The sequence below is a fragment of the Chiloscyllium plagiosum genome, unplaced genomic scaffold (genome assembly GCF_037043375.1).
Source record: "Chiloscyllium plagiosum isolate Xiang-an unplaced genomic scaffold, Cpla_swu_hap1 HiC_scaffold_39, whole genome shotgun sequence".
Lineage (NCBI taxonomy): Eukaryota > Metazoa > Chordata > Chondrichthyes > Orectolobiformes > Hemiscylliidae > Chiloscyllium > Chiloscyllium plagiosum.
Window position 1 is genome coordinate 10,811,712 of NW_028270177.1, and position 250,155 is coordinate 11,061,866.

The window sequence follows — 250,155 nt, forward strand, 5'->3', positions numbered from 1 at the left end:
TATCAGGGGATTCCAGGCCATGGGTGAGGACAGGTAGAAGATCCTTTATCCGAATTGCTTGGGACCAGCTGTTTTTCAGAATTTGGAATTTTTCAGTTTTCAGAATAGTGACAGTTCAATGGTGAAATTTTTAAAACTTTTACCAGAGAAGCAAACTTCTAAGTAAGAGGAGAAAGTGAGGGCTGCAGATGCTGGAGATCAGAGCTGAAAATGTGTTGCTGGAAAAGCGCAGCAGGTCAGGCAGCATCCAAGGAAAAGGAGAATCGACGTTTCGGGCATAAGCCCTTCTTCAGGAATGAGGAAAGTGTATCCAGCAGGCTAAGATAAAAGGTAGGGAGAAGGGACTTGGGGAAGGGGCATTGGAAATGCGATAGGTGGAGGGAGGTCAAGGTGAGGGTGATAGGCCGGAGTGGGTGTGGGGGCGGAGAGGTCAGGAAGAAGGTTGCAGGTTAGGAAGGCGGTGCTGAGTTCGAGGGATTTGACTGAGACATGGTGGGGGGAGGGGAAATGAGGAAACTGGAGAAATCTGAGTTCATCCCTTGTGGTTGGAGGGTTCCCAGGCAGAAGATGAGGCGCTCTTCCTCCAACCATCGGGTTGCCATGGTCTGGCGATGGAGGAGTCCAAGGACCTGCATGTTCTTGGTGGAGTGGGAGGGGGAGTTAAAGTGTTGGGCTACGGGGTGGTTGGGTTGGTTGGTCCGGATGTCCCAGAGGTGTTCTCTGAAACGTTCCGCAAGTAGGCGGCTAGTCTCCCCAATAAAGAGGAGGCCACATCGGGTGCAGCGAATGCAATAAATGATGTGTGTGGAGGTGCAGGTGAATTTGTGGCAGATATGGAAGGATCCCTTGGGGCCTTGGAGGGAAGTAAGGGGGGAGGTGTGGGCGCAAGTTTTGCATTTCTAGCGGTTGCAGGGGAAGGTGCCGGGAGTGGAGGTTGGGTTGGTGGGGGGTGTGGACCTGACAAGGGAGTCACGGAGGGAGTGGTCTTTTCGGAACGCTGATAGGGGAGGGGAGGGAAATATATCCCTGGTGGTGGGGTCCGTTTGGAGGTGGCAGAAATGATGGCGGATGATACGTTGTACATGGAGGTTGGTGGGGCAGTAGGTGAGGACCAGTGGGGTTCTGTCCTGGTGGCGGTTGGAGGGGCGGGGCTCAAGGGCGGAGGAGAGGGAAGTGGAAGAGATGCGGTGGAGGGCATCGTCGACTACGTCTGGCGGGAAATTGTGGTCCTTGAAGAAGGAGGCCATCTGGGTTGTACGGTTTTGGAACTGGTCCTCCTGGGAGCAGATGCTGCGAAGACGAAGGAATTGGGAATATTTCTGCCACCTCCAAACGGACCACACCACCAGGGATATATTTCCCTCCCCTCCCCTATCAGCGTTCCGAAATGACCACTCCCTCCGTGACTCCCTCGTCAGGTCCACACCCCCCATCAACCCATCCTCCACTCCCGGCACCTTCCCCTGCAACCGCAAGAAATGAAAAACTTGCGCCCACACCTCCCCCCTTACTTCCCTCCAAGGCCCCAAGGGACACTTCCATATTCGCCACAAATTCACCTGCACCTCCACACACATCATCTATTGCATCCGCTGCACCCGATGTGGCCTCCTCTTTATTGGGGAGACAGGCCACCTACTTACGGAACGTTTCAGAGAACACCTCTGGGACATCCGGACCAACCAACTCAACCACCCCGTAGCCCAACACTTTAACTCCCCCTCCCACTCCACCAAGGACATGCAGGTCCTTGGACTCTTCCATCGCCAGACCATGGCAACACGATGGTTGGAGGAAGAGCACCTCATCTTCTGCCTGGGAACCCTCCAACCACAAGGGATGAACTCAGATTTCTAAGTAAGAGTATGCTTGGCCACACTGCCCCCCACCATGTCGCTTCTGAGTGACACGCATCGAGTGAATATCCACTCGGGTTAACTGTTTGCAGGCCAAACAACCTTGTTAATGAGAAACAAATTCACAAAAAACTTTTGGATTTCAGAGTTTTTTGGTTTTTGGATGCTCGGATAAAGGATCTTCTACCTGTAATGGGTGGAGGTTTATGGCGGATGGTGTCAGAGTTGGCTCATCAGCAAAGGCAAATGGGTAACTGTCAGTGAGTTCCTTCTCCATCTTCTTATTGTTTGGTCCCTTAATGAGACACAGAGTACTGTGAACCATCAACCATCACCTTCCCACCTAGACCTCACAAGCAGTTCCACACACATACACATTGGGGGCCTGTGGTACTCCCCAAAGGCAACTCCCCGATACCTGTTCCCCTTATGTAGACATGAATTGGCAACTGTTTGACCTGAATTGGCAGTGGCAATGGAAAGACCCTTCCTGGTTCAGACTTAATTGGACTAGAGATGTGAAGGTGGCAATCTCCCCAGACACCACCAAACTAGCCTCACTGGAGGAGATTAAATGTCCTCCTGTCGAAAATAACATCCCCTTACTGTGATACAATCTACTTTAAGCATTTAATTACACTGTTGAACATCCACAGTGTTGCCATAGAATCCCAATTGGCAATTCCTTCACTAAAGGAGGGCAAGAAACAAAAGGAGTTAGAGCACGGATATAGGCAATTAACCTAGAAAAAGTAGGATTCAAAAACCCAATTTCGCCAGAGTGTTAAACGTTAAGATGATTCATTCTCTCAGTTTTAATTTAAGAAACAAAATTCACTAATTGTATTCGTAATTACCAATTAGATGAAAACTGTAATCACTGAAAATGTTAATCACATTCACTGTGAAAGAGTCCCAGCAGTGACACACTACTCTGCAGCCAATGTGATAGTGATAACGAGATTGTCAGCAAGTGTATCATTTGTTAAAGCTCTGATTGGCATAGTGGAGTGTATAAAACTTCCTCTCAAATATTCTCTTGGCCACGGTGACTCTTGCAATGTCAATTGCTTCTTCTACAACATCATCCAAGCAGCTGTTTGCCACACATAAATTCAGCCAGGTAGTCATGAGAAGCTATTTGACCTAGAAGTCCATTATAGTCTCATCTAACATCTGCACAAATTACTTTTCAACAAGAACAAGAACAGAAATTATCGAGAAAACTCAGCAGTTCTGGCAGCATCTGTGTAGAGAAAGCGAAGTTAACATTTCAAGTCCACTGAATCTTCTTCAGAATTGGACCCGAAACATTAACTCTGTTTCTCTTTCCATAGATGCTGCTAAACCTGCTGAGTTTTCCCAGCAAGTTCTGCTTTTTGTTTCTGATTTACAACATCTGCAGTTCTTTGGTTTTATTGTTTAGCAATTTCAATGGGGTGGACTGATAACTTTTCTCCCCATCCTAACCCAGAGCTGCTAGGGATGATTGTGAAGATTCCTGAATCATTTCAACCATGAACTATCGAATCAATCCAGTTTGGGCTTTGAACTCCATTGGTCTGTAAACATGGTACAAAACTAAGAAATTATTATAGTGCCTTTTACATCCTTAGCATAAACAGCCTTCTCTGATAGAATCATAAAGCAGTCTGTTTTGAATCAATCCTGGTACTACCTAAACTGGTACCTTAAACTCAGTTTAAGATCTCAATTGAAAGGCAAAGTCAGGATATACTGTGCCCATACTGTGGAATGGGATGTGGACTCACAATATGGTGCAACAGCTTCTTCTTTGAATAATTTACAATTGTGGGATGACAGATGGTGTTTTGCAGGTTGCAGTGCCATAGCACACTGTGTGAGACGCTTCAGGGTTTATGCTTGAGTTGAGCCCCTGATTCCCAACTTACGAAGTTTGCAAGCACAATGTTGAGCCTGATTGGTTTGTCAGCCAGCCAATTGTCCAATCAGGGCTGTCCGTTAGAATTATTGCCCAACTGCTTTCTCACCAGTCCAGCACCGCCCAGAAGGAAAATACACAGTGAAACTTGGAAATGACATTTAGAAAAGAAAGGGGCAACTTGATTGAAACATAAAAGGTGGTGAGGGGGTTTACAGTTTGGATGTCAAGAGGATGTTTCTTCTATTGGGAGAATCTGGAACTTGGGGTCACTGTTTAAAAAATCATGGGTCGCCCATTTAAACAAGAGATTAGGCGACATTTTCCTCTCTGAGGCTCAACAGTCTTTGGAACTCTCAATCTGAAAAGCTGGGGGAAGCAGGGGGCTCGATTATGTTTCAGGTTGAGGTGATCGAATCCTTGTTGAAGAAGGGGTTGAAAGGTTATCGGGGTAGGGGGAAAACAGGTTATGAATAAAAAATATCATATCAGCCATGACCTTACTGAGCGGAGTAGCCTCATCCTGGTGCTTGTTCGACTTGTTTTATACACCTCAAAAAGCGTGGGGCTGGAAAAGCACAACTGGTCAGGCCGCATCCGAAGAGCAGGAGAGTCAACGTTTCAAGCATAAGCTCTTCATCATCAGACTGACCAGCTGTGCTTTTCCAGCACCACACTTTTTAACTGATCTCCAGCATCTGTAGTCCTCACTTTCTCCAACATGTCCAGTACAATCAGGTTCCTGCATTTTAAATTTAATTTCCTGCTTTTATTTTATTTTAATACAGTTTATTTCATTCTGGGCAATTTTTGGTGTTTGTTACCAGTTTTATTTAACCACTCCTCACCAGCAAAAGGTCCGTGACTGGAGCTTTGCTAATGTTGTCATCAGCCTCCTCTGTCCTTGGGTTAAAGTCGTCAAGAGCAGACAAGCAGGAGGCTAGAAGAATACAGCAAGCGGGCAGCATCAGGAGATGGTGAAGTCAACGTTTTGGGTATAACCCTTCTTTAGGGCTAAGGGTGGAATGGTGGGAGCTGCAGATAAAGGGGAAGTGGGGGGGGATTTTGGAGAGGGGTGGTGTGGTGAGGTAGAGATTGGTGGGCACAGGTAGAGGGTAGGGCCTGGTTGGCTGATGGGAGGAATGAATCTGGTTGGTGGCTGGAAGGCAGGGTCAGTCAGAGGAATGGAAGGGAAGAGGAGTGCTGGAAACCGCTCATTTCAATTCCCCTTCCCACTCCCTCTCTGACATGAACATCCTCAGCCTCCTCCATTGCCACAGCAAGTCAGACTGCACATCTCATCTTCCACCTGGGGAGCCAACAGCCCGGAGGACTCAACGTTGAGTTCTCCAATTTCAAATAACCTCCCTTCACAACCCCCTCCTCCCTTCCATTCCACTGACCGACCCTTTCTTCCAGCCACCAACCTGGTTCATTTCTCCCACTGACCAACTAGACCGTACCCTCTACGTGTGTTGACTTATTCCTTCCTCACCACTCCACTCCTCCCCCCAACCAAAACCATCCCCCAATCCGCACGCTTTATCTACAGCTCCCATCACCCCAATCCCAGTCCTGAAGAAGGGTTATACCCAAAATGTTGACTTCTCCCCCTCCTGATGCTGCCTGGTTTGCTGTGTTCTTCCAGCCTCCTGCTTGTCTATTTTGAATTCCAGCATCTGCAATTTTTTTGTCTCTAACTAAAGTAGTCAAGAGTCAACCAGAGTTTCACGCAAGTTATCAGTGTTTCCTGATTAGAAGGATGAACATAGAACTTAGAACATTACAGCACAGTACAGGCCCTTCGGCCCTCGATGTTGCACCGACCTGTCTTACCAATCTGAAGCCCATCTAACCTACACTATTCCATTTACGTCTATATGCTTGTCCAATGACGACTTAAATGTACTTAAAGTTGGCGAATCTACTACCGTTGCAGGCAAAGCATTCCATACCCTTACTACTCTCTGAGTAAAGAAACTACCTCTTACATCTGTCCTATATCTATCACCCCTCAATTTAAAGCTATGCCCTCCTTGTGCTCACTGTCACCATACTTGGAAAAAGGCTCTCCCTGTCCACCCTATCTAACCATCTGATTATCTTATATGTTTCTATTAAGTCACTCTCAACCTTCTTCTCTCTAACCAAAACAGCCTCAAGCCCCTCAGCCTTTCCTCGTAAGACCTTCATACCAAGCACCATCCTAGTAAACCTCCTCTGCACCCTTTCCAATGCTTCCACATCCTTCTTATAATGCGGTGACCAGAACCGTACACAATACTCCAAATGCGGCAGCACCAGAGTTTTGTATAGCTGTATCATAACCTCGTGGGTCCGGAACTCAATCCCTTTATTAATAAAGGCCAAAACACTGTATGCCTTCTGAACAACCCTGTCAACCTGGGTGGCAACTTTCAAGGATCTGTGTACCTGGACACCGAGATCTTTCTGCTCATCTACACTACCAAGAATCTTACCATTAGCCCAGTACTTTGCATTCCGGTTACTCCGACCAAAGTGAATCACCCCACACTTGTCTGCATTAAACTCCATTTGCCACCTCTCAGCCCAGCTTTGCAGCTTATCTAACCTACAACATCCTTCGTCACTATCCACAACTCCACTGACCTTAGTATCGTCTGCAAATTTACTAATCCACCCTTCTACGCCCTCATCCAGGTCGTTCATAAAAATGACGAACAGCAGTGGACCCAACACTGAGCCTTGCGGTACACCACTGGTAACTGGTCTACAGGATGAACATTTCCCATCAACCACCACCCTCTGTCTTCTTTCAGCAAGCCAATTACTGATCCAAACTGCTATATCTCCCACAATCCCATTCTTCCGCATTTTGTACAATAACCTACTGTGGGGAACCTTATCGAACGCTTTGCTGAAATCCATACACACCACATCAACGGGTTTACTCTCATCTACCTGGTTTGGTCACCTTCTCAAAGAACTCAATAAGGTTTGTGAGGCACGATCTACCCTTCACAAAACCGTGCTGACGGTTCTAGAAATTATTCTTTTCTAAATGATTATAAATCCTATCTCTTATAAGCTTTTCCAACACTTTACCAACAACTGAAGTAAGGCTCACTGGTCTGTAATTAGCAGGGTTGTCTCTATTCCCCTTCTTGAACAGGGGAACCACATTTGCTATCCTCCAGTCTTCTGGCACTATTCCTGTAGACAATAAAATTGGTCTTTGAGTGGTAAACCAGTTTTATGCTTCAGCTGATTTTCTTTTATATTATGGGGGATACAAGGAGTACTGTCACTGTGCTATTGTTGTAATCTCACCCCCACACGTGCATGTGTGTGCGCATGTGACTTCCGAATGGGCTCAGTTATTTAACCATAATAGAATCCCTGCTGTGTGGAAGCAGGCCGTTTGGCCCATTGAATCCACACCAACCCTTTGAAGATCATCCCTCACATACCCATCCTCTACCCTATCCCTGCATTCCCCAGGGCCAACCCATCTAACCTACGCATCTTTGGACCGTGGGGGGAAACCCACACACACACACGGGGAAAACGTGCAGACTCCACCCAGACAGTCGACCGAGGGTGGAATCAAACCTGGGTCCTTGGTACTGTGAGGCAGCAGCACTAACCACTGAGCCACCATTCCATACCCAAAAGCTGGAATGTTAAGAAAAGCTGCCACTGTTTGTATTAGAAGGAATGCTGTATCCCAGTAAGGAAATAACAGATTGCTCAGAAAGGAGGAGGAACATCAGGATAGAGAAAGGGAAAACTACGGAGATATAAACAAATAAATAAACAAATAGGGTGTAAACTAAATGTAGGTGCTGAGCCACCAGGCAGAATACAGGAGAACTTTACAATTCCAGAAAATACCAGGTTAAAATGGCAAAGTCTATCTTCTCTTTATTCCTTCAGTTTAAACACTAAATTCTCTGCCTTAATAAAACATAATTGCACCAGATAACAATCATGTGATCTGTCCTAGCACTAGGCAACGGGAAAAAAAAATAACAGCAGAAATATATTTAATGAGATAGGGGCACAATGCAGAAAAATAGAGTGGAAGAGAATTAAATGTAATCCACTGTAAGTACAAGTGTATGCATTAAGTTTTGTAAGTGCTCAAATTATATTAATGCATTTGACTGTTGCTCACTGACACCATGTGACAAAAGCAATTTTCACATCTCTTTATACAGAGTATGATACTACGTGCTTTTTATTTATAAAAAAAGAAGATTGCCTATCTGAAAATGCACAGCAAAACTGAAAATGCTAAAGATACAGGCTTCAATTATAAATACTCTCGCCTTTAGATCACAAAACAGTGGGTTAGAGATCCAAAAGGACTTCAGCATATAATTTAAACTGACAGTCCAGTGCAGTACTAGTGATCCTGTCTTTCAGATGAGGCATTAAATTGAGGTCCTGTTCTGGAGATTTAGATGCACATTAATGATTTCAAGCCATTACTTGAACAAAAGCACAAATCTTGTTCTTTCTCGTGCCCTGTCGAATGGCTGTTGACCTGAAATGTTAACTCTCTCCTTTCCTCTCTCTGCAAAAACCTCTTGATTTGCTGTGTATTGCCAGCATTTTCCTGCATCAGTTCAGTTGTCTGGGTTCCCTGCCCAAAGTTTATCACTCAAGCAGCATTACCAAAACCAAACATCATTCATCACAAACCTATTTGCAGAAACAGTGTGGAGTGGCTATCACTGAGCAACAGTCTTTACAGTTCAAAGTAGTTGATTATATCTAAAGCATGTTGAAACATTCTTGAGAGCTGTGAAGATTTAGTTGAAAACTCACTTCAAGGCCACAAGATGGGTTCTGCATAGAAGAAATTTATCATAAGGAGCAGCAGAATCACTTCAGAATTTAAGTTCATGTGAATTGTCAGCTTGATAAACTTAACCTAGGTCTACTTCATGTGAGCACTGGGTGCAAAAAGAGACAATATTCATGTGAAACCTGTCATCAGACAAACATAATTATTTTTTTGGCCAAGACAAAACTGAAATGAGACTCTTTCCTTCAGGGGTTCCATCCTGGAGCAATGCCTCTGCGTGGGACACCGTTGCTATACAGTAAATACCACACATGGGATAAGATAGTCATTGTACTCAGCATGCAAGATCTGTCTCAGATTAAGAGAAAGATATACAAAAACAGCACTGTGTGATACAATTGACACGTTGCTCATAAAATCAAAACTTTTCTAAATGTGCTTTGGATCACGTCATAGAAAAGAATAACTGGATCATTTCTAGTTAGAAAGGAAAAGGGAGAGTTGTGGGTAAACCAAAATACTCTGTGGAACATAAGGTCAAATCCTGAGGCCAAAGTAAGGTCAATTCAGGAAAATATGAGATAACTTTGAATAGGAGAGGTTTGTGGATGACTTTGTATAGTGGATATTTTTTGATTACTAGAAGGATCAAGAGGCATTTTGTAGACCCTTATCCCAGCAGATTATGACTACAGTCCTGCAATATTAGTTAGAGCTCTAGATCTAGATATACAGCTGGAGAGATCCTGATTACATTGCAATATTGCAGATTTAAATCGTATCCAGCATAGCTGCATCCCCCAGACCTTCCAACTCAATGTAAGAGAAAAGAGGTAGGAGGATCTGCTTTTCCTAAACCCGCAAAGAAAATCACTTGTATGTCAGCAACAGGAGTAGTCTACAGAATATAATTGTGAAGTAATTTAGGAAGCAATAATGGCACTTTAAAAAGGCTTAGATTTATAAAGCACATTTCATATTCTCAAGACATTTCAAAATCCTTTACAACAAACAGGAATTTTTGAAGTAGTTTTAATGTAAGGAACATTGCTGCCAACTTGCAGAAAGTGAAATCCCAAAAGCAGCAATGTGACAATAACTACATAATCTGTTTTCTGTGATGTTGTTTGCTGGAAATGATGGGTTTCAGTTGACAAGCTAAATTGTAAATTTCCATCTGCCCATTCAGCTGGCCATGAAAGAGTCCACCGCAGCATTCAAATAAGAACACAGGTGTTTTACTTGACATGCCAGCCAACAGTTATCCCACAAAGACAGCATCCCTCCCTATCTTATTAAAGTGTCAGTCCATATCTTGGAATCAAGTCCAGCCGGAGCAGGACATGAGCCCACAACTTTCTGACTCAGAAATAAGCAATGGCTGATCGGATCGGACAGCCCATTTGGGTGGCACGGTGGCTCAGTGGTTATCATTGCTGCCTCACAGAACCAGGGTCCCAGGTTCAATTCCAGCCTTGGGCAACTGTCTGTGTGGAGTTTGCACACTCTCCCCATGTCTGTGTGGGCTTCCTCTGGGTGCTCTGGTTTCCTCCCACAGTACAAAGATGTGCAGGCCAGGTGAATTGGCCATGCTAAATTGCCCATAGTGTTGGGTGCTTTAGTCAGAGGGAAATGGGCCTGGATGGGTTTCTCCTTGGAGGGTCAGTGTGAACTTGTTGGGCCAAAGGGCCTGTTTCCACACTGTAGAGAATCTAATCTTAAAAAAAAAAGCTTCTGGCTCCCCTTAGCCTCCTTTTTAATCCTCACTTTTCATTCACCACAGAAAGGTGATCCACAGGGTGTCAAGCCCAACCTTCCCAATTCAGTGATTGGAGGCAGGCAATCAGTCACAAGGTCACTATAACCAAAACCAGAAAAAAAATGTATGACAGATAAGGTGGTCAATGTCAATGGCGTGCAGACAGGAAATGGAACTGAGATTACAACCAAATCAACCATGACTGTATTGATTGGTGGAGCAGGCCAAAGAGCTGAACAATTCTACCTTTCTAACTGAATCACTAGTGTGGATATTGATACATGACTAGTTGATTTTAAAATGCTTGGATTAGCAGGTCAACCTAAATTCTTTTGTCCCATTTCTATTCCACACTGGCTGGCTTGTGGCACTCAGAGCAATAGACCGTATGTTCATTTTCATCTTGTTATGAAGTTGAAGGCATGCACTGCACCTTTAAGAGGGAGTGAAAGCTGTTTTGCACTGAGAGCTTGCAGGCACCTGTCATGTGACTGACTAGCAGTCTCAGAGTGTACTGGAAAATTGCAAATATGCAACATTTGGCTGTGAAACAAATACTTCAGTTTTGGTTGTTATTTTTACAACAATTCAAATTGAACCAATTTAAATTATTCCCCAGAATAATAAAAACTATTCGATTTTGAATTTATTGTTTTGCCAACATTGAACCAATGATACACTCCTATGTTGGGGGTATAAAGAAGCAGATATTTTGACAGTTAAAGTGAGACCAACTGCCACTGACAAAGTAACTGCCAGCAAAACACTCTCTATCAAAAGGTATCTTTTTCATTTGAGATATCTTTGCAGCAAAAGACCAAAGATGACGCAGGGAACTCTTCAGCCAGAGGGAGACAGACACCGACAACAGCCGCTGTGTGGTTTTGAAATTAAGTTGATGTAATTTTAATATGGGCTTTTATTGGAACAGTATATTATGGTAGAGATGGAGGCAGATAACAAACAGTTAAGAGAAAGGTGGCTTAGAGTTGTAAATAGCTGTTGTTTAATGTCCATTTTTAGAGTTAAAGAATAAATTGATATCTTTTCTTTAAATAGTGAAAGCTGGGATTCTCTGTCACTCACACTTTAACAGATTACGAGGTGAGGTAAACTTTTCTGGGTTTTGGTTTAATTAGCAGAAGGGTTCACCACTGTATCGTAACAATCTGCAGTACAAAGGTGACATTCACAGTGCCTTTGTCTACAAACACACACAGACCAGAGTTACTGTTGGTTTTTAAGCCTTCTTTTGTACATTCCTGGAAGGGTAAACACAGTCATGTTTTTGACTCATGGTGCTCCAGCTTGGAATATACCTAATGGAGATAGTCCTTGCTGAGAGAGGTAATTAGTTCATTTTGCACTTCTGCCCTTTAAAGTTTCACTCTTTGAAACTTCCTTAAAATCCTACAAGGTGCAACATTCCAGGAACTCACTCAGGGAATCTTTCAGCAGTCACTGCATTCTATGCTTAGAAGTCACTTTATCAGCCAGTCTAGGATTTCAGTCTTTGTTTTAAAAAGAAATCTTGCCCAAAAGATCATTATGTCCTTAAGTATTTCAGGGTGTTAATCCATTATTATGACATAGAAAAGTGTTCCAATGGTCTATGAACTGGGAGACATCAGGCCAAATGACAATTTGCTCATCAATATCGCTTCTATCATTATGTAAACTCAAACAAATTCCACTATTAACCATGTACAGTACAAATGTTTACTCACCAGTGGCACTGCATTGTTAAACACTGTCTGTAAAGATAATCTATCATTTCTAATTCTCCTCACTAGTCACAAAAATCTTCCTTCCCACTCTGCGATGCTTTATGTAATTTGTTCTGTTTCAATTCAGTTTTCTGACTTCAACAATCTTGAGTACCATGACAAATGCAGCAGTGTGGTAAATCGGCATTGTAAACATCGTGGGTCATTGATCATATGAAATATCTGAAATCTACTATTTGAGATTACAAAGAGATCTTGATCAATTGGATCAGTGGGGTGAGGAGTGGTAGATGGAGTTTGAATCGGATAAAGGTGAGGTATTGCATTTTGGTAAAACAAACAAGGACAGGATTTATACAATTAATGGTAGGACCCTGGGTAATACTGTAGAAGCGAGAGACCTAGGAGTTCAGGTACATGATTCTTTACAATTTGCGTCACAGGTAGATGGTGGGGGGGGAGGCGGTTAAGAAGGCACTTACCACACTTGCCTTAATTGCTCAGACCTTTGAGTATAAGGGTTGGGAAGTCATGTTGAGGTTGTTTCGGCCATTGGTGAGCCCTCTCCAAGAGCACTGTGTGCAGTTCTGGTCAACCTGCTATAGGAAGGACATTATTAAACTGGAGAGGGTTCAGAAAAGATTTACCAGGATGCTGCTGAGAATGGAGGGCTTGAGTTATAAAAAAAGGCTGGATAGGCTGGCATCTTTTCCACTGGAGCATGGGATGTCAAAAGGGGACCTTATAGAGGTTTATAAAATCATGAGTGGCATAGATAAGAAAGATCTTTTCCCTATGGTGGGGGAGTTCAAAACAAGAGGACACATTTTTAAGGTGAGAGAAGCAAGTTGTAAAAAGGCAGTGGGGCAACTTTTCTACATAGAGAATGATTTGTGCATGGAATGAACTGTCAGCGGAAGTGATGGATGCAGGTACAGTTTAAATGTTTAAAAGATATTTGGTTAAGTACATGAATAGGAAAGGTTTGGAAGAATATGGCCCAAACACAGGCAAGTGGGACTAGCTTAGTTTAGAAACAGTCAGCATGGACTGGTTGGACAAAAGGGTCTGTTTCCATGCTGTATGATTGTAACTCTCAACTTCGAACCCCAACTTATTGAATTCAGATGATCCCAGCATGAACAACAATAATCTCCATCTTTATAGTCTAAAGCTCAGAAGGAAAAACCAGTAAAAACCTGTGAATGACCTAACTTGTCTTGAGCTCCAGCACAACGATGATTCTCAGCTCCAAGTGTTATTGGTTTTTGACTGATTTTCCCATGGAAATGAAGTAAAACTCCACAAGGTCCTTCACAAGTGTATTATCAAAATTAATTGGCACATTCTATTAATTAATTAATAGAACAAATTATTAACATTTTTAAAGTGAGTATTAAGAGATGGTTAATGAGGTAATTCCATAAACTAGGGCCTATGTGCTGAAGGTGTGACCATCAATGGTGTAGTGATTAAAAGGAGTTCATATAATGGAGCACAGATATCATGGAAGGTTGGAGCCTGTAAAGCTCCAATATTAGGTTGGGACAATCACCTGGTTTAGGGCTTCTCAGTGAAGGAGATTGAGAAGTTGCTCAGAGACCTTGCATCTGAACTTGTGCTGGAATTGTGAATCTTCTGGAAGACAGCATCAAATATAATTCTCAGGATCTTTTGGCCTTTCAGTCAAATAACTCAACAGTCAACCTTTTAGGTTCACAAATAAAGAATGGCAGTCTCCAGATGTCAGTCTGTGCCATACGACCGTAACTCAGCACTAGTTAGCATCTTTAGGAGAATGTAGGGAAAAAGGAAGGGGAAATAATGCCAACAGATACCATGAGGGATCTTCAGTGGTGTTTTAATCATAATATGGTTTATCGTTCTTTTTCAGTGGACAAGTATTGTGACAATCAGGGTGAAGTCCCTGGTCCATCTTTCACTACATCTGAATGGCTTTGACACTGTAAGTAGAGAGTCAAGGTATGTTGAAAGCAAATCTTATCCGGGTGCATCACAGTTTGAGTTGGCAACTGCTCTGCCCACGGCCACAAGAAATTACAGTGAGTTGTGAACACAGTCCAGTCCACCACAAAAACCAGCGTTCTATCTAAACATCCCACTGCCCCAGGAAAACCCCCGATACAATTAAAGACCCCTCCCACCCCAGTTATATTCTCTTCGACCCTCTTCCATCAGGCAGAAGATACAAAAGTTTGAAAACACATACCAATAGATTCAAGAACCATTCTGTTATCAGATTTATGAAAGGACCTTTCATACAGTAGAGTTCTCTGCACCTTCTCTGTAGCTGTAACACAATATTCTGCATTCTGTTCTATTATAGTAGTGTATTTATGTAAGCTATGATTTGTCTGGTTAGCACGAAAAACAAGACTTTTCACTGTGTATTGGTACGTGTGACAATAATTTAGGGCAGCACAGTGGCTCAGTGGTTAGCGCTGTTACCTCCCACTGCCAGAGACCCTGGTTCAATTCCCACCTCAGGCAACTGTCTGTGTGGAGTTTGCACATTCTCCCTGTATCTGTGTGGGTTTCCTCCAGGTGCTCCAGTTTCCTCTCACAATCCAAAGATGTGCAGGTTAGGTGAATTGGCAATGCTAAGTTGCGCATAATGTTAGGTGCATTAGTCAGGGGTAAATATAAGGTAGGGGATTGGGTTTGGGTGGGCTATTCTTTGGAGGGTCGGTGTAGACTTGTTGGGCCAAAGGGCCTGTTTCCATATTGTAGGAAATCTAATCTAATAAATCAAATCAAAAAGACTCTGTTAAGATCTTTTGCCCAACCACCTTCAGCAGCTTTGCCATTGACCTTCCTTCCAACACCAGGTCAGAAGTGGGGATGTTCACTGATGATTGGACAATGCTCAGCACCATTTATGAGTCCTCAAATATTGATCCATGCTCAAATGCAGTGAGAACTGAACAATATGGAGGTTTGTATTGACAAGTGGCACACAAGTACCAGGCAATGAACATCTCCAATAAGAGATGATCTAATCACCACCTATTGACATTCTATGGTATCATCATCACTGAATCTCCCACTCTCAACATCCTGGGGTTACCATTAGCCAGAAATTGAATTGGACTAGCCAAATAAGCAATGTGGCTACAAAAGAAGGTCAGAGGCTAAGAATCCTGCAATGAGTCATTCATTTCCTCACTCCCCAAAGCCTGTTCACTATTTTCAAGGCATAAGTCAGGTTTGTGATGGAATTCTTGCCTCCCCCCCCCCCCCCCCCCCCCATCGCCGCCTGAATGAGGACAGCTCTAACAGCACTCAAGGAATTTGACACCATCCAGGATAAAGCAGACAATTTGACCTTCACATGCTCAATAACAGAAGTATGTACCATCCACAAGAAATTCATCAAAGCTCCTTAGGCAGCACCTTCCAAACCCTGATGAAGGGCTTTTGCCCGAAACGTCGATGTTGCCTGTCCTCGGATTTTGCCTGTCCTCGGATGCTGCCTGAACTGCTGTGCTCTTCCAGCACCACTAATCCAGAATCTGGTTTCCAGCATCTGCAGTCATTGTTTTTACCTTCCAAACCCATGCCCACTTCCATTTCGAAGGACAAGGGCAGCAGATACATGGGAACACAGCCAAAATGCAAGCTCCCCTCCACTCCACCCACCACCCTGACTTGGAAATCTGTCATCCTTCCACCACTGTGGGGCATTGTGCGTTTACCTACAGCACATGGACTGCAGGTGTTCAAAAAGACAGTTTACCCTCACCTTCTCAGGGCAGACTAGGGTGGGACAATACAGATGCCGGACAAGCCTGAGACGCTCACATTTCGCGAGTGAGTAAAAAAGCGAAGAGGTCGGTTTCAGTTTAAAAATGATTACGAAGTGGTACAAAATTGCCCTTTTCGCAGTTTAGCGTAATCCCTCCTTGTTACAGCGCCATCTTTTGATGCAAATTTGCTGAACTGCTGATAGATTGCTCAGTGTTCAGGCGATTGGTCACTTTCAGTTCACACAAATCACAGGGATCACTGAGCGGAATCGGTGCGAGCAATCTGTTCATAGTGTTTTGTCACCATTCTTGCAGTAGCGTAGATATATCTTTGCAATTTGGAGAAAGCTGCATTTTTTGAAACTAATGATTGTTTACAATTCCCTTAAATTGGTTTCCATGTCCTACTGAATACACCCCCCCCCCCCCCGTATCGAATGCAAAGAAAAATCCCTAGGTGGAAAATTGCAAATGCTGAATATGTATTTTAACCAGCCTGCGTGCGACATATAACCAATTGTTTTTGGAACAGGCTGTCTACAAAATATAGGTGAAGGATGTGAAATATTTCTTTCAAAAGTTCAATTCTCTACACATTTTAAAAGACCTATCCCAGTGTTTAGCTCCACACCAACATTTCTTGTACTAGATGGAGGAGGTAGGTTAACGCACTGCAGAGAGGAGCCGGTGTTATAAGGAGCTGCCTTATCTGCATAAGCTCACAACCCAAAATTCAGTTAAAGTAACAGAAAATCTAGGAACGACCCCAACACACCCAGATGGGGTGGTGAATGCTGGACATTTCCAAATATATTTTCTGCAGATGACTTTTCGAACCACTGACTTTGTAACAGAACACGAGCGTTTTCTTTTAAACTTAACATTGGAATGAAACTATTGAATGTTCAATTCACAGAATAACATTTTGGTACAAACAATCTCGAGTCCATTCTATTTAAATATTAAATCGGAAGACACGGTGTAAACGGTGAGAAGTGAATTTGAGAAATCATTTGCACTGTCTTTACCACAGATGCAGGTTTGAATGTTGGTATATTTGAGGTTTGTGTAAATCTAAATGTCAAACCTCGATTAGACCAGACCAGTGGATTAAGAGAAAGCGTGTGTTTGTTTTACTTTTTAAAAATGCAGCTTTAACCAGAGTCGCTTTCCCCAGTCTCTATTTCTCTCTCTCACACACACACATATACTGTCAGACTCTGTCCAGGGAGGAGAAAGCTGTCCTCTTTATACGGGGATTTATCACACAAGAGAACTTCCCCTGTCGCATAGAATACTCGTGTTACAGGTGAATGTTTTATCTGTTTGTTGAGCTGCAGCGACTATTGTCTGTGTGTCTGTGTGTGTGTGTGTGTGGATTGGTGGGTTAAGGAGCGGGGATGGATCTTGGCGGCCTGTCCAGCCCCAGTTTCCAGTGGAAATGCAGTCTAGAATGAGCCAGCCCCACAGCCTGCCGCTGGGCTGTCAAGACGCCGGTGCTCTCGCCATTAATGCGAGGGCCTTTCTCCCCCGTGGGGAGGGCGAAGGAAGGAGAAGGGGATTCATCCTGAGGAAGAGAGCGTCCAGTCTGCTGCTCAGTCAGACACAGGGAGGTGGGAGGTCCTGACTGAGGTGACAATGGGAGCTGGACTGATGAGGACAGTGATGAAGAGCAAAGTGTTGGAGCCGGTCTTGCTGAAGGCGAGGAGGAGGGTGAGATAGACACAGGATCTGGACTGACTTCTCCCACTCCGGTCTGTGTGTGTGTGTGTCTGTGTCTGTGTGTCTCTGTCTGGCTGAGGGGGAGGCACTGAAGATAAAGAAGAAAGAATGCAGAGCGGACAACCGCGAAACAGCGGCGCCAGCAACGTCCAGCGAGACGAGAAGAAATCCTGTTTTTCCAACATCAAAATCTTCCTGATATCAGAGTGCGCACTGATGCTGGCACAGGGAACCGTGGGGGCTTATCTGGTAAGGCGAATTTAGCTCTTGCAGGCTGAATATTTGCTGATAACGCCGGATATTAACGAACAATTTAATTCCAATTTTGTTATAAAGTTGATCTTGGCGGAGACTTTGAGACTTTAGATACATTACGCCGCAATTTATGAGCGCGTTTACAATGAACATGTTACGCATTTCCCAAGCAGTATGGTTTTTGTAAATGCATCCAGTACCCTGTGAATTTGCATTAATCAGCTGAGATCACGGACCGTGTCCAGATGGAAATGAAATTATGTAAGTTTTTACAATAGAAAAAAATGTAGACAGAAATTGACCACTGCAACAATTGGGTATATTAATTATGTGCAGGCTGCGGTTAAATCCTATTATTAACCTGCATGTGTTGCAGTTCAGTGATTGATAAGACGTGAAGCTTCTGATTGTATAATCTGTCAAGCATTTAGATAGCACCTTCCACATAGATCCACCCCCCCCTCCCCCCATTAATTTATAAGAAATTTGATTTTAAGACATTTTGTCCCCAAATGCGTTAATACAGTGAGCGGAGAGGCACTGATTAAATTTACCTCGTGTTGAAAATGTGATTCTGTCAGATTGTCGCTGTGTGTGTGTGTGGATATGTATTACAAGTAATATCTGCATGTATATGTGCACTTGTCGAAACATACGTGTGAAAGCAAAAGCGTTTTGGAACAAAGAATCAGAATAACCATGAGCTAAAACATGATAGATTGCTGTTACTATGGAAACATACAGTGGTTGCTGGGGACTCTTGCATAACTATTATCAATCAGTTACTAAATAGGGTCTCAGGATTGTGTTTCATCAGTTTGTTCAATCTTGCTCTCTGTTCACCTTGTCTCAGTTCACAATATACATTGGGAGAAGGACTAAATATTCGGATTACATGAGGGTCATTCACTTACTTGTATTCAGGTTGTTATATTCTGTTTGTCGGTCTATCCCTGTTCATTTCTTTCTTGCTCTCCCTGTTTCTGCCTTTCTGCATTTATGCTTTTCCTTTGCTTCTCCCTGTCTTTCTGTGTGCACCTTTTATTGTTGTCCCATCTACTGCTGTCTCCATCTCTCTCTGTGGAAACTGTTCTGGAGATGCATGAGGGGTATTCACCTTTGTCTGTTTTAAGTTTGTCTGTTTCATCCTGAATTAGGGACCGGTTATTTAATTTTTGCATCACAGAATCTGACACCAGCTTGAAGCTATTGCATTTAGCAATGTTCTAGCCTTATGTTGGTCTCCTACTTACTAATCATGAGCCTGCGTAAAAATATCTAAGAAGTCACCACTAAAGGAAGTGGTAATTAGAAAATGTCCTTTCTGTTGTATACTGCTTGCTCCTCCAAATTCACCCTGCAGGTCTTTTATGGTAGAGAAATTGTTCTTTATCAAGATTAATAATTTCTCATGGCTAGGAGGCATTGTTTTCATTGTGGATTTATGCACAGAAAGATCAATTTATACAGCTGTTGTAGAGTGATGCTGCAGGGCTTGTCATTAACAGATTAGTATTTAGGTAAATATAGGAGCCTAGTCCCAGCGCAAAGGAAAACATACAATGCTGTCAAGCTCAATATAAACTGTAGGAAGTTCAAAGAAATCTGTTTGCTTCATGCCTCTCTTACGGGCCAATGGTCCTGCCTTACATGCAGACATCAGAAAGTACAGTGCAGTCCTTAATCTCAGCAAGAGATGGCGGAAGTAGTGCCCAAAAGATGACAAGAGATGAAAGGTGGATTTCAACTCACTGCACTATCCATCCCCATTATACTTAAAGTACCCAGTTTGGAATTACATTGATTGAATCATTGGCATTCAAGCAGCCTAATCAGGCCATCCAGTCTATACCAACCTTCTGAAAGAGCTAACAGTAAAGTCCCACTCCCCTGATCATAGTCCTGCAAATCCTTGCATTTTAAGTAAAGAATGCAGTTCCTTTGGAAACTTAGTGCTTCGCAAATCATTAAAACTGACCCAGTTACAAATATACATTTCTCATTTCAGCAGTATGCAGCACTGTTCAGCAGCAGACTCTATATGTATACGCTTCAACACACAGGTTGCAAAATGCTGTTTCCAAACCTGCATTTCTAGCACACGTCAGAGCTGGAAAATCTCAGCTAATATTTGAAGATATTTAATTTCACTCTTCATCACTGTCAAAGCAGTTTTATGGAAGTTCAATTGCAGCATTTGCAGATTTTCATAGAGTCTGTAGGGTTGTAACTTTAGTGAATCATGAATCTTGAAACAGTTGCAGCACGGAATGGAGTCATTGGCCTGTCAGGTCTATGTTGGCTCCTTGCACGAGCACCTTATTGAGCCTGACTCACTGGTCCTTTACCCGTAGGCCTGCAACTTTTCCCCCTTCAAGAGCTGATCTAATTCCCTTTCAAAAGCCACAACTGAATTTGCCACACTTTCAGTCTGTGCACTCAAGATCATAACTGTTCACTGCACAGGACAGTGTTCTCGCATTTCACAACCGATTCTTTTGCCAGTCGTAAATATTGTGCGCATAGTTATCAGATGCAGCTGAAGGCAAGTTAATAAGGACAGATGCTGACCACATATGGCCTGGTGGTTATTGCTGCTCACTGAGGGTCTCAGAGGGTTAGTTTATGAGGGCAGTTGCTTGAACATTTTCTTCTCTCTTGCATTACAATGTATTTAATTTGATTCATGGAATCAATAGGATAGGTAGAAAAGTTATTTTTGTTGATGGATACATCCATCAAAAGAACACAATCTTAAAAGTAAGGAGACCAATTACAAGTGAATTCAGAAGTATCATTCCACATTATGGATCGTGGAAATCTAGAACTTGTTTCCAACAAGAATATCAATATTGGCTCTATTGAAAAATTTAAGTCTGAGATCATTTGCTTTTAAGGCCATTTTCCATACATGAGCCAACAAAAGACATGATCAGCTATCACTAGTGTCTATACATAGAGATGATGAGGGACACCAGACTGGGACAATACATCCATCCTGGGACAGGCTAAACAAAGACACACAAGAATTCCTAGAGGCCTGGCATTCAAATCGGAACTCCATCAATAAACACATTGATTTGGACCCTATTTACCAATCTCTCAGAAACAGAGCCAGAAATGATATCACCCATCATAACAGACCAAGACACATAAGTAGCAAGAGGGACAGAACACCAGCACTTCATCAGAGGCTCACTAATCATGTTACCTAGCATGGTGATCAAACATCTGAGAACAAATCTACCAGCTCAGTTAGCTAATTTAGAACCTGATACACAACCTGAGCTACAAATCTTCTCCAAAATCACAATCATTTGATTTTGTTAGGTTAGATTATCAAAGGAAATAGAGCAAAGGCAGTAGGTGAAAATTGGGCACAGGCCAGCCATACAGATTCATGATGTATATGCGGCACTGAAGGAGGCCTCTCAGCCCGTTATATTCTGCTATCCCAAAGGTGGACCACCTAGTCTCATAACACTTTCCAGCATTTGGTCTACATCAGGTTATGGCACTACATGCGCCTATCCACATCATTTTAAAGGAGATGAGGGTTTTGCCTCTACCATCCTTTTCAGGCTAGGAGTTCAAGATCCCCACCACCCTCTGGATGTAAGAAGATTTTCTAATCTCCCTTCTAACCTTTCCACCAATTACATTAAATCAACATCCCCATGTCACTCTCTGCTGAGATAAATAGGCCTTTCCAATTCACTCTATGCAAGCTCTTCACAATCTTGTACATCGCAAACAAAGCTCCCCTTAGATTCCCCTACTTCAACAACTATGCCCATCCAATTTTTCCTCATAGCTACAATTTTCCAGACCTGGCAACATCCTTGTGAATCTCCTCTGTAGCCTCTTTATTGGAATTACATTTTTCCTGTAATGAAGTGACCAGAACTGCAAGTAGTACTCAAGTTGAAGTCAATATAATTGAATGACAGAACAGCATCAAGGAGCTGAATAGCCTACTGTTTTTCCTATGTTTCGGATAAATCCAGGTGCGAACAAACCGTTAGCTCAGGAAATCCTGGTAATCAAATGATAGCTGTTACTACCTTTAAACTTTAACAAATAAAATTGAAGTCCAGGTGGGGAAAGTGTTTGGGAGAGTGTTGCATTGAAAAGAGAAACAGAAAAATGAGTGAATTTCTCTACCAGTATTGCATGTCAATATTCCCGGTGAATGGAGTGTGTTGAGTTGCATCTGAATCGGCACTTGTGTTCTTGACAAATGAACAGTGAAGCATTGCTAATATCTCTGGATTTCTATTTATAACCAAGTCCGCCAATGTACTGGAAGATGGATTTTGGTGCATTAGGTCCTTCTCAGCATGTCTAACGATCTACAGGAATGAACAATCCAGAGGGAAAACCAAGTAGAAAAACAGTAACACTTGGAAATTAATGAATTGGTTGTATTGGAGCACTGATATGTTGTGTAGAAGACAAGTGAGTCTATATATCATAGAGTCATAGAGATGGACAGCACAGAAACAGACCCTTCAATCTAGCACATTCATACCGACCAGATATCCTAAATTAATCTAGTTCCAATTGCAAGCATTTGGCCCATATCTTTTTAAACCCTACCTAATCTTACACAATACAATATTTTATTACTGAGAACTTCTTAGTTTTGTAGCAGCCTGTAATATTGGCTTAGAAATGACTGTTGTTCTACCAAGGGTTCTGTTAGAAACGAAAATCGCTTCTCAATAATCGCTCTAGACAAATTCAGGAAAACAAAGTTTTATTAGCAAGTCTGCAGAGTTGGGCACCCTTCTGAGAAAAAGGCGCCCCAGGCTAACAATGTTTCTGATTAAATACAGTACAAGTCCCTCCCCTCTATAGCTCTAAAGAGTCACGAGGTTCACATTCTCACAAAGTCTGCAACAGTTTCCCGAGTTGTTTTTCTACCCTGTAGTCTTATCAGTCAAGGACTTGTTTTTCTACTCTGTCTATGTGAGTGGTCTTATCAATCCGTAGCAGCAGATGTCTCGTCCTTTATTATAGAGAAGCATGTTTTACCCTACCCCTATAGCTCTATTCCCCTTAGACTTTGGGGTCATGCACATCTCAATTGTTTGTACCGAAATCGTCTCTCACAGGTTCACTTGTGTATCGTTTATGAAAATCATCCAAACATACAATTTACAATTCTAGGGTTTGTCTTCCTTGCCTCACATTGCTTGAGAATTCATACATTGCGGAGAATTGTGACATCAACCTAGCCATTTATTTAATAGCAAATTCTGGGCCCAGTGAAAGCAATATGGTCACAGGCAGCATAGAATTGGAGTGGTAATCCATCCCGATCCATTTAATCAAACCGACATTAAAAACTACAAAAGCCTTCTGAGAAAATTAGCCAAAATATGTTTGTTTCCTTGCAAACAGAATGGCTTAAACCACATTGAAATGGATTAAATGGGCTGGAACCTGCTGAAAATATATATCCATGTCATAAAGTTTGACAGGAAATTAGGACACCAAATTCTCCTGATATAAGATACTGTCTCCATTAGCTCCCTCTCTGAAATGGGTGAGCAGCTAGTGGTTATGGCTCTGACTCCATTCAAATCAATGAGAAGATGAGTTGGTTGAATTAACCTTCGAGTTGCAACAGGCAGTTAGATTGCTGCAGAATAGCGCTGGTGGACTGAGGACACAGGAATCATAACAGTGACATATTTAACCAAGAGAAAGTTGCTCCTGGGCATCATCCTTCAAGAGTTTCTTCATTAGACTCACTAAGACAGAGCCTAGGTTTTTTTTTAAAGATTTAAGGTTGCAAATGCTGTTCGTAATTATTTCTCACGTTGCTAATTGCTGCAATCAAGTAATGAAAAACGTTGGACAGTCCTTGAACTGCTGTGTGACACTAACTCTTACAGTAATTATTTGCTGCATTTCTTCTGATGTCAATCATGGGTGAGGTATTCTTGAAATGTACAGCTCTAGGTCGAGCCTTGTGATACAATGAGGGAAAAGTTATTTTTTCTTGCAGCAATATTTATTCAATATTAATTCCTGTTTCTATCTTTTTATTAATTGACTGTTGGATGTAAATACATGTTGGCTCAAGACTGCAGTTTAATAGAATTAGCTTCTGCTTTGTTTCCATAAAATCATGAATAATTAAGATATGATTTGGTCCTAGTTACAATCAGCAGAGACAAAATGCAACTTTTCAAATTATTTTAATCAACTCTGTTTTGAAAACAGACAATATGTTGGGATTAGCAACTATTTAAAGTTATCACTTCAAATATAATTTTCAGTGCATTCCTACCGAGCGCTTCAGTCTGAAAATTACAATTCCTGAGTAAATCGACGCTAGAAATGTAATCTTAACAATCTATTGCCTGCATTACTCCAAGTCCCCACAACTATTGTGACTGCCACACACTGAAATTTTCTCCCCTGCAGGGAGAGAGTGGGAACATCATTTTGCTTAAATTCTGGGCACTATCACATTATTTGTTCTTTTCTTATGAAGTCAAATTGCTTCGGGATGTTATGATACACCTCTGGAGCAGATTCGGACTTGAACCAAGGTGTCCTAGCCCAGAGGTAAGGTAATATACCGCTGCACCACAAAACTTATTATTTAGCAATAAGCTGATGGCGGGACACAATTTATCTGCCTCCTCATTCAACAAAATCAAGTGTTTGCCAACATTTTCCACAAGGCATTGATCCAGTGAACAAAGCACGCTTCACATTTCTACAATTTGCTGAACCTTCATCTTATCTCACTTTCTCCTGCTCTAACCCTTTGCAGCTCCCCCCTTCTTTAACCCACAGGCTCAAAGATAAAGTTTTGTGTTAACTAACCACAGTTTTTATTTAGTTCATTCTTGGAACTTGTGTGTTGCTTGTTGCTGGTATGTCCAAACTTAGTTAGGATCATATGGACAGGGTTAGAGATAGGTTAGAGACATTTACGAGATATAACCTTCACTTCTTACAATTCATTCATGAGATATGGACAATATGGACTGGCCAGCATTTACTGACTTATCACTGGTTGTCCTTGAGAAGGTAGTAGTGAGCAGCCTTCTTAAACCACTGCAGTCCATGTCTGTAGGTAGACCCACATTGCTTTTAAGGAGGGAGTTCCAGGATTTTGATCGAGCGACACCGAAGGACTGGAGAGATATTTCCAAATCAGGATAGTGAGTGTCTTGAAGGGAACTTGCAGGTGATGGTGTTCCCATGTCTCAACTGCCCTTGTCCTTCTTGATGGCAGTGGTTAGGGGTTTGGAAGGTGCTGACGAAAGAACCTTGGAGAATTTCTGCCCTGCCTTAAGTAGAAAACACACACTGTTGCTATTGAATGTGAGCAGTGGAGGGGCTGAACATTCATTGATATGGTGCCTAAAAAGTGACTACTTTGACCTGAATGGTGTCAAGCTTCTCAAGTGTTGTTGGAGCTGAACCCAAGGAAATGGGGGGTATTTCATCGCACTCGTCACCTGTGTTAGTAGATAGTGGACAGTTTTTGGGAAGACAAGGTGAATTACTCATTCTGGGGTTCCCTAACCCCTGACATACTTTTGTTGCCAAAGCACTTTTGGTGCAGTTCATTGTAAAGTGCAGTCTTCCAGAATGGGAGAATATATAGGGGGAGATCTGTGTATTTAATGTACGGTTACCAACTCTCTGGGAGTGACCTGGAATTAATTTCCAGCATACTCATGTAGAGAGAAAAATCATCAGATCACTGAACAGCATTGTGTGTGTTTTTGTTCATTTCTTATGAATACATTTGTTCATCATTAATAAATATTTTGAAGATCAGAAAAACAATGTTTTTTTGACAGTCCAGAGTCAACTAACAGAGTATTAAAAAGTCCTTTCACTTTCCGGGTGGCGAGAGACAGTGATAGACAAGCAAGGGCAGTGTATGGAGGTGAGATTGATGCAGTCAGGAGTTCATGTGGTCAATCTTCCACTCACATAGATTTGTCAATCCTAACCCAACATGAGATCATTCATATTGCAAAGCCTCTTTGCACTAAGCCCCAAGTTCAAGTCCAACTCCAGGGCTTGAGCACAAAACACACAGCAAGACTGACATTCCAGTATAGTGCTGAGGGTGCACTACATTGTGGAAGTGCTATCCAATGCATGGGCTAGTAAACTGAGGCCCATCTGCTTCTCAGGTGTATGCCAAAGCTCCTTTGCTATCACTCGGTCAAAACCCAGGGATTCTCTTGCTCACTGTGCGTTTACCTGCAGCATTGATTGCAAATACTTTGAGAAAGTGTTCAGGTGTTCATTGTTACCTTCTGAAGAACAATTAGGGATAGAGAATAAATTCTGCCTCAGACAATGACACCCACATCTAATAGAAGGATAAATGGAAAAAATCCCATGTGGTATTATTTTGAAGAGCAGGAGAAGAGTTATTCATAGGATTCTAATCAATATTTACTCCTCAAATTAGCATCTGAAAAACAGACTATTTTGCCATCATTACATTTCAGTCGGAGGGAGCTTGTGGGGTGCAAATTAGCTGCTGTGTTTCCTGTATTACATCTGTGAATGCAAGTCAAAAAGCCTACAAAATTAGATGCTAACAGATATCTGCAGAGATCTCTCACTAAATGAAAATGGAAATGCCCCACCAAGGATGGCAATGACCCATACCTTGATCTGTTTTCATCTTAAGTTAGGGCATAATTTCCTATATAATTTCCTGTAACATGCATTGAGACATCCAATGGTTGTGTAAATTGCTAAAGAAATGGAAGTCTTTCTTTTAATCCTCCCCGCACTACCTTATTCTCCTCCCTCACATGTATCAGGGTCATTAGGTTTCCTTTACTTCCACACTGGATAAAATTGTTACAAGTCACAGATCAAACTCAAGACCTTTCAGTTTGTTTATTTTAATGTCACTCCCGAGACCAACCATGGAGACAAATTCCGACTGTGCCCTGGTTGCTTTATTTACACAGTTGAAATGAAATGGTATTCGATTGCCCTAACTTAGGATGAAAACAGATCAAGGTATGGGTCACTGCCATCCTTGGTGGGGCATTTCCATTTAGTTATAGATCTCTGCTGGTATCAGTTACCATCTTATTTTGTAGGCTGATGCATTCAAGGCTCTAAAACAGAAGAGGAAAGAACCGCAATTGCCTGCTGTCCAAAATAAAAACAGGAGATGTGGTGCTGCCTGCTGAAACTGTTGGCAAATTGCAGTCTATTGGGAAACTGTAAACATGGATGAAGAAATTTCAGAGTTAGATAGTAACAGTTTTAAAACAGAATTCCAGTTAGCAAGCTGTGCGTTTGACTGTGTATTTCCTGCATTAGTCATCTAGTGACTGAACCTTGACACTACCATGCTTTCAGACAGGTAATAACAATACACATACAACAAATTTGCCCAGAACATCAATTCTCCTGCTCCTCAGATGCTGCCTGACCTTGTGCTTTTCCAGCACCACAATAACAATACACTTTGCATTCTAGCCATCTTGGAGAGGTGCTTCAGCAGTTGGAAGCATTGTCTGATATTCAGGTAAAGAGCTCTGTAGAGTCCACGGAATTATTTTATCCCATAATTTTACCAATTCTTCAGTACTGTCTTCTATTCCAGCACTGGGATTAATAAAATCCACACTCTGGAGAGAAGTACAGTGTACATTTGAACTTTGGACATGAACAGAAAGACCGTAATGGTCATTATCTGTATCTGCACATTCCCAAGTCTTGTCTCCCTGGAAAATATCAACAATGACTTGCATTTCCTATATTATCTAGAAGTTGAGAAAATTGTCCTGGCACTTCACAAAATTTGACATTGCATGCAGTAAAGAAATTTTGGAAATCTTGAACAGAGGGATAGAGGTTTTTGAGGAATACCTTAAAGCAGAAGAGAGGTAGGTAGAGAATTGGAGAGGTTTAGAGAAGGAATTCCATGTTAAAATTGTACAGCACAGACCAATAAGTGAACCAAAGCAGTTTGAACCTAAAAATATAGGTCTGTGATTCCCCACGCTGGACCATTAGCTCATGCCTGGGATCAATTAACTAATCTTACAGCCTTGCCGTTCTATTTAACATTTCAGAATCTGAAATCAGCTGATCTAATTACACTTCATGCTGCTAAACAGTACCTCTGCTAGATATCAAAAATTGCTGCTATAAACCCTGTAATTGTGATTATTAGAACAATACACAATCTTCAACAGGTTGAAGTGGAGAATTAAGACCCAAGATTGCCATGAATTTCAGTTGAAATGCACAGCAGGTCTGTTCACATTTTGTGAACAGCAACAATGATGAAGGATCATGCTATATTAATTCTTGTTCAATAACCTGTGCCCCAATATAAAGTAAGAGGTGGATATGATAAGGAAGACTATTTAGCTGACCCAGTTTAACCATTTAGACAGTACCCTCTCAATCACATAATTCAACTGCTTCTTAAATGAACCCAATAGTTTTTGCCCCCATAGCCTTAACTTGAGATAAGTTTGTACTAAAGGGAGAAGAGGAAGGTGAGAATGGGGAGATGCTCATTAATAATTCCAGGAAAGGACTGTTTATTTTTACCATAATAAGTAATAGACAGTTATGGTTGTCTTCTTACACAAAGGATATAGAGGCACTGGAGAAGATACAAAAAGAGTCAACAAATTCCTCAACTTAAGACAATCAGAAAAGACTGAAAAGAATTGGGATCAAATATGTTTATGTTTCAAAATAAAGAGCCTCCTATTTCTGATGGAGATGAAGACATTTTCTTTCTCTCTCGAAAGCTTATTAGGTCTTGACATTCTCTATCCCAGGGATCAATGGAGGTTGCATTATTGAATATATTCAAGACTGAGCTAGACACATTTTTTGATCTATAAGGGGGGTCAAGGATTATGGAGGATGGTCAGGAAGGTGGAGTTAAGGATATGATTGGATCATCATGATCTTACTGAATGGCGAGCAGTCTTAATGGGCTGAATGGCCCACTCCTGTTCCTATTTCATATGATGCAATCACCTTGAGAAAAAAAGGTTTAGGGGGTGACCTAATAGGCGGCATTAAATGTTGAAGAAGCCCAATAGCTTCAGTATAGAGAAGATATTTTCAATTATATGCAGTCAAACATAAAGGATGATAAATGCAAGAAAGTCACTATTAAATCCAATTAAAAATTCAGTAGAAACTTCTTTAACTCAAGAGTGATAAGGATATAGAACATGGAAGTGCTGAGCTGAAGAACATAAATGCATTTCAGAGGATGCTTCATAAATACAAGGGAAAAGCAAAGATAAGGAAGTGAGTTAGAGGGATTGTATAGGTTGGGAGCAGAGTTGAATGGAGCATCACTGCTCGTACGGAACAGTTGGACTGAGTAACCTGACATTGTGCTGTTAATTCTATGTAGTTCTTTACGACAGAATTCACGCAGCTTATGGTGATGGAAAAGCAGTTTCTTGTGCTATTTGAGTTATTTTTAAAAATTATGTTTAATTCACACAGATAGTTTAAAACCAATTTCATTCATTGATTCCAAATCCTTGTCAGTGAAAGGCAATTCTACATTCTACCATGGTACATACACAATTAATGGCAAATTTCCTCCCTTTACAGTCATGAATGCTTATTGCTGTAATCGGATTAATTTGTGAGGTCACAGTAAGAAATGTAGTATTGTTTTACGTACATTTCCGTAATCCGTGAATGACAGCACACAGATCTCTTGTGCTGTTCCTGCTGGTGAGCAGCTAAGTACAGAATTGGTACTGCTGCTGCCCTTGCCCTTTCAATTGATGAGGCATTTAGAGGCAAAGTGCTTAGTTCCTTTTCATCTCACTTCTGCATAATATTCTTCATAAAGCTTGTGGGGTTGGACATCAGAAGCAAGATCCCAGTTCCAGGGATAAAAGCTTTCTTTTTGATGTTCCAAATGGGAGTGGGTGATAATGCTGGGAAATCAGTAAACCGCTGGCTGCCTACAAATTTGCTTGAGCATTCTTTTAAGAAAGACAGAACTTGCATTTTAAGTTACCTTTGCTGTGTGTTGGTGCATTCATGCTGGATAAAGTTTATTTCTGGCTTTTAGCATTGCTTATGATGTCAGCCTGACCTACTGGAGTAACTGGTACAGTCAGCTGTTCAATTTTTGAATGATGACAGTCATCATTAAAGGATTGTATTAAATTGTAAAGATGGGAAACAAGTGATTCAGCCAATGAAATGTATCATTCTTGTTTTGCTACTCAACATCCCAGCATGCTGCTTTATATTGTGCATTCATGGATTTCCCAATTCACTACTTATTCTGGTAAAACATTTCAAATATTTATCAACCTTTGAGTAAAGAAGTGTTGTCACTTAATATCATTGAACCTGCAGCACAGAATAAGACATTTGGATCTTAGACAAAAACTATCCATTTACTTCATATTACAAATTATTTACCTAGGCTGTGCAAATTTGTCCATTTCAAATGTATATCAATTTCCCTTTTTAAAGATACTGTCAAGTCTGCTTTTGCCATGCTTCTGAGCTGAGTTTTCCAGACCAGAAGAAAGTACCAGCATAAAAAAATTGAAACACTGTTTGTCTTTCCCCAGTTCAAATTTTATTCTTGTTTTTCTTGAAGTTGTGCTGAGAAGTTACTTCATCAGTGACATATATCCTTTTAAATATATAAGTGATGTTCCTCACTCTTCCAAACGTCCTCCAGATCCATGTCAACTTTTTCTCACAGACTATAAAGCTTTAACTTTGTGAATCTTCCCTCATGAGGAAAATAATGTTCATTACAATCGTAAGCACTGATTAGGGAGACCATTTGGCCCATCTGCATCATTGTACTAAGGAAACCAGTGGCAGCAGGAGTAGCCTCCCCTCACCAACTCCACAATATCCCCATACTCTCAATCACTGATAGTTACTCAGAGTTTTTCTTCTTTTATGGGATGTGGGCATTGGTGACATTGAAATCTTAATTGCCTTGGTGAAAGTGATAGCGAGTTGTAGTTTTGAATCTCTACAGTCCTAGAGGTGTTAGTCGACCCACAGTGTTGTTCGGTAGGCAATGACAGTCAAGGAATGGTGATAGATTTCAAAGAGTGGATGGTGTATGGCTTGGAGAGGAACTTGCAGATGGTGGTGTTCCCACGCATATGTTGCCCTTCTTATAAGTAGTAGAGATCTTGCATTTGGAAGGTGCTGTCTAAGAAGCCTTGGTGAGTTGCTGCATCTTGTAGATGGTACATACGGCTGTCATTGTATATCAGTGGTGAATGAAATGAGTCAAAAGGTTGTGAGGGGGGTCCCAGTCCAGCAGACTGCTTTGTCCTGGATGGTGTTGAGTAAGTTAGGTGGTAATGAACTGCATTCATGCAGGCGAGTGAAGACTATGCTATCACACTCCTGATAGAAGGGGAGTTACTTGCAACAGAATTCCTGGGTCCTGGCCTGCTGGTGTCATCACAGAATTTACATAGCTAGTCCAGTTGAAATTATGATCAATTGTAAGACCGAGGATTTTGATAAAAGTTGTTTGCACAATGTTTTCCTTCATCCTCACCTGGAGACTATTCAAGGTATTAATCACTTTTTGTGACACATGAGTCCCACCTTACCCTTTACCAGTTGCTACGTTTGCTCTGTCAATAGCTTTGGTATAGCTAGTACTCCATCCAGCTTATCGTCTTTAATTACATCCTTGAGACTGAAGTCCAGTGAGATGGATAACCTATCAAGGGTATTTGTTAAAGTCCATCAAATGAGCCTTGAACCCACTTCACTGTAAAATCTCATCAAGGATCTGTCAGGATTGTACCACCTGGTTTACGACGAGGGGTGAATAATGCTAACGTTTGGAATCTGCAGACTGTCATTTTTCAACCAATTTGGAATATATTTACATGACCAGTCTCCCTTTACGGCCCTCGCAAGCTGTTGAATGAATTAACTATTTCTCACCCGTTACCAAAGGAGTCAGATAAAAGAGCTTAGAGTGATAGTTAGCAACACTTAAATCTAAAGACTGAAGTTCTAAGAAAGGAACACTGGATCTGAAAAGTCAACTCTGATTTCTCTCCACAGATGCTGCCAGATCCGTTGAGCTTTTCCAGCAATTTCTGTTTTGTTTCTAATTTCCAGCATCTGCTTTTGATTTTGACACTGGAGTTAATGTTGCCTATAGAGGAATGTCAACATGCCCATCCCTGATCTATATTTTCTTTTACTTCATTGGGAATAAATTTGATTATGTGAAAACCTAAAAGGTATCCCTTAATGAGTGTGTAAATAGTAGTTGGATATTATTGATAAAACAAATAACACAGGTTGCAAAGACAGTTTATTCTATTACAGTAATCCTATGTTCATTGTTTGCTGATTTAATTTGCAGTTAAGATGTGTTTGAGATTGATATAGATTGGCAAGATTAATTTAGGATTAAACTCCATAGATAGCTCACAAGCTAATAGCAGCAGATAACCAGTATTGACTAAATTCAAATCTGTATGTGTGTATTCTCCAGAGCTTGCACAACTAGAGCCTTAGGAGTTGGTTCACTACTATTAATATGAATGGACAGGAAGTCATCAGTATGAGTCTAAATGAGGCATTGTCACAGCTGGCAACACACATCAGGTATGCAATTTCACAGGATGAGACTTTAGCACTGTGCATCTGAACACATCCCTGTCTGTGTTCCAAAAGATTGTTATTTGTGCTTTACTGACCCAGTTAAATAGAGAACCAAAAGGTGAGGTGTCATGAGACCATCCTACAGCTTCCTGAAAACAAATTTGGCAAAATCTTTATTTGGATTTCCACTAATCTGTCCATTTTGACTTGATGCAGATTGAGAAAAGTTACTACCGAACAATTATTCACAGAGGTGACATAGTTGCAAATTTTAAATTACATAAGTTTCTGCTCTGTTTACCATTTTGTTTTCTTTGGAAGAGAGATTGTTGTTTAGAAATCAAGTAGTAACAGGAAGTAATCTAAAGAAGATTTACTCTTAAAAAAACTCCGGTTTTCACATAAATTTGGCATAAACTGGTGACTTTTTACATCAAACTTGAATATGGGTGAACTATGTCGTTAACATTAGGGCATGCCCAGAGTGCAGGGGCATTAGTCATGCCCCAAGAGAACAAAAGATTTGCATTTCTATACCACCTGGCACAACCGCTGGGCATCCCAATATATGTCTGTTGTATATTAATTGAGTACTTAATTTTAATTCTCTTTCTAACAACACTGTGAGTGTCCCTATGACCCAAGGACTATATCGCTCAAGAAGGCTGCTCACCAGCATTTTTTGCAGATCAGTTGGGGATGGGCAATAAATGTCAGCCAGGCCAGCGATGCCCACATACTGTGAATGAATGTTTTATAAAATCAAGTTGTGACTATTTCCTGGGGATTCACTTATGCTGCTATCTACAAGAGCAGATGAAGTTGTGGTGTTTGGATTTAGAGGTACAATGTTTGTAAGTGTATCTCTGTAAATGGAAGTGAAAAGTGTGCAATGATTAGGCTCCAGTTTTACTGTTCCACTCTATGGCAAACTAACATAGAAGGACATACTATACAATCAAGGAACGATTGTATGAAGCATTGCCATTACTGTTACAGAGTTGTAGATTTTTCACAGCATGGAAAGAAGCTTTTCAGTCCATTGTGTCCTAATCCCATTTTCCAGCACTTAGCCCGTTTCCTTGTATGTTACGGCATTTCAAGTGCTCATCTAAATACTTTGTGAGGATTCCCATCTCTACCATTCCTTTAGGCAGTGAGTTCCAAATACCCACCACCCTCTGGGTGAAAATTCTGCCTCAAATTGATTACATGTTCTGATTCTTGAATGCAAATCAGAATGGATCATTAAGGGATAAGTATTAGTCCAGACTCAGGGAAAACTCACTTCTGTTCTTCAGGTAGTGCCATGGAATCTTTCAACGCCCTACTGCGGGAACAGGTAGACAAAGCATCAGTTGCCTCTCTGAAAGATTGCACGTCCGCCAATGCAAGTCTCAATCTGCCCAGCAATGGAGTATCAGTAATCTTTCACTAGAAACCACAGCCAGCTACTAATAGGCTTCCATCCTAGTCTAGACTCAATTCGAAGGCACAATGGCTAAAATTCAGTAACCAGTCTCTCTTTTTTTAAATTCCCAACACCAGATTCAAAGGATAATGTAAAAGATAAGGGCTGCTCTCTCATTGGAAAGAGATGACTCATGGGGATTTATCCTGAGGGTCTGAGACGTGGGGTTAGGCTGAGAAAGTGGGACTGTTATGGTTAATCTCAGTGCGTGTGGGAATTGAACCCACAATGATGGCATCATCCTATCACAAACCAGCTGCCCAGCCAACTGAGCTAACTGATCCCCAATGCCAGGGGAGGTAAGGGTGCCAGTTTGGCACTGCGTAGTGTGGAATTATGACAAGTTCTTTTACAGGGGGCTTTGGCAGGGAAGAAGATTAGTCAAAAAAAATTGTTTCGCGCTCTTAATCCCATACACCATTGTTGCATGGAGTTCCACAGAGGGTAATTTGGAATGCTGGAGGTTGCTTCATTTTGATTCCGGCCTAGCCTGCCATGTAAAATTTACCTGATTGTATGATGACTGATTACTGCCTTGCTGTTGAATGATCAATTCCATGTAACTCTGGAACTTCTTTCTTTATGCAGGTTAGCGTGCTCACCACTCTGGAGAGGAGATTTAACTTACAGAGCGCTGACGTTGGTGTTATTGCCAGCAGCTTTGAGATTGGAAATTTAGCCCTGATATTATTTGTGAGCTACTTTGGGGCAAGAGGGCACAGGCCACGCCTGATAGGATGTGGGGGCATCGTAATGGCCCTGGGGGCTTTGCTATCCGCCCTGCCGGAGTTCCTAACTCACCAGTACAAGTATGAATCTGGGGAGATTCCCTGGGGACTAGAAGGCCGAGACCTGTGTGTTGCAAATATATCAGCAAACAGCCAAGAACAGGAGGCCAAGATAATCTGCAGGAACAGGACTTCTACCAACATGATGTACCTTCTACTAATTGGAGCCCAAGTCCTATTAGGTATTGGTGCTACACCAGTCCAACCTCTTGGCGTGTCTTACATAGATGATCATGTCCAAAGGAAGGATTCCTCCCTGTATATTGGTAAGATATACTAAGATATTCAATTTGATGATGCTCTAACCATGTTATACTTGTCTGGTGTAATAATTATGAGGCCAATGATCAGTAAAAGTTGCCATCTCTCATTTCGCTCATGAGATGTTTGTGCCTCCTAACTGAGAAATGAAGCCAGGTTTCTTGACTGAAATAGGAGTTTGTTGACATTACAAAACATTCACATCCTCTTTTAGCCAGTAAATTGGAGCCTGTAAGAGATTAAACATAGCTTTAGACCATTTAAATTTAAAATCATTTGAATCATCATAGCCTTTTCCATTGGCATATTTTGGGGTTTCAAATTTGTGTTAAAATTAAATTTGAATTATGTAGAATTTACAGCCCAGAAATAGACCGCTCTAGTGGGAGTGTTTATTCTTTCCATAAGGATGCTCCCACTCTCGAACTTTATTGGCATGACTTTCTGTTCCTTTCTCCTTCATGTGTTCATCCACCTTTCCTTAAAATGATCTGTAACATCTGTCACAACTCTTTATAGTAAACAGTTCCAAATTTCTAAATGTTGGATTTATTGATGATTCTCATTTGTTTCCGACCCCAGTTATGGATTTTCCCACAAGTGGAAACATTTTCTCTTTTGTACCCATTGAAATCTCTGATAAATGTTGACAACTCCATCAGATTACATATCCGCTCCTCCACCCCTAACCTCAACCCAATCTTCTCTTTTCTAAGATATTTAATGTCAGTTGGGATTTACTTCCATTTTCCAGAAAGGAAATTTCACAGATGCTTTGAAAGGAATAATGGACGAGGCAGATTATATCACCGGAGGATTCCAAATTTGGTTTGAGTTCTGAGGCAGGATCAAAGTATATCTGTCACCCTGGCAAATACTTCATAAACTTAGACCAGCTGGTAATATAGGATCCATGACCCCACGGAGGATCTGCACTCAATTAGAATTAACATTACTTACAACATCATGGGAGGCCCAATTGTCCAATTCCCTTTGAGGTAGGTTCCCCTCTAAGGGTACAGGATCAGTGAGTTTATCCTCAATAGAAAAAGTGAATTTGTAAAGGCATTTCTTTGTATGGGAGGGTATTGCTTACAATAATAAATGAGTTAACAGGAAGTCCGTTCTGAGGAAGGGTCACCAAACCTGAATCATTACTCTGGTTTCTCTTCACAGATGCTGCCATCAGACCTGCTGAGCTTTTCCAGCAATTTCTATTTTTGTAACAGAATGGGCAATATTAACAAGCAATCTGTTGAGAACTTGGGGACAAGCTTGAGTGACAGCATTACACGAAGGAACCTCATAAAATTGATGATCTGTGGCACTATTGCAATCAAAATGGACCACCAGGAATCCCTTTCCCATCATTTTTAAGGCCATTTGAAGGGCATTGCACCAGTGAGATGCATTTTTGTGGTATAAGGGCAAACCTAACATTTATTATCCATCCCTAATTGCCTTTGGGAGGGTGGTGGAGAGCTGCCTTCTTGAACTGCCGCAATTGTTGGGGTTTTGGCACATTGCTGTTAGGGATGGAGTTCAGGATTTTGACCTCGCAACAGTGAGGGAACAGTGATATATTTCCAAGTTAGGATGGTGAATAGCTTGGAGGGGAACTTTCAGGTGATGCATCTGCTGTGCCTGTTCTTCTTGGAAAGAGAGATTGGGGGTTTGCAGGGACCAGGTGAACAAGGCTTGACGAGTGGCTGCAGTGCATCTTGTATGTGTTGTGCACTGCTGCCATTGTGAATTACTGTTTAAAGGGCCAAGTTTAAACTGGTGCATTATTGCGAATTAAATGGGTGTCCCATCTCTTTGGTTGAGACTAAGTTAGATCAGTGGGAGACCCTTGTGAAAATTCACTCGTGTCATTGAGGAACCAAGATTGCATTTCAAGAAATGTCTGCAGGATTAAATTACACACGGGACAATCTGACTGAGCTGCTGGGAGTGTGCTTTCCATTTTGTATGATTTCCCTTTCTTTCCACCACCCCTACTTCACCCCTCTCCCCTTCATCTTTTTTTGATTTTTTTTTCCTCTGACAATTCCTCATTAATCTTTGTTCCTGGTCAGGTCATTCAATGGGAGAGAGGTTAACCTCCTACCTGACCTTTCAGATGGATCAGATCGATTGAAATTACCATAGGTACCAATTGGAAAAGGAATAAGATTTCAGCTGAAGTCACAATCAACATTGATTTTAACATAATCATGATCAAGCAGCTTGCTGGCTCTCTCAGCACCTCGCATTTCTCGTACACAATATCCATGCAGTTGAGAGAAGGTGGTGGTTGAAATCAATAAAACAAAAATCGCTTACTGGGCCATAAGATCATAACACATAGGAGTGGAAGTAAGGCCATTCGGCCCATCAAATCCACTTCGCCATTCAATCATGGCTGATGGGCATTTCAATGCCACTTACCTGCACTTTCTCCAGCCCTTAATTCCTTGCGAGATCAAGAATTTATCAATCTCTGCTTGAAGACATTTAACGTCCGGGCCTCCACTGCGCTCTGTGGCCAAATGGACTTTCCCTGGATCTTAAAATTCTTAGGATCTACAACTTGCATCTTTGCACACCTGCAGTTATGCACTGGACAGCAACAAACTTATAGAGTCATAGAGATGTACAGTATGGATACAGACCCTTCGGTCCAATCCATCCATGCCAACCAGATATCCCAACCTAATCTAGTCTCACCTATCAGTGCCCGGCCCATATCCCTCCAAACCCTTCCTATTTGTATACCCATCCAAATGCCTCTTAAATGTTGCAATTGTACCAGCCTCCACCACATCATCTGGCAGCTCATTCCATACACGTACCACCCTCTGTGTGAAAAAGTTGCTCCTTAGGTCTCTTTTATATCTTTCCTCTCTCACCCTCAACCTATGCCCTCTAGTTCTGGACTCCACGACCCCAGGGAAAAGACGTTGTCCATTTATCCTATCCATGCCCCTCATAATTTTGTAAACCTCTATAAGATCACCCCTCAGCCTCCGACATTCCAGGGAAAACAGCCCCATCCTGTTCAGCCTCTCCCTGTGGCTCAGATCCTCCAACCCTGGCAATATCCTTGTAAATCTTTTCTGAACCCTTTCAAGTTTCACAACATCTTTCCGATAGGAAGGAGACCAGAATTGCACGCAATATTCCAACAGTGGCCTAACCAATGTCCTGTACAGCCGCAACATGACCTCCCAACTCCTGTACTCAATACTCTTACCAATAAAGGAAAGCATACCAAATGCCTTCATTACTTCCTATCTACCTGCAAATCCACTTTCAAGGAGCTATGAACCTGCACTCCAAGGTCTCTTTGTTCAGCAATACTCCCTAGGATCTTATCATTAAGTGTATAAGTCCTGCTAAGATTTGCTTTCCCAAAATGCAGCACCTCACATTTATCTGAATTAATCTCCTTCACTGCCCATTGGCCTATCTGGTCCAGATACTGTTGTAATCTGAGGTAACCCTCTTCGCTGTCCACTACACCTCCAATTTTGATGTCATCTGCAAACTTACTAACTGTACCTCTTATGCTCGCATCCAAATCATTTATGTAAATGACAAAAAGTAGAGGACCCAGCACCGATCCTTGTGGCACTCCACTGGTCACAGGCCTCCAGTCTGAAAAACAACCCTCTACCACCACCCTCTGTCTTCTACCTTTGAGCCAGTTCTGTATCCAAATGGCTAGTTCTCCCTGTATTCCATGAGATCTAACCTTACTAATCAGTCTCCCATGGGGAACCTTGGCGAACGCCTTACTGAAGTCATATAGATCACATCTACTACTCTGCCCTCATCAATCTTCTTTGTTCAAAAAACTCAATCAAGTTTGTAAGACATGATTTCCCACACACAAAGCCATGTTGACTATCCCGAATCAGTCCTTGCCTTTCCAAATACATGTACATCCTGTCCCTCAGGATTCCCTCCAACAACTTACCCACCACCGAGATCAGGCTCACCGGTCTATAGTTCCCTGGCTTGTCTCTACCACCGTTCTTAAACAGTGGCACCACGTTTGCCAACCTCCAGTCTATCTTTCTCTCAACTGCAGCATTCTCTTCAATACTTATTGTAAACAATCATTTTGAGTGTTTTCGCATTCTCTTCTGAAGTGCACAAAGCATAAGTTTATCTAAATACTTCCACATCTGGCCAAATAACACAACATGACGTAGTAGATTGTGGTCTAGGCCCAGACTAAGAGGACCTAGAGTTGGTTTGTGAGCTGTGTACATCATCAAGAAGAACTGCCTTCACTTATGAATGAGGAAAGGAAATCTGTGTGACCAGCCTTGCTGGCAGTGATCTTGAAAGTTGAGGTTGGAGTGGAGTGCTTGTTTGCCAGGACAATGGAATCAGGAATTTGGGCAAGGGACCACTCCTTATCACTTGGATCTCACCCAATTTATACCAGCACTGACCCATAACCGTCTGCATTCAATGTCATATGTAATCCTAGTTTTGGAACAGGGCCTATTTTCCAGGGTAGGAAAATCTTTATCTCTCTACTCAAACATCCATAATTCTGGGATTGCAATGACAAGAACATAATTTTGCATTTGTATAACATCTTTAACATAGTAAAGCAGGCCCAAGGCACTTCCCGGAAGCATTATCACATCACATGTGAAGACACAGCCACCTTGATTCAAATCGGGGAACATTCAAGAAGAGGAACCCAAACCCCTAAAGGGCTGGAGGTGGCCTCATAAACAGAGTGGGGCAATTCCAGAAAGGTACTTGAAAACATGTCTGGGAATGAGGAGGAACTTTGACTCCCTGAGGGTAGTGAATCTAGAATTCTTTATGTTGTAGGCTATTGAGACTCAGTAACTAAGGATATTCAAGGGTGAAACAGACAGATTTGAAAATGAAACGTTGATTTTCCTGATCCTCGGATGCTTCCTGGCTGGCTGTGCTTTTCCAGCACCACACTCTCGACTTTGATCTCCAACATCTGCAGTCTTCACTGTCTCCCAGGAAAATGAAGTTGAGGATTATCAGATCAGCCATGATCTCACTGAATGGCAGAGTTGACTTGATGGGCTGAATGATCTATTTCTCCTCTGTCTTATGACGATTTTAAAATTAAGGAACTGGTAGGGCAGGAGCTATTGTAGATCACTGAGCAATGAATGGTGGCTGATATGGGACTGGGTACATATTAGAATACAGGCAACAGAGTTTTAGATCAGTTCAATGTTATGTACAGTGGAAGCTAGAAGATCAGACAGCAGAGAGAGGTTCAATGTAGTAAGGTTTAAAATATATTGTTACGGTTAGCAATAAATAAATGGAGCTTTAAATGTCAGCACTGCATAGCCCATCCAAGATACAAGCCGTTCAGGACACCTACACTGAAACTGTATGATTAAGCATTTGCAGAGTTCTATTTCTACTTTAAAAATAGAACTTAATCCAAATAGATTTTTGATCCTAATCTTTATCCATTCCAACTTCCACCTTTACACATTTCTACTTTTCTTCAGTGGAATGTTAAGTCTCTCTGAGTAAATGTCATTGCAGTTTCAGATTCTGAACAGCAATTTTATTGATGCCAACCTTTAGTGACATTTATGTTCCGAGATGCTTTTATGGAATGTACCGCAACTTCGAACAGGTTGCACTGAATATGTTTGTGAGATGTTCCTTTCGCTCCACTGGTGCCCAATTGTATACTTCTCCAAATGGGAAGGTTAAAAGTTCAGTTGCCATCTGTGATTGGATGGTTACTCCCAGCCAGTTTGATGGTGACATTGCTCGAGGACCTACCTCAGCATTCCTGCTCAGAGTCAAGGGAAATCCACCTATACCCCAGCTATCAGGTAACGAATGCAGGGAGTGTGAACATCAAAATAAGTAGGGATGAGTTTTGAATGTGAAATCCCATATGATTAAAGAGCCTACTAATTCTCACATGAATGATAGGTGAGAAACTAGAGGGAACTGTTTACTATCCAAAAATTTCCAGCGAGGAATTGCTGACTTAAATAATTACTGAATCTCTACAGTGTGGCCATTTACCCACTCAGTCCACACTGACCCTCCAAAGAGCATCCCACCCATATGCCCCCCCCCCACCCCCACATCTTATAACCATGCATTTCACATGGCTAATCCACCTAGCCTGCAGATCTTTGGACTGTGGGAGGAAACCAAAGCACCCAGAGATGGAGAGAATGTGCAAACTCCACACAGATGGTCACCTGAGCGTGGAATTAAACTGGGACCCTGACACTATGAGGTAGCTGTGCTAGCCACTGGGGCACCCTACAATGAGGGGAGAAGAACTACAAGAGGCTAACGAAATTCAAGTTGTCACCTTAGAGTCACAGCGACTTAGCTTACCTCAATTAAAAACAAAAGCAGGAAAGAGGAGGTCTCTTGTACACTGGGTTTTGACACTTCACCTAGGTTTCTCAGTCATTTTAAAGGACCATAATGGAGCTGGGATAACTGCCTTTGGTACTGTGCTGTCAAACACTTTGGTGAACAGAGAAAGATACTTAATTTGATGCTCCAGCTCGTGTACATTAAATAGCTGAGAGTCCTCTTTATGGCTGCACCATTTTCAACCTGATTGTGTCTGCCTACCACAAAGAATGCTGCGGTCAGCTAGTGAATGATTAAACAAAAAGAAATCAAAGTAATGAAATGGAACTGGATATGATCTCGTATGCTATTACATAATCTATTTAATTCAAGCGTGTTTTGTGATCACTTAGACAATGATTTCAGCACAGTAATGCACTGAACTGAAACCGCAATCAGATTTCCCTGATGCATGTTTACATTGATATGGTTATTCCATTTGACCAGCTCCAGCCAAATATTTAATGCATTTGCTTCTTTCATATGCTGATCAATGGGAAGGATGGTATAGTTAGGGAACACACTGAATTTTGAATGACCAGTGTCAGGCTCAAGCATTCCAAGATCAGGCTTTGCTTGTTTAACTGCAAAGCCTTCCCTTTCTTGTTCGTTTGAACAATCAAAAGACCAACCTGACCTTGAGCACGGTGCCACTTACTCTACCAAAGTGATATCTTCTAATTGGCACCTAACCTACTTGTGGCCTACCTAAGTGAGATTTCAGATTGATGACAGTCTTGTGTCTTGGTTCGGTGAAAACTTGGAACTGATTAGATTCGATTCCCTACAGTGTGGAAACAGGCCCTTTGGCCCAACAAATCAACACTGACCCTCCGAAGAGTAACCCGCCCAGATCCATTCCCTCTGACTAGAGCACCCAACACTATGGGCAATTTAGCATGGTCAATTCACCTGATCTGCACACCTTTGTGACTGTGGGAGGAAACCAGAGCACCCGGAAGAAACCCACGCAGACACGGGGAGAATGTGCAAACTCCACACAGACAGTCACCCAAGGCTGGAATCGAACCTGGGACCCTGGTGCTGTGAGGCAGCAGTGCTAACCACTGAGCCACCATGCCGCCCTACACTGGGCTTAGAAGGTGTTGGGGAGTTTGGAATTGAATGCCTGAAAGGCTGGCAAAGGCAGAAACCCTCACTGCATTAAAAAAAACTCTTGTTTCATGAACCTATTAGCTACAAGAGCTGAAGGTGAAGTTAGGCTGTGTAACTCTTTTTGGCTCAAATGGACTTTATGGGCCAAATGGTCTCCATCAGTGACATAAATATTTCTATGTTCTCAGTTTGGTCCACATCAGATCTTAGCAGCCCTGTGATGGGATTAATGTCAATATATTTCCTGAACTAAGTGTGACAGTGCAGTGAATTTTCAATATAGCTCATGGGTACACATATCAATTTTGCCCTAGCTCTAGTCATGGAGTTTTGCCTCTCATCATTGCAGTCTGGAGAGGTTGAAAGATGGCACCAAGGAGGTGTCCACAGGAAGAAAAGCTATCCTAAAAGGAGAACTGAACTCCAAATCATTTTGCTATTGAGGACTTGAGAGAAACATCAGTACAGGTTTTGGCACACCAACATACTCATGGTAAATACCCCAACGAATACATTTCAAAGCAAATGGCAAAATTCACATTGAAATGCAATTTCACATTGATGTCATTGCAGTGAAAATGATACATACCTTTCTTTCTGGGGTATGTTAACTACTTTGCAAAACTATTGAACTCTATTAAAATAGCATCTATTATTTTCCTCCCAGTTTCGTCCAATGTGAAATGACTAATGATTAGACAAGTGTTAAGTACCATTCATCTGACTCACATGAAAGGGATGAATAAATCATAAACTCTATATTTTGTTCTCAGTTCTGAAATACAGGGGAGATTTGACCCCTCCACTTGCACTTCCCAATGTGTGTTTCAATATCAAACATGACCAGTTAGTATCTTGTACTCCCTCTGAGACAGTATTGAGAGTATCTCCTGCCCTTGTTAACCCTTTCACTTACTCTTAAATTACAACACCCAAGGCAACCAAAGTTAATTGTTGACTTTGCTGTGTAGGACAAAGTGGTGGTTAGATGTATTGCTAACAGTCAGTCTCCTCGTGTATTTGACTATTTGTCAAACCCCTAGCACATCTAAATCAAGGTTTCTCCAGTTCAAGTACAGGTCACTGCCTTAGTTCAGCTTTTGAATTATAGTATACAGCATTGACTGCATTTCAAATGGCCCTGTTAGTTTAATTCCATTGGAGTGGTCTTATGAGCTCTAAGGTTGAGGAACAATTCTGACAATTCTGTTTTCGTTCATTATAAAAGAAAAAAGAAATAGTCACTGCTTGCAATTTGTAGATCTCATCCCGTGTAGCAGTGGGATAAATGTGATTGGTTTCTAGGTTCAGAAGGGAAAGGCAACCAGTTAGAGTGATTATGACAATAAATGTAGGATCTTATGGAGATAAGAAAAAATGGTGTGCTGAAGCTAGGTTGCACATTAACCAAGGGTATTCTGCACTAGGCTTTTATACATGGCCAAGTTGCTGTCTTAGGAATAAACATCCAGATGATGCTGCCTGCCACATGAAAATACAAGGTAGGAATAGGCAATTTGGCCCCTCAAGCCTGTTCTGCCATTCAATAAATTTGACGGTGGTGTGATAATGCCACTGGACCTGTAATCCAGAACCCTAGGCTAAATAAACAAAAACAGAAATTGCTGGAAAATCTCAGCACATATGGCAGCATCTGTGGAGAAAAATCAGAATTAATGTTTCAAGGCCAGTAGCTATTCTTCAGAGCTGATGGTGGCGAGGAAAAGGATGGGTTTTATGCAGAACTGGGGTGGGAGAGAGTAAACGATAGGTGGAAGTAGAGCCCAAAGAGAGAGAAAAACAGTTAGACAGACAAAGGAGTGATTAAAGGTCATTCTGTGGCTGACAATGGGTAGTGTGAGTTCGTAGCCCATTTGATGACAAGGCCTGGTATGTGGGGGTGGAGAAAAACATGGGGAAAGGTGCTTAGGCCCGAAAATTGTTGAACTCGATATTAAGTCATGAAGGCACCAGGCTTTCCAAGTGGAAAATGAACTTGCGCTGAGCTGCACCGGAGCACGGCAGCAAGCCTGAGACAGAGATGTTGGACACTGAACAGAGCGGTGTGTTATAATGGCAAGCAACTGGAAGCTCAGTGTCTTTTGTGCAGACAGTACGAAGGTGGTCTGCGAAGCAGTCACCCAGTCTGCAGTTTATTTCCCCAGTGCAGGACAGACCACATTATGAGCAGCGAATACAATAAACTAGATTGTGTGGAGTGCAGATAAAGTGCTGCTTCACCTGGAAGGTGCGTTTGGGCCCTTGCATACTGGAGAGGGTGGAAGTAAATGGACAGGTGTTACACTTTCTGCAGTTGCAGGGAAGGTGCTGTGTGGCTATTGGGGGAAGTGTGGAAATGAAGGAGTGGATCAGGGTATGCCAGAGAGAACTGTCCTTGTGGAAGGCTGACAAGAGAGGGGAAGGGAATATGTGTCTGGTGATGGCATCCTGCTAGAGGTGGTGGAAATGGCATCTAATGATCCTCTGGAAGTGGGAGGGTAGGTGAGGACAAGGGGGACCCTATCGTTGTTGTGGGAGGGTAGAGGGGGTTGAGGCCCGAAGTGCAGGAGATGGTTCAGACCTTGCTGAGCATCCTGTCTACAATGGTGCTGGGAATTGCTCAGTTGAGGAAGGAGGTGGACATTTCAGAGGCCCTCTTATCAAAGTTGGCATAATCAGAACAGATACAATGGAGATGGAGGAACTGGGAGAATGGAATAGTGTCTTCACAGGAAGGAGGGTGTGACGATGTATAGTCAAGGTAACAGTGGGAGTTGTGGGTTTGTACCGGATATTGGTGGCTAGCCTATCCCCAGAAATGGAAACAGAGACATTGAGGAAGGGAGGGGAAGTGTCAGAGACATTCGGAGGGAGTTAGGTTGGAATGAGTAAGGCGGGCAGAGAAATTGAGGTGACTGATGTCACATTGACAGTTCTCAATGGACAGGTTGGGTGCAGGTAAAAGCCCAGAGAGTGGGGTAAGGTGGAGGCAGGGTGCTGGAGGTGGATGAAGGGGTCTGTGGGTGGGGGAAGAGGTCTCTTTTACATTGGAGAAATGATTCGCAAACTGGGTGACCACTTTGCAGAATATATTTAATTCTACCTTAAAAATAATCAAAGGCTCTGCTTTAAGGAAGAGAGTTCCAAAGACTCACAACAAGTTACTCCTTATCTCTGTTATAAGTAGATGACCCCTTATTTTAAATAGAGACCCCAAATTCGACATTCGCCTACAACAGGAAGAAAACCTTCATCTTCCCTTGTCCTCAGATCCAGTCACAAAAAGTCTCTTTTCTTTGGTCCACCTTACAGGACTCTTTCTTTATGATATTTTCTGTGCACTTTAAAAAGTTCCTGGCATCTATTTTTGTTACTTCCCCATGGCAATATAACCAAGATTCAGATTTTAAAATGGATGGTGAATGCCCAAAATCCACCGGACAAGTCGACATTACAGTAAACTGGCACAGTGCGATTCAATTCACATACAAATACCATGGAACTAATTGTGATATCTCATAGATGGAGATGTGAGGAATTATTAGATTACCTGGTACATTTGCCCCCAGCCAATCTCAGATATAGTTCAGATGTCCAACTAAAAAACACACTGTTGTGAAATATTAATGGCAGAAACGTCATTCTTTGTTTTAAAGAGCTGTAAGTTTCAGCATGCAGCCCTTAAATGTCAAAGTCTGATGTTAAATAGTTACACTGAGAAATGGACCAAATAAAAATCATACTCCTAATCTCAAACACATAATCAGATTGCATTATATCAGAGCAGTACAGGTTACAAATGAAGCTATTTGCCCTGCAAAAACATTGTTAGGAGCTCAAGATACAAAGACCAGACACAAAACTTTAATCTTTATTGACCATTAACTACCTCCATAAACACAATAGAGCAGACGTTAGCAGGAACCATCTCCTATCAGATCTCAATCCCATTTACTGTGACATCATGAAGACATAGCTTGTCACACACATGCTCAGTAGGTAATGTCAGTGTATCAGTATAGTTAACCCTTTGCACCACACACTCTCCCTGTTATTATTTTTCCTAAACGAGTGTGTGTTTCAGCAAAACAAGTGACACAGAAGCTGGAAGAGTTAAAGGGGGCCAGAGAGCAAGAAAAGTATATTGTGGAGGATGCTTGCTCCTGTCAACGTAAAATCATCTTTCTCGTTATTTCTAAGTGTCGCGGCTACCAGACCGTTTTGATTCTGGAGAAACCTTACTTAATCTACATTTTATGAAGTAGGCAGCTGAAATGTTAACAGTTCTGTACATTTCCGGTCAACATTATTCCACCCTGTTCCCACACACTGCTGTCACCAGGCTTTAGTTGCTGTGGGCTGTTATTTGCAATTTGCCAACAATGAGATGATTTATTTACTTGAATTTCTTTTTATTTTGAAACCATGCAAGCGTATTTAGACACATTCTTCCCTCCAGATCTCTACTGCTGCCTGTTATCATCAGCTTTCCAGTTTTATTTCTCTCAGTCATACAGCTCGAGCCTTACATTCCCTATGGTGAAAGTTAATGCAGTTGTGTTTGTGTGACATGCATGAAGAGTGTGCAATGGGCCAGCATTGGCCTATATAATGTCCTTGGCTCAAAGGACACAGACACTGTCTGCTCCAACGCCCTGGCTGCAGCACAGGGGAGCTAGGTGCTTTGGTAATTGGCAGCATTACCTGTCAAAGTCTCCAATCTCTGTCTCCCTCTCTCCCAGATGGAAATCAGACATCACCAAACTGTGAAGGCTGTGGTCTGTCTATCCTTGCCCTCTGCTATTTCTGTAAAGCTATTATGCTCATTCTTAGCCCTAAAGAGTAACTTATTATTTATTATTAATTCATCTGTATAAAATGTTATGGGAGTAGGTTGTCCAACTTCACTGATTAGCTATATTACCTTAAGTTTGTTACAGTTGCTTATTTCAATCTGAGTGGTTCAAGAAGGCAGTTCACCACCACCTTTGCAAGGGCAACTAGGGATGGGCAATAAAATGCTGGCCTAGCCAACGACATCTATGTCCTACGAACACGAACGAATAAAAAAAATGATTCACTTCATCTGTTTTGTTACTTCACTCCTTATTTGACCAGTCTAGACATGAGCTGCATGTATTTTTGTTTAACCTGGGAGGTTTGTTCAAAGTTGTATTCCTTCAAAATAAAATGAATCACTTGTATGAATCACATGTATGCCTCTTGTTGCCCAGATTGTGTCTCATTACACAGTGAAGAACTTAATTTATTTTCAATCAACCTGTTCTAATGGATAATGACACAGATCCAAGGTGGGTGAGTCTTCAACCTGGACTTCTGACCCAGAGGTAGGGGCATGACCACCATCTCAGAGGACAATCCTTAGCTGCAGAGAAATGTAGTTGGCACCATGTTCTTAATCAGCATGTGTTTGGACAGGTTAGGACACACCTCCATGAAAGTGGGATTGGAACCTTCTGGCCCAAAGTTATGTACACTACCACTGCACCACAAGCCTCCCCTAAGTTTATTTTTAAATCAGCCTGCTCAGGCATGCCTCTGGGTCAGGCAGGTATTTGAGTGAACCCTGACCATACTTACACTTAGAATCACTTTCAACTTGACTTATTCCTTTCTGCTGAATGTAAATTTCATTCTCTTTTGTGGTGGGATTCAAACCCATAATGAAATGCATGTAGGTTTGCTCGCTGAACTGAAAGGTTAATTTCCAGACGTTTCGTCACCCTCCTAGGTAACACCTTCAATGGGCCTCTGGGTGAAGCACTGTTGATAATTCCTGCTTTGTATTTATATGTTTGGGTTTCTTTGGGTTGGTGATGTCATTTCCTATGGCGACATCATTTCATGTGGTGACATCATTTCCCATTCTTTTTCTCAGGGGGTGGTAGATGGGGTCTAACTCGATGTGTTTGTTGATAGAGTTCTCGTTTCCAAACATCTCAATAGAAAGCAGGAATTATCAACAGTGCTTTGCTCGGAGGCCCACTGAAAATGTTACCTAGTAGGGTGATGAAATGTCTAGAAATGAATCTTCCAGCTCAGCGAGCAAACCTACATGCAAAACCTCAACCTGAGCTATGAAACTTCTCAAACCCCATAATGAAATGATCTGTCAAGTCGCTCATAGAATCCCTGCAGTGCAGAAGCAAGCCATGTGGCCCATCATGTCCTTCTGAACAGCATCCCACCCAGATCCACACCCCCACCCATCCCTGTAATACTGTATTTCCCATGGCTAATCCACCTAGCCTACACATCCTTGGACACTATGGGAAATTTAGTATGGCCAATCCACCCTAACCTGCAGGTACTTGGACTGTGGGAGGAAGCCCACATAGACATGGGGAGAATGTTGAAGTTCCACACAGATAGTTGCCTAAGTGTAGATTTGAACCTGAGTCCCTGGCACTGTGAGGCAGCAGGGCTAACCACTGACCCACCATGCTGCCCCTGAACTATACTCTGGTGGGATTCAAACCCATAACCTTTGAATAGCTATTTGCTAACCACAATCTTAGTAGTTCAACATGCCTGCTATTTCGTCACAAAACCACAGTTCAAGGGCAATTAGGGATGAGCAATAAATACTGACTTTGCCAGTGATGCCCACATCTCAGAAAAGAACAAATAAATTAGTTCCTAATGTGTGTGTTCCCTCCAGCAGGCTACTTTTAATTGATGTGCAGCGCTAGTGTTTTCTCCTGTATCATAGACATGACTAATGTGGTAATGAAAGATCCAATAGATGTTTGTTACAACTCAATGATAAATACAAATATTACATTCACAGATATTTTGGTGTCAGAGCTATTCAATAACAAAGGGCAAGATGCTTCCATCAGCATCTCATGCACCATGTGGGCAGTCTGGATGGAATTTGAGCTTATATACTTCAATATAGTGATGTCAGAAGAACACGTCTTCTAAAGCTAGATGATATGCTTTGTCTCTTCTCTTAGAATGATGCACTAACTGTGAGATGTAACACAATTCTTTCCATCATTAAAAATGCTCCTTAAAACCTTATGCTTAGTTTCAGCTTTTGGTCTCCTGTCCTAATAGCTCCCCGAATCAAAATGTGCGGTGCTGGAAAAACACAGCCATCAGGCAACATCCGAGGAGCAGGAGAGTCAATGTTTTGAGCATAAGCTCTTCATCAGGAATGATGCTTGAAGCATTGTATCTTCTGCTTTTTGGATGCTGTGCTTTTCCAGCACCACACGTTTTGACTTTCATCTCCAGCATCTGCAGTCCTCACTTTCTCCTGCTATCTCCCAGTGTCAAATGTGTTTGATAATATATAGTTTTGGCCATGTCCACCAGAACCATTTGAGTTGCCTTAGGTAGTCCATCTTGGTATTTGTCAAAGTTACTGACACCAAGTGGAGAAGGATGGAGAAGATGGACTCAGTCTTGACAAGTAGAATACTTAGTAGTTAGTTACGTCATATCTGAACTACATGAGAGTCCATTGTAAGATCTCAAGCTATTCTTAAGAGTAAGTCCACATTACCATAACTGAAACACTCTGGTATACCCCTAAGAGACAGTTGAGCAACCTGAACACTGATTAACTCCTCCTAGAAATAGTCCTTCAAATCTTGATAGGTGGAGCTTATCTCATGATGTCTGTTAACCCTTGCAGGTAATAATTATTTGGTACGAACAGATAACACTCATATAAAACATCTTGCAATACTTCACTACATTTAAAAACTCAACTAATGCAAGTTTTTGCTGCAGCCTTTCGGGCTAAGGCTGGAGATGGGTTTGGGTTGTTAAAGTAAATATATCAATGGAGGTTGATAAATGTATTACATAGTGCAATGTATCTGTGCTTATGGACAGTGTATTATCTGACACAGAGGTATGCTATCAGGGGTCCATTGGCACAAACTAAGTCCAATGGATATTTGTTATTTTGAAGACTATTTGATGGAGATACTAAATCAAGGCAATGTTAGCTGGCTCAGGTAAACATTACACTGTCTCATGTCTGGGTCATTATCCCTCCTGCAATGAAAGCCTTCGAAATCAGATTAATGAGCTCTTCAATTCATTGCTGCTTGTAGGAGATGGCTTAATACAAAATGGCTACTGGGTTCTGTCTGTTAAGTAACAGTCAATGCACATTAATGTCTTTCTGGAATGTTGTAGGTAAGACTTTGTCGAAACATTTGACAGATGTGATAGGCTGTTTTAAAGTATATCTTTTATTCAACAGATTGAGAATTTTCATCATATTAATAATCAGCGGGGATCTGAAATTTTCTGCCCCTGAGTGGGGAATTTCATTTTATTGCTTGGTCCTTATTTCCTGACAATGCTGAATGTTGTGGGCTGCGGTTGCAGAGGGACTGACGATCACTCAAATTGTAATTCTTCCTTTGTGACCTGGCCTTGACTATTTGTGATAATAAAGAAGGCAATTTGGATTCATGACAGAGTTTGAATCTTTTCCCAAACTGTTTCCAGCAGTGTGTCACTGGACAGTCAATAGGATTGAAGCCATAGTCTGCTTTCTCTTTTGGTTATTTGTGAGGTGATTTGTTCATTATCAGATCTCAATTGCTGCTCCCTCATTTTCAAGCCCAGCATAAACCACAGATCAAACCTGGAATTTTTTAAAAATAAAACTAAGAATTGTGGATACTGGAACTCTGAAACAAAACAGAAACTGCTGGAGAAAATCAGCAGGACTGGCATCATCCATGGAATCTCCAGACTTTGGAAGGAGGCCATTTGGCCCATTGGGTCAGCACCAACCTTCTGAAGAGCAGCCTGCCCAGATCCATCCCCCCCCACTGCATCCCATAATCCCACATTTACACGGCTAATCCACCAAGCCTGCACATTCCAACGCACTATGGCCAATCCACCTAACCTGCGCATCTTTGGACTGTGGAAGGAAAACCCACAGGGGAAAATGTGCAAACTCCACACAGACAGTTGCCTGAGGGTGGAATCAAACCTGGGTCCCTGGCACTGTGATGCAGCATTGCTAACCACTGAGCCACTGTGCTGTCCACATTAAGAAAGCAGAGTTAATATTTTGAATCTAGTTCCGATGAAGGGTCACTGGCCTCAAAAAATTGACTCTGTTTCCTTCTCTGCTGCCAGATCTGCTGAGTTTCTCTAGCAATTTCTGTTTTTGTTGCTGGAATTTTCTTTATCTGGTCACACTTAGAGATAGTGAAATGGAGAGAAGTTCATTTTACATTTCAATAATATTCCACTATTTTTATTCAGATTGCCTGCTATCATTTTTTTTTGCTTCCTTTTTACCATCTGAACTTAAATGAGCTTTTAGTTTAATGTAATGTTTTGTGTATTAGTAATGGACAAAAATGATGGCTCAGTATTGGATGGAGCTGTGATTATGCAGTTGATTTATTTCTATCTGGGGAGCTAAATGGGAACCTTAGGGACCATTGTCACCAATGCACTACCGAATAGGAAATTAGTGGTGCTCTGAGTCATTTCTATCTGTTAAATAATATTGGAATATTTTTAGCAGTCTGCAGTCGTCACGTAGAATTCATATTCCATTCATCTGTGCAGAATAACCTAAGACCTTTACTTTCTGAAAGAAATTCAACCTCGAGCTATTTATTTCATATCTTAATTCCGCTGTGAATGAGCAAAGTTTGAAAGATTTTTGTCTTTCAATAGGGTGCTCAAGAGACGAGTTATAATATATAAACCTGAGTCAGAAATCACACGACACCAGGTTATAGTCCAACAGGTTTATTTGAAATCATAAGCTTTTGGAATGCTGCTCCTTTGTCACTTCGTCTGACTATAACCTGATGTCACGTGACTTCTGACTTTGTCCACGCCAGTCTAACACCAGCACCTCCACGGCATACTTAAACCTGACGTATTGATAAGCTATTAAAACACTGGGTTTGGAAACACTGTTGCCAGTCAACTGTGTATGCGCAAACACACATAAATGCACATGCTGTAATCACTGAGGTTGGACAAGTACACTGTTGTTCTAATTCCACTATTCTATCACTTACAGCATAAAATATAAACACCTTTTCCAGTGTTCAAGATGATCAATTATATCAGGTTTTAAACAACAATTGAGTTTCTTCATAAACACAATAAGTTATATCATCAAAATAAAACTTACCCAATAGGATGCAATAACTAGTTGACATACATAGAAATTAAATAGGAATATCAAACACCTACACAAATTTCTGGAAAAGTTTAAAAACAAAACATATCTTGCTGCATATTTGGCTTTCTGACCAAAAAAAAACACTTTGGCCACTGGGTTATTCTTGAAAGCAAAATGAGAGATCTAATTGAAGTATAAAGAATTCTGAAAGGGTTTGACAAAGTGGATGTAGAAAGGATGTTTCATGTGGAGCAATCTAGAACAAGAGGGCATAATTTTAGGATGAGGGGTAGCAGATTTAAAACAGAAACATGGAGGGTGATGTGTGCATGGACTAAGCTGCCAGAAGAAGTGGTGGAGGCTGGTACATTACAACATTTGAAAGGCATCTGGATGAGTATATGAATAGAAAGGGTTTAGAGGAATATGGGCCAACTGCTGGCACATGGGTTGAGATTAATTTAGAATATCTGATCAGCATGGATGAGTTGGACCAAAGGGTATGTTTCCATGCTATACATCTCTATGACTAAATTATTTCTCTGAAAAGGTCATGAAACTGTGGTGTCCCACACATCACTATTCCAGAGTGTGGTGGACATCAGGACCTTGAACAAATTTAAAGAGATGGGCAGATTTTACATTATTAACCTGTTAACAATGTGTGGCATGGACAGAAAATTGGATTTGAGGCCGAGATAAGATCAGCTGTGAACATTTTGAAGATCAAGCTTAATCAAGAAATACAATCTTGAGAGTTTCTTCAATCAGTCTTTCAAAAGAAGAAAGAAGCTTCACAATAAGAGAACTTTCTTTTCAAAAACAAGAGCAATCAGCTGGGCATCTTGTTCTTAGCAAGCTTTCCTCCAACTCAGCTGGTTCTTAGCTGACTTCCTTCAAAGTGAACCAGATAAAACATTAACTTATCCAACCCAGTCATTGCTTACATAGCCCAGACTTGCTATGACCTCTTTAAAGAAACCATTCTAAATGTTTCCACAAAACTTGAAATAAATCACTTTTCCACAACTCATCAAAGCTGAAACTTTATTGCTGGAACAGCACAGCAGGTCAGGCAGCATCTAGGGAACAGAAGATTCGACGTTTCGGGCACATGCCCTTCTTCAGGAATGAGCAGAGAGTGTTCAGCAGGAGAAGATAAAAGGTAGGGAGGAGGGACTTGGAGGAGGGGCGTTGGAAATGTGATAGGTGGAAAGAGGTCAAGGTGAGGGTGATAGGTCGGAGTAGGGTGGAGGCGGAGAGGTCAAGAAGAAGACTGCAGGTCAGGAAGGCGGTGCCGGGCTGGAGGGATTCGGCTGAGACAAGATGGGGGGAGGGGGGATGAAGAAACTGGTGAAGTCCAAGTTCATCCCCTGTGGTTGGAGGGTTCCCAGTCGGAAGATAAGACGCTCCTCCTCCGATCGTCGCGTTGTTGTGGTTTGGCGGTGGATGAGTCCAATGACCTGCATATCCTCGGTGGAGTGGGAGGGGGAGTTGAAATGCTGTGCTACAGGGTGATTGGGTTGGTTCGTCCGGGTGGCCCAGAGGTGGTTGGTTCGTCCGGGTGGCCCAGAGGTGGTTGGTTCGTCCGGGTGGCCCAGAGGTGACCCGGACGAACCAACCCAATCACCCTGTAGCACAGCATTTCAACTCCCCCTCCCACTCCACCGAGGATATGCAGGTCATTGGACTCATCCACCGCCAAACCACAACAACGCGACGGTCGGAGGAGGAGCGTCTTATCTTCCGACTGGGAACCCTCCAACCACAGGGGATGAACTTGGACTTCACCAGTTTCTTCATCCCCCCTCCCCCCATCTTGTCTCAGCCGAATCCCTCCAGCCCGGCACCGCCTTCCTGACCTGCAGTCTTCTTCTTGACCTCTCCGCCTCCACCCTACTCCGACCTAATACCCTCACCTTGACCTCTTTCCACCTATCACATTTCCAACGCCCCTCCTCCAAGTCCCTCCTCCCTACCTTTTATCTTCTCCTGCTGAACACTCTCTGCTCATTCCTGAAGAAGGGCATGTGCCCGAAACGTCGAATCTTCTGTTCCCTAGATGCTGCCTGACCTGCTGTGCTGTTCCAGCAATAAAGTTTCAGCTTTGATCTCCAGCGTCTGCAGACCTCACTTTCTCCACAACTCATCAAAACCTACAATGTGTATATGTATGCACACATTTACAGACACTGACACACACAAATATCCAGATACATTCTTATTTGGCCTCTTCAGCAGAGCAAAACATATCAGAAGAACCTTATCAAACAAGGCACTGAGATATATAAGGAAATATTAGGACAGGCTTAGTCAAAAGTGTAGTCTTTAATGGACTGTCTTAAAGGAGGACAGGGGGATTTGGAGTGGATGGGGAAGGTTTAGACAGAGAATTCCAGAGGGTAGGATCCAAGCATCTGAAATTAAGTTGCAAGTGGTAGAGCAATGTAAATTGGGGATGGATATGTTTTAACGTATCTTCTTTATGCCGAGGGAGTGGTTGCACGACTGAAATTAAAACCCACCTTTATAATAGGGATTCCCATGTACCATTCAGGAGCAGGCACAGGAACAGTGACTGATTCTTATTTACTTGCTCCTATCCCTAGTCCAGTGGTGTAGTGACCCAGCATAATGCAGCCATCTCATCTGATATCAACACGGCTAATAGACTGAACATGGAATCAACTGTCATGTATGGCTCCTGCTGTGCCATACATGGTGGTCCATTTATCAGTAAAGAATCATAGAATCCCTATAGTGTGGAAACAGGCCCTTCGGCCCAACAAGTCCACACCGACCCTCTGAAGGGTAACCCACCCAAACCTGTTTCCCTCCCCTATTATCCTACATTTACCCCTAACTAATATACCTAACCTACACATCCCTGAACACCATGGGCAATTTAGCACGGCCAATTCATCTAACCTGCACATCTTTGGATTGTGGGAGGAAACCGGAGAACTCAGAGGAAACCCACGCAGACACAGGTAGAATGTGCAAACTCCACAACGACAGTTGCCTGAGGGTGGAATCAAACTGGGTCCCTGGTGCTGTGAGGCAGCACTGAGCCACCATGCTACCCTGAAGATATGGGCTCTGACTGCTTTGGAGAGCTTTCTTCTTGAAGGGAAAAGAAGTCATCTGTATGTCACAGGAAATGGTTGAAAGGGATTCTAATGGACTGATCATTCAGCATTCACAATGCACCAGCCTTTGCATTGTTATTACACTGAAGGTCCAAAAGGATTAACTAAATACTGTCAGCCTCACACTTTTGATTAAATGTAATCACTGAAGTCTAAACAGATTTTGAAAGAGCGATATCCTCTTTCCAAACAGCGACTTGTCAATTGCAGGTGAGTTTCATGAATTGAAAGTCGGTCAACCAGTGATTTCTCTCCACTCAAGCTTATTTTGGGACTAAGACCTAATGAGCATCACTTTCAAACATCCTGAAAGCTACAAGATCGACAATTTTCTGCAAATCATTGAATTAGGTACACTCTTGGGTTGTTATTTAGCCTGCACTCTGCAAATATTTCTCTGATGTTAATGTAACAGAGGAGATGTCATTGATATGCTTTACACTTGTAATTGGCAACAGGAAGAATTTGTGATGGGAACAGAATGTTTTTTGACCTGTCTCCTTTGTGTTAAAGCAATGGCCGTGCCTCTGTGATGGACTGGCATCATTCCCAACTGACTGACAGCCAACAGAATACCAACTTAATACCTTGCCAAAGAACAATGTGACACTACACGCTGCTCAATGGGATAGGATGATAGGATAGTGAATAGCATCTGTGACTCCCATGCTATGGTCTCCCAATCCCCAACATAGGAAACAATGGGCAGTTTCCTAGCCGAGCTAGCCCTCCACAGAACGAGGTGAAACACTGCAGGGACCTATAATTTGATGTAATTTATAGCCCTTTCAAATGCTATTGCTCAGGTATCCAGCAGCATTTCCTTCCTTTTAATGCTGGAGGGGAACAACACCGAGTCCCAGCTAATGACAGCCAGCAATAATCGTACAATGTGGCCCTCAGAGGCTCATAAGGAATAAACCTGCCAGGACCCACAATTGAAGGAATGTCTTGACCTGACTTTCCCATATGCAGATTTACAATGAACTCTGAACGATTGGAGCCCATGGCAGGCTCTAAAAGCAGTGCAGATTCATTTCTTTATGAAACCACCATAAAATGGAAGACGCTTTATTGTGGGAGAATACTAACACAACTGGAAATCTGCGGAGCCATGATTCACGTTGGGAGATGCCGTTTGAAACTACTATGCCTGTGTAACTAGGCGATAGTGTAAGTAGGCAATAGTGAGGACTACAGATGCTGGAGAAGTCAGAATCGATAAAGTGTGCTGGAAAAAGCACAGCAGGTCAGGCAGCAGCTGAGGAGCAAGAGAGTTGATATTTTGGGCATGACCCTTCAGGACTGATGAAGGGTTATGCCCGAAACGTCGACTTTCTTGTCTGACCTGCTGTGCTTTTTCCAGTGCCACACTTTATCGAGTTTGCCAATGTAAATCATTCATGTTTCCAGCTTGGAAGGGACCTACATAAAGCAGATTTGAGAAAAAGTAAGACTTCTATTTATATAGCACCTGTTGCAACCCCAGAACTTTCCATAATGCTTAACAGCCAATAGAGTAGCTTTGATGTATGATTGCATTTGTAGCATAAGAAAATGCAGTAACCAGTTTGCATATGGCACTCTCCTACAATCGACAAAAGTCATAATGATTCAATAATCTGTTTTTTGATATTGATTGAGTGATAAATGTTGGTTAGCTCAGTGGGATGACTTCTATGTTCTTATTCTGAATATTGCTATGGATTATACGTTTTGTGCTTTTTCTATAAGTTAACTTGTATAACATAAACCACAGAATTGTGTTTTTGTTGAGTCAGATATCATGAGGTTTATTTACAACACTAATTCATTTCATAGCTATAATATCACAGACTTTCACACAGAGTCTGGTGTCTGTACATACAGAAGTCACTGAAATTACATGCACATAGCTGTTTGACTGAACACATCATTACACAGGGAGTGGCTGAAGGTAAGACAGATATTTTTGTACTGGAAAATTTCATGTTGTGATATCATGTGACTGTCTTAAAGGTACAGGCTGTTGTCATAGACCGGACTAAACCACCTCAAATATATCAAGGAGATAGCCTAGACCCTAAATTTTATCTTCTTTAGAGGCAAGCGTATGTGCTGCATTCCAGATGAGATTTGATTGGCCAAACTACTCGGCATTAAGCAAAACATACTTTATTCTTACATTACAGTTAAAATACAAACAAAACAAAAAGTACTTTAACTCTGTTGAAATATTCAACAAACTAATACATCATTTAACTACTACTCATCAGTTCTTCTAATATAGCAGCATCCCAGAAACACACCCTTGGCAAAGGCAAATTCAGTCAAACAGATTTACTTCTTATCTATTTCGCTCCAGAAGAAGGAACACCATCCAATTGAACCCAGGTCGCTAGCTGGAGCATAAATAAAGGATGACTTACTGACAGGATACTGGTCTCTGTGGAGTTATTTCAGCTGGATCTATCTGAGCCTGACTCCATCCACTCATGTTTCTTTTGTCTACCTTAAAAAAAAACCCAAAGCTATTTACTCTGCTTTCCATGGAGCAGACACCTTGGCACCAGATTTACAACATCTCTCTTCAAGAGAAACAGGACAGAACAAATCCCTCTTAAAAGCAGTTCTCATTACACTAACCTCGTATGGAATCTGTCATAATTGAACAATGGGGTCTTTTACATTAACCAAATAGAACTTATAAGGCCTTAGTTTCATGTGAGGGGTAGCAGCAACAACAGTAGATCACTCCCCTGTGCTTGAGTCCCTGGATTAGAATTGAATCCCTACAGTGTAGAAGCAGGCCATTTAGCACATTGAATCCATACCAACCCTCCAAAGAGCATCCAACCCAGACCCTCCGCTATCCCTGCATTTCCCATGGGCAATCCACCTAAGAAAGAACAAAGAAAATTTACAGCCCAGGTACAGGCCCTTCGGCCCTCCAAGCCTGAGCCAATCCAAATCCACTGTCTAAACCTATTGCCCAATTCCTAAGCATCTGTATCCCTCTGCTCCCCACCTACTCATGCATCCAGACGCATCTTAAATGAATCTACTGTGCCTGCCTCTACTATGCCTGCTGGCAACGCGTTCCAGGCACCTACCACCCTCTGTGTAAAGTACTTGTCACGTATATCCCCCTTAAACTTTTCACCTCTCACCTTGAACGTTTGACCTCTCACCCTGGGAAAAAACTTATCTCCATCTACCTTGTCTATATTCGTCATGATTTTGTAGATCATGCACATCTTTGGATTGTGGGAAGAAACCAGAGCACTTAGAGGAAACCCATGCAGACACAGGGAGAATGTACAAACTCCACACCAACAGTCACCCCAAGGTGGAATTGAACCTGTGGCCTGGCACTATAAGGTAGCAGTGCTAACCACTGAGCCACCATGCCACTTACCAGCCCTGATCACGACTAATTATTTCTGTTCTGGGGTAAGGTATAGAATCATTTTGATCAATCAAAGAAACTACCTCTCAGCTTTCACTAAATGGTGTCAACCATTGAGGGAGAGGCCCAGTTAGTTTACAAACGGGGTAGGGGGAGGATTCTCTTATTGCTGTAATAGGGGTGGGTCCCTGTGATTGAGGTTAAAGCTCAATGCTGGGCTCCTGGTCATATGTGTTATCATCTAATAAAATCTGAAAGAATGCCTCATACCTAATGGAATGAGTATGCAGGTGATGGATACATTAATTAAGGGCTAACTGTATGTGAATTGCTTGTGTAAACATAGGGAGCTAGTAATCAATGAGGTGAGGAGTATAGAATGCCGTCAACTGAAATAAAGCTCCCATATAAAAATTTGAACTAGAATTTTGTTTATATACTGTTGTATTTTGAAGTGTAGGAGAAAGTGAGGACTGCAGATGCTGGAGATCAGAGTCGAGAGTGTGGTGCTGGAAAAGCACAGCAGGTCAGGCAGCATCCGAGGAGCAGGAGAGTCGATGTTTCGGGCATAAGCCCTTCTTCAGAAATCTGAAGTGTAAGTGACTCTGTATTTAACCCAGTGCTACACACGATGAGCCTTTTAGGTCTGAAATGGGATAGAAGTGGAGAAAAAGGTTGCAATTCTATGGAGAATTTAATATAATGAAATAGCTCAGATTTGAGACTGAGCTGCAAGAGGAGATTCAGGGCAGGATGTAATGTAGCCAGTTGTAGTAGGAACCATAAACAAAAAAAAATCCACAGAACTGCAGATGCTGGAAATCAGAAACAAAATCAGAAATTGCTGGAAAATCTCTGCAGGTCTGGTAGCATCTGTGGCGAGAAAGCAAAGTTAACATTTCAGGTCCAGTGACGCTTCTACAGAATACAGGGTCACTGGATCTGAAACATTAACGTTGATTTCCTTCCACAGATGCTGCCAGACCTGCAGAGATTTTCCAGCCATTTCTGATTTTGTAGTAGGAACCACAAGAGCCGGGTCTACTTAGTTGCGGGATATGCCCCATGCCTGTTTGGTAAAACCTCCTTTGGTGAAGTCAAGATGGCTGAAGGGATTATTGTAGAATTGTTGGTGGTGACATGTCAGTTGGGCTCATTAATGAGAGAGTTGCCACCCATTATCCCTCATAAAACCAGCAGCTTCGCAGGAACCAACTTAAAAGAGGAGAGAAAGTTAGATAGGTTTTGGGAAGAAATTTCAGAGCTTGGGATCTAGTTAGCCGAAACCAAGCCTGCCAATGGTGAAGCAATTAAAAAATGTGGGAGGTACTGGAGCAGCAGAGATCTTGGAGCATGGTGTTAGGAACACAACACAAAACTTGGAGAAATTTGAATACAAGGTAAAATATTAAAATTGATATTTTTGTATCAGAAATCAACTCTTGACTGAAGAATAAAAGTGCAGTCTGGCACTAACATCTCTCATTTTCCATGTTAGCTGCTTGCTAATATTGTATTTAATTTGCCAGCCCTGACTGAGACTGATTATTTCTGTCAAGCCAATGTGGCAATTCTTACAGCAGTCACCTCTAAAAGAACTGAATATTTTATCAGCAAGTAGAAAAACTGAAGGACATTCAGTCCCTGAACAACATCAGTCTAGGTCTTTCGATGGTGCTGTATCATCATCTACGGGAGTTTCTGCTAGAGTCTACTGCAAACCTGCTTCACTGGTCAATATATATATATTAAAATTCCTGCTATTCCACATGGTATAATATTGACCCTTGTTGGCAACCTCAGAAACCAGCCTGAGGCATTTGAAAACTGTGAGATTTTGATACTGAATCAAGGCACATCAAAACATGATGAGGATAAACTCTTCCCTGAACAGATAATTCCCCACTGTATATCATTTGGACTCAGTAACAAATCTAAGGCTGTCTATGGATGGTCTTAGAAAGTGCCTAGTCTGTCTCTTTTACCCCAAAAAATAACATATCGCAAAGGTTTGACCAACAGGCGAAGCTAACACACAATCAGACAATTGGGTGACGTGGTATATGAATTTTACTTCCTATGTGATGTCAGGTATGTAGGCTGTACATCACAAAGACTGGCAGATCATATCAAACAGCATATCCCTTTGGCTTACTGACTGTACCCAACCAGCCTGCACTTGTAAACTCACAACATAGCAACCCCAATATAGATGCGGTTCTGTTATTGGACAACATTTACTGAGTAATCTCTGCATGTGTGCAAAATTGCATTGACAATGAATTTGAAATTGTCAGTCAGGCTCACGTGTACTGTTTACTATATACACTAATACACAGGGTCTTTGTCGCACACAGAAAGAACATGTACATGCATTGTGCCTGTTTCAACTCAACAAAATAGCTGGCAGCTGTTTCCTGGTTCATTTCTCAGGGCAGTAACTTAACCAAGCAGAATTTCCCTGCCTGGTCCAAAATTTAAACAAAGCTTGGCAGTTAACTGTAAGTCATTGTCAACTGATGCATTTTCCACAACAATACTTCTATCACTCAGAGTTCACTTGTCAATCAAATCAGTACTCTCCTCCCATACAGTATATCTGTTGCTTTCCTTTTACTTTGACATTGCCTTCAAATTGTTCTGGTGAGGACAAGATGATAAATGTTGACAAAGTGTTTCTTTTTTTCAGCAATATTCAAATTCTGTACTGCCGAATAAGTTGTTGAACTGTATAACTTATGATTGATAATCTATAATGACTGTGATACAATGTAACTTCTAATGCCTGGTGTTCTTTTCAATCTGATGCTCATTCACATCTTAAACATATGATCTTTCATTGCTGATGCTACCAAGGCATTAACTTGAAGGAGAATAATGACTGTTCAGTGAGAACATAATGAAAGTTTGTTTTGTGATGAGAATCTGAGCCCACAATCACTTCTTTGCAAACGAGAGAAGTCTCTCTAAGACTTAAACACCTCCTTAGTTCCAAGAGGTCTTCCTGACCCACAACCCTCCACAATCTCCAATTCTAATCCTGTGCACTTTACAGATATTAGTTGCTCCACCTTTGGCCGGCATGCTTTCAACTACCTAGACCCCAAGCTCGAGAAATACACTCTCTAAACCTCTCTATGATGTCTTTTCCTTCAGTCAGCAGAGATGATTCTAATTCCACTGTGATTTAGGAAGGAATCCTGGCTCTTTTAACTCAGTCACTAATCACCAATACCCTCCCACTTACATTTGTTCACCTTTGTCACATAAACAGGAAAGGGATGAGGGTTGTCTTTAACGGTTAATGTTGTGTTTGAGTGACTTTTTGTAACCCAGCCATTTCCTCTGTCAGTCTTGATAAATTCCTTTAAATGAGACACCACTCAAACAGCATTAAAAAGAATAACCAAACCATTATAAATATTCATTGACACTTTCCAACATTAAATTTCCTACTGTCATCTCAAGCCATTTTACATTTAATGTTCACTTATACTTTGGAGAAAGGAGACATTGCATCATGTCAGGCATTTGTTTTTAAGAAATATAATAGATACATTCACCATTATGTCTCACCCTCAGCCCTCCTGAAGCACAATATGTTCTCAGACATTGTGTCACCCAAGGCCCCAGTACAGTTATTAGTCTGTGCTTCTGCTCAAACTATTCTGCACTCCATATAGCATCCCCATTAATCCTTATTACCATGCTGTTGCACAGTTAACCTCAGTTGCTGCTGTTTATTCCTACCTTGAGTGTCTTCTGTTATTTTCTAACACTTCACTGTTCAACTCTCTCAGGCCGTTTTCACTGTGTTTCTTGCTTCCCCAGAATGCTCTTTTTTAGTCTTATTTGTTCCACTAATCACAACCCCATGGGTGTGTGAATCAGCCATGCTCCTTTTATAAGCCTCCAGTTCCACAGGATGTGTATCCCAATATTTAACCCTTTGCTTGGGGAAGCCCTCTGGGCAGCAATACCACAGGCCGTCTGCACAGAATCCCGAATGGGGAACCTGGAGAAGATAATTGAACTGAAGGGCTGCAGCAAAGATTTAGAAGGATGTTGTTGGAGGCTGATTAGTCTGGCGCTTTTTTCTCTGGAGTGTCGAAAGCTGAGGGGTGACCTGACAGAGGTTTATAAAATCATGAGGGACAAGTATAGGATAAATAGCCACAGTCTTTTTCCTGGGGTGGGGAGTCTAGAACTAGAGGGCATAGCTTTAGGAGGAAGAAGGGAAAGGTTTAAAAGAGATCTGAGGGGCAACTTTTTCACACAGAAGGTGGTGAGCATATGGAACGAGCTACCAGAGGAAGTGGGGGAGGCTGGTACAATTACAATATTTAAAAGGTGTCTGGATGGGTTCATGAATAGAAAGGGTTTAAAGGGATATGGAACAAATGCTGACAATTGGAACTGGGTCAGATTGGGATGTCTGGTCGGTACGGATGAGTTGGACCAAACGGCCTGTTTCTGTGCTGTGTGAGTCTCTGACTCTATGTGCACCTCATGTGGCAAAATCTATGGTTCTGCAGATCTATTTGGTTAAATAAACCTGACAGTGATTTTTTTAAAATTGCTAGATAGCAATTTTCTGCTGTTGGATTGGCTTGTCTTCGAAGTACTTCAAAGCTCCTTGAAAGTGGAGTCACAGGTAGACAGGATAGTGAAGAAGGCGTTTTGATATGCTTTCTTTTATTGGTCCGAGTATTGAGCACAGGAGTTGGGAGGCCATGTTGCGGCTGTATAGGACATTGGTTAGGCCACTTTTGGAATATTATGTGCATTTCTGGTCTCTTTCCTATCAGAAGGCTGTTGTGAAACTTGAAAAGGTTAAAAAAATATTTGCAAGGATGTTGCCAGGGTTGGGGAATTTGATCTATAGGGAGGGGTCGAATAGGCTGGGGCTGTTTTCCATGGAGCGTCAGAGGCTGATGGGTGACCTTATAGAGGTTTATAAAATCATGAGGAGCATGGATAGGGTAAATAGAGAAATTCTCTTCCCTGGGGTGGAGGAGTCTTGAACGAGGGGGCATAGGTTTAGGGTGAGAGGAAAGATATAAAAAAGACCTAAGAGGGTCTTTTTCTCACAGAGGGTGGTACGTGTATGGAATGAGTTGCCAGAGGAAGTGGCGGAGGCTAGTATAATTGCAACATTTGAAAGACATCTGGATAAGTATATGAATAGGAGGGGTTGGAGGGATATGGGCCGGGTGATGACAGGTGGGACTAGATCGGGTCGGGATATCTGGTCGGCTTGGGCGAGTTGGACCGAAGGGTCTGTTTCCATGCTGTTTCCATCTATGACTCTATGACTGTAAGTACTTTGCAGAAACACTCAAAAATATCATTCTATATATCCTCTCTTGCCAAAGCTCGGAGCTCAACACGAATACGTACTTTGGTGGTGAGGCAGACGTTTGGGCAGGTCTGAACACAGGTTAATACTGTGTAGCAGGTCATATCACACTTTATATTCCCTAATGGAAATTAGGACGTTCTAAGCTCAGAAACTGTCAAACTTGCAACCCAGTCCCTTGGGAAACATCAAAGTCTTCAATACTGAGCTGCAAATATTTTTCAGATGCTGGCTAATTCGTTTTGGATATTGCATAAACTAGATTTTATTTCTTGAACTGATATTAAATTCCTCAAAGTCCAAAAGGAAGAGATGCTGTTTGTTATATTTTCTCTCATATCCTTGAACACACAAACTCAAACAACTATTGATCCATTTTCATGCTTTTTTTTCTCTCTCATCTCTATCACTAGAAGCAGTGGCAAGAGAGTGAAAGCCAGGCAACTGCAGATAATCCAGTTTCTTTTTCCCTTTCATCTGAGGATAAAATATTTACCTTCATGCCATTGACTGTGTTATCTTTCCGAGCTGAAAATGACATTGCAGTCCTCAGAATTTAAGGATTTTTTTTGGCTCTGTTTCTGTTGTGCTGTTCATGGCTAGTCATTCAACACTGATATACCCTTGCTTTTGTTGAATTTACAAATGGGTCAAACATACAATGGCACAGCCACAATTCATTCTTTCAGCTCATCAAACAATTGGGAACAGATTACAGGACAAGTCCAGCGATTTTACAATCTATTTAGTACCAAGCAGATTGATAGGATGGAAGTTTTCTCTTCTGAAACATTGCTTGCTGTCTTCCACCTCCAGTCTGTTAAAGTACCTATTTGAGACGGCTCAGGGAATCCCTGATGGACTCAACATTTAAGGCTCTGTTGGTTCGTCTGAAGATCATTCTCTGTGGTCGTCTGGAATATAAAACTCTTACAGACAGTTTAGTTTAAATTATTACCTTTATTTATCAATGGCATCAATGTTATACTATAACATGGACACTGACAAGCTAGGCTTGAGCTAAGGTTCTAAACCCATTAGGGTAGCGTCGCCAGCTCTCATCCCTAAGAGCTCTTTCAGGCAGCTCTCCTTATTGCTGCTAACAAGTGTCTTTATACAGAATTTGGTATTAAAATTACAAAAGCGCCACATGTCCTTAATCAGATAAGCAGCAAAAAGATGGCAAAAGTTTGCAGAGGAGGAGAAACTCATTGACAGGTCTGTGTACACTTGACTAATTAAGCTACATGCACATCAAAGTGGGAAACCTTGATCGAGCCAGGCCCCAACTGGCCAATTGCTTTGGCTAGATAACCTTCCCTTTTAACACGAGGGACATCATCACGAGGGACTGGTCTAAACTATGTGGAAAAGGTCATGGGGTCACCTCGCTCAGCCATCATGTCCAGTATCATTGTCCTACAAAATGGCTTTTTATTGTAAAATCATCTTAGATTCCTAGAATGCAAATTAAATTCATAATCTTCATAGATCTCAAGCTCCAGTGGACAACATACAAACATGCAATCCATGACAAGCAAGTGTTCACTCATATCAGGCCACAAAGAAGTCATTCCAGCAGCTTCCGTCCTGTCTGCCTGTCTGTGTCTTTCTCCCTTTCTCGCTCTCTCTGTCTCTGTGTCCCTTGAACCCTTCAATCAGTGAATGTAATTTACAGAAGAATGTTTTCTCTTTCTCACTCACACATGAACATCTTCCAACTTTCTTACTATGTCAGATTTCAGCCTGTGTTTCCTAGCCTGTAAAGTACTGAGACATTCGCATTCCAGAACAGTCAAGATCAGGGAGCTTCGTAAATTCAAATCAGCTCAGTGTGGTAGACATGAAAACTTATCAGGATTGTTCTGTTACATGCATATTCCACTCAGCTTATTAAATTACAAGTTCTTTTCCTATTGAGTATGAGTTTTGTTAAGAGTCTTCGATATAACCAGAATTTTAGTTATCCGACATACTACTGTGAAATATGCGCACCTCCAGCCCCCCGCGTGGAAGGAAGTACTGCCACACATTCCACAAGTGAACAAATGTTATCACCTTATTTACATCGATCCATTGACACTGAGGACAGATGTCCCCAAAGCTTCTGAACAAATGCCGAACCCCTCCCCTCCCATCCCCCCACCCTGTGGCCAAGCGCTTTCCCGGATTTTCTTATCACAGGTGTAACATCTAAGGCAACAAGCTTTCTCAAGTCCACCTCTCACACCTCAATTCCACTCTCTCAAGCATATGTACTCTATCTTTTGGAATAAAATTGAACTTCCCTTTATATATCTTCACGGAAAAGTGAGCTAGTATATTAATAACTGATTCTCTACATTAATCAATTCCATGACAGTTGAAAAAATTGCAGTCAAGACACATTATAGTTTTAACTTCTGCAAAGAGAGTTTATTAACTTCCTCATCTCACCTCTCTGATTCTGCACCTAGTGCTTGTATATATGTGCTCAAACAATAATCACCACTGTTTCTCCTTAACATTTATTAAAAACATTAACAAATGTAACAATGTGGTTAACCAGATTAACATGTTATAACCCATTGTGCACCCCTCCAATGTTGAGTGTCACCTGTACTGATTCTCTTCTATGTTCCCTTCTCATTAAAACATCTTTGTGTGTGAACACTGTTATCACTCAAATTCTCTGTATGAAATGCACTTGCTCACCATCTGTCTGCCCTTCATTTCCTCCATTTTTGATTTCTCTATGTCACTCTCCTGCTCACCACTGACACTGGCCCTTATATTTAACTGCTCAATATGTTGAATGCAACTCTAATTAAGCTGGGAATGATTTAAATTCCAAATATAAACTGAAAGAACTGTGCATGCTGTAAATTAGAGACAAAACTAAAAATTGCTGGAAAAGCTCAGCAGATCTGCCACATCTGTGGAGAGAAATCAGAGTTAACATTTTGTTAGAATTCCGTTCTGCAGAAGGGTCACTCGACCAGAAAAATTAACTCTGATTTCTCTCTGAGATGCTGCCAGACCGGCTGAGCTTTCCGTCTGTTTTTGTCAACGATTTAAATTCTTCTGGTGCATTTCTGTGTGCAGTAATTTTTTCTTTGCGATTTATTAGAAAAATCAAATTTAACATTTATGTTACTTTCCTGTACCTTTTATCTCTCTTAATCCAGTGTATCCCTCAGTTTCTCATTCTGGACTTTATGTGGCTTTTACTTCACATCCACTTTCCCATTATCAATCGTACCAATGTTTCTTTCTTGATCCTAACATTAAGAGGGTGATGTATTGTTCCAATCACTCACCAAGGTCCCAGATGAGTCATTGCCCTTGCTGTGCTACTATCAGTCAGCACCACCAGCAACCTACAGTACAAAACATTATCATCAAACTGAAGAATAGTGGTAAAAATCTAATTTATGGGGCATATCCACAAAATATTTGCAATCAGGTATAAGCTTGCCCAGTATACACACACAACCAGTTTCTATAAAATACTGATTTAAAACTGGGATAAAACAGTGCGACATTCCATGACTAGGCAGCTCCTCATGAAAATAGTGAATTACTGTGCAGGAATATGAGTCTTCCATTATCTCAATCATGCAATTACATTGACCCGTGAAAGCTGAGAAAGAGGAAATCCCATTTGCCGAACTATCTGCCTTCTTCTGATGACCAAACATAAAGGCAGCTCAGTTCCTAGGTGATCTCAGGACAGTGTTAAGTATAAATTGCAAACCTCATTGACAGAGACCATATGGATGGTTGGTGTATGACATGATAATATACCAACCATCCATATGGTCTCTGTCAATGAGGTTTGCAATTTATACTTAACACTGTCCTAAGATCAGTAAGGAGACAGAATGGGAGTTGAACTGAGGCTCAACAGGATCAGAAACAGGAACCTTGCTGAATTTTGTTTTCCCTTTGATATTAACTAAAGAGGCATCAAGACAGTCTCCCAATAAGATTCAAACATTGGATTTTTCACTAAAGAAAGCGTATTATGGCATAGATTCCAGACCATGGAGGAACTGTGCCTTTAAGACAGTTATATATCATCGCAATATATGATATTCTAGTATGAAGATATTTGTCTTGTCTACAATTATTCCCTCTGTGTATTGAAGCCTGTGTAACACATTCAGTCAACTATATGTATATAATATGACATAACATAAGTAAACACAGAATTCAGACTGCATGTGTAAGTCTATGACATTGTAGCTTCGCAAATAATTGTTAATAAACTTCAAGATAGCTGGATGTAGGTTTGCATGCTGAGCTGGAAGATTCATTTTCAGACGTTTCGTCACCATACTCGGTAACATCTTCAATGAAGATGTTACCTAGTATGGTGGTGAAACGTTTGAAAATGAAACTTCCAGCTCAGCAAGCAAACCTACATCCAGAACCTCAACCTGAGCTACAAATCTTCTCAAAATTCAAGATATCTGTGTCAACAAGAATCTAACATTTTGTGGAATATGTTCTCCAAATTGAATTGAATTGAATTAACTTTATTGTCACATTGACTCAAATTAGTACAGTGAGAGGTTTATAAGTTGCCACTTACAGCACCATTTTAGGTGCAGAGTACAATCCTTAGTTACAGAATTGTGAGATGAAGAAAAAAGTTACAAAACAGCTATTCACAAAATAACTATATCTCAGAACAACAAGAAGCAAAATTAAAAAGACAAACATCAGTCTCTCTCCAAAGGCTGAACATAGAAACTGCACTAGAAACCCAAGTAAAAGGGCAAGAGTTATAGAGATGGATAGGTTTGGGAAAAGAAGAAAAGATGAGATAAATTTAAAGCATTCCAACCTTAGTATTTAAAGACTAAAAATAATTAGAAGGAAGGAGAAGCTTCAGATAAAATATTTTGTATCTTAGAGGTCCTCGAATAAATGGATAAATTGTCTGCTTTTCCAAAGCTGTGAGGATTCGTGGAGTGGTGGGATTGTAGGTCAATGTGTTTAATGCTCAAAAATCATGTGGGCTTTTCCATGCATTGACAAGATCCTGACATTCTTGTTGAGCTGAATAAATATTCCGAGTGGCAACTAATCTTTTTAGACAATAGATTTGATAAGATAATAAAACCAAAGCATAGTTTCCAATAGACACCCACACAATCTGTCAAAAAAAATGTTTTCTTTAATCATGGCTGTTTCTGCATCTTGATTAATGGAGTTGGCGGTTACTGCAAGCAACTCTGATCGAATATATCATTATCAATTATAACAACAGCCAAACTATAAGCTGTGACTCAGAGCCTGGTCTTGAGGAAGTCTGTTTCACAATGCTGGGAAAAAGAATTAATTAAAGACTGGTTTCCAAATGCAAATGCATTTCCCAGCTGTTTATATGTGTGTCAAATGTTAGAACAAGAGTGTTGTCCCATAAGGAAAGATTAAACAGTCTGGTCCTATATTCTCTGGAATTTAGGATCGCAGATGATCTCATTCAAATATTTGAAATTATTAGAGCTCAGCAGGGTAAGTGTAGGAGGGATGCTATCACTGGCTGGGGTCTGGGGGATTGGGGAAAGGGAAGGGTGTCATCTAGAACAATGTTTCATCTAAGCTGAGTCAGAAGTCACGCAATGCCACGTTAAAGTCCAACAGATTTATTTGAAATCACAAGCTTTTGGAGTGCTGCTCCTTCATCGGGTGACTTAACCTGACAAGGGAGCAGCATTCCAAAAGCTTGCGATTTCAAATAAACCTGTTGGACTCTAACCTGGCGGCATGTCACTTCTGACTTTCTCCACCCCAGTCCAACACCGGCACCTCCACCTCTGAGCACCTCCCACCTCTGAGCACCTCCACATAATCCTCTAAGCTGCGCACGGCGATCAATGTGCTAACCCTGTTTTCAGCATTGACTTCCGATTCCGGAAGCTGCCGCGACACAGAGACCTCAGAATTCCATGCAGAAGGGAAAAGAATTAGTGGGAATTCTGGTCTAGGGGTGGAGTATCAGAATCAAATGTCAGACGTTTGAAACAGAGATGAGGAGAAATTTCTTCACTCAGAGAGTGCAGTATTTTTGGGAGGCACTGTCATTGACTATACTCAAGACTGAGACCAATTGTTTGTTAAAATCATCAAGGGATATGGAGATAGTGTTGGATAATGCTACTAAAAGTAATTAGCTATAATCTCATTGAATACCAGAATGTCACAAAGTGCTGAGTGGCTTCCTCCTGTTCCTATTCTTTATATCCTTATTTGCTAAATTGCTGCATTGTTTGATAACTATTTATTGTGGGCTAGGAGGATAAAATTGTTAAAAATGTTCACACAATGATAAAATCCATCACTTGCATCACTCATAGCAACTGCTGAGGGAAAGGTATGTTTATACTTGCCTCTCCCTTCCTGACATCTTCATCCCATGTATGTCCCAATATAAACAAGACCAAAAGTTCACTGAAATCCCACTCGATGGTTTAAGAAAAGTTTAGAACAAAATGTGTGTTGCAAATTTTTGTTTGCTTTGAAAGGGAACTTGAACCTCCACAGTCCAAAATGACCAGGAGGTGGGCACTGAAAAAGAAATGGGAAGCTGTAAAGAAATGTGGGGTGAGTTTGTACTCACAGAATTACATTTTACTTTGCTCAAAAACAGCATAAATCCATGTAAGATTCTGTAAATCCATTTTTTTTACATTAGAATCAGTCTGACCGTTTGGCACAGACAGCCTCACAGAGAGAAGCTAACACCTTCAATACGTTATCTGGGCTGACATGACACCAATTGTTAAAGTTCACTTAGGAATACAACTTTAAAAAGTTTTGCAATTTACATATGAAAGAACTGAAACCAACATGGTCATTCTAAAAGATGAGAGATTTAACAAACAATCCAGGTCTTTTTCAATATATAATTTCAGTTCCATCACACTGTAAACTTTTGTTATAAATTCTGTGTCTTCCAGTCTTATTCTCCACAACCACCTGATGAAGGAGCAGCACTCCAAAAGCTAGTGCTTCCAAATAAACCTGTTGGACTATAACGTGGTGTTGTGTGATTTTTAACTTTGTACAGCCCAGTCCAACACTGATGTCTCCAAATCATAAAAAAAATGCCTTTGTGTGCGATCACATTTGTACAAAAGGATCTTTGGACTGGGTTACAGCTGGAGGAGAGGGGTCACTATGATTAAAACTCAGTGAGCCCTGCAGTCAAAGATCAGCTGACTTAGAATCATAGAATCGTACAGTACAAAACAAGCCCTTCAGCCCATTAAGTGTATACTATCAAAACTACACTACAACCTAGTCTTACACTAGTCCCAATTTCCCATTGCCTTGAATGGTATGAGACTTCAAATTTAAGATTGTGAGGTTTCCTCTCTCAACTATTCTTCCAGACCTCCATTAACCTCTATTTTATTTTCTCAAATCACCTCTTAAACCTTTGCTTTTCACTGTAAAATTACATTCATTTGTTATTGATCCTTCATCAAGGGGGAACAGTTTTCCATTTACCCTGTCAGTGCCCCTTGTAATTTTATCCACCTCTATCAGGTCCCCTCCCCCCCCCCCCCCCCCCCCCCCCAGCTTTCTCTGTTTTAAAAAGAAAACAACCCAGGTTTACCCAGTCTGTCTTCACCACTGAAATGCTCTATCCCAGGCAACATCCTGGTGAATCTCCTCTGCCCCACATCAGTACAATCCCATGATCCCAATAGCATGGCATCCAGAATTGTGGCACTGTGAACAATGGATATTTGTGACTAGTGTCTCCCATAATCTGCTGACTGAGTGAAGACCTCACTGGATTTGCTAGTGGGCTATCCAAGGTCCAATTGCCTCTCATAACTCACTAATAAAGCTCACCCAAGAAGACTGACAGGTTTAAAGAAGGAAATGAAAGCTCTGGGTGCCTTTGAATAATTTCCTCTGTTTCAGTCATATCCTCAGGGACAGTGATTGGGTGGGATGGATGACTATTACGTGGAGATTTTCTTGAAGTGAAAATGATTCCGGTCTGTGTGAAGTTGAGTGGAGAAGGATGAAGATGAGAAGGATAGTATTGAGCCAGTAAAGGTTTACTCAGATGTTTAATGACTGACTTTAAAACAGCATAAATCCATCCAATTCTGAGTCCTTCTGTTCAGCTGAATTCCTTCGAGCCATTTCCTTCATGTGCAAATGGATTTAGTGCTAAGTTTGGAGCCTCACGTTATTATGTGTTGAAGATGTATTTTTCGACTGCGATGCTAAATTACTTGTTCTCTTCCTTCTTCATCTTCCAGGAGCTAAATGATCATTTAATGCCTCAGTGCTAGTGGCTTCTGAATGTCTGGTGGCTGATATCTGCACTGCTGTACACACAGTGTTGATTAATGTCTCTAGTATAAAACAGAGCAGCTCCAAATAAGAAGGTTTCTATAATAGGCTGGAGCTCCCAGTGCTGTTTATATCATGCAGGACAGATTCCATGAGCACAGCAGCTGCAATCATTCACACACAGCATTTGTTGACAGTGAAAAAATCCAAAAAAAGGAGCATACCAGATTGTTCCTTGCAATATATATCACAGGGATGCACTTTCACTTGTGATCGATGCATTTGGTCTACCTTTTCCTGTCAGCCGTAGATACCCAGTAGTGAACTGCTGCTGGATTCATTGGTTCCAAATCTGGACTGAGAGCAGGGGATGTAAACCCATTTGCAAATAAAATTAAGCCGATCAGCCCCTCAAGCTGTTCTGCCATTCAGTTAGATTGTAGATGGCATGTAGCGTAATTCCCATCTGGCTGTCTTATTTCCATAACTGGGGGCTCAGTGGTTAGCACTGCTGCCTCACAGCACCAGGAATCTGAGTTCAAATCTACCCTCAGACAACTGTCTGTGTGGAGTTTGCACATTCTCCCTGTGTCTGTGTGGGTTTACTCCATGTGCTCCAGTTTTTACTCACAGTCCAAATATGTTTAGGTTAGGGTGGATTATCCCTGGTAAATTACCCATAGTATCCAGGGATGTGCAGATCAGGGTGGATTAATAATGGTAAATTACTCATTATGTCCAGAGATGTGTAGACGAGATAGATTAGCCATGGGAAATGTTGGGTTACAGGGATAGAGTACGGGCCGGATCTAGGTGCAGTGTTCTTTGGAGGGTTGGTTTGGACTCGATGGGCTGAATGGTGCATGGGGTGGCATGGTGGCTCAATGGTTAGCACTGTTGCTTCACAGCACCAGGGGCCTGGGTTCGATTCCAGCCTCAGACGACTGTCTGTGTGCAGTTTGCACATTCGCCCAGTGTCTGCGTGGGTTTCCTTCATGTGCTCCGTTTTCCTCCCACAATCCAAAGATGTGCAGGTAGGTGAATTGGCCATGCTAAATTGACCGTAGTGTCCAGGGGTGTTTAAGTTGGGTGCATTAGTCAGGGGAAATATAGTATAATAGCGTAGGGTAATGGGTCTGAGTTGGTTACTCTTTGGTGGGTGTGGTTCAGTGTGAACTTGTTGGGCCAAATGGCTTGTTTCCACACTGTAGGGATTCTATGATTCTAATGCAGGTACCCTTACTTACCAAACATCTATCTGATTTTGAAGTTTCCAAATGGCAAATAACGTCTTGAAGAAGAGATATTATAGAGTGCTTCCAACAATCAAGGTAAGCATTTGGCCTTGAGTCCATTTTTACTTTCGACTCATTAACAATTGCACAAGTCTGAGGATTGGTCTCAATGAAGAGGAGAAGATTGTGAATAGAAGAGCAATATTAATGCCTATAGGCTCAATACTCCCTGGATAAACTCACTGAGGCATTCACTTTTAAAGTTTACTGATTCTTCTGTCACTGTTTAATTTAGTATAATGCACTACCAAAGTGACAAACTAATTGTGTGCAAAATCAGGTGGTAATTCATCGTAAATAGAATCACATCAATTGTGTCTCTCATCTTCCCAGGGAGTATACTATTGCTGGGGTTGCAATGACGTGGATGGAAGCCAAGCACTAACATCAACTGAGAGACTCTTTTCACTGTGTGAGCCCAATATTAGGCTAGTTATTGTGGGACCGACCACTGCACAGTGCTAAGGTTGCAAATAACCGTGAGTAGAGGGGAGCACTCAACAGATACTGAGAGTTTGAATAAATATTTGAAAAAGAAAAGGGCTAACAAAATGAACATTGGTCCTACAGAAAGGGAATCTGGAGAATTAATAACAGAAAACGAAAAGATGGGAGATGAATTTGAACAGGTATTTTTCATCAGTCATCACGATAGAGGATACAAGTAACATCCCAGGAGCAGTGATTAGTCCCGAAATGTAAAGGACAGAGAGATTCAGGAAAATCACAATCACCAGAGCGGTATGACTGCTTAAATATTTGTAACGGCAAGCTGACAAGTATCTGAGTCCGAATGGGTTTCATCCTTGGGTCTTAAAAGAAGTGACGAGTGAGATAGTGATGCATTAGTTTTAAATTTCCGAACCTTTCTGGATTCAGGGATGGTGAGATTGGATTAGAAGATGGCAAATGTAACTCCTTTATTCAAAAAGGGAGGGAGACTTCGGACAAATCCTAATGGTGGATCTGTGATCCACTTTCAGGGTGTGTCTGCACCTTGGGCTGGCCCGGTAACTCTCACTGCAATGCTACAGCAAGGACACCGTGCGCTCAGGGACACACAGCTAGCGTAACAATTGAGTCAGGCTGTATCTCCAAGTTGTTGACTTGCTCTCCAATCACTCACTCTGTTCTTTTTTCCCTTTATTCATTCACAGGATGAGGGCATCCCTCGTTTGGCAACATTTATTGCTCATCCCTAATTACCCAGACAGCAGTTAAGTGTCAACACATTGCTGTGGGTCTGGAGTCACATGTAGGCCAGACCAGGTAGTGAGGGCAGTTAACTTCCCTAAAGGACATTAGTGAACCAGATGGGTTTTTCCAACAATGTCGTCAGTAGACTCTTGATTCCAGATGTTGACTGAATTCAAATTCCACTATCTGCCATGGCAGGATTTGAATCCGGCTCCCCAGGTCATTACCTGGATCTCTAGTTTAACAGTCCAGTGGTAATACCACGAGGCCATTGCATCCTCTTGAGCCTACCTTTATGCTTACTGCATCCCTGGCTTTCTCTTCCTTTCCTTTTTGTGCTTAACCCCTTAGCCAGAGATACCAGACTCTCACTATTGCTCTATTGCCTTGCTGTTTAGTGCAGCTACAAAGCTTGTTGTGGTTGTCAGTGGTCCTCAATGTAGGCAAGTGGGTTAGCTTTCCCTCAGGGCATCCTGGGACAGTAAGGCTAGGGAAGCCTCTGATACCAGTAAAAGGGCTCTGTGAAAATGTGAGTGAGTGACAGGGAACCCCTGATTTCCACTATTTAAAGAAAAATTTATTCTCCTAACAGAACACTAAACAAAACTATTAACAAACGGAACACTCTTTCCCCTAACTGAACACAATCCTATTAACATGCTGTTTAAACTCTAACTTATTAAACTTAATCTCAAACCCACACAGCCTCTCTTTCTTCACCGCTGCCTTCACTCATCTGTCGACTGATCTCCCTGGGTCGTCTTCTTACTTTTCACTGTATACTTTACAGGAAAAGGTACCTTTTGATAGAGAGTGTCTTCTAATTTCTTTGAGAGCGAGATCTTAGATAGGCAGTTAGCCCTCTGGCTCTTTGGCAGTTGATCTGCTTTTTGGTGACAGTTGCTCTGACTAATTTTCAGAATGCCTGTGTTTTTATACCCAAGCAACATCATACTCACTCAGTGGTCTGATGTTGTCAAAATTATAAATTCAAACTCAATTGGATTTTAGTATCCTGGTCATAATTTAAATTAATTGGTTAAATTTGAATTGTTGTCCAAACAGCAACCAAAACTCAGGTATCCATTTAACAGTCAATTGTAATATGCGTCTATTTTGGAACAGCCCATCTCCCAGCCTTTCCATTCGAGCAGCTGAACCTGCACTTCAAATTCACTCCAAAATTCAGAAAACACTCTCTATTTTAAACACTCATTCAACTTTGTAACAATACAGAGAGAGGCAGCTAATAGAGAGATGAAAGTGGGTGACTCAACTAATACTGATGGGTGCAGGTGGAGAGGTAGCCTGAGTGAGTGAGTGGGCAGCACAGAAGGCATGCAGGGTTAGTGGTGGTGGTTGTTGAGGTGGGTGAGGGTGAGTAATGGAAAATGTTGCAAGGAATAGTGAGAGTAGGAGAGCATTAGGCTTGGTGGGTACTGCAGTAGAGATAGAGTGAGGGTGAGTTATCGGAGAGAAGATGGTGATGTGCTGGCAGAGTGGAGAAAGACATTGACCTTCCTGCAGGACTGGGCATTTGTCCAGAAATTTCACTGAGCCAGTGGCAACCTTGGACCGGAAAGGGGTGGGGAGTAGGGGGGTGGTGGGGGTGCCGGAGGTTGGCATAGTCTGGTGTTCTGGCATCTGCTGCTGGTCTTAGGGGAGGAGGAAGCTCACCCTCTCTGCACCACCCCATGCAGCTGCAGCTTGAGTTCCTCACCTGCAAAACAGGGATGTTCCTGTGAGGAACGTGTGTGTATGAGTGAGTGAGAGAGAGTGAGAGAATCAGAGAGAGAGAATGAGAGAGAGTGAGAGTAAGATAGTGAGAGAGAGTAAGAAAGTGAGAGAAAGAGTGAGAGAGAAAGTGAGAGAAAGAGTGTGTATGTGTGTGTGTGAGAGAGAGAGTGATAGTGTGTGTGTTGCTGTGTTCTAGTTTGTTTTGGAATGTTCTTGTGCTAAGTCAGTGCAATGAGTCATAAGATGAATTTACTCTTAAACTGTCCCTGAAGGCTCACATGACACCCTCATGCATCGTCAATGGAATGTAACTCATTAATAAGTGCTACATAATAAACTGACAGTCTTAACAGTAGCTGATATTACATGAGTACAGACCAGGATCTGTCCCCTTTCATGAAGCATATTAAACGGATGAACTAATCGAGCGGGTTAAAATGATTGCAGAATTAGATAGGGGAGATAAAGATTATTTCCTCCGGAATAGGAGGGCCTCATCTTAAAGTTAGACTTAACCCTCCAGGAGTGAGCACACCAAAAGGGTAGTGAAAATTTAAAGGCTGGCAGTCAGTTGAAAATTTAAAGGCTGGGAGTCAGTTGAAAATTTAAAGGCTGGGAGTCAGTTGAAATTTTCAGAGTTGAGATTGAATGATATTCATGAGCTAAGGATATTAAGGTCTATGGAACCAAGGAATGCAGGAGGAGTTAGAATGTAGCTCAGCCACCATCATATGAAATAGTGGAATGAAAACGAGGGGCTGAACAGCCTCTGCTATTGCTACATTCTATCACTGACACATATATTCTTTCATCTTTGCCATCGATTTACTGCTTTGATTGCACAGTGTGCCTGTTCCTATCCTTTTGCCACTAATAGACCTCTGAAGGCATTTCATTTCTATTATTCGTTAGCACTCAGATGTGATTGTAACCTTTCTAATCTCCCTTTCTGTTGCTTTCTTATGCTCTTTATATTTGCGCTTGTTTCTATTTTTCAAAATCCCCTGAGTGCTAAAAGCTTTTATTTTAATTTCAAATTGGATCCAATCCCCTATTGTCCTTCACACTCTCTGCTGTAGAGAAATGCTGAGCAGATATTTTTACCGAGGGCTGGAAGAGCTGACCAGACAGGATCAGCCTCCGAGCAGTCCATCCACAAAAGATCCAGACAGGATTGATCTCCGAGCAGTGCATCCATAAAGAAGCCAGAAACCTTGCTGATAAAGGGACATGGAGGATCAAATTGTCAGAACATAAACTTGGTTTATATTCCCTTGATTTACAGGAGATTGTAGGATGATCCAAACACGATTTTTGCAATGATTGAGGGCAGGGTAGATTTGAGAAACTGCTTCCTCTGATGTACAACATCAAGAACCAGCAGAGGTTGAGGTGGAGGTGGGCATCATGTTATAATAGAGCCAGACCACTGAAGAGTGAATTTAGAAATGCTTTCTTCAAAAGAATAGTAGTAAAAATCTGTATGTTTCACAGAAGAAGACAGAGATGGGTAGATCTTCATAGGTTATGGGCATCGAAGTGAATGGACCAGCAATAGAAAATGAGGTTCAGAACAGCTATGGTCCATTTGAATGGCTGAGCTTCCCTAAGGCCTACTTTGCTTCTACATGTTCTAATATTCCAATACCTCACCCAAATAATCATTCCCTTCATGTCTAAACTTTGACAGTTTTTCTTTCTTCACATATAAACCTTCACTAACTATTACAATCAGAGTTCTACAGCACAGACACAGACCCTTCAGTCCAACTCATCCATACCAGCCAGATATGCAAAAGAGTTCTTGGGTAAACTAGCTCCTCCAAAATTCAGCTATGTGTACTTTAACTCATACAAAGTCCACCCTACGCTTGCTGACTTACATTGACTTCATGCCCAATGGCACCTTGACTAGTCCTTGTCCCTCTCTATTTTGACCAGCCCTACTACTGACCATCATCCCTGCAGTCTGCAATCCTGCTCATTTGCATATTCATGATTTAAAATGCTCCACCATCTGCCTGTTCCTGTTGGAATCTCCTGCTTAATCCTCTCCATTTCTCTCTTTCCTCTTTTAAAGTGCTTCCTAAAACCTCTCTCCTTGACTGATTCTTTGGTCGCCCAACCAAATGTTTCCTTGGGGAGAAATTTCCCTCAGAATTCATTTTATTTTTAAATTCACCTCCTGTGAATGCCTTGGGACATTTCGCAATGTTGAAGTTGCTTTATAAAATCAAAAACCACGCACTGCTCCCTGCTAAGGGAGTTATTCCCAGGGATATTGTTTTGCAAGTATCTTACCAATGTGTTTTCATACAGAGGCAGAATGAGTCCTCTTCAAAGTTGGCTTAGTGGAAGTTGCGAGTGATAGAGGCAGTTAATTTGATAGAGAGAGGTTAAATATTCATATATTAAATAAACTGAAATGATTTACATTTACATGACACCTTTTCTGATCTCATACCTGACTAGTTCTTTTGCAAGTGTAGCCACAGTAATACCACAGCCTGTTTGCACAAAGAAACTCCCATCAACAATGTGGTAATGATCAGATAATCCTTTTATTAGTGATGTTGGTTATAGAGGCATAGAGTCATACAGCATGGAAACAGACCTTTCAGTCTATCAAGTCCGTGCCAACAGTGTTCCCAAGCTAAACCAGTCCCATTTCCCTGTGTTTGGCCCATATCCCTCCAAACCTTTTCTATTCATTTACTTAGGAGTCGAGAGCATGGTGCTGGAAAAGCACAGCAGGTCAGGCAGCATCTGAGGAGCAGGAGAAGTGACGTTTCAGGCATAAGCCCTACATCAGCAATGAGGCTTTTGAGTCGGGGGACTGAGAGATAAATGGGAGGGGGTTAGGGTTGGGGGGGAAGGGTGCTGAGAATGTGATAGCTGGATGAAGGTGAGGGAGAAGGAGTTGGCCGGAGAGGAGGGTGGAGCAGATAGATGGGAAAGTGATGGACAGGCAAAGAGAGCGTTGCCGAGTTGGAGGCTTGGGACTGGGATAATGTGGGGGGAAGAGAAATGACGAAACTGTTGAAATCCACATTGATCCCTGTGGTTGCAGGGTCCGAAAGTAGAATATGAGGCGTTCTTCCACCAGGTATGGGGTAGTAAGGGTTTGGCAATGGAGGAGGCCTAGGACTTGCATGTCCTTGGTGGAGTGGGAGGGGGAGTTGAAGTGTTCAGCCATGGGGCAGTGAGGTTGGTTGGTGCGGGTGTCCCAGAGATGTTCTCTGAAATGATCCGCAAGTTGGCGTCCTGTCTCCCTGATGTAGAGGAGACCACACTGGGTGCAACAAATAACGTTGGTGAATATACAGGTAAATTTCTGCTTGCTGTGGAGGGATCCTATGGGGCCTTTAGAGAGAGTTAAGGGGAGTGGGGTGTGGGCTGCTGGGGAGGGCGTGGATCTGACGAGGGAGTAGCGGAGGGAATGGTCTCTCCGGAATGCTGATAGGGGTGGGGAGGGAAAAAAAATGTATCTGGCATTGGGGTCCGTTTGTAGGTGGCAGAAGTGGTGGAGGATGATGCAGTGTATGTGGAGGTTGGTGGGTGGAAGGGGAGGACCAGGGGGTTATTTACTTATCCAAATATCTTTTAAATGTTGTAACTGTACCTGCGTCCACCACTATCCTCTGGCAGTTCATTCCACACATGAAATACTATGTGGAAACAAATTGCCCCTCATGTCCTTTTTAAATCTTTCCCCTCTCACCTTAAAAATATTCCCCCTTGTTTTGAACTCCTTGTGTGGTAGATATTCACCTGGATATTCACCATTGCTCTGCCTCGAAATAGTATTGAGGGCTATTTTACAGCCTGCCCACATTGATAATTTTGTGTGTTTGTATAGAGTATTGGAGTAAGTGGGAGAGTGGATTTAAGCTCATAATTAGCCATGATCTTTCTGAATGGGGGACGGCATGTTTGAGGGTCAGAATGGCCCACTCCTAATTCATACGTCACTAAGAGGCAGGAAATATAGGGACAGAAAGAGAGAGAGTACAAATTAGATAGTTTTGGGTTAATATCTGATTTACTATGTGGCCTTCTTCTGCACGGTAATAATTCTGTGATTCAGAAGATGCCACATCATGGCAGTACAATATTTTGTCGTGACTGTAGGAGGCTGCCAGTATGGAACAACATGGTCAGGTCACTGCAGTGGGATCTGAGCCCATAAGCTTCCAACTCGGGAGCAACAGTACCACTGACAGAGCCACATCTGTAACTCCCAGATGTTCAGCATTACCCAGCTGCTGCAGAAGACAGATACTCAGGTATGACAAATTGACGATGGGCTACAGCTCACGCTTGACTCTCATACCTTTGGAAGAGCTCTGTGAAATGTTCCCTGACTGTGCTGTGGCCCAGGCAGTACTCGAGACTCAGATAATGGAAACAAAAGCTTAATTCAGAGCCAACAGAAAGAATGTTGGAGCCTTGCTCTCACCAAGGAAATACAAATCACATGATTATAACAAGCACTTTAATCAGTTCAGCTCTTCTTGAAGAGCTGCCAGTTGGAATTTTAGTTTGAAATGTTATTTTTAGAGAAATCAAAGGCAAAGACTTCAAGCATAAAAGATGATGCGAGGTAACTCAAGCAGGATTGGGTCGTTGGCACAAAGTGTGTCAGTTCTAGGAGGGGAACCAATCTGAAGGGTTCATAGTCATACAATCCAGAAATAACCGGATAATGATGACCAGGTTTCCCAAACTAAAGCAGTCCCACTTCCCTGCATTTGGCTCATATCGCTCTAAACCCTGCCATTCATGAACCTGTCCAAATGTGTTTGAAATGTTGTAACTGAGTGTGCATCCATCACTTCCTCTGGCAGAATATTCCACATATGAATCAACTTCTGTGTGAAAACATTGCCCCTCAAGTCCCTTTTAAATCTTTCTCCTCTCACCTTAAAAATATGCTCCCTAGTTTTGAACTCCTCCACCCCAGGAAAAAGACTCTTGCTATTCATTGCCCCTCATGATTTTATAAACCTCTATAGGGTCAACCCTCCACCTCCTAGGCACCAGTGAAAGAGGTCCCAGCCTATCCAGCCTCTCCTTGTAATTAAAACTCTCTAGACCCAGCAACATTTTTGTAAATCTTTTCTGAACCCTCTCCAGTTTAATAATAGCCTTCCTATAGCAGGGCAATTGGAACTGTGATCAGTACTCCAAAAGTGGCCTCAATAATGAGATAAAGGGCTCACATCATTTTGATGTCCTGGTTAGAAACCAAGCAAAAGAGCAACCAATCAACGCCGTGACATTGCACCTCAATTTCAAGAAAATGTACGGGCAGCGTGGACTGACAGAATGTGCGTTGCTTCAATCACCCTGGTCAGAGTTACAGAAGACTTGCAGTAAGGCGTCTTACTTGGTACAGCCTTGGCTGTCACATGGAAATTTACCATAGCCCAGAAAATCCTGAGACTTGAAGAGTGCAAGTGTCAAAACCTTTAAAAGTTGTAATTCATTACAATTTCCAGATAATGTCAGAATTATGCAAATTGTGTACCGATACTCACACCACTGACCTCTGCTCTTTGACCCAGGTTCTGGCTGTGAGCTTGATAGGACTCCAGGGGTAATGATGGGGGCAACACACTAACACTCAGAAACATGATTTTTCTTTTAATCCCTGCAAAGGTCTTAAGCAGGTAGGCTTCTTTCTTTCTTGTGTTTAATTAACTAGTGGGTGCCAAAAATTGGATCTCTGTTCACAGCATCAAGCACTCCTGGGTCAGATAAAAACAGAGGTTAGGTGCAGAGCAAGCATCATTTACACTGTCTGACCTGGCATAGCCAAGTCGGGTACAGCATCGATTGGATGTAGAGGAAAGTAGCTTTTGCATTGTTCCATTGGTCAATCTAGTCAGGTACAGCATGGATTAGATACATGGCAAAGCTTTCTTTGCAGAGTGCCATCAAGCATTTCTACATCAAAGTCTCTTTTATCATTTACTATATGCTATACTAGGTTTGGGTTTGATTCAGACTGGTCAAGAAGAAGATAAAGTTAAAAATATCTTCAGAAGTAGGCTTCAAAGTATCACGATTTATTGTATATTAATACTAAATACTGCCATACATGGTAATCATAGATATACCAGGCTCTAATCTTATAGTTGTATTTGGTAAGGACTAATGTATCATCCTCCTGTGTTCATGTCCAACTGCTCTTCAGACTCTCTCATTCTAGAGTGTCGTGTAGTCTGGTTTAGTCATTTCTAACTCTGGCCACAATGTACTATTTATGCTCAGTAATTTGTACTTTGATGACATCATCACAAATTTGCTCCAGGACCTAAATTCCTTACACAAGTGAATCTACTGTATGTAGAAAATCACCTCTTTCTGAACCAGGACAATGATGCCAAATTCCCAAATGGGCCCTAAGCAAGTCATTTCGAAGTAGAGCAGTCAGCTGAGTTAGGACTGATATTTATAATTGAGATGTACATGGCCACAAACCCTTGTTAACCTAGGGTTTTGGTCAAGTTTGGAAGTGAGAAAATATGAACTATGTAATAACGTAGGACCAACTCGGACTCCAAAGTGGTGTGAAGTGTTAGGTCTGTTCTTGAGAGGAGCTTTGCCAATTCACCTCCAAGTGAGGAGTGGTTTTAGACTGTGGACTCAAGCTGGTGAGGAACAAGATTGTGCTTGTCGAATCTCATTTGACATCACAACATTACTATTGACAGTGAGAGGATAATTTGCAGCACATCACTCTGAGATGGATTTACAAGGACAGCGTGATAATGGCCTGCTCTTCAGACAATACAGCCTTAACTGTTAAATTGCTGATAGGAAATCTTTGACTGTCCAGGGAGTGATGAATCTATCATCTCATTCCCAAGGTACTGAAGACTGATGTGACAACACTTGAAGAACAATACTAGTTTTGTTGCTGTAGTTTTATTGCTGTAGCAGTCATGAAATAAATACATCAATCCTAAAAATACATATACATCATTTTGGCTGATTGCTTTGTCGTTCCCTCTCCATTCATTCTTCTCCATTTCAAATTCAATTTTACAATATTTTCCCAGTAACATTACTTTCCTGCTTCATCTCCATTGTTCATTTAAGTGCTGATCTTATGTTCATACAATTTCTGAATGGCTGGGAAGACGCTTTTTACTTTTTAGAAGCCCCAAAATCTCCAGCATCCACAGAATTTTGTTTTATTTTATCCTGACCTCTGATGTTCGACCCCAGCTGCAAGATCAGGGTGATCCTAGGACGTTATGGGAATTTAGGGAAGAACTGTAGGGTCCTTAACAAAAATATTTGTTGCATCTATGACCACGGGTGAGATGACAAAGGACTGGAGGGTAGCTAATATTGTGCCTTTATTTCAATACCCGTGAGCCTGACATCAGTGGTGAGTAAGTTGTTGGACATGATACTGAGAGATAGGATTTACATGCATTTGGGGAGGCAAGGACTGATTAGGGATAGTCAGCATGGCTTTGTGTGAGGGAAAGTGTGTATTATAAACTTGATTAAGTTTTTCTGAGGAAGTAACCAAAAAGATTGATGAGGGCAGAGCAGTAGACAATGTTTACATGGACTTTAGTAAAGCCTTTGACAAGGTTCTATGGTGGATAAGTAGTAAAGTTAGATAACACATGATTCAGGGAAAGCTTGCCAATTAGATACAAAATTGGCTTCATGGTAGGAGACAGAGGGTGGTGGTGGAGGTTTGTTTTTGGACTGGAGGCCTGTGACTAGCAGCGTTCTACAGGGCTTGGCTCTGGGTCCATTTTAGTTTGTCAGTTATATAAATTATTTGGATGAGAATATAGGGGGCATGGTTAGTTACTTTGTGGATGACATCAAAATTGGTGTGTAGTGGACAGTGAAGAAGGATATCTACAGTTACAAACAGATCTTGATCAATTGGATCAATAGGCTAAGGACTGGCAGGAGGAGTTTATTTGGATAAATGCAAGGTAAAACATTGGTAAAACATTTTGGTAAAACACTTTGGTAAAACAAACAAGGGCATGACTTATGCAATTAATATTAGAGTGGTGTTTGTTAACAGAAAGACCTAGGGGTTCAGGTACATAATTCTTTGTAACTTGCATCACATGTAGACAGGGTGGTTAAGAAGGTGTTTAGCATGCTTGCCTTCGTTGCTCAGATCACTGAGTATAGGAATTGGGACGTCACATTGAGGTTGTATAGGACATTTAACGCTGCAGCACTGTTAACAGAATCTGGTTGCCCTGTTATTGAAAGGATATTATTAAGCAAGAGAGGCTTCAGAAAATACTTACCAGGATGTTGGTGGGAATGGAATTATTGTGTTATAGGGAGAGGCTGGAAATGCTGAGTATGGGGAATATTGAATATTGAATAGAAAGCATTTAGGCAGTGATGTATTCTTTGATATCACGTTAACTCTAGTTAAGTGAGAACATAGGGCTGATTCTTCCTGGAAATTGGCTAAGAGTCAGTTTTGGTGAGTTACACGAAGGCTTCTTTCCACGAATCCGAGTGAGTTTTCTCATGCGACCTTCCCAAACTTGCTTGTTACCTATGCATTACTCCCCTGTCATCCTGTTCTATCACTCACTGCAGTTGGAAGTACGGCAGTGCATATTTCCCAGGATTCCTGGCATTGGTGCCATCTTTAAAGCCCAGCCATGCAGACGGTCCTGCATAATTCATTTTATTTGCCCCAGACATGTCAAACATAGGGTCATTGTCTTTGTTGAAAGGAACCTAGAGGTTCTGCTGGATGAAGAGAGCATACGTTCTGAGACCATATTTTGTGCTCTGAGATGGAGGTCTGGAGGGAGTAAGCAGTGAGTTAGAGTCACCAGATAGCCGTTCTGACATTCATGTTGGGAATTGGTTGTTTCTCTCTGGTAGATATGAGATCGGGAAACTGCGTATCATTGAGGTGAGATGATGTAATAACAAGTATGTTTATACTTGCAAATAGACTTCTTGCTGCTCACTAGTCAAAATCCTGTCTAACTGTTTAACGCTCGATTGGAGAATGGGACTTTTTGCTGTTGACAATGAGAAGTTCCTTATTGCTGATCTCACATAATTCTCCCAACTTTCATGCCAAATCCCATGTCATCCAGTACCTATGAAGATTTCATCCTGCAATGAGGTAATTCTGACAACAGAAGATTTATTCACAAAGCAATTATATACACTCCAACTCAATCACAGAGTTTGATATGGTCTGGGCTTTTTCACTTAATAAGATAAAGTTGCCACAGTGTCAGAGGGAAACTCTCTCTCTTATCAGAGAAAGCTGATTGCTAGTGAGTTTACTTGATGTTCACTACAGCTTAGGCAAGGGGAGTGGTTGAGAAGACGGGACCTTAATAGTAACCTGAGCTGGTGCAGGAATTGAACCCACTCTGTTGGTCTCACTCTCCATTGCAGACCAGCTATCCAGTCAACTATGCTACCTGTACCTCCAACTTAGTAGCCTGATTGACTAACTAATTTCCCTGATGGATCACAATATACAGTAAGAGGTATTTGTGGTGGGGTCATTAATTCTATATCTGTTGGTACATCATACACTGACTACTGAGCTCTCTTAAGAGGTACATATTAAATGAACATGGAGACAATATTACAGCAGGCAGATTTTTGAAAGAATTTGTTCAGGATAGACTGCAGATCACAAACATTGACCTGGGTTATATCGAAAGCCTCCATGGGAATTTGAATAGTGCTGGCAGAGTGTTAATAAGCTACGGCCTGGTTTATAGGCTTGAGTAGAAATTCAGATTTGACTTATGAAAGAAGCAAATCTTTAGATTGGAAGAATAGTTCAGATTGAGAGAGTATTTATTTGTATTGAGCATCTCATTCAATGAGAATTCATTCAACTCATGATAGTTATCAAAGATTGCAATAAAGCCATAAAATAGAGAAAAGTGACAATTTTTGTTAAAAAGCTACAAACCAGATTAAGTTTAGAATCTTATCAGCTAGACACAGTTGAGAATTAATTTACCGTGTCTTATTCCAAGCACAGGTTGAATGAGTGCTAGCAGGCGATGCTTTGGTCTCCTCAGGGGACCTCATCTTGTACTAAGCAAATCTAATGGGCTGTGAATGTGAATTTATCCTTACATTTCTTTAAAGCGGCATTGTCATTGGGTAAAAGTGGATAAAGACTTGTTTATTTCTTCCATAGCTTCACTGTACCTGGATTGAGGCAATGTGTTCATTCATCTTTTTATAAGCCAATGATTAGATTTTTGTCTTCATGAAAACGAAATCCCTTCAGCAGAAGGCGTGTCAGTGATAAAAGCTGGAAACAGCATTCTGAATTGCTTAAATCACACACTTTTGCAGATGGGACTACTTTCAACAGCAGTCTTCAATTTGAATTCAATAGAATTTGTATCTGGAAAATTGAAAAGGAACAATGTTAATATAATAATGATTGTCATAATTTTGTTATCTTTCTAGTCTCTTGAGCAAGGAATCAAAATTTTGTGTTGGGAGTACACAACCAGCAAAATGTAAGTCTTATAGAAACATGGAAGATAGGAGCAACAGCATGATTGGTGCCGGGTCCACAGTTGTTTGTCATTTGTGTAAAACAATTTGGGTGGGAATATAGGAAGCATGGTTAGTAAGTTTGCTGATGATACAAAAATTGGTGGTGTAGTTCACAGTGAAGAAGGTTATCTAAGAGTACAACAGGATTTTAATCAGCTAGCTAATAAGCCAAAGAGTGGCAGATAGGGTTTAATTTAGAGGTGTTCCTTATTAGCAAGACAAACCAGGGTCGACTTACATAGTTAATGGTAGGACCCTGGAGAGGGTTGTTCAACAGAGAGACCTAGGAGTGCAGGTACATAGTTCCTTGAAAGTGGCATCACAGGTAGACAGGGTGGTGAAGAAGGCATTTACCGTGCTTGCCTTCATTGGTCAGACCATGGAGTATAGGAGTTGGGACGTCATGTTGTGGCTCTACAGGACATTGGTGAGGCCACTTTTGGAAAATTGCGAACAATTCTGATCACCTTGCTATAGGAAGGATATTGTTAAATTGGAAAGGTGCAAAAAAGAATGTTATTGGGACTGGAGGGTTTGAGTTATAGGGAAAGACTGGATAGGCTGGGAATTTTTCCCCTGGAGCATAGGAGGTTGAGAGGTGACCTTATTGAAGTTTATAAAGTCATAAAACAAATAGCAGAGGTGTAGAGGAATTAAAACTAGAGAGCATAGATTTAAGGTAAGAGGAGACAGATTTCAAAGGGACCTGAGGGACGTTTTCATCCAGTGTGTGGTTCTTATGTGGGATGAACTGCCATAGATGCAGGTACGGTTACAGCATTTAAAAGAAATTTAGACAGATAAATGAAGAGAAAAGTTTTAGAGGGATATGGGCCAAACTCAGGCAAATGGGACTAATTTAGTTTGGGAAACCCAGTCAGCACAGACAAGTTGGGCCAAAGGGTCTGTTTTTGTGCTGTATGATTCCATGATTCTATGACCCACACGAGCCTGCTCCACCATTCATTATGCTTATGGCTGATCATTGAGCTCAATACTCTAATCCCACCCTCCCTGTATCCCTTGATCCCTGTCACTATACGTACTTCCTTCTTCCTAATCCAATGTTTTGGCCTCAACCACTTTGTGATAGTGAATTCCACAGGTTCACCACTCTCTGGGTGAGACATTTCTCCTCATCTCAATCCTAAAAGGCTTACCCCTTATCCTTAAACTGTGCCCCATAGATTTGGACTCCCTCACCATTGGGAACATCCTTCCTGTATCTAACCCAACGACTCCTGTTAGATTTTTATAGATTTCTATGAGAATGATTCCCCCCCTCCATCCCCCATTCCTCTGAGCTCCAGCAAATACAATCCTAACTGACTTAACCTCTCCTCCTGCATTGGTTTTGCCATAAGTTTGTGATATTACCTGTCAAAATATTTAATTAAATGAAACGTAGTTGCACCAAGCTGTTATGAAGGGCAAATGCACCCTCACATTATGGACAAGCTGCTTTGTTAAGGCAATATACTCCCTAATTTCAACAGTGTTCTGAAAATGCCCTTTCTGAAAATGTCCAAATGTTGTTTAAGACTTCAGCAATTTCCCTGATCTTTGCCAGTTAGAGTTATGTGATCTTTATGACCCACTAGAATAGGCATATCGGTGTCTAAGATGTCATCGGTGGCTCAGCAGTAATCTTTTTGCCTGAGATGAAATGCTGTAATGTCAAAACCCAATTGCAGGAACCTGAGCACACAACCTCAGCTGACAGTTCATTGCTGTACTGAGGGAGCACGACAATGCCAGAGGTACTGATTTCCAAGGAATATGTTCACTGAGCTTACTCAGCTGCATGCAAATGATCCCATTATACCATTTGAAGCAGAGGTTCTCATTCTCATTGTAGTGCATTGAAAACTTATTGTACATTTTGTACGTTGGAGGGATCATACACACATACCAAAAGAGGGAGTCTGCTAGGAAAAGATAATAAAATATTCATATTTAACAACTCACTCAGTCCTATTCTCAAAGTCTTGGCTGAGTTCATAATATCCTGGAGATGGTTTTGACCTGAAATGTCAACTCTTCTGTTCCTCTGATGCTGCTTGACCTGCAGTGCCTTTTCCAGCTCCACATTTTATTGACTCTTCATAATATCCTGGGCAACATTTATCCCTCAGCTTGCATCACTAAAGCAGCTTGATTTCTGGGACCTTACTATAAGGAAACTGACTGCTACATTTACCTCCATTGCAACAGTGACAATATTTTTATTGGCTCTGAAACATTTGGGATATTGTGAGGGGCTTTATAGACATGCAAACGTTTGCATCACATGTCATTTGAAAGGCAGCAGTTCTGACAATGAAACACTCCTGCAGCATATTGGTCAGAGTACTGAGTACAGGAGTTGGGAGCTCATGTTGTGGCTGTATGGCTCTATGACACTGAATAGCAGAAGCATTGATGACGTTGCAGACTTGTAGATGTGTGTTATTAGTGAAAAGGCTAGCACTGATATGATTTTACTTGCTTTGAGTACAGAAAATATTCAACCTGTGAACAAAACACTACCCCACACAATATCACTGTTGCATGTTTCTTTCTTCATTTAACCATATAAATGATACCACTGCAGGAGAATTAAAGTTGTGAGTTATTTATTGTCACGGATATTTAGAAAAATACAGTGAAAAGTGTTTTGTCCACAAATCCAACACCATTTTGAGTTACAAAAAAGAAAGAAATTACATAAACAGAGTTCAACTTCTCTACAAATGGTCTTCAACACACCTCCAACACTTCTATAAGGTCTCTACAAAGGTGTCCCAAGCCTGAAGGAGTCCCCATTCCGGGCACAGCAATGACAATCCTGCCAAGAGTCCACACTTCAGACATACCACAACCAGGTGTCCCCTATCTGGGCACTGCCACCACTGCAGTGACCCACTGCCCCTGAGTCCCTGCTCTGGGCACTACCATCACCAAAGACGATGACCCACCGATTCCATGAGTCCATACTTCAGGCACGCCACCACCAAGAGTTTCAATTAATACCCAGGGCTCGCAGGCTTTATAAGTGAGGGGTGACTTGATTGAAGTATACAAGATCCTGAATGGTGTTGACACATTGGGAGTGGAAAGGATGTTTCCTCTTGCTAGTCAGTCCCGAACTAGAGCACACTGTTTTAAAATTAGGGGTCACCCTTTTTAGGACAGATGAGGATAATTTATTTTCTTTTGAAGGTTTGTAAGACTTTAGAATTCTTTGTCTCAGAAACTGGCTGGCATGGGGTCACTCAATATTTTTAAGGCAGAGATCGATAGATTCATAGTTGACAAGGGAATCAAAGGTTACCCAGGCTCGATAGGAATGGAATTCGAAATGCAAACAGATCAACTATGACCATGTTGCATGATGAAGCAAGGTCTGTGGGGCCAAATAGTGTGTTTCTGCTCCCATTTCATACCTTTCTATGAGGCAATCAATTGATTATGTTCTGCAGGTAGGTTTCAACTTCAACTAAAGCATACCCTTCACTACATCTTTGTCATAGTTTTCTGTGTCCCACACAGAATATTTTGTGACATCCCTGAGTGAAGATCTCAAATTAGGGGGAGTTTTGATTTGGACTTGCATTCAGAAAGTCATAGAGTCATACAGCATGGAAACAAACCCTTCAGTCCAACCAGTCCACGCCAACCATGTGCCCAAAATGAATTAGTCTCACCTCTGCCTGCATTTGGCCCATATCCCTCCAAACTTTCCTATTCAATTCCTTATCCAAATTTCTTATAAATGATGTAACTACCTGCATCCACCATTTCCTCATTCCACACACGGACCACTCTCTGTGTAAAAAACGTTGCCCCTTATGTCATAGAATCATAGAGTCATAGAGATGTACAGCGTGGAAACAGACCCTTCGGTCCAACCTGTCCATGCCGACCAGATATCCCAACCCAATCTAGTCCCACCTACCAGCACCCAATCCATATCCCTCCAAACCCCTCCTATTCATATACCCATCCAAATGCCTCTTAAATGTTGCAATTGTACCAGCCTCCACCACTTCCTCTGGCAGCTCATTCCATACACGCACCACCTTCTGCGTGAAGAAGTTGCCCTTAGGTCTCTTTTATATCTTTCCCCCCTCACCTTAAAATGCCCCCTAGTTTTGAATTCCTTATCCATAGGGAAAAGCCCCTTTACATTCACCTTACCTCTGCCCCTCATTATTTTACAAACCTCAAAACGGTCACTCCTCAACCTTCTATGCTCCAGCGAAAAACGTTCAGTCTTTCCAGTCTATTTTTAAATCTTAATACCTCCATTCTCAGCAACATCCTGGTAAATCTTTGCTGAACCCTCTTCAGTTTAATAGTATTCTTCCTATCAGAAAGTGAGAACTGCAGATGCTGGTAGTCCTTTCAGGCATTGGTCCTTCATCAGGAATATGCCTGATGTTGCATTCCTGATGAATGGCTTTTGCCCAAAATGTTGATTCTCTTGCTCCTCGGATGCTGCCTGACCTGCTGTGATTTTCCAGCGCCACACTTTGACAATATTCTTCCTATAACAGGGCAAGCAGAACTGCAAAGAGGACTCCAGATTCCTTCCACTTGTGTGAGCATCACAGACTAATATCCATATTCTGTCAACATTTATATGGGTAGAGCTAGTTAAACCATGACCTGCTCAGATAGTAGTCCTGATATTAGATTAGATTAGATTAGATTAGATTAGATTAGATTCCCTACAGTGTGGAAACAGGCCCTTTGGCCCAACAAATCCACACCGACCCTCCGAAGAGCAACCCACCCAGACCATTCCCCTACATTTATCTCTCATCATGGGAGCCTGCCCTAAATTGCTTTTCCCCTCACAATTAAGGTCCATTGCTTTTATTTGGCCTTTCAAATAACCCTCCAATTCAAAGCCAGTTTCTCCAAAGGCTAGTGTTTAATCCACTACTGGGCCACTAGTCTAATGTTTTCAATGAAATATTTTTCTCATACATACCCAGGAGGAGGCGGAGATGAGAGGAAGAGCATTTTGCACTCTTCCACAGCCTCAGAATTGGTGGATAAGTGTGGCACACTTGAAGAGTTTGCTCCTGATGTTTCATCAGTAATATGTAGCTTGATGAAGTCAATATGAAAGCTCAATATCGCCCAAATCTAAGTGTTGCACGACCCACAGATCTATGATCATAAAGCTGCTAGTTTTGTCAGTTTTATGACTGACTGTAACATTTGCTTTGTTAGAGGAGCAGAGATTGCCCTGGATTTAGCAACAGTTTCAGGATTCAACTTAACTTGTGCTAACCTAAAAACAGAGACTTCCCCAGTTGAACTCAGGAATTTTTAAGCAGGACAATAAAATAGGAATTTAGTGCTAACTCTAACTCTTCATCAGAGTAAGTGACGTGTGTAATGCAGTGAAATTGTGCATAACAAATACTCAGAGGAGTGCAGTTTCACAAAACAATTCCAGTAGGCAGCGGGATGGCCAATTATTTACCATAGTCCTTGCAGCACAAATGTAGAACTTTTTTTACACAACCAAGGAAATGCTGAGTTTCCAATATCTATCATATTTTAATAGACTGTGTTCTCTAATCATTAAATCAGGACAGCGCAAAAGCAGGACATTCAGCCTATTGTGCATTTGTTAGTTCTTGAGAGACAAAGTACTTCCTGGCACTTGTCATGTTGCCATGTAAATAATTATCTAATTTATATAACACACATGTATTTAATGAGATCATGGCTGGTCTTCTGGAAGTTAACCTTAACCCATCCTTCCACCACGCCTTACGTGCATGTAACTTAGAATTATAGAATCACAGAATGAGACCGTTCACCAGTGGTGTCTGTGCTGGCTCTCTAAAGGAGCAATTCACTAGGTGTCACTTGCCTGCTCTCTCCCCATAACCTGGTATGTTCCTCCTCTTCAGATAATCATCCATTTTCCTCTTGAATGTTTTGACTGGACCTCCCCCTCAGCACACACTTGAAAAGTAAAAAAAAACTTCTAATTTCTCCTTTTGTTGTTTTGACACATTTTAGAAGCTGTTGTGCAAGTGAATAGAGTTTCCATTTGTTCTTATCAAAACTCGTCACAATTTGGAACTGCTTAATCTTCTATGACCCTCTTTACTCTGGGAGAACAATCCCAGCTTCTAAAGTCTATTCAGATCACTAAGTGAAATATAGGGCCCTGGATAAAACTCACCCGCGCAGAAAAATTCCATATATCCACTGGATGAAAATATTCTAGTGTTCCAGTTAGTGACAAGACCTATTTCATTATTAGTGCTCTGTGTATACATTCCATACCCCTGTTCCTAATGCACAGCATGATGTAACAATATCTAAACATCTTTCCTCCCAACCTCCGAAGTTCTTTTATTCCACAATGAGGAGATGGAGGTTTTGCAAGTAATTCCATTCAGAGTAACCCATCTAGGCTTGTATCCGTGAAGTTTGAAAGAGTAAGAGGTGACTTGATTGAAGTACATAAGATCCTGAGAGGTTTTGACAGGATCAATGTGGTGAGGAAGATTCCTCTTATGGGAAAAGCTAAAACTTGGAAGTCCTGTTTAAAAATAACGAGTTGTCCATTTAAAACGGGGGTGGGGGGTGGGGAGGTGAAACTTATGTCTCACCGAGAGTCTCGCATCTTTGGAATTCTCTACCTAAAAAGGAAACAGAGTCTTGCAATATTTTTAAGGCAGAGGTGATAGATTCTTGGTAAGCGTGGGGGCTGATCTCATTAAATACGTATGTGTTATATAAATATGTGTTAATTGTAAATATATGAAAGGCATGAGGGGTCAAATGGTCTGCTTCTGCTCCTTTTTCATGTATGAATTATATTGTCTTATGCTTTCTGTATGCACTCAGGACAGTATGTGCAGTTGTGAAATTTTTGTAAGGAGCTTCTTTGCCAGATCTGTGGAAGATCTAACATGTCAAGTAGTATGATTTACTATGTTCTTGAGATCCATTCGGCATTAAGTTTTCATGTATGTGATGCAACTTGCTGGATTAATTAAGCATCCATAATGTCTTTCCGCTTGTAAACTGAGGTATAGGTTTTGGAAATAAACAGGTAGTGTTTTAATTGGATGACATGAACCTAACATGTATTTTTTTCAGACCCAGCTGACGTCATGCATGGCTAATTGGCATTTACTTACTGTCATCCAGCCGTTAGGAAGCCAAATGGTACTTTGACCATCATTGCAAGAAGATTTGAATTCAGAAGTAATGATGTCTTACTGCAGTTATACAGGGCCTTGGCGCAACCACACCTTTGGTCTCCCTGCCTAAGAAAGGATATAGTTGCCATAGAAAGAGTGCAGCTGAAATTCTCTCGGCTGATACTGGGAGTGGCAGGACTGTCCTAGGAGGAGAGATTGGTTGGACTAGAACTGTGTTCACACGAGATAAGGAGGATAAGCAGGATCTGATTGAATGTATAATATTTTAGCAGGACTGGACATACAAGATTCAGGGACAATGTTTTCCCGAGTTCAGACTAGGAGCCAGAATTTCAGGATATGGGATAGGTCATTTAGCATTAAGATAAGAAAACATTTCTTAATTTCAAAGTTTGGTAAGCCTGTGGAATTCTCTACCACACAAAGCTGTGGTAGCCAAGTCACTGAATATATCGAATAAAGAGATGACTGCCTTTTAAATTTTAAAGGCATCAAGGAGTATGGGGAAAAAGCAGGAATATGGGATTGAGATAGCCATGATTTTTTCAAATGGCAGAGCAGTCTCAAAGGGCTGAATGGCCTACTTCTGCTTCAAGTTTCTCCAAACGAGAGCCTTAAGCCACCGGCTAACCTCAACTCACTTATTAGTTAACATGGATTCCCAAAACTCATGTTCTCAACAGATCTATCTTCCTCTCTGACAACTCCATACCAGCCTTGTCTTTCTTACTACAAAACCTCCAGACTTCTCCCCAGCCCTGACTGCTTGGAGACAACTAATACAGAACCTGTACTGTTATTGACCATAATGATTGAAACAAGGTTGGCCAGGTGGATCTCACTGAGTATGAGATCCCTGATTGGGGCTGTTAACCTGGGTCAATTGGGGAGCCCTGGCTGACAGATAGGAACAGGAATCTCGAAAGTCTCCTCACTCCAGGGACTGGGTCGGATTTAGCTGGTTAGACTCCATTAGTGTGTATGTGTAAATAAAGTGTGACTTGGTGAGGGGATACTGGTCTCTGCACAGTTATTTCATGGATGTTCTATCTTTGCAAGAAATTGCTTCAGTTCCAAACCCCACCTCCCCAGTATTTTTCTCACTCAAGTCAATCATTTCCATCATCAATTGTCTCCCCAGATGTTTTGCCAGTCATAGAGTCATAGAGATGTACAGCATGGAAACAGACCCTTCGGTCCAACCCGTCCATGCCGACTAGATATTCCGACCCAATCTGGTCCCACTTGCCAGCACCCAGCCCATATCCCTCCAAACCCTTCCTATTCATATACCCATCCAAATGCCTCTTAAATGCTGCAATTGTACCTGCCTCCTCCACTTCCTCTGGCAACTCATTCCATACATGTACCACCCTCTGCATGAAAAAGTTGCCCTGTAGGTCTCTTTTATATCTTTCCCTTCTCACCCTAAACCTGTGCCCTCTAGTTCTGGACTCCCCAACCCCAGGGAAAAGACTTTGCCTATCCATGCCCCTCGATTTTGTAAACCTCTATAAGGTCACCCCTCAACTTCCGATGCTCCAGGGAAAACAGCCCCAGCCTGTTCAGCCTGTCCCTATAGCTCAAATCCTCCAACTCTGGCAACGTCCTTGTAAATCTTTTCTGAACCCTTTCAAGTTTCACAACATCTTTCCGATAGGAAGGAGACCAGAATTGCATGCAATATTCCAACAGTGGCCTAACCAATATCCTGTACAGCCACAACATGACCTCCCAACTCCTCTGCTCAATACTCTGACCAATAAAGGAAAGTATACCAAACGCCTTCTTCACTATCCTATCTACCTGCGACTCCACTTTCAAGGAGCTATGAACCTGCACTCCAAGGTCTCTTTGTTCAGCAACACTCTCTAGGACCTTACCATTAAATGTATAAGTCCTGCTAAGATTTGCTTTCCCAAAATGCAGCACCTCGCATTTATCTGAATTAAACTCCATCTGCCACTTCTCAGCTGATTGGCCCATCTGGTCCAGATCCCGTTGTAATCTGACATAACCCGCTTTGCTGAGCCAGTGTTTAGCTTGAAATCACATGACTTCTCCTGAATGCTGTTTTGAACTCTCACTTAAACTGGTGCAGCCACAATGGGCCGAATGGCCTGCTTCTGTGTCGCAACAATTCTGTGATTCTGTGAGTGAGTCTTTGATAATGAGAGGCTTGAATGATTCTTCCCTCCCTCAAGCTTTGGGAAAATTAACCCGAACCGAGATCAGCAATTTAGGGAAAATCGAAGATTGAAGTTCGAGGTTATTTCATTTATGTCAGGCGTTGGCTTGGGACACCGAATGGGTGATATTTTGGCCTTTGCGAGCTCTAAATAGAGTAATGGTTACTGTGGAGTTCAGTCACATACAGGTTATTGCTTCCATGCACATTCCCCTCATAAATCTTCACCACCACCCATCTGTATTCCAACAACCCCTTCAAACCCTCACTCCGTATCCCATTCAAATTCTCAAAATTTCTCACCAAAGGATCCTGACAATTGTAAAGCCTCAAAGTGCAGTCACAATGGGAAAAGGCTTGGAATATTTCAGTCCATTACTCATCACCTTTACCAGATCAGCCTTCAGAGAAATCAACGATCTTTCAGTGAGTGAGATTGAATTTCACAGCCCTGTCCTCTTCCATGAATTTACGTAGCCGCCCTACTTCAAACAGGGTCATCAGAAAAACAGGAATGAAGCGTATTTAATATTTTGCTGGCTGAGGTTGTTATACTCACGTGACTAACCGGGTTGAGAAAGAAGATTTTCAATTAAACCTCTGTTTGATAATGAGAGCAATGCGAATCTTAAAGAGAGGCACACACTCGCTTCAGAAAGTTCATCCAAAGTTAACTTGAAGTGCCATTGCCTTCCTTCATCTTTACTTTGAGGAAATCTTTGGCATTTGCTTCTTTCATATTTCACCAATTTCCTCTGTAGGTTCCCCTGCTCCAGTACAGTTTCCCCTCTCACACATCCTGACTTTCCAAGGTCACACATAAGGAATGGCTGTTTGGATAAAGTGCCGGAGAATAGGAACCATACTCCAATGTAATTTTGTATCTTCAGTAAAGGAGGAAATACGCAAAAAGATTGCTGAGAACGGTTGAGTATTGGTTTAGTTCATATTACACTATTTGCAAACACATGTATCTGATTTCTATCTATCACGCAACCTCCTGTTGCAGCATAATGCCTGTCATTTGTAGGCATTCATGTGAGCAGTTGAATTTGGCTTTGTTCCAGTCACTTTGGATCCCAGTTCATTTATTTACCAGGGAAATTTCACCTGCAGCAAATCTGCATATTTATTCTAGTTGCTCCGTCACTGTGCTTGCAATGCAGTTGCTACAAATTCTCGCAATTCCCATCGTTGAAACCAAGCATGTACTCAATTCCAGCAGCTACACCAATCCCATGTACACCATGTCCACATGTGCACCTTTTCAGCAGGTACATCATTACATTGGGTACACCATTCTAGATGTACATCTGTCCAGTTGGTACATCATTCCAGTAGATACACAATTCCAGCAGCTATATCATTCCAGAAGATACGTCATTTCAGTGGGTACACCATTCTACTGGAGCCACCATTCCAATTAGTACATCATTGCAGCAGGTACTCTATGTGAAGACTACACCATTTCAGAAGATTTATAATTTCAATGAGTGCACCGTTCTCCTGAACACACTATCTCACCAGCTACATCATTTCAATGGTTACAGTATTCCAGTGAGAACACCATTCTAGCTCTACCTAATGATTCCCCATTTCAAGTTGAGATGTAAATATTTCCACCAGGGAAATCTGGGAGACATGCATTCGCAGATACTGGGTTTAATTTTCAACCATCCAGCCAGATAAAAACAGAGCATTTGTGCAATTTAAAATCATCTCTTAAAACCTATTTCCGCTTTCCCTTGGCTGGGTGGAATGACTGCCCTACACAGGTTGGTGTAGGTGTTTCCTTTGTTGGGAACCAGGAGGAACAGGACTGATCCTGCTCTAGGCCTTTCCTGCCCTAGCTTACTGCCCACCCTGAGTGGCAGTAGGCAAGCAGCTTTCTGACCGCACATAACCTCCGTCAGGACTTACAAGCAGGCAGATGACTGGAAGCTGTATATGAGGATTCAGAGCTACGATAGACCAGGCCACACACTGACAATTTTCTCATGCCCCCACTGACTCTCAGATAAACTTCTACAGTCACAGGTACACCAGTGGGTGAGGACTTCCACTTCTTTGCATGAGTTTGAACTTTATCTCATGGGGCTAAGCAATGATGAGGTAAATTCCATGAGATATTGCATAGACAGGAGGAGGCTAAATTAACCTGTATGGGCTCTCTCCTATTACATATACTTGACGCATTCAACCTAATGATATAGCCACTTAATTTAATGGACTTTGTTGCTTCAGATTTTCTCTCTACCTCTCATCCTCTCTGAATGGAGTGTATTTCCTTCTGGGGAATGATTTTCAGAGAGCTGGTTGTACTCTATGGTATTTTCCAAGGAGCCGTTCATTTTCCAGTTTTAAGCCTAAGGCAAAATGTCTCAACAGACTTGGCCACGGAGGTTATCACAACTAAACACAATACTCACTTCCCTCACAGATGCGTCCATTGGTTACAGGAGATGGTTCATTCAACTGATACCTGGGATGGGATGAGGCAGGCGGGGGAAGGTTTATCTCAGAAAAGTTGGACAGGCTGGGACTGCATCCATTGGAAGAATAAGAGGTGATCTTACTAAAACATTGAAGATCCTCCGAGAGGGATTGACAAGGTGCACGCTCAAAGGACTTTTCCTCTTGTGGGGTAAATTGGAATGGAGGAGACCATTTAAAAGCATATGGTTTCTGAGGAGGAGTGTTTTTCTCTCAGAGGGTGGTCTCAGTGGATCTGTCTTCTCCAGCGAGTGATGGTTGCAAGGTCACTAAATATTTTAAAAGGTAGCGGTAGATGTATTCTCAATTGACAAGAGAACCGATGGTTGTCAGAGGTAGGCAGAAAGTGGTGTTGAGCTCACCATCAGATCAGGCAAAATCTGAACAGTGGAGCAGATGAGAGGAACCAAATGGCATTTCCCCACTCCTAAAATGTATGATCGTATGAGAGGAAATGATGACCCACTTTCCTTCCCCTTTCCAATCTTGCATTTACCATAGGCAATGAGTAATTCCCAATTTCTGCTCCAGGTAAGATCAACTAGTTCTGTATTGACCTAAGACCAAATATGGAGTTTTCCTGTGCCCCATTGTGGAAGCTGATCGCTGGACCTCAATGGTACAGTGCTGTTCTATTAGCTTTCCTTTCAGTCTGTGCAATGCAGAAGATCTAGTACAGCACTTTCAGTTCCTAAAGGTGCCTTGCAACATCAGCAAATTAGTTCAGATGAAGAAAACCCATGACTTTTGATCTCACCTTTGCAGAATACCAATGTTCTCTATCTGAGGAGCTGAGTCAGCAGCTGATACAATATTTTCAAAATCATTAAACATTGTAATGATCTCCCTATGCTCTTTTCTTTGTCATTTTTTCATGGGATGAGTGTCACTGGTGAAGCCATTTTATTTTCCATCCTGGCTTTTCTGTTGAGAGAGTGGTGAGGGAGTTGCTTTCTTAAGTCGCTGGAGTGCATCTGGTGTAAGTCCATGAACAGTGCTAGTGAGTGGGAATTCCAGCTTTTCAACTCAGCATCAGAAAAAGAACAGCAACACAGGTCCAAGTCAGGATGGCGTGCAGCATGGAGGAGAACATGCAAGTGCTAGTGTTCCCATGTAACTGATCCCCTTTTTCTTCCAGGTGGTAGAGATCACAGGTTTAGAAGGTGCTGTCAAAGGAGCTTGGTGAGTTGCTGCAGTGTTCCTTGTAGATGGTGCACACTGCTGCTACTGTTCATCAGTGATGGAAGGAGTGAATATTTTAACTTGGAGGATGAGATATTTATCATGTTGGCTGCTATGGCCTGGATGGTGTCAAGTTTCTTGAGTGTTATCCAGGCAAATGGGAAGTGTTCATTTCATTATTGCTCCTGACATGTAATTTGCAGATTGTGGACAGTTTATGGGGACTTAAGAGGTACATTACTTATCACAGAATGCCCAATCTCTGACTTACTGTTGTAGCCATAGTATTTCTATATGAACATATGGCTTATGAGGAGAGACTGAGTAGACTGGAGTTATATTCATTGGAATTTAGAAGCGTGGGGGGGGGGAATCTTATAGAAACATATAAAATTACGAAGGGAATAGATAAGATAGAAGTAGAGAGGATTTTTCCACAGGCAGGTGAAATTAGGACAAGAGGGCATAGCCTCAAAATTAGGAGAAGCAGATTTAGGACTGAATTGAGAAGGAACTTCTTCACCCAGAGGTTTGTGAATCTGTGGAATTCCCTGCCCAGTGAAGTAGCTGAGGCTTCCTCATAGAATGTTTTTAAAGCTAAGATAATTTAGTTGAACAGCAAAAGGAATTAAGGGTTATGGTGAAAGCGTGGGTAAATGGAGCTGAGGCCACAGAAAGATCAGCCACGATCGTGTTGAATGGTGGAGCAGGCTCGAAGGGCCAGATGGCCTACTCCTGCTCCTAGGCCTTATGTCCTTATATGTATATTAAGAGCAGATATAGGCCATTTGGTCCATTAGGCCTACTCCACCATTCAATAAGATTATGGTTGATATAAACACAAAGAACTTTGAATGTAGAAATCTGAAACAAGAACAAAATGTGCTGGAGAAACTCAGCAGGTCTGGCAGCATCTGTAGAGAAACAGTTCACATTTTGAGTCCAAAGAGTCACTGGATGTGAAAGTTAACCTCCATGGATGCTGCCTGACCTACTAAGTTTCTCCACCAGTTTCTATTTTTGTTTAAGATCTGTTTGGACTTTGATTTCCATATTACCATCTAAACTGATACTCTTTGATTCCCTTGCCCAGTAGTAAGTTATGCACTTCTGTTTAAAAATATCCAGTGAGCTCCATCTTCAGAGGCAGAGTGTTCCAAAGTTGTTCAATCCTCAGTGAAAAAGAATTATCCATATCTCTGTCCTGGAAAGGTGACCCCTCATGGCTGGTCTTGTGAAGTTTCCAATTAGTGGTAACTGCCAGGATGTGGATGGTGTGGGTAAGGTCATGGTAATGTCATCGAATATCAAGAGGAGGCACATTTTAGGGTTTTCAAGAAAGAGATAGATAACATTCTTAGAGCAAAAAGGGATCAAAGGGTATGGGAAGAAAGCAGGAACAGGGGACTGAGTTGGATGATCAGCCATGATCTTATTGAATGGTGGGGCAGACTCAAAGGGCAAATAGGCAAAAGTGAGCAGCCAGATGCTGGAGATTAGAGTCAAGAGTGTGGTGCTGGAAAAGCACAGCAGGTCAGACAGCATCCAAGGAACAAGAAAATCAACCTTTCAGGCAAAAGCCTTTCATCAGGAATCAATGGACAAATAGCCTACACCTGCTCCTGTATTGTAGGTTTCTGTGTTAACTGACTCGATGGAGATTAATGTATCTTATTTCAAAAAGTGTTTTTTCTCTTGCATCTTGCCTTTACAAATGGGCAAAGATAATTTTAGTACTTCTGAAATTATATCTTCTCCTTGATCCTCTTCAGAGATAATTGGTTTCTTAGTTTTCATGGAACTCAGTAATGGAAACATACAAATGTTCTCTATCCAAGTGGAATACAGACATATTGTGAATTAAACATATTGTGAAATGCTCACTCGGATGTGTCAGTGACAGCCTTCCTTCGACATGCGACAGCGTTTCGTGTTTTGGAATGATTGCAAGCCCTTCCTGTTCCCCCAGTTCCATTCTGAAGAGGTGAGCAATTTCACAGCTCTACCCTTCCATTTCCACACCTAACACAATTGAATATTTTTCATAATATTGAACTCAGACAGTTGCATTCAGTTTGCTATTCAATCAGTGGCACTGCAACTGCTGCTGTCAAACAAGCACACAGTTGTTCTCAGCTTGATTATGAGAGTCTGGTAACTGATGTATGCTCACTGTGCTTGATTGGTTAAACCTGGACATAGACTCAACGCAATTATACAGAGACCCAGAAGCTGAGCTGCAAATGTGAATGCAGAGAAATGATGATTGTGGCCATATTTTAAAAGAATTGTAAATTAATCTGTTGCATACTTAGAAACTGATGTCATCTCTGCATTGCTCAGAGATAAATACATTATACAACAAATGAGCAAAATACAATAACAGCATATACTGATTCTGGTCTTACACGATATCAGGGTACTTTCACAAGATGGGAGGAAGGAGGGGTTAGCAGATAGAGTGGGAGTGGAAATATGTCATTTTTTGTGTACCCTACCTAATTTCTTCCTCTGTACTCAAGTGAACTTTGGGTTCGGTCATAGTAATCATGGGATCAGCAGTCATAAAGGGCACACTGTCCGAGAGGTGACTCTCAATCTTAGCTGATTCTGCTGTTCTGTTTCACAGACGTGGAACTCTTTTCCCAATAGCATTGGGGCAGCACCTTCTCCCGACGATTCCAGCAGTTCAGGGAGACAGCTGGACAGCTCATCGCTGTCTTCTCCAGGACAGTTAGGGAGGTGAATAAACATTGGATCTGCAGGTGAATTGTGTCCATTAGTCGAAACAACCCTGGGTTCAGCAATGAGAAATATCCTGGGATCCCCCTCTTGCTTTCCATTTAATAACCCCTTGTGCAAACAGACGCGAGCGAAGTTAGGTGAAGGTGGGATCAGCCTTGGCGATGAAGCCTCCCATGGTTGAAGAGTTTAGCTCATTGTCTAACTTCACGTGAGTGTTTATTAATTGGTTGCGCTGCAGGAGAGCTGTTGGCTATTTTTGAAAAATCACTCCTGGCAGAGCACGACCCTTTGGGAGAGAGATGGGGGGGGGTAGTGGTAGGAAGTAGCCAGTGAGCTCTTCCTGGGAATCATTTCTCTTCATCGTCATATTGTTGTGAAAAGGTATTTTAAGTAGATATCTTATGTCCATCAATGGATTCTCCTCATTTCAGTAAATTATTCAGTGCAGAGAAAATTGGATGACAAACTATGCTGAAGTGGATCGGCTGTGGTTGGAGCACGATATGGAATAATTCTTCATCCCAAGGGGACCTTTCTGCTGCAGTGCCCTGACAGAGCTGCAGCACAAGCAAACCGAGCTGGCTTCTAAAGCTGGGGGTGTTCCAATCGAAATGCAGTATTGTTTCAGTTGATTTATTTTCACAGCTTGGCAAATGTCAGACGAGACATGCATTTATGCAGCATCTCTTACATAACCTCAAGACAGTTCAAAGTGCTTCACAGCCAAGACATGGCTTGTTGATGCACAGCTACTGTTATAATGTTGGGAATGTGGTAGTCAATTTGCACACACAGTTAAGCTGTTTGTGTTGTTGCATGAGAAATATATGTTAGTCAAACAAAGGAGAATACCTCTCCTCCTCTTCAAGTAAGAGCAGAAGAATTAGGAACAGGAGTTGGCCATTCAGTCTCTTGATCTTCTTTCACTATTCAGTATGATCATGGTTGATCCCACCTAGCCCTCAACTCCACTTTCCTGCCTGCTCCTCATAACCCTTGGGACTCATTATTGATTTTTAAAAATCTATCTTTTCATTATGTTTACTGAATATCCCAACGTCCAATGCACTCTGGAGTAGTGAGTTCCATTGACACACAACCATTTGAGAGAAATACTTTCCCTCCATCTGTTTTAAATCTGCTCCCATTATCATAAAACTATGACCAATCATTCCTGATTGCCCCACATGAGGAAGTATCCTTTCCACATCTACTTTGTCAATCCCCTTTAACACTGACCAGAAACTCAACTGAACATGCCATATACATACTATGACAAGACGAGCAAGTCAGAGGCTGGGAACTCGGCCATAGGTCACCTCCTGACCCCTCAAAGCTTGTCCACCATCTATAAGTCAGAAATGTGATAGAATACTTCCCACTTTCTTGGATGGATGCAGGTGCAACAACACTCAAGAAGCTTAACACATTCGGAACAAAGCACCCCACATGATAGGCACCCTACCTAACACTTTCAATATTCACTCCCTCCACCACTGATACACAGTGGCACATGGTGTATTGTCCAAATATGCAGTGCAACAACTCACCCAGGGCCTTCCAAACTCATGCCCTTGAGCATCGAGAATGACAAGGTCCACAAATACACAGGAATACCACCAATTGCAAGCTCCCCTACAAGCCAAATGCCATACTGACTTGGAAATATATCATCGTTTCCTCACTATCACTGGGTGAGAATCCTGGCATTGAGAGTTCAGCTACACCGGTGCACTGCAGCAGTTCAAGAGGGCAGCTCATTACCACCTCCTCAAGGGAAAAGTTAAAGATCACACAACATCAGGTTATAGTCCAACAGGTTTATTTGGAAGCACTAGCTTTCACAGCGCTGCTCCATCAGGTGGTTATAGGCATCACAACCACCTGATGAAGGAGCAGCACTCCGAAAGCTAGGGCTTCCAAATAAACCTGTTGGACTATAACCTGGTGTTGTGTGATTTTTAAACTTTGTCCACCCCAGTCCAACACCAGCTCCTCCAAATCATGACTTCTCAAGGGAAAGTACGGCTGGGCATTAAATGCTGGACCAATGAGATCCATATCCTGTGAATGAATTACAAAAATATATGAGCATGCGTAAATCTTTTGAGCCTGTTTTGCCACCCTGCAGGATTATGGCTGATCTGCTAACTCATGACCCCTGTTGACCTCTTTCTTAATCAGGCCAAAATGGCAGGCTGGTTAGCATCGATCAGTCCAGCAGGGGAAAAGCTCCAGATGTCCAGGTTTACTTATCACACATTATTCATCCATCTTGGCATCAATGTTTTTCAGATTAGACATATTAAGTTTATGTAGCCCAACAAGATTCCACCCCCCACCCGCCCCAACAAATAAAAGCAAAATACTGCAGATGTCAGAAATCTTAAATGAAAACCAAGTGCAGACAGCAGTTCTGGCAGCATCTGTGGAGGAAGAAATGGAGTTAATTTCCTGACTCTTCATCAGAATACAAGACACCCCCAAATCACACTTTGTCACAGAAATTTGAGGGTGCATACAAGAGGATCAGTGGTCGGCACAACATCATGGACTGAAGGGCCTGTTCTGTGCTGTACTGTTCTATGTTCTAAATACTGCTTGGAGCATAAACAGCTGTTATTCTTGAAAGTACAGCCGAGTTCTTTGTAGCAACTGGAATGAAGTATTGCAAAAGAATCCAGTTAAACAAAGCTGAGCTAGAAAGGAAAACCACTGAGCAATGTTACTGCTGAGTTTGAACAGTGCTAGTCTAAGCTCTGAAAATGTACAGTTATGCTATATATTAATGAATTGAATTATTCATAAGCACAGAAAGAAACAATTGTGAAATACATTGATTTGACAAATAGAAATGTTCAATTTTATTGCTAGATTTGCTCTGCTTAGAGAGCTCTTGTTCTCCTGAATTGATGTTTTAGAGTCATGTTAATAGCTCTATAAATTTGGATGATTAAAACAATGCCCTGATGAAATAGTTACATTTTCTTTAACTAACTTTTATTCTTCTACATTGTAACCTTCAGTGCTTCTCAACAACCTTTTCCAAGGTCCCATGTCTTCCCGGTTTACATGAACCCCATGTTGGCTGCCACTTTCAGGTCCCTCACTGGTGCACAGTTTGTGCACCATCAGATCAGAGTAGTAGGGTTCAGCCATGTATTCAAAGGGTAACTCATCCATGAGTTTGGTGTTAAATGGATGATCATCTATTCAAGGGATTAGTTGGGATCTTGTTAACTCTGATATTAAAAGATTACCTAATGGAATTTTGAATGTGCAATGTTGGAGATTTAGTGAACCCACCTGACACATACAGGTGAAGAACTACCCTTTAAGTTTCAATGGAATATATTTCTGTCTGACTTGAATTCTTTTGCCTCACCATCATGAATTGTGGAATCTTTTGTCGCACTCAGTGATGCTGTCTTTGATCTTATTCGACATTAGTTGAAACTTTGTTGCTGGAACAGCACAGCAGGTCAGGCAGCATCCAGGGAACAGGAGATTCGACGTTTCGGGCACAGGCCCTTCTTCAGGAATGAGCAGAGAGTGTTCAGCAGGAGAAGATAAAAGGTAGGGAGGAGGGACTTGGAGGATAGGTTGGAAATGTGATAGGTGGAAAGAGGTCAAGGTGAGGGTGATAGGTCGGAGTAGGATGGAGGCGGAGAGGTCAAGAAGAAGACTGCAGGTCAGGAAGGCGGTGCCGGGCTGGATGGATCCGGCTGAGACAAGGTGGGGGGAGGGGGGATGAAGAAACTGGTGAAGTCCAAGTTCATCCCCTGCGGTTGGAGGGTTCCCAGTCGGAAGATAAGACGCTCCTCCTCCGACCGTCGGGTTGTTGTGGTTTGGCGGTGGATGAGTCCAATGACCTGCATATCCTCGGTGGAGTGGGAGGGGGAGTTGAAATGCTGTGCCACAGGTTGGTTGGGTTGGTTCGTCCGGGTGGCCCAGAGGTGCTCTCTGAATCGCTCCGCAAGTAGGCGGCCTGTCTCCCCAATATAGAGGAGGCCACACCGGCTGCAGCGGATGCAGTAGATGATGTGGGTGGAGGTGCAGGTGAATCTGTGGCGGATATGGAAGTTTCCCTTGGGGCCTTGGAGAGAAGTGAGGGGGGAGGTGTGGGCGCACGTGTTGCACCTCCTGCGGTTGCAAGGGAAGGTGCCGGGAGTGGTGGTTGGGTCGGTGGGGGGTGTGGATCTGACAAGGGAGTCGCGGAGGGAGTGGTCTCTACGGAAAGCTGATAGGGGAGGGGAGGGAAATATATCCTTGGTGCTGGGGTCTGTTTGGAGGTGGCGGAAGTGACGGCGGATGATGCGCTGCACATGGAGATTGGTGGGGTGGTAGGTGAGGACCAGTGGGGTTCTGTCCTGGTGGCGGTTGGAGGGGCGGGGCTCAAGGGCGGAGGAGCGGGAAGTGGAGGAGATGCGGTGGAGGGCACCGTCGACCACGTCGGGGGGGAAATTGCGGTCCTTGAAGAAGGAGGCCATCTGTGTTGTACGTATTTTGAACTGGTCCTCCTGGGAGCAGATGCGGCGGAGACGAAGGAATTGGGAGAATGGGATGGCGTTTTTACAGGGGGCAGGATGGGAGGAGGTGTAGTCCAGGTAGCTGTGGGAGTCGGTAGGTTTGTAGTAGATGTAGTAGATCCCACAGCTCCCACAACTCCCACAGCTACCTGGACTACACCTCCTCCCATCCTGCCCCCTGTAAAAACGCCATCCCATTCTCCCAATTCCTTCGTCTCCGCCGCATCTGCTCCCAGGAGGACCAGTTCAAAATACGTACAACACAGATGGCCTCCTTCTTCAAGGACCGCAATTTCCCCCCCGACGTGGTCGACGGTGCCCTCCACCGCATCTCCTCCACTTCCCGCTCCTCCGCCCTTGAGCCCCGCCCCTCCAACCGCCACCAGGACAGAACCCCACTGGTCCTCACCTACCACCCCACCAATCTCCATGTGCAGCGCATCATCCGCCGTCACTTCCGCCACCTCCAAACAGACCCCAGCACCAAGGATATATTTCCCTCCCCTCCCCTATCAGCTTTCCGTAGAGACCACTCCCTCCGCGACTCCCTTGTCAGATCCACACCCCCCACCGACCCAACCACCACTCCCGGCACCTTCCCTTGCAACCGCAGGAGGTGCAACACGTGCGCCCACACCTCCCCCCTCACTTCTCTCCAAGGCCCCAAGGGAAACTTCCATATCCGCCACAGATTCACCTGCACCTCCACCCACATCATCTACTGCATCCGCTGCAGCCGGTGTGGCCTCCTCTATATTGGGGAGACAGGCCGCCTACTTGCGGAGCGATTCAGAGAGCACCTCTGGGCCACCCGGACGAACCAACCCAACCAACCTGTGGCACAGCATTTCAACTCCCCCTCCCACTCCACCGAGGATATGCAGGTCATTGGACTCATCCACCGCCAAACCACAACAACCCGACGGTCGGAGGAGGAGCGTCTTATCTTCCGACTGGGAACCCTCCAACCGCAGGGGATGAACTTGGACTTCACCAGTTTCTTCATCCCCCCTCCCCCCACCTTGTCTCAGCCGGATCCATCCAGCCCGGCACCGCCTTCCTGACCTGCAGTCTTCTTCTTGACCTCTCCGCCTCCATCCTACTCCGACCTATCACCCTCACCTTGACCTCTTTCCACCTATCACATTTCCAACCTATCCTCCAAGTCCCTCCTCCCTACCTTTTATCTTCTCCTGCTGAACACTCTCTGCTCATTCCTGAAGAAGGGCCTGTGCCCGAAACGTCGAATCTCCTGTTCCCTGGATGCTGCCTGACCTGCTGTGCTGTTCCAGCAATAAAGTTTCAACTTTGATCTCCAGCATCTGCAGACCTCACTTTCTCCTTATTCGACATTAGCCTACCGAACATTTATGACAGATAATTGGGATCTCGTTGACCTTGACATCTTGAAGTTTATTTGTAACACATTATTTACAAGATTACAATATCACAGGCTTATACACAGAGCCTGGGTTCTGTGTTCAGTAATGAAACTCAACATTATAAAAATACAACTTATGATGCTAGTATTCAAAGAGAGTGACTTAAGGCAAGGTAGGTATCTTTATCAGAGCTTCATATGATATGGTTTCATTGTTATTGAGTTACACAGCATGAAAATAGACCCTTCGGTCCAATTTGTCCTTGCCAATCAGATATCCTAAACCGATCTTGTCCCATTTGCCAGCATTTGGCCCATCACACGTGACATCACTTCCGCCCCTCATATCATCGCTGATGTCACACGCTCAGTGACTTCCGCCACCCCTGCTGCCGTGTCGGCCACCACTTCCGCCCCCATCAACGCCACTCACCTGCATTCTGCTGACACCCCCCCCACAGATCTCACTGTCACTATTCCCGGCCCCCAGAACCCTGAGGGGAACACCACCCCTGCTCATGACTCCATCCCCATTCCCCCCACCATCACACCCACTCCAGTTACCGGCTCCACCCCCACTCTCAGCTCCACACCCACACCAGATCCCAGCTCCCAGCCCTGCCGCGTTTTCACCATCCCTCCAGACCTCCCCCTCACTGAGGACGAACGAACAATCAGTCCGCAGCAAAGGATTCACCTTCATCCCCCTCTGTCCATGCATCAATGAATTTAATACACGCCGTGACGTCGAAAACGTCTTCCGCCGCCTCCGCCTCCGAGCTGACTTTCACAAGCAGGATTCCTGCCCACCTTCCGAGGACCCCTTCACCCACCTCCAACACACTGCATCCACCTGGACACCCCGCGCTGGCCTATTACCTGCCCTCAACCTCTTCATTTCCAACTGCCGCCGGGACATTAACCGCCTCAACCTGTCTACCTCCCTCCCCCACTTCAACCTCTCACCCTCACAACGCGCAGCCCTCCAATCCCTCTGCTCTAATCCCGACCTCACCATCAAGCCAGCAGATAAAGGGGGCGCAGTGGTAGTCTGGCACACTGACCTCTACACCACTGAAGCCAAACGCCAACTTAAGGACACCTCTTCCTACCGCCCCCTCACCATGACTCCACCCCCCCCATCACCAAACCATCATCTCCCAGACCATACAGAACCTCATCACCTCAGGAGATCTCCCACCTACAGCTTCCAACCTCATAGTCTGGGAACCCCGCACTGCCTGGTTCTATCTCCAACCCAAGATCCACAAGCCTGACTACCCTGGCCAACCCATTGTCTCAGCATGCTCCTGCTCCACTGAAATCATTTCTACCTACCTTGACATTGTCCTATCCCCCTAGTCCAGGAACTCCTCACATACGTTCGAGATACCACCCAGGCCCTCCACCTCCTCCAAGACTTCCGTTTCCCCGGCCCTCAACACCTCATCTTCACCATGGATATCCAGTCCCTCTACACCGCCATCTGCCATGACCAGGGCCTCTAAACCCTCCGATGTCCCCAACAGTACCCTTCCAACGACACTCTCATTCGTTTGGCCGAATTGGTCCTCACCCTTAACAATTTCTCCTTCGAATGCTCCCACTTCCTCCAGACCAAAGGGTTAGTCATGGGCACACGTATGGGCCCCAGCTATGCCTGTCTCTTTGTTGGCTACGTAGAACAGTCGATCTTCCGTAATTACACCAGCACCACTCCCCATCTCTTCCTCTGCTACATTGATGACTGCATTGGCGCCACCTCGTGCTCCCGCGAGGAGGTTAAGCAATTCATCAACTTCACCATCACATTCCACCCTGACCTTAAATTTACCTGGACCATCTCTGACACCTCCCTCCCCTTCCTGAACCTCTCCATCTCCATGAATGATGACCGACTTGACACTGACATTTTTTACAAACCCACCGACTCCCACAGCTACCTGGATTACACCTCTTCCCACCCTACCTCTTGCAGAAATGCCATCCCATATTCCCAATTCCTCTGCCTCTGCTGTATCTGCTCCCAGGAGGACCAGTTCCACCACAGAACACACCAGATGGCCTCCTTCTTTAGAGACCGCAATTTCCCTTCCCACGTGGTTAAAGATGCCCTCCAACACATCTCATCCACATCCCACACCTCCACCCTCAGACCCCACCCCTCCAACCATAACAAGGATAGAACGCCCCTGGTGCTCACCTTCCACCATACCAACCTTCGCATAAACCAAATCATCCGCCGACATTTCCGCCACCTCCAAAAAGACCCCACCACCAGGGATATATTTCCCTCCCCACGCCCTTTCCGCCTTCCGCAAAGACCGTTCCCTTCCTGACTACCTGGTCAGGTCCACGCCCCCCCTACAACCCACCCTCCCATCCTGGCACCTTCCCCTGCCACCGCAGAAATTGCAAACCCTGCGCCCACACCTCCTCCCTCACCTCCATCCAAGGCCCTAAAGGAGCCTTCCACATCCATCAAAGTTTTACCTGCACATCCACCAATATCATTTATTGTATCTGTTGCTCCCGATGCGGTCTCCTCTACACTGGGGGGACTGGACGCCTCCTAGCAGAGCACTTTAGGGAACATCTCCGGGACACCCGCACTAATCAACCACACCGCCCTATGGCCCAACATTTCAACTCCCCCTCCCACTCGGCTGAGGACATGGAGGTCCTGGGCCTGCTTCACCGCCGCTCCCTCACCACCAGACTCCTGGAGGAAGAATGCCTCATCTTGTGCCTCAGAACACTTCAACCCCTGGGCATCAATGTGGACTTCAACAGTTTCCTCATTTCCCCTTTCCCCACCTCACCCTAGTTCCAAACTTCCAGCTCAGCACTGTCCCATGCCTTGTCCTACCTGCCTATCTTCTTTTCCACCTATGCACTCCACCCTCCTCCCTGACCTATCACCTTCATCCCCTCCCCCACTCACCTATTGTACTCTATGCTACTTTCTCCCCACCCCCACCCTCCTCGAGCTTACCTCTCCACCCTTCATGCTCTCTGCCTTTATTCCTGATGAAGGGTTTTTGCCCGAAACATCGATTTTTCTGCTCCTCAGATGCTGCCTGAACTGCTTTGCTCTTCCAGCATCATTAATCCAGAATCTCGTTTCCAGCATCTGCAGTCATTGTTTTTACCCATTTCTCTCTAAACCCTTCCTATTCATGTACTCATCCAGATGCCTTTTAAATGTTCTAATTGTACCCACCTCCATCACTTCCTCGGTAGCTTGCTCCGTACATGGGCACCACCCTCTGCTTAAAAAGTTGCCCCTCAGGTCCCTTTTACATCTTTCCCCTCTCTCCTTAAACCTATGCCCACTAGTTGTGGACTCCCTTACCATAGGAAAAAGACCTTGGCTATTCACCCTATCTATGCACCTCATGATTTTATAAACGTCTATAATGTCATCCCCCAGCCTCCGACACTCCAGGGAAAACAGCCCCAACCTACTCAGCCTCTCCCAATAGATCAAACCATCCAATCCTGGCAACATCCTTGTAGATCTATTCTGAAACCTTTTATTTTTAAACTACACCTTTCTAATAGCAGAGAGCCCAGAATTGAATGCAGTATTCTAAAAGTGACCTAACCCAATGTCTTGAATAGCTGCAACATAAAGTCCTATACTCAATGCACTGACCATTGAAAGCCTTCTTCACCACCCACTTTCAAGGAACTATGCACCTGCACCCCTAAGTTTCTTTGTTCAGCAACACTCCCCAGGGCCCTACCATTCACTGTAGAAATCCTGTCCTAATTTGCCTTACCAAAATGAAACACCTCACATTTATCTAAATTAAACTCTATCTGCCACTTGCGCCTGAACCAAACAAAACCATTCCTCAGTCTCGCATTCCTCCCCTTTTCCTCATTTAAGAAAGATCATGGATAGAAAATAAATGGAACACAATTTATAAACATTAAACGTGACCACTTCCAAAAAAAAAGTTTCAGCTAAACAGCCACTTGGACAAATAAATCTTGAGCTGAGGTCATGTGAGTCAACTTTCAATGGGGAAGATTAAACAATAGTTCTAGATTTTTCCCCTCAAGCGACTTGCCATAAAAAGCCTGAAATTACAAGATCAGAGACTGGGCAGATATAAGACTGCACCCTACAAATCCCAAATCACTGTGAGAATGTGTGCCTGATGTGTCTGAGAGGCGATGTGTGTGTGTGTGTGTGTGTGTGTGTGTGTGTGTGTGTGTGTGTGTGTGTGTGTGTGTGTGTGTGTGTGTGTGTGTGTGTGTGTGTGTGTGTGTGTGTGTGTGTGTGCGCGCGCGCGCAGGAAGTTTGACAAGTTTGAGAACACACAAGATTCATTGTTTCTCACAACCTGCTTCTGTAACCACTCCAAAGCTGGGTGCGTTTATTTGACAAACTCTGTCACTTGGTCTAGGATGGTGATGTGACAATAAACGTCAGGTCCCAGGAGACAACTGAGCAATTACAGCAGCTTTAAACATATTTGCAGCTTTCATAGCATCTTTCTTTAAAAACGATACATTTGGTTCAATAAGCTAAGGATGGAGAGGGATAGGATTTCTTAGTGAAACATTAGGACAGGAGATTTATAGGCAACATGTGCTAAACTTTGTATTGCTACACAAACAGAAAAAAACAAAATCATCTGCTCAGCGCAGCCCTGTTTCTCTTTCTTCCTCATCCAATTCCCAAAATTATTTTAAATTCTAAAATTTCCCAAGATGAGGGAATTTAACCTGTACTTTTCTGCAATATGCAGGGATTTAATTGTGTCTGATGGTGCACTGGTTAATACATCAACCATTCAGCAGTCACTAACTGGTCTAATGACTATTAACATAGCACACAATGGAACTGTAGTCGAGCACATTAACACAGAGCACTACTTGTCAAAATTAAACCTCAAAGCATTGAAGCAAAACATCAGACCCCTATACAGATTACAGGCAGTTATCTCCAGTGTAAATAGGTCTATATCAAATTGCTATTATATTCAAAAATGTTAAATCAATTTAAATAAATGGGCTTGTACTTTTTTTAAAAAAAATAGAAGACAGAAACTATTGATTTCAGCAGTCTAAGTGTCCAATAGTTAGACTTGACAAGTTTTCACGCTGACAAACCCACACGAAAACAAAACGTTGCCAGCAGATGCTTGACAGGACATCCAGACGCACTGGGCCAGAGAGAGTCTGAAACCTTTGGGCCATCTGTTTGACCTTACAGGTGTTGAGCCGACAAGAGGAGCAGCAAATCAGTGAATAGGGTTTGTTCCATGTTTCAGTGGTTACCGTGGAAACAGGATGGGATACTGAAACACTGGGGTCAGAGGGGAGGCCACCCCACCTCCATAATAACGGGACACAGGATGTTGCTGGAGGACGTAGCACCCATGTGCTCCTTGATGTTGCCCTCTTGCTCCTCCATTAGAATTTCACTTTGCTATTGGGATGGAGCTTATCTGAGCACATATCTGCTGCACTGCATATTTTACAAGGATAGCCTACGTATCTGAAGCAATCAGACAAATTCAAACTATGCTGTCAAGCTCACCTTCAACCTTACCAAAGTAAGCCTCCCATGTAAATGAGAGAGCCTATTAAGACCACCAACAGTGGTGTAAAGATGCTTAGACAAGTGCATAAACAGGAAAGGCCCAGAGAGATATGGCAGAAGTGAGTACTGCAGATGCTGGAGATTGGAGTCAAGATTAGAGTGGTGCTGGAAAAGCACAGCAGATCAGGCAGCATCCAAGGAGCAGGAAAATCAATGTTTCGGGTAAAATTCTTGGATGGTCTCTCAGCAATGGGATGTAAATTCTGGCCTTCCCAAATCCCATACACAAATTTTTAAAAGTGCCAGAAACCCATGAAGAAATTGCAACATTTGCCTGACTCAGGATGCTGTCTGGCCCAGAGGGGATCTTGAAAGTGATGGTATTGTATTCCATAGAATCCTCAAAAGAGCAGATAGAAACAATTCAGCCTGTACTGAACCTCCAAAGAGCATCCCACCCTATTTCCATAACCTTGTGTTTAGCATGACCAATCCACCTAACCTGCATGTCTTTGGACTGTGGGAGGGAACTGGAGCATCCAGAGGAAACCCATGCAGACACGGGGAGAACGTGCAAGCTCCACGCAGACAGTCACCCCATATCCCTGGAGAGGCAGCAGTGCTAACCACTGAGCCACCCATCTACCCTTACCCTTCAGGGTAGTAAAGGTCACGGGTTTGGGAAGTACTATTGACAAAGTTGAGTCACTGCAGGGAGCTGCAGCTAAAAGGCTGATGTAGCACATGTGGTAGTGTCAGTACCTCTGAGCGAGGAGGCCTGGATTCAAGTCCCACCTGCACCAGAGGTGTGTTATAACACCGCTGAATAGATTGATTAAAAGTGCCTCTGGTACACAGCTCCTGCCATTGTAATGTACGTAGAAGGAAGATATTTAAATGTGAGAGGCTTTTAAACTGCCACAAAAGGCTTGAAATGTTTTCTAAAGTGTACTTTCAAATTCCCTTCATGAATCATCACTCCTAATTGCCTACAACCTTCATCAAACACTCAGATATTCTTGGATCCTTCTCAAAATGTCACTTCTAGTGATTGAATGTCTGCCTGTGGAAATAACTCTCCCACTTTCACTGTGTAATTCTAATTGCTTTGCATACAATCGGTGGTAATGATGGTCAACAGAAAGAGCAGATGCTGAGCTTTGCCCACCTTTTAACTGAACTCAGACTCAGTTACCCTGAGCCATCAAGTTGGTATTGCTCACTGAAACAATTTGGCAGAAATTGAACCCTGGGAGAGGGGCAGATGTGATGTCATCACATGATTCACACGTCATGCGTGGCGTGCAATACATATAATGCTGTCAGTTGTTGCACTGAAAGAACCAGAGCAGTTGTGGGTTTAAAAATGATTTTGATTTGATTTATCTTATTATTGTCCTGAGATGCAGTGAAAAGTATTGTTTTGTGTGTTAACCAGACAAATTATACCTTGGCTGAAAAATGTGTTGCTGGAAAAGCGCAGCAGGTCAGGCAGCATCCAAGGAGCAGGAGAATCGACGTTTCGGGCATAAGCCCTTCTTCAGGAATGAGGAGGGTGTGCCAAGCAGGCTAAGATAAAAGGTAGGGAGGAGGGACTTGGGGGAGGAGCGTTGGGAATGCGATAGGTGGAAGGAGGTTAAGGTGCGGGTGATAGGCCGGAGAGGGGGTGGGGGCGGAGAGGTCAGGAAGAAGATTGCAGATCAAGAAGGCGGTGCTGAGTCTGAGGGGACTGAGATAAGGTAGGGGGAGGGGAAATGAGAAAGCTGGAGAAATCTGTATTCATCCCTTGTGGTTGGAGCATTCCTAGGCGGAAGATGAGGTGCTCTTCCTCCAGGCGTCGCGTTGCCATGGTCTGGCGATGGAGGAGGCCAAGGACCTGCATGTCCTTGGCGGAGTGGGAGGGGGAGTTAAAGTGTTCAGCCACAGGGTGGTTGGGTTGGTTGGTGCGGGTGTCCCAGAGGTGTTCCCTGAAATGTTCCGCAAGTAGGCGGCCTGTCTCCCCAATGTAGAGGAGGCCACATCGGGTGAGGTGGATGCAGTAAATGATGTGTGTAGAGGTGCAGGTGAATTTGTGACGGATATGGAAGGATCCCTTGGGGCCTTGGATGGAAGTGAGGGGGGAGGTGTGGGTGTAAGTTTTGCATTTCTTGCGGTTGCAAGGGAAGGTGCCGGGAGTGGAGGTTGGGTTTGTGGGGGGTGTGGACCTGACGAGGGAGTCGCGGAGGGAGTGGTTTTCCGGAATGCTGATAGGGGAGGGGAGGGAAATATATCCTTGGTGGTGAGGTCTGTTTGGAGGTGGCGGAAATGACGAAGGATGATATGATGTATCTGGAGGTTGGTGGGTGTAGGTGAGGACCGGTGGGTGTAGGTGAGGACCAGTGGGGTTCTGTCCTGGTGGCGATTGGAGGGGTGGGGTTCAAAGGCGGAGGAGCGGGAAGTGAAGGAGATGCGGTGGAGAGCATCGTCAACCACATCTCAGGGGAAATTGCGGTCTTTGAAGAAGGAGGCCATCTGGGTTGTTCGGTTTTGGAATTGGTCCTCTTGGGAGCAGATGCGGCAGAGGCGAAGGAATTGGGAATATGGGATGGCGTTTTTACAGGGGGCAGGGTGAGAGGGGGTGTAATCTAGATAGCTGTGGGAGTCGGTCGGTTTATAGTAAATGTCCGTGTTGAGCCGGTCATCCGAGATAGAAATGGAGAGGTCTAGGAAGTGGAGGAAGGAGTCTGAAAAGGTCCAGGAAAATGTTAGGTCAGGGTGGAAGGTGTTAGTAAAGTGGATGAACTGTTCACCCTCCTCGTGGAAGCATGAGGTAGCGTCGATACAGTCATCAGTGTAGCGGAGGAAAAGGTAGGGGGTAGCTGCGGAAGATGGACTGTTCCACATATCTGACGAAGAGGCAGGCATAGCTGGGGCCCATGCGGGTGCCCATGGCTACTCCTTTAGTTTGGAGGAAGTGGGAGGATTGGAAAGAGAAGTTGTTCAGGGTGAGGACCAGTTCAGTCAGTCGAAGGAGGGTGTCAGTGGAAGGGTACTGGTTGGTACGGCGGGAAAGGAAGAAGCGGAGGGTTTTGAGGCCTTCGTGATGGGGGATGGAGGTGTATAGGCACTGGATGTCCATGCTGAAGATAAGGCGTTGGGGACCGGGGAAGCAAAAATCATGGAGAAGGTGGAGGGTGTGGGTGGTGTCCCGAACGTAGGTGGGGAGTTCTTGGACTAAGGGGGTTAGGACCGTGTTGAGGTATGCAGAGATGAGTTCGGTGGGGCAGGAGCAGGCTGAGACAATGGGTCGGCCGGGGCAGTCAGGTTTGTGGATTTTGGGCAGGAGGTAGAAACGGGCGGTACGGGTTTGTGGGACTATGAGGTTGGAGGCGGTGGATGGGAGATCCCCTGAGGTGGTGAGGTTATGGATGGTAGCAGGATGCAGAATAAGACCATAAGACCATAACACATAGGGGCGGAAGTAAGGCCATTCGGCCCATCGAGTCCACTCCGCCATTCAATCATGGCTGATGGGCATTTCAACTCCACTTACCCACATTCTCCCCGTAGCCCTTAATTCCTTGTGAATACAGAGTAACAACTACAGAGAAGGTGCAGAGAAATATCAACTCTAATATATGGGAAATTTGATAGGGAGGAGCATTTGTTTTAAGTAGCTGGTTCAGTGACCCAAAGCCATCCTGAAATTTAATATCAGAATTTGATAGAAAAAAAAATTAAAATGAATGATCCCCTCAGCGTTTTTTGCAAATACCTCCCAGGGAATGTAGTATTGTTAAAGCTACCTGCCAAACAATGTGCTCATTCACCTTTGCACACCCCACTGAAGGCCTGCATTGAGGAGAGATAGCCATCTCAGATTCTGCTTCTTTTTCTTTTCCACGGGAACAGTCTGCTTCTGGGAACCTCTGCACCTCGTGGTAAAGCCAATAAGTGATGTGATTCATTACGGCCAGTCAACCACAGAGTTCTAGCCAGACAAGGTGACTTGAGGTGACTTCAGTTCTGCAGCTAGAGCAGGAGAACTGTGCTCCATAATTTACCATGGGTGAGTTACCTTGCAGCACCACTGAGCTGGCAAAATCAAGCAGCTTACCGCCTCTCAAATAACATCAGTCCATCCATTGCTCCATTCTAACTTCCTTCTCCCACCCTCTCCTCCCCACAAATGTCCGTCCTCACTTAAAGGTGGGTTATACACTTGGTGCTACATTTTCCATTTTTTTTTCCCCAGTGGGTTCTTCCAAGTGCCCCTGATCAGCGCATGCAAGGGACTCTCTACAAATTCAGAAGATCTTCAGCAAATACTGTGACTCTCAATTTCCAACAGCTTTTGTTGCAGTGCAATGCTAACCAATATAGAAATCTGATAGCAGCTCGACACGATAGAAAACCAAAGTTGAAGTTACAGTGCAGAACACCTAACTTCCTCCATTCCTCTTCATCTAACCCTTTCAGCATTAACCCTCAAACACTTTCTCCCTCATCCATTACAACTTAAATGCATCTCTGCTATTAACTACTCCATGGAAGTTCTCAACTCTGTGTGAAGAGATTGCTCCTTAACGCATCATGAGATGTACTAATGGGTAGTTAATACTTATAGCAGAGAAATTTAGACCACCCCAGGAGGAGATCTGCAGATCCTAGTTTGAACATTGCTGAACTCTGAAGACCATCTTGCATACACATCATACCATGCATGCACACACACATATACACATGTGCCACACAAATGGCAGGCGATGACCATCACACCACCTCCCCTCTTATTGAATGCTGTTACCATTACTGAATCCCCTACTATCAATATCCTGGGATTTACCATTGTCCAGAAACTGAACTGGACTAGCCACATAAACGTAGTGGCTACAAGAGCAGCTCAGAGGCTAGGAATACTGCAGCAAATAACTCACATCCTGACCCCCCAAAGCTTGTCCATCACCTACAAGGCATGAGTCAAGAGTGTGATGGAATACTCCCCATTTACCTGGATGGATGCAGTTCCAACAACACTCAAGAAGATTGACACCATCCAGGACAAAACAGCCCCCGCTTGATTAGCACTGCATCCACAACCATCCATTCCATCGAACACTGACTCTCTAACAGTAGTAAGTACTATCTACAAGATGCACTGCAGAAATTCACCTAAGATCCTCAGACAGCACCCTTCAAAACCCATGAATCTTTCCCCATCTAGAAAGACAAGGGCAGCAGATACATTGGAACACTACCCCCTGCAAATTCCCCTCCAAGCCACTTACCATCCTGACTTTGAAATATATCACCATTCCCTCATTGTTGTTGGGTCAAAATCCTGGAATTGCCTCCCTAATGTCATTGAGAGTCTACCTACAGTGGTTCAAGAAAGTAGCTCATCCTCATCTTCTCAAGGGGCAGGCAATAAATGCTGGCTAGGCAATGACACGCACATCTCATGAATGAATGAAAAAAAGACACATATCATACCCCACACACACACACAGATTGTGCTTCACAAACACACACATCAGATATACACAGACACATGCACACATTTTCCCTCTCCCTCTGTCTAGTGGAAAGTTAGTGCATTGTGATCAATCACCCCTACTTTCTCCCCGCCCAAACACGGAGGTGCTGAGGTCAATGCAGGTGGAAATACTTGGAGCCTTCCTGAAGGGTGCAATCCAGCTTGACATTTAAATGCTGCACATGCTCCAGAGGCCATGAGGGAAGCCCTACTTCCTGGTCCTTTATTACTGTATCGGACCCTTGATATTCTGAGTGAATCGTAGAATGATCACAACAGAGAAAGTGGCCATTCAGCCTATCATGCCTGAGCTGCAAGTGCAGCTCAGTTAGTCCCATCCTCCCTAGTCTTTCCATGTAGTTCTGCAATTATTTATCTCTTCAGTAATTATCCAAAGATTATTTAAAGGTCACAGTTGAATCTACCTCCATTACTCTATCATGTAGACTATTCTAGATCCTCACCAACTGGCACTCTCTCCTGCCCAGGAGATATACCATAAACATACTTAAGTCAACAGAATAACCAAGTTACTGGGAAACATACCTACTACTGCTAAACAACAACTACAACATCAACAACTTACATTTAAATTGCATAATTGACATATTAAATTGTTTCAAGGTGTTTCCAAAGAACTAATAGCAAACAAAACATGATGCATAAGGAGATATTGGAACATGTCAACCTGATAGATTTAAGGCAGGGTTTTGAAGGAAGAGTGAGCTAGTCAGAGAGGACAAGGGGTTAGGAAGGTCATTCTGACCTTTACAGCTAAGGCAGCTGAAGGCTCAGCTTTCAGTTGCAGAGTGACCATAATCAAGGACGCAAAAGTGGCCAGAATTGGAGAATGGCAAAGAATGCAGAGGGCAGAAAGGCAGTTAGATGGAGTAGCACCATAGAGGTTGACTTCCTCATTGGTTTCCTTTTCCTTCATGTGAGTCATTGCCTTCATTAACATAGTGCGTCTCCCAGATAGACCAATCCCCAGAGAGGACCCAACCATTGGGGCCATGTTACATTTCAGTAGAAAAGCCAGGACACTGTAGTACAAAATGCCATTACTATGGGAACGCTTGATGACGTGCCTGAGAGCTGTACATGTGTGTTGGTGGAAAGGCTTAATTGACTGAGAAATGTATATGTCTCAATAGGTTAAAAATAATTAAGAGATGAATAATTGAGTTTCTTAAGCCACCTTTAGGTTTTGGTTAAGAAAAAGATTGGATTTTATGTTAAACAAGGAAAGTGATATACTTTCTGGGAAATGGATTGGTTGGTCTTCCCGTGAAAATAACAACATGGAATGAAATGCAATTCTTTTACAATATGCACACAGTCTGTTTTTTGTTCTATATTTTTTTCAACTAGTAAGTTTGTGTATTTTGCAAAAAAAGTTGTTTTCTTATCATCCCATCCCTATCTAAATGTCATCAACTTTCTAAAGCTCTTATCTGGGCTTGCTTGTGTGTTCAGTATAGTCTAGTCAGTCAAGAACAGCTCAAATCGGCTGGACAACTGGTTTGTGATGCCAGAAGCATGAATTCAATTCCTACACCAACTGATATTACTAAGGAGTACCCTCCTTCTCAACCTGTCCCCTAACCCAAGTCCATCTTCCTATTTGCATGCTTTAATTGATGCAACCAAAATACCAAAATGAGGAACACTGTACCCAAGTTATATCATTAGAATCCAAGGTGTCAGAAAGAGGACAAACTTGCATTTAGAAGCACCTTTCACAATCTCAGGATATCTAAAGTATTTCCCTCTAGTGAAATATTTTAAAAATGAAATCATGTTGCAATGTAAGGAACATGACTATTAATTTATATGCAGCAAGATCCCATAAACAGCAATGCTAACATGAACTGGTAAGCTTCAACAGAATGCCGTTGGTTGTCGGATACATGTTGGACAGGATTCTAGGAAGATCTCTGTTGCTTTTACTTCCCGTAGTGCCAAGAGATCACTCAAGATGACCGCAGGGTATCAATTTAAATTCTAATTGAAGAGACGGTATAGAACAGTGCAACATATCTTCAGTACTTCACTGGGATTGTCAGCCTAGATTTTATACAAGACATAGCATCTACGGCCTTCTGATCCAGTGATGAGTGTGCTACCCAATGAACTACAGCCTACACAGAATTCTGAAATTAAGTGCATCAATATTGAGCTGTTCTGGCAACAAAAGAAGTTAAGGCAAATAGTTTCATTGTTCGTAAAGACTCCAGAATTATATTAGAAAGTTACCATCCCCTGTACTTTTTGTTTGTTGAGTCAGGGAAGCTGTAGGTACAAACATTGGCAGTGGCAGCCTGCCCTGGAAGAGTAGAAGCTAATCCCAGGTAATATTTCTCTTCTACAATATTGTGTTGCCAAATCAGTAATGGAGCCAGTGCCAATGTAAACCTGGAGAACACACTGTTCTTTGTAATCAGTCAGCCTTTGTTAATCCTGGGAAGGGTCCAGTGGCATGTGAGTAAAGTGCTCAAATCACAGTCTTACCATCAATAATCAAAGTTGACACTTTGTCATTGTAAACTTTCAGGTGCACCTGAATTGATGTTCAGTAGTTCTTGCCCAGACCTTGACATGAAGGGCTATTCTTCAAAAAGAAAGAGTAAGCAAATAACATGCATTTGGCATTAGGATCCTTGGGATTCCCAACATGGTTAATGTTTGGAAGGACAGGCAATTGGAACCTTTCCAATCTACATCTGTAAATTGATAAGCTTCCTTCCAAAACAAATTTCATTCTTTCATGACTTATTCATTTATTATTATTCTTTAGATGTTATTGATTCATTTAGTGTAATTAATTGAGGTGCAAGGTCAGTCATGATCTTAGTGATAGGGGGAACAGGACTGAAGGGCGAATGGGTTTACTGTTGTGTTTTATGTCTTTATGTTCTTTAATCATTAGCTTGATCTTCCTGTTCAGACATTCTCTTGATCAGCTCTTCAATGCAACTTCTACATTAAAGATTACAGATTAATTTAAGTTCAATCTCGAGCATTTCCTAGCTCAGGACAGCTCATGGCCATAATTGCCTCAGTATAAATGGAACTAGGTCAATGTGGTTCATGACAATAAGTAACTTGATTTACTTTTAGACACTGGATACTGTGCATCTTCTTATTTTGTTTAAAATCTATAAACGTTACAGGGATTTGAGATGCCTTTTGGTGAGCTCATGGCAGTGGGTGAACACTTGAACTTAGATGAGGTAAAGATTTTAGTCTTTATGTTCTAACTGGATTTGGTAACTTCTTCGTAACCAAAGGTACTAAGGATACGCGAATGATGCAGTTAAAAAACAAAGGACATTATTGGCTGAATCTTAATGTTTTGGCCAAATAAAAGTGTATTGAGTTATTAGAGGGATTTCTGCAGCATTTGTAAAAAGAGTGAAGCCTGATGTTGAGATGGACGGAGAGGCTGAATAGGCTGGAGCTATCTTCTCTGCAGTGTTGGAAGCTGAGGGTTGACCTTATAAAGGTTTATGAAATCATGAGGGTGAATAGCCAAGTCCTTTCCCTAGGGTAGGGGAGTCCAAAACTAGAGGGCATAGGTTTAAGGTGAGAGAGGAAAGTTAAAAAGGGACCCAAGGGGCGACTTTTCAAGCACATGGTGGTGCATTAATGGAATAAGCTGCCAGAGTAACTAATGGAGGTGGGTATATTTACAACATTTTGAAAGGCATCTGGATGGGTACATGAATAGGAAGGGTTGAGAGAGATGTGGGCCAAATGCAGGCAAATGGGACTAGATTAATTTCGGATATCTGGTCAGCATTGACAAATTGACCTATATGACTATCAGCTTCACTGGATTTCTCACAAATTCCGTCATTGCTCACATCGCTCAAACCTTCATAAGGTTCTACCCATAGACTAAGGTCACAGATCAGCCGTTGCATTGAATGGCAGTACAGGCTTGAGGGGCAGACTGGCCTATTCTTGTTAATGTGCTACTAAATTCATTAAGTTTGCTCAGAGTTAGAACGAATAGTTGACAATGAACCATGTAGTGTGCCACACAACTGGGGATTAAGCTTGGTTTTTCATGGAGGCAGCTCATTGCCACCTTCCCAAGGACAATTAGAGAAGGTCAGTAACTCCCAGCCCAACCAGCCAGGAGTTCATATCCATATGGCCCAATCCCTCTGGCTGCTCCCTCTCCCCCTTCAGAATATTGTGTGGAACTTTGACCCTGGCACCAGGGAGACAACACACCATCCCACATCTCATGAGCAAACAAAAAATCTTAGCTTTGTTTAATAGTTGGGGAATATGATGATGCTGCTCTGTAGGAGCATGGAAATGTCAAGACTGTGCAATGCTAGAAATTCTGGAGTTTTACAAGGAGCAGGAATCATCTTTACTGAATTTTTCCTCACGGCGGTACATGTAGGTGGGTAGTCTCAAGAAGAGGGGGTTATCTGGTCTATGGACACATGGAGATGGTGGGCTGGATAGTGACGATTTCTCATTCTATTTCAGGTTGACACCTGAAAATAACATTGCAAACAATTAATTTCAAAGAAGAATTTGTGAAGTTTATCCTTATAGATTTTGCTTTATATAGTTCAGATTATCTTAGGTCGTGCAATACAAAGACAAAACAAAATCAATTGCCTCACGTGTAAACTGTGCTGGACATTTGCCCTACCCATGAAGAGATAGAAATGGCGTGGCCTCTTTTGTGAAAAATAGCTGAAGGGCTGGGGGAAATTGTATGGGAGACCATAAGGTAAAAGAGACAATGATTAATCAGGAAAGAGAGTGGATAGATGCAGCAAGCTGGAGTATTAAATGCTTCGTGATTGTATTAGAAATGGGAGACACAGGGAGATGACAGGGTAAAAATGTTCTCTTCACTACCCAGATGGAATAGGAGTGCACTAAGTCACCCATCCTTTGATAAATCCACTCAAGATACGATCCAGTAAAATTAACAGCATGGAAACAAGTGGCTTCTATAAAATACAGTGTCTAAAACTGGAAGCTCCATCTGATCAAAGCTGTTGCCTCCAATTTTTGGAAGCCAACCATCCAAAAAGATAAAGAGAAAAGTCCATCCCAGACAATTCTACACCTTCGAGCCTCACAAAATGATAAAGTTGGAGATTAAAGACTGATACACCATGACTCCAGGATGGTGTGTTGTCTCCCTGGTGCCAGGGTCAAAGTTCCACCCAATACTCTGAAGGGGGAGGGTGAGCAGCCAGAGGGCATGGGCCACATATTGGTATGAAAGAATGATGGAGGTCCTGTCAAGGGAATTTGGGGAGTTAGGTCGGAAGTCGTAAAGCAGGACCTTCAGAGTTGTAATCTTAGGATTACTTCCTGTATCTCATGTTAATGAGGCAGAAATAGGAAGATAATGCAGCTGAATGAATGTGTGGTTAAAAGAACTGGCATAGGAGGGAGGGATTCAACCATCAGGATCATTGGGAGTTCTTGCAAGAAAGAGGGATAGGTTGCATCTGAACTAGAGGGGCACCAATATCCTGGCAGGAAGGCTTATTAGTGCCACTTAGGAGGGTTTAAACTAATGTGGTAGGGGGGTTGAAACCAGAGCAGTAGATCAGCATGTAGAGTGTTTGAAGAGAAGAGAGGGGCTAAATCAATTAGGTTTAGTAGGAAGATTAGGCAGGGCCAAGTTAATGAACACGATGGGATAGGTAATCTGAAGGGTATTTAGTTTAATACAAGGGTTATTACATGTAAAACAGGTGAGATTAGAGCCTGGATTATTACATGGGACTACAATATAGTGGAATCAACAGAAACTTGGTTGAGAGAAGGGGGCACGACTGACAGCTCAACATTCCAGGGTTTAGATGTTTCAGGCGAGATAGAATGAGATGTAGAGGGGGGGGGAGTTATTGATTAAGGAGAATGTCACAGCTTTACCAACAAAGTGTATCTTGGAGGGCTCATCCAGTGATGCAATGTGGGTACAGATTTAGGAATAAAGTTACAATCACTATGATGAGGTTACACTATACACCTCCCAATAGCCAGCAGTATTGGTGAATGAGCCTGCCCAGGTGATCAAAGTTTCAGTGGGGGAGCATTTTGGGAACAGTGATCATAATTTAACAAGTTTTAAGATACTTATGAAGATGGATAAGACTGGTCCTTGGGTGAAAGTCTAAATTGAGGAAGACTAATTGCAACAGTATCGAGCAGGAACTGGAAAAATTGGATTGGGAGCAGCTGAAGATAAATCAACATCTGACATGTAGGAGTCTTCCAAAAGCCGCTAAAGGCCAGGGATCAGAACTAGCATCTTCCTGTGAGGATGAAAGATAAGGATGGCAAGATTCAGGAAGCTTAGATGATGAGGATGTTGCATGTTTACCTCGACGCTGATCCAGCATCCGCAGTCTCACTTTCTCCTGCATAAAGAAGCAAGTGTAAGGTCTAGGAAACAGAAATCAAACAAGGGCCTTGAGGAGTATAAAGAAAGTAGAAAAGAACTTTAAAAATAAATTACGAGGTTTAGACAGGGCCATTAAATATGCTTGGAATTTAAAGGAATTTTGTTCATATACCAGAAGCAAGAGGGTAACTAGGCAAAGGGTCAGTCCACTCAAGGTTAGAGAAGGGAACTTATAATGTGGAGCCAGAGGAAGTGGGTGAGACCCTTAATGAGTTCTTCGCATCGGTACTCACCAAGGATAAAAAGGATATGGATTTTTAAAGAGGGGTTTGTTGATACGGTAAAGCATGTCAGTATTAAGGGGGTGATAGTGTTGGGTGTCTTGAAAAACATTAAGGTAGCTAAGTCCTCAGGGCCAAATGGGATCTATCCAAGGATACAGAAGGAGGCAAGGGAGGAGATTGCTGAGGTTTTGACAGAGATCTTTCATAGAGTCATAGAGATGTACAGCATAGAGACAGGCCCTTTGGTCCAACCTGTCCATGCCGACCAGATATCCCAACCCAATCTAGTCCTACCTGCCAGCACCTGGCCCATATCCCTCCAAACCCTTCCTATTCATATACCCATCCAGATGCCTTTTAAATGTTGCAATTGTACCACCCTCCACCACTTCCTCTGGCAGCTCATTCCGTACCACCCTTTGTGTGAAAAGGTTGCCCCTTAGGTCTCTTTTACATCTTTCCCCTCTCACCCTAAACCTATGCCCTCTAGTTCTGAACTCCTCCTCATCAGCCACAGGTGAGGTCCCAAAAGACTGGAGAATAGCCAATGTCATTCCTTTGTTCAATAAGTGCAACAAGGACGGTTCAGGAAATTATAGGTCAGGGATCCTTACATCAGTGGTCGGGAAATAATTGGAGAAGATTCTTTGGGACAGAATTTACTTGCATTTAAAGAAGAATGGACTTATGAGGGAGGGTCAGCATGGTTTTTACAGGGGAGGTCTTGTCTCAAAAATTTGGTTGTGTTTTGAGGAAGTGACAAAGACAATTGGTGAGGGGAAGGCAATGGACTTTAGCAAGGCCTTTGACAAGGTCCCTCATGGTAGGTTGGTTTAGAAGGTCAAATGGCATTGAATCCATTGTGAGTTGGCAAGTTGGATACAAAATTCCATAGAAGACAGAGAGTAGTTGTGTAGGGGTGTTTTTCTGACTGGAAGTCTATGACCAGTGGTATTCCACAAGGATCAGTGCTGTTGTTTATAACAGATATAAATGGCTTAGATGAAAACGTCAGTGATCTGATTAGTAAGCTTGCAGATAACATTGATCTTAGTGGAATTGTGAGAAAGGTATTAAAGGATACAGCAAGATACAGATCAGCTGAAAAGTTGCGTGAAGATATGACAGATGAAGTTTAATCCAGACAAGTGTGAGGCAATGCATTTTTGGAGGTCAAATGCAAGAGGAAAGTATACAGTAAATGGCTGGACATGCTCTGATATATACAAGGATCTTGGGGTCCAAGTCCATAGCTCCCTGAAAGTGACAACACATGTGGATAAGGTAGTAAAGGCGACTTATGGCATACTTGCCTTTATTGGTTGTGGCACGGAGTATAAAATTTGGCAAATCATGTCACAGCTGTATAAGACTTTGGTCAAGCCACATTTGAAGTATTGCGTGCAATTCTGGTCGCCATACTACAGGGAGGATGTGGAGACTTTGGAGAGGGTGCAAAAGTGGTTACCAGATGCTGCCTAGATTGGAATGTATCAGATGAGATTAGTTTAAAATGGTTTCAGAGTCAACACAGACACGATGGGCCAAAGGGCCTGTTTCTGTATAGTATTGTTCTAGGTTCTTAAAAAATCCTGAGAGAAGCGATATATGAATTTAATGGTTGGAGCAAATGTAAAATCCTGCATTAGGGCAGAATGAATCACGTTTTGCCTGAAATATTTCTGGAGATGCTATTTCTAATTGTTTATGCTGGCAGAATTCATCACCTGACTCCTTATCTTCAGCTGCCTCCCTCCCACCGTGAGCAGATTGTTGCTTGAGTCAGGGTCCTCACTCTCCGACGTACAAGTTAATGATGAGCCAGTTCATTCTGTGGCCATTTTATGATGAATGCGCTTCCATATCCATTCAAGAAGACATCCCACATCTGAGACCCATTAGCCAAAGGGCTGGGACCTCCCTTGACCAAGTAGTGCCAGCAATAGCAAGATCCTTCTGGACTTTAATAATTGGAGTTCAGAAGAACGGAAAATGATCTCATTGAAACCTACAAGATTCTTACAAAACCAAAAGGCTGAATCCTGAGAGGATGTTTCCCCACATGAGGGTCTGGGACCAGGGGGCATGGTTGCAAAATTAAGGGGTGCCAAGTTAAGACTGAGATGAGGAAGAATTCTTTCTCTCAAAAGGGTTTTGAGTCTTTGGAACTCCAGGCCAAAGAGCATGGTGGAGGGAGTGGAGGTGGGGAGGGGGGATGTGAGCAGGGGGCAGCGACCTTGTGTACTTTTGAGGCTGAGATGAATTCTTGACCAATGCTGAAATCAACTATTATGGGAAAAGAGAGGAACGTAGATGATCCTATTGAATACTCCAACAGTCTCGAGAGGCCAAATAGCCTACTCCCATTCTTACAGTTTTATGGTCTTATGGAAAGATAAAATGATCCAATTGTTAATCAACTGGGCCAGTTCTTGACTGTTTTCCTATCTTCAATATTTTTATAGCTAAGAACTCTCAGTGCTTAAAGGGAACAAAAGGACCATATAATTTTTATTCCACCAAACCTTTTCCTCCTGTGTTTTCTCGCCACACCGTCCTGTTGATGAAACTTTAATCAAGGAGAGTCCTGGAGAGTTGGCCACCCTATTCCATGTCACTAAACAGCCTTTATTTCCAACTCTGATAAACCTGCTGTGTATCTGTGATGTGTTCTCCTTTCATTTTGCTATTGCAGCTCTCCATTTGTGCTTTTAAATTTTAAGATGCAAAAAAGATCTTTTTAATTAAAAAAACATATTTAAAAGGCTGCTTAGTATCACAAAAATATATGGCAGTTTAGAGGTTATCAAAGGACAGCACCACTTTAATTATAATCAGGTCTCAGCCAAAAGCGATTAAATACCGTTCATCAATTAAACATCTCCCGGTCACCTTGAATAAACAGTGCGCTTTTCAAGTTTCTCATGAAAATTGAATGTGCATTTGCATCCATTTAAAGCTGTCATCTACATGATTAGCTGGTATTTTGTGTGGTGAGCCAATTTGGAGTTAAAAATAATTTAAAACTGTGGTCACTGAATTGGCAATCCTACTCCCAGGAAGACTCACTGTGCCAGACAAACTCTAGGAAGGCAATCGTAATACAAGTGCCAGTGTTTACAATGTAGTCAAAGTCTTGGTGGCTCAGTGGTTAGCACTGCTGCCCCACAGCTCCAGGGACCTGTTCTGGACTGTGCCCTAACTCCTCATGAGCTTTGCCACAAAAAAAAAGTCTTCTACCACTCGATATTAACTTTCCACATTGTGGAACTTGTGGCATCAGGGGCGGAGGCAGGGGGCTTGTACAGTGTGGAACAGCCCTGGTGCTGAACAGCCTGAATTGAAGATTTAGTGACAGTGCTGACATGTGTCCTTCCTGCACACTTGCGACATTGCTTCAATTCATTGATGTACAGTCAGCACATATCGGGGCACCAAAGGAACGGATGAAGCGAGCACAAGATCCATTGTTTAACCACCAATAGAACTTCTTTCTACAATATCCTAAATGCTGCAGTGGATTTACAGGGGTACTTTGAGAGTGTCTCAGCGACCACATCTGGCCACAGCCCAGCAGTCTGTCTCTCCACGTTTCACATGGTGTGTGCTTTTATGTTCACATGCTTAATTCAAATCCTAACCTGCACACAAACGCACACAGCAGTAAACATTGCCATTCAGTTGCCTTTGGTCACATACGTTACACTGCAGTATTGTAAATAGGAGGCACCCAGGTTTGTAATGCGCTATGAATTGTTTAACTTCTCTAAATGATATGCTAGGTGACCCTGTACCTTTTCATTTTCTAGCCAGGTATCAAACTATAAATCTCTAATATCCTGGTGTGGGAGGTACAAGTACCACTTCTGTTTGGAGATTAACTGGTCTCCTGTCGAAACATTGAGTCATAGAAATGTACAGCACAGAAACAGACCTTTCAGTCCAACTTGTCCATGCCGACCAGATATCCCAACCCAATCTAGTCCCACCTGCTATCACCCAGCTCATACCCCTCCAAACCCTTTCTACTCATATCCCCATCCAGATTCCTTTTAAATGTTGCAATTGTACCAGCCTCCACCACTTCCTCTGGCAGCTCGTTCCATACACGTACCACCCTCTGTGTGAAACAGTTGCCCCTTAGGTCTCTTTTATATCTTTCCCCTCTCATCCTAAACCAATGCCCTTTAGTTCTGGACTCCCCAAACCCAGGAAAAAGGCCTTGTCTATTTATGCCCTCATGATTTTCTAAACCTCTATAAGGTCACCCCTCAGCCTCTGATGCTCCAGGGGATACAGCCCTAGCCTATTCAATGATGTCACAGGGGAAGGTTGGCTGTGGACAATTGGACACAGGCTGCTTTATGCACCCATTGTCCAGCTCCCCTCCTAGTTTCGTCCTGAAGTGTCCTGTTGTAAGATGCCTGCTTCTGGTACTGGGACCTTCCTGAAGTAGATTTGCTACCACTACCCTTCCTTCACTACCACATCACAAGAATTGCTAGTAATACTGAAGAAAGATTAACCACTAATGAGTCTTTAGCAAAGAGTAATAAGAAATAATTTATCGAATAATAAGATGATAACAGGTTTCATTCACTTAAGACTGGTTACCTCCATTAGCAGTAGGTAAAAGACATTGTTATCTCCTCAGAGTCAGAGCCATACAAAATGGAAATAGACCTTTCAGTCCAACCAGTCCATGCTTATGTTCCCAAACTAAATTAGGCCGGCCTGCCTGCTCCTGGCCCATATCTTATCCAAACATCTTTTAAATGTAACTGTTACTGTATCCACCACTTCCTCTGGAAGTTCATTCCAGATATGAACCACTGTGTAAATAGGTTGCCCCTAATGTCCTTTTTAAAATGTTCTTCTTCTGTCACATTAAATATATGCCCGCTAGTTTCTAATTCCACTCCCACCCTAGGGAAAAGGCCCTTATTATCCACCTTATCCATGCCCCTCATCATTTTCTCAACCTCAATAAGTTTACCACTTAACCTCCTATGCCAGTGAAAAAGGTCCCAGTCTGTCCAGTCTATTTTTATTTCTCAAGCCCTCCATTTCTGGCACCATCCTGGTAAATCTTTTCTGAACCATCTCCAGTTTAATAATATCCTACCAATAATAGGGTGACCACAACTGCACAGTTACCATCTTACAGTATTCTATGTCCTAAATTACATTGCTGTAGCCTGTAGAGCTGACTTAACAACTAACAACAAACTAGAGCTGACTGACTAGCTCCCCCCAAAAAAAGACAGTCATTTATAATATCCGTGGGTGAAGTTAATTCAAACCTTCTACTTTGACCCTTTCAGCCCAATTGCCATTTCAACATGCCCCATTCAGGAAGGAACTGCCCAATAAGGACAGAAAGATGTCATATTTAATCCCTGCTGTGCTGTGTTAATCAGAATCCAGTTTTTGGGCGGGAGGACTAAAAGGTTAAGGCGAAATGTACGATCTTCAAACTTGGCATAAGTAATTTCTTCAGGAGGAGTGTGCTTCATCGCCAGTCTGCAGTCCAATTTCCCCCTTATTCTCTGCCCAAAAACTGGTCATTTATGCCCAAGCAGGAAGGAGGAAACCTTGCCTAAGAACATGTGTGCACCACGAGCATGTGGTGGGCTTGGGTTTCAGCAGTGATGCCTTACACGGTCAAATATCCCACTGATCTTCTCTGACTCTGCCAACACATGAAGAATAAGCACTTTCATGAAGTATTGAAGAAAATGTTGGCACTTCTTGAACCGTAATCCCTTAGCCATTAGGGATTTCAGGAGAGGAGTGGGGGAAATTACAGAAAACTCAGGGTTGTGAACCTGTGGAATTCTCTAACTCAAAGGGCTGTGGAGGCTCAGTCTTTGCCTATGTTTAAAGTAGAGATACATTTCTGAGTACCAATGGAATACTGGATAATGGGGATGGGCTGGATGAAAGGTATTAAAGAGTTCCATTAGCCACAATCATACCGAATGGCGGAAAAGGTTCAATGGGCCGAAGGGCCAACTCCTGTTCCTGTGTTCCCAACAATTCAACTTCTCACGTTTTTCCATTCTTGGAAAGTTTTGCTGCTTTTCTGGAATACAATGGTTCAAGGAATATCTAGCGGAACTAAAGAAAACCATCTTGTCTCAGATATGATTGGAGGCCAGTCCATAACAGTTGAGTAGTTCAATATATGCCTCATGGGTTTTACTAGAGTTAAACCCATGAGAATGAGCAAGTGTCACTGTAGAGGACATCAGCAAATTTGCAAAGACTGGAAAAGACTAAACAAATCAAGTCATAGTGGTTGGGCAGTGCCAAGCTCTGATTTTTAAAAGCCTGAAGATTGCAGGCAAGAGGCCAGGTGGAGAGGCTAGGAGCTCCATAGTGCTAATGTCATGGAATATGTTGGAGCAGGAGATGAGGTTAGTTATGTCAAGGTGTTGGGGTAGGTGACAGTGAGTGAGGAAAGATGTTGTTGGCACTTGGTGCGATGTGGGTGCAGCAGCAGAGCTGGAGTGAGGGTGAGGTTTTGGAGAAGATGGTGGCACTAATGCTGGTGGAGTAGGAAGCTCATTGATTTCCTCCAACTGGGCATTCCTCCATATGGCAAAGACTGGCAACGTCATCAAGATGGCAGCAGAATAGGGCTTCTAAGCTGGTGCCCAACCACTCCAACCACTTTTAGTTTCTTTTCTCTTCTTACTTACCTCTTTGTACTGAGCTTGGACAGCACTGGCGAACATAGAGTGGAGTTGGGTAGACCCAGTACGGATCCGAGTAGGCACAGCACTGACTCAAGTGGACCCAGTGCAGATGCAAGTACGAACTCGAGTGGGCCTAGTGTGGACCTTCTGGCAGCAGTGAGGAGGCCCAGTGCAGACTCGAGTGGGACCTTATTTATTTTTCCACAGTGAGCACAGGACTGGGCATCAGAATCAGCAGCTACTATAATCGGTAGAGGTGACATTGGTGAAAGATGGGGGTGCCGGAGGATGGGCAACATCTTCATTGGTTGGGTACAGCCCTGGTGGTGAAGCCTTGATGGAAGGGCATCACAGAACATCATTAAGGTGGACCCAGTAGGGCGAGTTGCAACTCTAACATTGGTGCATCCGGTGAAAGTGGCAGGAGTCATTGGTGGAGGAGAAGCAAGCCAGCGGTGCAATATGGTGCCTGATGATTGGCTGCTTCAACATTGGTGGGTGTGGTGTAGGGGGCAGTGGGTGCAGTGCAGACAGCAGTGGGCGCGGTGTTGATGGTAGAGGGTGCGGTATAGGAGGCATAGGGGGTGGTGTAGGAGGGGGAGGGTGCTGTGTAGGAGGTGGAGGGTGCGGTGTAGGAGGCGGAGGGTGCGGTGTTGATGGTAGAGGGTGCGGTGTTGATGGTAGAGGGTGCAATGTAAGGGGTGGAGGGTGCGGTGTAGAGTGCGGAGGGTGCGGTGTAGGGGGCGGAGGGTGCGGTGCAGGGGGCAGAGAGGGTGTTGTAGGGTGCGGAGGGGGCGGTGTAAGGGGCGGAGGGTGCGGTGTAGGGGGCGGAGGGGGCAGTGTAGGGGGTGTAGGGGGCGGAGGGTGCGATGTTGATGGCGGCAGGTGCGGTGTAGGGGGTGGAGGGTGCGGTGTAAGAGGCGGAGGGTGCGGTGTAAGGGGCGGAGGGTGCAGTGTGGGGGTGGAGGGTGCGGTGTAGGGGGCGGAGGGTTCGGTGTAGGGGACGGAGGGGGCGGCGTAAGAGGCGGAGGGTGCGGTGTAAGGGGCGGAGGGTGCGGTGTAGGGTGTGGAGGGTGCGGTGTAGGGGCGGAGGGTGCGGTGTAGGGTGTGGAGGGTGCGGTGTAGGGGGCGGAGGGGGCGGCGTAAGAGGCGGAGGGTGCGGTGTAAGGGGCGGAGGGTGCGGTGTAGGGGCGGAGGGTGCGGTGTAGGGGCGGAGGGTGCGGTGTAGGGTGGGAGGGTGCGGTGTAGGGGGCGGAGGGTGCGGTGTAAGAGGTGGAGGGTGCGGTGTAAGAGGCGGAGGGTGCGGTGTAAGAGGCGGAGGGTGCGGTGTAAGAGGCCGAGGGTGCGGTGTAGGGTGGGAGGGTGCGGTGTAAGAGGTGGAGGGTGCGGTGTAAGAGGCGGAGGGTGCGGTGTAAGAGGCGGAGGGTGCGGTGTAAGAGGCGGAGGGTGCAGTGTAGGGGCGGAGGGTGCGGTGTAGGGGCAGAGGGTGCGGTGTAGGGGGCAGAGGGTGCAGTGTAGGGGGCGGAGGCTGCGGTGTAGGGGGCGGAGGGTGCGGTGTAGGGGGCCGAGGGTGCGGTGTAGGGGGCCGAGGGTGCGGTGTAGGGGGCAGAGGGTGCAATGTAAGGGGCGGAGGGTGCGGTGTAGGGTGTGGAGGGTGCGGTGTAGGGGGCGGAGGGTGTGGTGTAGGGAGCAGAGGGTGCGGTGTAGGGGCGGAGGGTACGATGTAGGGGCGGAGGGTGCGGTGTAGGGGGCGGAGGGTGCGGTGTAGGGGGCGGAGGGTGCAGTGTAGGGGGCGGAGGGTGCGGTGTAGGGGGCGGAGGGTGCGGTGTAGGGGGCGGAGGCTGCAGTGTAGGGGGCGGAGGGTGCGGTGTAGGGGGCGGAGGGTGCGGTGTAGGGGGCGGAGGGTGCGGTGTAGGGGCAGAGGGTGCGGTGTAGGGGCAGAGGGTGCGGTGTAGGGGCAGAGGGTGTGGTGTAGGGGCAGAGGGTGCGGTGTAGGGAGCGGAGGGTGCGGTGTAGGGGGCGGAGTGTGCGGTGTAGGGGGCAGAGGGTGCAATGTAAGGGGCGGAGGGTGCGTTGTAGGGGGCAGAGGGTGCGGTGTAGGGTGTGGAGGGTGCGGTGTAGGGGGGCGGAGGGGGCGGTGTAAGGGGCGGAGGGTGCGGTGTAGGGGGCGGAGGGGGCAGTGTAGGGGGTGTAGGGGGCGGAGGGTGCGATGTTGATGGCGGCAGGTGCGGTGTAGGGGGTGGAGGGTGCGGTGTAAGAGGCGGAGGGTGCGGTGTAAGGGGCGGAGGGTGCAGTGTGGGGGTGGAGGGTGCGGTGTAGGGGGCGGAGGGTTCGGTGTAGGGGGCGGAGGGGGCGGCGTAAGAGGCGGAGGGTGCGGTGTAAGGGGCGGAGGGTGCGGTGTAGGGGGCGGAGGGTGCGGTGTAAGAGGTGGAGGGTGCGGTGTAAGAGGCGGAGGGTGCGGTGTAAGAGGCGGAGGGTGCGGTGTAAGAGGCGGAGGGTGCGGTGTAAGAGGCGGAGGGTGCGGTGTAAGAGGCGGAGGGTGCAGTGTAGGGGCGGAGGGTGCGGTGTAGGGGCAGAGGGTGCGGTGTAGGGGGCAGAGGGTGCGGTGTAGGGGGCGGAGGCTGCGGTGTAGGGGGCCGAGGGTGCGGTGTAGGGGGCCGAGGGTGCGGTGTAGGGGGCCGAGGGTGCGGTGTAGGGGGCCGAGGGTGCGGTGTAGGGGGCGGAGGGTTCGGTGTAGGGGGCGGAGGGGGCGGCGTAAGAGGCGGAGGGTGCGGTGTAAGGGGCGGAGGGTGCGGTGTAGGGGGCGGAGGGTGCGGTGTAAGAGGTGGAGGGTGCGGTGTAAGAGGCGGAGGGTGCGGTGTAAGAGGCGGAGGGTGCGGTGTAAGAGGCGGAGGGTGCGGTGTAAGAGGCGGAGGGTGCGGTGTAAGAGGCGGAGGGTGCAGTGTAGGGGCGGAGGGTGCGGTGTAGGGGCAGAGGGTGCGGTGTAGGGGGCAGAGGGTGCGGTGTAGGGGGCGGAGGCTGCGGTGTAGGGGGCCGAGGGTGCGGTGTAGGGGGCCGAGGGTGCGGTGTAGGGGGCCGAGGGTGCGGTGTAGGGGGCCGAGGGTGCGGTGTAGGGGGCCGAGGGTGTGGTGTAGGGGGCGGAGGGTGCGGTGTAGGGGGCGGAGGGTGCGGTGTAGGGGGCGGAGGGTGCGGTGTAGGGGGCGGAGGGTGCGGTGTAGGGGGCGGAGGGTGCGGTGTAGGGGGCGGAGGGTGCGGTGTAAGAGGCGGAGGGTGCGGTGTAGAGGGCCGAGGGTGTGGTGTAGGGGGCGGAGGGTGCGGTGTAGGGGGCGGAGGGTGCGGTGTAGGGGGCGGAGGGTGCGGTGTAGGGGGCGGAGGGTGCGGTGTAGGGGGCGGAGGGTGCGGTGTAGGGGGCGGAGGGTGCGGTGTAGGGGCGGAGGGTGCGGTGTAGGGGGCGGAGGGTGCGGTGTAGGGGGCGGAGGGTGCGGTGTAGGGGGCGGAGGGTGCGGTGTAGGGGGCGGAGGGTGCGGTGTAAGAGGCGGAGGGTGCGGTGTAAGAGGCGGAGGGTGCGGTGTAAGAGGCGGAGGGTGCGGTGTAGGGGGGGGGAGGGTGTGGTGTAGGGGGTGGAGGGTGTGGTGTAAGAGGCGGAGGGTGCGGTGTAAGAGGCGGAGGGTGCGGTGTAAGAGGCGGAGGGTGCAGTGTAGGGGGCGGAGGGGGCGGAGGGTGCGGTGTAAGAAGCGGAGGGTGCGGTGTAGGGGCGGAGGGTGCAGTGTAGGGGGCGGAGTGGGTGGAGGGGTCGGTGTAGGGGCGGAGGGTGCAGTGTAGGGGGCGGAGGGGGCGGAGGGGTTGGTGTAGGGGGCGGAGGGTGCGGTGTAGGGGGCGGACGGGGCAGTGTAGGGGGCGGACGGGGCAGTGTAGGGGGCGGACGGGGCAGTGTAGGGGGCGGAGGGGGCAGTGTAGGGGGCGGACGGGGCAGTGTAGGGGGCGGACGGGGCAGTGTAGGGGGCGGACGGGGCAGTGTAGGGGGCGGACGGGGCAGTGTAGGGGGCGGACGGGGGCAGTGTAGGGGGCGGACGGGGCAGTGTAGGGGGCGGACGAGGCAGTGTAGGGGGCGGACGGGGCAGTGTAGGGGGCGGACGGGGCAGTGTAGGGGGCGGACGGGGCAGTGTAAGGGGCGGAGGGGGCAGTGTAGGGGGCGGAGGGGGCAGTGTAGGGGGCGGACGGGGCAGTGTAGGGGGCGGACGGGGCAGTGTAGGGGGCGGACGGGGCAGTGTAGGGGGCGGACGGGGCAGTGTAGGGGGCGGACGGGGCAGTGTAGGGGGCGGACGGGGCAGTGTAGGGGGCGGACGGGGCAGTGTAGGGGGCGGACGGGGCAGTGTAGGGGGCGGACGGGGCAGTGTAGGGGGCGGACGGGGCAGTGTAAGGGGCGGAGGGGGCAGTGTAAGGGGCGGAGGGGGCAGTGTAGGGGGCGGAGGGGGCAGTGTAGGGGGCGGACGGGGCAGTGTAGGGGGCGGACGGGGCAGTGTAGGGGGCGGACGGGGCAGTGTAGGGGGCGGACGGGGCAGTGTAGGGGGCGGACGGGGCAGTGTAGGGGGCGGACGGGGCAGTGTAAGGGGCGGAGTGGGCGGTGTAGGGGGCGGAGGGTGCGGTGTAGGGGGCGGAGGGTGCGGTGTAGGGGGCGGAGGGTGCAGTGTAGGGGGCGGAGGTTGCGGTGTAGGGGGCGGAGGGGGCGGTGGAGTGGGCGGAGGGGGCGGTGTAGGGGGCGGACGGGGCAGTGTAGGTTGCGGAGGGTGCGGTGTAAGAGGCGGAGGGTGCGGTGTAGGGGGCGGAGGGTGCGGTGTAAGAGGCGGAGGGTGCGGTGTAGGGGGCGGAGGGTGCGCTGTAGGGGGCGGAGGGTGCGCTGTAGGGGGCGGAGGGTGCGGTGTAGGGGGCGGAGGATGCGGTGTGGGGGCGGAGGGTGCAGTGTAGGGGGCGGAGGATGCGGTGTGGGGGCGGAGGGTGCGTTGTAGGGGGCGGAGGATGCGGTGTAGGGGGCGGAGGATGCGGTGTGGGGGCGGAGGGTGCAGTGTAGGGGGCGGAGGGTGCGGTGTAGGGTGCGGAGGGGGCGGTGGAGGGGGCGGAGGGTGCGGTGTAGGGGGCGGTGGGGGCGGTGTAGGGGCGGAGGGGGCGGTTGAGGGGGTGGTGTAGGGGCGGAGGGGGCGGAGGGTACGATGTATTGGGCGGAGAGTGCGGTGTAGGTGGCAGAGGGTGCAGTGTAAGAGGCGGAGGGTGCAGTGTAGGGGCGGAGGGTGCGGTGTAGGGGGCGGAGGGTGCGGTGTAGGGGGCGGAGGGTGCGGTGTAGGGGGCGGAGGGTGCGGTGTAGGGGGCGGAGGGTGCGGTGTTAGTGGCGCAGAGTGCGGTGTAGGGGGCGGAGGGTGCGGTGTTAGTGGCGCAGAGTGCGGTGTAGGTGGCGGAGGGTGCGGTGTAAGAGGCGGAGGGTGCGATGTAAGAGGCGGAGGGTGCGGTGTAAGAGGCGGAGGGTGCGGTGTAGGGGGCGGAGGGTGCGGTGTATTGGGCGGAGGGTGCGGTGTAGGGGGCGGAGGGTGCGGTGTAGGGGGCGGAGGGTGCGGTGTAGGGGGCGGAGGGTGCGGTGTAAGAGGCGGAGGGTCGGTGTAAGAGGCGGAGGGTGCGGTGTAGGGGGCGGAGGGTGCGGTGTAGGGGGCGGAGGGTGCGGTGTAGGGGGCGGAGGGTGCGGTGTAGGGGCGGAGGGTGCAGTGTAGGGGGCGGAGGGGGCAGTGTAGGGGGCGGAGAGTGCGGTGTAGGGGGCGGAGGGTGCGATGTATTGGGCGGAGAGTGCGGTGTAGGTGGCGGAGGGTGCGGTGTAAGAGGCGGAGGGTGCGATGTAAGAGGCGGAGGGTGCGGTGTAAGAGGCGGAGGGTGCGGTGTAGGGGGGAAGGGTGCGGTGTAGGGGGCGGAGGGTGCGGTGTAGGGGGCGGAGAGTGCGGTGTAGGGGGCGGAGGGTGCGGTGTAGGGGGCGGAGGGTGCGGTGTAGGGGGCGGAGGGTGCGGTGTAAGAGGCGGAGGGTCGGTGCAAGAGGCGGAGGGTGCGGTTTAGGGGTGGAGGGTGCGGTGTAGGGGGCGGAGGGTGCGGTATAGGGGCGGAGGGTGCAGTGTAGGGGGCGGAGGGGACAGTGTAGGGGGCGGAGGGGGCAGTGTAGGTGGCGGAGGGGGCGGTGTAGGGGGCGGAGGGGGCGGTGTAGGGGGCGGAGGGTGCGGTGTAGGGGGCGGAGGGGGCAGTGTAGGGGGCGGAGAGTGCGGTGTAGGGGGCGGAGGGTGCGATGTATTGGGCGGAGAGTGCGGTGTAGGTGGCGGAGGGTGCGGTGTAAGAGGCGGAGGGTGCGATGTAAGAGGCGGAGGGTGCGATGTAAGAGGCGGAGGGTGCGGTGTAAGAGGCGGAGGGTGCGGTGTAGGGGGGAAGGGTGCGGTGTAGGGGGCGGAGGGTGCGGTGTATTGGGCGGAGAGTGCGGTGTAGGGGGCGGAGGGTGCGGTGTAGGGGGCGGAGGGTGCGGTGTAGGGGGCGGAGGGTGCGGTGTAAGAGGCGGAGGGTCGGTGCAAGAGGCGGAGGGTGCGGTTTAGGGGGCGGAGGGTGCGGTGTAGGAGGCGGAGGGTGCGGTGTAGGGGGCGGAGGGTGCGGTGTAGGAGGCGGAGGGTGCGGTGTAGGGGGCGGAGGGTGCAGTATAGGGGCGGAGGGTGCAGTGTAGGGGGCGGAGGGGACAGTGTAGGGGGCAGAGGGGGCAGTGTAGGTGGCGGAGGGGGCGGTGTAGGGGGCGGAGGGGGCGGTGTAGGGGGTGGAGGGTGCGGTGTAGGGGGCGGAGGGTGCGGTGTAGGGGGCGGAGGGTGCGGTGTAAGAGGCGGAGGGTGCGGTGTAGGGGGGAAGGGTGCGGTGTAGGGGGCGGAGAGTGCGGTGTTAGTGGCGGAGAGTGCGGTGTAGGGGCGGAGGGTTCGATGTATTGGGCGGAGGGTGCGATGTATTGGGCGGAGAGTGCGGTGTAGGAGGCGGAGGGTGCGGTGTAAGAGGCGGAGGGTGCGGTGTAGGGGGGAAGGGTGCGGTGTAGGGGGCGGAGAGTGCGGTGTTAGTGGCGGAGAGTGCGGTGTAGGGGGCGGAGGGTGCGGTGTAGGGGGCGGAGGGTGCGGTGTAGGGGCGGAGGGTGCGATGTATTGGGCGGAGGGTGCGATGTATTGGGCGGAGAGTGCGGTGTATTGGGCGGAGAGTGCGGTGTAGGAGGCGGAGGGTGCGGTGTAGGGGGCGGAGGGTGCGGTGTAGGAGGCGGAGGGTGCGGTGTAGGAGGCGGAGGGTGCGGTGTAGGAGGTGGAGGATGCGGTGTAGGGGGCGGAGGGTGCGATGTAGGGGTGGAGGGTGCGATGTAGGGGGCGGAGGGTGCGGTGTAGGGGCGGAGGGTGCGGTGTAGGGGCAGAGGGTGCGGTGTAGGGGCAGAGGGTGCAGTGTTGATGGTAGAGGGTGCGATGTAGGAGGCGGAGGATGCGGTGTAGGAGGTGGAGGATGCGGTGTAGGAGGTGGAGGATGCGGTGTAGGGGGCAGAGGGGGCAGTGTAGGGGGCGGAGGGGGTGGCGGAGGGGGAGGAGGGGGCGGCGGAGGGGGCAGTGTAGGTGGCGGAGGGTGCGGTGTAGGAGGCAGAGGGTGTGGTGTAGGGGCGGAGGGTGCTGTGTAGAAGGCGGAGGGTGCAGTGTAGAAGGAGGAGGATGTGGTGTAGGGGGCAGAGGGTGTAGTGTAGGAGGCGGAGGGTGCGGTGTTGATGGTAGAGGGTGCGGTGTTGTTGGTAGAGGGTGCGGTGTTGATGGTAGAGAGTGCGATGTAAGAGGCGGAGGATGCGGTGTAGGGGGCGGAGGATGCGGTGAAGGGGGCGGAGGGTGCGGTGAAGGGGGCGGAGGGTGCAGTGTAGGAGGCGGAGGGTGCAGTGTAGGAGGCGGAGGGTGCAGTGTAGGAGGCGGAGGGTGCGGTGTAGGGGGCTGTGGGTGCAGTGTAGGGGGCGGTGGGTGCGGTGTAGGGGGCTGTGGATGCAGTGTAGGAGGCGGAGGGTGCGGTGTAGGGGGCTGTGGGTGCAGTGTAGGGGGCGGAGGGTGCAGTGTAGGAGGCGGAGGGTGCAGTGTAGGAGGCAGAGGGTGCAGTGTAGGAGGCGGAGGGTGCAGTGTAGGAGGCGGAGGGTGCGGTGTAGGGGGCTGTGGGTGCAGTGTAGGGGGCGGAGGGTGCGGTGTAGGGGGCTGTGGGTGCAGTGTAGGAGGCGGTGGGTGCGGTGTAGGGGGCTGTGGTTGCAATGTAAGAGGCGGAGCGTGCGGTGAAGGAGGCGGAGGGTGCGGTGAAGGAGGCGAAGGGTGCTGTGAAGGAGGCGGAGGGTGCGGTGTAGGGGGCGGAGGGTGCGGTGTAGGGGGCTGTGGGTGCAATGTAAGAGGCGGAGCGTGCGGTGAAGGAGGCGAAGGGTGCTGTGAAGGAGGCGGAGGGTGCGGTGAAGGAGGCGAAGGGTGCGGTGTAGAAGGCGGAGTTTGCGGTGTAGATGTTGGTGGGTGTGGTGTAGGGGGCAGCAACAATGAGAAAGCTTTTCACTGTATTTTACTATAAAATTCACATGACGTTCATTCATTAGTCTAGGCTGGCAATGGTCTGGTGTCATGACTTCCACCTCTGGTCATAGGGAAGGAGTACTGTGCACCACCCCATCCAGCAAGGCCTCCAACACCTTGCCTACAAAAGGGTTGCCAATTTTCCCAGGCCTGCCATGTTCTGGAACCGTACAGGACAGCTCTGGACTGACTGTATATGTCTGAGTACACAATGGGTTTTAAGTATAGCATAGAAGCAAAGGACACCAGTTATTTCTGAATATTTGCTGAGTAGTGAGTTCTTCCAGGCATGGCATGTGCTAAGGTATAGCTGCGATTGGTCATGACGGACACCATGGGTGCAGGGTTGGTGAGATATGGCAAAAGAATTTGCTAGGCCTCATGATGGAAATCCCTTAAAAATACTGGATGCATTTTGGACTTAGTCAAAAACAGAGTTTAGCTCGTAATATTGACAGTCAAGTCCAGAAGGGAAACTCTGGGCTAAATGTTCATTGTGAAACTGGTTTAGCAGTTGTCAGTAACAGTCTCTAAGGTTGCCTTATTGTGTTTCTTGGGCCCTTTGGGTCCTGGTGACGCTTGAGATCTATTGACAGAAATCCAGTCTGCTGTGTTTGAGTTTCTGTAATTAATTAAGTCAGATCATTTTTCTTTTTAAAAAGGACAATTAAATTTTACTACAGTAATCTATTTGTTAACTGTAGGGCCATTAAATCAAGTTCAGTACATAAAAAAATCAATAAATGGCTAATCTTATATGCAAAATTGGCAAGTGGAGCATTAAGAAAGAATTTCAGAGAAGTATGTCTCATGAATTTATAAATTGTTTTTAAGTTAGAGATTCTGACACTTGAACATATGGGGTCATTTTGAAAGGATTTGGCATGACCAATTTTGCATTCATCGTTTTTTTAAAAAAAAGTGGGTGAGCACTTAAAATATCACAACATTCAAGGATATGGGACAAATGCAGGAAATGGGGATTAATGCACTTTTAGAGGTAGTTATGTCAGTGCAGACTTGATGGGCTAAAGGGCCTGTTCTGTGCTGTATGACCCTTGACCATGACCTGGTGTCATTCTCATGGCTTTTGCCCAGATCATTGCTAAAGATCTTTGGTGGGAATCTGTTTGGATCCCAGCTACAAAAGTCTCTGATAGAATATTTCCAGCATCCCAAGTTCTCTTGGGAGAGAACAGGAATTGACACTTAACTGCAGTATGCTCAGTCTTCTGAGAATGCAGATGAGGTGCTGTTTAATCCAGCATAGATGTAGCTCTTACAGGACGTATTGTACTTGACTAGGAAAACTTTCAATTTTGTCTTTCATGTTAATTATTTTTGGGCTTTTCAGGATCAGAGTTATCAATGTTAGGGTCCAGACTACTTTCGTATTGTGTTAAAATCACGTACTCCCAGCGAAACCTAGAGTAGATTAGATGCAGAGTTCAATTTTCTCTTCAGTGCTGCATTAAGCATTCTCACATCTGGTCCAACATTAAATAGCACAATACTACAGAAGCTAAAATAAAAGTAGAAGAGAGTGTGCTGGAGAATTTCTGGTAGCATTTGTGGAGAGAGAATCAAATTTGAAATCTCGTATGACTCTTCATCAGAACTCCGAAGAAACGTCATACTTTTTCTCTCCAAAGTTGCTGCCAGAACTGATGAGTTTCTCCAGCACTCATTTTCTTTTTATTTCTGGTACATTGTTTAAGATGCAGAGTGAAGCTGTCTCTAATAAACACCAGTAAGTTTTCCTAGTCAATATTAGTCATGAAACCATGGCTGTTATGTGACTCTAGTCCCTGCCTAGACATCAATAAGTAGCCCTGCAGCTCTCTGCTCAGAATTACATTGCTTTTACAGAGCAGTAAGATCCCGGCTTTAATCCTAGACCTGTTCTCAGTTTGGGAAGCAGTGAGGCAGCTACAATGAATAGCAGCTACAGAAGGGAAAAATTCCCTGAGATGGGAAACTGACAATCACAGACCTGATCAGGGTGCAGTGAGCCCTCCTGGAACAGTGTCTGCACAGTGTTTCTTAAAGTCTGATTCTACTGTGATGGGAGTTCCAAATTCAACCACACAAGCTTTTCCATAGGACTGACTAGACCGTGCTGTGAGAACCTCCACTGATTCTTCGCAAACTGGTTAATGTGAGGTGAATGCCTTTGCTTTCAATGCAATTCCATGTGAATTCAATCAGCTCTGCACAGACCTGTAATCCAAACTTGCTCCTCACCACTCTACATACAAAACTGCATTTAATTTCTCAGAAAGGATTTTGGATACTCAGATGCTTTGACAAGCTACGGGAAAACCTGAACCGTTCACCCTGTGTCTTAACACAACTGTTAAAGGTCAATACGGAGGACTGAGCTAGGACTGAAACAGACCATTCAACTGAGCCATGTCTGTGTTTCCAATCCACACAAGCTTCCTCCTCTCCCTGTTCACCATCTTAAACCTGAAGCATTGTAAGCTGCGAGGAGGATAGTGTGGAACCACAAAACAACATGAAAAAGTTAGCAGAATGAGCAGACAGGTGGTTGAAGTTCAATGCAAGAAATGTGAGGTGATTCATTTTGACTGGAAGAACATGGAGAGACAAATGTAGCACAAGCAGAACAATTCAGAAGTAGAAGGACCTGGACGTATACATGCATAAGTCATTGAAGGTGACAAGACAATTGAGAGAGTAGTTAATAATGCATACGATGTCCGGGGCTTTATTACCAAAGACATAACATAAAAACATTAGGAGGTTCTGTTAAACGTGTATGAGACACAAGCACAGTCTCAACTGGAGTAGTGTATCTAGTGTAGGATGTGATCATATTAGAGAGAGTGCAGAAACGTTTTACAAAAATGGCTCCAGGGACAAGGAAGTCTGGTAATGAAGATAGATTGGAGAATTGAGGACTGTTTTACTTCAAGAGGAGAAGGCCGGGATGAAATCAAATAGAGATATTGAAAAATCATGAGGAGTCTGGACAGAGTAGATGGTCAGAAACTGTTCTCAGTCATGAAAGGATAAAAATCAAGAGGGCACAGGTTTAAGGTATTAGGCAAAACAAGCAAAAGTAACATGAGAAAAAAACTTATTCATGTAGGGAATGGTCAAGGTCTAGAACACACTGACAGAGTGTAATAGAGATAGGTCAAATGAAGCATGCAAGGTATTGGATGGTTATTTGAAAAGAAACAATGTGTAAGATTACAGGAAGAAAACAGAAGAATAGCGCAAATTGAGATGCTTATTAGGAGGGCCAGTGCAAACACATTGGGCTGAATGGTCTCCTTCTGTAACCATAACAATTCTATGATGTGAATTCTACCAGCATGACCCTGTCCCACTGTACACTAATATTAAAGAGGACAGTGATACATATCTCCAACTAACTTTGTTGAAGTAACATTTGTCCAGATTCAGATGTGTGACTGTTCCTGTAAGCACTTTCCATAGGCAGTTCCCATTAATTTTCCTTGCCGGGTCACACTGGTCTATAGCTTCAGTAGAGGCCTTTCTCAACTGCTATGAATGCTGGGACAGTTCTACCTCCATTGCTACTTCTGTGGGCGAACAAGTGAAAACTCTCCTATCTCCTACAGTCAGGTCAGCTCTGATGAGCAAAGGGCAAATATTGGCAAGAGAAGGAAAAAAGAAGATTACTAGAAGGCAAAGTGCAAGTAGAAGACTATGTTAGTGACCCTTGTCCATCTGAAATGTTACATTTAATTTCTGTGTGCTATTTTTTAAAAGTGTGTTGTAGTGCCAATCGTGCTTCAGGTATGTGAGGTACGAAAGGTTTAGAGGGATGTGGACCAAACACAGACAATTGGGACTAGTTCAGTTTAGGAAACCTGGTCAGCATGGATGAGTTGGGCCGAAGGGCCTGTTTCCATGAAGCATAGTTCTATGACTGTAAACCTTGCTCCAGTCATCTGTCCAGTGTTTCCTTACGGCCCACTACATAAATTGTGGAAGACAATTCATATTCCTCCCAGTACATTTTTAGTATTCACATCATTCATCAATTGAAAATGCAAGCTGCGTGAAGTCTGCTTCTTCCCTCAAGCGGTTTCCAACTGGGTCATCCCATGTGAGCTCCAAGATATGTCTATTTTCAGCAGAGAATCTCATGCAGTCTTTGATGCACCAATCGTCCCAGTCCTCGGAGGGAAGCTGCTCATTGAAACCTCTGCATTTGAATAGGTTAGAGGCTGACTTCAGCTGCCTTTTCTCTCTTGGACGCGTTTTATTTCTCTGCACACTGCAGCAACCTGCCGCAAATAAGTAACTATCAATCTGGGATGACATGCAGCACCTATCCTGCTGCTGTTATTTTGCAGGCAGACTGCAATGCAGCTAACTTGTTCAGGATCTCACCCAAAGCCCACAAAACACACTGATATACACAACTATCCCAGCACAAGTCTCCTGGTGGTTACTAGCTCTGGACCAGCAATCCATCTCCGGCAGCTCACTTCCCACCACAACACCTTTAGAGTTGAAATTTTCATTTATTTTGGGAAGTTGGGTATAAAAAGCTGTCATCAGTAAAATGAAAATAATAAATATTAGACTGTTAGATTATTGTTTAAAAAGACAATTACTCATTGGAAAGACCTGCATTTATATTGCACAATCTTAATGCATCCAAAGTGCTTCATGGCCAATGAAGTACACTTTGAGAAAAGTCACTGTTGTAATGTAGCAAATAAGATTTATGCATGGGAAGATCCCACATCCAGCAATATCCGAGTTCCCCAGTTTTGTGATGAGAGTTCAGGCAGAATTCCCCAGCTTTCAGAATCCCTAATGTTGAAACAGGCCAGTCAGCCCATTGAGTCCACACTAATCTTCCAAAGAGCATCTATTTCGCATGGCTAACCCACCTAGCCTGCACATCCCTGGACACTATGGGGCAATTTAGCATGGCCAATCCAGCCAGCCTGCATTTCTTTGGACTGTGGGAGGAAACCTCAGCAAATCCACACAGACACAGAGAGAATGTACAAACTCCACATGAGCAAACAGTTGCCCAAGGCCAGAATCAAACCCAGAATCAAACTCAGAGACTCTGACTGACTGTGAGGAATTGAAATCCTCATGAAGTATATCACATAAATTGCTGACACAGCGACAGAGTGTGAAGCTGAAAGTTTCACATCTTGAGGAAGCTCTTTGAACTGAGAAGGTCAACCATTCTGTTAGACCAAGTCTTTCCAGACTTGAGCCAAAACTACAGGCTCCATTTCCCCTTTCTACTCACACGCAAACAAATAATTCATTTGTAATCTTACTTCTGTCTTGAAAATAACAAAACGAAAGAGGCAAAGATACATTCCCATGTGTTTTCAGGCAAAGGAAAGGACAGGCAAGGAGCTGATCAGCTGTTAAACAGCTGAAGTGACCTGCCCATAAAATGTTTTCACAAAAGGGGTGGTTTGTATATGGAATAAACTGCCAGAGGAAGTAGTGGGTGCATGTACAGTTACACCATTTAAAAGATATTTGGACAGGTACATGAATAAGAAAGGTTTAAAGGGTTATGGGCCAAATATTGCCAAATGGAACTAGTTTAGTTTGGGAAACCTGGTCAGCAGGTTGGATTGAAGGGTCTGTTTCCACACTGTAAGACGATGTGTGTTATAACACACCCGAATAGGTTGGTTAGGTATTTATAAATTCAACTTCTTTTTCTGTTCACATGCACAAGGCAGACAACTATGAGCACATTGCACAAATAATTTTATAAGCAGTTGTCTGGTGTGTAACCTGACGTATCGCAGATTTAGTACACAGGCTGCAGTTACGCTATTTCAAGATTAAATGCCTGCTGAGTCTCCTCGCAGAATTGAAACTAAGATATAGAAGCAGGAGTAGGCCATTCAGCCCATTGAATCTGCTGTACCATTCAATGAGATCATGGCTGACCCATAATCCTCAACTCCACTTCCCTGCCTTTACCCCCTAACCCTTGATTCCGTTCCTGATTAAAAATGTCTGTCTGTCTCAACCGTGAATATACTTAATGACCCAGCCTCGACAATTCTCTGCAGTAACGAATTCCACAGATTCACTTCTCAATGTGGATTTATGTACTGAAGAGTGATATTCTCTCTGATAATGTACTTTTCTCCATGTAGGAATGGTGCTGTTAATTCCTGTTGCTCTCCTCCTTGGAGAGTTATATCTGATTCATGTTGTTAATACAGGACTACCGCTAAGGCAGGGAATGCTGGGATAGGTTGGCTTCCATTGCTGAACTCATTTTTGCTGTCTCACTCTCCAGCTAGATTAGAGAGAGGGGAATGTGAAAAAAAGTGGGAGACAGGAAAAGAACTAGAGAAAAGAAAAAGATAAAATGAATGCATTGTCCCTACTTTGGTCTGTATAGAAAAGTTGGCTTTTTGATATAAGTATTGATATTTGTGTGAATGTTATGAGTACATGGATATAAATTTCTAACTGTGAAATATTCATGACTGTTTGCTGTAGTCTTGTTGCACAGATAGTAATGTCCGTATCTCTGATCCCAGAAGTTCCAATTTCATTTTCCATCCCAGAACATGATAGGCCATGAAAACTGCTCAAAAAATTTGGATATCAAGTTGTAGAACCTTCCAACACACACTAAAGGCAGGAGAGATTCCTGACTGTGGCAAGTGATGGAAAGAAAGTTGGAGCCTCTACCATCAACAGTTATATCTTCAGGCTACAACGTTGTTTGTAAATATATGTGTTACTACAGGAACCCAGACTTCCTGGGTGATCTGTAACATGCCCATACCACTCCACTAGGATTTGCAGCTGAATAAATACACTATGGAAATAACCTATTCTTAGACCCTACAGTACAATGCCAGTTAGCTGCGGTAAAAATGCAAAATTCAAAATGATTCCCCTTGGGCTGTTTCCTCACAGTTTAAGTGGCTTGCCTTTGAAGGACATAAATATATGGCACATGCCTGTTCTGTGAATTATATGTGGCTGAGGAAAAAGATTCATGGTAGGAAAGATAAATTTCATGCTGTATTCAGCATGGTTAGAAAAGCTTTGATCTTCATCAGAGTAATCTCTGTACATTAATACCTGGCATTTTTAGGTCAGGCCTTATTAATTAGAGGCCTTGGGTCTTTCTAAACATCTGTCAGGCTCACTTTAATGTTTAATTCCTTCATTGCCTTGCAGAGGCAGAGAGGTTTATTATGGTGGGGGTGGGGACATAAGAAAGCAAGGAGAGAGACCATGAGAAATTCTGCAGAGTTGTGAGGAAGAGGCTTCTCATTCATCAGCTGAAACTGATGTGCAGTAAAATGGTTGGGATTTTATTCAGTATTGGTTTATAAGAAAAAGGGTTTTATGATCTGTGTGTGTTAGCCTAGAGAGCTGCCACTAGTGAATCAAATATTGCACCATTTTAAATTTGTTGTGACATTCAAACCAATTACTTTTAAGTGTTAATAGGTGGCTCTCATTACTGAGAGCATACTGACGTGAGGATTATTCTGTTTAGTCAATCATAGGGTCCGTAGAGAGAAAGAGAGAGACCACCCGATCCCGTTACAATGAGCTGGAGGCTGAAGGGATAATTGCATTTCTATAACACCCGTGGGAGATTCCAGAGCAGTCACCAGTAGGAAACATGGCAGCCAATGTTCCAAAAAAAAAAGAGCTCCCACAAGAAGCAATGCGATAATGACTAGATGGTTCATTTGAGTGATGTTGGCTAAGGGATAAATATCAGCTGAGATACCAAGGGTGACTATCCTCAAGCTGTGACTTTCACAGCACACCAGTCTATACTAGTGCATTAGTTCAACAGCACATACACAGAGAAGGGGCTGCAATTGGTTTGAAGATTGATGACCCTGAGATAAAACGTTTGAGTTTTAATGATCTGTAGGGAGTGTACAGACTTTAAGAGGAATTTCCAAAAGAAAATTGGATGAACAACTCATTGGGAAGGATTATATAACTGTGGCAAGAACTTATGCTTGAAGCATCAACTCTCCTGTTCCTCAGACGCTGCCTGAGTGTCTGTGCTTTTCCAGCACCACACTTTTTGACTGTAACAAGAAAGCAATGAAGTGGCTGAATGATGTGAAGGAGCTGGGTCCATGTGGTAGATGAAAAAGTTAAGTCAGCCATTATAGATGCAAGCACTAGTTTAACTGGTGGGAAGAGTGAGTGAAGAAGATGGAGTGACTTTGGGTGAGAATGGAGGTGCAAGATACCTAAAGGCCTGATCGCAAAAGCTTCCATGTGGGATAAATCAGTTCAGCTCCACACTCCTGCCTGTTCTCGAAGTATGGATTTATACCGGGTGCTCCGGTTTCCTCCCACAATCCAAAGGTGTGCAGGTCAGGTTACTTCAGAGTAACCCACCTGTTGGGCCAAAAAGGGCCTGTTTCCCTACTGTAGGGAATCTAATCTAAACCATATGATGGGAGTTGGTTAACTCAGTTGGCAGGACAGCAGGTTTGTAATGCCAACAGCACAGGTTCAATTCCCACCATCTGAGGCTATCATGAGCAACTCTCCTCTCATCTGAGGCATGGTGACCCTCAGATTAAACCAAATCGTCTTTCTCTCTCTCTCTCTGTCTAATGAGAGAGAAGTGCTATGCTCAGGTAGGAACTTTTATCCCACATGGTGCCATTCATCACAGATGGGACTGGATAAGAACCTGAACTTCTTCCAGTTTTTGATTTAATTATTCTTTTAATGAACCTGCCAGGGCATTTTGTCTAATTGAGGGCTTTCATTCCTGTGAATGTGGTGATATCCCGGGCGTCATAACAAATGACACTCCTGGCAAGTCCCAAGGCAAAATGTTCTTTTGATTTGATTTATAGTTGCCACATGTACATAAGAACAGTGAAAAGTTGTTTTGTGAGCAGATCATAGCAAACAAGGACATTTGGATTGTCGGGCGCTTTGTCACAACAAGGTATACAAGGTTACAACTGCACAAAAGCAAGATGAACATTCGATTTTAAGTTAGACTAGGCGGCATATTTTTAAGGTCAGAGGAGAAAGAATTGAAAAAGACACGGGAAGCAATTTCTTTTTTGTTTTTACACAGCGTGGTTCATAGGTGGAATGAACCTCCAGAGGAAGTGGTGGACCCGGGTGCATTTACAGCATTTATAAGACATTTAAGTAAATACATGAATAAGAAATGTGAGGTGGGATATGGGCCAAGTGCAGGCAGGTCAGACTGGTTTAGTTTGGGATTATGGTCAGCATGGACTGGTTGGACCGGGGGGTCTATTTCCATACTCTGACTCTGAAAAGGTTATTTAAGTGACATATTGGTGAAATGTGCAACCTATACTTTAAATTCTTTGGGTATGTGGTGATATATTTGAGGAGAAAGTGAGGTCTGCAGATGCTGGAGATCAGAGCTGGAAATGTGTTGCTGGAAAAGCGCAGCAGGTCAGGCAGCATCCAGGGAACAGGAGAATCGACGTTTCGGGCATAAGCCCTTCTTCAGGAATGTGGTGATATAACTAAGCATTGAAAGAACTAAGCATTGAAAACTTTGCATGAACATATTTGGTTAATAATGCTGCCTCAGTACTAGGGACCTGGGTTCGATTCCAGCCTTGGACAACTGTCTGTCTGAGTTGGTTTCCTCCCACAGTCCAAAGATGTGCAGGTTAGGTGGATTGGGCCATGGGAAATGCAGGGCTACAGGGCTTGGTTGGGGGATGGCTCTGGGTGGGATGCTGTTCAGACGGTTGGTGTGGACTTGTCGCGCTGAATGGCCTGTTTCCATACTGTTGGGATTTTATATTATTTAAAAAAAGCAATGGATGACATGTGAGTGAAACTCAATGGAAGTGGAACCATCTGACCAGCAGATGGCAGCAGGACACTTGAAGATGTTCATTCACCAGCTCTCAAAAATGGGATTGATTTCACTGAGGTCCTGTGTATTTGTTCTGCCTGTGAGGGACAGCATCTCCTTTACTCATGTTTTAAAGCAGGACCAGTCTCCGAAGGTCAGTAAGCAGGACACCAGCTGCGGACTGAATCTGTGAAGTTTGTTTTATTTTCCAAACCTCGATCTTTGATGAAAAGGTCAAAAATCACAACACCAGGTTATAGTCCAACAGATTCATTTGAGAACAGAAGCTTTCAGAGTGTTGGAGAAAATCACAAGGCAGATCTTGAGCGTTAACCAGTTTATTACACGATGCATCACGGGAGACTCGCCATCCTCACAGTGGCTCGAAACAGCTCCAAAGTACAGCAGAAAGTTAGAGTTATATGAGAAACAAGACCCAGGCTGAGACACAGGCTGACCGTTAATCACAAGGTGTCAAGATGCTCCAAGGAGGTACCAAATCAGGGGTCAGCTCTCGGGGTCAGCTCTAATTGATGCTACACATTCCACAAGTGGACAGGAATGAAAGTTATCGCCTAACATGCTGTGTACAGAGATCCGTAACAAATGTAGGACAGATGTCTTTAATTAGAGGAACCACAGACATTGGCAATATATCATAAACTAATTGACAGGGCTAACACACTTGAGCAACTAAGCAACATGCTCTAGCAATGCATCACAGTGGGGAAACATTGAGCAGGCAAACCGAGGTGCCTTGAACAGATAAGTTACACTTTAGCATTACCTCCTTGTGAGAGAGGAACTAAGTTATGTATTGGAGGCTGCGAAACTGCCTCTCACAGCTACATGCCAAGTTCTGTGGGGTGAGGGGCACATCAGCAAAATGGTTCCTTTACTGGGAGGGAAGCCATGACCAAGAAAATGGCTTCCACACAGAGCCTCGCTCCCTCTTCAGGTGCTTTGTCTAAGAGTGCAAAGTAGGCACAGAGTGACACCCTGTGTCTGCACATAGTTCGTGAGCAATGCACCAAGCAAAATGTGAGGTGGTGGATGCTCCCTGACTTTCACAGCTGGAAGACCCAAAGAAAGGCAGAATGATGACTCCGAGGGAAGTCCTTCCACACAGTTGAATTGTGCCAGTGCTACCAATCTAAGAAATTGAGATGTTTTACAAGCGGCCCATCCCCACCTGTCCCAAATCCCTTGGGAAACAGAATCTCAGATATCCAAAGGCAAAATACTGCAGGAGCTAAAAATCTGAAACAAAACACAGAAAATGCGAGAGAAACTCAGCCGGTCTGGCAGCATCCATAGAGAAGGAAAGAGGGTAAACATATCAAGTCTGTGGGACTGTTCTTCTGAACGCCTAGAGAGAGGTCAGACTGTACTCGAAACACTAACTCTGTTGCTAAGATGTTGCCAGACCTGCTGGAGTTTCTCCAGCATTCTCTGTGTTATTTTAGACATTGAGCCCAGCATGTATATCAGCATGCTGCTGACTGTCACATCAAGGCTCATTAACACAAATGCAACATGCCTTTGAAGAGCTGGGAGTATCTACTATATGACCCATGCTGGAGCTGACTGGAGGGGTCGAATGGCCTACTCCTGGTTTCTATTTCTGGTATTTCCATGTATGAAGAAACCAACAACCAGAGATACAGACCCAGATATTAAGGAAGCAGTATTTAGAGATAATAGGAAGACAAGTGATCAATAAATCGCTTCTATGTGGTGCCTTCAGTAACAATAACATATTCATTTGCAGTTCACAGGGACGCAGACTGAGAATAATTGGCATTAACCAAAGGGGCATTAACTTTAGGATAGTTCAGCATAGAGATCACTTTTAAGGAGCAACTGAACAACAGCAAAGGAGCTGGTGAGATTTAGGGAGGAAATCCTGGAGCTCGGGATGATAGCTGACAGAAGACACAGCAACCATTAGTGAAGGAAATGTTACAGCTAAGGGAAGGGTGATCAATTTCAGAAAAATGACTCGTTACAAAAATGTATGTAACAAGGAATAATAGACAAACTTTGTCTTCTATGCAGTCAGCAATATTGCAAAATGAGTTCCAGTTCACGAGTGACTTTGCTAAGTTAATTTATGTACAGTATCTGAGCTCACTGGATTTCTCATCAGTTTGACGCTGAACCATTGAGAGGACTCATTTTGACTCAGTCAAACCTTGTTATAGCTAAGTCGTGCTATCATGTCAACTAACTGACTAAAACATACAGAGTCCACTTAATGAAGGTCCCCCAAGATACAGTGCATGGTGTATGAAATAATTTCAGAAGCTGGTATCCAATAACCAAGTCACCCTTTATTTACCCGTGGAGAATCCTTGAACTGACCCAGCTCCCTCAGAGCCAGCTCTCAGAGTGAGCAGGACCTCTGACATTGCTGTTCCTGTGAATTCTTTCATGGTGATACCTTCCAGAAAGAGAGGTCAGTGCCATGACTAGCATCAGCAGGCCATGCGTAGACCCTCAGTAACACCCCCACTGCTTGAAACTTCAGGAGAATATCGAACATTGGAGAAAATGCTGAGGGGCATTAGAGAAGGTAGATAAAGAGAAACCTTTCACCTCTCTGGGAAAAAAATGGGGCGGTGTAGTGGCTCAGTGGTTAGCACTACTGCCTCACAGCACCAGGGACCAAGGTTCAATTCCAGCCTCAGATGACTGTGTGGGGTTTGCACGTTCTCCCAGTGTCTGCGTGGGCTTCCTCCGGGTGCTCTGGTTTCCTCTTACAATCCAAAGACGTGCAGATCAGGTGAAATGGCCATTACAAATTTCCCCTAGTGTTAAGCGCATTAGTCAGGGGGTAGGGGAATGGGTCTCGGTGAGTTACTCTTCGCAGGGTTGATGTGGACCTGTTGGGCCAAAGAGCCTGTTTCCACACTGTAGGTAATCTAATCTTATCTTATGAGTCAATAACCAGGGGTACAGGTAAAGACATTCACCACCTACTCCATACATTCCTCCTCCCACCCTTGAGTACAGACCGATATGCTAGAACAGGTTGATGTTAGGGAGGAGGATGTGATGGAAATTTTGAAAACTGTAAGGGTAAATAAATCCCCTGGACCAGACGAGATGTACCCATGGTTACGACAGGAAGTGACAGAATAGATTGCTGTGCCTTTGACAATGATGTTTGCTTCCTCACTGTCCACTGGAGTAGTGCTAAATAATTGGGGGTGGCAAATGTTGTTCCCTTGTTCAAGGGAGGGAATAGGAATAACCCTGGGAATTACAGACCAGTCAGTCAATCTCACGTCTGTAGTGGGCAAAATATTAGAGAGGATTCCGAGAGACAGGATTTATGATTACTTGGAAAACCATAGTTTGAGTACAGACAGTCAGCATGGCTTTGTAAAGGGCAGGTCATACCTCACAAACTTTATTGAATTAATTGAGGATGTAACAAAACACGTTAATGAATTTAGAGCAGTGGGTGTGGTGTACATGGATTTTTGCAAGCGTTTGATAAGGTATGCTCATTCAGAAAGTAAGGAGGCATAGAATACAGGGAAATTTAGCTGTCTGGATACAGAATTGGCTGGCCCATAGAAGTGAGAGGGTGGTGGTAGTTGGAAAGTATTCAGCCTGGAGCTCGGTGACCAGTGGTGTTCTACAGGGATCTGATCTGGGACCTCTGCTCTTTGTGATTTTTATAAATGACTTGGATGATGAAGTGGAAGGGTAGGTTTGTAAGTTTGCTGATGACATGAAAGTTGGTGGAATTGTGGATAGTGGGAGGGCTGTTGTAGGTTGCAACAGGACATTGACAGGATGCAGAACTGGGCTGATAAATGGCAGATAGATAGAGTTCAATCTGAAAAAGTATGAAGTCATTCACTTTGGAAGGTTGAATTTGAATGCAGAATACAGGGTTAAAGGCAGGATTCTTGGCAGTGTGGAGGAAGAGAAGGATCTTGGCTCCAGGTCCATAGGTCTCTTAAAATTGTCACCCAAGTTGATAGGTTTGTTAAGAAGGCATGTGGTGTGTTGGCTTTCATTAGCAGGGGAATTGAGTTTAAGAGCCATGAGGTTATGCTGCAGCTCTATACAATCCTGGTCAGACCACACTTGGAATAGTGTGTTCAGTTCTGGTCACCTCATTATAGGAAAAATGTGGAAGCTTTAGAGAGGGAGCAGAGGAGATTTACCAGGATGCTGCCTGGATTGGAGGGCATGTCTTATGAAAAAAAAGGTTGAGGGAGCTAAGGTTTCTCTCATTGGAATGAAGGAAGATGAGAGGTGACTTGATAGAGGTGCACAAGATGTTGAGGCGTAGATAGAGTAGATAGCCAGAGACTTTGTCCCATGACAGAAAGGTCTGTTACAAGGGGCATAATTTTAAGGTGATTGGAGGAAGGTTTAGGGGAGATGTCAGGGGTAGGGTCTTTACTTAAAGAATGATGGGTGCGTGGAATGCACTGCCAGCATTGGTAGTAGAGTCAGATACATTAGAGACATTTAAGCGACTCTTGGATAGGCACATGGAACATAATGCAATGAAGGGTATGTAGGTTAGCCTGATCTTAGAGTGGGATAAAAGGCCGACTCAACATTGAGGGCCAAGGGGCCTGTCCTGTGCTGTACTTTTCTATGTTCGAACACAACAATCACTGTTTTCCAACTCCTTTCAGTTCTGAAGAAAGGTCATACCGGATTTGAAACATTAACTCTGTTCCTCTCACCACAGAACTCTACTAGATCTGCTGAATTCCTCCAGCATATTCTGTTTTATTTTATATGATATAAAGGCACCCTGAAATATAGATGTATCCATCTCCTGGGCTGTGGCTCAGTCTGTCCTGTCTTGAGGGGAGCATTTAGATTAGATTACTTGCAGTGTGGAAACAGGCCCATCAGCCCAACAAGTCCACAGTGACCCTCCGAAGAGCGACCCACCCCTACATTTACCCCTTCACCTAACACTACAGGCAATTTAGCGCTTTGTCATTTTAACCAAATGAAACAAGACAAAAACCTTATTTCTACGGCAATGTAAAAAATTAATATTGTGGCCTTCCTAACATTTATTCTAAAACTACAGACTGTTGCCACTAGATGGTATCAAATTTCTGGTCCCAAGAATGTGATTAACCAACAGGGGAACCACTGGAAACGAGATCAGGAAAAGGCTATTAGTGAACACAGGAGGGCACTCTACTCCACATTAGAGAGAGAAACAGAGACAGAGCAAACATCTCAGTGTGAACAGACTCAGAGTTAACCAGTTTGGTTATTAGCTCAGTTTAATGTTCCTCAATATAAAAATCATGGGTAATCCCTGAAGTGAATCTTCAACAAAGACACTTTAAGTAACCTCAGAGAGGAGTGAAATTAAACTCTTCAAAATAACGCCAAGTCAATATAGGCATGGTGGTAGGCCATTCAGTCCCTCTTGAGTTCACCATTCTAGATTGAGGCTGATCACTGAACCAAATTATCTACATATCCTTCAATGTCATTCATATCTAGAAATCCATCTCTTGAATGTAATTATTAATGGAGTCTCTGTAACCCCCTGGGGTAGGCAATTCCAAAAATCCACCCTCCCACCGAGTGGAGAAAACAATGTGCCATGTAACACCTTCATACCATGAACCAGGTGAGAGGTTGATTAAAGGGGGAAGAGTCATTTCAATCCCAGTAGTGTGTTTTTATTTCAATAGGATGCGGGTGTCACTGGCTGGGCCGCCATTTATTGCCTGTCCCTAATTACCCTGGAGAAGGTGGTGGTGAGCTGCAGTTCTTGGGTTACTGACACACACTCAGTGCTGTTAGGGTCCGAGTTCAGAGATTTTGACCCAGTGACAGTGAGGTCATGACTATATGATTCCAGGTCAAGTGGGTATGCGGCTTAGAGGGGAACTTGCTGCTGGTGGTGTTCCCATGCCTCTGCTGCCTAGTGTTAGATTATTAAATAAAAGTTAAATTGTGTAATGTGGCTAAATCCAGAAAACCAATTACTCCTTACAGCACTATAGTTGATTTAAGGCCATGGGCCCTGCTGCTTCTGCAGGTTTCTGTGCTCCATGTCCCCATGATGGAGGCTTCAATCTGCAATTTGAGAGGGTGAGGGTACAATCGGAAGTGACAATATTTCTGTTGAATAAAGGGAACTATGGAGCTATTAACGATATAGAAGATGGTATCAGCAATAACATTAGCAAATTTGCTGATGATACTAAGTTGGGTGGCAGGGTGAAATGTGAGGAGAATGTTAGGAGATTACAGGGTGACCTGGACAGGTTAGGTGAGCGGTCAGAGGCATGGCAGATGCAGTTTAATGTCGATAAATGTATGGTTATCCACTTTGGTGGCAAGAACAGGAAGGCAGATTACTACCTAAATGGAATCAATTTAGGTAAAGGGGCAGTACAATGAGATCTGGGTGTTTTTTAGTACACCAGTCAATGAAGGTAAGCATGCAGGTACAGCAGGTAGTGAAGGCGGCTAATAGCATGCTGGCCTTCATAACAAGAGGGATTGAGTATAGAAGCAAAGAGGTTCTTCTGCAGCTGTACAGGGCCCTGTTGAGACCGCATCTGGGATATTGTGTGCAGTTCTGGTCTCCAAATTTGAGGAAAGACATTCTGGCTATTGAGGGAGTACAGCGTAGGTTCACGAGGTCAATTCCTGGAATGGCGGGACTACCTTACGCTCAAAGACTGGAGCGACTGGGCTTGTATACCCTTGAGCTTAGAAGACTGAGAGGGGATCTGATTGAGACATATAAGATTATTAAAGGATTGGACACTCTGGAGGCAGGAAACATGTTTCCGCTGATGGGTGAGTGCCGAACCAGAGGACACAGTTTAAAAATACGGGGTAGACCATTTAGGACAGAGATGAGGAGAAACTTCTTCACCCAGAGAGTGGTGGCTGCGTGGAATGCTCTGCCCCAGAGGGCAGTGGAGGCCCAGTCTCTGGATTCATTTAAGAAAGAGTTGGATAGAGCTCTCAAGGATAGGGGAATCAAGGGTTATGGAGATAAGGCAGGAACAGGATACTGATTAAGGATGATCAGCCATGATCATATTGAATGGTGGTGCAGGCTTGAAGGGCAGAATGGCCTACTCCTGCACCTATTGTCTATTATTTATGACCTATTGCCCACACCCCAGGCAGATCAGGATAGAGAATGATGTTGCAATTCTCATAGCCTTACTTCATCTGCATCACTGCAATTGGCCCTAGGCTATTGCTGCACTGTATCGCAGTTGTGAGTGGGCTCTATGTCGAGCAGGGGACACTGCAAGCGTGCATCCCCTACCCCCACACTCTCCCATCTCCTGCATCCCACCCAGACCTCCCCAGTTCCCACACCCTCATACTCCCCCGCCCTCACCCCAGTGCTCCCACATCCCTGTCACCCCACACTCCATAGCCCTAACTCCGCCATAACGCCATCCTCCTTCACCCACCACCTAAGCTCCACCACAGCCCCCATCTCCCATCTGCTCCATACCCTCTGTGCAGTGCATAGTGAGATCTGAGGAATACTTTAAATGTCAGTTCTAGCGTCTTATGGTTTAAAAGCTCAATTATTTCAGACTAAGGGCACCACAAGACATAACTGATTGAGGTGCCCAGCCTGAAACCACTTGTCCATATTGTCTGGATTGACTATTTTAATCCCTGGGGTGAACACTAAGATTTATTCATAGGATTGAACGCAGAGACAGCACCAAACAAAACTAAATCTTCTTCACTTTGTCTTTTGTCCTTCTCTCTTTTAGGAATTCTCTTCACCACCTTGGTTTTCGGCCCAGCTTGTGGTTTCATTCTTGGTTCCCTTTGCACCAAGTTCTACGTGGATGCAGTTTTCATCGACACAAGTATGTAAGGTCATCCTGCCACTAATGTTAGGCTCTTTGTTTATTTTTGTCCCTTCCTACTTATTTCTCTCCTGTCCAATTTCCTCTGCTCCTCTCCCGCACGCCATCAACACATGAGAAAACAGTGGGATATTGCAATGACTGGTGTTCAACCCTTTCAGACAAATCTGTGTGTTACAGGCAAGGCCTGTGCATTCACACTTATACAATCACTGACACACACACACACGTGCAAATGTTATCTCTCACACAGACAGGGTCAATCACACACACACACACATTTTCCCCTGGAGCAGAAGGGATTGAGGGAGGGCATGACTGAGATGGATAAAATTATGAGGGGCATAGACAGGATGAAACTTTGCCACTTGGCGGAGGGTTCCATGACTGGGGGATGTAGATTTGACGGACAGGAGATTTAGAGGGGATGGGAGGCAAAACATCACCCTGGTACTGGTGGAAATCTGGAACACACTGCATGTTAAGGGTGATAAAGGCACAAACCATCATCACATTTAAGAAGTATTTAGAAGTGTGCTTACAGTGGTAAAGCACAGATGATGGTGGGTCACAAGCTGGAAAATGGGGTTAGAATAGTTAAGTGGTTGTTTTTGCAGCACAGACATGGTAGACCAAAAGGGCCTTTTTCTGTGGCATAGATCTCTCAGACTCTATGACACACACACACACATACTCAGACAAATTACTTACACACACAGATCCCATGTGTCCATTTATATATGTGCATATTATAGGACACCATATGTTTTGTATATATACGCACCAAAATAAATTGATTTCATTTGACATTACTTTTCCCCACACTCTGCTGTGTTTAGTTTGTTCTGTATGGATACCATGTTGGCTTTAGATGTCCCCATTTGAATAGATTTGAATTTAATGGAGCTTCCAGTAATCTGCTGGAGAAATTTAGAGTTTTTTTGAGATTTTGCTAGTTTTAGAATGGAAAGCCAGTTGATGGACTGACCTTTGGAGAAAGCTGCATTAACAGGTATTATTTGGGAGAGTACAGTTATAATCAAGAGTGTTTTGGTGTGTATGTGGAGTGCCTTTAGAGGTTTCTCACTGTTTGTGGTCTCCTGGATGGTCCTGATTATCCATGGTAATCAGGCAGTGCTGAGGAAAGGATTAGAATAATATTTCTGACCAAACAAGTTTGTGAAATGCCCAAGAATTTGCACACCTCTGCCAAAGCACTGTTCTCGGGCATGTTGTGTGATCTTAGCAGCACCACTGTCCCAAGCCATTGGAGATTGTAGAAACCTCTCAGTTGGGAACAAGGGATCAGTCCGTCTGCAAGGATGGTGGAGAGTTTGTTGCGGATTTGAAATCATTATCACAAAACGGACATTGAACTTGGCATCTTCCTGCTCCATCTCATACCATTTGGTACATTTGAGGAGTATAGGCACAGAATTTGAGAGGGTGTATTCTAGAATTTGGTCATAGCCAGTTAAAACCAAAGTGAGGGTTACAGAAGAGGAGAGGTTTGGAGGAGGGGTGTAGAGATCTCAAAGCATGTTACAGAAGTAGGGATGGGCAGGGCCATGGAGGTGGATGAACATGAGGATGACAATTTTCAGTGAGTTCTGGGTGGAATGGGAGCTAATGCTGAATGGCCAACCAAGTTCACAGCAGAAACTGCCCAGGGCAACCTGTTCTGGTCTCAGTGACACAATGACTCAGGTTATGTACCGAGAAGTGAAAACTCTCACACGGAAGGGTAAATGTTTAACGAAATACTGTGAGGATAGGATTTGATTGCTGCTTTTGAGTGTCATACCATTTGTTGCAGGTAAACTGGACATTTCTCCTGAGGACCCTCGCTGGATCGGAGCTTGGTGGGGGGGCTTCCTGCTCTGTGGTGCTTTGCTCTTCTTCTCAGCTCTCTTCATGTTTGGGTTCCCGCAGTCGCTGGCTATCAAGGGTGACCGGATCCCAGAGAGTGAACAGGCCATGCTTCCACAGAATATCCCACAGGAATTTGAGAGACCGAAGCCCAGCAATGGAGTAGCAGAGCACCTCCATCCGTCCAGCACCACTTCCTGTTTCCAACAGCTGAGAGGTCAGTCAGGACACATCCATCACCCACCCCATTTCTCATTTGGTGTGTGTCTGCTCCCATCCAGTGGGGCAAAAATTGGATGTGATGTACATTAAGCCCCTGCTCACCCAAATAAGCTTCTCTAAATCATAGGGGAAAATTTTTTTTAAAAACCAATAAAAAGGACATCTTAGACAAGATAGATTTTTAAAAGTCTAAATGTATACAGAACCCTCTTTACAAATTTTTCTTTTCAAAAAAAAAAGTTTCTATTTACATACTTTTTAAAAACTTGCACACGTTCTTGTGGAGAAATCTCTCCAGATTCTGAAGAAAGCTTTGGTACAAGTTTTGCTTTTGCCCTTCGTCATTTCAGTGAGACTGTCCGGGAGATGAGGGGAGCATCAGCACAGCTGTGATACTTCCACAGTCAAATACCCTCAACTTCACCCTCACCACTCTACCAGCTCCCTATAGAGTGGGTACCATAGCAGATGATGCAGATCCCATTGGAAAGATATGCCAGTGGGTGATGGTCTGGGGAGAGTGCAAACCAGTGGGTTCTGCTCAGTTCCCAATCTCTCTGAAGTCCTGCCATGTCACTTTGCAGACAAGAGCAGGGGATCCATTCAGAACCATGGTGACTGACTCTCTCTGGCCTCTTCGCTCCAATCCTCTCAGACTCCATTAGCCTTCCCAATGGATGAGATGTCAAAGGGAACTCAGAGGCCAGACACCAATCTCAGGTCTTGCATTGATATCTTTGTCTTTAATTTGTATTGCCATTCTTTCGATTCAATTCACCTTCCAAAAGTCTTGTAGCTACAGAAAAAGCCTTGGTTTCCGTGCAGTGTACCAAGGAATGTTTCCAACCCATAACCCAGCCTGGTGTGTCTCGGGGGAGCACTGCCCCCTTCAGGTCAGAAAGTCATAGCTTCAGTCACCAATCCAGAGGCATGGGTATGCCCCCTTTCCAGTGCAGTGCTGACAGCATGCTGCATTATTGGAAGTGCCATGTTTCAATCAAGTTGTTAAAATCAGTTCATGTTGGCTCCTCTGAAGCTTGGAAGTGGTGCTATTACAAAGAGGAACAGGGAGTTCTGTCCAATGTTTGTTCCTTAACCAACCCAAAATCTGCTCATTTACTTCACTGCTCAATGCAGCTGGCACATTTCCTATCCAGCAGTGAATACACATTATTTTATGAATTTTGGAGGTCATGAAAGTCACTATACCATCGAACCATTTTCTTCCTTTCAAATCTGCTCAACTGTTTTTAGTGATGTCAACTTGAGGTGTACCTTCTTTTTGTTTTAGAATCCCTACAGTGTGGAAACAGGCCATTTGGCCCAACAAGTCCACACTGACTCTCCGAACACTATCCCACCCAGACCCATTCCCCTACCCTATTACTCTACACTTATAGCTAACTAATGCATGTAACCTACACATCCCTGAACATTATGCTCATGGGATATTGGCATCACTGACTGGGCTAGCATTAATTGTCCAACCCTAATTGCTCTCGATAGTGGTGGACAACTGCTTTATTAAAATCGCTGCAGTCCTTGGAGTCCTTGCTAACATCCCCACCCAGCTGCAGTGCTGTTAGGAAGAGAGGTCATGGGGAACGGGTAGATCTCAACAGCCCTTCTTCATAACAGTGCCATGAGTTTGTGTTCTGTTTTATTCATTCATGAGACAAGGGTGTCACTGTCTAGGCCAACATTTATCGTCTATTCCTAATTGCCCAGAGGGCAGTTAGGTTAACCACATTGCTGTGGGTCTAAAGTCACATGTAGACCAGACCAAGTAAGGATGGCAGTTTCCTTCCCTAAAGGATATTAGTGAACCAGATGAAGTTTTCGAACAATCTACAATGGTTTCATGGTCATCACTAGACTTTTAATTCCAGGTGTTTATTGAATTCAAGTTCCACCATCTACTGTGTCATGATTTGAACCCAGGTCCCCAGGACATTGTGTCCACCTCAGTGGTTAGAAGGGGCCCTGGTTTAGCATCTGTGAACTTCGGCCCTCTGATGAAGGGCCAGTGTTTATCCTGTGTATTGGTCAGGTCCTGTGTAATGGGGAAGATGGAATCCTGAGGAATAGGAAATGTAGAGATTGTGACGTTTGCTGTCATATTGGCAATGATTAATAATCTTGTCTCTGGGCAGAGGGATTGGAGGGTCTGACAAAGGGAGAGGCTGAACAGGCTGGGGCTATTTTCCCTGGAGCGTCGGAGGCTGAGGGGTGACCTATTGGAGGTTTATAAAATCATGGGAGGCATGGAAAAGGTAAATAGAGAAGGTTTGTTCCTCAGGGTGGGGGGGAGTCCAAAACTAGATGACACAGATTTGCGGAGAGGGGAAAGATTTAAAGAGGATGTAAGGGGTAACCTTTTCACGCAGAGGGTGGTGTGTGTATGGAATGAACTGCCAGACGAAGTGATGGAGGCTGATACAATTACAACATTTAAAAGGCATCTGGATGGGTATATAAATAGGAAGGGTGTAGAGGGATATGGGCCAGGTGCTGGCAAATGGAACAGGATTAGGTGAGGATATTTAGTTGGCATGTTCAAGTTGGACCCCAAGGTCTGGTTCCATGGTGTATGTCTATATGTCTCTATGACCTGACCACCTGGGTTTATTTTTCCCTGTTGCAGTGATTCCAAAGGTGACCAAGCACTTGTTGTCAAACCCAGTGTTTACGTGTATCGTTCTCGCTGCCTGTATGGAGATTGCTGTTGTCGCAGGATTTGCTGCCTTCCTGGGCAAATACCTCGAGCAGCAGTTCAACCTTTCAGCCTCTTCCGCCAATCAGCTTCTGGGTAAGTGAGACCATTTGACTGTCTGTCCTGCCAAGCACTTGGCTCACGAATGTCAATTCTCCTGCTCCTCGAATGCTGCCTGTCCTGCTGTGCTTTTCCAGCATTGCACTTTTTGACTCCCGAAGTTGAATAGCTGTTGACATTAGGTGGCTCAGTGGTTGGCACTGCTGCCTCACAGCGCTAGGGACTTGGGTTCAATTCCACCCTCAGGCTACTCCTGTGTGGAGTTTGCACATTCTCCCCTGTCTGTGTGGGTTTCCTCTGGGTGCTCTGGTTTCCTCTCACAATCCAAAGGTGTACAGGTTGGGTGGATTAGCCATGCTTAAAATAATTGTCTTGTAGTGTCCAGGGATGTGTCTGTTAGGTTGGTTAAATCATGGTTAAAAACCCCATGTGGGATGATGGGTTTGGGTTGCCCTTTTAATGGGCTGAATGGCCTATCTTTGCACTGGAGGGATCCTTGATTATGGAGTGGCTGCCTGTTTAAGGCTGTGATGAGGATAATCTTTTATTCTCTCAGACAGCTCTTATGAACAGATAGAGTAGGCCATAAGCGAAGGAGTAGGCCATTCAGCCCCTCAAACCTGCTCCAACATTCTATTAAGATCATGGCTGATTTGATAGTAACCTCTCATCCACATTCTTACATATCCCCAATAACTTTTCACCCCCCCCCCCCCCCCCCCGCCGCCTTGCTTAACAATACTGCAACTTCCATGACCTTAAAAACATTCAAGGGCTCTGCGTTTAGCACCTTTTCAGGAAGAACTCCTGTTGAGACTCAACACTGTTCAAAAGAATTTCACCTCATCTATTTGTTATTTTTAACCAGTGACTCCTTAGCCGTAGATCCATCCTGTCCTCACCTACCCTGCCAAGACCTTGTAGGTTTCAATGAAATGTCCTATTGCTGTTCTTCTCAACTTCAGCAGGCACCAGCACAAAGAATTGCACAGGGCTAGGCTTGTATCTGAGAAATAATAGCAATATGCTGTGGTTGCTGGATATCTGAAACAAGCACAGTGAATAGAGGAGAAACTCAGCAGGCCTGGCAGCATCCAGAGAGAGAAAACAGGGTTAACGTTTCAAGTCTAGTGACAGTTTTCAGAATCTCCACAGATGCTGCCAGAACAGCTGAGTTTCTCCAATATTCTGTGTTGTTTGTTTTGGATTTCTAGCACCGTCCGCCTTTTTGTTTTTATTCCTGCGGACAACAAGTTACCCCTATCCAACTTTTCCACAGAAGGTAACATTACCCCACCTCCCTCTCGCTGCAGGTACGGGTTGAGGAAATCTCTTCTGAACTACCTGCAATGTATTTGTATTCTTCCTCACATAAAAGGTGACTAACACTGTACACAATACTCCAGATGTGGTCTCAGCTGCGCCCCGTGTAACTGAGGCGTAACTTTTTCACATTTGTATTCAATTCCTCTCGCAATAACTGACAACATTCTATTAGCATTCCTAATTACTTACTAGTCAATATTTGAAATTCTCTTCCTCAGGACCAGTGGAGACTTGGTCATTGAATACATTGGGACTGGGTTAGGCAGATTTTTGATCCAAGATTTTCAGGGGGACCAAACAAGAAGCTGGAGTTGGGGCCATAGTCAGATTAGCACGATCTCATCAAATGACAGAGCATCCTACTCCTGCTCTGAATTTTATATCCTGTTTTTATGTCCTGCTGAAATTAGGGAGGAGAGTTTATCCTGTTCCCTGAACTTCCTCTGCTACAAGCTGCTAACACTGTTAAAATAGATGCTGCTGAGTGTATTATGAATGTTATAGCTCTTACACTAATTAACAATGACTATCTTTGCTAGTGTCATGCCATTGTGATTGTACAAATGTGAACATCAGCAACAATGACATACATGTGTATTCCCTTGATCTTCTATCACTTGTGTTCACTCGAGCAGTGCCAGCAAATGAAAGAGATGTGAACAGTTGTGCACATTCCTGGGTCTTCGTGCCCTTGCAACCCCCAATTTCCAAAGTGTCAACACCATGCCACATGGAGGAGACTGGTGTGGGGCATCAGTACTGGTGTTGTTCAGCTGGGCAGAAAGTTTCTTCTGCTGTAACATCAACGTAATTTTTTCTTGCACCTGATGTGAGCTGTCTCCTGTCATGAGAGAAAGGGAAGATACACATTTCAGAGCTCCAGTAGCTTCAGGATAGAGATGTGAGATTGCCTTTTGTCATATCACAATGGGACTTAATGGAGCTTGACAACTGGGTAGTTTAAAGTTCAGATGAAGCAAATGTCTCCTGTGTATTAATTATGAATATCATTGTGCTGATAGGATTATGTGTCTTTAATATTTATGTGCTGTCATTTGTGTTCTGTTATCTTCACAATGGTTTAACTGGGAAATGTACTGTTCATGTTACCTGAACTACACAGAGACACCAAGCTGAGCACAGGTTGGTCTCTGTCACTCCCTGTAGGGAGATAGATACTCACGCAGAACACTTTCCACTGATCATGTACCTGTTTGGAAGTTGGGCAAGGCTAGAATATTAACACAGTTAACACTCTTGCATCTTGGCCTCTCACTGTGCTACAACCTCCACCTTCTCTCCCTTCAAGTCTCAAGGACGCCGTTTTGAGTGCACCTCTCGTTTCATCACCAGGTCTGGCCAGAAAACACCAATCACAATCACCTCTGTCCAAAACAAAACATTGATAGTCTTGGCATTCATGGGAAGTTGCTGGCTGGACCAACAATTATTGTTCATCCTTAGCTGCCCTCGAGAGAGAGTGGTTTCTGAGTTGTCCTGCTTGAACTGCAGCAGTCCTTGGGTGAAGGATGTTCCAGAATATTCCAGGGTTTTGACCAAAACATAACCTGAATTCTGCAGATTCTGAATGAATTCCACTCCAGTACCAATCTGAACATCTGCTGTCTTTTAGTTAACTCTCAACAGCTCCAATTTTAAATTCTCATTCTCTTATTCAAACCCCTTTCTTGGGTTAGTGTGGATTTTATCTTTGCAACTCTGCACCACATCCTGAAACATTTTCCTTCATTGAAGGTGCTGATAACTTCTTTTATTAAGACGAGGAGGAGGAAGAGAATTTTTTGCATGGAGTGTAGTCAGGTTGTGGAATGCACACAGTCTGACAGTGTGGTAGATGTAGGTTCACTTGTCGCTTTCAAAAAAGTAGTGAATAATGGTTTGCTGATAAATACCTTTCAGGGCTGCAGGGAAAGGGTGAGTAACTGAGACTTGCTGATTTGCTCTTGTAGAGAAGCAGCACAGACATAAGGGGCTGAATGGCCTTTTTCTGAGCTGTAGCCATTCCATATTTGAAGGACTGTAGCATAGACCAACAAACTTGAATGGGGAAAATGAACCGCAAAGTCAAAGAGATGTAGAGCAGTTATGAGGGATAAAATTTCAAGGACAGAGGATTTCAGAGCACTGACAATAAAATAGTGGATCAGAAGCCAAGATCAATCTGGAGTTGCAGAAAACAAGAGCGTGTTTTGGACAGAGATAGTTATGGAAGGCATAATGAGTTTCAGGATTGAGAAAACAGTATTGTTTGCAGGGAACTTCCAGAGTTAATATTTTTGAGGGTGAAATAGTCAAATATATTTTAATAAAAGCTGGGAATCAGAGATTATTATTGATCTGAGCCATGCCTTGAAGAAACGCTGAGGGTAATTCACAGGTCACTTGTTAGAACAGGTAATGAGAGAGACCGTGTGAGCATTCAGCTGATTATAGGTGATCTTGAGTTGTACACAACCTTCAAACTATTTGTACTTTCATTGTCAGACAGTTTCAGTGTATATTCTATTTCCATTCACAGAATGGAAAGTTGGAACAAGGTTATTTTTTATAAAGAGCTATCAAACTCCTTGGATCAGTGTGTACAACATATTCTGAAATCTCTGCCCCACAAGATGTGGTACAACTAAGTCTACAAATAGAAATGGTCTCTCTCTCTCTCAGTCTTTCTCTCTCTCCCCCCTAAATGCCGCTTTCTCGCTCCCTCTTTCTCTCAGCTGTAATCAACATTCAAGAGTGTTCAGGTTCCAAATACCAACAAACCTCTAGAAGATATATAAAAAAAGAAACAATGAATATTTCACCCCACTCAAAATATTTGAAGAGTCTGGAACTCAATTGAGTCAGATTGCAGCATTTTAGCGTAAAACTATTCCTGACAAATTTAAGTGTGACACTAGACACTAACATTTGGAAGAGACAAGTCCAAATGGAACATCCAACTACCTTATACGGTCATCCTCCTGATCTGTGAGATACACCCGAACATTAAAAACAGAGATCATTAAGAAAGAAGGAATCTTCAAATAACAATTTAGGAAGTGAATGGTTAGTTTCACCAACAGATTAATAAAGGCAAACAAGGAAATCCAAACTAATACACAAGTTGAACTATTAGTTCTCTGTACTTCAGCAAAGATCAAAAGGCAGATTGAGTTCACAGTCTCCTGACAAATTTAAGGTGTATTCAACACAACTCCATGGAAGCCACCATTATGAAGAAAGCAGCAATGTCCAAAGATGCACAATATTACCTAAAGAAATGGCCTCACTCTGGCAGGGACAATTTCCTCCTTGGAATTAAGTGTCTTACAGCTCAGACAGAATTACAGAACTCATACCATAATGAAGAAAGTCCAAGAGAATTAACTTTTTCTCAACAAATTGCCTTTCAAGTCCTAAGAGATTGCACTTAGGGAGAATAGTGAAGCCTCCAGATCATTAGAATTTGTAAAGGAGATGCGATGGCAGGAAATGCAATGTTATAAACACCTGTATAAGAATAATGCAATGACGAACAAAAGATTGGGGGAAGATAATGTCTCGGGGTCTGAAAAGGCCAATACTGATTGTAGGTAGCACTATAGCATTCAATGGTGATGCCCTGAGGACTGGTGAAAAAAAACTAAAAATTATATAAGAATCAGACTGGGACTCACCTAGCTGACTCTGTATCATGAATAGTTACAAAGATGCTATAAAATGTATTTTGTTTACTCCCCCAAAAAACTCTTGCAATTAGCCCAGAAGCTGGCTATTCTCATCCATACTCGTCTACTTGAGCCCTGAAGGACAAGATACAGGGAAGATATTGGTGATGGGACAAACAACTCTTATTTACCTTTTTCATGTAACATAGCAATGGGGTATTGAATGGAGAGCATTTATTGAACAAGAGGGCAAAAAATTGAAGACCAGGGACGAAACCAGTAACAGTGGAATAAAGTATGAGACAGGAAGTAGAGGGAAAGGGGAGGTAAGGTTAATCCAGATCAAAACTCAGGTTCCCTGTTACTGCCACTCAAACAGGTCATGAATCATTGTAGGTGAAAAACAGCAGTATCTGGAATCTTTTCTTGCGCACATGCTTTGCAGCAGCTGACAATGGGGAGCAGCAACCCCTAAACTGGTTACTCCTCCTCTTCCCAGCCCAGTGTCACTGAGGCCAGTTCTCCCAAAACTGCCCCTACCAGCCTGGCATCACTTAACTCAGCATAAGTCCTGGAGCATGCACTCGTTCAGTGTGGCAGGGGAGGACAGGGTTAGGGCAGTGTTCGATGCTATCGCAGCACAGAGGGCCTTTGTTTTATTGTTTCTATTTGTGAAGGCATCAGTAACAAGAGGCAAAGGTTTAAAATAATGAACCAAAAAAGCAAAAGTGACATGAGAACAAGTTTTCTCATGTAGTATGGGATTTAAGACCATTCGGCGCAGCCATTTTGGCGCGGACTGTTTGGCGCAGCCTATTTTGCCACAGATCCATTTAGGCACAGAACTATTTTGGCGCAGATATACGGTAGTCATCAACGAAAATCAACATAATAGAATTATTAAATGGGTAGTTTCCAGTAGTTTGTAGTTATTATTAAAATAACTAGTCATCAAAGAAAAACATCCGTAGAGGGAACTTTACAAGTAATTAACGAGTGCCTAGAAAATTTGTCAGAAGCTTGCCTAACGACAGAGTGCTGAAGAAAATGGTTCGTAGGACAAAGGAAAAAAATTGCTGCTTACCCTGTAAATCCAAGAAATTTAGAAGAACTTGTAATTCCAGATAGCTTTAAAACATTCTGTTATTGAATATAATGAAGAACAATTTTTACTAGCCAACAGCGGTAGCACCACCTGCAGAATTCTTATATTTGGAAGAAAAAGAATGCCGAGTTTCTGAAACAGTTATATGATGGAACATGCAAAATTTCCCCACCTCTATTTTCACAAGTTTATATAATTTTAGGGGAAATACATAAAAGTGTGTTCCCACTGTTGTATGCATTACTCCCAAATAAGTTACGAACAACATATGATAAATTATTTGAAATGGTTCTGGAAATACAGCCTGAATACTGCCCTGACATTATCAACTGTGACTTTGAACTTGTACATCTCGTAGCAGGGCACGATATTCCGTTGAAATTAAAGAAATTCAGGGAATTTAAATGAGTTATATTTTCTTTTTTTTTAGAAATTTTGAGGAACCACGGTTAGGTATGGACTATTCACAGACTAAATGCAGTTGATACACAAATAACTACAAACTACTGGAAACTACCCATTTAATAATTCTACTATTATGTTGATTTTCGTTGGTGACTACCATATATCTGCGCCAAAATAGTTCTGCACTTAAATGGGTCTGCGGCAAAATAGGCTGCGCCAAACAGGCCACGCCAAATCGCTTGCGCCAAAATGGCTGTGCCGAATGGTCCCACTCCGTGCTGGAACGTGCTGTTTGAGAGCACAGCAGAGATTGCTTGAATTCAAGCATTCAGCAGGGCACTAGGACATTGTCTGAAAAGGAAGATGCTGCAGGGTTCCTGGGAGAAGGGCACACACTGAATTGCTCATTTGGAGAGCAGGTGCAGACATTACAAGCTGAAAAACCTACATTTGTACTGTGACAATTTAGTGATTCTGACATAGGGACATAGAAGTGAGTGAAGGCCTTTCAGCCCCTCAAGTCTGCTTCATCATTTTAAATCACGGCTAATCGTCTATCCAATACACTATCTCTACACCCCTTGATGTCGTCAGTAAATCTATTTATCTCTGCCTTGAACTTATTTAATGACTGAGCGCTCACCACCCTTTGGAGTAGAGAATTCCAAATGCTCAACGCTCACTGAGTGAAGACTTTCTTCCTCATCACAATCCTAAATAGCTTGTCTTTTATTTGTCCCCTAGTTCTAGACTCCACAGTCAGAGGAAACATTCTTTTCAACATCTACTGTCTGCTCAGAGTCACAGAGCTGTCCAGCATAGAAATATACCCCTCGGTCCAACTTATTCATGCTGACCAGATATCCTAAATTAATCTCATCCCATTTGCCAGCATTTGGCTCATATCCCTCGAAAGCCTTCCTATTCATATACTCATCCAGATTCCTTTTAAATGTTGTAATTATACCAGCCTCCATCACTTCCTCTGGCAGCTCATTCCATACACACACCACCCTCTGCATGAAAATGTTGCCCTCTTAAAATCTTTCACCTCTCACTTTAAACCTATGCCCTCTAGTTTTGCATTACCCCAAGCCGGGGAAAAGACGTTGTCTATTTACCCTATCCATGCCCCTCATGATTTTATGAAACGACTATGTGGTCACCCCTCAGCCTCCGACATGAGAGAAAACAGCCCCAGCCTATCCATCCCCTCTTTAATAGCTCAAACCCTCTAACCCTGGCAACATCCTTGTAAATCTCCTTTAAGAATTTTGAAAGTTTTAATGAAATTACCTCTCATTCTTCTAAAGTCCATAGAATACACTTGTCTAGTGATCTACCATGCTTAGAATATACTCACTCAGCCTGTCTCACTTCCTTAAAGCTTCTTTGCATCATCCTAACAACTCACATTCTTATAAAGATTTTATTTTTAGACCATTCGCAAACTTGGAAGTTTTAAAATTGCCCCTATTTGCAAATTATTGATATTGATCATAAACAGTTCCAATAATAATTCTTGCAAGTACCCCATACATCACAGCCTGACAACCCAAGAATGACCCATTTATTCATACTTGCTGCTTTCTACTTGTTACCAACTTTGAACTCATGCTAGTATATCATTCCTTATCCTATGCTATTTGATTCTGCTTATTAACATTCTCTGGTATTTTATCATACATTTCCTGCAGTGTGGCAACAGGTCATTTGGCCCAACAAGTCCACACTGACCCTCCAAAGAGTAACCCACCCAGCCCCATTCCCCTACATTTCCCCGACTATTATACATAACCTAAACATCCCTGGACATTATGGGCAATTTAGCATGGCCAATCCACACTAACCTGCACTTCTTTGGACTATGGGAGGAAACCAATGCAGCTTTTGAAAATCAAAATACCCCTCAGCTGCTAATGCCTCCTAATCAACTCTGCTAGAAACATTCCGAAATAAATTCAGGTTTGTTAAACATGACTTCCTCTTCAATAATCCATGTTGTCTCTGCCCAATCAGACAATTATTTTCTAAAGACACAGCAATCAGTCTTTTAATAAAGGTTCTAGTATTTTCTCTATTTTCTCAAACATAACAGATCTGGTTTTTTTCTTCCTTGTTTCTTTTATGAGTGGGGTTACATCCGCAGCATTCCAATCTGCAGAAGCTATTAGGAAATTAAGATTTTGAAAGATGATCATCGATAAATCCATTCAGTAGCAATTTCTGTCTACACTCAAAATTGAAGGTCATCCACTTCCTAAAATGCGCCAACTTTCAGTCCCAAGTTTTTAACAGCATTAAAATCTTTTTGTTCCAGGATCCCACTAAACCTCAGGATTTTAATTATTTCTGGGAGACCTTTTGTATCTTCTCCTGTGAAGACTGAGAAGTATTTATTTAGCTTCTGTGCTATTTCTCAATTTCCTTTATAAACTCTGCCTGTAATGGAACAAATGCCTTTGTTATTTATTTTTACGTACCTATGCAAGCTTTTACAACCCATTCTTGTGATTCTTCCTATTTTTATATTCATGTTTTTTTTTCTTCATCAATTGTTTTTTGATTTCCTGACTGGATTCTAAAATTCTCAAAATCATCGGGCCTACAACGATTTTTGGCAACTTCATAAGCCCTTTCCACGTTATCCATGGCTCTTTTGCTTTTCCTGTTGGTTATTTTTGCCTTATAGAAATGTATGTTTTTTTTTATAAAAAGCATTAGTGGAGATCCAAGATGGCGGTGACCCAGTAGGTCTGAGTCTGCAGAGCTCTGCCCAAGACTCAGGCAAATTGGGGTACTCACCTTCACCTCACCTGCTAAATTGCTTAAAATTGTTTTGCCCAGCACCCTTGGCCATTCTGCATCAAACTTTAGCAGTCAGATGCTTTTTAAAATGACCAAAGGCAAAGGGTCTCACAGTTCGCAGCAGACAGGAACCCCCCCCACAGCAACGGAGATGTCCGTGGCCGCCCAAGGGGACTTACCTGCAGAGGTGAGCCTGATCTCAGAGTTCATTAAACTTCGAGAGAAGATTGATGCGTCCATCGAGGAGACCCGGTCTAGGTGGGAGACTATCTCAGTCATGCTGCAGAAGCGGAGCAACGGGCTGCCGCCTCAGAGACCGCTGCTGAGTCATCTATGGTTAGGTCTGGGCTCAGGAGTGTTGAGTCTGGACCCTGGAGGAACATAATCGACGACCTCGAAAATCAAGCTCATCGGAAAAATATTTGGTTGCTGGGCCTTCCCGAATGGGAGGAGGAAGGCCAGCTTGTTGATTTCCTGGAGCTGCTGAAATTGGAGTCAGTGCTGGGCTGGGTGGGGGTTAAGTGGGCCCACCAGGTTGCTGTGCGCAGGCCCGGGTCAGACCAGCACCCTGCCCTAGTTCAACTTCAATGCTACAGGGAAAATCAAATGCTGCTAGAGGCCTTCAGAGTCTTGGGGGAGGATCCCCATGCTATGATATAACAGGGCTCCAAGATAATGTTGTTTCAGGACTTCTCTCTGGTTGTGGTCCGCAAGTGGAAGGCACTTGATGAGGCGAAGCAGGTCTGAGAGACTTAAATATTCAATATTCCACGTGACATCCGGCAACGCTGCGCTTCAGTCATGGAGGATCTGTATATAACTTCAGGTCACCGGAAAAAGTGAGAGTGTTCCTGGATGCTCTCGAATAGACTGCAGGATTTGAACTGTATGGATAATGACTTTATTTTGCTCCTCTTTTGTCTTTCCCTTCTCCTTTCTACCTCTTTCCTTGGGGTGGGGCTCATTCCATATTCTTTCTTTTGACCCTTATCTATAGCTTGCACAGTTTATTTGATTATTGGGGGTTGTTTCTGAGTGGTTTTTTTTATTTGGTTGCTTAATACTTGCTGGGATTGTAATTTTGTAATCTTTTATATTCTTATCTTGTGTTGGTTTGCTAAGAGTATCTAGGTGATAGTATTGGGGGGGGGGGGGGGTCACCCTCTATTAACTACTGTTTTATAACATATTGGAATTTATTTACTCTACTTTGTAATGCCTGGGCCGAGGGCATGGTTCTGGCTGGGAGATGTTATGTCGGGAGTACTGGAAGGTAGTAGTGCCTCCTGTGAACAAGGGGGAAAGTCTCCTTTGAAATATGCCTTATGTTATTTATACTTAGGAGTAGTTCTTAGCTGTTTTAAAGAGAATCATTTTTGATTTTTATTCATTGTCTTTTGGGTGGGGTTCTTCCTCCTGGGGGGTCTCGGGCTTGCCTGGGCGATCATGGCTAGCCATTTGTTTAGGTGGTGCACCTGGAATGTCAAGGGGAGCCACTCACCAATCAAAAGGAAAAAGATATTATCAAGTCTTATAAAAGAAAGGGTTGATGTAGCCCTTCTCCAGGGGACACATCTACTTCATAAGGAGCATTCGAAGCTGCAACAGGGTGGGTTTGGCCAGGTGTTCTTTTCATCTTTCAGCTCAAAGAGTAGGGGAGTAGCCATACTTATTTGAAAGAATCTTCCCTTCCAAATGCGAAGCCAGATAAAAGATGAGTCTGGACTGTATGTATTAATTAAAGCCCTAATATATGGAGAGGATTCCATGTTCTTGAATCTTAATTGGCCCCCGGCACACTCTTAAATTTTTAATGGAAAGGTTCTCCAAGTTGATGGCTCTTGGGGTGCGCCATATAATTAAAACCTCCCCCGATAATTGCATCATTGACCCAGAAATGGACAGGATACCTAGGAGCTCTGCGGGCATATCTTTATGGTCTAGGCAGTTGGCGGATCTGAATAGGGAGTTGGGGCTGGTAGATGTGTGGAGGTGTCTTCATCCTGAGGGTAGAGACTTACTTTCTATTCTAATCCACACAAGTGCCATACCAGAATCAATATGTTTTTGTCCCCTTGACCCTTTTGAACTCGATATTGTCCTGTAAAATAGGTAAGATAACTATTTCTGACCATGCTGCAGTATATATGGAGGTTAAGACTAGTGGTGATGAGATAGGTTCCTGACATTGGCATATGGACCCTTCCCTATTGAAGGATAGTAAGTTCATAAAATAATTTTACGCAGGAATTTAAAACCTTCTGGGATATCAACTCAGGCACGGCCAGTAACCCTTCAGTGATGTTGGAGACTGCTAAGGCATATGCATGAGGCTTGGTTATCTCATATTCTGTAACCCGGAAAAGACAAAAGGGAGAGCAACAGCGTCTGCTCGAGGCTCGCCTGAAGGCAACTGAATAGGACCTCTATTACTAAACTACAGTGGATCACAGTCCTTAGGGCAACTTGAATACCGCACTTACTCAAACAGAGTGTAAAGCCATTGTCTCCAACACCGTGACTGACCTCATTTCCTCCGGATGCCTCCCCTCACCCCCCCCCCCCCCAACAGCTTCCAACCTCAGTCTCCCAACCCGGACAGCCCATTTCTACTGACTCCTCAAAATCCACAAGAAGGGCTGTCCCGGCAGGCCCATTGTGTCAGCATGCTCCTGCCCCACTGAACTTATTTCCTCCTGCCTTGACTCCATCCTTACTCCTCTGGTTCACACACCCTCCCCACCTTACATCCGGGATTCCTCTGATGCCCTGCGACACATTGATAGCTTTCAATTCGCAGGCCCTAACCACCACTTATTCACCATCGATGTGCATTCTCTTAACACCTCCATCCCACACCAAGACAGCTTGAAAGCTCTTCGCTACTTTCTCGAAAAGAGGCCCGAACAATCTCCATCCACACTCTCCTCCGCCTGGCTGAACTTGTTCTCTCTCTCAACTTCTCCTTCAACTCATCCCATTTTCTCCAAATCAATGGGTACCCACATGGGTCTTAGCTATGCCTGCCTTTTCATGGGGTATGTGGAACATTTCTTGTTCCAGGCCTACCTGGGTCCCCTCCCACAACTGCTTTAATCGGTACATCGATGACTATTTCGGTGTGGCTTCATGCTCTCGTCCTGACCTGGAAAAATTCATAAACTTCGCTTCCAGTTTCCATCCCTCCATCACCTTCACCTGGTCCATCTCCGACACTTGCCTTCCTTTCCTTGACCTTTCTGTCTCCATTTCCGGCAATAGTCTATCCACTAATATCCATTACAAGCCCACTGACTCACACAGCTATCTGGACTACAGCTCTTCTCACCCCACGTCCTATAAGGACTCTACCGCTTTCTCTCAGCTCCTTCGCCTCCGCTGCATTTGTTCCAATGAGGCCACTTTCCAAAGTGATGATCTTTGTATGTGCTCCTTCTTCTCCAACCGTGGCTTCCCATCTACAGTTGTTGACAGGGCTCTCGACAGCGTGCGATCCATCTCCCGCGCCACGACCCTCCCCCCCCTTTCCCTCCTCTAACAAGGATAGGGTCCCTCTTGTTCTCACCTTTCAGCCCACCAGCCTTCACATGCAAAGAATAATCCTCCGCCATTTTCGCCAACTCCAACACGACACCACCACTAAACACAACTTCCCTTCCCTCCCCCGTCTGCATTCCCCAGAGATCATTCCCTCCAGGACAACCTAGTCCACTCCTCCATCGCACCTAACACCTCTCCCATCACACACAGCACCTTCCCATCACACCTAACACCTCTCCCATCACACACGGCACCTTCCCATGCAATTGCAGAAGGTGCAACACCTGCCCCTTTACCTCTTCCATGCTCACCATCCAAGGCCCCAAACACTTATTTCAGATTAAGCAGCGTTTCACTTGTACCTCTTTCAATGTGGTCTATTGCACTCGTTGCTCCCAATGTGGTCTCCTCTATGTCGGAGAGACAAAACACCGACTGGGTGATCACTTTGCTGAGCACCTTCGGTCTGTACGCAATCAGGTCCTGGACCTTACCATGGCTTGCCACTTCAACACACAATCCTGCTCCCATGCCCACATGTCTGTCCTTGGCCTGCTGCAATGTTCCAGTGAAGCTCAACGCAAACTGGTGGAACAGCATCTCATCTTCCGACTAGGCCCGTTACAGCCTGCCGGTCTCAACATTGAATTCAACAACTTCAGATGATTATCCCATCTCGACCCCTCTGTTTTCATTCTGCTCCGTAATTTTATTTCATTTATTTTATTTTTTTTCCCCACTGTTCAGTACCTTTTATTTCTTGATTGTCTCTCTTTCTCTCGCTCCCCACTCTCTCATTCACCTTTTTCCTCTCCTCTTCCCCCTTTGCTACCTTTCTCCCCTGTTTTCCATTTTGCCTCTGCTTCACTCATCCCCCCCATCCCCCACATATTTTGTCACATAGCCCTGGCTTCAGCCTTGGTCACTCACAGCTCCTAATCTCCCTATAATCTCTCTATGCGCTGTCATTATCACCTCTTTATTGCTACCTTTGCTTCTGGAGCCATGACTCCCTTTCTCTCAGCCTATACCTCTACTCCCTATTTCTCCCCTTTTTTTAGCTTTGACAAAGGGTCAGTTAGACTCAAAACATCAGCTCTTTTCTCTCCTTACAGATGCTGCCAGACCTGGTGAGATTTTCCAGCATTTTCTCTTTTGGGAGCAAAGAGAGAGATATTACTCGCGAAGCAGAGACTATTTGAATACAGTGACAAGCCTGGCAGGTATCTAGCATACCTTGCCAGAAAGAAAAAGTCTCCCCAAGCCATTACGTCTATTAGAGAGCGTGCTGGTACCCGGACTTGTGATCGGAAAAAGATCAATGCAGTCTATAGAAAGTTCTATTTCGAATTGTATAAGTTGCAGGACTGTGAGGATAGAACGAGGAAGAGGTGTCTTTTTTTAAAAGATCTGGCCCTCCCGGGCCTAACCTCAGAGCAGGTCTCAATCTTGAATGCACCCTGGCAACCCAGGAAGTACAGGAGGCGGTGAGGCAAAGTGACAAAGCGCCTGGACCAGATGGATTCCAGGCAGAGTTCTATAAAGAATTTATAGGGGAACTGGTCAGGCCACTTAAAAATATGTATAACTATTCATATAGTCAGGGCTGCTTCCCACCTTCGCTGAGAGAAGCAAATATTTCTCTCATTCTTAAGGAGGGAAAGGCCCCAGATGACTGCTCTTATCCTTGTTAAATGTGGATTTTAAAATTCTCTCAAAAATGCTGGCATTAAGACTGGAGAGGATTTTACCATTCATTATAAAAGAGGTCCAGACGGGGTTTAGAAAGAGTCACAGGTCAATTAACAACAATAGAAGGGTCTTAAATATGGTACAAATCTGCCAGCAGGGAGCGATACCGGGATTAGTTGTCTCCCTAGATGCAGAGAAGGCATTCGATTGGGTAGAAAGGCCATATCTCTTTTATACGTTGGAACAGTTTGGTGTTGGAGAGGTCTTTACTAAATGGGTTACAGTATTTTGTAATGATCCCAAAGCAGTGGTGATTACCAATGGTTTAAGTTCGGATAGCTTTAGCATTGGCAGAGGCTGTCATCAGGGATGCCCTCTCTCACTATTATTATTTATGCTAGTGATTGAGACACTGGCGGAAGCTATACGAGGTGACTCTAATACAAACTGCTCTGGAGGTTGGATCGGGCAAGCATGAAATTAATCTATGCGGGTGATGTCCTCCTTTTCTTAAAGTGATTCATTAACATCTGTGCCCTGCTTAGTTCAAGTGGTTAACTTATTTGGTATGTTCTCAGGTTACAAAATCAATGTTATGAAATTGGAGGCCATGCCGCTGGGTGGTCTTGCCAGTGTATCGAATTTACCGGATGGATCCTGTTTCCCCATTTGGTGGTCACTAGAGGTTTTCTTTACTTAGATATTTTTATTACTCCAGGTGGGCAATTATACACACTTATTGGAGAAAATAAAACAGGACCCTCAAAGCTGGGAAGATCTCCCGATATCCTGGCGAGGTAGAATAGCTTTAGTTAAGATGAATATTCTACCTGGCCTTTTATACCCTATGAGAATGCTCCCCTTGATGCTGCTGAGACAGGCGTTGCGTAAGCTTTATAGATGGCTCAGCTCCTTTATTTGGAATCATAGACGGCCCCTTATTAAATTAGAAAGGCTGCAGCTTCCACAAGCAAGGGGTGGGCTGGACTTTCTGGATTTCAGGAGGTACCAATTGAGCTCCCTATTATCTATGTAGCTGATTGATTGTGGGTCACGAGACCCAATCTGGTTAGATGTTGAGGCCTCCCAAGCAAAATGTCCCCTCATCAAATCTACTATTTATGGACAAGAGGAGAGTTATTACGGATTAATGTAAAAACCCTATTGTATTAAATACAAAGACTGGAGAATAATGGGACAGGATGAGGGTAACCTACAAAAAACCTTCCCTTATACCCCTATAGTGGGAACGTTGAGATTCCAGCCAGGGCTGACTGATGCTGTATTCAAAACCTGGGAGTCCAGAGGTATCTTCTGTTTGGGAGATCTGTTCGATGGGGAGGTTGTGATGTCCTTCAAACAGCTGCGTCAAAAGTTTGGACTGTCGAGCAAGGACCTTTTTCAGTATTTTCAAATACAAGACTTCATACAAAAGACGACCACACTGATAATTAATCCTTATAAATTGGTTAGGGAAAGGAGAGTGCTTCGGCTAACGGGTCCGCCCTCAGTCAGTACTCTCTACCACTTACTATGTAAGGAGATATCGAAGGACATGGAATGGTTATATGAAAACTAGAGTCAAGAATTGGGGATGAAAATCTCCTTAGAAATGTAGGAGGATGTCTGGGAAAATGCCAGGAAGATCTCTATCTGTAATAGAATTCAGGCTACTCAGTTGAAGACACTTCACAGGGCTCACATGGCACTTGCAAAGTTCAAGGCAGGTGCATCTTCAACGCAAAATAGAAGTTGGTACTCTCACGCATATTCTGTGGATGTGCCATAAGATCCGCAGGTACTGGGACAGAGTAGCGAATGCCTTGACAAAGATTTTGGGTACCGGAGATTGGGCTAGACCCAGTGTCTTTACTTTTGGGCTCCCCAAATTTCCCCTCTTTGGATGTATACGGGAGGAAGTTATTCACTATCCTTTCCTTTTCTGCGAGGAAAAACATTTTAGTGAATTGAGTATCCAATTGGCATAGGATAGTCATGGAATATATCCCCCTAGACTTCCTTACGAATATGGTGCACCAAAAAAACGGAATTATTTTATAGAACGTGGCAGCCCTTTTTGAATTACATTGTCACCGATATTTCATCCATATTGTTCAGGGCTTATGTTTAGCAGTGGTAATGGTTCTGGCTGGTTCGGGGGCTCCCGGGAGGAGCACTCCCGTATAAATACGGGTTTTGTTATGACTTGATATAAATTTATTTTGAATATGTATTTAGTTATTTATTTACTTATTTGTTTACTTATAAGATTTCTTTTCTCCTTCTGTTTATTGTTGGTAATGTATGATATCCTATTTTATGTTTTGGTTGTTTGTAGAATAGATTAGTTAGTTTTTAAAAATTCTATATTGTATTATATTGTAAAGTGGAATACACTAGTTTGTACTATTTTTGTAATTTTGTAAAAAATTACAAAAATCTTCTTTTTCAATAAAAATATCTATTAAAAAAAAACATTTTAAGAAGGGCGGTAAGGACAAGTCAGGGAACTATAGACCAGTGAGCCTGAGCAGGTGGGCAAGTTGTTGGAGAGAATCCTGAGGGACAGGATGTACATGTAATTGGAAAGGCAAGGACTGATTATGGATAGTCAACATGGCTTTGTGCGTGGGAGATCATGTCTCACAAACTTGATTGAGTTTTTTGAAGAAGTAACAGAGGATTGATGATGGCAGAACGGTAGATGTGATCTATATGCACTTCAGTATGGCGTTCAAGAAGGTTCCCCATGGGAGACTGATTAGCAAGGTTAGATCTCACGGAATACAGGGAGAACTAAATATTTGGATACAGAACTGGCTCAAAGGTAGAAGACAGAGGGTGGTGGTGGAGGGCTGTTTTTCAGACTGGAGGCCTGTGACCAGTGGAGTGCCACAAGGATCGGTGCTGGGCCCTCTACTTTTTGTCATTTACATAAATGATTTGGATGCGAGCATAAGGAGGTACAGTTAGTAAGTTTGCAGATGACACCAACATTGGAGGTATAGTGGAGAGGGTTACCTCAGATTACAAGAGTATCTTGACCAGATGGGCCAATAGGCTGAGAAGCGGCAGATAGAGTTTAATTCAGATAAATGCGAGGAGCTGTAGTTTGGGAAAGCAAATCTTAGCAGGACTTATACACTTAATGGTAAGGTCCTAGGGAGTGTTACTGAACAAAGAGACCTTGGAGTGCAGGTTGATAGCTCCTTGAAAGTGGACTCACAGGTAGATAGGATAGTGAAGGCAGCGGTTGGTATGCTTTCCTTTATTGATCAGAGTATTGAGTACAGGAGTTGGGAGGTCATGTTGCGGCTGTACAGGACATTGGTTAGGCCACTGTTGGAATATTGCGTGCAATCATGGTCTCCTTCCTATCGGAAAGATGTTGTGAAACTTGAAAGGGTTCAGAAAAGATTTACAAGGATGTTGCCAGGGTTGGAGGATTTGAGCTATAGGGAGAGGCTGAACAGGCTGGGGCTGTTTTCCCTCGAGCGTCGGAGGCTGAGGGGTGACCTTATAGAGGTTTACAAAATTATGAGGGGCATGGATAGGATAAATAGACAAAATCTTTTCCCTGGGGTGGGAGAGTCCAGAACTAGAGGGCATAGGTTTAAGGTAAGAGGGGAAAAGATATAAAAGGGACCCAAGGGGCAACTTTTCACACAGATGGTAGTATGAGTATGGAATAAGTTGCCAGAGGAAGTGGCGGAGGCTGGTACAATTGCAACATTTAAGAGGCATTTGAATGGGTATATGACTAGGAAGGGTTTGGAGGGTAATGGGCTGGGTGCTGGTAGGTGGGATTAGATTGGGTTGGGATATCTGTTCGGTGTGGACGGGTTGGACCGAAGGGTCTGTTTCTATGCTGTACATCTCTATGGCTCTATTAGTTCTTTAGATACAGCTATTGTCCATCTGCGGTCAAACCTTTTCATGTATTTTCCAATTCACCAAAGCCAACTTCTTTCCCATACCTTCATAACTGCCCTTGATTAGGTTTAAGACCATAGTTTGAATCTTAAATACATCTTTTTCAAACTTAGTGGAAAATTTAGTCCTACTATGATACCTATTCATTGATGGGTTTTTTTTTTTACAGCAATATTATCAATTAATCCTTGCTCACTGCAAAATGCTAGATCTAAAATAACTTGTGTCACAATTGGTTTGTCACTGTTTTCCCTAGAAAACTGTTTTGAACACTGTGTCCAGTTCTATCTCACTGCTATATGAAGTATATTATTAAGCTGGAGAGGGTTCAGAAGAGATTTACCAGGATGTTGCTGGGAATGGAAGGTTTCAGTTATAAGGAGATACTGGACTCTTTTCAGTGGAATGTAGAAGGTCAGAGGTGACCTTCGGAGGTTTATAAAATCATGAGGGATATAGATAAGGTGTCTTTTCCCTAGGTTGAGGATTTCAAGACTGGGGGTATAATTTTAAGGGGAGAGGAGAAAGGTTTTAAAAAGACATAAGGGGCAATTTTTTTACGTGGAGAGTGGTTCGTGTGTGGAATGACCTTCCAGAAGATGTGATGGATGAGAGTACAGTTACAATGTTTAAAAAATATTTTGATAAGTACGTGAATAAAAATGTTTGAAGGGATATGGGCCAAGCACAGGCAGATGAGACTAGTTTAGTGTGGGATTACATTCGGTATGGATTGGTTGTACCGAAGGGTCTGTTTCCATGCTGTATTCTACTCTATAACACATTCTAGAAATTCTTCCTTCACATGATTAGTGCTGATTAGAGTTGCCCAGTCTGTACATAGATTGAAGCCAGTCATGTTTATGGCATTCACTTTGCTCCATGCACCTCAATTTCCTGATTTCAATCATGTCACATAATACCAGAAACATTGATTAGTGGGATAATCCAACTGAGTAGGTGGGTATTTAAAGTATTCTAAGACAGTATTTGAAGGTGAACGAATGTTTTCGGCAACATTTCTCTCTGAATCAATACCACAAAAACTTTATAATCGTGTTGCTTTTTGTTGGCACTGGTACAAAATGACTGCTGCATTTGCCTAAGCAAAGCTACACCTTCGACACCAGTATATTTGTGAAGTCCTCTAAATTACTTTAATATGATGTTGTTCTCTTTTGGTAACATCTTTGTGACTCTCTATTGGGTGTATCGCAGTGTTAAAATGGCTGCATAAATGTAAGTCCTTGTGGGTTTATGTAGTAGGCAGACGTGGCATTTTAATTTTATTTCTCCTGTCGCACAGGGATGACAGCCATTCCCTGTGCATGTCTGGGCATCTTCCTTGGAGGGCTTCTAGTGAAGAAACTCAGCTTGACACCTCTGGGTGCCATTAGGATGGCGATGTTAGTTAACCTCGTGTCCACTGCCTGCTACATTTCCTTTCTCTTTCTGGGATGTGATACAGGACCCATAGCTGGGGTCACCGTCCCTTATGGAAACACGTGAGTACAATGTCTTTAAATTATGGAAGTTCATGTGATGGGCATTCGTGCATTGCTAGGGTCAATGGTTCTGGGAGGATTAATGGCTTCTGGTCTCCAACCTTTGAGATTTAAGTCCAAAAAATGTGGATAAGATGGATCAGTAATGAAGTTCTGTGCCTTCTTATCAATACCCTCACCTGTTGGTAGGCCTGAAAGTCATTTAGACTTGGGAGAGGACTTACCATAAAGTATGGATTGTAACTCCCAAGAAGAGGGTACAAACTAAGTGCTTCCCATGGAAAGCAGGAAAAGAGAAGGACAGATAAGCAAAAAACAAAAAAGGAGAGAGAGAGACAGTGGAAGAACAAGCATGGGTAATTACCGCATTATTCATCATAGTACAGTGAAAGTTTGCTGTGCCCATGTGGGACACAGTAAGAGCTTCTAAATAATTCCCAACTGAACACAAAGAGTAATAGTATGGACATTGGTCGTCTATTACCTATTATACATCTACTTTATTCTCTTTTGGTTCAGCAGAAGAAAGCTAATATGTTTGGTTAGAAATTTGTTAGTATCTTTCGATGAAAATGTTTCAGGAGAGAAATTCAGAATTAATAAGCCAAACAGTTGACCCATGGTCCTCAAACACAAGCAGAGTGCATGCAAGGTGGCAAGGTGGCTCAGTAGTTGGCACTGCTGCCTCAGTGCCAGGGACCTGGGTTCAATTCCAGCCTCAAGTGACAGCCTGTGTGGAGTTTGGACATTCTCTGTGTCTATGTGAGTTTCCTCCAGGTGTTTCGGTTTCCTCCCACAGTTCAAAGATGTCCAAGTTAGGTGAATTGGCCATGCTAAGTGTTCCATAGTGTCCAGGGATGAGTAGGTTAGTCATGAGTAGGTTAGTGGGCAGCACGGTGGCACAGTGGTTAGCACTGCTGCCTCACAGCGCTAGAGACCCGGGTTCAATTCCCGCCTCAGGCGACTGACTGTGTGGAGTTTGCACGTTCTCCCCGTGTCTGCGTGGGTTTCCTCCGGGTGCTCCAGTTTCCTCCCACAGTCCAAAGATGTGCAGGTCAGGTGAATTGGCCATGCTAAATTGTCCGTAGTGTTAGGTAAGGGGTAAATGTGTTAGGTATGGGTGGGTTGCGCTTCGGCGGGGCGGTGTGGACTTGTTGGGCCGAAGGGCCTGTTTCCACACTGTAAGTAATCTAATCTAATCTAATCATGGGAAAATGTAGAGTAATAGGGTAGGGGGATGGGTCTGAGTGGGATACTCTTCTGAGGGTCGGTGTGGAGTTGTTGGGCTGGAGGGCCTGTTTCCACACTGTAGGGATTCTATGAAAACCAGGAGGAATGGAGAATTTTGGTGGGATGGGAAGGGGAGGGTGTTAGGGAGGCATAGATTACAGAGGTTGAAGATTTATACATGAGGAAGAAAATGTTAATTTCAATGTGGGAGAGATAAGGGAGTCAGTGTGAGTCAGCAAGACTCGCTCTCTCTCATCAGAGCTGTACTGCTTAAACTGAAAGAATTCCTTATGTTGCAGATCTGTCTCATACATGGATTTGGACCCTTATGCACCCTGTAATAGTGATTGTGACTGTAAAACGGCAGCTTATAATCCCGTTTGTGGATCTGATGGAATTACCTACTTATCTTCATGTTTTGCTGGCTGCTCCAACATGGTGAGAGTTTAATTTGTAATATACAGTGCAGAAGGTACAATAAATCTCTAAACTGTAGATTTTGGGGTCAATAGAAATTGAAAGTTAGTAGTTCAGGAGATCAAACTGCCTGTTTTATAATGCTTCTCATTGCTGAGGTAAAGACTAAATGGAATGAAGCCACCTTGAAAACTAACATGTGATAGACAATGGAGAGGTACCAAGAACAGTATGATGGTAACTTGCAAAACTCACATCCCACTTGAAACCTGGGAGCCTATCGTCTGGAGTGAATTTAATAACCTCCATGATGGTCAATGCACAAGGATCAAAGCCTCATTATTTCACTACTAATGTAGCTTATTCTGATTTATCATGTTAAGATAACTCCTCGATATCCAGGTAGGCAAAAGTTGTTTGTGAATTCCTAAACCCAAACTGGAGACCAACCATTATCTGAATATCCACGTCGAAAAAAATAATTTTCAAGATAACGTGCATCTTGAAACATGTCACGTACCACCCATAACTGATGTGCTGCATGCAAAACATAAGATGCTATTTGTTTAATTGGCTTTTGTACTCAGATGGACATAAGAGATGCCATGGCCCTATTCCAAGAAGTCCAGTTGTTCTTCCCTCTATTTGTGCTCTATCCCCACCTATCATTTACTCCTTACCCCCTCCCACCACCCTATCTGCTGCAAATAAACTGACATTTTCCTAGCTACCATCAGTTCTGAGGAAGGGTCACTCAACCTGAAACATTAACTCTGATTTCTCTCCACAGATGATGCCAGACCTCCTGAGCTTTTCCAGCAATTCCTGTTTTGGTTTCTGTTCCACAGTTCTTTCAGTTTTTATTTATAACAGGAGAGCTTTCTTCTTGATTCAAGGTCTATCCTGAAGTCAACGCCACATGAAAAAACAGTTATCTGGGTCATTGTTTCTTGTGAGAGTTTGCTGTGGGCAATATAACTGCCACTTTTCCTAAATTAATCAACAAATGTACTTCAGAAATATTTGTGAAGCCCTTTGGGGTGTCATGAAGTCATGCAAGGTGATGCAAGTCTTTTTAATTATTTAGCTCTAAGTATGTGAGGGAGAAAAGAAACAAAGGTTCTGCTAAAAAAAGTTGATAATCCCACCTCTGTAACAGGTGAATAATTTGTTCAAAATAGCCTGTTTTCCCTGCTTTTAAAAATAATTGATAAACTGATCTAAAAATAGGTTAATTCAATGCATTATTGTTTAGTTAGGAATTACTGTCGGTCTTGATCATGTCACAAATGGAAGCTTCTAAAACAATGTAGTGTATTTATTTATTTTTATGCACAGATGAGATTTTAATCATAACACATGGACATCTGCGGCTTTCCTGGCTGATATTCTCCCCCTCACCAGACCAATGTTCATTTATGATTATAAGATTATATTCAAACATAATCAGAAAATTAATGAGCCACTTTATATCAAATTGCAGCTGTATAAAGCCTTGGCATGAAGAAGTTATTTTCTTTGTCTCTATCATTAACTAAAATAGTTCATTTTCTTTTTGCACTACCCGCTTCAGTCAGTAGACACGCATTGTTGATAATACAGCGTATTAGTATTCTGTACCATGCAGGCTTACTGATTAGCCAAGGTCAATGAATTGAAAAAGGAAAATGTCAACTCCTGCTCCGTAAGCTGAATGATCATCTCAAAGTTAAAATGAGAGGTGACTAAGCATCAAACTGCCTGTTGTGTTCCAGCTGTTATCAAATGGGAATCTTTTCATTCCCAGAAGTTTTGTAGTAACAATAACAACACTACTGCATTTATGTTGTTCCTTAGGCAGCTGCAAGCCACCATTCAGGCTAAGAAAAATTTGATGAAACAATCTAATCAAAATATAAAGGAAGCCTCCACTCTTACACAGTTTTCGCGACTTCAGGATATCCTCAGCATTTTACAGCCAAAGTACTTTAAAGTGTTGTTGCTGTTCTAAAAGTTGGGGGGGGGGGAGGTGGGGAAGAAAATGGAGTGGTAAGTTAGCTCGGTGGTTTGGACTGTTGCATGACCAGGGACCTGGGCTCGATTTCAGCCTCAGGCAACTGCTTTGGAGTATGCACATTCTCCCTGTGTCTGCGTGGGTTTCTTCCCACAGTTCAAAGATGTGCAGATTAGTTTGATTGGCCATGCTAAGTGACCCATTGTAAACTAGGTGGATTAGCCATAGGAAGTGCAGGGATAGGATAGCAGGTTGGGTCTGGGTAGGATGCTCTTCAGAGGGTTAGTGCAGACTGGATGGGCTGAATGGCCTGCTTCTACACTATTGGGATTCTGTGTCAGCAATTTGCACAGAGGATGTAATGCTGAGTTAGCATTGCTGATAAAAAGTTTTTTTTCCCTTTCGTGGGATGTGGGTGTCACTGGTAAGGTTCGTATCTGTTGCCATCCCTACTTTCCCTTGAATGGAGCAGCTTGCTAGGCAATATCGGATTTAGGGGAGATGATAACCATGTGGTTTTATCGATGCGCTCTGAATTCAGAGACCCAGGTAATATATCCCAGGGATCGGAGTTCAAATCCTATCATTACAGGTAGTGAAATTTGAATTCAATACAAAACAAGAATCTGATAAAAACCTTTGTCAATTATCTGGGTTCACATGGCCTTTCTGGAGAGGAATTTGCTTTTGTTAGCCTGACCTAGGTGTGATTGCAAACCTATCGCTGGGAAATAAGGGATGCAGAATGAATGCTAGCCAGTGATATCTACATTCCATGAATGAATGAATGGCAAAAAAAATTGTTGCTGTGGGTTGGCATAAAAGCAGGGGTGTCCTTCGGAGGCTTTATAAAGCTCTTGTCAAACCATGTTTAGAGTATGGAGTGCAACTTTGGGCCCCATATCTCAGGAAGGATGTACTGGCCATGGAGGGGTCCAGAGGAAGTTCACAAGAATGGTCCCAGGAATGAAAGGCTAGACATATGAGGATGCTTTGAGGACTCTAGGTCTATGCTCAGTGGAGTTTAGAAGGATGAGAGGAGATCTAATTGAAACTTACAGAATGTGGAACAGCCTGGACAGAGTGGTGATTGCAAATGATGTTTCTATTGACAGGAGAGACTACGACCAGAGTACACAGCCTTAGAGTAAAGGGAAGACCTTTTAGAATGGAGATAAGAAGAAACTTTTTCAGCCAAACAGTGATGGATCTATGGAATTCATTGCCACAGAAGACCGTGGAGGCCAGGTCATTGAGTATATTTAAGGCAGAGTTAGATAAGTTCCTGATTGTCAAAAGGATCAAAGGTTACAGGAAGAAAGCAGGAGAATGGGGTTGAGAAACTTATCAGCTATGATTGAATGGTGGAGCAAACTCGATGGGCAGAATGGCCTATTTCTGCTCCTATGTCATATGGTTTTATGGAATTGCATCTAAAATTGGGTAAGGATCGTAGATTGCCTTTCCCAAATAACATTAATGAACCAGATGGCTTTTTACAAGTCACTGGTAGTCACCATTACAGATACTCGCCTTCAGATTTTATTAACTGAATTCAAATTCCACCACCTGCGATGGTGGGATTTGAACACATGCCCAGAGTATTAGGCAGGTCTCTGAACAAGCAATCCAGTGTCATAACCACTGCACCATCAATAAACTTCTGAATTAAATGAACACTTAACTTTGGTTTGTTTGTATTTATTGAGATGAAGGATATTGATGTGATGAATGAGGTAAATCTAGTGTCGTATGAAGCCCTGGTCAGGAACCACATGGTGCAAGCAAGATGACATTCCCCCTGTATCACTCCCAACAAGAAAGTTCCTTCTGTTGTTCCAACCTCAGAACAGCCCTATGCATACAACAGTCTTCCGTTTCTTTCAATAACCTGCCAGAGATTCTACACAGTCTTTATCATTATATTTGCATTTGTAAAGCACCTTGTCAAGGCAAAGTATCTCGCAAGATTTCCTCCAATGAATAAAAGATGGCCAACCTTCTGCCAAGTTAGGAATATTCAGCCCCTTGGCCCTCTGATGCCGTTCAGTTAGGTCATGGCTGATCTGTAACTCCGCTTTATCTACATTCCTGGTTTCCATAACTGATGGCGCTAGTCTAACAAAGATCTATTGATCTTGGATTTGACATTTTCAGTTGACCCTGCCACCTCATCATCTTTTTGCATGAAAGAGTTTTAGATCTCCACTGCCCTTTGTGTAAGGGGATCTCAAGAGGGTTTGAATGTAAAAGCAGTGATGTACTACTGAGACTTTATAAAGCTCTGGTTAGGCCCCATTTAGAATACTGTGTCCAGTTTTGGGCCCCACACCTCAGGAAGGACATACTAGCACTGGAGCAAGTCAAGGGGAGATTCACATGAGTGATCCCTGGAATGGTAGACCTAACATATGATGAATGGCTGAGGATGGGGATTGTATTCATTAGAGCTTAGAAGGTTGAGGGGAGATCTAATAGAAACTTACAAGATAATGCATGGCTTAGAGAGGGTGGATGCTGGGAAGTTGTTTGTTAGGCAGGGAGACTAAGACCCATGGGCACAGCCTTAGGATTAGAGGGGGTCAATTTAAAACAGAAATGAGGAGACATTTCTTCAGCCAGAGAGTAGTGGGCCTGTGGAATTCATTGCCACAGAGCGCAGTGGAGGCTGGGACGTTAAATGTCTTCAAGGCAGACATTGATAAATTCTTGATCTCACAAGGAATTAAGGGCTATGGGGAGAGTGCAGTGTTAAAATACCCATTAGCCATGATTGAATGGCAGAGTGGACTGGATGGGCCAAATGGCCTTACTTCCACTCCTATGTCTTATGGAAATGTTTCCAGACATCACCAAGAAATGGTCCAGCTGTAACGTTAACATCATGGCTTCTCTTCTTGGTCCTTCATCCTTTAATCATCTAGTATATTTCAAAGAACAAAACAAAATAGGAACATACCCTTCATCCCTCCAAGCTTGTGCAGACACATTTTGCCCTTCGATACTAAAACTGTCTTCACTTGCAGGATCCACACCCCTCTGTCCCCTTCCTATCAGGTGTTCGTCCAGGTGCTCCTCGAGTGCTTCTCTTCTATCTGCTTCCACCACCTCCAATGGCAACCCGTTCCAAGCACTCACCACCTTTTGTGAAAAACTTGCCTTGTGCATCTCTTTTAAACTTCCCCCTCCCCCCCCCCCCCCCCCCCCCCCCCCGCCTTCCCCTGCATATTGAACATGTGTTCCCTAGTAATTGACCCTGCCCCCAGGAAAAAACTTCACTTTCCACTCTATGCCATTCAAATCTTGAATCCATGCCATTCAAATCTTATAAACATCTATCAGGTTGTCTCTCAATCTCCTGCATTCCAATGAAAACAAACTCAGTCTATCCAACCTTTCTTCATAGCTAAAATTCCCCATACCAGGCAACATTCCAGTAAACCTTTTCTGTATCCTCTCCAAAGTATACACATTCTTCTGGTAGTGTGGTGACCAGAAGTACATACAATACTCCAAGTGTGGCCTAACTAAACTTCTATAAAGCTGCAGCATATTCTTATACTCAATGTTCTTTCCATTGAAGGCAAGTATGGCATTGGCCTTTTTAACTATCTGATCTACCTGCGCTGCCATCTTCAGTGATCTGTGGACCTGCATACCCAGATCCCTCTGCATATCAATACTCCTAAGGGTTCTGCCATTCACTGTATAGTATCCACTTGTAGTTGACTTTGCAAAATGCATTTGTCACATTTGTGCCTTCAAGTGATCTATATCCTGCTGTATCCTCTGACAGTCCTCCTCACTATCGGCAACTCCACCAATCTTTGTATTGTCTGCAAACTTACTAATTAAACCAGCTATATTTTCTTCCACATCATTTATGTAGACTATGAACAGCAGAGGACCCAGCACTGATCCCTGTGGAACACCACTATTCACAACCCTCCATTCCAAAAAGCATCGCTCCACTGCTATCCTCTGTCTCTTATGACAGAGCCAGTTCTGTATCCATCATATCAGCTCACCCTGATACCACGTGACTTCACCCTTTTTTTTACCAGTCTGCCATGAGGGACCTTGTCAAAGGCTTTACTGAAGTCCATGTAGACAACATCAACTACTTTTCCCTTAATCATTTTTATCACCTCCTCAGAAACTCGATCATTTTAGTGAGACACAATCTGTCCGACATAAAACCATGCTGCCTATCACTAATAAGTCAACTTGCTTCTAAAAGGTGTATATATCTTGTTCCAGAGAATTTTGTCCAATAATTTCCCTACCACCGATGTGAGTCTCACAAGCCTGTAATTTCCAGGATTATCCCTGTTACTCTTTTTAAAGTTAAAAATCACACAACACCAGGTCAAGTCCAACAGGTTTAATTGGAAGCACACTAGCTTTCGGAGCAACTCTCCTTCATCAGGTGATAGTGGAGGGCTCAATCGTAACACAGAATTTATAGCAAAAATTTGCAGTGTGATGTAACTGAAATTATACATTGAAAAATTGATTGTCTGTTAAGCCTTTCATCTGTTAGAATACAGTGATAGTTTCACTTCTTTCATGTGTAAATCACAAAACCTCGGGTTGCATTTTCGGGTTAGCTGTTAACAATGGTGATAGCTAGACAATATGTTGAAGGTGTTATCCCCCTGTGTTCTCTGTCTATGACCTGATGTTTAGATTGTTATCTCACTTTTTAGATTAGAATCAGAGTTTTACATAAATTCATGCCGTTTTTGAGCTCAGAGTTCTACATGAATGTATGCAGTTTTTGAGCAAAGAGCAATGTAACTGTGCAAGTACAAATTCACCCCACAAAATATATGTGTGCATGTGGGTCTTTGTCTGTCTGTGTCTGGGGTCGGGGTTGAGAGTGTGAGAATGTGTGAATGTGAGAATGTATGTGTGTGAGTGTGAAAGTGTGTGAGTGAGTGTGTGTGTGAATGTGCGTGTATATAGAGTGTCTTAAGTCTGTGAGGGGGTGCATGTGAGAGTGTGGGAGTGTGTGTGTGGGTGTCTGTGTGTGCATCGGTGTGTACACGGACACAGGTACACACACACACACCCACACACACCCTTATAGACACACCCACTCCCACACTCTCATGCACCTCCTCACAGACTTAAGACACTCTGCACTCACTACCCACACACACACACACACAGACTTTCTCACACTCACAATCCCCACCCCAGACAGACATACACACACACACACACACAAAGACCCACATGCACACATATATTTTGTGGGGTGAATTTGTACTTGCACAGTTACATTGCACTTTGCTCAAAAACTGCATACATTCATGTAGAACTCTGAGCTCAAAAACGGCATGAATTTATGTAAAACTCTTATCTCACTTTTTAGATTAGAATCAATCTAAACATCAGGTCATAGACAGAGAACACAGGGGGCTAACACCTTCAACATATTGTCTAGCTATCACCATTGTTAACAGCTAACCCGAAAATGCAACCCGAGGTTTTGTGATTTACACATGAAAGAAGTGAAACTATCACTGTATTCTAACAGATGAAAGGCTTAACAGACAATCAATTTTTCAATGTATAATTTCAGTTACATCACACTGCAAATTTTTGCTATAAATTCTGTGTTACGATCGAGCCCTCCACAATCACCTGATGAAGGAGCGTTGCTCCGAAGTCTAGTGTGCTTCCAATTAAACCTGTTGGACTATAACCTGGTGTTGTGTGATTTTTAACTTTGTTCACCCCAGTCCAACACCGGCATCTCCAAATCATGACTCTTTTTAAACAATGGGATAACATTGGCTATTCTCCAACGCTTTGGGACATCACCTGTGACCAAAGAGAATACAAAGATGTCTGTCAATACTTCAACGATTTGTTCTCTTGCCTCCCTCAGTATTCAAGGATAGATCCTGGGGACTTACCTACCTTGATATTTTTGAAGCCGCACAACACCCCTTCCTTTTGATTAGCAACATGGCACTCCCTTCCTGGAGATCATTCTCCACCAATTCCTTCTGTTTGGTGAAAACCAACAAAAGGTATTCATTTAGGAACGCAGCGACCTCTTCTAGACCCAACAAATTTCCTCCGTCGTCGTTGAGTTGGACAACCTTGTCCCTTACTATCGTCTTGCTTTTTATATATGTATACAAAGCCTTGGGATTCTCATTAATCCTGCTTGCTAACAACTTTTCATGACCCCTTTTAGCCCTTCAAATTCCCTGTTTAAGTTCTTTCCTACTTTCCTGATATACTTCAAAGGGCTTCATCAATTCCCATCCTCCTAGACCTTATTAATGCTTTCTTTTTCTTTTTGACCAAGGTATTAACATCCCTGGTCATCCAAGGTTTGCCAAACTTTCCATTTCTATCCTTCATTCTAACAGGAACGTCACTCCTGAACGCTTACAAGCTGCCATTTGAAATACTGCCACATGTCTGGTGTGGATTTACCCTCAAACGGCCTCCAATCAAAATTCTCCAGTTCCTGCCTAATGTTGCTGTAATTCACCTTCCCCCAGTTTAACACCTTCACCTGAGGACTGCTGTTATCCCTATCCATGAGTATCTCAAAACTCACGGTATTATGGTCACTACTCCCGAGGTGCTCTCCCACTGAAATTTCACTCACCTGGCCGAGCTCATTTCCCAAAACCAGGCCCAGTAGAACCCCTTCCCTTGCTGGACTGTTGACATACTATGTCAAGAAATCCTCTTGAATGGCCTTTACAAATTCTGCCCCATCCAAACCCCTAGTACAAAGTGAGTCTTGGTCAATATAGGGGAAGGTAAAATCATCCATCACAACTTGCCTGTTATACTACTTGCATTGAAACCCTTCATTTACTCCAACATTTAGTTTTCTGTATTCAATCCATCAAGAACCTGACAGACCAGGAACTGGATTAAGACTGGGATATGAACCAAACTAAGATCAGAAGCCAGACTAAAACATAGCACTGGACTGAGACTGGGAGCCAGACTGAGATTGATTTACTTTATGCATTATCTTTATAGCCAAAATTGAGAAGAGTTCAGTTTGAACCCAGATCCTCAAGGTAAAATGATAGGATCCAGCTTGCGAAGAAAATTATTCTTTGACCTGTTAGTCAATGATTTTGCTCAGATTTTGCTTTGGAGTATTTAATCGAAGTCCTACTCTATAATTATTTGAAGTAAAGAGGTATCATGAAGAGTGATGCTAGCTTATATAATTAATGACTACTCACTATTGAAGGCTATTATTTCCACGTCTCAGCCAGTGACAGCTTCATAATGGGTTACTTGTAAAAGGAGAACATGTAATGAGTTCAGCTGAATGGTTCTCCTTTGTTGAGTTGATCTTACAGTGTGTCTTTTGTTGGGTAAACCTATAGGAGGGTGCCATGATATGTAGAGAATCTGTGCCAGCTTGCTGCAGTGACGTTTACTCCTGTTCTTTATAAAAACGTTGGGAATGCTTTAAAATAACGCATTCCCCTTCACAACTGTCCAATCCTTAACCAAAAGAAAATGATCAGTCTCCGAAGGTGATCGTGTTCATGTTCAGAGAGGCTGGTGCACACCATACTTCCATGTCGTCTATAATTCCCCCACATAGTGGACGTGGAGGGGGGGGGGGGCAGGAATTAGATCACGTACTTGCTTTCCGAGTGGAAAAAGGAACAATATTATGATTCTACGTACAGAACGTCTGTGATTTCCTGGAGTTGAGGTTGGATATGTTATAGGGAGTGAAATTTGAAGAGAGCCAGCTGCCTTATGTCTGAGTGACTTGGTCAGAGGTAAGCACACAGCAGCAGTGACAAGTGGATAATTACGAACACTCAAGGGGCAGGTTACCATCACCATTAGAGTGTTCCCAGTGTCATAGAACTCCGACAGTTCAGGAAGAGGCCATTGAGCCCATCAAGTCTACACTGAACATCTGAAGAGCATCTCACCCAGACCCAGCCTCCCCACTCCACAACCCCACACTTAACGTGGCTAATTAACTTAACCTACACATCTTCGGACTCTGGGAGGAAGCCGGAATGCCCTGAGGAAACCCACACGGACAAGGAGAATGTGTAAACTCCACACAGACAGACACCCGAGGCTAGAATTGAACCTGACAGTGAGAGGCGAACCACAGTACCAACCCATATCAGATGGATCTCCCACGGAGATGAAAAATTGGCAGATATCCAAGCAGCAGGCTGTGGATTGCCATTGGCACATTTTCTATACCTCCCTATCCTCAATCGCTAAGAGGTTAGGGGCTACAGCCAACGCCTCAAGCTGATGCACTGACCAGTTTCACACAACCCGTGCAGCTTCAAGGAACGCCTCAGTTTTGAAGGACCCTCAAGCTTCCCAATATGGCTTCAGTAGTGCCCCCTTTCTCCCGGTGAAATTATTGGCTGTCTACAGCTTCAGGCTTCTGATCGGTGCCTCTTGGGGGATGGGGGTGGTCATGACCTGTGGGTCAGCACCAGGACAATCTTCTTAAGATCCAGAGGATTCCACTTGGTGTCCTACAGATACAACAACCACATTTACATAGTGTCTTTAAACATAAAAAACATCCCAAAAAACACTGAGCTAAGTAGCTCTAAGGCCAAATAACTAAAATTTTAGGTGAAGGAAATGGCAAAGAGAGAAGATGAACAGATTAAAAGGGTTAGGGAGGGAATTTCAACATGTAGGATCTGAAACACTTCTTGCTGCACAATAGGTCAAGTCATCTTTTAGATGTTTCTGTTCACTGTCTAAAATAACTATTAGGTCCCATGCGTATGCTACTGAGGTAACGCTGTCTGTTTTCTGATACATTGCTGAGCGTATCAGAAAATACCAACTCTATTTTGTTTTGATGACATTTTCATTTGGAGCCAGAGAGAGAAGGAGGTTTCTCCAGTGCATCTTTTCGGACCAGCAAAGACTACAATTGTCCCCATGTCTCAGACTCCAATTGCCACGAGCAGCCCCCATCCCCAATCACTGACCCCAATTACTTACCAGAGACCCGGTGAGGTATCTGGGCATAAGGCACTATAGTAAATGTGCCAGTGACGTGCACTGGTATATGTATGATCATCTCCAAGCCTTATTTTTCTCTTATTCTGGGATAATCCCACAAAAAGCAACAATCCGCCTCTGAAAATGAAACTGCTGCCAACAGTGACTTCAATTATTACAACGAAACTCAAAGATCCAATTTTGGACAATTTCAGGCATGTACACCTCCCGTTATGCTCAAGAAAACATTGAGGTAATCAATGCTCCCCTCTCATCCACCACAGGGTCTGCCATCCTCGGCGATATCCCTCTCAGTAAAGCCTGCGTTATGCTGAGTTATCCCCATCAGGGTCTGGGACATTTCCTGCCCAGGAAGGCTTGTCTGAGAATGTGGAGAGCTTTAAGAGGCATTGCCATAGAGAGAAGTGGAGAGCGAAAATGTCATTTTTGTTCAGTAGGCATTATAAGAACTCCATTTTGGTATTTTCCTACCTCAAATCTTTTCAGGAAGGCTGTTAGAAAATAATGACAGGGTTTGTGCTGAGATGGTATGATTTCTGACTGAGTCCTCCCACGCTGCCAAAAACCTGCCTTGAGAAGGATTTTGTGCACTCATTACTTTGTATTTTATTCCACACGTTTGTATCATTTCACCAGTGTTGCCTAGTTAGAGTGGTGAGGCTGAGACACTTTGGGTAGATTCACCACCACAAACCCTTCTTGGTATTAGTCGGACCTATTGATACCATGTGGTGAAGATGCCCACAAAAACAAACATTTTGACATAAGTAAGGCTTAATTACGAGAAACACTCAGTTTATTCCATATTATTTAACAGCTAGTAACATTACATCTGAGATACGTAATGGTCTTTTGCGTGATGATTAAGCTCAAATTTAAGAGTAAACACAGATTACTGCTAACAATTGATGCACACTCAAAAACACATTCACACTTATCTCCTTACAAGATCAGCACTTTATCTCCAACTAAGAGATCCTATTTCAATGATTAGCCCTATCGGACATTATTTGCCATACAAAACATTGTCTATAATGAGCTCTTGTGGTCTGTGGTAGTGTTCCTAGCTCTGGATGAGGTGGCCTGGGTTTAAGTTTCACCTGCTGCAGAGGTGTGTCATTATCCTTCAGAATAGATAAGTAGAAAACATCATAATGTTCTGCAATCCTAGCCTCCTTCACACCCCAATCTCAATCTTTACCATCATTAGTGACCTTTGCCTTCAGCTCTATAATCTGAAGTTCCTATCTGCCTAAGAGCAGGAGATGATAACCCAGTGGTATTCTTGGCAGGCAATTAACCCAGAGACCTCAGGTAATGTCCTGGGGACCCAACGTCAAATCCAGCCATTGTAGAAGGTGGTATTTGAATTCAATTAAAATAAAAATCTGGGATTAAGAGTTTAATGATGACCCTGTCGCTGAATGTTAGAAAAACCCATGTGGTTCACTAATGCCCCACAGACGGGGGGAGGCGAAAAGTCTAGAATTACATGGCAACCATGTAACCATTGTTGATTAGCATGAAAACTCATTAATGAGCTCAATGTCCTTTAGGGAAGAAAATCTACTGCCCTTATGGAAGTGGCTCGGTGGTTAGCACTGCTGCCTGACAGCGCCAGGGACCCAGGTTCGATTCCACACTTGGGTGACTGTGTGTGGAGTTTGCACATTCTCCCTGTGTCTGCGTGGGTTTCCTCCAGGTACTCCAGTTTCCTCTCAGTCCAAAGACGTGCAGGTCAGGTGGATTGGTCATGGGAAATGCAGGGTACGGGGATAGGGTAGGGAATGGATCTGGATTGGATGCTCTTTGGAGGGTCACTGTGGTGTTGATTGGCTGATTGGCCTGCTTCCATACTGTAGGGATTCTGTGATCTAATTGAGTTATATAAAGATAAAGTAGCATCAATCTAGAACAAAAGATCATCAGGTGTGGGATAATGGGAGGGCAGGTTCAAAAAAGATAAGGAGGAATTATTTCTCTGAAAGGATCTCTGGAATTCACTACCTGAGAGCATGGTAATTGCAAGGACACTGAATAGATTGAAGGAAGAGATGGATTTTTAATTAGTATTAGGTCAAAGGTTACAGGGAATAGGCAGAAAAGTGGAGTTCAGGCTACGATGAGAACAGCCATGACTGTATTAAGTGGCAGAACAGACTCAAAAGACGAATTGCCTACTGCTGTTCGGAGTTCTTGTTTTTGTTATGTTCTTCCATTTCGGAGGAGCATTTTGATTCAGTGATATAGTTGGGCCAATTATGAAGAGACAGACAGGTTGAACGTATTGGTTTATTCTTGTTCTCAGGCATTTTTTGTTCCTTAAACTCTAATCATTAAGTAAATAGCCTGGATTAGATGCAAGCTGCGATTATTCACACTGTGGGTTATTCACAATGCACTTGGTCTGGCATCCCAATTAGAGGTACATGTCTAAAGAGTTTGGTGCATGTTGCATTTGGTATCTCAGCTACTGAAATGCTTTCTTTAAAAGCTTGATAGCATGTCACGTTGCCTTTGATTATGCACTGTTGTTATATCTTTACAGAATCTCACTGCCTGTGCTTGTCTGAACACTGGCCCCATCAAGAATGCCACTGTCATCCCTGGCAAATGTCCGAGCCCGGGCTGTCAGGAGGCCTTTCTGACTTTCATGTGCGTGATGTGCTTTTGCAGCCTCATTGGAGCTATGGCCCAGACTCCAGCTATCATTATACTTATCAGGTAGGCTATCCTGCAGCAATGCCTTGTTCCCAAGCTTTGACTCTTATCTCCTAAAATACGAATGATTATAACCAGCTCTTTAATTGTCTGGTGGAATTAATATCCTTACTTGGTGTAGAATACCTTAAAAAACATGTATTGACCAGCAGGTACCAAGTTCAAATCCTAGAATGTGCTCAATTAATTGGTTGAAGCTAACTAAAGTATTTCAGATATAACAGTTGACCCCAGTGCAACCAGCTATTTGCATATTCTTTTGTTATATGAGCATAAGCCAGGTCACTGTGCTGTGTGTATCATGGAGGTCACTACCGCAACATATAGGAAACTATAGAATCTACTTGGTCTCACACAGTAAAAGGAAAGTCACTTACCAGTTTATCTAGAAGTGTCCTTTACAAATAACAGGATATAGCTTCTCACATGTGGTTAGAATCTGCACTGTTTTTCCATTATTTTTATTTATTCTTTTATCAATTCTGATTTGCAACTGCGGACCGTGAGCTGGAAATGACCTATGGACTGTGAACAGCAGCTTGGCTTAAAAGAACAACAAGCAAGCTCTGATTTGTTTATTTCTGAAGCCAGATCTGGATGTTAATTGCCGGTTTGTTCTTGATAAAAAGGTCCTACAGATGCTCTGAAACCAGGACAGAGCAGTAAGTTTAAACAGATAGCAGATATGTAGCATTAAATGAGGCCAGTATCTGAGAACTGGTTCTAGTAAGTCTGATAGAGACTTTATGCTCCAGCAGATGTTGAATGGTAACTGGGACCTCGTGGAGAGGTGCTCAGTCTGACAGGGGTTGGCCAGAGTTTGAATTTGGTTTTGGACAGTGTTCCCTGGGAGAAGGAGCTAGGGTGTTGAAGCTATAGCATAAAGATTGGAGCTCCATGCCTAACCTCCCATTATCAGCTCTTAGACGTTCTGGGAATAGAAACTAAATATTACTAACTTCCTGAGTGAACTGAAAAGGTGATTCTGACTGACATGTTCAGAAAATCAACCAAGAAGCAATCTGCACTTTTAGAATACTCCTCTTGCAAATCACTTAAGTAATCTACCAATTTGTTATTTTCTCTTATTTATCTGTGTTCGTTTGTCTATCCTTTGCATGAAAGGGGCAAGGTATTGAGTTTAAATCCATTGACATCAGTTGGACTACTTTGTTGTTTAATTTTGGTCTGCTAAACGTACTGTATTACTAATAATTTGCTTAGTCTTTCATTTAAGCTGCAAAACTGGTGTCTCAAATTGATTCTTTGCAAAGTCTGGGATTAGTTATTCAAAACGGGTTAGTGACCATGGAATGCTTTTTATTTCACAGTGTTGCGAATACCAGGATAGAAACACTGATTTGATTTGGCAGTTTATCACCATGTTAGCAATAAATTACAGACTACATTGACTTGATAGACATTGTTACAGAGACATTGAGAACCCAGTGTCTGGTCTCACCTCTTCAAAATCCTAAACTGTTGTGCCCACAGGTTCATGTGTCATCACAATAGTGGGTGGTGCTTATTGGCAGTCTTCAATATTAACCCTTTCATGTCCCTATGCAACACTCATATCTACAACATATCATACTTACTGATTCCCTTGTAGCTATCATTTCAGTTATCATTAGACCCAATGTGGTAAAGACACATGTAAACAGAGTACACTGTTCCAACAGACAGAACACTAGAGATCTTTTAAAATCCATATCATTCACATAGCTCACTTGGTATATTTATGAGGAATTAGAGGAAGAAACATAAATAACAATGAAAAAGATGATCCACAACCTCCTGATTGAATAATGTTGCTTGTTGATTTTTTTTTAATGTCTGGGACCTGGGTTCAAATCTAGTCTAGGCAAATGTGCAAAGACTCATCCAATTCACTCTAAAAGGTACGGTGTGATACTAGTTCAGAAAACCTTTGCTGCGGGGCCTATGACCAGCAAACCACACAGCGCGCCATATCTAGCCACCGACTCCAACAGCTCACAAAAGAGCAAATTTAAATACACAAGTGTTATAATATACTGGGAGACAGTAGCTTAGTGGTAATGTTATTGGACATGTAACCCAGAGGTCATAGAGTCAACTCTCACTAAATAATACTATAGCATTTAAAGGAATGTAAATTTCATTAACTAAATTTGGAATTGAAAGCTAGTATCAGTAATATTGACTATGAATTATCAATGATTGTCATGAAAACCCATCTAGTTCACTGATGTCCTTCACAGAAGAAAGTATGCCATTCTTATCTGCCCTTGCCTACATGGGACTGCAGATCTACAGCCACATAGTTGACTCCTAAATGCCGTCTGAAATGTTCTTGCAACTTATTGAATGGGGCGGCATGATGTTTCAGAGGTTAGCACTGCTGCCTCAGTGCCAGGGACCTGGGTTCAATTCCGTCTGTGTGGAATTTGTACATTCTCCCAGTGTCTGGGTGAGTTTCCTCCGGGTGCTGCAGTTTCCTCCCACAGTCCGAAAGATGTCCAATAACATTACCACTAAGCCACTGTCTCCCAGTATATTATAACACTTGTGTATTTAAATTTGCTCTTTCGTGAGCTGTTGGAGTCGGTGGCTAGATATGGCGTGCAGTGTGGTTTGCTGGTCATAGGCCCCGCAGCAAAGGAGTTCTGAACTAGTATCACACTGTATCTTTTTAGAGTGAATTGAATTGGCCATGGGAAATTGCCCATAGTGTGCAGGGATGTGCAGGCTAGGTGGGTTAGCCATGGGAAAGGTGGGGTTACAGGGATAGGATGGGGGCTGGGTCTGGGTGTGATGCTCTTTGGAGACTCGGTGCAGATTCAATGGGCTGAATGGCATCTTTCCGAATCCTAAGGATTCTATGATTCAAGGACAATTAGGGCATGGGCATAAAAACCCATGATAGTCACAGCCCACAAAGAGAGTATATGTAAATTTTAAAAATGGACTAACATTAATGACTGGAATAGGGAACATTAATACAGTAGCAAACCCTCAAGGTTGTGTCGCTTAATGCTGCATCCAAACTGTGCTGTATTTGACCTGCTGGAGATTGTCAGTTAGCATTACACATGTACTGCAGCAGACTTAGGAATATTGATAGAGAAAGGGAGCTTTTTTCTGTGTCTCCTTCATGCTATTCCTGACTTGCAAGTGACTAAATTGGTTTAATGTGCCTGAAATTGAAAAATATTCTATTCCTTTGAATTTGCATTTCTTACTTTTTGGATCTAACAAGCATTTTTTAAATGCCAAAATTTGGCAATGACTATGTTTAATCAAGGAGAAAGGCTCGTCATGATTTTGAAAATGGCTGAGTGGCAGGCAGTACAGAGGTATTGAACCTTATGTCCACACTTTTTTTTTTAAAAAAATTTAATTTAATTTACCTGTCCATGTTAAGAAATGTACACAGAATAAAACGTAAGCAACTTGACGAGTGCTTCCTTAAATCTTTCACTTTGTAATAAATCTTTGTCAAAAGATGACAAAAATTCAGCAATGTTGTACTTGAAATTTAATGAGTCGGAAAATAACAATTGTCCATCTGGAATCCCAGCTTTCATTTTTTATTCCCTCTGGCATTAGGTCAACTGTTTGAAGTGGTTTGTAATTTGTGAAAGAAATAATTGCAATGGATGTAACCAGTTGCAATGCAGTTGTGGGACCAATTGATTTTGAGCATGCTAATTAATAGCCATTATATCTGCCCATGTTTTTCCTGCAGGGCCGTCAATCCTGAGCTCAAGTCGTATGCGCTGGGAGTTCTGTTCCTGCTTTTGCGATTGCTCGGTGAGTTGCTGTAGACCTGGTTTTATTTTGTGCGATTAAATTGAGAAAAATAGGAGGTAAAGGGCTGTGGGGTTGCAAAGAGTGGGTGAGAAGATGAGATGAAGCAAGAAATAATGCTTGGGTGACAAGTTTGGGGATTACAAAGAATTGCTGGGGAAAATGGAATATATTTAGGAAAGACGTTTTGTCATTTTAAAGTTTTGGGAAAAAAAATAAACTAAAAGTTGGAGATGGGGTGACAGTCTTGATTTCAGCACAAGTAAAGTTGCCGTAAGCTTACCAGAGCATAGGACTACTCTCTTATTAAAGCGAGATGACTGGTGGTGGTTTAAACTGACAGTCACCATGTCTCAGGTGAGGGAAGAAGGAAAGTGTTTTCTGGTAACCTCAGCTGGTCCAGGAATTTAAGCCACATAATGGCCTCACTCTGCATTGCAAATTGGCCAACCAGCAAACAGAGCCAACCAGCCCAAGTAAAGTGAGGGAATAATGCCACATTTGGAAGGAACAGATGAAAGCTAATAGCAGCAATGAACATGAACACAACAAGGCAAGAAAAGGTTCAAAAGAGAGCCAGAGCAGGGAGACTTCAGCAGAGAGAAAACCAACACCATTCAGCAAAAACCTTTTCTTGCATTGAAACCAGGAGTATGGAATCCATTGAAAATAGGGACATGATCTAGATCAGAGGCAGAACTGGCAGGTGAGTGCTTGAATGACAAAGAGTTGTTGACCTTAGAAATGGATTGGGAATTGACAAAAAAAAATCTTCCATCCAGCATTCAGAGTATACAGCAAGGCTGTAATGTCACTTATTCAGAAGATGAGAAATTAAGTATGAGAGAGAGAAGTCTTCTGCCCCAGGTTAAAAGCAGTGTGAAATCCTAAAAGCTCTTCCTATTCAGTGATGTGTAGCAATGTGTCAACTTTGGCTCAGTGGTAACACTTATGCCTTTGAGCTGGAAGGTTATGGGTTCATTCTCCACAAAACCTTTATCATATGTCTGTTAATATTTTGATGCAGTACTGAAGGATTATGGCCCAGTAAAACATGTTGCCTTGCAGCTTGCTCAATGTTAAACTAACACTGTCTCTGCCTTGTCAGGTGGATGTTAAGATCCTCTGGTACTATTCAAAGAAAAAGTAGGGATTTGATTGACGAGGTTAATCCAGCAATCCTGCCCTGCAGATGTGAAACCTTGCAAATTCTCTCTACATTTTATTACAATTTCATAATCCAAGTTTGCTTTGAGTTAACCACCTTGTTATAATGGCTGTAGTTACTTGCATATGGTTTAACTGTGAATTGTAAACCTGCTGTAATTACTACTATCAATCCATATTTCTTCTGCAGCAACTCTGCTGTGCTACAAAGACCAGAGTAATTGAAATCAATTACATGGTTAATACTACTGAAGTCTGATTCCCTTAAAGAATTCAAAATGTTGCATTATGCTGCAGCTGCTCCAGTATTCATTGTTCAATGTAAATTGTTTTGCTTAGTTGGCAATTTGGATAAATCATTAAAAAAAACTAATTACTTTGTACTTCAGGATTCATTGCTGCTCTGCTTAGAGTAAGTTGCAAAGTTTAGTCGAAGCATTCACTGCCTGTCATCTAAAGGATGAATGTTTTCTATTAGTAATCAGATTTAATCCTGAAGTAATCTGTCACCTTCTCCATTTTAAATCTGTGTTTCACTTGCCCAAGTACTATGGTAATTATTTGTGCACAAAGTTCTATGCACTGTAGACTATAATGCTTATTTGGGTTCTTTGCTGATTGTTCAAAACACCTCAGTGGTATAAATCATTTATGCGGCAAGTGAAAGGCAGGACAGGGTGGAGGATTATTTTGGATGTATGTTATTAGCAAATCAGGTTTAGGATACATTATTCTTACTGTGATATTGTAAGTTTCAATTGTGAGGAAGACTGACCACAACCCCACTTGCAAAGTTTAGTAGAAGCATTCACTGCCTGTTTGTTCTTATGGTCAGGAATATTGATGCCCAAAACTGATTTCCCCCAATACCACAATCACAACTTGCCTTTCTGTACTGTCTCGAATGTGGTAAAATGTCCCATGGTGCTTCATAGGAATGTTATCGAACAAAATATAACGCTGAGCCCAGGAGGTGATACTGACTTTAATATTAAATTAAGAGGTTTGGCAGAGCGGCTCAAAAGTAGGAAAAAGTAGAGAGGCAGAGATGATTAGGGATTCCAGAACTTAAGACTGTGGCAGTCAATTATGGAGCAAACAAATCCGAGACCAGAACTAGATAAAGAATCCATATTAGATGGTTTCAGAGTCTCACAAAAAGGTACTTATAGTGAGAGGTGGACACAAGAATTGTTCACAAAACAAACAGCAAGTAAGATGGACATTAATCTTGTCTGCCCCAGCTTTCCAAGTGTGCAAAGCACCTAAGCAACTCCCTTTGCCTTCAGTGACCCTGTAAATAAGGAGGGGATTTATAAATTCAAGGCCTTACCCAACCTGATCATAGAGAGGTCACTGCGCACAGCCTTGATAGATGAATGGGACTTCTTACATATACAGGGGTCAGCTAAATTGGGGAAATGTAGGTAATTATCTCAAACTCAAAATGAGGACTGTAGATGCTGGAGATCAGTCGAAGAGTGTGGTGCTGGAAAAGCACAGCATCAGAGGGGCAGGAGAATAGCTCGTGAAGAGCTTATGCTCGAAACTTCAATTCTCCTGCCCCTCTGATGCTGCCTGACCGGCTGTGCTTTTCCAGCACCACACTCTTCGATACTTCTTGCAAACTCCAAATCTCACTTTGCCGTCGTCAAACGAACAATGAAGCTGTGCTCTGAGACACGAAATGCTGAGTTATGCTCCAAGGGCAATCAGTTGCATGCCAACTTGCATGGCAGCAATGGCCTGTAGTCAGATTGCAAAAATGCAGTAAATCTCCTTGGTGAAGCTATCTGAAAATTAGGCTACAGCTGGAGAGCTATGTGCAGTTCTGATCACCATCTTATAAAAAGAATGTGACTGTACTAGAGAAGGTGCAGAGGAGATTCACCAGGATGTTACCTGGACAAGTGATTTCTCTGAGGAGAGGCTGGATAGTCTGGGGTTGTTTTCCTTAGATCAGAGGAGGTTGAGAGTGGACTTGACTGAGGGGTACAAAGTCTTGAAGGAGATAGAGTAGTTAGGAAGAAATCTTTCCCCTTAGTCAGAGTCAGTAAGGAGGGGACACAATTTTGAGATAGAAAGGAGGCTTAAAAAGGAGATTTGAGAAAAGCTTCTCCGTATTGTGGGTATCTGGAACTCATTGCCTAAAAGGGCGAGATGTTGGAACTCTTAAGAAATTAAACTATTTAGAATAAACACTTGAAATATCATAGCATGCAAAGCTACAAGTCAATACTGGAAAATGGGATTAGAATAGATAGATGTTTAGTATGAGCATGATGGGCTGAAACACCTCTTCCTGTGCTGTAAAACTCAGTGACTTGTGGTCAAATTTGTACATTGAAGCAGTCCTGAGTCATCCGACAAGTAAAGAGGGTTAATATATGCCCATAAATATAGTTAAAGCTCGATTAATTCAACAGAACAGAAGCATAGTTCATTGCTGCATTTCTTCAACGGTAAGAAACATTCTTTCAAAATCCAGGGAAGGTTGAAAGGAGTGTTTACAACCAAGATGTTCAATGAGTAACATGAAAGAATCCTAAAATCTTCCAGCATTGATGGAGGCTGCTGAAAGAGGATTGGTACTTTGTTTCACAATCCAACTTAGTTTGTGATCTTGCAGGTACCTCATTACATTTCTGCCAATTTAATTTTAAAATCATTTACACTATTGACTTCCACCTTAAGGATAGATTATTTCAGATCCCAAAAAAGCTCAGTGTGAAGAACATCTCTCTGTTCAGCATCTGAGATTTTTTGATGAGGATTTTACATATGTCACCTTTGACCACTAGCTACCTCACTAGATGGATTCATCTTTCTCCACTTTGCTCTAACTGAATCCTTTTGTCATCTTGAAAACCTGAACAAAGTTACCATCTAACCTTTTCATCCATGGGGAGGACATCCAACTTTCCCAAACGTTCCTTATAATTGAAGATTCTCATCTCTGTAACACTTTCTAATGAGGGTTCACAGTATGATGTGGAACACAGTAACATAAAGTAATACATTAATTTTAATTGCCTCACTTCCCTAATGTCAGACTGCTGCCTAATTGCTATGACCCACTATTCAATTGATAGCAATGTCACTAAAATTGCAATGAAACAATGTACAAGTTGTCACTGCAATGGCTGTCATGATTTGACCTTAAAATGATGTTCCCAGAATGGAGTTTGTTAGGTGGGGAACTTCTGGATTTTGATTCAATAACAGTAATAGAATGGGAGAGCATGCTGAACGGTATTGTTTTGAAAATGGTGAGCTCCCCATATTTTGCTGTTATTATTCATTCTTTCTATAAAGATCACTGTGTGGGAAGCTGATGACAAGCTCACCCTGCTGAGTTACTGCACTATATTCTGTAGATTAGTGCTTATGGCACCTACAGTGCACTCAGCAGGCAGGAAGGGTCAGATCTGAAATATGACGGTGGGCTGCTCCATGTTGAATTCAATGGTCGGAGCCTGAGAACGTTTCTAGTCCACCTTTTGTCAATAGAGGCCGAGGTGTAACACACCAAGAGTTATCTATAAGGTTTCAATTCTAGTTCATTGGGATTTTAAATCTAACAGGGCATAAAACGTATGCTGATAACTTATGCTTCATGCCATCCATCCATCCATCCATCAATAATCAATCAATCAATCAAATCTCTCAACCATCATACCCTATCTAATCTGCATGATTTTTGCCTTGATTAATTATTTAGATTCATTAAAATTAGCAGCTTTCTTAATTATCTTGGATTTATTGAACAACATATTCTACTCATCTGTTGAAGCATTATTCCTTTCAAGTGTTAATCGTCTCCCTTCAATACATCTTGCTTGGCCGTACAAGCTGGATTACAATAGCTTTGTGAAGGTCATTCGCAAATGTGAAGAACAGAAGTTTCAGAACTAAATTGTCAGATTCCGTTAAGTCACTGGTTGCAGCTTCAACAGTTCTTCAGGATGACCGAGTGCTGCTTTGAGCAGAGTTCTCTATTGAATTTGTCTCTTAATTCCATGTGCCTCACCTTCATTACGCATTTTGTGGGCACCTTGTCAAAGTCAAAGTATAATGCATCAATCACATCCACAAACATGGACACATCCTTAAACCAATGTTGTCAGATTTTCTGAGTACATCACTCTTGTTCTGCTAGTTCTCATTTATGTTGAACTTCTGATCTTCAATTGCTTGACAAGTACCTTCCTCATCAACATTGAGCTAAGGGGTTTCGGACTCCCAGGCTCATAACTTTGTATTGTAGGAGATTGGAATCACTTATACAATTGTACTGCTTTTCTGCATCATAGGATGTAGGACTGAGGATTTGAGGATCTGAGTTCAGAAGTAGAAATCTTATTGCAGTTATATAGGTCTTTGGTAAAACCTCACCTGGAGTATTGCAAGCAGTTTTGCTACACAAGAGAGGACATGCTTGTCATCGTGTGCAGTGGACATTCACTCAACTAATACCAGTGACCTCAGAGGAGAGATTAGTTCAACTGGGCCTGTATTTACTAAGGTTTCTAAGAATGAGAGGGGATCTGATAGAAACCAAGTTCTAACAGAGCTGGACAGACTGGATGGGGAAAGGGTTTCCCCTGGTTGGGTAGTCTAGAACCATCGGTGACAATCTCAGGGATTTAGGACTGAGAGGAAAGATTTCTTCATGCAGAGAGTGGTCAATTTAGCTGTGGAAGTTGCAAGATTGAGTATATTCAAGAAAGATTAAAATGATTTTAGATAAAAAGAGAGGAAGTGAGAATATGGGGCATTGAGCTAGAGATGAGCAGACTTGAGTCTAAGAAACTAGCAGTAGTAGTTCACTTTGTTTTAGTGATTCAGTGAGTGGTGAAGGCTGTTGTCTAGTTTGCTCCCATTCTTTTTTCCCCTTCAGTATTTTTCAGTAAATTCTGCTCAGAGCCCTATGCCTCCCGAGTCCTCCCCTTTTGCATGGAGTGACTGGCTGCAGTCCTGACCTGTGACCTCCCAATACCCCTTGATCCCTCCTTCTGTCTTACTGCATGCTTCACTTGACCAACACATGGAACTGGGAGCTGGGTTTGACACTGCTCGACTCAACTTAAGGGGCAATAAACACACAAACAGGGTGAGATATCACTGAGCAAACTCACTGACTATCTGCAGCCGGTACAACCTGGATCAGCAGCTTCAGAGCAGTAGGAAAAAGAACAATTTCATTCATTAAAAGTCATTCACAGCATGGCTGGGCCAGCATTTATTGCCCATCCCCAGTTGTCCTCGAAGGTGGTAGTGATCTGCCGCCTTTATCTACTCCAGTTCATTTAGTGCAGGTAAACACAATGCTATTAGAGTGGAAATTCCAGAATTTTGACCCACAAAACATCAACTCTAATTAAATTGTTTACCCATTGGTCAGCCTTATTCTATTTGTGTAACACTTTGCAATTTTGTTTCTGTCCATCCTGATAGGTTTTATTCCTCCACCTCTCATCTTTGGCGCTGGGATTGATTCAACGTGCTTGTTCTGGACCACTATCTGTGGGGAGCTGGGAGCCTGTATGTTATACGATAACGTAGTTTATCGGTACCTCTACATCAGCATCGCCATCACACTGAAGACATTTGCATTCATCCTGTACACAACAACCTGGCACTGTCTGCGGAGGAATGCCAGTAAGTACATCAGGGATGATGAGAGAAATCTCCAGCCACTAACTGCGAGTGACCTTTTTGCATCAACCTTAACATTGGACACTGCAGGAAGGGACTCTAGCCAACCTCCTTCTCAAAAGACCAAATTTATCTATAATCTTGAGGACCATGAATGGTGCGAAAACATGGAATCAGTCCTATAAAAGAAAAAACTTGAAATTAGTTTTGTACTTTTTTTCTTTTTTGGAGATGGAGGAAGAGAAACACCGTGACAATGCCCGGAAGATGCATTTGTAGACTTTTAAACATTTTTTTTCAAAGTTCCTGTTTCCAAGCCATGGACAGAACCTTCTAATGACTGCACGATGGCTTTCAAACACTTGTTAATGTTTGTGGGGAAAATCCAAGGGAGTTCATCCATGTTACACACTAATTGTCAAGGACTGTAATGACAAACATCATGAGTACCATGTCTTGGAATGCTGTGGTATGCCACCTCACAGGGTGAGGGACATGGGTATGATCATCCCACTAGTGCCCTATCAATTTCAGCTGTGGGCATTTGGCAGATCAAAGCCAGGGACTTCCATTACAGCAAATTGGTAGGACCAGTTTTACCTTCAAAATGGACTGTTTTTACTTGGTATTCAGAATGACCAAACCCCCAGAAAGCTTTCCCTTTACCCAGGGCACAGGATAAGGCGAAGGGGTGGGGAGGGTGGGCAAAAGGAGAGGAACAACTCCAAACCCCAAATCATCCAACCTATGACAGCTGGAGTTGACCATTTTAAAAAGGCACAGTAAATAACAGATCTACAAAAAGTCACGATAAAGGGAGAAACGGGCTACATTTGAGCTCAAAAAAAGGTAGATGATGCGTGCCGCAGAATTCAGTGAAAACAGCTTGACCGAAATAAAGAACAAAGGACCTCTAAGAAATGAGATTGTAACAAAGTCTGTGAACACTTTGTTCTCATGTAAATAAATTTGTGACCTTCCCTACACTTAGCAATAGATGAAAGAAACAATTTGCCTCATTGGTGTCAGTCAAAATGGTTTAATCTTGTCAATAGAGGTTTTTCCCTATAGAAATTGCTGTTTCTCATGCTGACAATTCCCCAAAAAATGACCGATTTGCAAATTGCGTGTTATCTGAAAGATTGAGTTTTTACATAGCAGTATGAGAGCTCCCTAATGGTTAATTGAAAAACACCAGCCTATTTAACCTTTATTTAACTTTGAATTACCAATGTCACACACATCCAACACATAGATGCATTAATGGAGGGGGAAGGCATTGATGTAGTTCTAATCACTAGTAATCCAGAATGCAGGGATGGGTTTGAATTTTACCATGCCAGATGGTGAAATTTAAATTTCATGAAAAGATCAGTTAATGATCTATAACACCGTTAATTATTGTAAAAAGCAATCTGGTTCATTAATGACCCTTTAGGGAAAGGGGTCTGGTGCACTTAGCTGATCTGGCTTATTTGTGACTCCAGACTCACAGCTGGAAAGTGGAAATGAGGAGTGTTGGATCCTATTGAATGGTGGAGAAAGCTCAAGGGGCTAATAGGGTTCCTAATTTCCTGTGTTCTATTTTTGTAGAATCTTATGGACTCTAACTGCCCTCTGAAATGGCCTCAGTAAGCCAGCCAGCCAGTTCAAGTAGCAATTAGGAGTGGTCCAGGCAGTGGTGCACATATCCCAGGAAGAAATAATAAAAAAATTACATATCTATGTTGGACCTTTGGAAGAGCTATTTACTTAGAATCATAGAGCTGTACAGCATGGACAATTCAACACATCCATGCCTCCCAGATACCCTAAATTAATCTTGTCCCATTTGCCAGCACTTGGCCCATATCGCTCTAAACCATTCCTATTCATATACCCATCCAGATGCCTTTTAAATGTTGTAATTGTACCAGCCTCTGGCAGCTTATTCCATACATGCACCAATCTCTGCATGAAAAAGTTGCCCCTTTTAAATCCTTCTCCCCTCACCTTAAACCTATATGCCCTCTAGTTTTGGACTCCCCTACCCTGGGGAAAAGGCCTTGGCTATTTACCCTAGCCACACTCTTCATGATTTTATAAACCTCTATAAGGTCACCTCTCAGCTTTCAATACTCAGAGGAGAATAACCACAGCCTATTCAGCATCTCCCTATAGCTCAAACCCTATAATCCTGGCAACATCCTTGTAAATTCTTTCTGAACCCTCTCAGGTTTCACAACATCCTTTCTACAGCAGGGAGACCAGAACTGAATACAGTATTCCAAAAGTGCCCTAACCAATGTCCTGTACAGCCGCAACATGGCCTCTCAACTGCTGTACTCAAGGTACTGACTAATAAAAACAAGCATTTCAAACCCCTTCACTATCCTGTCTACCTGTGAGTCTACTTTCAAGGAACAATGAACCTGCACTTTAAGTTCTTTGTTCAGCAACACTCCCCAGAACCTTACCATTACATATACTGCTTTGATTTGCCTTTCTGAAATGCAGCCTCTCACATTTATCTAATTTAAAGTCCACCTACCACTCCTTGACACATTGGCCCATCTGATCAAGGTCCCATTGTACTCTGAGATAACCTTCTTCACTGTCTACTGCACCCCCAATTTTGGTGTCATCTGCAAACCTGCTAACCATACCTCTTACATTCATACCCAAATCATTTATATAAGTAACAAAAAGCAGCGAATTAATATTTCCATTCCTCTGCTCTTTTCCCATAGCCCTGCAAGTTTTCTTTTCAAACAAACACTCATTTAATTCTTTTGGAAATTATTGGCATTGATCTCACTGTTTCAGGCATGTATTCTTAAATATCAATAGAAAATCTCTTCACTTCCTTGGATTTTTCACTAATTTCCTTGAATTGGTGACCATTGGTAATCAAATCCACTTAGTGGGAACAGTTTCTCCCCACTTGCTTTCTCAAAACTCCTTACCACCATGAACCCTTCTAAAAAATCCCTTCCTGACCTTCTGTATGCTAATGGAATCAATAATCACATGAAAGCTGGCTAACTGAGATACTTGCTTTGTTCATAGAAACAGAATATTACAACAAACAAAGCAGCCATGCTGTCTGCCATGCCTGTACCAGTAAGTGAGCAACTAACTGACAGGGTGTCCTTCTGCTGCCTTATCCTCATTACTTTGTATGTCCTTTCATATCACAATCAAAAATAATACCTATGTCAATCTAGCATTGGGTAGCATTGCAATTTTACTGGAAAATATTCAATCTAGCACCAGTCCAAGTGTTTTGATTGGACCTTACAAGGAGTTCTCAATGCCCCCAAAGCACTTTACAACCAATTAAGTAATTTTGAAGTTCATTAATGGAGGAGACAATTCATGCTAATAAGCTCATAACAGTAATCTGGTAATGACCAGATCAGTGTTTAATTATGCTCAATGTGAATTGCATCTGCACATGGTCACGGACCCCACAGCGAGACAAGGTTACCCAGCCAGTGCTACAACTGATGCATTTTTTGGCATGATCCAAAGATTTCCGACCATCACAAATGCACCCAGCCCATTGTTCAAGGTCCCATTGTTCAAACAGGATCATAATTAAGCTTAACAGTTCCTTTCGACCAGCATGAAACATAATCTTGCTTAATCTGACATCTTGCACACAAATCATTTACACTCGTGGGAACCCTGGTTAAATGTACTCCTTCTGCTTAGATCAGTTGTGTATTTTTCCAATTCATTCCTGGAAAGAGAACAGCACTGCCAAAGCCAGCATTTATTTTGCATCCCTAACCCTAACTGCCCTCAGGATGGTGATGGTGAGCTGACTTCTGGAACCAAAGCAGTGTGTGTGGTGTCTGGACACCCACAGGGCTCTTTGGAAGGAAGAAAGTTCCAAGATTTTGACCCAGTATCTTGGAATACTGTCCCAATATTGTCCCAAGTCAGAATGGTCTGGGACTTGGAGGGGAATTTTGGTCAGATTGATTAGCAAAGCCTATTTGAGAATTAAGAAGCTCAGCACTGACTCAAAATTGATAATTGCCCTGGAGGCTCAGCAGTGCACTTGGCAGAATATTCAACATCAGAATCCTGTAGGATGCCTTTCAAAAACCAACAAGATGAGCAAACATCATTTTGGACCTTTTCTTTCAAACAGTTACCATTTACATTTTGCTCTTGTGTGATTGTGAAGTAAATGAAACACTACATGTACAGAAAAGCAATCTTTTATAATTTTCAGTCAGACAGCAGGTTCACTTCACTATTACCATTCCTTCCAAGGAGGAGTAATAAATAAGTATAGACACAAATGGAGATTGATCTTGAGAAGCATTCTTCTGAATTGCCTCAGAAACCTTAGCTTTCTTCAACAAGTTATTTATTGTATATTAGTAGAGAACTTGTATTGCTGAAAAAGCCACTCATTCTGTTAAACCTTTTCATCTTCCACTTCTCAGAACAATTTGTAAGGATACCAATGCAAGGGGATAAAATCATTTATACTGTGAGAGGATGTGGCAAGTGAGTTATGATTGGTAGAGACAGTGTCATGGAATATTCACCAGTTAGATGATGAGTGACAGTTAAGAGCCAAACTTTGTTTAAAAGTTAAACAAGGCAGGTTGACTGTTTGTTCAAGACACTGTCTTGAGAATGAACCAGAGAGTTGTTCTTCCTATCATACAAACAGGTAATGTGGGCTGTAAGTTTCAGTGCTGGTGTGTTGCTGCACATAGGCCGTATATTCCAAAGACTGGCAAATTAAACAACATATCCCTTTGGCTGTTCACAACCAGCAAAAGGTACTGGCTATACCCAGGCAGCCAACATTTAAAAAACTCCACAGTATCCAACACTGCATATTCAGGACTTGTATTGGAGACATTGTCCAATTGTAGAATCAAAAGGATTATGCAGCAACCAATTTAGGATCCGCAGCTGGGTTCACAGTATGGCACACTTGCGTGTACTGCAAGCTACATGTTTTAATATACTGGGTGTTTTTTCTTAAAAAGACAGACAAAGACAAATGTGTGCACACACTGCTGCTTCAAAAAGTGATAAAATAACTGACAACCATTCTTTGCACTTCTCAGGTGAATCCTTTGACCAATCAAATCAATTTGCCTTCTTAAAAATTTAAACAAAGCCTTGCAGTTAACTGTCAAATCATCAGTAACTAAATTATTCTCCAACCTCTACCCATCTTTCTCTTTACTTTGGCATTTCTTGCGAATTGTTCTAATGAGTTTCACACAAAATGTCTTATCAGAAATACTACTTGTAGTTCAGAGCCTCAGGATGACCTCAGTCAACCAGAATCCAGTTGGAGAACTGGGCTCATTTCCTGTTAGGAGCACAAGATTTGTGGTAGCCAAGATGATGCTTGGGTTGCACTCTCATCTCAGAGTCAGATGTTTATTGCTTCAAGTCCCTCTCAAGAAACTGGAGCTCAAAACCTTGGCTGCAGTTCTTCAGGAGTGCTGCACTGTCAGAGCTGCCATTTTTCAAATTAGTCATTAAGCCAAGGCCCTGTCTATCCATATGTGTATGATTTATTTCTTTGCCAATAGGTAGAGGACTGGAGATAGCTATGATGTGATGGTGCTGGTGTTGGACTTGGGTGGACAAAGTCAGATGAAGAAGGGACAGCACTCCAAAAGCTCTTGATTTCAAATAAACCTGTTGGACTATAACCTGGTGTCATGAGACTTCTGACTTTGTCCACTAGGTGTCAGACATAGTAGCAATTTTTCCCCATTTACTGAGAGATGGGCTGAGTGGACAGCCAATATGTCTCCATCTCCTTCCTGGTATCCATTCCTCACCTGTTGCTTCTTCATTAAGCTGCTGAAAATAGTGTTACAAACAGATCAGAATCTGAATACTGTTTATGCTCAGGTGTACCTATTTTGGTCTCAAGTTCCAGATGTAATCTATCTTCCCCCCCCCCATCATGAGGCATATGCTACAGCATACTCTCCTGGGTAAACTTTGGCTGTCTCCCAAAGCCTGGAGACAGGTGTGTCCTTGGCCTTTAACTCCCTACAATTGGCAAAATCATTTCTTTTGCATCTGCCCTCTGTAACAGATAATAATTCAAGTGCCAAAATTGACCTACTGTAATTGATTACCTCAGAGATCTGGAGAATTCTACTTCTAGAACAGTGTCCTTGAATTATGCACAAAATGGTGATGTCAACTAACTCAGTTCTCTCTGCAAGCCCCTTTTTTATTTTAAAAAATATTATCAGATTCTTGTCAACCCCTACTTATTTTATAGACTAGAAATATCAAATGGAGGAAATCATTTAGAACACGCATTGAATTATACAAGCACTGAGGAAGACCATTTGATCTGTTAGGTGCAAAAGAGTAATCCAGACAGCACCAGTCCTCTTTCCCAAAATTCTTCCAATTTTATTTTTCCATTTTTACCTTGTAATGTGGGCACCACTGTATTTGTTGCCCCTTCCTCAGTACCCTTGAAATGATTGGCTTGCTCAAATTAACCATATTGCTGAGGGTCTGGAGTCACCTTTAGGCCAAATTGGGTAAGGGCAGTAGAGTTTCCTTCCTGTTCAGGCACTGGTGAACTAAGTCAACCTGTGAGGTGATTTGAACTTGTCTCCCCAGAGCTTTTGTTGTGTCCTCTGGAGTACTAGCCCAGTGATGTTACTAGTACAGCACTCTCTTTCCCCATCTTTCAGCCATTAAGTGGGGACTGATTCCAGTCCCCACTTAAATCTTCTAAGTGTTATTCCCATTGGTAGGAGCAAAGTAGCCCTTCTCTGTGAACTTTGAGAGACTCAGGTTGCACAGTTATCATACTTGGTGATTTGAGTACGATCTCTCAGTGATATCTACAATGACCCAATCTAAATTGTGCTTAGACATTCCCAACCCAATTTCTGGTCAGTTGCAGTCCTCAATACAATCTCACAGAAATATGCCATCGACTAGCATTGACAGAAAAGCTCAGATGTGGGATCAGGGAGACATCTTGAATTCTAAACAGTTTTGCAAATACCAATGAAATACTTGCATTGTGTCTCAAATCTATTATCACAAAGTACATGTGATGAGTCACTTTTGGGAAACTGGCTGCTGATTTTGCCCGTTTAAAACAACAATCACTGCTAGCAGAATCCCCAAACAGCCCTGAGATGAATAATCAGTAAAGTTAAACTTTTGATGGTATTTGTTGAGGGAGAGCTGTCAGGCAGCACTATCTCCTGTTTTTCAAATAACACCAATGCAACATCCAGCTGTATATGGCAAGAGGAGCACACATCTCATCCAAAAGGGTAAGTCTATCCAGAAAGCATTTCTTTCCAACAACTGCACTGAACTATCTATTTAAAAGATGAAGTTCTAATGTGGGGTTGGTAGACTCAGTGTGCTTACCAGGTGCAACCAATTGAACCAAGCTGACATTTGGTGAACAAGCACAAAAGATTCTTAATTACTTTTCTGATTAAGTACTTTTGAGTTATTTTCAGCTCATGGCTTTAATTTACAATTCTATTATTTACTTTCCAGCACATTGAAGCTTTTAATTCCCCTTAACAACTGGTCCACGTTAACCCTTAATCATTTGCAACTCAAATATGTTTCATTTCTAAAAAAAAACTTCATCCTACAGTGAGATAATTACCATTGGTCTGAATCTGATGAGGAACTGGGTTGATGCAGTTCTTTAGACGCTCGAGAACCCAATGGAATGGATCGTATAGTCTAGCCTCTATTTAAACCCAAGTACAGAGCTGAAAGCTCTTCTCAAACTCTGAATGATTTGTGAAAGACATTTTGAAGAGGCCATTTAAAAAAAATAAAATCTTTGGTTTTGCTTTTGGTCAGTGTCCTGACTGAATTGGGAATAACGATCAAAGACTAAAATTATAAAGTATTGAATATACTGAATCCCAGTGATGTCCTTTATGTTCATGCTCTTGATTTCAATGTCAATTGTACCCAAGGGTTAAAGTGTCACATTGCAATAATTTTGTGCTTTTTAAATCAACCCTTTGAAAAATCATTCAATTGAATAGATTTAGGGTTCAGTTTTATGCCCATTTAGTTTGATAAGTAAGCAGTTTTTGTTACTTTTGCAGAATCCCCATTGATCATTACTACTCACGCATATAGAATCTTAATCAAACTTTGCAGAATTAGATAATTTGGCTTAATACTAGGGTTCAAGCCGAAAACAAGCTTCCTTTTTATTATCTCATCTTATCAAGATATCCTTCCACTCATTTTTACCACATGTACTTACCTATATTTTCTCTCTAAAACTGTTCTCAACTACTTCATGTGTTAGTCAATATTACATTCTAGTTCACTACTCCTGGTCAAGAAATTTCTAGATTTCATAAGCTTACAATTCCTAGTTTTGGACATCCACGTGGAAACATTGCATTCATATCAACCCTGTGAAGTCCTTTTCATAATTTGAAGAATTTCTGTCCTCAGCCTTCTCTTTAGTAAAGAAATGTGCAACAGTCCAACCTATGTTTTTTTAAAAAGCATAACTTCAGTCCTGGCATCATCCTTGAGGATGAGGAAACATCCCTATGTCTAGACCAGGCAATCCAAGTTCAAGTCCATCCTGCTTCTAGAGAGTATCATAACATGACTAAACAGGTCAATTTTATGGGAAAAGTCCTTGCAAGTTCTCCAAGGCCTTTATTTTGGGTATATGGAAAGCAGCACTAGACATAGTACTCCAAGTGGTCTAAAAACAAGACTCAACAGTAGATTTCAAGATTATGCTACTTTCCAATTCTATGCTGGAACTTCAGTACCATCTTGTTTTTAGTTTAAATCAACTTTAGATGTTTTCAATATTATGACACACCACAGGAGAGGTATAACAAACTCTTTGGTTCAAGCTAAAAATCACTGTACAAAAAGTTCCTTTAACTACCAGGGGCAGGTTCAATCTCGCAACCTCACAATTATGAGCTGAGTAAACTCCCAATAAGCTACACTACTCTCTCAAAATGGCTTTATAAGGAGCTGAATGAGCATCAGCTGATTTATTATTAACTACAGATGACTTCAGGATTTTTTTTCTCTTTTTTTTTCTTTTTTTTATATTAACCCCCACACTACCACCTAAGTGCGGTAGTGCTTATTTTTTCCCCAGCACCCATGGTGTGTGTGTGGAGGTGATGACTTCAGGATTTTTTTTAAGAATAAACAGATATGACTTCAAGATTTTTTTTCTTTTTTTAAGCAGTTGCCCCTCCTGTTTTTTCTTTTTTTCTCTCTTTTTATTAACCCCCACACTACCACTTAAGATGACTTCAGGATTTTTCTTTTTTTTTCTTTTTTTCTTTTTTTTTTGGTTTCTTTTTTTTTGAGACACAGTGAAAGACACAAAGTGCACAAATTTTTTATTCAATTTCCACCACCAGGAAGATAGGAAAACACCCGGGTGGCCAGTGACAAATGCTGCCCTTCACATCAAAGGGCAGTGCTGTGTGATCAAAACAGTGAAGGGGAAGGTAGGGACTAAATCAAAATAGAGTTGGAGGGAGAAATGATGCACTCCACTCCCTGCAGCGCCCACCTCTCCCTGAACAACTCCAGGGTGTTGGTCGACACCGCGTGCTCCTTCTCCAAGGACACCCGGGCTCTAACGTAACCGCAGAATGACTTCAGGATTTTTGTTTGTACCGGGTGGGGGTCCTCCTTTTTTTTTCCTTTTTCAATTTATTTTTTTCTTTTTTTTTATCCCCTTTAACCCCCACACTACCACCTAAGTGCGGTAGTGCTTATTTTATCCCCAGCACCCATGGTGTGTGTGTGCAGGTGTGAGACACAGTGAAAGACACAAAGTGCACGAATCTTTATTCAATTTCCACCACCAGGAAGATAGGAAAACACCCGGGTGGCCAGTGACAAATGCTGCCCTTCACATCAAAGGGCAGTGCTGTGTGATCAAAACAGTGAAGGGGAAGGTAGGGACTAAATCAAAATAGAGTTGGAGGGAGAAATGATGCACTCCACTCCCTGCAGCGCCCACCTTTCCCTGAACAACTCCAGGGTGTTGGTCGACACCGCGTGCTCCTTCTCCAAGGACACCTGGGCTCTAACGTAATCGCAGAATGACTTCGGGATTAGCTGTGTGAATCATTTGGTTAGTTAACCAGTTCTCCTCCTGGCCAATTACATCTCACCAATGACAATTCAAATTGACACTTGTCCATATACTAATGCTCTTTAAATGGGCATAAACAATTGAACTAAATTATCCTGTCAACAGCCTACTGTCTGGACCTGTGAATGGTTACCTTAACCAGGAGATTAATTGAAATGCCCGTTCCCATCTGCATCAGGTGGTCAAGAATCCACACTTGAACTTGCAGCCAGAAATTGGAGAATGTCCCTTTGGCTATAGGAGAGAGGCTGGAAGTAGTCATATACCAGATAGATAGGGAACAGGAGCTCATCAAAACTACAGAAGGTACAGGCTCTTGGCCTCTTTGATGTATTGAATAGAGTTCAGCCTAAAAATGGTCTATAACAGCTATGTTCCAGTTTCATGCCACAGGTATCACTGGGACATCTTTTGCAGTAGTCCATTTTTTCCAACCATTGTTGTCCAAACTCATTACTGAAAAAGCAAATCCTTTTCAAAGTCAAAGACTTCACTCAAGCTGATCAAAACTTTGATATTTTTCTTTAAAAAATGGAGTCCACACAGTGAGACTGTTTCAGTAAGCCATTAAAAGATGGTCTGATTTTATTTTCACAGAAACAGTAATGGTTTTTGGCACAAAGGAGGCCAATTAGCCCATTGTGTCTGACCCAGTTCTTCAAATGTTCATTATGATAAGTGCCATTCTCCTGCATTTTCTATTTAGATAATAATTCATTGCCTCTCGAATGCCTCAAGGGGCTCAGTGGTTAGCACTGCTGCCTCCCAGCACCAGGGACCCCGATTCAATTCCTGCCTTGGGCAACTATCTGTTTGAAGTTTGAACATTCTCCCTGTGTCTGTGTGGGTTTCCTCCCACAGTCCAAAGATGTGCAGGTTAGGTGAATTGGCCATGCTAAATTGCCTGTACTGTTAGGTGGATTAGTCAGGGATAAATATAGAGGGGTGGGTTTCTCTTCGGAGGGTTGATGTGTACTTGTTGGGCCAAAGGGCCTGTTTCCACACTGTAGGTAATCTAATCTTTAAAAAAAAACTATCTCCACTCCACTTCCAGGCAGTGCATTCTAGACCCAAACCACTGTCTGTGTGGAAAGGCTTTTCCTCACATCACTTTTGCTGCCTTTGCAAATCACTAAGTCTATGCCCTCTCATTTTCTGATCGTTTAGAACTAGGAAGAGTTTCATTCTCTCTCTATTCTATGCAGACCTATTTTACCAAATTTCGTTTTAGCTGCCTTCTCTTCAAGTAGGATAAGTTCAAATTTGTCATCCATGGAACATTTCTTGCAAACCTCTTCTGTGCACTCTATAATGCTTTCACATTCCTCCTATAGTACGTAACACTCTAGGCAAGGTTTAACAAGTGTCTTATTCACCATCACCTCTTCTCTCCTACTACTAAAGCTCTTGACTCTGTATCCCTAACTAACTACTCTTTTCACCTACTCTTCCATGTTCAATGATCTGTGCACATATACATTCACCTCCCTCTTCTCCTGCACCCCTTTAAGATTTATGCCCTTCACTTATTTTGTCTGTTTATGTTTTTCCTACTAAAATGCAACACTTCTTCACCTCACTCTGCTTCTCTGCATTGAACTTCACCTTCCAACTATCTGCTCACCAATGTTCCCTTTAAGTTGCGCAGATGTTCTACACATACCGATCGGTGCAGCATGTGGATTGCAGCATTGACCTGCAATTCTGGAGGTCGCTGCCACACACATGCCTCAGAAGCCCACAGAACTAGCAGGAAAATTAGAGGGCATGCGGCTGCTCACTACACCTTACTCGACAATGTCTGACTGGAGTTTTTCACTGTCCTCAGCACGGTTACAATGCTTCCAAATGTTTGTGCAAAATCTAGGGTCTGACTGCACCTTGTGTGCTGTATCCAGTTCCAAAAGTAAAAGAAACAAGAGAGACAGCCATTCAAGACCTAAAGAAAGTGAAGAGTTGTGATTGGAGCTGAGATAACCAGCTGTAGGAGCTTTACACCCAGTGAGTAGTGAGCGATGGTTTCAGACAAGGTATAAGAGATTGTTTTAACGGAAGAGAGCATTTAATTTACAGAGCAATTGAATATGTTAAACCATGGAACACAAATATAGTTTAACCTTAGGAACAATGTTAGAAGTTTTATCCCCACAGGGTAATCAACTGGGGTATGTGTACCCTGAGAATGAGAGTCAGGAGAGATGTTAGGAAGCACTTCTACACTTGACGGTACTAGAGGTTTGGAAATCTCTTCCACAAATGGCCATGGATATTTGATTAGTTGTTAGCTTTAAGTCTGAGATAGATGAATTTTTGTTAAGCAAATATATTAAGGAAAATGGGCCAAGGGCAGATATGTGGAGTTAGGTCACAGATCAGCCCTAATCTCACTGAATTGTAGAACAGGCTCAGGGGGCTGAATGACCTATCTTATTCCTATGTCCCTTTGTTCCTGACACTTAAAGGGATTCTATGTGGGCATTGGCTGGGTAACAGAGCCAAAATATCTGCAGTCATCTGGGAAACAACAGATACAGCAACAAGAAAGGGAGTGGACCTGTTTCTAATTCTCTGACTTAAGGCGGGGCCAATTGCCTTCCTCCTCCAATAGCTAACATATGATTTCATTCATGTGTAGCAATCAGAAGTGGAGGACTTGTTAACTTTACCTTCCTCCCTATTCCTAATCCACTCTTGAAACTGCTGCGAATGGTAAGTGCTACCCAGGTATAAAACGAACTCCGTTTCCTCCCAAACAGAAATTGCTGGGGAAACTCAGCAGGCCTGGAAGCGTCAGTGGAAAGAGAGCAGAAGTTACATTTCAAATCCAATGTCTTTTCATCAGAACTGGTGACTGGGCCCAAAACATTAACTCTGCTTTCTTCCCACAGATGCTGTCAGATCTGTTGAGTTTTGCTACCAATTTCTGGTTTGTTTTCAGGTATCCATATTTCTTTGTTTTGTTTTTCCATTTCCTTCCAGTCTACCTTCATTTGAAAACACTGCCAAAGTCACATTTGTCTCCATGGCTTTGGAAGAAGTCCAAATTTACAATATTAATTTAAACCAATTGATAATGTTTTTAAAGAATTTATTTATCGATGGAATGACATGTACCACCAGCAAGGAAAGTATTTGTTTCTATTCCTATTCACTCGTGAAATGAGTTGCTCGATGCCTCCATTGCACAAGGAAATTGCTTGCACTTTTTGACTTGTTTTTGGCCTTGATGTGTCAAGTTTCAATTCAATTCAGGTCCATTATCAGAGCCAAGCATATCCTGTTAAAAGGGACCCTATTGGTTATGAGAGTCTGTCTTTGATACTCCTGGAAGGAGGTAAAACTAAAAGAGAAACTCAGGGTGTCGGGGTAACCTGGACAATTTTCAGGGCAGTTCTGTCCAGTTTCTGCCTGGCTGGTAAGGTGAAAATCACTCTCCAAATATTCACGTGGTTTTTTAGCCCATCCTCTGCTCAGTATTTTCTTATTAATGCCCACAATACTAAGCTACTGCTGACTAAATCAAGTGTGCTAGATTCCACTGACCATGAAAGAAATGTATGGTTGTTAACTGTATTCAAAGTTTGTGAGAAGATTTGTAGCTCGGGTGCTCATTGTTGTGGTTCTGTTCGCCGAGCTGGGAATTTGTGTTGCAGACATTTCGTCCCCTGTCTAGGTGACATCCTCAGTGCTTGGGAGCCTCCTGTGAAGCGCTTCTGTGATGTTTCCTCCGGCATTTATAGTGATTTGTATCTGCTGCTACCGGTTGTCAGTTCCAGCTATCTGCTGCAGTGGACAGGAAAGCCACACACACGCCAAGTCCTAAACTACGAAAGCAACCACCCCAACACACACAAAAGAAGTTGCATCAAGACACTACTCAAAAGGGCCACAAAACACTGCAGTACACCAGAACTGCAAAAAAGGAAGAAGAACACCGATACAATGTATTTGCCAAAAACAGATACCCGCGCAATTTCATCAACAGATGCCTAAGGGAAAGACAACGGAATGAGGACATGCTGCAACCCAAAAGACTAGCCACGTTACCATACATCAAGAGCATTTCCGAACTGACAGCCAGACTACTGCGACTACTAGGACTCATAACAGCACACAAACCAACAGCCACTCTCAGACAACAACTCACCAGAACGAAGGACCCAATACCCAGTATGAGCAAAACCAATGTAGTGTACAAAATCCCATGCAAGGACTGCACAAAACACTACATAGGACAAACAGGAAGACAGCTAACGATCCGTGACCATGAACACCAACTAGCCACGAAACGACATGACCAGCTATCCTTAGTAGCCACACACGCAGATGACAAGCAACATGAATTCGACTGGGACAACACTACTATTATAGGACAAGCCAAACAGAACAGCCAGGGAATTCCTAGAGGCATGGCACTCATCCACAGATTCAATCAATAAGCACATCGACCTGGATCCAATATCCCGACCACTGCAGCGCACAGCTAGAACTAACAACCGGAAGCGGCAGATTCAAACCACTATAAATGCCGGAGGAAACATCACAGAAGCGCTTCACAGGAGGCTCCCAAGCACTGAGGATGTCACCTAAACAGGGGACGAAATGTCTGCAACACAAATTCCCAGCTTGTTAACTGTATTAAATAAAAATGGTGTGCAGTTTGTTATGCCAAGAGGGGCCTGCTCATATACATTTCCAAACTTGTCTCTATTCCCCACCAGGCTCATTCCATGTTCTCCTCATGTTACCCAGAGATGGAGCAGTGGACTTCTTTAGTTCAGGTACAAGAGTCTGACTGGTTACACAATCCCTTCTCGCTCCCATCTCACCAGCAATATTTACTGCCTCACCACCAGTTTGACTAAAACAAGACATTAATTTACGTCCACCTCAGAAAAACAAAAGGCTGAAACCAAAAGGGATTCAATCCAAGGCAAATCGCCCATATCCAACCCCAACTGACCACTAAAATTAACATTTAACTTGATAAAATGGTAACTTTGGACAACTTGCAAAGAAAACTCCGCTTTACCCACAAAGTCCAGCATTGTAAAAGTTTATTTATATTTTAACTTACACTTTTTAGCTTTTATTGTGTTTGCTGCCAACATGTACTCATTGTTCTTGGGTGTTGTCGCCTAGGTTCCCAGTATCAAATATCATCTGTGTGTGCCAAAATATCTTTCTTGGCACATAACTCTCTGAAGAGAAGGTTCTCGATAATTAATCTTGGTGCAGAATTCACTGATCTGGCATTTGCTTGCTAAAACAAATCATTCCTAGAATGTGGGTACATGAATAAGATTGCCATTTGTTAGCCATTCTAGTTATCCTGACAAAATGGTGAAAAATTGTATGGCACTTCAGAAGGGCATTAAGAGCCAAGCACCTTGATATAGGACTGGATTCACATCAATCCAGGTAAAGGACAGCAGTTTTCTTTCATTAAAAGACATTAATTCTGAACATGGCACCAAAAGAGGAGGCAGCAAGTTTAAAAAAAGAATGCAAAGAATTCTGAACACCGTGGCAAGAGAGGAGGCAGTAAGTTTAAAAATAGTGCACTGAGTGGGGAGTGACTTCATTCAGAATATAGTGCCAAGACAGAGTGAATGTGCAAAAATCCAAGTCCCAGGAAATCTGTCAGTTTATTGTTTGGTGAGAAGTTGTTGATAGGGAGTGAGTTTGAATACAAAAAAAAACGATAAGAAATATCATTTATACAGAAAGTGCAACTACTTGGATTTCAGAAAGGAACACAAGAAAACGGGAGGCTAAAATAAGTATATTCAAAATAAACTGAAATAATAAAGTAAACGCAAAGGAAACAAAGCAAGGAAAGTTCACCAGACTTGTTCCGAGGATGGGGGACTGTCTTATGAAGAGCAATAAACTGGGTCTGTATTTAGAATTTCAGAGAATGAGATAGGGGGATAGCGCAGGTAAAAGGCATTAAAATGTTTTCTGTCCTTGTCCACCCACGTAGACACTGCAGTCATGAAAGCACATTCCTTTCTTTACTTTATTTTCTGAGGAGACTAGATCCGTAAAGACCCTTACAAATAATTATAAATGTACTTTAGAAAGCATCCTATCTGGTTGCATCATTGTGTGGTATGGCAACTGCTTTGCCCAAGACTGAAAGAAACTACAGAGAATTGTGAACACAGCCCAATACATCACATAAACCAGCCTCCCATCTAATGACTCCATCTATACTTCCCACTGCACTGGCAAAGCAACCAACATTATCAAAGACCCCTCCCACCCGGTTATATTCTTTTCAACTCTCTTCCATGGGGCAGAAGATATAAAGATTTCTAGAATCTAGATTCCCTCCAGTGTGGAAGCAGGTCCATCGGCCCAACAAGTCCACACCGACCCTCCGAAGAGTAACCCACCCTCTATATTTACCCCTGACTAATGCACCTACACTACAGGCAATTTAGCATGGCCAATTCAACTAACCTGCACATCTTTGTGACTGTGGGAGGAAACCCACGCAGACACAGGGAGAATTTGCAAACTCCACACAGACAGTTGCCCAAGGCGGGAATTGAACCCGGGTCCTTGGCACTGTGAGGCAGCAGTGCTAACCACTGAGCCACTGCGTATGAACAGATTCAATAACCACTTCTTCCCCACTGTTATAAGACTCTTGAATGGATATCTTTAACGTTAATATTGATCTCTCTCTCTCTCTCTCTGCACCTTCTCAGCGCTGTAATACTGTGTTCTGTTACACTTGTAATGTCTGATCTGCCTGTAAAAACACGTACAACAACGCTTTCCACTGTACCTTGGTACACGTGACAGTAATAGATCAAATCAAGTCAAAACAAATTAATTAGCAATGATTGTTTTAAATGGCAGAGCGACTTGATGGGTCTGAATGGCCCAGCCATATTCTTAATGAAACAGATGAGTTTCTTACAACTACATGATTGTTTTTCTATTGTCATTGAGATTTTTTTCTTAAATTGATTTCCATTTCACAAACTGCCTAATGAGATTTAACAAGTGATCTAGATTGTTGGAACAAATTGAATGAATGAATATTTGGCTTTAGAATTGATGATTTGACCAGGATTTTAGTTTTATTAGTCCATGTCATTGATTTACTAGTCAGGTAGCATGACTATGTTACTTCGTTGAAACTTTATTGCTGGAACAGCACAGCAGGTCAGGCAGCATCCAGGGAACAGGAGATTCGACGTTTCGGGCACAGGCCCTTCTTCAGGAATGAGCAGAGAGTGTTCAGCAGGAGAAGATAAAAGGTAGGGAGGAGGGACTTGGAGGAGGGGAGTTGGAAATGTGATAGGTGGAAAGAGGTCAAGGTGAGGGTGATAGGTCGGAGTAGGGTGGAGGCGGAGAGGTCAAGAAGAAGACTGCAGGTCAGGAAGGCGGTGCCGGGCTGGAAGGATCCGGCTGAGACCCCACCTCACTTTCTCCCTGACTATGTTACTTCACCAAATGTATTAAGCCTCATTGTCATTCCAAGGGACTACCATACCTAGTGTACATGGGGCTGCATTGTCCTTCATTAACGTTGCAAAATGTGGTATGCAGGTAATTGGAATTCAGAATGTAGGATGAAACAGAAAAAAGGAATATTTCATTATCACATCTTCATACCACAGATTAAATTTAAAACTGAATAAGACTTTTACAGTGCAACCTCATAGAGCAGCTTGTTCTGACAGAGGTCACTGGACTCTAACTATTAATTCCGTTATTCTCTATACAGATGATGCCAGACCTACAGCATTTTCTGCTTCAGTATCACATTTTCAGCAACCGCTGTTCTTTGTTTTTATTAGTATGGCAGCTTTTCTGGTTGTTCGTGATGCTAAATCCTGGGGGAGCCAGAAGACAGAGAGAGAATAAATTCAGTCTAGATCTCTCTCCCCCTGAAAAGAAAAAGACTCACTGAAGTCTTTAAAATTATGAAAGGTTTTGATAAAACAGACACCAAGAGAATGATGCCTCTTGCTGACTTAATGTGATCCAATTACGAGGTTCAGATGCCCAGAGAAGCAAACGCTGCTATTCTTGTATGCCTTTATTGCAGGTGTATAAAAGTGCAATAAACGAGCATTAAATTCCACACAGCATTAATGTCAGTCAACGTGACATATGTTACTAGAGCTTGTCTTTCCCTGACTGCAGGCAATCCTGTCTATCACTTAACTGCACATGCAAATTTTTAATTATCTGTCTGTCACACACAGTGAACAGCTTGATACGGAATAAATCTGGAATTATTTTCCCTGAGATACGTATGCATGAGTTCTTTGCAGAATTTCCCTCCTCCCTTCTGACAAGAAAAGTCAGCCAGAGCACTCTCTCAATCACCACTGATTGGCATCAAGCTACCAGTCATCTAATAAGCTTCTGAAATTGAAATAATGAAGGAAGCAGCCAGGTAGAAAGCAGTGGGTGCCTGTGATGTCACAAACTCATTCGGATTGCATTAGATGGCTGGCAGACCATTCTAACTTCAATAAGTAGGGACATTAGAGGCTGGAATGAGCCCCTCGAAATTTCTGCAGCATTGAAATAAATCCTAGTTGATCTGTAATTCATGTCAATTTACCTACTATAGCACCAATGATACAATGGCCAATTGAGAATCCAGACCATATGGTGTCACTCCAAATTGCACATTTGAGGGAGTGTTGCATCTGTCCATTGCCCATTAGGGGAGGAGCTCTTTGTTTGAAATGCCAGAAATATTCATCAGGGCAGGCAACACCTGTGCAGAGGGAACACAGAGTTAACGTATCAGGTCAATGGCCTCACCTCAGAAATAACTCTCAATTTTAGCTACAGTCTCTGCTGGTTTGATTTGGCAGCAAGTGATATTCTCAACTACCGTGAAAATCTACATTGTTAACTCTTGGGGAAGGGACTCTCCCCTTCCACATTCAGAAAAGAATTGTTAAGTTGGTATAAAAAACAAAATTATTGAATATATCAGATAACACAAAAAAGATTACTGATCATTATAAAAGGAAGTCTCTAATTCTAAATGATTAATACTGCAAGGGATCTGACAGATTTTTCACCCTTGACCACCCTAGAATCAGCAGCACTCTACTCTTTGATCTCTGACAGGATACATTAGAACATGCAGGCCTTTCTTCAGTTGGAACCCCTGAAGCCATTGTGCAGGTTATACTGACCTGACTTTATATGTAACACTTTCAGTTAGCAGTAGGAATCCGAGCCAAATATTGTTTGTTCCAGTCACTCTGTCTTGCACCCTCGAGGATCAAATCTTGTGATTTTGTGGCTGAGTGGTTAAGGCAATTGGTTTCCTAATCTATTGTGGGGATGTGCAAATTGGTTCAAAATCCATCGTTACCAATAATTTATTTATTCTCTTGTAGCACAGAGGTAGTGTGTCCACCTCTGGGTCAAGAGACCCAGGTTCAAGTCCCACCTGCTCCAAAGATGTGTCATAATGTGTCTGAACAGGTTGATTAGGATATTTCTAGAGAAATTAAGTGGAACTATGGGTTCCCCTATTTAGGTTGTAAGCTGTGCTGAACAATCAGTCCCGATCAGTCCAAGATCAATCCTGAGCCTGTGCTGTTACAAATCAGGGCATTCGATCTGATGGCTCTACCACAGTCTTTCCACCTCACTAAAGCTTCTCCATTAACCCCTGGAAACCTACCCTTCTGCTCTGTTCTCATACATATGCTTCTCCTTAAATGCACCTGTGTTACTCACCTCAACCAATCTCTGAGGTGAAGACATTTTCTCAAATTCCTGATTGGATTTACAAGTGAGGACTTTGTCAAACACTTTGATAAACATCTTACAGATCACCTCTCAGTTTCCTCTTTTATCCAGGAAGAAGACCCATCCTTGTGTTGTTACATTGAAGTTTATAAAATCCTGAGGGGTGTAGATAATGGTAATGATAGGTGCCTCTTCCCTAGGATGGGGGATTTCAAGATGAGGAGGCATATTATTAAGGTAAGAGGAGAGAGATTTAAAAGAGTCACAAGAGGCAAATTGTTTACACAGAGGTTGGTTCGTGTGGAATGAACTTCCTGAGGAAATGGTGGACGTGGACACAGTTACAATGTTTAAAAGGCATTTAGATAAGTACATGAATAAGAAAGGTTTGGAGGGATATGGGTCAGGAGCAGACAGGTGGGACTAGTTTAGTTTGGGATTATGTTCGGCACTGTTTGGTTGGACTGAAAGGTCTGTTTTCATGCTGTGTGACTCTAAATAGATTTTAGCAAAGGTAACAGTTAAAATTATACAAGTGAACTCAGCATCATGAGGACTTTCAGTCAGCATTCCTGCTCCTGGTCGCTATTCTTGCTGCGAAGTCTGTCAGTTGAGTTTAAATTGGACGTTTCAAGTTTGAATAATCTCGGTGACTGTTGCTGCCTGGGTGTAAACGTGAAGAATAGATGCTCGAGGTGATGGAAGTTGAAGTCAGTGTCACCAGAGGAAGAAGAGAGAAATTTAAGAATGATTGGGTGTTCTGTTGCATGGAAGGAAAGCCATAACAATTCCAACAGCTAAAAGCACTGAGAGTGTGGGATAGTCCTGGACCTACTCATTTTCATTTAGCTTTGTGCTCTTTTACAGCCAACATAGAGATGTAATATTACAAAACCAACAGCAATCTGTTTGCTTTGTGGCAACTTTAAAATGAAGTCTCTCTTGAACAAACCAAATATTTAAAGAGCTGATTGCTTTTTTTTTTACCAGAGCTCCATGAACAAGCCAGGCAATAGGTCATGAATGTGAATTCCAATTCTTCCCAAAGCTTTTCTTGATCTTAATGAGTCCTCACCCACAAGATAAACTACACAGATTCTCCATTCTGACCTCGTTCTGCAGCTTTAACGCATTAAAAGTAAGACTCAAAATGCCATCTCCTGCTCCAATTCAGTCTTCCGTAGAGTCCCAAAACTGTCAGGTCTCTCAGCTTCTCCAGTTTTTCTATCATGATAAGAAATGAATCAAACATATGGCTTGGGTTGTAATAGCTGGCGCTCTGAACAGTGAAAGGATGATTTTATTGAAGCCATTGAGGTGTGAAAGGGCTTTGTAATACAGATCCCAGACAAGGTTCCCCAAGGTATTTCAGTCCCTGGCAGGATACCCCAAATCATTGAGCCCCGAGTAAAGACAGATGAACCAGCTTCCTTTCTTTCTTCACCTGTTCAACCGCCCGCTCCTGTTCCCACCCCTGTTTGTCACTGCAAGGTTAATTCACAAGAAACAGATCCCGTCCTTTTTAAATACCTTTCTCCAAGACCAAACGACTTGATTATCTAAAAGAAACCATCTTCTACCAGATTTTCTTCATTTAATGAAAAAGTGTGAGACCATTAGTTACTAAAAACAAGAAGGATTTATAACACAGCATGCATACATGCAGATTAATTAGATTTGAATCCAAAACCAAAGGGTTAAGTTTTTTAATGTATATATTTATTGAAAAAATTGTTCAATCTTTTATAAAAAATGAAAAATGTTGTAAAAGTGCAAAAGTATAGAAAAGTAGAAATAATATTGATTATATTACAGTAACATTGACAATAAACGGCGCACTACTCTTCAAATACAGTTGTTACCCAAATTAGCATAAACTCAAATTAAATAAAATTACAATCCACTAAAATTAAATTACACCACGTTGTACTCTATTACATTACTCCACTTGCCGCACCTCCAGCAAGGCTTCTGTCAACAGGAGCAACAGCTATTATACCCATATTTACTCGGCCTTCCCACTCGGGGCCCCCGGACCACCATATATGGCCCTCATGGCAATATAAAGGCCCGAATCAGTACTGCCAACAGATCCATGTCTATGTAATTTAGAAAGGACTTCCATGTGGGCGGCACGGTGGCACAGTGGTTAGCACTGCTGCCTCACAGCGCCAGAGACCCGGGTTCAATTCCCGACTCAGGCGACTGACTGTGTGGAGTTTGCACATTCTCCCCGTGTCTGCGTGGGTTTCCTCCGGGTGCTCCGGTTTCCTCCCACAGTCCAAAGATGTGCAGGTCAGGTGAATTGGCCATGCCAAATTGCCCGTAGTGTTAGGTAAGGGGTAAATGTAGGGGTATGGGTGGGTTGCGCTTCGGCGGGGCGGTGTGGACTTGTTGGGCCGAAGGGCCTGTTTCCACACTGTAACTAATCTAATCTAATCTATGTCTTATAAAATTGCTCCATTCTGTGGTGCACCATACTTGTCAGGTAATCTTGAGGGATGTGCTCTATCACAAGTCTGTGCCGCCCTACAAGACCTGGAGGCTTTTCTGATATCCAGTTCATTAGAATGTTCTTCCTCACACTGTGTAAGAATATTAAATAAACTCTTCCCGTGCTCACCCAAAGAGGGAAGTTCAGTAGACCCAAAAGGAGGGACACCAGATCCCCCCCTAACTTCCATTTCCAGGATCCTCTCCAGCTCATTCACTATGGCCCTCCAGTATCTGCGGATCTTGTAACAGGACCAAAAGTAATGTCTAAGGGTGCCAATACTGTTTTTGTATTTGGGATACTTTGGGGAAGATCCTTTCTTAAACTTTGCTAACCTCTCTGGCACCGTATGGGCCCTGTAGAGGACCTTCAATTGCGTCACTTGTGCCTTATTGCATATTGAAATTTTCTTTACATTCTCCCATATATCCTCCCATGTTTTCAATGAGATTTCTTCCCCTAACTCCTGATTCCAAACTCTCATGGAGTCTCTCCATATCCCCCAAGGCATTCCCTCTCTAAGATGATATATGGTACTAACTGAGAATACCCCACATCGGAGCACTCTTTGTTCTATATCTGACTTGTAGGGCTGGGCCAAAATTGTGGTCTTCTTCTGTATGTAATCCCTAACCTGGAAATATTGGAATAGGTCCCTATTAGGCATTCCATATTTCCGACCTAATTGGCTGAAACTCATCAAGACCTCTCCCTCAAATAAGTTCCTTTACCCTCCCATGCTCTAAAGCCGGAGTCCATTGTCCTCAGCCTAAATCCTCGCATTCGGCTGGAGGCATCTCCACACGTTCATTAGCCCCAACTCCTCGCACAAGTTCACTAACTATCTAGACTGCTGAGGTAGACCCGACAGCCCTCTCGGCATCCTGTCTACCCCAGGGTCCATGAGACAATTAAAGTCTCCTCCTATAATCCGAGAGCCATTAATTTAGAGACTGCATCAACTAAAACTTTGAGAGGATGTGCCGGGGGCAGTAAACATTCAGGATGCCATACTCTTCTCCATGTATCAGCCCCTTGAGAGTGACGAACTGTCTGTTCTCGTCCTTGATTTGATCTGTCACCTGGAAAGGGAGGTTCCTTCGCATCAGTATGGTCACTTCTCTGCTTTTGGAGTTAATGGAGGAGAAGGATACCCTATCGGATCCTCCCTGCTGTGACTTCAGATGTTCCCCATCAGTCAAATGTGTCCAAATGTGTCTCTTGCAACAGCGCAATGTCAGCCCTTTCCTTTCTAAGATTTGAGAGCACCTTTTTTCTTTTAATGGGGGAATGGCTCCCCTTTATATTCCAGGTGCACCACCTGAACAGATCGCTTGCCATGACCACACACTACAGCCCAGATCCCCCGAGAGGAAGAAGCCCATTCAGTGTGTGACAAGTGGAGAAAAAAACAAACTCTATCAAATCTAAAGACTATTCCTACAAACATTACCAACACTACTAAAACTAAAAAATTAACCTCTACTCCTAATTTGAACAAATAAATACAAAACACACAAATCTCCAGAGATATCCCCACTTGCCCATAGGGGGCATTCACTCCCAACCACACAACCACCCTATTATTAATTGCTTTTCCTTGTAATGCTGGAGTTGCACTAGGACCGGGCCGGGGCCCTGGACCGGCCTGGACCTCCGCATCGCAATCTGGTAGACCCATTCCACACCCGCCCGGCCCGACACAATCTCCAGCCCCAGCAACTCCGGAAGCCACCTCTCAAGAAAATCAGCGAGGGTTTTCACCTTCTTCATGCTCCGATACCCCAAGATCTGTAGATTTGTTTCTCCGATCTCAATTTTCGAGGTGGTCTAGTTGTTCCTGCCGGGCCTGAACCTAATGTTCCAAGGTTCAGACCAGTCCCTTGAAGCTCTCCAGATCTCCTGTTCATGCTGTGTTAGCATGGTAGTAATTGGATCCAGCGCTCGCTCAAATTTTTCGTAGGTTTGCAAACTCCATTAGTAAATGCTGTTGGTCCACTGAACTAAGGGCACCACCACAAGAGCGAAAGTAACGACTGCAGGTGTGCCCAACATAGTAGGGGAGTGCCCTACCTGCTGCACTCCCTTTTGTCCCTTTCGCTTGGATGTCTTCATTTCAGCTCCAGATCTGTCAAATCTTAATTTAAAAGGGTTCTGGGTATTCTACCTACTTTACATTACCAACTTTCCTCATGGATGACTAATTGGTGTGGGGGGTAGGTGCCCAACTTGCCTAGGGTATGGCACAGAGCCTAACACAGCAGACTGTTCAGACTGCTGCCATATTGAATCTCTCTCACAAAGGGTTAAGTTAAAAAAGACATAGTCTTTGAGGTCATTTGGAAGCATAGATGGAAGGATGTTGCAGCCAGTACAGTAGTTGTTACCAGTCGTGTTGACACTGGGATTGAACAGTCCGTTTCAAGATTGTTGGCTTTGCAGGTCAGTTGAGATTCTTTTCTCCTGGTTCCCTTTGACGTGGTTGCCTGGCAACACTCAGAGTGAGCGAGTATCTTTCCTTCTTTCCTTACCTGGTTTGCAGGAGCGTTTAATGTCTGTCATCAAAGCTGTGACCTTCCTTGCACACAAGTGTCAGGCCACAATACACGTAAACCAGGGCTGAAGATAACTTTTAACCCATGTATCTCTGGATAATTGAAAGAGAAAATGTATTTGTGTGTCAGCCAGACTGCTGTCTTTTTTTGACCATCACATTCCTATTTCAAAGTTACTGACAGGGGATTACAGTTTAGTTTGGAGTGCATTTGTCCCTTTGAAAGCTCTTTGACAATTTAACATTCTAGATTCTCTCTTGAGACAGCTCCATAATATTTTAGCAGTATCAGTTCTCTTCATAAAATACTTGTTGGGATTAAAAGTTTAATATGTCCTGCGGTGATCTGATGTTATGATCTGTGGTTAGGATAGTTTGACATGTCAGGTAGTGTTGCATTAATACCCTGACTGGGGAACCTACAACAATGTGGGGCTAATAGTTTAAGACTGAGTTGAGGAGAAATTTCTTCATCAATCTTTGGGATTTTCTATTGCAATGGATTATATCATTTGATATATTCAAGTCTGAGGTAGATATTTTTAATCTCTTGAAAATCAAGGGATATAGGGAGTGGGTATCAAAATGGAATTCAGCCCTTTTCTTGTCATAATCATGTAGAACTTTGAGCAAGTTTGAGGGCCAGTATGATTTTTTTTTTAATATAACCTTGATTTCTTTCAACTAACAGCTTTCAGGCCCAGCCCAGGCATTATATGGGAACATAACAAAGAACATGATGCTAGGCTAACATTGTGCCTTGATGTGATATTTCCACATTAACAAAGCAGTGATCAGAGTGTGACTAAACACCACAGGGGGAGTTAAAATAGACATTAGGCCATGCTGGAGCATTGGAAGGGTACCTAATGCCTTTTTTAAGCACCTTGCTGGCCTAGAAACCTAAAAACCACCTAAGGATGAGTATATGCAACAATGGCTAACTGCTGCTTTACAGAATCAGATTATAGTTCCAGTGTACATTCAGTTGATTAGTTTCCATAGATTGAACAATTTGGTTTCACAGACAGAACCTCCTCTTGTTCGTCTAGCAACTGCCTGTTGCTCTTTGTTTGGTACCACAACTCTTCAAGATGGCAGCACCAGCAAGAAAAACAGCGTTTGGGCTTCTGGGCCCACCCATTCCAGACAGCTGCTTCCTTACTACTTTCCTTATCCTTTTGGTCTTTATTTTTCTTCATCTTCTTCCTGTTGGCAGGAGTGGAGGGGGTGACATTGCGGAGGGGAGGGCCCAGACATGGAGTCTTGGCAGCTTGGCCTGGCCTGGCAGCACAGCCAGGGATTCCTGGTTGTGGTATGCTGGGAGTGGAGAATCCAGGCATCAGCCAGGCATTGATTTCAGCGGAACTAGAGAGTCCCGGTTGCGTAGGCTCAGAGCAGTAAGACCTAGTTATTGGCACGGCAGTAGCAGCAGCTCCTGGTTATGGTAGGCCCAACGCTGGGGTCTTCTGGTTGCAAGGCGAGTGTGGGTCCAGCATGGGACCCAGCATTAGCAGCTCATTCGTGAGGTGGGCTTAGTGAGGAAGAGATGGTGCTTTAAGAATGTCCAGTCCGACATTGGTGAGTCTGGTGCAGGTGGTAGTGCGGGTGTGTTTGGTCGACTGGTTCAAGGCTAGGGACTCATGGTGAAGGCAGCAGAACTAAGATGGACTTCCTTTCAGCTTTGTCTTTTTATTCTTTTCATTCTTGACGAATTCAAATGGCGCCAGAGCGTGGTGACAGTTGAAGGTTTTCACTGTACTTCACCGTGTTGTTCATCGTAAAGTACAAGTGACAATAAATCATTATTCATAAAACAAAATGTACAACTCAGTGTCCATTCATTTAACTCTCGACCTTCTCACCTCTGCACTATGTGGGCATGAGTTCCAGCCTCATGTCAGGCCCTAGTCATTTTGCCTAAGGTGAAGTTCCAGTGTCAGTTAACGAAACTTTAATTTGTTAAAGGTCACACAGTAAATGGATATTCTACCTGTCCAACAGAGAGCAGAAAAGATCCCATGGAACTCTTTGAAGAAGAGCAAAGTGTGCTTCTGCTATCCAGACTATGATCAATGAGTAGTTTAAATGGTCAATGTTGATTATGGGACATTAATAGGATTGAATGACTGCTGTGTTCAACAACACACAAGACATTTTTTACTCCAGATTGGGTGAAGTGCATTGACAATGTGATAAATTGCTATGTAAATACTTTTTTCCTTTCTTGCCTGTTATGCATCAGAATATTGAACCTTCTTCAACCATTGTTTGCTTTCATAAATAGATGATTTTGTAGGTTGATAAGATTCATCTTTCATGGTTAATTAAATCCTTCCCCCGTGTAACATTTTTGAATATTCCATGAAGACATTTGCAGAGAAAAAAAATCCATTCATTTTTAACATATCAGTGAATATCAATAGCATTGTATGACTGAACTGCTTTGGAAAGCAATTGAAAATTGCATCTTAACAACCAGGGGAAAACAAAATCAATTTTGTGGCTCAAGTAATGCAACCTCATCTTAATATAAACAGCAGCTCAGTAGACCTCAGTGATATGCTGAAATTAACATGATTGAGGAGTATCAAGCAAAATATTGACAAGTGTAACAGAGTGTTGAAGGATTGACCCCTTCCTCTGATCATTAACTATTCCCTAACCCTACACCCCTTAAGTGGCAGAAAAGTTTGCACCACATATCATTCTTTATCCTTCCCTCGTTAATCCTCCAATTTTCAAGCAATCTGTTCTCGGAACTGAAATTAAATGAAGAATCATCCAACAGTAGTTTCAACTTGACATAATTTTAATGACTTGCATTTCAATCTTGTGCTTCACACTGAGGGACAATTTTATAGTGTTTACACAATGGACCCTAAATGAAAGAATTGAAAAGCAGGATACCAAACTTGAAAAGGACAACACTGGAGGCAGTTGAAGGGATGAAGAGAAGTCATTTTAAAGAATTCAAGATCTAATTACTAAGGAATCGATCTCCAGTGATGAAAGGGAGAAAGAGAGGGCAGGAGCAATTTGCATTTTAAATGAAAACTCTTCTCCCATCTCCTTCCAAGATGTTAGTGCAGGCCCATGGGATACCGTACATCATGTTGTTGCTGTACCTATTGACAAATAGATGCTTAGAGTTCACCACTCTGGTGTGCTGGTCTATGAGTTTGTCGATTGTCAGCTCTGGGATATTAATGTTGGTCATGATCTTTATCTGTATATCTGAGTGCAGATGAAGGCCAAGAGGGAAAGAGATCCGATAAAATAAATTAATATTGAGGCAGGCAAATAGACAAAATAAAGTCAACTTACAGGCAGGTGGATTGAAAGGACTAGTCATAATTTGACAGACAAGCCAAAAAGACAGATTAAATTAAACAGAAGATAGAGTGAAAATATACATATAAATGGGATAACTGAAAGAAATAGACAGATAGGGAGAGATATACTGACACAGATTTTATCTCTATTAAAACACTCACAAACCAGCCATTGTGATCAGCATTCGAAAAAGGTTATTTTGGTTTCTTAAGAGTTTATTTTTTTAAACAAATACAACCACAGGCATAAAGGAGTAATTCTATTTTATCCAGCAGGCAGTGAGGTAATACAGTGACGATATTTCCCAAAATACAGATTCACCTCTGACTGCTTTTATACAGCTGTAGCATTGTGTTAGTGGCACCAGTTTCTGATGCAGAAAAAGCCAAGCTGTAATGCTGCACTGAGAGAGCAATTGACATTAAACTTAGGCCCTATACACCTCTCAGATGGACATAAACAATCTGATGACAGTAATTTGAAGAACAGGGGAGTTCTCCCTAGTACCCTCGCTCAAACTTGTTTGTCAACAGATGACTTAGAAAAACAGATTATCTGGTCATTTTCACATTGCTGTTTTACATTGTGTGTGAAAATTGGCTGCCACATTCCCTGCATGACAACAGTAGCAACATTTCAAAACTATTTGACTGACTGTAAAATTCTCTGTGCTGTTCTGAAGTCATGAAAAGAGATGCAGAAATATAAGGTCTTTATATACTGTATTGATTGGAACCAGGTGGACAAGTAAGTAAAGGGCGAGTTGGTGAGGGATAACAGCCTCTGTGCTGTTATTCCATATATCTGACCATTTAACTTTAGTGGAATCATTGGTTTTTAAACATTAGGAGCCATAGGCAGAAAACGAACAGTAAAGCAATGTCGAAAGGCTTAGCTTTCTGTTTAGACAAGAATTAAATTCAATTGAACTGAAATGATGTGGTATTAACACTTTTGATGGAAATCTGAGCTGTTGGCTGTTCTTAGTCTCTCACTTCCATTATGTCAAGGGTTTGCAGTTTGTATAAAACATAATCCTACCAAGCAAAGGTCAGTGCAGTCTCAGTTGTCTGAAGGAATGCCTAGCACAGTAGGTAGAAGGTCAATGTTCTTCTCCAGTCTGCCAATGTAGGTGCCATCATCTCTCCGACACCTCTCCCTCACACTATCTCTACTGCTGCACCTACGTCCCACTAAGGTTCATGGTCTCCCTCTCTCAATGTTGCCTGAAACATCTTCCCTTACTTACCTTCACTCATCCTGACCACCAACCACACTGACCCTGCAATGGCCTCTGTGCTGCTGATCATTTGATGGGACACCTCTCCAGCCACACTAGCATTGATAGTTGTGCCACCGACTTTCATTTCCTTTACACCTGCCTTTCTGTCATTCCTGAGGACAACAGCCCCCAGTGGGGCAGAAAGAGTTGGGCTGCCCAACATTTAGTTCCTCACCCTTACGTGGACAGCATCCTGACTGTTAACATCTTGAGTGGCTAACTGACAATGGCCAGTCTCCTGAACTGGTATTAGGGGCTACTCTTGACTTACAGTCCCAGGGCCCCCTGAGCAAAGGCTATCTCCTTGACTGAGGCCTTCTGACAGCCATGAAAAGATTCTTGGCTCTGTATCTGTACTAAACATACAAGATTCTTAGAGGACTTGACAGAATAGATGCAGGAAATTTGTTACCCTCAGTGGGAGGACCAGACAACATACTCTCAAAATAAGGCATCACACATTTACCATAGAGAGGAGGAGGAATTTCTTCACTCTGAGTGCTGTGAATCTGTAGATTCTTTACCACAGAGGGCTGTGGGTCATCAAGGCTGAGAGAAATAGATTTTTAATCAGTGAAGGAATCTAAGCTTATAGCGAAAGGGCAGGAAAATGGAGTTGAGGTTTATCAGATCAGCTACGAATGGTAGAGCAGACTCGATGGGCTGGATGACCTACTATGCTCCTATGTTTTATGGTCTTATGGTCTGAAACACAAAGTACAGCAGCACTTTGAACCAATTATCTCTGGTCATGAGACAAACGCAAAAAGACTAGCCAAGCAACACTGGGTATGGAATGTCTGAGTTATAAAGAAAGACTGGGACTGGAGGCTGGGACATTTTTCACTGAGGCATAGGGGGTTGAGAGGTAACAATATAGAAGTTTATAAATAAATGAGAGATATAGACAGAGTTAATGGGTCATTGTCTTTTCCCTAGGTTGGGGAATTTCAAGAGCATCCAGATAGGAGAACAAGTGAACAGCCTAGAGATGCAGCCTGCTCCAGTACATGAGTTGGGTTTGTGACCCAAGCACACAGTATTCTTACTGCAGCATGACAGTAAGAGTTACCAGTGCAGCTCTGTGCAGAAGTGCCCTGTAAGTCGATTGGAGATGTGTCATAATGGTTCTTCAATTCTTGATCATTATTGATGCCAATCTCCTTGGATGTGGCATGTGTGTGGCAGGTGCCCATGGCTCACATCCTGAGATGTTGATGTCCAGTGTCAAACATGGAATTCCTTTGAAACAAGCAAAGAGCTGAGGTTGCCAAGTACTCACTTTGACTTTCATGTTGAAAAATATCAATTCCTCGTTGGCTTGTGGCTGATATTAGGATAGAAAATTGCATATTAATGAGGCAAGATTTGCAGTTATAAAGGTCATTAACAGGCGTTTGGAAGAGTGCTGCAGGATACCATAATGGTTTTACTGCCATGCAAAATTCAGGGTGGCACATTGGCTCAGTGGTTAGCACTGTTGCCTCGCAGTGCTAGGGACCTGGGTTTGATTCCACCCTCAGGTCTGTGCAGAATTAGTACATTCTCCCTGTATCTGCGTAAGTTTGCTCCAGTTTCCTCCTGAGGTAGGTTGGATATTATTAAGCTGGAGAGGGTTCAGAAGATATTTACCAGGATGCTGCTAGGCATCAACGGTTTGAGTTATAAAGAAAGGTCGAATAGGCTGGGACTTTTTCACTGGAGGTGACCTTGACAGGTGAAGTTTATAAATAAATGAGGGGTATAGATAGAGTTAAGAGTCATTGTCTTTTCCCTAGGTCGGGGGATTTCAAGACGAGGGGGAATATTTTTAAGGCGAAAAAAAAGACAAAAGGGAGAATTTTTTTTGCACAGAGGGTGATTGGTGTGTGGAATGAACTTCCTGAGGAAGTGGTGGATATGGGTACAATGACAATGTTTAATAGACATTTGGATAAGTACATGAATAGGAAAGGTTGAAAGGCATATGGGCCAGGAGCAGGTGGGTGGGACTAGTTTGGTTTAGGATTGTGTTCAGCAAGGACTGGTTGAGCCAAAAGGTTTGTTTCCATGCAGTTTGACTCTGTGAGCAGGTTAGGTGGATTGGCAGTGCTAAATTGCCCATAGTATCCAGGGGTGCGCAGGCTAGGTGGATTAGCTATGGGAACTGCACAGTTACAGGGATAGAATTGGGGGCTGGGTTTGTTTGGGATGCTGTTTGGAAGGGAGTGTGGACTCGATGGGCCTAATGTCAAGATTAGAGTGGTGCTGGAAAAGCACAGCAGGTCAGGCAGCATCCAAGGAGCAGGAAAATCGATGTTTTGGGCAAAAACCCTTCATCAGAAAACGTCAATTGCCCGAAACATCGATTCTCCTGCTCCTTGGATGCTGCCTGACCTGCTGTACGTTTGCAGCACCACTCTAATCTTGACTCTCATCTCCAGCATCTGCAGTACCCATTTCTGCCTCGATGGGTTGAATGGCCTGCTTCCATGCTGTAGCGAATTTTATTCCGTGAATAATGCTGCTTAATAGAGAACTCACCCCTGCCTACCAACAATCCCATCTCAAAATCCTGAACTTTTCTTAAAAATTGCAACAATGTCAAGAAAGGTCTCACTGGAGTTCTTTGTGCTAAAGCTCACATCATTCAGATGCAGCATGATAACACTTTCAAATAACTTTTTATATGTACACTGCGAGAGAATCTGATGAATTGTTTGCTCAGAGGTCCTCAATGTAACAATAGAGCCAAATAAAATCAAATATTATGATTTGCGTTGTTTGCTGAAACCAGGTGACTAGACAACAAAGCAACTTGATTCTTTTGCTGTTGTTGTACAAAATATGTCATTGACTGCAAACTTGAATCTGAACCTAATACGAGTCAAATCAAAATTGCTTTTAGCTTAATGTGACTTTTAAAAAGAGAAAGAATGGAACCATGGCAACAAGTGTCATCACAATGTTCTGACTCTCAAGAATTAATGTTTCACACAGTTCTGTCCCTGCCCTCTCTTGAGACCATGAATTCACATCAGGACCTCAATTGAGGGCTGGGGTTCACTGGTGCCCATGCCCCATGTATGAGCACGCTGAGTGGGTATCATAAACTGTTCAGCCACAGCGTGCATCAGAGCCCATCCTGATTCTTGTCCTGATGTGTCTCACACAAAGTGCAATTACACAAATGCTAATTGGGCCTCTTCCAATGCAACTGGAAGTTTGAGTAAAATTATAACTTTTGCAGTCTATCATTTATCCTGTTTGCTTTGTTTCTATATTTGTTACAGTTCTTGTCGAAGTAATGTCTGGACCCAGACTGATCTCAGTCATTGCCATTTATTTCATAGAAACATAGAAAAGAGGAACAGGAGTAGGCCATTCAGCCCTTCAAGCCTGCTCTGCAATTCAACAGATCTTGGTTACTCACAACCCTGTTCCAGCTTTCTCCTCATATGCTTTGGTCCCTTAAGAACTACATCTAACTCCTTCTTAAAAGTGTCTTGGCCTCAATTGCTTTCTGTGACAGACAATTGCACTTTCTGAGTGAAGACTTTTCTCCTCATTTCAGTTCCTCAGTGGCCTATCCTTAGAGTCTCAGTTTTGCTTCCTTACAGAAACACAACTGTGACCAGGAATGCAGTAGTGTAGGGAATTACAGAGGAAGCTCTAACTTCTGGACTCGCTGCACCAACAGTTCATTGGCAATGCCTGTACTTCATTTGATGTGAGGAAGTGTTAAGCAAACTGTTCGGTATTTCTTTACAGAATCTTGGCAGTGAGTCACATAGAAACAACCTTTCCTCAAAATGTGAGATTGAGGCTTGTCTCTTCTCCATCTATTTCTTAGACCCTCCCTTCCCACATCTTGGCATCATAAATCCCAGAGATAAAAATGGACCCACACACTTCTTCTTGAAGATGAAGCCCCTAACCAAAGTATGGCGTACCCAAGACGTGGTATATGACCTTGGTCTCCTGATCAGAAGATATACATGTGCACCACATATTTTCACTGAACAGCTCAAAAGTAACACAGTGGTCTCTTTCCAATCTTTGAATGTTTATTGGGTGAAGAATATTTTTGTTGGGTTTGGCCATTTTTTTACTTCAGGCCATCGGTGTCAATATCAGGAATTGTTGGTCAATACTATTTAACTAAATGTACAGCTCGTCCATTCTGCCTCAACCTGCTTCTGAACTAGGCACAGCATGAGGTTAGATGAGAAGTAAAGCTCTCTATTATTGTGGGCCAGGTCAGAACCCCATGAAAACATTTTAAGAAGGTAGCCCAGACCCTAACATTTCTAGTTTTAAGCAGATGTAAGTGAAAATGTAAGGAGCGATGTAGCTGGTCAAACCACTTGGTTTTAAACAAAACAGAATGTATTTACACGTACAAAAGAAAACCAAATTTAGAATAGCATAACTATTTGAAAGCCCAGCCAACATGAACACGCAACTTAACAAAGACCTGTTCCAATTTCCTGCAACATCCATAACACACACCTTGGCAAAAAGGTAAATTCAAACATAGGTTCTTACAGGAGAGAGATTGTGGAGAGGGAGAGAGAGAGTCAGCTAGAAAACCTCTTGTTGAACCAGGGAACCTTCTCCCCCAGCAGCTTTCCGTGACCAACAGGGTCAAACAGACTGCTTGCTAAAACCAAACTAGAAAAAACCCTGAACTGGGAGAATTGGTGACTCGCCTTTTGTTGTACAAGTGTTTTAAAAACAACCTAAAAGCCTTTACAAGAAGATATTTCCAGACACATCGGAACCTCTGCCTTTACGACCCCTCTCGGGGAAAAAAAGACAATGGCAAAATAACCTTGTTAAAGGGCAGCATCATCACACTATACATTGTCTCATCAAGTCAGATACAGTAAAGGGAACTACAGAGTAAAATTCCTTCAATAAAAACAAAATATTGTTGATGATAGCAATCAGAAAATCCTGATGAAATTCAGCAGGTCTGGGAGCAGTTGTAGACAGCAAAACAGTCTTGATGTTTTGATCCCTTTACAATTCTTCTTCAGAACTGGTTCTGAAGAAGAGTCATATTGGACTTAACATTAACTCTGTTTCTCTCTCCTCAGATGCTGCCAAATCAGCTGAGTTTCTCCAGCACTTTTGTGTTTGTTTCAGAGTAAAACTTCTTTCTTGTAATCTGTCATTATTAGCACCCAGATTGGGTGCAGCACTGTAGCTCAGTGGTTAGCACTGCAGCCTCACAGCACCAGGAACCTGGGTTTGATTCCACCCTTGGGCGACTGTCTGTGTGGAGTTTGCATGTTCTCCCTGTGTCTGTGTGGGTTTTCACCATGTGCTCCAGTTTCCACCGACAGTCCAAAGATATGCAGGTTAGCTACATTGGCCATGCTAAATTGCCCTTACTGACCAGGGATGTACAGGCTAGTAGGTTAGCCATGGGAAATGTGGGGTTATAGGGATAGGGTAGGGGATGGATCTACATGGAATGCTCTTCAAAGGGTCAGCATGGACTCAATGGGCTGAATTGCCAACTTTCACGCTGTAGAGATTCTATGGTTCTAGATACAGCATGACTTAAATGAGCTAAACTTCTTTTATACAGTCCTACCAATGTACCTTAGCCCCAGTTTCCGCTTCTTAGCACCGTTTCCATTTTCCACTCAAGCCATCCACTGGCATCCCTGACAGTATCTGCCAATCACCTTCAAATCAGTTGCGGAGCAAGGTGACGATGGAGACGTGAGAACTGAACTGTGCCTCTAAATTCATTTCAGAATTTTGAAGGGAAGTTTTAAGACAGGTGTCAGGACGTAATTGTTTTACACATCGGACAATCAATCGCGGGAACCACTTGCTAAGAGGCTGAGCAAGGACTCAGCTTAAAAGCATCCAGATAACAGTGGTAGGGCTGGTACAGTATTCTGCAAGGATCTGATCAAAGGGCTGAATCACCTTCTTCAGATACCCAGCCAATGGAGAAAATATTCCGTGCTCCTTTAACTGAATCTTATGATTCACAACTACAAATAATTGATGTTCATTTATTCATGTCATCCTCAACATAAAGCTTTAATAAATATCGCAGTTTTGAAAATGCTGTGAAGGTGAATCATCCCTTCAGTAATAAGGTTGTGAACTTGCTCATTTCGAAAGGGATCCAGGAGGGATGCTCCATCTCTTTGAGGTAAACCTTTGACTGGGGTAATTGCATTGGTTGCCTTAGCAATAGTCAAACACTCCTGAGGGGTTTAAATGTTATCTGTTGTTTCCACTCTGATGTAACAGTGGATCTCAACAAGTTCAGTATATGCTTCCCACCAGCAAACTGGAACTATTCATTTTCAATATTGCGAGAAAGCATTTTATCTCTTCCTGCACTTTTCAGAGACTTAAAGCAATGCCACCAGCCAAGTGAGGTGCTTACAATACCAATGTAATTAATATGTGATAAGTAGGTGGTTAATTAAAAAGCACTAACATGACTAAGAACCAATAATCTCCAATATAATTTGCTTTAAAAAGAGAAGTCTAATTTCAATTAATGAACACGGGCTTTCTTAAAGGTACTTGTTGCTACTGGGACTACCTCCTATCTTGTAATGTAGTAGATAACAGGGTTTTTTGTTTGCACAAGCTCATTCTTTATTCTCTTATTTCAGCATGGAGTCAATATCATTAATATTCCTCTCTGCAGTTTTCTGTCCTTCTGTCCTGGACTGATATTCCATAGATAGTCAAGTACCTCAACACAGAGTGTAAATGTTGGCAGGCTATTCAGCTGTGATGAGCATCAGGATTAAGTCTCCATTCTCATCCAATTCCTCTGCACAAGTATACTTCAACAACGGTCATTGTCAGAGTTTTAAGATGCACTAACTTCACTATCATAATTTAACTATGCCCAAAACATCGATTCTTATGCTCCTCGGATGCTGCCTGACGTGCTGTGCTTTTCCAGCACCACACTTTCCGACAGATGATGCTCTGGTCAACTGTAGCAGGTCCACCTCCTGACCCAGACTGAAGTCAGCTAATTCAAGTACAAAACCAATAGCGCACTTTATGGACAACACAGCTTGGGAATTCAGTTTACTTTAAATTGAAGCAATGGACAAATTGACACCAGGCAACAGAAAAATGAAAATTGCTTCTCCATTGCAGGCAAAGAGAAATGTTATAGAATTCTGTGACCATTGACGTGATTTCTCAATCCCTTCAATATGGGGAGGGTTGGGGTCATGTATGATGACCTCCATGGCCGCATTGTCTCTTGATGTTCACTGTTTGGCATTGTACTTGAAGAACATGCACTTACATGCCCTGTGTTCTTGCCACCCAACACAAGCTAGTAATTCGCAGAGAGCACTGTAAAAATTTGGAAAATAAAGGAAAGCGATAAATAACTTCAGTGTCAATCATTTCAATAATGTATGCAGCTCAAAGCTAACTTAGTCTCCTTACAGGCACTCCTGTCTGTCACTTAACAACAGCCTGATTACGCATCTGTTACAAAGAGCAAGCTGTCAAATACTAATTGAGGACATCACTCCAAAGGAATCATCACCTACCTTTTCAAAACAGTCTGATCCTCTTCTCATGCACAATATGGAGAATTGATTTCCTACTTAATTTTCGCTTGCAACTCAATATTATATTGCACCTCTGGGACATTTTAGTGCAAAGGTACTATGTAAAAGTATGTTTTGGAGGGCTTAGGATGTTTTGCATATATTCTGAAATCTCCCTCTATGCTCTGCCTCAAATGGAAAATGCCATTTTTATTCTTTAGCATCTTTGAGGGCACAAGGAGGGAAAAGGAGGGTACAAAGAAATTAGTTCAGAGCCTTTATTTGGGCATCTCCCTAACTGAGATGGTTAGTAACTTGTGGATGACAGCAAGCCTGGTGGTATAGTGGGCAGTGAAGAAGGTCATCTAAGATTATAACTAGACCTTGATCATTTGGGTCAATGGACTAAAGAGTGGCAGATGGAGTTTAATTTGGATAAATGTGAGGTATCGTATTTTGGTAAAACAAATAAGGGCAGGGCTTATTCAATTGAAAGTACGAACTTGGGTAGTGTTAAAGAACCTAGAGACTTAGGGGTTCAAGTATATAATTCTTTGAAATTTGCATCATATATAGATACGGTGGTTAAGAAGGCATTTAGCATGCTTGCTTTTGTTGCTTTGAATATAGGAGTTGGGATGTTATGTTGAGGTTGTATGGGACATTGGTGAGACCTCTTCTGGAGTCCAGTTCTTGGCGTTCTGTTATAGGAAGGATATTATTAAGCTGGAGAGGGTTCAAAAGAGATTTACCAGGATGTTACCAAGAATGGAGGGTTTGAGTTGTAAGGAGAGGCTGAATAGGCTGGGACTATTTTCACTGAAGCATAGGAAGTTGAGAGATGAACTTACAGAGGTTTATAAAATGATGAAGGATATAGGCAAGATGATTGGCTGGTGTCTTTTCCCTAGGGTGGGGATTTCAAGACTAGGCGGCATATTGTTAAGGTGAGAGGAGAAAGATTTGAAATAAGACATGGGGGCAATTTTATTACACTGAGAATGTTTTGTTTGTGGAATGAACTTTCAGAGAAAGTGGTGAATATGGGGACAGTTACAATGTTTAAAAGACACTTGAATAAGAATTGTTTGGAGAATATCGGCCAGGTGTAGGCAAGTGGGTCTAGTTAAGTTTGGGATTGTGGTTGGCATGGACTGGTTGGACTGAAGGACCTGTTTCCATGCTGGAGGTTCTATGAGACAGAAACCCAAGGTAGATATCCGTGAAGGTTTGGCTAATTGAAACAGATCCTGCATGTGAAGAGGGACAGTAATCCATCAGAGGAAGACAGTTGTGAGAGACGTTGGGACCACACATGGTGCCAAGAATGCTGCTTAAGATGTCTGAGAGTCTTATCTTTGTTGTATCAACTGTTTAAAGTGTAATTTATGGTTTTTATTGAATACCATGTGCCTGTTAAACCACGTTGGATTTTTGTTGACATTGATATGATTGTTGTTGTAAAAGTTTTAAAAACTAAAGTCTGGTCCATTTGATTTTTTTCTATTGGAGTCATAAGTTCCACTCTTTCATATTATTGTTGTTCAGGGATATTACATTAAGGGGAAAATAAAACCCAAGTGACTCTGAAAATGTAATAGCAGTGAGGATATTTAATTCAATTTGGTTGCTGCTTTTCAGCAAATTAATGTTGTGCAGTTGGCCACTCAGCCTCCTGTCCCTTAGCTCCTGCAAGCTGCTCAGCTCAAATCTAAATTGACAAGACAGTGCAAATGTACAGAGTAGGTGTTGCAGTCCCATGTTATCAGTATGTAAGTATTTTGTATTATAACTGCATTGCACATTACCTTGACAGAGGTGCTGGATCAATCTAACCCCTGATTTTGACAATAATTACTTAAAAGGAAGAATTGATTAGATTTACATTGCACTTTATCCTGTATCTCAATAACAGAGTGTATTTTACAGATAAGGTCTAATCTTGCAAGATTCCTTGAGAAACAAAAAGATTTTTTTTTAAATTAGGGTAGACATGTTGAGTTGTTTTCCTCATTGTTTTGTTAATTACAATTATTTTTGGTTGCTGAATGTTAATGTTTTTATTGCTATCTTCTATTCTGCC

General features: G+C 43.3%; 1 protein-coding gene across 1 annotated transcript; it reads left to right on the plus strand.

The window, feature by feature from the left end:
* The first annotated feature begins 16,939 nt into the window (after positions 1–16,939).
* On the plus strand, positions 16,940–218,723 carry slco3a1a (solute carrier organic anion transporter family member 3A1a). The gene is made up of 10 exons (XM_043677221.2): positions 16,940–17,778; positions 34,478–34,943; positions 160,010–160,108; positions 161,925–162,194; positions 164,844–165,008; positions 184,756–184,954; positions 186,484–186,622; positions 200,170–200,345; positions 204,073–204,137; positions 210,759–218,723. Exons 1-10 carry the CDS (start codon positions 17,638–17,640, stop codon positions 211,142–211,144), a joined length of 2,106 nt encoding a protein of 701 aa, XP_043533156.2. The 5' UTR covers positions 16,940–17,637; the 3' UTR covers positions 211,145–218,723.
* Positions 218,724–250,155: the final 31,432 nt, after the last annotated feature.

Bases quoted from the DNA above. Each gene is read 5' to 3' on its own strand.
- slco3a1a (XM_043677221.2), top strand. From the start codon at position 17,638: ATGCAGAGCGGACAACCGCGAAACAGCGGCGCCAGCAACGTCCAGCGA. The intron at 162,195-164,843 runs GTCAGTCAGGAC...TCCCTGTTGCAG, and splicing joins CTGTTTCCAACAGCTGAGAG to TGATTCCAAAGGTGACCAAG. The intron at 204,138-210,758 runs GTGAGTTGCTGT...CCATCCTGATAG, and splicing joins CCTGCTTTTGCGATTGCTCG to GTTTTATTCCTCCACCTCTC.